Source organism: Lissotriton vulgaris, chromosome 7 (genome assembly GCF_964263255.1).
Source record: "Lissotriton vulgaris chromosome 7, aLisVul1.2, whole genome shotgun sequence".
Taxonomy (NCBI): Eukaryota; Metazoa; Chordata; class Amphibia; order Caudata; family Salamandridae; genus Lissotriton; species Lissotriton vulgaris.
This window is the reverse complement of record NC_141695.1, coordinates 1,205,860,877-1,206,149,234: the sequence shown is the minus strand read 5'-3', so window position 1 is coordinate 1,206,149,234 and position 288,358 is coordinate 1,205,860,877. Positions and strand designations below refer to the sequence as shown.

Genomic DNA, 288,358 nt, shown 5'->3' with positions numbered 1-288,358 from the left:
AAAGAACGAATTAAACAGACGCGTCAACAGTGGTGCGAGGTCCTGGCAAAAGGTCTTGTAAAAGAGAGGGATATAACCGTCGGGCCCCGGGGCTTTCCCGTTTTTTAGTCGGGAGATAGCCGTGACAACCTCTTCAATCCGAATCTCCCGCTCAAGATATTGGGCCTGGTCTAGCGTTAGGGACGGGAGCGACACCGACTCCAGATAGTCTGCCTCCGCTCGCGCTGAGGGGGGAACGCCGGCGTATAGGTCAGCATAGTAACCACGGAAAACGTCCACGATCTGGCCATCCTCCGAGACTGTCCCTCCAGTGGGGTCCGTTAGCTCCTTCACCCGGTGCTGCTGGTGTTGCACACGGAGTTTATGCGCCAGAAGCCGGCCACACCTGTCGCCGCCGGTGTAGTACTTATGTTTCAGGCGAAGTACAGCGTACTCCGCTCTGTCCATATCAAGCGCAGACAGGAGTTTCCTGGCAGCCTTAAGTTGCCTCCAGACACGTGGGGCTCCCGTCCGTTGATGCACCTGTTCTAGCTCCCTCACCTGGCGTGTAAGTTCGTCCTTTTTAAGCTGGCGGTCTTTATTCTCCGCCGAGGAGATGGCAATAAACTTGCCGCGGAGCACAGCCTTCAAGGCGGCCCATTGCGTCGCGCGGGTGGTGTCGTCGTTGTCATTAGTACGCTTATATTCCTCTATGGACTCCCGGATCTGTTTCACCACAGACTGCTTGTGCAGCAAAGTGTCCCTGAGGCACCAGACCCCTCGCAAGGGAGACACCGGAGGCATTCGGAAAGTGCCCTCCACCGGGGCATGATCTGAGAGAGACAGGACCCCTATGTCGGCGTCCGAGGCCAGTTCGTACATCGGGCCCGTCACCAAGAGATGGTCCAACCTTGCATAGGATTTGTGGGCGTGGGAATAATAGGAATATGCGCGGGTCGCGGGGTGGAGGCGGCGCCACATGTCGTGCATATCAAGCTCCTCCAAACGGGTACGAACCGAGCCCGAGAGCTCTCCCGATTGTAGGCGCCTCTGCACCGACCTGTCCAGGGACGCATCAAGGACCATATTCAAGTCCCCCCCAATCACGATGTGTCTGTCAGGAGTGGATGTCACGTCTTCCAGTGCCCTGTGTAGAAACTGATCCTGATGATCAATGGGGCTATATATGGAGCCTATAGTGATCATCAGACCCCCACCTTTACTCTATACGCCAAGAGCCTCCCCTTCTGTTCCGCTACCTTTTGCATGACCTCCCCTTTGAACCTCCTAGATATCATGAGCGCCACCCCTGCCGTCTTGGAAGCGCAGGAAGAGAAAAGCTGCGTGGGGAACTTTGGGGTTCGTAGCCTGTGACAGTCTTTAGCTAGCAAATGGGTTTCCTGTAGAAGACAGATGTCTGCCTGTGAGTCCTCCAGGAGGGACAGTACAGCCCTCCGTTTAACCGGGTTATTCAGCCCCTTCACATTCAAGGTAACAGTCTTAAGGGCCATCAGTGAGGGGAACACCAGAAAACGCTCATCAAGGCGGGCAAGGCCCACCGGACTAAACTCAAAAGCAGCAGCGAGCGGCCCCAGCACACAGTGAAAGCAAACCTCCCCGTAGCACAGTACAGTCCCCGAACCCCGAAACCCCAACTGAGTAAACCCCCCCTCCCTGGAACCCCACATTCCCCCCTCCGCCCCCGCTTCCCAGTGAACCCCTGAACTCCAAACTCGCTCGTTCAACTCCCTTTCCCACCCCCCTCACCCCAAACCAGTCAGAATACTTCATTGTCCCAGTCTGGTCCTCAGCGGACAAGGCCGTGGAAAGTTGTTCAAGTGGACATCCAGCCACCACCTCCATCACCCTCGCCACCCCCCACCCCCGGAACCCCCGCACCTGCGATGGAGATAGGCTACTGCAGACTCCCCCCGGAGCAAGTTCAGGCTGTCAAGGCCACATCGCCATTCGCCGTAGTCCTGGAGGCCTCCTGTATGGCGCTGGACATTTCTGCCCGGATGGTAGGCGAGTCAGGTCTCGCGGGCGGCGGGGATCGCCGTTCCCCGACCAATTGCCAGCCATCTCGTGTGCTCCGCCTGCGACGAGGCATGTCCATGCTGTGATTCCCAGCACTCCACATACATCCTGAAGGGACCGGAGTTGGTGCAAAGTTCCATTCCAGCGAAAGATGAGGCGGAAGGGGTGCCCCCACGAGTACTGTGTGCCATGTTCCCTCAAGAAGTCCGTAGCAATTTTAAAGGCCTTCCGCTTCTGCAGTGTTATTGCGGACAGGTCCTGGTAGAGAGCCACCGGGTGATCTCTGAAGCGGAAAGGCTGTTGCCACCGTGCCTCACGAAGAATCCGCTCCTTCAAAGGGAAGTCTGGCAGGAAGGCTAAAATGTCCGGAGGAGGCGCTGAGGCCCTGCGAGGCCATCCAACTCTGTGCGCTCTGTCGATCCGAATTGGGAAGCCTTCGGACTCTCCCAGAATTTCACGGAACAGGGCTCCTAAGTAGGCGGCCGCGTCTTCACCCTCCTCGTTGGATGGAACTTCTCGGACTCTAATGTTGTTCCGTCTGGACCTGTTTTCAAGGTCTTCAGCATGGGCTTGTAGATCGATTTACTGGTCCCTCAGCCTCAGGACCTCCTGTTGCAAGTGGGTGATTTCCTCGTCCCTGGAGTGGCCAGCCGCCTCCACCGTGTTCACTCGCTCTCCCAGGGAGTCCACTTCTCTCTGGACCTCCCGGACCTCCCCGGCCACTTCTTGCTTCAAGGCCTGAAAGTCCTCCCTCAAGGAGCCGAACAGGGACTCCAGGAATGATCTAGTCACCGGGGGCTCCCCGCCCTCTGCGCCCCGAGAACTAGTCGGGGGGCTTGGAGCAGGGTGGTTCCTATCTTGCCTTGGGGCGCCTCTCCCCAGCATGTCCGGCAAAGTCCGTTCGCCCTTCTTCTGTCCCCTGGCGTTCGACATCGCGGAGGGGTGGGCATCACAAAAGCCCTCGTGCCGAGGCGAGGAGGCGATACAGGCTGGGGCAGCAATACAGCAGTGGGTGGCAATCCACACCGCTCGTGCCAACGTGGGTCCACTCCCAGTAAGGTGCCCCCGCACGCTGCGAGGAAGGGCAGCTCCAAGAGGTCGATGCAACCGCTCCGCTCCCGTCCAAAATGGTCGTTCGCTCCGGCCCTGGGAATCGGCGCCGGTGTGGCGTAGTCTCGTCTCCCGGGCTATGGTTCGCACCGCACAAAGCTGAAGTCGGGGACTACCGGTACACAGAGGGCCCTACTGGACAGTCCTTCCAGTGATCGCCCCAGAGCCCACATCCGGTGATTCCGGCCAGGTTCGTTCTCGGGGATCGCAGCAGTCCTTCCCCACTGGTCCACTCGTTTATCACAGCTGGGGGGCAGTCTTGCGAGTTGTGCAGCAGTTGGAGCCGGAGAGGGGTTAGGTCTCGTGGGCTGCGAAGGCGACCGTGGGCGCCGGAGGGCTTGGTAGCGACAAGCAGCGGTTAAAGGCAGTGCTCAGGGCCGGGCCACGTGGTGCGGGCTCCGCGGCCTACCTGATCCCCGGGCTTGCGTAGCTACTTCCTGTCGGCTCCGCCTCCGTTCCCACCGCTAATGCAGCTCCGCTCCGCCGAGGAGCGCCGTCCCAGATCACAATGGGGACGGTCGCAGTGTCGAGTCGCCCGCACTCTGTTGGTCCTTTCCGTGCTACTGGCTCCCTTCGTTGGGATACCGAGGCCTCGCGATCGAGGGGTCCTCGGGTCTTCCGGCAAGTCCTCCGGCGGCCCCCGCCGCGGCTGGTTCTCAAGCGGCTCCGCCGCCGCAGCAAGGAAACTGAGGGCTGCGGACTGCTCCACACCACCACAGGGAGTACTGGGTGTGTTTTTCGCTCGATCCGGGGGAGATCAGCGGTGTAGAAAGGTGCAGGTTTTCCAGGGGCTCGGGAGCTCACGGCAAGAGCGTCCTCTCAGCCCGCCATCTTGGCCATGCCCCTGGTGGTCTTTTTGAAGACAAGCAGACCCCCGGGGAGTCATGCTTCCTACTGTCCGATTTCGCTGCTTAATACAGAAGCCAAGGTTCTGGCCAAGGCTCTGGCCAATAGGCTTAAGCCTCACATTGCGGATCTGGTCCACACAGATCAGCAGACTTTATGCCTCAGAGGGCTACTCGCCATAATATTCGGCGCGCCCATGTCGCGATCTCTGCTTGGAGGAGCCGGGGGGGGCAGGCGGCGCTATTTCTGGCAGACATGGATCGAATCTTTGACTCCTTGAGCTGGATATATTTGTTTGCCCTATTGCGACCCCTCAACTTGGGCCCGCGCTTTCTGGCGTATATGCAGCTGCTATACACTGATCTTACGGCCTCCGTGCACGTTGGGGGCGCGGTCTCTTGATCCTTTTCGGTTCGGCGGGGGACGCGTCAGGGCTGGCCCCTATCCCCTTACCTATTCGTGCTAGCCATGGAGCCCCATGCGCATTGCGCATTGATGCCCAACTTAAAGGTTTCTGGTGGTCTGCATGCCTGGCTGATAAAATAGCGTTATATGCTGATGATGTTTTGTTCTTCCTTATGGATCTGGATCGGTCGTAGGCCACGGCTGCTACGCATTCTGCAGATCTTTGGTGAAACCTCCGACCTTTATATGAATCCAGATAAGTCAACGCTGTGGATACTGGGTGAGCAGGGGCAGGTGGGAACGTGGGCGTCGGGCCTTCAAATAGCGTCGGCGGGGTGAAATATTTGGGGGTATACCTGTCAGAGGAGGCTACTGTCTACCGAGAGCGCAACCTCACCCCTGTGTGGGACCCGGCCTACGCGGTTGAGCGATTCCTCATGGGCTCGGGGTCTGTCCATACGCTGCTATACTCGGCGGCGCTTAGGCGGTGCCTTCCCTCTGCCTCACAGGTGGTATTCTACGTCTGGAGGCAAGCGCTGCGCAGAATAGGATGGTGGAACGTGCTCACTCAAGAAACCCCTCTCTGGCATAATGGTCGCCTGCCCCACATGGCCGCGCTACTGGGCTTCCGGGGATGGGATGCAATAGATATCTCCTCGCTGGGTGAGGTGATGTCAGGCTGCTCCCTGAAGTCCTTTTAGAACTTACAGGACGAATTTGGGATGCGCCGATCCCAGTTTTTTAAATATCTTCAATTTCGGTATGCTCCGGCGCCCTACTTGACTGATCTGGAGCAGCTCCTTGAACTTAGTCCGCTAGAGGCCTAACTGTTCATGGGGGAATTGCCAGATAAGAAAATCTCACGCCTTTATCAGACATTAGTTCACCATTGCTCCTCCGACCTACATAAACTCAAGGCTGCGTGGGAGGAGGATGTGGGGGATTTGGAGGAAGAGGACTGGAACGAAGCCCTGACAAGCCCGCGGGCAGCAGCAATCTCCACTCGCCTGAGATTGATCCAATTTAAATATCTGCATCGCACATATTTCACACGGCAGCGCTTGTGGAGGGCGGGCATGGTGGGTTCCCCGGACTGTCTTCGGTGCAGCTCGGAGGTGGGTAAACTCCTGCACACTACATGGGGTTGTTCAGCATTACAGAGATTCTGGGATGGGGTCTTTCGATGCTTATCTGAGGTGTTGACCTGGGTGCTTCCTCGGGATCCCAAATTAGCATTGCTGCACGTTATGGAGGGTATTGGGGGCAACAGGTACAAGCGTCATTTGTTGCTCCTGGGCCTTACATTAGCCAAACGAGACATTGCCAGGGCCTGGAAGGCGCCCTAAGCCCCGCCTCTGGCTGCCTGGAGGAATGGTATGGACTTCTGCATGGGGCTAGCGCAACCTATATTTCTGGCCAGGGGGTGCCCTGGCAAACACTTTAAAATTTGGAAGAGGTGGGCCGACTACCGTGGGCTGGACATGGACCCTCCACCTGAAAGTGCCGCCCTCCCGTCGCCTTGACAGATGGACTTTTGGCAATACCGTGAAGTGTCTAGATGGACTTGGCATGTCTTTTGTACAGATGTTTTTCTCCATTTTTAGCAGCAGCACAACAGGGGGGAGGGATGGGGGGGTGTTAGCGTTCCTTGTAAAAGTCTGCATATGATATTCTTGCTTCGCTAATGTTTGCAGTAGTCTCTGGTGTTCGGAGCTATGCATTATATGTGAGTTCAGACAAATAAAATCTGTTTAATAAAAAAAATACACACCAACTGCAACACTACTGACGTCATCTATGCCATTACCTGCCCGTGCAACCAGATGTACGTAGGACAGACAAGCCAAAAAGTGAAGGCACACATCCTACAACATTGAAGCAGGGTTAGGTGTGGGGCAGTTGGGGCTCCACTTGTGGAACATTTTCAGTCACTACGCCATTTTTCAGAAAGCATCAAGTGGGGGATTCTTGAGAAAGTTACACTTGGGGTTAGAGGCGGTGACATTAACTCTATCCTCAACATCCGGGAATGCAAATTGATGCATTCTATGGACACTGTTTGTGATGGCTTAAATGAATTGGATGCCACAAACGCTCAATTATTGCCGCTAATCCCTGTTTCATGCATTAAATGACGTCATCTTATTATGGTCACAATTATCGGTTTCTAAAGTGATCCCATTCTCCTCCTGTAAGGCACGCTCACTGTCAAGGTTTCCTCTCCGCTAAGGATTATGCGTGTCAATAACTCATAACAAACATCAGAGGCCGACCCAGCAGGTTTCGGTCTTTTATTTATCACATTTTCCCATAATCAATTCCATGCAACCATGCGCCGCATTATTACACTTGGCATTCACTCCAAATAGTCTTTCATCGCTACAGATGACATGTGTCGGTGCCAAATGGCGCAGCATGCATTCCGCGACTGTCTGGTTAACGTGCCATGCGTGCACGCTTCCAGACCGTATTTATTCAGCAGCATGTCCGGGCTCTGCTTGTCTTTTTACTGATTCACTCAGAGCCGGATGTACAGGTAAGGCACAGCGCCTAGCCTCAATGTCTGCTTAATGTAAAATCCCACTATGACCACTATTTTTGTATTATCTCCATAGGTAGCCGTTTCTGTTATGGAAACCATAGGTAGATGGTATTGAATTAACCAGGGGCCTAGTTTTTTAATTTTTTTATTTTTATTTATGGCATTTATACATATACATACAGTGAACAGGGTTTACTTCGTTTGGAAAAACCATCCTGTAAGGTTACAAGGGAGCATTCCATGGTAATCGCTCAGTTAGGAAGTCTTGAGGGTTTTGGTAGTTTGCTCTATGGACAATTCCCATGCCTTTAAAACTGACTCTGCTTTTGATTGGCAGCCACTGTATGTTTTTCAGTACAGGTAAAATAAGTGAATACTTTGGCATAGTGGAAATGAGATAGACAGCAGCATTTTGCACCAGTTGAAGGTGGTGCAGAAGAACTTCAGGATCAGCTAATTTACAGTCATCCTGGCTCTGTTGAATTGAGATGTTGATGACTGGTACATAGGGATGGTTGTCAATGAACAGCCTTAGGGGCAGATTTATGTTAACTGGCGCATCCCCAGGGATGCGCCAGTTAACATGTGCCACAGTGCGCCACAGCTCCGCCAGCCATGGTGCGCTGCATTTATAATGCGGCGCACCATGGTGCAAAAACGGCACAGATGCGTGACGCATCTGTGCCGGAAATGTGGCGCATTGCTGGAGTTGCGTCGCAAGCGCGACGCAGCTCCAGCAAGGCTCGGGGGTGCCCCATTTTAACAATGCTGCGTCAAGACCTACGCCTGCTTCAAGCAGACGCAGGCTTTTGACGCAGCATTGGCTTAAAAGTGACTGAGTGAAATCTCATAGATTTCACTCAGCCACTTTTGCGAGGTGCACCTGCCCCGGAACGCCCACCCTGCGCCGGAACGCCCACAAGCGGCGCAGGGCTTTACAACGTGACGCATCTGCCTAGATGCGTCACGTTGTAAATCGTTCGTAGGGATGCGCCACGTTTACGCCGCCTTGCGTCACGCAACAGCGGCGTAAACGTGGCGCAAGGGCCTCATAAATCTGCCCCTTAGTGTTTGCAAATTATTTACTTGCCAGAAACAGGTTTTAGATATTTGGTCAGTCTTTGTCTTCGGAGATATATTGGCGTTAATGTAAGTGCACAAGTTTCGTGCTTATGTTAATGGGGTGAGTATCAAGCTTATGGCTGGCGACGGTGTAAGGAATCTATAATTAAACATCAGTAGAGATGAGAAGAGGTTCAGCTTTGCATGGATTTAGTTTCATGAAGTTGGTTCCAATCCACCAACAGGTAATCAGTGGTGGCCAAAACTAACAAAGGGTGGGGGGTGGGAGGGGGAGCCCGGGGAAGGGGTGGGGGACAGTGCGGGGGGATGCGGGTTAATAATAATAATGAAAAAAACGTACCTGCTGCTGCCGGTCGCCTCCCACGCCACATCTCTCCTTCTGTCCTCTTCTGGGTCCCAGCAGCACCTGGGACAGACTACTGGCCTATCCCTATGCTGAAGAACAGCACAGGAATTGGAGCGGACATGAAAGATGCTCCACTCAGGTCTGGTTGTCTCTGAGGTTTCTCCAGCCCGGATGCTCAATGCAGCGGGCTGGAGAAAACCGAAGTACGCACGTGTGTTTTGGTCGGCCTGAGACGGCCGGCCAAACACACATGAGCACTTAGGGAGTGCGCACGCACTCCTCCCCCCCATCCCATGACCCGCCCTTCCATGCTCAAGCTGGCTAGGAGCCAGAAAACAAAAAATAAAACAATGGTTTTTATTTGTCATTTGCTGGCTCTGCGCCAGACAGTGTGGTGAAGCTCCTCCGCCATTGTGGAGGAGCTGCCACTGCAGGTAATTGACTGTAAGTTCGCCAAACACGCCTTGACAGCACTTTGAAGGTTGGAAGGATTGCCAAGGCCAAAAAATCAGTTGAGTGTCATCTGCATACTTAAAAAGTTGGCCCCACTCAATGAAGCAGTTCAGCCAGAGGAAGTATGTAGATGTTAAACAGGTTTTAGATATTCTCCAAAGATAACATCCTCTGATTGATCTTCTTGACATAACCATCCATCCAATGTAGACTACCCATCCCTCTTGATTAGACTGACTATATCCTCACCACCCTGCATAGTGTTCGACCAACACTCTGAGGTCAACCCAAAAGAGAACAAAAGACCTTCAGATCCTTCAAAGACTTTTCCACTGACACATTAAAGCACAAAAACATTTCTCAACCTGCCACCCCCATCCCAGCATCCAAAGTCCACTCCCTCAAAACGACTTAAAACTCAGTTCAGTAGAACCTCGTGAATTCCCACACTCCAACTAAACCATTAAAGTGCAGCCTGGAAAATTCCATGCAAGATATTCCAAAGACAGCTTTATAACAAACTTTTCGTCTGCAGACAGGAAAGAAAGTTGGAGAAAAGTAAAACCCCTGATGAACTTGCACAACCAAAGCCCATGTAACCCACACACAGATGACATATCAAGTCAACCAAAGCCAAGTACCTTGCAAACTCCATCATTTAAACCACCAAAAGAAGTATAATGCTGTTTGAGACAATTGAGACTATGAAGCATTGCTTCTACCCTCCATGTCTTCAGTGTAAAAATAGAGAGAAACCTGAAGCATATTGACAGCATCAATGCCACTTCTTCTACTACACCCACCCCATTTCTCTGCATCCCACAATGACCATCCTTCAAGCCCCTGTCTGTCGCAGCCTTTACCAACACCCTTAACTTCACCTCCTATGATGATGAATTACTCTCATACTTCAAAGTCTTCTCATAATAAAACCTCTCACTCCAGATCACCATTGTCACCACCTTCCTCATTCAGGTCATTTCCCCAGATGCTGGCAAGACAGGCTGTGACCTCCCTCTTGTAAAGAAACTTGACCCTGACACCCTTGTCAACTACTGGCCCTTCACTCTTCTCAGTCAATGCACAACTCAAAGATCCCATCATTGCCAAAAGTCCCCTCGATAACTACCGACCTGACATCCAATCAAGCAACAGCTTGGAAATAGTTACATGACAAATGATGGACCATGCCATACTGACCACAAATAAAGATTACCCTGTCTCCTATTACTGCCAGACTTGTCAGCTGCCTTTAACATTGTTGGCCATCCAATCCACATTGACAACCATAAGTTTTGAATGGGATGAACTACTGACGTTCTCCACTGGTTCTCGTTGTGCCTAACAAACTGATACCAGTTTATCACATGGGCATCTCCAGATACCAGAAAATCTCTATAACTAGCAAAAGGACCCGCCTTGTCCATTGTCCTCTTCAATCTCTACAGGGAACTATTTGGAAATCTACTGACCGATAACCACATCAAAATATGCCAACAACACATAAATCTGTATGTAAATCACCTTCTCTTCAGACATTTAACATCTCAAGCACTATCTGCCCCTTATCCAGAAATATATGTCCAGTACCTACCTGAAATTTATAACGACCAAAATCAAAATCCTCCTGTTTGCCAACTACAGCAAGCAATTAATCCAAACCTGGCTCAATGACATGAATCTGGAGCAATTCAAAGCCCAAATTTGAATCAATGCCAGGTTACCCAGATTTTCGACCTCACCTTCAAGAAACACTTCACAAAACAAACAAAAAACCTTAGTATAAGCTCTACTAAAGAAAATGCAACCATTCTGTCAGGGCCCTTTCTCCAAGGACCCCGACCCTACCTGTTTACCTGATGCCGCCACCAGGGTCGGATTGGGATCACAATTCGGCCCGGGCACTGACGAAAAAAGTGGCCCACATTCAAGAGGCGTGGCCCATATTTAGGGGCGTGGCCCACATTCAAGGGGCATGCCCTTTTATGAAACACCATTTGCACAGACAAGGAATGAAAGTGGGAGGATACTGTTCTTGCACACGACACAGGGCCAAGGTGACAATGGCCTACATGCTGAGCAACTAAAAAAAATAGCAAGGCCCCTTTTTGTCACAAAATTATTCCAGCTCTCCAGCACAGGAGCACCTGAAAAGCAGCGAAGCCCCTGCTATTACTAACCTACTCAGCCCTCCCCAGACCTTCAGCTCAGGAGCACATGAACAGAGGTAAAGCCCCTGCAATTAGTAAATTACTCAACCCTCCAGGCCTTGGGAAAATGTCCTGGCAGGGGAGCACAAAACACAGCTTTCTGGGTCATCCATGGTAGTCAGGTAGCCAGGGGGGATGCTGAGGTGAAGCTGGTGCATGGGAAGTGCCTTCCCAGTGTATTCTGGCAGTTTGAGTATTTACCATTTACTGTAGTATTATCCTTGTACCTGTGTATGGTACCCTTTTGTAACTTGCACACGTCACTTTTCTCTTGTAACACACTGTTTACTACCTCTCACTTTGGTTTGCTTTAGATACTTGCACAAGTGCCACCATTGCCTACATAACGTTTGTTCTTGTGCTGGAGTGTCTGCCATTAATTGCAGTATTATACCTCTACTTGTATTTTGTATGCTTTTGTAACCTGCACACATATCACTTTTTCCTCCTGTAATGTATCGTTTGCTCCTCTTGTATTTTGGTTGCTCACTATTGTCACTTTTGGTTCATGTAACTTAACGTTTGCTTTTGTAATTTGTCCACTTATAATTTTCTCCTCATGTAGTATTGCTGTTCCTAGTGTGAAGCGCTCTGACACCTTCGGGTAAAGTCCGCGCTATATAAAATCGCATAAATAAATAAATAAAACAAAAAAATTCCAAACATCACCAGGCCCCCACAGCAAGACCCATTCTTCCTCGCCCACTATGCACTGAATGTGAAGGGCTGTGGGCAAAGTGTTAAGACTAACACCGTTTCTGGGCTGCATGGGTGCCAGGGGGCCGAGGTGCAAATGGCTCAAAGGCCTGAGAAACAACTGGCCCCCAGGGAGGCCGATTATTGCAAACAATCACCCCTCCCCAGCCCAGCCTCAGCTTGATTGCTTGGCAGGGTAGGGGTGAAGGAGAGCCCACAGCTGACAATCGCTGTCTGGCCGCACAGCAAGGCTGCTTTCATTTTCTCAGTCTCTGTCTCCGTGCACTCTGTGGGCCGGTTTTTTTTCTCCCCTTTCCTAGTCCACTCTCTGTGGACTGGGACAGGGGAGAAAAAAAACGGCCCACAGAGGGCACTGAGGCACCGGCCCTTCGGCCCATTCCCGAATGCCCGCCTTGCCAATCCGCCCCTGGCTGCCACCCCTTTCTCTTCCATTCGGATGCTTGACGCGGATGTGTGACTGCCAGGGACAGAGGCATCCGGGGACTCGCAAGGCTGGCCCTTTAACAATGCCACCAGGGAGGATGCCGGCCACGCCCCTTGGAGGTGGACCCACAGAGCGCCAGAGGATGATAAGGATCCGGGCTCCCAGGATAATTGGATGACATTCAGGAAGGAGGACGAATGCCTGGAGACCGAGAAGAACGCAAACAGATTGGCGGAAGGACACCGCCATCGGGAGACCTGCGGAAGACAAAGAAGTAGAGCCTGGAGGCCAACTGTCCCACGCAGCACCCAGCCTTGTCCCTGGGGGAACGTGGCTAGAACAAGTGCGTGCCCGTTTTAGGGGACCAGGGCGGTGGAATACTTCAGCATCTGGAGGCGGGAGTGAAGGGTAGTAGGGAAAGTATTTAAGGCACGGCACGTAAGCTCCTACCTCTCTGGTGACGGCCCCTCCTCCCACACCTCTTTATAACCTGCCGGTGTTGCCTCCCTTCACACCCCATCCCCTCACAAACCACTAAAGTGAACCGAGCACTAATCCAAGTGCATTCTTTCATTTTGTTCCCCTCAACCATCAGAGTATTCACCTGGCCAACCCCAGAGAGGGCGTCAAGGAGGAGAAGATCAACCACCTGGAGAAGACGCCCTGGGATATCCTTCTGTTTACAGTTACTTTGTAACTTTCTGAATAAACAAACTGTGACTTAGCATCCCTGGTGTCACTTCCTTACCTGCCTTTTGTGACACATTGCTCCCAGAAAGCGACTTCAGAATTGCAATTTAAGCCCTTACACTCGCACATCTGGATGGTAGCAACACCATCATTATCAGCCAAACACCTACGATGACTACAACACATCCAAAACGCCTCAGTCCGACTGATCGTCAACGTCCCCCGCCGCAGCCACATCACCCCCCACCTGAGAGACCTACACTGGCTCACCATCGACAAGAGGATCACCTTTAAGCTCCTCACCCATGCACACAAAACACTCCACAACGCCGGACCAGCCTACCTGAACAGCAGACTCAGCTTCAACACCCCCACCGGCCAGCTCCGCTCCACCAGCCTCACCCTCTCCGCTGTTCCCCGCATCCAACGAACAACCTCCGGCAGCAGATCCTTTTCGTACCTCACCGCCAAGACCTGGAACACCCTCCCTACCCACCTATAGCAGACCCAAGACCTACTCGCCTTCAGAAGACTCCTCAAGACCTGGCTCTTTGAGCAGTAGCGGCACCCCCTCCCCTCAGCGCCTTGAGACCCTCACGGGTAAGTAGCGCGCTTTACAAGTACTATTATTGATTGATTGATTGATTGATTGATTGATTGATGAGATGCCTCCCAAAATCCATTCTAGCTGCATTAAGTCATCCTCCATGCCTCATCAAGGGCCTGACCAAGTTTGACCACATCACATTTAACCTGATGGAGCTCCACTGATTCCCCTTGCCAGCTGCACCATCTTCAAAACTAGCTGCATCTCCTACAAACCCATCAAGTCCAGCTCTCCCTAGTTAGTTCCCAAGCGCACCTTCTCCAGTGGCTAGCTGAACATCACAGGCAGGATGCCATCAAACTGGAAATGGAGGACAAGAAAGGAAACAAGCATTTGCAATGCAATAGGTCTCGCATTAGGAAAGTGTGAGCTATTGGTATTGTAAATGACAACTTTTTTAAAATATGTGTTAGCTTTGAAAATATATAAATTAATAGCATTGTTATTCACAAAGCCAATAGCTTACACTTTCCTAATGCGAGTCCTATTGGCTATGGCAATGCTTGTTGGTAGCAAGCAAGGACACTGCTGTTGTGGTGCTGAGTTATGCTGTTGTGGTGCTGAGTGATGATGTGGTTGGGCTGAGTGATGTATTAGAGTGATGTGGTGGTGTCCCTGAGTGATGATGTGGTTGGGCTGAGTGATGTGGTAGTGTACTAGAGTGATGTGATGGTTATTAGAGTGATGTAGTGGTGTCCCAGAGTGATGTGGTGGCGTCCAAGAGTGATGTGGTGGTGTCCCAGAGTGATGTGGTGGTGTCCCAGAGTGATGTGGTGGTGTCCCAGAGTGATGTGGTGATTTCCCAAAGTGATGTGGTGGTGCCCCAGAGTGATATGGGTGTCCCAGAGTGATGTGGTGATATCCCTGAGTAATGTGGTGGTGTCCCTGAGTGATGTGGTGGTGTCCCCGAGTGATGTGGTGGTGTCCCGGAGTGATGTGGTGGTGTCCCCGAGTGATGTGGTGGTGTCCCTGAGTGATGTGGTGGTGATGTGGTGGTGCCCCTGAGTGATGTGGTGGTGTCCCTGAGTGATGTGGTGGTGTCCCTGAGTGATGTGGTGGTGCCCCTGAGTGGTGCCCCTGAGTGATGTGGTGGTGCCCCCGAGTGAAGTGGTGGTGCTGTTGGTGCCCCTGAGTGATGTGGTGATGCCCCCGAGAGAATGGGAGAGAAGAGAGCGAGAGAGAAAGCTGGAGAGACGGAGGGAGAGAGAAAGCTTGGGAGAATGAGATGGAGAACATGAGAGAGAAAGAGAGAGATAGGAGAGAGAGAGAGATAGAGAGAGAGAGAGAGAGAGAGAGAGAGAGAGAGAGAGAGAGAGAGAGAGAGAGAGAGAGAGAGAGAGAGAGAGAGATGGAGAGAGAAGAGGAAATGAGAGAAAGAAAGAAAATGTGAGAGGGAGACAGGGTAAAAGTGAAAACGATGGAATGAGTGAAGAAGTGACAGAAAAGGGGGGCAGTGGGAGAGGAGAAAAGGGGGGCAGTGAGAGAGGAGAGATAAAGTGAGAGTGGGCTGCGAGAGCAAGAAGGAAAGTGGTGAATAATTCAGAGGCTGTGGAATGGAGGCAGAGAGAGACAGAGGCGCACAAATTTATAAATATGTGTTTGTGCCTGAAAGGTGGTAAGAAATCTGCAGTGGCCTCAGTGCCCAATGGGCTCTTTTCTCGTTTACCAGCAGTGGTGCCTAAACTCATTCACCTTTCTTGAAGTAGGGCCTATGTACTATCACACACCACTGCATGCATCACTAACAAAATGCACTACCAGTTCGAAATCCTACAGCTTAGCAAACCTGTGAGCCGCGTCTTGAATTAAGAGGAACTTTGAAACTGCAGTGAAATCCAGAGTTTGCTCGTCAATGCCGCCCAGCTCCAGACATTTCCTTTAAGTCCCTGTCGTTTCACACCCTGACAGCCCCAGGAAAGACCAGACAAAAGCCCAGAGATAGGCAGCGCCATTAGGATGTGTGTGCTAATTATGTGCCAAGTGCTTCTCTGCAGGGGCGTGGCTGGCACGGAGCCGCCGCGGGGGGGGAGAGCTGCATGGGTGCAGGGCTGGGAAAGGTGCTTTGGTGTCAGGGCGGCTGCTCGCAGGCCCAGGGCCCTGAGGACAAGAGGGGTTGGCCAGGTCATTTTGCTGGAGATCTATCTAATCCCGAAAACTGTTTTTTAGCTCTAGAGTTAAGTGAATCAACATATGAAAGGCAACTATTTCTTCAGTTTGAATAAATCAGAAATATTGTAAGCGATCCCACAGCCATGCGAGTCAGAGCTTGCTTAGCCTTGCAGATGTCTAGTGAGGCTCACGAGCTTCGTGGATTGCTTGAGTTTCCAGGTGCAGAGTAGATCTGCATTGCATCCCAGAGTGTACGCGGCCATTCGACAAGTGTCACATGATGTACCGTTAGTGTTTGAGAAACACGGTTGCTACAAACGTTTCGCTATCCAGGTGACATCTACAGTATTCCATTTGCTTTCCATCCCACATGTTTTGCTATAACCTCTCAATTATGTATTCGTTCAAATACCCAAGACATTCCGTTCCTTTTGGAACGAGTATTCTAACTTTGCCAACATTTTAATATCTTCCTTGTGAATTTTGGTGAATGTGGCACTTATCACCACTAAGGCAAGTGATCCTGAACAGTTCAAGACATAGGCTGACCAAAGCGCCACAGTTTTCCTACGCCAAAGTAAGAAATATTCACTACAGTATGCATCTAATTGCAACGCTCTCGTGAGAGCCCAGTACAAGGATTTCTTTTAAAAATGTGATTTAATTCAAATATTGGAAGAAGAAGCCTTGCCCTGGGAAGACCAAGTTTAGCGCAGAGTGCATAATAGACGCATTGCGCGATTACTGACCACACGCTGGTTAAAAGCACTAGAATGCTACCTTCCCTTACACAGTGCCCTGGCAGGCATCATGCCACAAAAAATAAACTCTTATATGCGGTAAAACATACACGTCCGTCCACTGTTTCTCAGAGACTTTGTAGCTGCAGAGGGTGCCAAGTTAAAGCTTGCACTGCGAGTGAGAGGACAGGCAATCGTTACACAACACCATATTAAACAAGCAATGTCCTGAGCAAATGGTGGGGGCCTGAAGCAGTGGAGTGGGAGAGGTGAGGGGGGAGTCACGGGGAGATTAAGGGACAGAAGGCAAGCGCCCGTTAAGTGCAGGCGGGGGGGCGGGGAGCAGAGCCTTTGAAGAGCCAGAGTGAGTGAAGTGAATAATTAGGGGAGGAGAACTGGCAGGCTGATATGCAGAAGGCTCAGGCAAGCTCATGCACGAGACGTGCACTTCCCAAAATCCGCTGGAGAGCCCTTGGCTTTAAGTATGGTTTGGCTGCATTAGGGCTCTTTTCCTATTCCTGTGGAATAGGAAAGGGGCGAGCCCTAAAAATTAGACATTAGGCCATCTCTATCTATAAACCCAGCATGAAATGACATACCCCAGCAGAAGTGCCTTACATTGTTCATTTTGGGAAAGAGTTGTAGACACATCTCTTTGAAGACCACTAGATAATGACGCAGTAAAAAGTCCACCTTCCCTTAAACCCAGCACCTCGCCTTGCTGCTTTCTCTGATTGTTTATCTGATTTCAGCCCTGTACGGTCTTCCTCTGCCATTCGGCTAGGTTTGTACTACACATATACTACAAACATTAGTACATATGTGTCCATTGTGAGCAGACATCATCTCCTAATGCCCCTTTTTTGCACCGGAGAGTACCCATTTTCAAGCCGGTGAACCCTAGCCGAGGAGTGCCTTATTCCCCAATATTACTGCTATTCATACAGCATGTACCAAAGTGACATTAGACATAGCATAGTGGTAGTCCCTTCTCTTGGCAAACAAGGCTGTCTGGCCTGCCTCCAGCCACCCTGCACCACCCTCTCCTTTGTTCGGTATCCATTCTGGGATCAGAATGTCGAAAACATTTCGATCCCAGAAAAGATCCTTGCTTCTTCTGTAAACAGGGAGGGCCGCCACTCCTCCTTCACTTCCTCACAGACATTTCCAGATTCAGACTTGGCAGAGAATGAGATTTCCAAAACATGAAAACGTCGGGGGATTATTAGTGGACAAACAATAGACGGCAGATTGTCGGTCACAGGGCACATGTTCCCTGCAAAGTCAGCTGTGAGCCTTGCGTCTTTCTGTTATATGTTTACTAATGTTAGGCTTTTAGTAGTAAACTTTCAGCATCCTTTCCTGAGCACATTCCGACACACCAGGTGTGGAAGAGACAAATGCCACCGTCCCAGGTGGCATGTCCCTTCGAGTGAAACATCTCCGATTGAGTTCCCCTATGCCATCATGTTCTATGTACCTATATATGTATGTATGCATCTATGTATGCATGAAGAGGTGCTTGTCCAGCTACATACTGCTAGATTGATGATCCATTGCCTCAAAGACAGCCGCGGCCCGTGCAGGTAAGAGCGGTGAGGCTGGGGGGATTTGACATACGATGACGAGGGAAAAATAAACAAGTCATTCATTTTCCCTCGTCTGTCGAAATCCCCCCCCCCCCCCCCCATAAACTCCCCCCAACCCCGCTCCCCCGCTCTTACCTGCATGGGCCGCGGCTGCTCACAGAGAATCAAAGTAAGTGCATGAAGAGAATCTGCTCATAGATAGAACAAAAAGAGCAGGGACTCGAAGTTATTCATAGAAGGCAGCAGTGCTGCTGAATGCCCAGGATGCTGGATATCAATGCTGGCTAGTCTTGATTTCACCCCATGCCTCTTTCTTTCACCACCCTACACTTCCTGTCTCTCTAGCTCACTCATTCAGGTTCTTTTTCATCTGTTCTTTCCCCCTATGTCCCTGCTCTCTTCTCTTTCCCTTCCTCCCTTGTCTGTCCTCCTCTCTTGCTCTGGGTCAAAGTCTGATGAGGAAATATAAGTCCTCTTCCACTAAAATGGGTGTAGGGGCCACCGGCACAAATTAAGGACTGCATTAAGCATGCATCTATAACTACAAAATCGTACCATAAAATTGGTGAATCAGTTGGCAACTGGTGCACAAGTTTGACGGCAGGCTCCTAGCTAGCCTTTCTGATGATTAAGAGCAATTGAGAAAAAAAATCTTATATATACAGGCTAGAATTTGAGAAAAAAACAGGCCATAATTTGTTAACTTTTGATATGACCAGTTGCATTTTTTACCTAAATGCTGGGGAAAAAATGCTCAACTTCTGGACTATGGCATTGTTCCACTGTCGCAGAGGAGCCATTAATATACATACACTTCTCTTCAACCAGTCCTGCAAGGATTGCAGGAAACAAGTGGCCCCAGTCTTTGTGTCAGCAAGTATAAATACATATAAAGCAGCACATTTTTGCATATCTACATCTACTGCGAGTTTCATTTTTTGCGGTATCCAATCTCTAGGGATTTAGGGCCCGATGTAGGTAATTTTATTTTACCACTTCTTAAATACCGAATGATACCGATTCGGTATTTAAGAAGTGGTAAAATAGAGGGGGGGGAGGGGGGGGAGGTAATACAGAATCGGTAAATACCCAATCGTTATGATTCGGTATTTACCGATTCTATAAATACCGATTCGGTAATGCCCATTGATTCCAATGGGCATTGAAGCCCATAGGAATCAATGGGCATTACCGAATCGGTATTTACCGATTCGGTAAATACCGATTACTCTGTGCCTGGAGTTTAGTTAAAACCAAATCACAAAAATACAGAATAAAAGGACGACAAGGTGTCAGATAGCACCTTGTTATAGGGGCATTACTAAGCGCACAAACTACGGCCAGTTTTAGCATCACACATTTAAACATTAGGCATCTTTAATGTTTGAGTCACAGGGAGCTACATTGACTTGCCCACAATCACACAAAGTGAGGAAAACAAAAACCGGGAGCTGAGGTCCACGTTCAAAATGGGTGGATTTGCAAATGGGAATAATGCATTTAGAATTACAGTTCTTTGCTCCACTTTCCAGGAATAGAAAAATTTGAGTATCTGTGTCAGCACAAACGATTTTTATGAACACAGATCTGAAATAGATGCACGTTTGCCAAACATGGCTGGATTGACTTGCTGCGAAGAGACAGCTAAAAAGAATGAGTAAAAGCATAGAGGGTTCGAGGATGTTCATTTATTTCCACTTTAAAACAGAGAAAAATAGATGGAAGAAAGAGGTATACTTTTGTCTTGACTTTGCAACTGACGAACAGGGAACCACGGTTTTTACATTGTTCTTCCATTCGGTGATAGAAAATACATTTAGGTTTAGAATGTTTACAGACAACTGAGAGCCAATCAGCTTTCTGCGCGCAAGTCGCGTGTCGCGCCTGGAGCGCTCACTGGTGCGCGTACCGGAGCGCGGCTACAGATATATATATTTTTTGGGACGTTAATTTCTCAAAATCCACTGAAGCACATATCTTGAGACATAGCAAAGGCACATCGGGCTACCAGTCCCTACAATTTTGCCAAGTTTGGTGGAAATCCATTCAGCCGTTCGGGCTAAAAGTGAAATCGACCGCCCTATGGAAATTAACATGGGGAAAACGCGTTTTGGGACCCCCCTTTTATCTCGGCCCCCGCTTAACGTATCCCCCCCAAACTTTCAGGGAAGGACCGGAACCCCGCGAGGCCATTTTCAGGAAATTTTCGTGCCTGGATACCGAGGAGAGGGGCTGGTTCACTCCACAGAGGGAAGGGAGGAAAGTCAACTGCAAGGGTTTGTAAAGAGTGCAAGACTGGAAAGTTGGCATTCTAAGCATTTCACGTGAAGAATCACCATTACTGTAGTGACGTGTGAAACATGTTGGAGTAGGTGACCAAAAAATGTGGGTTTTATCAACTACATTAGCAGTCAAGTGCTGAGCAAGTCTCCAAAACCTAGACATCCCAACTGGAGCCAGAAGAAGACATCTACAGTAGGTCAGGTGCAATTCGAAGCAGAAGAGATCATCCACTGCAATTTATCGACATAGGAAACGGCAAAACCAGAAGGAAAGCAATGGCCAGGAAAAAAGAACTTTAAAGACAAAACAAAGGGTGGTTACTAGCCCTGTTAAAAAAAGGGATTCAGATAATTGACAGAAAGAAGGCCTGAAGTCGAAGATTTAAACCACAAGCATCAAGCTTAGACTAAAAAAGCTGAATTCTTTCAAATGGATTGTTGTTGCAAGTCAAGATATATCTACAAACACATTTTTCAGTTGTGTCCAATACAATAAAAAAAAACGTAACCTTCTAAAAAAAAAAAAAAAAAATACATTTAGGTTGTGTCACTGTGAGCTTTTAAGTAGCCAATGACATCTTATTTAAGTAACAGTTTGATATAGTACGGCACTCCGACTGAAAAAGTATACTTGTGCTTTTTAAAGAACATTAACCACGACACCGGGCCTTAGAATGAATGAAAGAAACACATAAGAGGAAATAAGAAAAAATAGTGAGCGCAATGCAAAACACGTTAGTACTGCCACAAGGCAGTCTCATCTCTAATAGTATAAGACCACTATTTCATGTAAAAAATATAAAAGTTACTGCGACAAACAATATAAATATTACTGAAACAGCAAGAATTCCAAGTGCAATTCAGTCATTTAAACCCACCTTGCTGCTGTTTGACCATGGGAATATTCCTGATTCTGGGCTATCTGTGTGACCTCCTTCACAACAGAGCTTGGCAGCATTAATCGCCCTGGATCCTCCATGGATGTTCTTCTCTGCATGGCAGCCCTGGACGCGGTGTTAAATCGCCGAGCATCTGAATCACGTGAGGAGCTGTACTGTCCGAGGTTCGAGTTGTAAGGCATACTCGACATTTGAAATCGGCTCGCCCCAGGAGCCCATCCGTAACTTTGTGGATGCTCATGCTCGGGCATATACAACCGCTTCTTAATCAAAGAGCGGCTCTGAGGATCATTGGAGAGGCAGGTTCCTTTGATTTGAAGTACTTTGTGAAACGAGAGGTGCGTGTAGTACAGAATTATGGTCAAACCTCAGACGATTAGAGTCTCTGTTTATGGTAAATGTTTCTACTCTGACTAGCGCGTGGCTCTTCAGATTAAAGTCATTTTGTGTTGCTTCTGATTCCAGGCAGGATGTTACTTCATGGTCATTGATAAATTCAGGAGGAGGTGGTATCAAGTCTACATTATAGACTTGTTCATTGTTATCAATGGCAACTGAACATGGAGTGGGAGAAGCAAAGGAGGAGACTTGCAAGTCTGCGGCCTCTTTTTCATGTAGCCCACTAGAAGACTGTGGGGGAGTGATGGTTGAAGGAAGGCGATAAAGTGAATATAGTGTCAAGAATGGAAAAAGAACAAGGGTCAATAAAGGGAAAAGTGCGACTAGCCAATGAAAACAGGAAAGGGTGACAAACAGTAAAGAATGACAAGAGGACGAAAAGGTGGGGCGAAGAGAAAGAGAAACTAGAGGGACGCGGGGAGGTACGGCAGAGAAGGAGGGAAAAGAGTGGATGAATCAGCAATACAGGTAAAAGCGTGTGACGTTGCATGATGCTGGTGACGTAAGTTGTGTGTGCACACGCGACGGGAAAAAGTGCTGTGCATGCCGCGCGTGCTTGTGCGCATTCTAGCAAGCTGGTGGCCGGCAAGGTAGCGCTTTTTGAAGCAGTTACTAAATGTCTCACAAGACCTAAAAAATATATATATGATCAATGAGACTGAATACTATTTTATGTTTGTAATGCAATCAGTTTTTAATGTGACGGTTGTATTGATCAAATATCAACGGATAAAAATTAATAATTAATTAATGGTTTCTTTTTAAGTCTGGCCTATAGTAAGCTTTAGCTGTGTTGCTAGCATTGTGTGTTCCATAAAAAGTCATAGTAAAAAAAAAATACATTTATATACACACACACTTTAGGGCAGTTCTCTTCAACCCATTGGCCAGTTCATGTGTCATTCACATTTTGCTTCCACCATCCATTGCAAACGCATGGGGCAGTAGGTCAGCCCACTTCATCCATTTGCTGTCTTTCACTGAGTAACATTATTTTTCACACTTGCCAAAGCCAGACCTATTGGCCTTGTCAATGCTCGCATTTGTTGCTTGTAGTAGACATTCTTTGTGCATTTATCTTTAGTTTTAAATGTTAAAATTCTCAGTGCTTTCATTTTCTGTGATGACTTTAAGGGATCATCAGGAATATAGTACTGGCGTTAATGAATGTATGTTGGCATGAAACACTGTGATTCACTGGTGAAATATGCTACTATTTGATTTTGGCTTTGCATATTTAAAGAGAACACTACAGGCTTGATTGCCACTTGAATGGCAAGTAAATTTTATTGTATTTATATAGTGCTTACTAACCCTGTCTATGAAGCACTACGTGAGTAGCGCGGTGCTCCGGAATCGAATGTTGGAGGTAAATAGGTAGTAGGTTAATAATATGTGCCCCAATTTCCTTTTAGTATTAGTTGCATTAGGTTTGTGCTCGCAAGATCTCATGCATTTACTCTAGTGTTTGAAATAGGTATAGATTAATTGGCATGGATCCGTAAAGGAAAGAAGTGAAATGTTATTGGGAGTGGTGAACGTGTTTTCCTGTTAGTTGGATGAAAAGTTTCTGATGAGGCAGAGTGTGGAGGAAAAGGGAGATGTGGAAGGTATACATTATGCAAACATATCTCTAAACAAAGCATATATATACATATATACTAATATAATAAAGAGAGAACCCAAACCTTTGAGGCGGGTAATCTCAGGAACCACAGCACCAATCACAACACCCAATACAGCGTTGGAAAGGGCAGTTGCAGCAGAAGGACATAGGCTATGCAGACACCCTCCATATACATTTAAAAAGTAAAAGAACCATGCCAGCAAAGTAGTCCCTTGTGGGTGTGTCTGCGTTGTGCTGTGGGAGTGTGCTGGGGGGCGTGACAAACGCTGGGGGCGTGTGGTACGTTCCGCCCTTCATGCCACGTCTCATATCGTGTGCTGTGGGCATGTGCTGGGGGCGTGGGCGTGTGCGGGGCATGGAATTACGGAAAAAAAGCGAGCATTGTGCCCAATATTTCATTGTTTTTTCTTCCCAGGTTCTGTACATTTCAGCTCCGGGTGTCCACCCTGCTCCCTTTAAATACCCCTGCACCCCATAATCATAACCCAACCTTACTCCTTAAAATACCCCAACGCCCTTAAACACTAACCCATCTTAACCCTATAAATATACCCTGTACCCCAAAACCCAAACCTATCCTTAAACCCTAAAAATACCCCTGTACCCCAAAACCCAAACCTAGCCCTGAACCCTATAAATACCCCTGTACCTCAGAATCCAACCCTACCCCTGAACCCTAAAAATACCCCTGTACCCCAAAACCCAAACCTACCCTGAACCCTAAAATACCCCTGTACCCCAAAACCCAAACCTACCCCTGAACTCTAAAAATACCACTGTACCCCAAAACCCAAACCTAGCCATGAACCCTTAAAATACCCCTATACCCCAAAACCCAAACCTAGCCCTGACCCCTTAAAATACCCAAACACCCCAAAACATATACCTCAGTACCCCAAAACATATACCCTATACCCATACTTACCTTATCCAAACATTTAAAAAAAACATGCTTTTACCATTCATGCATTTACAACGATTTTCGTTGTAAATGTATGCGTGGTAAAAGCATATAAAATGTAATGCCATACGTTATAATGGCATTGCGGAGTCATGGTACTTTCGTAATGAAAGTATGCGGAGTGATGGTATGCGGAAAGAAAGTTGCGGAATAATGGGTGTTTACCCTCCCCCGGTAAGTACATTGGTGGCACGGTGGCCCATCTCTCCAGCAACATACTCATATTTTTTCACCACCTATTTGAAAATTGTAAAGGTCTCTCTCATTGATGGCCAGCACCGACATACACTTTTAGACACACCTCCCTCCACAAGTTCTAGAATTGCGAACTTTAGAGCTGGGGAGCTACGTTCGAATATCTGCATCAGCTCAATATCCTGTGATTCCAGGCAAATCGCTTTGTCTTCCCGTGCCTACCACAAATGAATGTGTTCTTCTGTAAATGGTGCTCATGCCATGTTGTCGAGTTCGTGCTATATAATATTGCAAGGAAAAATAAAGTAGGAAAACTCGAGTTCACACACTTCTGAATGCGCACTCTTAAGTGCATCAGCAGTGCACTGTGAATCGGAGCGTTTCACAGGCCTGTCACAGATAAGAAATGCTATCAAAACGAAATCCTACAAAACAATATACTACTCAAGTCAAGTCAAGTCAAGTCAATAGTGCTTTATTCGAGTATTTACTCATAAAAGCAAAAATACACACAAAATATTAAAATTCAATTAAATTTACAGTCAATCATAATGACACAGCACTATTGAATCTCTAAAATACATTAACAATTTACTTTACAATACTTGATCAATGGTTAAAAAAGATTAATACATTTATAAAAATTATTTAAAGATATAGAACGTTGGTGATCTAAAAAACAATGGTAGAAAAAATTCGAGGAATCACATTTTACAGACAGAGAATAGTTATCTAACTAGCAGTCTGACTGGATACAAAATCATTCACTTTAAAGGTTAAAAAGCAGTAATATCAAATTCATGGGGACAGATTTTTCAGACAGAGAATAGTTAGTTAACTAGCAGTCTCTGTCTGATCGCCCACGCCCAACCAACATATTTTGCTGTGGCTATCGTAATCCAAGTGAGGGAACTCGTACATATGACGAGCAGGGCTACAGAACTACAAGTGGTCCCAAGGTTCCTGCACATAGGTGCCAACCAGACACGCCTTGGTGCACAATAGACTTTACAGGAAAACAAGAAGTGACCCAGTGTTTCCTTCCCCGTTCCACAAGCTGGGCAAATGTCACTTCCCCCTGCACCCCATCTGACAGTCAGTGCTCTTATAGGGAGTGCTCCAGCTCTTAATTGAAATAGCAGCTTCCTGTCACCCGGCTTTGAGATAATATCCCAATATGATTCCAAAGCAGGATACAGTTTGGCCTCGAGGAAGGACATGGACATAGACCCGATGCTAGAGCTGCTTAGGCTCTTATTAGCAACATTTTCCCAGAAAATATTTTTTAGGACAGTCTTTGTGGGGAATAATGCACCAGCAGGATCCAGCCACAAAGAACTCAACCCAAGCTCAAACAATATAGCTTTCAGTGAGTCAAGCCAGCTAATTTTATGGAAGCCGTCAGCCTTGATGACATCCATAAAACCTTCGGCATAATGTGAGAGCTCGGGAGTGGTCCAGAGTCTTCGCCAGTACAAAATCGGGCGTAAACTGGCCAGATCCTTAATTTGTTTCCTGCCGAGGTCATATCGAAGAGGCAACAGCGGAGTGCTTTTAGGTGTACCCGTAAGTAACCGCAGAAATTTATTTTCTGAGGCTTGCAAGGAATTCAGATTTTCAAAGCCCCACATCTCTGCACCGTAAAGTGCAGACCCAATTGCCTTAGCTTTGTAAACTAACAAAGCTGGTTTAACTGGTTTAGTCAGGGACTTCCTATGTTCTGAGTTGATGGCGCCCGCTAATTGCTTATGTCGCAGTATAGCAATGTTTAAGTGCTGAGTCCACTTGTTGTTGTCAGCAATTTGGATACCCAAGTATGTAAATGAGTTAACTAACTCTAATGGCCGACCACTCATCATAATTTTGGACTTGAAACTGCGATGCGGTTTGAAGACCATGAGTTTAGTTTTAGTAGCGTTTACCTCAAGTCCATGTTCCCCACAAAAGTTCTCAAAGATCGACAGAGCACGCTGAAAACCACTAGGGGTTTTAGATAGAATTAGCGTGTCATCCGCGAACATTAATATAGGGATTTTTAGACCAGAAAGAGAAGGAGCGTCAACTGGCGCAGGTACCAAACGGGGGACGACACCGTTTATGAACAAAGTGAACAAGGTTGGAGCCATTGAACACCCTTGTCTAACTCCTCGCTCAACGGGAAAGTCATCTGTGACCATCCCGTGGCCACCCCACTGGATTTTAGCAAAATTAAGCTCATGCAGGAGTATTATCAGGGTTAGTAATTCCTTCGGGACCCCCAAACTCTGTAGAACTTGCCACAGTTTTGCCCGCGGAACCAGGTCGAAGGCAGCCCGCAAATCAACAGAAGCCGCATACAGGCTGCCTCCCCCCTGGACCACGGTCTTCCACTGCAGCAATTGGAAGCGAAACACTTGGTCCACCGTACTTGTTGCCCTTTGAAAACCTGCTTGGAAAGGTGATAGGATGTTGTTATATTCTGCCCATTCGAGGAGCCTATTTACGACCACACGACCGGCTATTTTTTGCACAGTATCAATGAGGCTGATAGGCCTGTAATTACATGGCTGAGCACGGTCTCCCTTTTTGAACACAGGGATGATCACTGCACCTCTCGATGAAGCAGGGACCACAGCTCCCTTAGCAATAAAATTAATAAGCAAATAGATATATTTGCACCAACGATCTTTATCATTTAAAAAAATATCAGCCGGTACACCATTTAAGCCAGGAGCACGCCCTCTTTTTACTGCAGTGATAGCAGACATAATCTCTTTATAAGTAAAGAGGTTACCTTGAGGAAAGGTCATAATAAAACTATCCTCAACTGTAGCCTGGGTATTAAGAGTATATTGTGAACTAAAAAATTCTACCCAGGCCTCTTGCGGTACATTGTTATTTGGAGATGCTTCGACTCTCTCGCTGCCCCATTTGACTATATTCCAGAACACTCGGGAGTCCCTCCTATCGCTAGCCTTTTTCAATTTGCACCAATGTTGCTCGTCCCATTCTCTCTTGGCTTTTACTATGCATGCTTTGTAAGCCTTTCTGGCAAGGCAGATAGACACGGGCTCCCTCCTCTTAATGGCAAGGCCAAGGGCAAGTCGTGCCTCCCTACAATCTGTGTTATACCATCTTGCAATTTTACGGACCATTGCCCCATTTCGCTTAACAGGTTTTAAGAAATGCCCCTTGATCTTGGCAAAGAGGGTGTCATGAATATTGACCACGTCCCCCAAGCCAGAAGAAGAGTTGCTAATCGTTTCCAAAGCTGAAATAGCTTGGTCAGTTTCGTAATTAATAGTATCAATGGCCTGATGATTGTTGACTACAGTATCCCATCTGAGCCTACGCATGTTGTTCTCTGGGACAATCAGTGGTGGAACAAGAGTATTCGTACAATTAGAATTTGTCTCAGCAGGCCACCATTTATGTGTCACGCATAGGGGGTTGTGGTCACTCTCTGGTCTCGCGACAACCTCCATATCACAGAAAGTTGACCAAAACGACGAACTACAGATTACATAGTCAATTCTACTTTTGTGTCTCCCGTTATCAAAAGTCATAGAGCCATTTTTATCCCGCAATGTTCTTCCATTCATAGCTCCCAGACCTTTTTCGAGACACATTACATTGAGGGCTATTATGTCCTCAGTCCAGCGAGTAACTGGCTTCAGTTGTAACTCAGGAATACCCCAGAGAGAGTCCTCTTCAGCTCCGGTGGAGGCCTCTCCCGAAACCAAAGGCTCAAACATCCGATTAAGATCACCTGCTATAACAATGTTGTTCTCGTGGAAATGTACATCCAGAAAGTTATCCAAGGCTGTTAATACATCGGATCGGCCACCCTTAGCACTCCTAGCATATATGTTATAGATATCAAGTGACCCAAGAGTGTCAGTAGTTATCCTGATCAACTGAATGTCATTATGACTAGTATCTATGCTTTTGGTTGAAAATTTTAGGGACTGTCGAATCCAAATGGTGAGCCCCCCCATTGGTCTACCTTTCGGGCCCTTTACAGCTGGCACAGAGAAGTTCAGGTATCCTAACACAAAGACAGGTTCACAAGCCCAGGTCTCCTGGAAAATGCACACGTCGAATTGGGAAACAAAACCAAGCCACTCCCCACAGTCTAGTTTAGAGGACAGCCCAGCCAAATTCCAGGAGATTAGGTTAGCTACCACAGACATGCAACCAACTGGCTCTTCAGGTGTAAGGTTCTGCATACTAGATTCGCCTGCTACTATCGCTAATGGGTTACCCATCATCCCATTACTATGGCAGTTGGCATTCTGGGCAGGCAAGCTAAATAAGCTCTGATCAACAATAGCTGAAGGTGCAACACTTTTGCCTTCGAGAAGTCAATCACAATCGTTTAGGTTAGAGAGAGCTGAGAACCTATTTTCCAAATTTAGTCCCCAATCTGTGGACTGCGCTACCCTCTTCCCTTTCGTTGAAACAACATTCCACTTCGTCCTCAACATGCTCTTATTAGAAAACCTCCCACTACGATGGTAAAAGAAATCTAAGGTGAGTGGGACGATCTCAGTGGATCTTCGCTGTGGGGGTAGGAGATTGGGCAGTATGTTGGATAATACCTCTGGTTCTGAGAAATGTAAAACAACACAATCACCCCGGAATCTTTTTACACTATTTCCTATCCACTCGACCCTCCTGGCCTTGACTAGTTCTTCTGCTAACTGTTGCTTACCCCAGGGAGTTATTACCATATTGTTTGTCAGCCAATGTAGGGCTTTAGACAACAAAGATGAAGTAGTTTCATCCTGGCCTGGGGCCAATTTGGGGACGTTAGCTAGTACCAAGACTAAAGGAGAGGCCTCGACTATCAGCTCAACCGAGCCGTTCACAGGTTCTGGAGCAGAAGCTACAACTGGAGGGACAGCTTTCTCTTGCACACCATCCAATGTGGATACCAAGGGAGCCACCGGGTGATCAAATATAGGGAAGACCCCACCACCAACCGGTATAGAGGGGCCCTTCTTTTGCTCGACCCTGTTTGCAACTTCATCGGGCAGTTTACCTACTTCAGCTAAGGTGTTATTCAGTAAAACCCCTAAACGATTGACCTCTTTAGTGAGCTTCTCTATTTTACCTACCAGCGGCTTTACAATTCCCTGTATCTTGGTCTCTATCATGTCTAACAGATTTTTAAATTGATCATTAGTTATAGACATACAAACATCGCCATCAATTGATCCATCATCCTCCACCAAGGACTTACTGGGAGGGGAAGCAGGCTTTTTCCGGCTTGATCTTAACCCTCCACGCTTGGGCTGTCCCTTTCTGCCACCTCTAGTGGTACGTGGCGCAGGCACTGGAGTGGGAGCTTTTTCCTCAGATAAATGCTGTTCAACCTCCTCATCGTTATCACTGTCTAATGCTACACAGTCTAACTGGATTGTTGCGACGTTATCAGCCTGGTCAGGTATAACAGCTGCATTACTACTAGTGTTGACTAGCTCAGGAAATTGGGCCAGGTCTGGTAACAACACAATTGGTGTAGTTGATGTAGGTGATACACCCAGCCCAAGTGAGGATCTCCTTTCACTGTTGATTTTAGCAACTACCTGGACTAAGTAGTTGTCCATAGTGTTTTTAACAGGAGATATCTTTTTACAAGACATAACACACGTTAAACCAGTGAACAGTGCCTACCCAGAAAAGCCTTCTATAGGTGCGTCGGGAGGAAAAGTTACAAGCCCTCAGTACAACTCGTCCACAATTGGACAGGAACAGTAATGATGTTGACCAGAATAACCCACGACAATGTCAAAGTCTCACCTCAAAGGTTTTTAGGCAGCGTAACAGGCCCAGCCCAGTCTCTGCCTGTCTCGGACTGTCTTAGACTGTCTGCCCTTAGTCCGGGCTTTGTCCGGCACGTCCCGCGCGCGTCCTCGCGGGACGAAGGACCTGCGGGTGCTTTATGCGCCTCCTGGCGCGCTGTTTACAGGCATCGTCGCTGGCCCCAAAGAATGCTGGGGGATGTGGTCCGGCCGGCGGACCCAAGCCCGGCCGGTCGGTAACTGCAGTGGAATGGCGGAGCCAAGCCCGGCTGCTGTGCAGGAAGAACAGGAAACAGCAAGCGTGAGTAGAAGAAAGACAATATACTACTGTCCGGCTGCAATTCATACCCGGAAAACGTCGGGACAGGCTGCTAGTATATATATATATGCAAAAAAAGAAGCACAGTACTCTGGGTAGTTATCAAGTTTAGGTGGAAAGCAGCTCCTGTAAAGCGCACTCTCAACACCAGCGACACTCTAGATCTGCTTTCTATCAAAGTCTTTAAGAATAGGATTTGCAGAGATGAGATAAAAAGGGACCAGGGGCCCGATGTAGGTAGCCCTTTACCGATCGGAATCGGCCGAAAATACCGATTTTTGGCCGTTTCCGATCGGTAAAGGGCTATCGAGATGTAGGGGCACATTTCCGGTAATTTTACCGAATCGTTATCATTACCGAATCGGTAAATTTACCGAATCGGTAATATTTACCGATTCGGTAATGATAACGATTCGGTAAAATTACCGAAAATGCAATGTAGGTAGCCAATGTTCCATCAGCACATGGCTTACAGAATCGGTATTTTACCATGGAATACAAATCCATGGTAAAATACCGATTTCTGTGTATATGCACATCTGTGCATGTACACATGTGCCATGTGACAGACAGACGTGCCCTTAGGGCATGTCTGTGTGCCACATTACACACATGCCCGTTTTGGGGGTGCTAGAGGGTGTCAAAGTGACACCCCCTGCACCCTTGTCAAATTCGGTATTTACCGATTCGGTAAATACCGATTCGGTATTTGACTTTAATCCTATGGGCTTCAAAGGCCCATAGGATTCAATAGCAAATACCGATTCGGTATTTACCGAATCGGTAAATACCGAATTTGTAAGGAATCGGTAACGATACCAGATGTTGGGACCTACATCCCATTTACCGATTTTGAAATACCGAATCGGTAAAATTCGGTATTTTAAATTCGGTAAATGGGATTTACCTACATCGGGCCCCAAGTCTTTTGCCAACTGTAAAATGACAAACTTCATTTACCACTCCAGGCACAGTATTACAAGGGGTTGTTTTACTCATTTTGGGTTGGTTTTTTACCAATTCAAAGCTTTAATACTGTGCCTGGAGTGGTAAATGGCGTTTTTCATTTTACAACGCCCAGGGACAGCACTTTGCTAGTCCTGTGCTGAAAGACTTTGCTGTAGAAATAGCAAAAGACTTTGAGGCATATTACCAAGCAATAGCGATAATTATCGCTATTGCTTGGTTAGAGACAAAAATTTACAGCAGAGCTGCGGCGATTTTTATCGCAGATAAACCTTGGTATTACCAAGGTTTATTGCAAATGCAATAAAAATCTGCCGCAATGCATGAATATCGCTGAAAAGTCAGCGATATTCATGCATTACCGAGCTAATGCTCTTAGCCATGTTATCCACCTCCCATTGGATAACACGGCTAAGAACTGCTCAGGGTAGGTGTTAGCTTTTTGAGATATTCGTGCTTAGCGCAAATATCTCCAAAAGTTGGTAATAGGAGATAGCGATGTTAGAGACTGTTTCCAGTCGCTAACATCTTGGCACGCCCACTTTGCATGTCATTAGTGATAAATATCACTGACATGCAAAGTGGGGCCCAAGATGGTCGCTATCTCCTACTAGCTGTCGCTAACTGGTGTTAGGGACAGCTAGGTAATAGGGAGATAATTTTATCTCCGCTTTCTTGGCTTTTAAAGCCAAAAAAGCGGAGATAAACCCCCTTGATAATATGCCCCTCTGTCCCTTTCTATCTCGGCATGGACGGCACTGTGCTAATCCTATGCTTAAAGTCTCTGATAGAAAACCAGACATTTGAGGTGAGCAGATCTAGAGTGTCGCTGGTGTTGAGAGTGCTCTATACAGGAGCTGCCTTCCACCTAAACTTGGGAAATACCCAGAGTTCTCTCCTTCTTTTGTTGCATAATGTATGCATCACTGTATGCCTGAAATGATATTGTTTGATATATATATATATATATATATATATATATATATATATACTGGCGGTCGCCAGTAGGTATATATAGTTAGGATTTTTTCCCTATGGCATTTTTGAAAATTCTATGTCTAATAACTTTGGCGTTTGTGGACGGAATCGGCTGAAATTTTCAGGAAAATGGCACATTTTGTTTCTGAGCAGCTCCTGGAAATTTGGGGGGGTCGTCAAGGGGGGGCCGAGAAAAAAGGGGGGTCCCAAAACACGTTTTTCCCATGTTAATTTCCTTGGGGCGGTTGGACTCACTTTTAGCCCGAACGGCTGAATGGATTTTCACGAAACTTGGCAAAATTGTAGGGACTGTTAGCCCGATGTGCCTTTGCTAGGTCTCAATATATGTGCTCCAGTAGTTTTTGAGAAATTAACGTTCAAAACAAGATATATATCTGTAACAGCGCTCCGGGCAGCGATCCGGTCCGCTTACTTTTCGCGAAACGGAACTTTGCGCGCAGAAAGCTGATTGGCTCTCCGGTGTCTGTCAACATTCTAAACAGTCTGGAGCGGCCGCCATCTTATCTCTCGGTAGGATCGAGAGAGAAGAAGAGGTGAAAAACGAAGGGGGAATTTATTGAAAGGGGGCAAGGTATACCCCTCTTGACCCCCTAGGAATGTTGTTGGGGTTATTAAAGGGTCCCGTGGGGAAAATAAAAAAAAATGATTTTTCACGGTAGAAGCGCTTCACGGGCCGCGAACTGGGCCGCAAACTGGTAGCGAAACGGGAATTCGCCATTTTGTGCTTCGTTTTAATTGTTTAGAGACAAAAATTATCGCCGCACATTGGCCACAATGCATGAATATCGCTGAAAAGTCAGCGATATTCATGCATTATCCAGCAAATGCTCTTAGCCATGTTATCCACCTTCCATTGGATAACAGAAAGCTGATTGGCTCTCCGGTGTCTGTCAACATTCTAAACAGTCCGGAGCGGCCGCCATCTTATCTCTCGGTAGGATCGAGAGAGAAGAAGAGGTGAAAAACGAAGGGGGAATTTATTGAAAGGGGGCAAGGTATACCCCTCTTGACCCCCTAGGAATGTTGTTGGGGTTATTAAAGGGTCCCGTGGGGAAAATAAAAAAAAATGATTTTTCACGGTAGAAGCGCTTCACGGGCCGCGAACTGGGCCGCAAACTGGTGGCGAAACGGGAATTCGCCATTTTGTGCTTCGTTTTAATTGTTTAGAGACAAAAATTATCGCCGCACATCGGCCACAATGCATGAATATCGCTGAAAAGTCAGCGATATTCATGCATTATCCAGCAAATGCTCTTAGCCATGTTATCCACCTTCCATTGGATAACATGGCTAAAAACTGCTCTGTGCGTGAGCTTTTTTTTTTTTTTTTTGCTGCGTCACGTTTGTTAACGTTCGATTCGATGGAAATCAGGAAGTGTTGACCACCATTTTGTCACTGCGAGTAAATATTTTGTTATAAATGAATCCTTATTGATAAACATTGTCTGCGCCATCTTGCGTTTTTGTCCAATGCCACAATTTTGTCGTGCACGGCAGCCATTTTAGATGCCTTGACCAGGGCCACTCTCTGCATGCCGCCGATCCTCAGCATGGCTCCCCACCCTCGCAAGCATCTCCCCCACGCACTGGTCACCCCCGCTCTTTCTCTCATGCATGGGCCATATACTTCCCCCCATCTGCGCTGCTCTTCTCTGAGAATCACACCCTGTGCCCGCCCGACACCTCCCTTTCACCCTATTCACTACCGCACCCTCTGACACTCCTCTTCCTCTGTGTCCGATTGTCCAGGCCGGACCTAGGCTATCACCTAGCCCTGCGGATGTAGTTTATGGCCCCAGCTGTAGAGTATCCAGACATGCCAACCTTCCCGATTCAGGCGTGAGACTACTGATTTCAGTGCTAGTCTCCCGCCTCCCGATTCCTGCAAGCAAAAACCCGGGGGCATATTACCAACAACTAGCGATAATTTTTGTCTCTAACTTGTTTAGAGACAAAAATTATCGCCGCACATCGGCGAATTTTATCGCACATAAACCTCGCTATTAGCAAGGTTTATCGCAAATGCGATAAAAAACGGCCGCAATGCATGAATATCGTTGAAAAGTCAGCGATATTCATGCATTATCCAGCAAATGCTCTTAGCCATGTTATCCACTTCCCATTGGATAACATGGCTAAAACTGCTCAGGGCAGGTGTTAGGTTTTGGAGATATTCGCGCTTAGCGCGAATATCTCCAAAAGTTGGTAATAGGAGATAGCGATGGTTAGGGACTGTTTCCAGTCGCTAAAATCTTGGCACGCCCACTTTGCATGTCATTAGTGATAAATATCACTGATATGCAAAGCGGGGCCCAAGATGGTCGCTATCTCCTTTTAGCTGTCACTAACTGGTGTTAGCGACAGCTTGGTAATAGGGAGATAATTTTATCTCTTTTTTTTTTGGCTTTTAAAGCCAAAAAAGCGGAAATAACCCCCCTTGATAATATGCCCCATGATTTCTCGGGGGTTTCAGCTGACAGGGTTTGGTATTGTGTTACGTGCTAATTCTTCCAGGAAACGTCAGAGGGTCGATGCGGGGGTTCTAGAAGGGGTGATAAACCATTTAAGCCTCATGAACAAGCGCATGGTCTTTTAAAGATTTATGAAGTACTCGGGGCGGCGGTGTGTGTGTGCCCTCTTTCAGGAGCGGGCGGGGGGGGGCACTGCCAGCAACTTGCCAGGCCAGGCAGTGTTCAACACGTGCATCACCCTTTCTCTGCCTGCTATTGCGCTCCATGCTTCGGAAAGGTAAGAAAAAGAACGTGCATTTGAGTTTGAAATGTCCGATCTTGTAGCAGTACACTTGCAAAGCCCACACATGACAATAATCCGATTCAAGGCCCCATTCACCCGATTTTTTAAACATATATAGCACTCCAACAAAGTTAGATTTTAAAACTTTATTAACATTTAACTATAATGAACGGAACAAAAACTGTAAAAACATTTAAACATTTTTCACCCAAAAAAGCAACAATGGTCAGAAGCTGTCTTTTGTGCGAATAGTCCCAAGGCAGCACAACGTGCAGAGTTCTGGACGGCACCCAGGTGATGTCGCCTGGGTGCCGCACTGGTTTTGGTATCCTACAATGCTGCTCCGAAAATTGGCGTGGGGCGTCCCGGGTGGTGCGGGGGGAGGCCTCGTCAGTAGCGGTCTGTTGTGCGAATAGTCCCAAGGCAGCAGAACGCGCTGAGATGTTGATGGCACCCAGGTGATGTCCAGTAAACTGCCGCACTGGTTTTGGTATCCTACAATGCTGCTCCGAAAATTTGCGTGCGGCGGCCCGGGGGGGGAGGGGGGGGGGGCGCGTGGGGGAGGCGGCGTGAACGGGCCTCCCCAGGTGGCGGCCATCCAGCTGAGTTGCGCCCGCTCTTGCGGCTACAGCGTCTCGCTCACCATGTTGTTGAGTTGCTCCCACTCTTGCAGTGCAGCGATAGGCGCCTGCCACATGACTCTTAAAATGGCGGACGGCTCTTCGGTTTTGGGCCTGGTCCACTGAAATGGCCCTGGGACACCTTGGAACTCGGACGTTTGCCTGATAGGGCTTGGGCTCCATTCTCGAAAAGCGTCCCCTCAGCCGTGAAGATTCTACAAAAGTCTTGGGGGCCCCCGACTCCCGCAGGCTTCCGGTGGGGAGCGGCTGCCATGATTGCTCGCGGAATGACCACGACGGAGCCACGAGATGGTGGTGCTCTCATGCTGACGTCAGCTTCAGTCTGAATGATCCAGAAACAAGGTGGGGCTTTCATCGTTTGGGGAAAAAAAATGTTCTAAACCAATGAAAAGTGTTATTTTTAGGTCATATGACCAAGCCTTCCATCTTTAGGAAACCAAAAGTAAAATGATCCAATGAAAAGTTTTATAAACAAGTCACATGACCTGTTATGCGGCATAGGGCTACAAAAAGCGTAGAAAATCCGTTGGCACGTGAGGCGGCGTCAGTAGCGGACCGATGTGCGAATAGGCCGAAGGCAGCACAACGCGCTGAGATCCGGATGGCACCGAGGTGGTGTCAAGCAAATTGCCGCACTGGTGTGGCCATCCTACAATGCTGCGCCGAAAGACGGCGTGTCCAGCTGAGTTCCGGTCACTCTTGCGGTACAGTGAGTCGAACGTGCCGAGATCCGGATGGCACCGAGGTTGTGTCCAGCAAATTGCCGCACTGGTGTGGCCATCCTACAATGCTGTGCGAAAGTCGGCGTGGGGTGCCCCGTTGGCTTATGAGGTGATGTCAGTAGTGGACCGATGTGTGAATAGGTCGGAACCAGCACAAGGCGCCAAGATCCGAATGGCAAGTTCTGGATATTGAGTGCCATAGTTGAGAGTTCTGAGCAGTGCTTGTAAGACTATCTGAAGCTTATTTGCACCTGCTGCAGCTTCACTGTTGCCCAAGGTGGTGTCCAGCAAATTGCTGCAGTGGTGTGGCCATCCTACAATGCTGCGCCGAAAGACGGCGTGTCCAGCTGAGTTCCGGTCACTCTTGCGGTACAGTGAGTCGAACGCGCCGAGATCCGGATGGCACCGAGGTTGTGTCCAGCAAGTTGCCGCACTGGTGTGGCCATCCTACAATGCTGCGCCGAAAGACGGCGTGACCAGCTGAGTTCCGGTCACTCTTGCGGTACAGTGACTCGAACGCTCCGAGATCCGGATGGCACCGAGGTGGTGTCCAGCAAGTTGCCGCACTGGTGTGGCCATCCTACAATGCTGCGTCGAAAGTCAGTGTGGGGTGCCCCGTTGGCTTATGAGGTGATGTCAGTAGTGGACCGATGTGTGAATAGGTCGGAAGCAGCACAAGGCGCCCTGCACTGTTGAGCTTTTTTCAATGCCTGTTTTTTGTTGTTTCCCCTCCATCAAAAACAAAAACAAAAAATATAAAACTGTGCAAAAATACAAAAAAATGTTTAGAAAAGCAGTGCTTGTAAGACTGTCTGAAGCTCTTTTGCACCTGCTGCAGCTTCACTATTGCCCTGGTGTGGACAAAGATCGCCCATGACTTCGGCTGATTGAGAGTTTGTAGAAAAATGGCTTCAGATTTTCCACATATTACTCTTCAACATTCTTCCTAAATGTAACAATGTGAGACTCACTAGGAGAACGGCTGTTTATCTTTCCTTTCAAAATGCTGCCAACAATATTTTCTGAATGGAAGACACCATCTTGTAGCATAAAGGGCCGAAAGGGGTTCTGGTCTGGCCGATTGTTGGTGGAGACATTTTGACTATATCTTGGACCTGCCCGGCCTCGCCCAAAATGGCGCCGGTATAAATGGGACTCGTAACTCCTTGCCCGCAAATGTATATCTAGAAAATTTTATTGTAAGTGGCCCTGTCTTATTTTAATTACAAAATGTACGTCCACCGATTCCGCAACTGTTAGACACCTTAGTTCTTGCAACCTAATGGCCCGCTCGTTACGTTCCTCTACAGTGTAAATGTCTCCTCATCATATACGATTTCAGTTTGCTCCGTGGCCGGCCCAGGTGGTTATAGGCCCGTATTTGTATACTGACATTTTCACAATAAAGGTTTTTAAATCAAACACGGTAGTAGTATTTACATTGGTAAAGTTTTTACTTTTAGTCACTGTTTTCGAATCAGTAAAAGGCAAGTGAAATAAAGCAGTCCAATTACATGACGGATAAAAGGTATAATATGTAGGAACGTAGTAAAGATAAATGGTCAAGGGCAGTTGTGTTTTCCACTCCTGCAACATAAAGTGATCGATAAGAATCTGATAATCAGGCGTATCGGCGACTAAGACAGCAGGCCCAGTCTCTTTTACTCAACGGCTCCGTCATGGAATGAAGAAACGCCCTTTTTCTCGAAAAAGGAATATATTTTACTTGCAGGACAGTTGTAAATTTTCCGGGAAAGTACATTAGCCTGGAATATTATAACATATATGTTTTAAAAAAAATAATGTTCGAAAAAAATAAAAAGCGTAATTTTTAGGTCATATGACCAAGCTTTTCATCATTAAAATAACAAAAGTAAAATGAACCAATGAAAAGTTTTATTAACAAGTCACATGACCTGTTATGCTTACGTTACGCGCTGCGCGCCGCGCCCCGGATCACTTCCGGGTGCGCTAACGCGGCGTGTCATATAACGCATTACGCGACAACGTAGGTCAAGAATATAGTCAAAATGTCTCCACCAACCAGCGTTCGGAACACAACCCCTTTCAGCAGTCCAAAAAGTTCTGTTAAATGACAACAGAGGGGACAGGCAACAAGAACCATCAGTCAAAGAGGGGAGGGCAAGTTCTTCTCTTCCGGGTCATGTTGGGGCGCTACCGGAACTGATCGAATTGGTAGTCTACAGTGTTTCTGGATGTTTCAGACTAAAGCTGGCGTCAGCATGAGAGCACTACCATCTCGTAGCTCCGTCGTGGCCATTCCACGAGCAATCATGGCAGCCGCTCCCCACCAGAAGCCTGCGGGAGTCGGGGGCCCCCAAGACTTTTGTAGAATCTTCACGGCTGAGGGGACGCTTTCGAGAATGGGACCCAAGCCCTATCAGGGAAGCGTCCGAGTTCCAAGGTGTCCCAGGGCCATTTTAGTGGACCAGGCCCAAAACCGAAGAGCCGGCCGCCATTTTGAGAGTCCTGTGGCAGCCGCCTATCGCTGCACCGCAAGAGCGGGAGCAACTTAACTACATGGTGAGCGAGACGCTGTAGTCGCAAGAGCGGGCGGTAAACAGCTGAATGGCGGAAGAGGCACAGTGTAGCAAAAGCGGGCAGAATGGCAACTAAAACGGTAAAGGGGCGCCCCACTACAGCGTGTCTTCAGGTCAAACGGATTGTGGGACAAAGTCCAGAATAGAAGAGTCATCAAAAGGCAAAAAGTTCCGCCGGACCCCGGGAGCCGGCCGCCTATGTCGGGGGCGATCTCAGGCTACACCAGTGCTATAAGACTTGGGGAGGGGGTCGGAGCCAAGCGTCTTCTCCGAGTCCGTGTCATCACACCGCCCCTCGGGGGCCTCCGTCAAGCGGTTTAGGGAGGTACCATATAACATTGTTTTCAAATGCAGTCAGGTCCACAAACGACCCTCACTTACTTTGAGAATAGTGAAGCTGCAGTAGGTGGAAATAAGCTTCAGACAGTCTTACAAGCACTGCTTTTGTAAACATTTTTTGTTTTTTTTGTATTTTTGCGCAGTTTTATATTTTTTTTTTGTTTTTGATGGAGGGGAAACAACAAAGCACAGGCATTGAAAAAGGCTCAAACTTAGAACTCTGAACTATGGCACCCAATATCCAGGACTTTCCATCCGGATCTTGGCGCCTTGTGCTGCTTCCGACCTATTCACACATCGGTCCACTACTGACATCATCTTATAAACCAACGTTATGTAAATAGTTATTTAATAAAATGTTTTACCCTGTTTCTTTGCTGGTGTGTTGTCTATATTTTTAATATTTGCATAGGGTTTGTCGTTATTTTGGGCGGGATGGATGACGGAGCCGAGCTGTCTTGCAGCCCTCATGAAATCAATCAAATGGAGAGACAAGCAGGCAGGACGGATTACAACGGGGGTAAAGGCCTGCGTTAACTACCGTTCACTATCTGCAAAGAGAGAGTACTACTAAGAGAAAAGAGGGGAGGGGGGCAGCGTTCAAAGCACATCAGCGTGCATAAATACGAAAATGTTTTTATCTATCACGTACTTGACATTTTAAAGCTTTTCATATTTGCTATTAAAAAACCATTGAAATTCACTGAAAAAACCATAGGTTATAGACCATATATAGTTAGGAATTTGCATTTACAAAACCTTGAAAATTCAATGAAAAAACCATTGGTTTTAGGCCATATATAGTTAGGGATTTGCATTTACAAAACCTTTTTTTACTCGCATAAAACCATTGAAATTCCATATATAGTTATAAGCGCTAACTATATATCGCGCACCCGCAATCCACTGCTGATGATGTCACATATTACATCATTCATGACATGGTTAGTGACATCACTGATGACATCACTGATGACATCTCAAATGACATCACTGATGACATCACTGAAAACATCTCATTTGACATGACTGATAACATCACTGATGATATCATTCATGTGATAATACCATGAACCTCTTCAGACTCTAATATAACCTTAGATACAATCAGTGTAAACAGACAGTCACAGACTGTCACTCATCCATGGAGTTACTCACACACCTAGTCAGTTATGCCAAAAATCAATCACACCTCCATTTTCTCAACTATACAGTTATACACACCTTACTTATTCAAACATATACTAACACATATTTACTTTACTCTCTTATACAATCTCTGATACATGTTCACAATGATCCATACAGCCACTCACACATTCACTGGCTCTTATGCACAGTTATTTATAGATGTCAACTCTCACATGTACTGTGTTTTACATATGTACTTAATTTGACATGTAGCACTGAGATATCCATTCACTCACTAATACACTCATGCGCAGTCAACCGCCCATACAGCTGTTTGCACATGCACTTTTGAATCTATACATATAGGGCCAGATGTAGGTGGGAGATTTTGGCCATTTACCGGTCGGTAACGGCCGAATTCGGCCGTTACCGACCGGTAAATGGCCATGGAGATGTAGGGGGTAAAAAACATGCATTTTCGGTAATTTTACCGAATCGGTAATTTTACCGATTCGGTAAAATTACAGAATCGTTAAAATTACCGATTCTGTATATTTTACCGAATCGGTAAATATACCGGTCGGTAAAATTACCGAAAATGCATGTTTGGTATGTAGGTGCCAATTTTAACATTGACACAGGGCTTTGAAAATCGGTATTTTACCATGCAATACAATTGCATGGTAAAATACCGATTCAGGTGTACATGCACATCTGTGCATGTACACCTGTGGGTACAGGTACATGCTACAGCCCTTAGGGCATGTATGTGTGCCACATGGCACACAAGCCTAAAACAGGGGTGCCAGAGGGTGTCAAAGTGACACCCCCTGCATCCTTGCAAAATTCGGTATTTACCGATTCGGTAAATACCGAATCGGTATTTGATATTGAATCCTATGGGCTTCAAGGCCCATAGGATTCGATAGCAAATACCGATTCGGTATTTACCGAATCGGTAAATACCGAATTTTAAGGATTCGGTAAAGAATCCAGATGTTGGGACCTACATCCCATTTACCGATTTTGAAATACCGAATCGGTAAGATTCGGTATTTCAAAATCGGTAAATGGGATTTACCTACATCGGGCCCATAGTGAATCAACTACTCACACATCTATGTACAGAGTCATACACCTCCCAGCCACACACACTCAGTCTCCCATACAAATACTTGGGCAACCAATAAATAACCCATATAGTTACTCATATCGCTACTGATCAACATATGCAGCAGTTTGTAGAACAACAGATATAATGATGCACAAATTTAAACAGTTTAGTCACTAACCCATGCACTCAGTGAGACACATTTAATCACTCAGTCAGTCAGTCATGCACCTAGTAAATCCTTCATCCAGACACTTATACATCCACTCATTCTTCAATATGTAAGACATATTTTAACTTTACAGAAACATACAGTCACTGGATGTTGTAATCAGTGATGTCATCAGTGATGTCATTTGAGATGTCATCAGTGATGTCATCAGTGATGTCACTAACCATGTCATGAATGATGTAATATGTGACATCATCAGCAGTGGATTGCGGGTGCGCGATATATAGTTAGCGCTTATAACTATATATGGAATTTCAATGGTTTTATGCGAGTAAAAAAAGGTTTTGTAAATGCAAATCCCTAACTATATATGGCCTAAAACCAATGGTTTTTTCATTGAATATATATATATATATATATATATATATATATATATATATATATATATATATATATATATATATATATATATATATATATATATATATATATATATATATATATATATATATATGAAGAAAACGGTCCAGGTTCCAGAACAGTAAAGGAACCTGCGGTCGGGACCTCACAACTCCTCGTAGCCAGCAAATGAATGAAGCCTCAAAAAAGTAGATCCACAATGGAAAGGAGGGAAGACGTATTTTATTAAGGATGCATATATACATATATATACACACACAGCCAGACATGCACATACACACACACACACACACACACACACATATGTGCACACTCTGTTGCATATATTATTGTTGTTTTCAGCTTATGTTCGTTTTAGAATAGTTATATACATGTTTCCTTATACAAGGAAGCATAAAGAATTACACATACACACATATATATACGCTACAAGTGCTGCTATGTCCCAAATACCAGCCATTAAACCCGCGACAGCAGGTGTCTCGCTCTTTTTCTCTGCTCTCCTTCTCACAACAACACACCTTGTGGGTATATCGTCCCAGTGCTCTTTATCTCATAGCTCTCAGCGCTTGTAAACTGCTATTGCTCGAGGAAGCGAGTGGATTTCCCGCTTTGAAGTCATAACGTCATAACAGAGGTGTTTGTTTCGCTCCAAAAGAAAGGGGATTGCCGAAGGTCACGCCACGCAGTGAAAGGAACGCCTGATTCCTTTCTTGATTTGGCTTCTGCTCCGGGCTGTATTCCACAGGAGTGGTTTCATCCCACTTGGCCTACTACCAGGAGGCAATGCAGATAGGCAGGTGTGGGCGGCGGGAATCTCCCGGGCAGCGGGAAGAAAGCCTGAAGCAGGCCTCCGCTGCTGAAACCCGTGCCCTTGTAAAGGGTGCGTCAGGTGCCCGCCCAAGGCAAACCAGGAGCGGCAGGAGGGCTAATATTGATCGAGGGACGAGGGCGCAGCGGCGGGGGTGGGAGAGCTGCGTGGGAGTGGGGTTGGAGCAGGTGGTTATCTACCTTCCCTCACTTACTCTCTGGCCTCGACTGTACGCACCCAGGGGGCGTGGTTTCCATTGGTGCAACAGGTGCAGTGGCACCGGGGTCCGAAGGCCGAAAGGGGTTCGCTCAACCCTTAATTTTTCTCCATTTTACAATTCAACCATCAGCCTGGTGACATGTCCTTCCTTCCACTGGGGCCTGGGACGCACTGGCTACGCCGCCGACTGTGCCGCCGTCACTGTGCCCACATTCCTGTGTCTTTAAACCCGACTTTGTCACTGACTTTGTATGTAACTTGAGTCTCTTCCCTAGCCTGCCGTTGCCACTTTACAAAGAGGACGTAAAGGGACAGGAACTGCCGACACTTCTGTAGGATTCACAGACTAACGAAAAAGTAATACAAGTTGCCCTGCTAGGCCTTGTGTGAAATACTAGCCCTTAATGACGACAATGAGGAAATACAGTCTTAGCTCCATACAAATGGACAATCTTTTTGCGAAAAATGCACATACCCGTGCTTAATTTGTACCGGTGCCCAAAGCTCTGCTCGGCTTTGCCATTGAAAATCGGCCGTGGAGTACCCAGCATAAGTAGCGGTGAATTCACCTCAGGCCTCTGTAGTCCATTACCAGACACTGCTGCCCAGTGGCGCCGGAACTATTCTCGGGGTAAGGGTGCTGCAATCAATGTTACATGCACCGCTGTAATCTTAGGGATTGTGAAAAATCCAAGCATCACACAAACATAAGTTTAGCAAATGCGTTTATAATTTGTGCATCACCAAGTAAAGAATCTGTTTTTTATCCCATTAAAATCTTTCTTTCCATCACACTTCAGAATTACAAAGGAAAGTGTTTCATTTGTGCTTTCTTAACTGCTGATCATATAAAATATTTTTAAAGTTCATATACTGGAATTTAAGTTTTATTGTGTTTCTAGAAACACAATTGACATCCTACAGTGTTTCTTTAAACACACCCTGTACATAGGGGCATCATCAACCCCCCCCCCCCCCCACCCCCCAGCTTTCGCAGCTACAGCGGGGGTGGTGGGGTTCTTCATGGGCCTCCTCTTTCTGCAACTCGGCGGACAAAGGCCCCCAATTAACGTTAACAAATGGGAGTGTAAGTGGGCGGATGGATTGGATGGATGGGTGATTGAAAGGGTGGATCATAGATGTTTGGATGAATGAGTGAAAAGATGGCTGTAAGTTGGATGTAAGGATGATGAGTGAAAGGGAGGAAGGATGGATGGATGAGTGAGTGAAAGGGTGAATGGACGGATGAGTGAAAGGGTGAATGAATGGATGATGACACCGAAAGGATGGATAGATGAGCGAGTGAAAGCATGGATGATGAGTGAAATGTTAATGGACAGATGAAGGAGTGGAAGGATGGATGGAGTGAAAGACTGAATGGATGGAGGGAGGTAAAGACTGAAAGGATGGACAGAGCAAATGGGTGGATGGACGGAGAGAAAGGGTGGATGGATGAGTGAAAGAATGGATGGATGAGTGAGAGGGAGGGTAGATGGATGGATGGCTGAAAGGGTGGAAAGATGGATCAGTGAAAGGATAGACAGATGAATCAGTGAAAGGGTGAATGGATGGATGAGTGAGTGAGAGTGGGTGGATGGATGGAGTAAAAGGCTGGCTGGATAGATGGACAGAGTGAAAGGGTGGATGTATGGATGGGTGAGTGAAAAGATGAATGTAAGGATAGATAAGTGAAAGAATGGATGGATAAGTGAAAGGGAGGGCAGATGAGTGGCTGAATGACAGGGTGGACTGTTGTATGAGTGAAAGGGTGAATGAATGGACATATGAGTGAAAGGGTGGATGAATGGGTGAGTGAAAGGATGGATGGATGAGTTTAAGGGTAAATTAATGGATGGATATTTATTGCGCTTTCATCTTCTTGAACTTCAGCATGGTTATTTTGGAGTGGTTGTAGCACTCCCCGCGCCCCTACTTCCAGTGCCTACGCTACTGCTCTTTTCTCTCACTCTTGCCGGTCGTTGCTTTCTCCCGTCCGTTTTTCCATCCTCCTGTCCCGTATGCGTGTGCTTCTCTCCCTTTCTTGAGATCAATATCTGAGGAAGAAAATTAACTCCTGGTCCCCAAGAATGAGTTCTGGTGGTCCCTGCCGGCAACCACCGTCTAATATTAAGCACTCCACATAGAATCGGAATGGCTCTTAGGATATGAAGAAATTTGAACTGAAATGTGTACCTCGAGTACAAATTTCACGCAAGACATCGCTTACTAACCTTAGCGCCGTGGCACACCCTAATTCCTCTTCAGTGTCACACAAACATGTCATTATTAGTGTTTGAGTAATCAATGACGCCATCAGCACCAAACACGATGTAAAAATAATTCTACAATTATTTTTTTCTGTTTGCTTTTCACTGCAGATTTTCTTCAACCATTCGTTGTGCGATGCTTGGTAAATGTGCCCAGTAATCTAACTCCAACTCCAACACTGACCCACAGTTTGAAGTCAAGCAAACTCCTTAAGTCTCCTCTTGCTCCAGCTTACATTTTCTGCCAACGACTCGCTGCATGAGCCCTGCCCACTGTCATCACACATCCCTGGGCAAAGCGGTGGGCAACTCAGCCAATCCACGTGACATGCCGAGCCAGAGCCAATAGGATCTCGGGACAAAGTTCCAAAGCACTAGTGGAGTCTCTTAAAGGAGGTGCCTCTGCTCCATTTACCCTGGCACCCATTGTGCCCAACCACCACAGCTGCTTAATTTGCCAGGAGGGGACACAGAAAAGAAACAAACAAGTACTGCACTTAATTGGACACATTAATGTGTCGATGTACATTTCATTGCCATACAGTGTTGCTTGTTTAAAATGTTTAAATCCAACTTTGTATGTATATGTGCATATATCTAAATATATGTATATTCATTGAAAAAACACAAAGGTTAGAGGGACATTATTGTTAGGTGCCAATGTCAGTTTAAACGTACCATTTTTAAATGTTAAAAAACCCAGTGAACTTCACCAGTTATAGTAGTGAAGATTTTGTAAAACAGCGCCAAAGTTATTACCAAACAAACAAAAACCACATTTCCTATGGTAACTAGGTCCTAACTAGTTCGCCTGGACTATACATTGGACTTGCTAGCTCTTATCTGTTGCCTAATGTGTGCAACTTCGCTTCCCCTCCAAATAGTAAATTCTAGAGATGCCACTGCAAAGCACCTGCAAAGTCCTTAAAATAAAAAAATGCAATAGAAATTAAATAGCTGTCATGTAAAATTCAATTAGAGATGCACTTGGTGTTAAGAGTGTTCACAGTGCTGCTATAGTGACCTCCTGCCTCCAAGTCCTCACAGAGTCTGCCTCCAGTCCTGAGCTTTTCACCTACAAATCATTGTTCTGAGGTGTCCTAGTTTAGTTAGTTCAGTGGAAGCAAGAATATAACAACAAGCATTTACAATGCAATAGGTCTTGCAGTGTGTAAGAACTGGGGTCACCAGTTCCCCGGGGGTAGCCTGGCACGAGCAGGTAGGCACCCAAAAGCTCAGGTGTAAAGCAACTATACAACACACGCATCAACTGAGACAATAAGTGGACACAAGGACTTAGACCACACCAGTTACGTTTGATTCAAATTACTAAGCTTTTATATACGATTAGAACCAAGGTATTCAAAGATTCACAGTAGCAATAAATTATTAGTTTCTCTTAAAAATACACGTATCTCATCACTTGGCAATAAATACTTGAATGAATAAATATAAAATATTAAATATTAGATCACCGTGGACTTTCAGGTCAGCATTTCATGTTGGGAATAAGCATTTCTTCACTCAGTGATAACCAGTGCATTATGTAACGGTAAGCATTCAGGAAATGTGGCACTAAGTGGAAGTAAACACTTTATTGAGAATAAACATCCCCTTATGCATGTATAATTACCTCATTAAGCCCGGCAAACATTTGATCAGAAATAACCCCCTCCTTAATCAGGAGTGACCCTTGCATTAATCAGGGATAACCAAGCCACTAGCAATCCCGCAGAGTTAGGCAGCTCTTCACGATGCAGTACCAGACCCCTAGCCAGGGGTTATCTTTCATGAGCTGAGGACCCACGGTGGCTTTTGAGGCCCTAGCCCAGTTCCAGTGCCTTAAATGGGGGCCAACTAGGCCCAACTACAATTTTCCACCCGAGGAGGGGTGAGCCCGGGGCCTACTCCGGCCTACCGCCCTCCTCCTCGAGATTTACCTCACTCTTGGCAGTTAGTTAGGGGCCTACGGGGCCCAGCAGCAGTCTCCCTCGGGGAGGGGTGATCTCGGGGCCTCCCTCCGGTTCTCCAGAGGTCCCGCTCTCTCTCAGCAGCCCGCCCTACTTTCCGGAGGGATTACCTTTCTTCTTCGGCCCTTCCCGGGCCCTTGCGTTGGTTGTCGGCTGGTGGGAGGTCTATCCCACCAGTAGGAGACCTCTGGTGTGTTTCCTGCTGCGGGGGGGTGGACACGGTGCAGCAAGTCAGAGGGGGCTCCTTCGCCTCCAGGCCCCCTCCGGGACGTTTCTCTGGTGGGGCCGGGGCTTCTCCCGGCAACCTAATCGCGGCACAGCGAGGGCGGGGGCGTGCCCCCGTCACGCTGTGTGAGTGAAGCGGCTTCGGCCTACCTTTGGACTGCAGCGGCGGTGACGGGGGTGGAGCTAGACACGCCCCCGTCAAGTGAGGGAAATTCAGGTCCCAGGGCCTAACTATTGTTGCCAGCGGCCCTCTTCTGACACTCGGGGCCGCCATGGGGAATGGAGCAGTAGCTGAGCCCCCTTTGATGGAAGCGTCACGGTCGCGACGCGTGACGGCAAGGCCTGAACACCTCGGAGACCCCGGGTGATGACAGCACCACACTTTCCACACGGCGCAGGGCCACAACTGTGAGTTCCGGACAGGAGGGGCTTGGGGACAGCTGAGCTTCAATTTGAGCGCTTCGGGGGTCTAGCGCTTCAGGGCCATTATAGTCCCCAGGGTCACAGCGCGCTCTGCAGCACGAGGGGAGCTACCACCTCAGCGCTTCTCCAGGACACAGTTCAGTTCAATTAGGCAGTTCAGTGGGGACTAGCGCAGAGAGGGGAGAGTGCTTGGTAGGCAGGCGGTTTAGTCAGGTGGGGTGCAGGGAAGTAGTCTTCTCGGCGCTTGTTTGGTCTGGCGCCCTTCCAGGGAAGCTGTTCCTTGGTTTCTGGAGGAGGGAGGGGGAGTTTGAGTTGAAGGCTGGTCAGTAGATCACTTCAGGTGGTCCCTGGGTTCCCCTCCCGCCGTGCTAGATCAGTGGGCTAGATCTGGGTACCTCACCGTTCTTGGAAGGCAGCACCTAAGCCCTGTCACTCCCAGTGGCATAAGTCCCTGACTAGGCCCTACCGCCTAAATCTCCTGCGTAGGTTCCCCCAAGGTCAGTGATGCCTCAACTTCTCTACTCTGCTCTGACAGGAAAGTTTCCCTCCCTTTTCCTTATATAGCGACAGTTGGCAGTGGCAGTGGCAGTTGGTGTCACCTCCCCTATTCTAGAAGGTTCCAGGAGCTTCCCTCATTCTAGCTATGGGTAGGCTGGCAGGCTGGCATTGCTACATTGTTTAAGGGTTCCAGCCAGCTCCTGGCTACTAGAGTGCACCTAAAAAGACCACGCTGCAGTAGCAGGGGTCAGTGGCGGCCATCTTAGGGGAAGAGAGCACCTGCACCTTAACATTGGGAACAATGGGAAGGTGCCCAGAGACCTAAGGCCAACAAAAAGTAGGTGGGAAAAATGAGGCCAAGGCGGAAAAAAAATAGGGAAAGACCACCCTAGACCTGACATGTCTAACATGCGTCCCCCCAGCTGAAAGTGGGGAGAGCTACCCAACCTCTAGGGAGTTCTCGTCACTAAGGCGGAAGAACCGGGAGAGACCGTCAGCATTGGCGTGGTCAACTCCGGGCCGATGTTCCACCCGAAAGTCCATCCCCTGTAGGGAAATGGACCACCTTAGTAACTTGGGGTTTTCGCCTCTCATTTGCATGAGCCAGCGAAGGGGTCGGTGGTCGGTTTGAATCAGGAAGTGAGAGCCAAAGAGGTATGGCCTCAACTTCTTCAAGGCCCAGACCACAGCGAAGGCTTCTCGCTCGATGGTACTCCATCGCTGTTCCCGAGGGAGGAGTCTTCTGGGGATAAAGGCCACAGGTTGGACTTGGCCGTCGTTGTTGAGTTGCGAAAGCACAGCGCCTACGCCGTGCTCTGAGGCATCCGTCTGCACGATGAATTCTTTCTGGAAGTCAGGAGTGGCCAGCACCGGAGCAGTGCACATCGCGTGCTTCAGTGTTTCAAATGCCTCTTGGAAAGCAGCCGTCCAGATCACCTTGCGTGGCTGCTTTTTGGACGTCAACTCGGTCAAGGGGGCTACGATGGTGCCATATCCCTTGACAAACCTGCAGTAGTATCCAGTGAGGCCGAGGAAGGCTCGGACCTCAGTTTGGGTCTTGGGGGGCTCCCAGGCCAGGATGGTCTCAATTTTGGCCAGGAGGGCTTGCACCTTACCCCCGCCCACCAGGTGTCCCAGGTAGACGGCAGATCCCTGTCCAATCTGGCACTTGCTAGCCTTGATGGTCAGGCCAGCACGTTGCAAAGCCTGCAGCACCTCCTGGAGATGCTGCAGATGGTCCTCCCAGGTGCTACTGAAGACAGCTATGTCATCCAGGTACGCAGCTGAGAAGGACTCCAGGCCAGATAGCACCTGGTTCACCAACCGCTGGAAGGTGGCCGGAGCATTCTTGAGCCCGAAGGGCATCACTCCGAATTGGAAGTGGCCCTCGGGAGTGGAGAACGCTGTCTTCTCCTTCGCTCCATCGGCCATGGCAATCTGCCAGTACCCTGATGTCAAGTCGATGGTGCTGAGGTACTTGGCTGCTCTCAGTCGGTCAATCAGCTCATCCGCCCATGGGATCAGGTAGGCGTCTGTCTTGGTGACAGAGTTCAATCCCCGATAGTCCACACAGAACCAAAGTTCTGGTGTGGTGCCCGGTGGAGCCGCTTTTGGTACCAACACAACCGGACTAGCCCACGGGCTGCTGGAAGGTTCGATCACCCCCAGCTCCAGCATTTTGGCCGCCCCACCCTGGATGCTGTTCTTCACTTTTTCTGACAGCCGGTAAGACTTGGTTTTTACAGGCGGACTGTCCCCTGTGTCCACATCATGGGTGCACAGATGTGTAATTCCAGGCGTGAGGGAGAACAACGAGGCGTGCTGCGCCAATACCTGGCGGCAGTCCCTCAGTTGCTCTGGGGTCATGGATGGGGCCAGGCCTGTCCACTCCCCTGCCCTATCTAGTGGCAGCTCCAACCCAAGCGCTACACTAGCCACCCCGGGACTTTTGCCACCAGTGGGGGCTGGGGGTCGTTTGCGACACGGGGCATCTCCCTTGTAGTGTCCAACCTCCTCGCATTCATAGCACTGGACCACTTTTGGCTGCTGACTCTTGTCAGGGTAAGTGGGTTTTGTGGAACTGGACTTAGGTGAGGTACCTACTCCTTTCCCAAACTGTCTAGTTTGTGGGCCTCGTGAGAACTCCTTTTTTTTAATCTCCCCCCTCTTTCTTCTGGGGGACGCCTTGTCCGCCTTTCGGGCCATCTCCCCCGGGGCCCTTGTGTGACACCCGGGTGCTAACCCAGGTATCCGCCTCCTACGCTAGCTCACGGGGATCAGTCAGCTTTGGGTCCACCAGATGTTGGCGCAGCTCCAGAAAACACTTATCCAAGAGGTGCTCTCTCACAAAAAGATTGTATAGGCTCTCATGCACCTCGCTGCCACGCACCCAACCATCCAGAGTCTTACGGGCATAGTCAAAAAAATCCACCCAATTCTTCGTGGACAGCTTATGGCTGCCATAGAACGTCTGGCGATACCTTTCAGGGTTGAGGACAAACTTTTTAATGAGCGCCTCCTTCATGGGGGAATACCTGAACTGGTCTGCCTTATCCAAGTACAGGAGAGTGTCCCTGACGTTGGGAGGTATATAACGGTACAGGCCACCTCCCCAATGTTTCTCGGGCACCCCATGGGAGGTCAAGGCCACTTCATACGCCTCCAACAACCTAGCAATGTCACCCCCCTGGGTGTAGATCGCTATCACCTCCTTGGGTAACCAGAATCTGGGCTCCTGCTGAGCCCCTGGTACGCTGCCATCATTAGGACTTCCTGGCGCACCCAACTCCATTTCTTTAAGCTGGAGCTCGTGCGCCAATTTCCTTTCCTCCATAGCTAATCTTTCTCTCTCCAAAGCAAGCTTCTTATCTTCCCTTTCTCTCTCCCTCTCGTGCTCTAGCTTGGCAAGCTCCCACTTCAATCGCCTCTCCTCCCTCCTGTCCTCATACTCCTGCGACGACGCACTCCCCCTGGATACACTACTCCCTGCCCCGGAACGTCTTCCTGGCAACACATTGTCGGTCATATCAATGTTGAGCAGGCCTGGGTCTTCCGAAGTGCCCGCCTCCCCTTGTGTGACCTGTCCCTCCTGTTCCCCATCCCTTCTTTCCTCTGGGTGGGCCCTTACCCATGCCCTCAAGGTGGTGTGGAGTTCTTCTGTAGGAAGGTGGCTACCTGACTATGGTTACCTCAGATTTTTTTGCCTTGTGTTTAGCTGGTTTTCGACTTAGTTGGCCTGGTTCCCTGCTAATCAGGGCCCCAGGCTATCTGCTCTCTCTGTAAAATGGATTCCATGTACCCTAGGTGCATAACTAGATTGGCTTGGGTCACCTTATCAGCCCCTGTACAGAGCACTATAGGTGCCCAGGGCATAGGTGCATCCAAGGCCTACCAGGGGCTGCAGCATATCTTTTGCCACCCCTGGCTGGCTATCTAAAATTGACACAACTGGCTGATCACTCAGCTGGGGCAAGGTGGTATAATCACCCCTTGCTTAGATATAGTATGCCTATATCTAAACCTATATCTGGACACATATAAACCTGTGAGCCACTCCTATGGAAGGCCTTATCAATCCTGGAGGCAGAGTGCGTGGTGTAATGTGAGATGGAGCTCTGGCATGAGCTGAGCCTGTCTGCAGCTGTCGGGAACAACTCCCTAAGCTGATCCGGGTTAATGCCAAACCATATACTATTAAGTGCCTTATAATCCTCGCGGTTATATAGCAACTTTGGTTTGGCTTTATCAAAACATGTCGTGTAAGGTGTCATACGAATTAGAATACTACCCCCTCGCCAGTTCTGGTGACGGGGGTAGCATTCCACCCCTCTAGAGGGAGAAGACATGTTACTTTACTTAAACGCGGTTGATTTTAAAAGAGCCTCAGATCCACAAAATGGATGCCTCTGCCACAGACACGGTCTGGCCTCCTGCTGCTGACCGAAACTCAACAGATGGTGGCCTGGACAAAGGGTTTCCTGTCGCAGGGCGGTGTCACACCACCCCAGACAGGAGATAGTGGATTGTAGCAGGGAGGTTTCAAAGAAACCAGACACTGCCTGGGGAGCACAAGGCTGCCCCTTGCATAATCCGGCCAAACCGGTTCTGGGGCACACCAGCCCCCGACCCAGCACGGCCAGGATCAAAGGAAAGGGGTGTATCCACCCCCTTCTTGGGTCCCACCCATAGGAGGGGACCTAGCGGGTAATCCAGCCCACCAGATTCGAATAAGAGTGGGAGCAGTGCCAATGCAACTCAGATTATCCTGAAGAAACATAAGAAACAAAACTCTGGACCCTTCGCCATCCTACTCAATGTAGAAGACTGAAGAATCTCCCTTGTGGTCAAGGAGTGACCACCCTGTGCAAACAGGCACCATCCAGCACCTCGACCCTTGCTTTGTTGCAGTTCTCGCCGGAACTCGAGCAACAGAGATTGACGAGATCAAGCTTGCCTGCCTTCCTCCAGCCTGATCCACAGTCCCTGCAGAGCTGAGACCCGTGAAGGCGACCGGAAGCGTGGGGCACGCCATCTTGAAAAGGCCATGAGACGCTGACTGTGCAGCCCACGAGTGACCCTCGAAGCTGTATACCGGGGGTTGAGAAGCCCCAACCCTGAGCTACTCTTGCACTGAAGCTCACCCCTCCACACTCGACGAGTGCTGCGTGGGGCCCTTCTGCTTGTGTTGGCTTGACGCGTTGGCCCGGTCACTTGCCAGCTGGCTTGTGGCCCCTGTGCTGACGAAAACCTTAAACCAACTTGTTTTTCTGGTTGCTCCAGATTTGCACCAGCTCCTGTGAAAAGGAATACCCGCTCTGACCCTCCTGGTCTGAGTGAGAAGCAATCTCCCGGTTCTGCATGGATTGCTTTTGCCAAGTGTTGTTTGCTCCAATCTTGAAGCCGACGCCGCTGACGGCGAGAGCCTGCGTGGGACGGATCGTGACCTGCTCCTGGATGTCGCAGATGCCCCAGAGCCCACGTGACAGTGGAGAGAACCTCCTCAACAACCATCTGATTGCGCCCGACATTGCCTGGTTCCGTCCTGGTTCCACCCTGGTCACTGCTGAGTGACCCAGACTCTGTCCCCTCTGCTTTCAGATACTTTTCGACTTCGATCCACCCTTGGATCACACCGGACACTTCTGCTTCCCATCGCCTGCAGCATCTTCAGCTCCAAGCACCAAGAGCCTGCGTGTCAAAACCCGACTCCACTTCGACCCTGTGCACCCGCTTCCTGTGGGTGAGGTAACATTGCAACGCTGGTGTTCCTACACTGGTACACACCTCTAGGGTCTGTGTCATAAGTTTTGTTCCTCTAGGTTCAGCGGAAGTATCCTTAAACTAACTTTGTGTAACTTTTATGCACCATTGACTTTGCATTGGTGCAAGCCGCACTTTACGTGCTGCACCCGAATCCCGCAGGCTTTTCCCGACTTCAGCATTGCTAGTCCAGACTGCTCCCAGCGATTCCCTAGGCCCTAGGCCTAACCACTGTTCGATTGGTATCTCTTATACTACTTTTTTAGTATATGGTCTGAGTGGCCACCCGCCCTCATCCATAATTGTGCAACTTTGTATGTTATACTGTGCTTTTGATTTAACGCTTGTGCCCCTTTGCTCATAAAGAGTACTGGGGATTATTTTAGAAATAAACACATATATTTTTATAATATATACTTGTGTGGTGTCCTTTCATTTGATTAAAGGATTGTATGTGGTAAAACAGCTCACTTAACACAACCTCTTAAGTTAAGCCTTTAAGGCTGCTTAGTCCATGCTACCCCTAGGATAGCTTGTCTAACAAGGTTGACTTACAACAAGACACCATAAGGGATTGTTTGGACTGATACAAGGTGGTTTCAGAATTGGAAACATCATATATCAGGCCAAATTCCCACATTGGTGCGCAGCGGTGCGGATTTGAGCTTGCTGTTGTTTTGCCATTGCAATCTTTTATCAAATTGAAAGATCACATCAAGTACCTTAGGTACATATAAATCAAAAGCTTAGCATATTAAGTTCTACTGAACTTAGTAGTTGTAGATTAAAGGGATTAGCACACCCTGACTACAACTCACTAGCAAGGTACAGTAGGAAAACACTTAGTGTAGGTAAGTGCACCACTTACACCTCACTAGCAGTCATGTCTGATGCAGGTGGAGCCTTAGGCTCTCTCCCTGTAACAGTTGACCCTACCAAGGCAACTTCCAGATATGACAACCTTAGCCACAAACACTTGGGTGCCTTGTGCACTGCAAGGGGGCTAAAAAAGGGCAGAGGCCCTACCATTCCTTCCCTGATAGCCATCCTGGAAAAGGATGACTTAGATAAGGTGAGTCAGGCTCCCTTAGAATCAGGAGAGGGGGTGAACTCCCCTGAGAATGAGATTTCTCCAGAAGATGAAGAAGAGGAGGAGGAAGAGGAGGAAGAAGGCTCAGAGATAGAGGAGCCTGAGAATCAGGATCAGAGGGTAAACCAGGTTATAGTTGCCAGGCTTAACCAGGCCAACTTAGACCTACTGGGGAATGGAGAGGGCCAGCACCTCCCCAGGACCCAACACCTAATCCTCCCAGGCAACAGAAGGGTGAGATCTCCATCAGGGGACTCTCATGTTTCTAGTGTCTCAAGAGGATCTCAAAGGGGAATGACTTCCCCCCAGAGGAAAGAGCATAGGGCCAGGATGAGGGCTGTCCAACTCCAGATAGAGAGGGAAGAGATAGCCTTGGCTCAAGCTAAACTTGCTTTAGCAAGAGAACAAAAGTTGTGTGTCTTAGATGCCACTGGTGGCAGCAAAATTCCTAAAGAGAAAGACAGGGCCTATGAAACCTGACAAAGATTGTGCCCCCCCTACAAGGAAGGAGATGACATCCACAAGTGGATAACTGCTCTTGAGAGAGCCGGCATGGTACAGCAGGTTCCTGAAGAACAGTGGGCAGCAATCTTATGGTACTCCTTTTCTGAGAAAGGGAGGGACAAGCTCCTCACTGTCAGACATGAGGATGCTAAAAACTACAAAGTCCTGAAGAGTGCTCTAATAGATGGGTTTGGCTTAACCACTGAACAGTACAGGTTGAAGTTCAGAGACACCCAGAAGACAGACACAGACTCAGGACTGGACTGATTTTGTTGATTGTGCAACTAAGGCTCCGGAGGGTTGGCTACATGGCAGCAAAGTACATGACTTCACAGGATTGTATAATTTGATTATGAGGGAGCAGATCCTAAGTAATTGTCAGAACCAGCTCTTACACCAGCACATGGTGGACTCAGATTTGACCTCTCCCCAAGAATTGGGAAAGAGGGCAGATAAATGGGTCAGAACCAGGATTAGGCCTAAGAATCAGGACAATAACCAGAAGAAGGAGTCTACCAAGCCTCAAGATAAGGGTGGGGATAAAAGTAAAGAAAAGACTTCCCCAGGGCCCCAAAATTCCAAGGAAAAGGGTGGGCCCCACAACACTTCTTCAACAGAGAAAAAGCCTTATTGTCATGCCTGTAAACAGGTTGGGCATTACAAAACAGACAGCTGTTGTCCCAAGAATGGCAATAAAGAGAATATACCTTCCAAGCCAGCTCCAACACCTCCTGTTACTGTCAGCAGTAATCCCCCAGGAAGTGGGAGCACACCCAGGAATCTGGGTGGGTTTACTTTTGGAGCCCAGGTGGACCCTGGCCTATCCAGGTCCCCATCCCCAAATGATTTTGTTTATGAGACTGGCATGGGGCTTGCCAACTTCTCTGATTGCCCAAATACCTTGAGCAAATATAGACAAGAACCCATCATCAATGATTTGAAAGTTGAAGCATTTAGAGACACAGGGGCTAGCATCACCATGGTGGCTGACTGTATAGTCCCCTCTAAGCAACTTTTACCTGGTGCCACATACCAGGTAACAAACATTGATGGCATCCAAACAAATCATCCCATGGCAGTAGTAAGTCTCAGCTGGGGAGGTGTCACTGGCCCAAAGAGAGTGGCAGTGTCACCAAACTTGCCTCTAGACTGTCTACTGGGTAATGATTTGGAAATCTCAGCCTGGGCTGAGGTTGAACAGGAAATCCATTCTAGAATGGTAAACTCCAATGGAAAGGTTAGTGGGGCTGTAATAGCTACAGCCCCAACCCAAGATGTCCTTCCTGAAAAGGTTGGTAGGGCTGAGCAACTCTCTGCCCCATCTTTATTAGAAGCTCTTCCAAAACAGAATAGCAAAGCTGTTATGATAACAGCAGAAACCCAAACTGAGTCTCCTCCTGAAAAGGTTGTTGGGGCTGTGATGGCCACAGCCCAAACTCAAACAGATATGTGTGTTGTGAAGCCTGAAATGATGGATCACTCCACCCAAACTGAGAGCATGGAGGAGGAAGAGAAATCTTCCCCTCACCAGACATTAGGACAGGATCAGCCTCCTCAGGGAACTGATCTTACCCCTGATGAAGGAACTGCCCCAGAGGTTGTTAGGCCTGGCCTGACAGAGCCTCTGATGGCAGTGGACCCTTCTCAGGTGGGATCCAGTCTGGAGCAGGTAACCTGCCCCTCTCTACCTTGCCTTAGCCAGCCCAGGGCTGCAGAGGACAAGAAGGACAGAGAGACCCCCCAGGGCCCCTGTCAAATAAAGCACACCCATCAACAGATTAGGGGCACCAAAACTTGTAGCCCTAGTGAGGTGAAAACTTTAAAAACTCCTGAGGGAGCCCCCTTAAAAGTAGTTAGGGAACCCCCATAGATGGATTCTGTGGGGCACAGCCAAACCTGGGACCCCAAGGGCCCAAACCTGAACTGTCCCTCCAGCAAGCCAAACAGAGGGACCCAGCCTCCAGCTTTAGGTAGCCAGAGGTTGACCCTGAGAGCACAGTGCAACTCAGTTGAAGAGAGAAAGGCACACATGGTGGAAGATAATTGGAGGAAGCTGAGCCCTAAATTAGTGGAGCCTCACTTCAATACTCCATATCCAAACCAGCCTTTAACTTTGCATAAACACACCCAAGGTAGTGATTCCCTATGGTGGAGACCCTCTAATACCCCTAGGGTGAGGGACTGCTTAGTGGACCATGAGACAGGGGGTACCCATGCTAGTGCAGGTACTTCCTTATATGGCCACTCAGGCAATAAAGGCTTACCTGGACAAGGATAGCCTTATCTCCTTTCGTTTGGGGGGGGGGGGGTTGTGTAGGAAGGTGCCTACCTGACTATGGTTACCCCAGATTTTTTTGCCTTGTGTTTAGCTGGTTTTCGACTTAGTTGGCCTGGTTCCCTGCTAATCAGGGCCCCAGGCTATCTGCTCTCTCTGTAAAATGGATTCCATGTACCCTAGGTGCATAACTAGATTGGCTTGGGTCACCTTATCAGCCCCTGTACAGAGCACTATAGGTGCCCAGGGCATAGGTGCATCCAAGGCCTACCAGGGGCTGCAGCATATCTTTTGGCACCCCTGGCTGGCTATCTAAAATTGACACAACTGGCTGATCACTCAGCTGGGACAAGGTGGTGTAATCACCCCTTGCTTAGATATAGTATGCCTATATCTAAACCTATATCTGGACACATATAAACCTGTGAGCCACTCCTATAGAAGGCCTTATCAATCCTGGAGGCAGAGTGCGTGGTTTAATGTGAGATGGAGCTCTGGCATGAGCTGAGCCTGTCTGCAGCTGTCGGGAACAACTCCCTAAGCTGATCCGGGATAATGCCAAACCATATACTATTAAGTGCCTTATAATCCTCGCGGTTATATAGCAACTTTGGTTTGGCTTTATCAAAACATGTCGTGTAAGGTGTCATACGAATTGGAATACTACCCTCTCGCCAGTTCTGGTGACGGGGGTAGCATTCCACCCCTCTAGAGGGAGAAGACATGTTACTTTACTTAAACGCGGTTGATTTTAAAAGAGCCTCAGATCCACAAAATGGATGCCTCTGCCACAGACCGGTTCTGGGGCACACCAGCCCCCGACCCAGCGCGGCCAGGATCAAAGGAAAGGGGTGTATCCACCCCCTTCCTGGGTCCCACCCATAGGAGGGGACCTAGCAGGTAATCCAGCCCACCAGATTCGAATAAGTCTGGGAGCAGTGCCAATGCAACTCAGATTATCCTGAAGAAACATAAGAAACAAAACTCTGGACCCTTCGACATCCTACTCAACGTAGAAGACTGAAGAATCTCCCTTGTGGTCAAGGAGTGACCACCCTGTGCAAACAGGCACCATCCAGCACCTCGACCCTTGCTTTGTTGCAGTTCCTGCCGGAACTCGAGCAACAGAGATTGACGAGATCAAGCTTGCCTGCCTTCGTCTAGCCCGATCCACAGTCCCTGCAGAGCTGAGACCCGTGGAGGCGACCGGAAGCGTGGGGCACGCCATCTTGAAAAGGCCACGAGACGCCCACGAGTGACCCTCGAAGCTGTACACCGGGGTTTAAAAAGCCCCAACCCTGAGCTATCCTTGCACCGAAGCTCACCCCTCCACACTCGACGAGTGCTGCGTGGGGCCCTTCTGCTTGTGTTGGCTTGATGCGTTGGCCCGGTCACTTGCCAGCTGGCTTGTGGCCCCTGTGCCGACGAAAACCTTAAACCAACTTGCTTTTCTGGTTGCTCCAGATTTGCACCAGCTCCTATGAAAAGGAGCACCCGCTCTGACCCTCCTGGTTTGAGTGAGAAGCAATCTCCCGGTTCCGCGTGGATTGCTTCTGCCAAGTGTTGTTTGCTCCAATCTTGAAGCCGACGGCACTGACGGCGAGAGCCTGCGTTGGACAGATCATGACCTGCTCCTGGACGTCGCAGATGCCCCAGAGCCCACGTGACAGCGGAGAGAAGCTCCTCGACAACCATCTGATTGCGCCCGACATTGCCTGGTTCCGTCCTGGTTCCACCCTGGTCACTGCTGAGTGACCCAGACTCTGTACCCTCTGCTTTCAGATACTTTTCGACTTCGATCCACCCTTGGATCACACCGGACACTTCTGCTTCCCATCGCCTGCAGCATCTTGAGCTCCAAGCACCAAGAGCCTGCGTGTCAAAACCTGACGCCACTTCGACCCTGTGCACCCGCTTCCTGTGGGTGAGGTAACATTGCAATGCCGGTGTTCCTACACTGGTACACACCTCTAGGGTCTGTGTCTTAAGTTTTGTTCCTCTAGGTTCAGCGGAAGTATCCTTAAACTAACTTTGTGCAACTTTTACACACCATTGACTTTGCATTGGTGCAAGCCGCACTATACGTGCTGCACCCGAATCCCGCGGGCTTTTCCCGACTTCAGCATTGCTAGTCCAGACTGCTCCCAGCGATTCCCTAGGCCCTAGGCCTAACCACTGTTCGATTGGTATCTCTTATACTACTTTTTTAGTATATGGTCTGAGTGGCCACCCGCCCTCATCCATAATTGTGCAACTTTGTATGTTATACTGTGCTTTTGATTTAACGCTTGTGCCCCTTTGCTCATAAAGAGTACTGGGGATTATTTTAGAAATAAACACATATATTTTTATAATATATACTTGTGTGGTGTCCTTTCATTTGATTACAGGATTGTATGTGGTAAAACAGCTCGCTTAACACGACCTCTTAAGTTAAGCCTTTAAGGCTGCTTAGTCCATGCTACCCCTAGGATAGCTTGTCTAACAAGGTTGACTTACAACCAGACACCATAAGGGATTGTTTGGACTGATACAAGGTGGTTCCAGAATTGGAAACATCATATATCAGGCCAACTTCTCACATCTTCCTTTGCGGCTCTCTGCCCAACCGGCACCCCCATCCCCGACAAAATTCCCTAAGCTGCACCACTGTGTACTCCTACAGATTGGGTAGCTGGAACTCCATTTGGGGGGGGGGCGTCAAATGAGCAGCTTGTAGGCACGATAGGTGTCCAGTCCAATTGCAGCACACTCTGTCCCACTGGAGGGTGCTGTATAGTCACAGGTCCTGGATCCCACCGCTCGCCACCAAATGTAAGAACTGGTGTCACCAGTTCCCCGGGGGTAGCCTGGCACGAGCAGGTAGGCACCCGAAAGCTCAGGTGTAAAGCGACTATACAACACACGCATCCACTGAGACAATAAGTGGACGCAAGGACTCAGACCACACAAGTTATGTTTGATTCAAATTACTAAGCTTTTATATACGACTAGAACTAAGGCATTCAAAGATTCACAGTAGCAATAAATTATCAGTTTCTCTTAAAAACACATGTATCTAATCGCTTGTCAATAAATACTTGAATGAATTAATATAAAATATTAAATATTATATCACTGTGGGCTTTCAGGTCAGCATTTCATGTTGGGAATAAGCATTTCTTCACTCAGTGATAACCAGTGCATTATGTAACGGTAAGCATTCAGGAAATGTGGCACTAAGTGGAAGTAAACACTTCATTGAGAATAAACATCCCCTTATGCATGTATAACCACCTCATTAAGCCCGGCAAACATTTGATCGGAAATAACCACCTCCTTAATCAGGAGTGACCCTTGCATTAATCAGGGATACCCAAGCCACTAGCAATCCTGCAGAGTTAGGCAGCTCTTCACGATGCAGTCCCAGACCCCTAGCCAGGGGTTATCTTTCATGAGCTGAGGACCCACGGTGGCTTTTGGGGCCCTAGCCCAGTTCCAGTGCCTTAAAGGGGGGCCAACTAGGCCCTACTACAACTTTCCACCGGGGAGGGGCGAGCCCGGGGCCTACTACGGCCTACCGCCCTCCTCCCCGGGATTTACCTCACTCTTGGCAGTTAGTTAAGGGCCTACGGGGCCCAGCAGCAGTAGGGGCCTCCCTCCGGTTCTCCAGAGGCCCCGCGCTCTCTCAGTGGCCCGCCCTCCTTCCCCGAGGGATTACCTTTCTTCTTCGGCCCTTCCCGGGCCCTTGCGTTTGTTGTCGGCTGGTGGGAGGTCTCTCCTACAGGTAGGAGACCTCTGGTGTGTTTCCTGCTGCGGGGGGGGGGGGTTACAGTGCAGCAAGTTGGAGGGGGCTCCTTCGCCTCCAGGCCCCCTCTGGGACGTTTCTCTGGTGGGGCCGGGGCTTCTCCCGGCAAACTAATCGCGGCACAGAGAGGGCGGGGGCGCGGCCTGTGACGCTGCCGGGCGCCCCGGTCACGCGGTGTGAGTGAAACGGCTTCGGCCTACCTTTGGACTGCAGCGCCGGTGACGGGGGTGGAGCTAGATGTGCCCCCCGTCACGTGAGGGAAATTCAGGTCCCAGGGCCTAACTATTGTTGCCGGCGGCCCTCTTCTGACACCGGGGGCCACCGCGGGGAATGGAGCAGTAGCTGAGCCCCCTTTGATGGAAGCGTCACGGTCGCCACGCGTGACGGCAAGGTCTGAAAACCTCGGAGACCCCGGGTGACGACAGCGCCACACTTTCCACACGGCGCAGGGCCACAACGGTGAGTTCCGGACAGGAGGGGCTCGGGGACAGCTGAGCTTCAATTTGAGTGCTTTGGGGGTCTAGTGCTTCAGGGCCATTATAGCCCCCAGGGTCACAGCGCGCTCCGCAGCACGAGGGGCGCTTCCACCTCAGCGCTTCTCCAGGACACAGTTCAGTTCAATTAGGCAGTTCAGTGGGGACTAGCGCAGAGAGGGGAGAGTGCTTGGTAGGCAGGCGGTTTAGTCAGGTGGGGTGCAGGGAAGTAGTCTTCTCGGCGCTTGTTGGGTCTGGCGCCCTTCCAGGGAAGCTGTTCCTTGGTTTCTGGAGGAGGGAGGGGGAGTTTGAGTTGAAGGCTGGTCAGTAGATCACTTCAGGTGGTCCCTGGGTTCCCCTCCCGCCGGGCCAGATCAGTGGGCTAGATCAGGGTACCTCACCGTTCTTGGAAGGCAGCACCTAAGCCCTGTCACTCCCAGTGGCATAAGTCCCTGACTAGGCCCTACCGCCTAAATCTCCTGCGTAGGTTCCCCCAGGTCAGTGATGCCTCAACGTCTCTGCTCTGCTCTGACAGGAAAGTTTCCCTCCCTTTTCCTTATATAGAGACAGTTGGCAGTGGCAGTGGCAGTTGGTGTCACCTCCCCTAATCTAGAAGGTTCCAGGAGCTTCCCTCATTCTAGCTTTGGGCAGGCTGGCATTGCTACATTGTTTAAGGGTTCCAGCCAGCTCCTGGCTACTAGAGTGCGCCTAAAAAGACCACGCTGCAGTAGCATGGGTCAGTGGCGGCCATCTTAGGGGAAGAGAGCACCTGCACCTTAACATTGGGAACAATGGGAAGGTGCCCAGAGACCTAAGGCCAACAAAAAGTCGGTGGGAAAAATGAGGCCAAGGCGAAAAAAAAATAGGGAAAGACCACCCTAGGGCTGACAGGTCTAACACAGTGACAATGTTTTGAGTAAATGGCCTTGTAAATGACATTGTTTTTTATATTGTTTATGTTTTGTAAAAATGTATTGAAATGATTGTAATGTAAAATGCAAATAGTGGTAAAATGTGTAAATGGAAAAGTTAATAATTGCATTCATATGAGTGCGCGCTATTGGCTTTCTAAATGTTAATGGCTTGTGTCAATGTGAGTTTTGTTAAGCAAAATAAATATAATGTATTTGTAATGCTAATAGGATAAAGTTACTGCCAGTGCTCAGCACCGGTGAGACCCGGCCCACTTAACCCCTTCGCTGCAGCGGGAATTCTGCCGCAGCGCTAAGGGGGCGGGTGGGGCCGAGCGGCGCTCGCATGCTCGTGACGGAGCCGCTCCGTCACGAGCCGTGGTTGAGCTGTGCTCATGACGGAACGGTTCCGTCATGACCCCGCCCGCTCAATGGAACGTCCAGCGCAGGCGCGAAATTCGCGCCGCGCAGGCGCGCTGAGCGGGCCATGACGGAACCGCTCCGTTATGAGCACAGCTTAACCGAGGCTCATGACGGAGCGGCTCCGTCATGAGCATAGAACGTGTTAAAGCCCTGCCCCTACGCATACAATGCCCTCACTGCATTGTCGTTTCCTATGCTGCTCCCAGATTTTGACAGCTGTGTACCTCCGTCACACAATTAACACTAGCACATATACGAGCATTGCTCTGCAGAGAGGCCAAGGATTGAATGTGCATGGAGTCATCACACCTTATGGCCCACTGTGAGAAACCATGCTGCTTTGGGCCTCAGCTTCAGATATTTCAATTGTGCCCGGTTGTGAATACTTGCCCACAGACTGAATTTGTCAAGACACCTGGAGGCGAACCCTTACCATCACACTTTAACATGACTAGGTTACAAGCCCAGCTTACGCAGAGAACTGCGAGATCAATCAGGAAAGGTGCAGATAGAGACAGGGACACACACAGACTTCCACTTCACATAGAGACAGGGAGACAGGCAGACCTCGGGTTCAAATAGAGAGAGGGGCACAAGCAGACCGTGACTTCACATAGAGACAGGAACACAGGCACACCTTGACATCACAAAGACGGAGGCACACGCAGACCTTGACTTCAGACAGATGTGTACTCATAGAGGCGCGAACACACTGCTAATTCCCGGGCACACCGAGACTCCAGTACATACATTCACTTGGGACCCAGGTGACCCACAGCCTGCACTAAGCACTTTACCCGACTGCTAGAAGAATACACTATATGATGTGTGGCATATGCGTACAGGTCATCTAGTGAGATTCATTGGTCATCCCTACACACCATTTTAGAACAAGATGGCTGAAACACAAATAGTGTTAGTTCTTCTCAGCCAATCAATGGCCAGGATGTCGTAATTTGACAATGACTGGGTTAGCGTTAAGCTTTGCTACACATTATTCCCTTATCTTGACCATAGTTGCTAAACGCCATTTTGTATGTTACGGCGGCCATTTTAGAGAATGCGTCGCCTCGTGGTCAGCATGCCCTTTGGTCCTTTCTCTGTACCACTGACCACTTGAGTTTGCCCAGCAACAGGCTATTTTTAGTAACGGTCAAGCCCGCACATGCGCAGTTTCGACTGACCAGTCATCGTTTAGGAATGTTCCGCCAAACTGACCAGTGGTGTTGTAACTCCTCCCATGAGTTGGCAGTGTTCCAAAAATGACCATATATGTACCTAAAACTCTGTAACCATGTACCGCCCATCTTTTAATGTCTGTAAAACTGTATAAAAGAAGGACTTACACCGATGTTCGGTGTGATACTTCTTGCATTACCGAAGGGTGCTGTAGGAATGTACCACCACCCCATGGGGTCTTAATAAACTTGTTTCTTGCATTTTCTAGTTTCCGTGCCAACAGTTCTTATGGTGTAGAGGGTATTCTGCGGAGTATGTAGGCCTGGAGAACCCAATACCACAAATTGGCGACCACGAAGGGACTCATCGGTGACTCGGATGCCCGAAGGAGAGGTCGTGACGAAGGATTGGAAACTCGCCATGGACGCGTACGCTGCCACCGAGTGACCCGAGTCTTGGCACCCACGGTGTTTTCTTCCCTTCCTTCTGATCTGACCTTCCAGGTGGCGCCGGTTCCCGACTGAGATCCTGCTCGTCTGCGTTGCCGTACAAGTGCCGGTTTGGCTGATTTGATCAAAGACCTTGGCAGTTGGAACCTGGATATTTGAGATTTGGGTAAGAATTGTGATTGGTAAGGTAGTCTGCGGACGCTTACTGTGGTTCTATGAATATGAATATGTTTTGAGTTAGCTAACATTTGAGTCTATGAATTTGAACCTATATGTGTAGTGCACTTCACATAGGCAGGCATGTAGAGATGTTTCTCTAATTTTGTTTGTACTTTGAGCGGCACATTTGTGTGAAGTATAGTAAGTGCCATTTTTACGGTATCACGTTTCCGTGGTACTTTTTGAACATGCCTGTTTTAAGCACACTCCGAGGGATGTGCTGTCTTGGGAATGGTACCATGTACAGATTAAACGAATCTCAGCCGGCTCCCCCAGAGGGGACTCCTAACCGTGAAATGTATATCAAATTTGGCCTTCCCCCTATATTGTACAGTAAATTATGGAATAAATATACCAAGTCTGATCCCGAGTTGCAATGGCCACTACATGGGTCGTTTGATTTACGAAAGGTTCAGTTTGTGGTGCAATGTTTGTTTCAAAGCAGGTCTAGACAGGATATGTTTGATTGTGTGCGAATGTGGGAGAAAGCAGTGCGTGAACGAATGAAGCGTGAGATTGCCTTGGCGGAAAAAGAGCAGCGCAAGGCTGCTCGAGATAAAGCTTTACAGCTGGAGGAGAAGGAGTTGCAGGAGAAGAAAGAGAGGGAGGCACGGGAACGTAATTTGCAAACGAGCGGTCAATTTCCTATTCGGCGTCCGCTTTATCCTGTCCTTACTAATGAAGTTGATGATTTTTCACTATTAGATCGGTCTCCGCCTCCGTATGTTCAGCCTACGGCCCCGGACGAGGACTTCGGTGATGAAGAACGAGATAGCGCGAGTACAAGGTTAACTGTTGATAGAGCAGCGGAATTGCGAGGTTTCGCTAGGAAACTAAATTTAAATAGGATAACTCTGTCAGAGATTAATGCTGAAAGGAGTAAATGGTCAGAACGAGAACAGTTGTGTGACGAAGTCATTGAACGATTTCGTAAGAATTCGGAGGATTTAGAACCTAAGGATATGTCAGTCCATCATGAGAATATGCGTAAAGGTTTATTTGTTCTTTCAGATGCGGATGCCTTTTTCTCATGATTGGTCCAGCTACGGGATGAGGCGTCCAGATTGCGGGAAGCACGAAAAGCGTCAGAGAAGTCCTTGCCGGAGTCGAAGGAGCTCACAAAAGAGTGTTCTATCTTTGGAGCAGATAAGAGTTCTAAAGTGCATGTTATGCCTATGCGTGAAGCTGCACCTTTGTATGTTCCTCCTAAAGGGCAAGGTACCAGTGATGATAAAACGTCCGGGGATGCAAAAGGGTATTTTATATATAATTGGGTGTATACGCCTTGGAATAGAGCGGATGTTATGGCTTTGAAAAACGCCTTACCCGATCCCCGTAAAAATCCGGCAGCTTTCTATGAAGGAGTGGAGGGGGCTATTTCTTCCTGTGTTATGACACTTGTTGATATAGATCTTTTCTTTGGATTAATACTTCCCCCTGATATGTGGAGAGCGATTCGTAAGTTTGATGATCAAACGATGTTTGGTGCAAATTGGAAAGATATAAGCCAGGCTGATTTAGATAGGGAGCCTGCATGTAAACCCTGTCAGCTGATTTTAGATCTCCCAACAGCTATTTTGAATAAATTGAAAACGCTTGTTCCCCCTAAAAAGATTGATTGGACTATGCTAGCCTCGTGCAAACAGAAACAGGACGAGTCGGTATCTGACTTCTTCACGCGTTTTGAAGAAGCGTTTCATGATTACAGTGGGCAATTGTTAACAGATGATACGCGTAGACATCTGTTTGTCGACAAGTATGTGGCTAATCTCCTACCGGAGATTGCAAAACGGTTGAAAACTAGTGAAAGTTCTTGGACCATGGCAACCCCTGCGTCTTTGTTAACTATGGCTCAGTATTATGAGCGGCAGGAATTAGAGGCTAAAGAAAGTGTTGATAAAAAAGCGAAGGAGTTGAAGACGAAGGTGATGTTGGCACAGGTTCGTGGTGCGCAATCTAGAGGGAATGACAGAGGCAGGCGAGGAGGGGGTAATGCGTCGTATGGTCGTACCGATATTGCTGAGGACCAGTGTGCATATTGTAAAGAGTTTGGGCATTGGGCTGAAGATTGTCCGGTGCTTCGTGAGCAACGTAGCCAGCGTGGTCGAGGTGGTGGAAGGTCACGGAATAGTTATTCGGGAGCGAGAGGTGGCGGAGGTGATCGTGGTAGGTTTGAGGCGAGGGGTCGCGGTCAGGATGAACGAAATACTTTTGATAGACGAAATCAGTATCAGATATCGGAGGGTGAGAACGTGGAGAGTCAGGATTATGTGCATGCATAGGATTGCGTAGGATGGGGTGTGGAATCGGTTGAAGTGCCAGTAGATCAAAGAGGTCCATATGTATCAGCGGGTGTTTTGGGTTCTACTGATCAGTTTTTAGTTGACACAGGAGCTACTCGTAGTGCTCTGTCTAAAAACTTGGTTCCAAGGGCTCCCCTGTCTGGCGAAACGATTACGCGTATAGGGTTCGATGGCACACCCTCTCCAAGCCCATTATCACAACCTCTTGCATTTTGTATTGACAAATTTTTTGGTTTTTGTCCATTTTTGTTGTCACCCCATACTCCAGACAATATTATGGGCATAGATTTGCTCAAATATTTTCGAGCAACGATACGCTGCGCTCCTGAAGGAGTGCGGGTTATTTTGAATGACAATTATCCAGATACAGACAGACTATGTACCATGCAAGAAATTGAAGCGTTAGCCTCTCTCCCACACACGTTATGGGCAACATCAGATACGGATGTGGGACAGATGCTTATTCCGCCTATTCGAATTACTGTCAAGGAGGGAGTATCTTTGCCACGTGTACCCCAGTATAAGATATCTAGAGAAGGTGAAATTGCCCTGACGCACATCGTTCAGGATTTGATTATTGCAGGAGTAGTGGAGGAAGTTCCCTACAATGTCTGTAACAGTCCTATTCTTCCGATCCTTAAGAAAGATACTGACGACAAAGTCTATCGATTTATTATTGATTTGAGAGAAATAAACAAAATTGTGATTCCCCAGTACCCGGTGGTGTCTGATATCACCACCTTACTTACTTTGGTCCCCCCCACTGCCACGACTTTCTCTGTTATTGATCTTAAAAATGCGTTCTTTTCTATTCCCATCCATCCTGACAGCAGATATCTATTTGGCGTCACGTTAAATAATAAATCGTATAGATTTTGTCGTGTTCCTCAAGGTTACACAGAGAGTCCTAGCATTTGTAGCCAGGCTTTAAAAAGACAGCTCGATTCATTTGAATTGCGATCTGGTGTAGCTCTTATTCAATACGTTGATGACCTCCTATTGGCTGCAGACACCTATGCACAATGTGAGGAGAGTACGCTTGCATTGCTTTCCTTTTTGGCTCAGAATAATCACAAAGTTTCTAGGAAAAAGTTACAATATTGTAGACCAAAGGTGACCTATCTCGGTCATCTTTTGTCTAAGGAGGGACGTGCATTAACATCTGATAGGATTCAAGCAATTTTAGATACACCAGTCCCCCGCACTCAGAGAGATGTATGTGCCTTCATAGGATTAACGTCCTTTTGTAGACAGTGGATAATGGGGTTTTCGCACATTATAAAACCTTTGTTAGCGTTACTGTCCAAAACTACACCAATGCCCCTTGAATGGACAGATGAATGTCAAAATTCTTTTGAACAATTGAGACAGGCTCTTTGCTCTGCACCCGTGTTAGGTACACCAGATTACACAAAGATTTCCACGTTGTATGTGCACGAGAAAGATGGGTGCGCATTATCAGTGTTAGTGCAGACACACGGGGATAAGCAGAGACCATGTGCGTACTTTTCAGCCATTCTTGATCCTGTAGCACGAGGGTTACCTGGGTGCTTCCGAGCAGTTGCAGCAACAGCAGTAGCTATACGGCAGAGTGAGGGAATAGTTTTGTCACACAAACTGTTGGTGTTAGTTCCCCATGCAGTGGACGCTCTGCTAAATCAAACAATAACCCAGTATCTTACGAGCGCACGTTTAACAGGATATGAGCTTACACTTTTGGCACCACACATCACACTAAAGAGATGTGCTACCCTGAACCCTGCCACTTTATTGCCCTATCCTGTTGCTGAGGGCCAGGAGGAAGAACACCATGATTGTGTTTTCCTGACCGAAGAACAAACAAAGGGTCGTGTCGACTTACAGGATACGCCACTTCCAGATGTGGATGGGGAACTGTGGGTTGATGGATCGTGTTTGAGGCTGCCAGATGGCACAACTTCTGCAGCATATGCGATCACGACACTTAAGACAGTGGTAGAAACAGCACGAATACCACAGAAATCGGCCCAAGCAGCGGAGCTGATAGCTTTGACAAGAGCCTGCGAATTGAGTGCTGGCTTATGTGTGAATATCTACACAGACAGCCGGTACGCCTTCGGAGTAGCGCATGACTTTGGCCTACTCTGGAGAGAGCGTGGGTTTTTGACTTTGCATGGAGTACATATCATGCACGAAGAGCTAGTGCGTGATCTCCTAAATGCGTTACTTTGTCCAAAGAAAGTGGCGATAATCAAATGCAGTGCACATAAAAAGGTCACTGGCAAAGTGGGACAAGGTAATGCTTTTGCAGACAGTATAGCAAGACAAACGGCTATGTCACGAAATGACTCCCCAATGTATGTAGTGAAGTCGCAGGCCGAGCGATGGCACGATGCTAGAGCGGAGATATTAGACATTCAGAAATCAGCGACTGAAGCAGAACTTGCAACTTGGGCAGCAGAGGGAGTACTGGATGATGAGGGTTGTTGGAGGAGCAAGGATATGGAACGATGGAAATTGCCTGCAGCTTACTTGCAAGCGATGGTCCAGATGACACATGGGTTGGCACATGTTGGAGCTCTTGCAATTACTCGATTGCTAACGCGAGTTTGGGAGCATCTTGAGATTGCCAACACGGCCAAGAGAGTAGTGCAGACCTGTTTGATATGTTTACAGCACAATCCTGCAAAAGGGACGCATACTCCGAAAGGAGGGTTCGTTCCACCTACTGCGCCGTTTGAAGTACTGCAAATGGATTACATCCAGCTTGAGCGTTGCAATAACCTTAAGTATGTCTTAGTGGTGGTGTGTGCTTTTAGCAAATGGGTTGAAGCCTTCCCCACGAAGGATAATACAGCGTTGACAACGGCTAAGGTTTTGCTCAAAGAGTACTTCCCTCGATATGGCGTTTGCAAATTTTTGTGGAGCGACAATGGTCCCCATTTTGTTGGGAAAATTGTGGAGTACGTGTTGAAGGGATTGGGAATCCAGCAGAAGTTTCATGCTGTGTTCCATCCTCAGTCAGCATGTCTTGTTGAACGGTACAATGCTACTTTGAAACTAAAGTTGGCAAAGATTGTGGCATCCACGTCCTTGAAGTGGCCGGATGCCTTGCCTCTAGCATTACTCTCTATTAGATCAGTGCCCCATTCTCGAACTGGCCTCACACCTTATGAAGTGGTGTTTGGAAGGCCGATCAACATATGGGGAGTTCCTAAGCCTCGATTGTTGCATGATGTGCCTTGTATAATGATGAACGATTATTTGGCACGATTAACAAATGATTTACTTTCTATTCATCAACAGGTTCGAGAAGCGCTCCCTGACAACTCCATTGGAGAGGCTCACAATCTTCGCCCTGGGGATCATGTTATGATCCGCTCGTTTTAAAGGATGAACAGCTTGGAACCAAGGTGGCGTGGCCCCGAGCAGGTATTGCTCGCAACTCGAACAGCTGTGCGAGTTACCAACAGGAAGCGGTGGGTGCACTCTACTCAGCGTTGTCTGACTACCAAAACATCTTGGACGAAGAGAAGAGCCCAGCTGTAACATCTGCTGAATCGGAGGGAGCCTTCCCGGACCACACTGTTTCTGGACGACAAAGATACAATCTGTGACCACGATAAGAAGAATTTTTTTTTTTTGGTGCGAGACTGGTTGAGTTACCGCTCCAGGTTTGTGAAATGGAAGCCGGGAATCTCAAGGGGGGGGGATCAGTTCTGCCAAGTGTAGCGACACCCGTCTTGACCCCGGAGAAGAAAACAACGGCTACCTCGGAGCTCAGCACTCACATTTTTATTTTTTTAGTTGTACATTTGAGACATTGTGAACTTTTTGAACTATGGCGTCTTCTGCAGCACGAGACAAAAGAATTCTTGGTGCTGTATTATTTGTATTGACAATTGTGGTAATAGCTGTGATAGCCTGGGTAGTAGAACTTGTGGTACCTGTGCGAGAACATTTGCTGCCGACTACCCCGGCTCCATCTGAACATTTTCATTTTACCCTACCATACCATGAAGAACGGCACCGACAGACTTACTTGAACAATAGTTTCATTCAAATTTTGCATCATACTCACAATATGACGAACACTTCTAACTGCTGGGTATGTGGGATGTTGCCTGGGCATCAAAAGAAAGGAGGCACACCGCTTATCCCACTTCCGTTTTCTCATAATGGATCTTGCAATGCCTGGTACACTCTCCTGTTCACTTTGCGCTGGCCAACAAAAGGGGGGCTGCTTTTTCGTTTAAATAAGATTTGTTTTAATGATCGAGATGGTCATCCACAAGCTGAAGGTACTAAGTTCGAATGGGAAGAGTACCGCCCAGACAACGTGTCTGCACCACGAGTTTACAGCAATCATCGAAATGTTAACATGTCCAATTCTCATGTTATTAATGTCATTGATACTAAGGCCGATCTTTGTGTACGTAATAAAGGTACAATCCCAGTTGGCAGAAGTGAATGTAACACCACTCTCACCTTTGATACTCCAAATGGCATTTCATTTGTGGCTTCCCGAAATACGTACTTCATATGTGGTAATAAAGGTTATTATCGTCTCCCTTTAGGATGGTTAGGAACATGCTACATCTCTTTTGTATTGCCCCCTGTATTTATTGCCCCGCCCATGTATCATAATGACTATGTATTGTATAACGACTTTGTATTGAACAGAGTCAAGAGAGCAGTAGTTCTTGATGATATTGATCAGACCGATACCGCACTGCAGCAATATGTTGACTTTAATTTGGGTGTGTTTTCTTTTGTGGGAGCTGCTCTGAATAGTCGGAAAATACGACGATTAACTTGTGTTGTTGAAGCTGTTGCCAAGGATACTGCTTTTGCATTAGGGAATTTAACTGAGGAGCTTCAGATATCAAGAATTGTAACGCTCCAGAACCGGATGGTTCTAGATGTAGTTCTGGCTGATCGAGGGGGGGCATGCCGCATCATCGGAAGTAGTTGTTGTGTTTACGTGCCAGATAATTCACCATCTGTGTATGATGCCATATCCAAATTACATAAAATTGCTGCTGAGATACATCCTGACAATGGTACATGGACCTTTTCGGGGTGGTTCTGGTCAATGCTTAGTACATGGGATTGGAAGTTACTGACGATTCTATGTATAATAATTGGGATATTATTCTTCTTATGCTTATGTATTCAATGTGGCCCTGCATTATGTTCTATGTGTCTATCAGCCTGTATTCCATCCAGACGAGCTTTTGCCCAAAATGAACAAATACTTCGTAACGAAGTGGCCCAAATCATGTCTATTGATATAGAAGATGAGTATCCTGATTATGTCCATTATGAGGTAGCTTCAGCTAAACGCTAAAAGGGTCGTCTGTCGTAATTTGACAATGACTGGGTTAGCGTTAAGCTTTGCTACACATTATTCCCTTATCTTGACCATAGTTGCTAAACGCCATTTTGTATGTTACGGCGGCCATTTTAGAGAATGCGTCGCCTCGTGGTCAGCATGCCCTTTGGTCCTTTCTCTGTACCACTGACCACTTGAGTTTGCCCAGCAACAGGCTATTTTTAGTAACGGTCAAGCCCGCACATGCGCAGTTTCGACTGACCAGTCATTGTTTAGGAATGTTCCGCCAAACTGACCGGTGGTGTTGTAACTCCACCCATGAGTTGGCAGTGTTCCAAAAATGACCATATATGTACCTAAAACTCTGTAACCATGTACCGCCCATCTTTTAATGTCTGTAAAACTGTATAAAAGAAGGACTTACACCGATGTTCGGTGTGATACTTCTTGCATTACCGAAGGGGGCTGTAGGAATGTACCACCACCCCATGGGGTCTTAATAAACTTGTTTCTTGCATTTTCTAGTTTCCGTGCCAACAGTTCTTATGGTGTAGAGGGTATTCTGCGGAGTATGTAGGCCTGGAGAACCCAATACCACAAATAAATAAAGAAACAGTCTATACTCCAGGTGGGCTCAGCTATGCATTTTTTCAGAATGAATGTTATAGAACTTGGATTCTCGAAGTATGGCCCGGGGATCACTTTTAGCCCTACTGACGTCAATATGCGGCCCCACTTTGAACAGCAGCGCCAGGCTGCTGTTTACTTGACAGAGCGCTAAAATTAACTAGCTATCTGATAAAGAAAAGTATTAATGTAGACCACAAAAGAAGGAATTGAACTGAAGTGACCCAACTCACAGTCCTCAATTGCCCCTTTTAGTGTCCAGCGCCCCGAAAGTGTCAGCATTTCTCCTGAGAGCCACGTCTCTTAGTCTGGGCTTTTTTAGGTTTAAATCTTTTTATTATTGGAAGACAGTGCAATGTAGTACAATAAGCAGTGTGGTTACACCAGGTACGAGTAGTAATGCTCAGCGGAGGCATGATGTGCAAGGCAATACTGATAATAACAGCAATGTCCAACCTGTCGGGGACGGAAATGCACTGAACCAAGAAAATTTTAGATCTAGAAAAAGCCAAGAAAAACTTCCTCCCGCCCTTATCCCAACCCCCCCTTCCAAACCCCCCCTTCCTCCCTCCCCCCACCCAGTCCAGAGCTCTCAACAGTCTCTCTACGGCTCATTCGTTCAACTTCTGAGCGTCTCATGCCTCGAATACCTAAGGGTCTGTAGCTATAGGTGCTGTCAGGTGCAACAATCTGAGATACCTAGGACAAGTTAACTCCGTGAATTCAGTCAGCAGTAGGGCCCTAAAAGGTTGCCAGAGTTCCTCAAATTGGTCCCCCTTTCCTGCTGCGGTGAGAGACAGCTTCTCCATACCCAACACATGCCACATCCGGTGGAGCCAGCCTGTGGTGGTAGGGAAATTGGTGGTACGTCAGTGCGTAAGGATGTTCTGCAGAGCAGACCCGAGGGCTATGGCCCTTTGACAGCCCCTGCGAGAGCGCAGTGGGTAAGTTAGTGCATTGGGAAGGCCCAGCAGAATATAAGCAGGAAAGCAGGGTATTTCTGACTGGAAGTGTGGATCTACTTCATCTAAGATGTATGTCCAGTATGATTGGATGAGCGGGCATTCCCTTAAAATGTGTACCAAAGTTCCGGTGTGCCCACAACCTCTCCAGCAGAGCTTATCTTTTGAAGGATCCATTTCGGATAGCCTCTCAGGGGTGTAGTACCAGTAAAGAGATATTTTAGTGAGTGTCTCGGTGAGTCCCATGTGGTACGCTGAGTGCCTAGCCCTATATGCAATGTTCCCCCATTCCTTATGACTCAGGGATCTACCCAGTTCTTTTTCCCATCGTACCTTGCCCGGATTGTAGATGTGTGTGGTTGGCGTCTGAATCAGTTTATAAAGGTCTGAGATGAGCTTGGAATTGGAGGTGCGTGAGAGAAGCCAGCGTTCATATGGGGTGAATTTCCTGTCAGCTGATTCTCGGACTTGCGCTGCAACACCCCGTGACGCACCTGCAAATATCTCATACGCTCTGTTTCGGGGAAGTTATATTCCTGCTTAAAGAGCTGGAAAGGAAGTACCCCCTCCGAGCTGTATATATGATACAGGAAACGGCAACCTGCCGGCCTCCAGTGTGCAAAGACCCCTTTAGCCATTTCGGGGGTGAAGTCGGGGTTGTCCACCAGGGGCATGAGTGGAGAGGGGAATGCAGTCAAGCCATGAAGTATGTTAGTCGCATCCCAGACTTCTAGGGGAACCCGGGTTATCGTGGACGCATAGAGGTTGGCCGGCCTATAAGCTCGTGGCAGAAACGGTATCTCCTGCAACGGGCGCCCCGCCACTGCCTGATCCTGAAAGAGCCAGCGTTTGTTGGACTCCCACTTGCTCCATTCCACCAAGTAACGCAATTGTGCTGCCTGGTAGTATTTATACAGGGCAGGAACGCCCAAACCTCCCTTCTCCGGAGCCAAAGTGGCGAGTGTTCTCTTCAACCAGGGCTTCCGACCTTGCCAAATAAATTGGGCTAGGTCCGATTGGGTTTGTCGTATCCAGCCTGCTGGAGGCCTAAGTGGTAGGGCACGAAAGAGATACAAGATTTGCGGCAGGATGGTCATCTTAAATGCTGCAATGCGACCCAGCCAGGATAGGGGAAGATGTCTCCACCGATCTACCTCTCCTCGGATGCGAGTGCGCAGAGTAGCGTAGTTGGCCGTGACCATTCTGGTCACGGCCAACTACGCTACTCTGCGCACTCGCATCCGAGGAGGAGAAGAGGAAGAGCCGAGACGGGACGGACGTGGACCGTCTCGGCTCCCGGCCCGCGCGCTGCTCCGGCCTGGAGCCCAGCGTCCTTAGGAGGCCCCCCGCGACGCACACGCTTCCTAATTGTAGCGGAAGGTGTGGGGCATCTGCAGGGCTACCCCGATCGCTGCTGGTGCCTGTGGAGCGGCGATTGCTGAATGCTCCCGATCCCCGCCGAGGACCCAACATGGCGGCCGCCCGTTACCAGCTCGGGCTATAGAACAACAAGGAAGAGGAGCGGAGACCGGGGGCGAGTCGGACAGGCAGGCGCTATTCACCCGAGCCGATGTATAGCTCCTACCGCGTCCCCCGCTGCCACCTCGTTGCTGGTGTCTGTGGAGCGGCGCTGGCTAACTGCTATCGATCCCTGCCGGGGACCCAACATGGCGGACGCCCGCTACCAGCCCGGGCTAAAGAACAACAAGGAAGAGGAGCGGAGACCGGGGGCGAGTCGGACAGGCGCTGATCACCTGAGCGGTATGTAGGGCTCCCACTGCCTCCCCCGCTGCCACCCGCTGTCACCCGCCGAGACTCTGAGGGCACTCCAGGGGCACACCAGTAAAGGGCCGGTGATTGACGGCGGCGCCCCTGCTGATGACGGCGCCGCCTTGAAACCTTCCCACCGACCTGATCCGGGGGCCATACACCCCTCTCTCCGCCACAGACGGGCCTGGGCCCGAGGGCAGAGATGTGCCCCCCCCTTCCCCCTTGCTGACCACGCTGTTTAGCGCCAACGGTGCCTGACTTCAAGATGGCGCCCTTGGGGACACGCTTTCTATGACCGGCAGACGCAGGCTACGGGAACACGAACGCAGAGGATAGTGCCCTGGTGGACTCTGGAGGACTTTTTCGTTGGACTAGTCCCTCCCTCCATACCCTGCATCCTACCCACCCTTCCTCTATACTGTGAATGCTGCTGTTTTTTCGTGGACAGTTTTCGCTGGACTCTAGCCCTTCCCTCCAGACCTTTGCATCCCACCCACCCCTCCTCTATGCTGGTACTCGTGTAGTGTTTGCAGCGGTCCTTTGTACTCTCTACCACCCCTATATTACCCTTAGAGTGTTTCCAGTCACATCCCTCATGTCAAGATAGAAGATAACTCTAACGACTAGTATCCTATTTGATTTTTAGATTGTATCCATGTGTATCCCCTCCCTGTGTTTGGAATTATAGCTTTAACGACTAATCGCCTGTGGAACTGTTGGAATATAGCCAGGTGTATCCCTTCCCCCGTGTGAAGAGATAACCCTATCCACTAGAGCAAAAAGAAATGTGTTCCTGAAATGTATAACGTAACTGATTCTATGTAAAGTGCCTTGTAAAGGGGCAGCTGAAATTCCAGGAGCCTAGTCCCGACAGCTCGACGACTTCGGAGGGCTGGAAGAGGTCCCCCGCTACACGGCGGAGGAGGGCACTGGACATCGAATGCTGTCTTATGTAAAGCGCTCTGATAACCTAATCGGTTCAAGATCCTGAAATGTGCAACGTAACTGATTCTATGTAAACTGCTGTGATAACATGTAACGGAACTGGTGCTATGTAAAGCGCTCTGATAACCTAATCGGTTCAAGTTCGCGCTATAGAAAACTCTAAAAATAAATAAATAAATAAATAAGGGTCGGGGCGAGCTGAATTCCCAAGTATGGAACTGTATCTGTAGCCCATTGAACGGGTAGGAGGGTTTGCAGGTAAGCTCGGGTCGAGGCTGTAAGGGACAGGTCTAACGCTATAGATTTGTCCGTGTTCATCTTAAATCCAGACACCGTAGCAAACGCCTCAAGCTCAGCAATGCACGCCGGCAGCGCCATCGGCGGATGATCCAAGGTAAGTAGGACATCATCCGCATAGAGGCTGATTGTGTGAAGATCGCCGCCGAATTTGATGCCAAGAGCATCCTGCCGTTGCCGAATCCGATAAGCGAGGGGTTCCATGTAAAGGGCGAAGAGGAGTGGTGACAGTGGGCACCCTTGTCTCGTCCCTCTCTCGATGGGGAATGCGGTTGATGTGTAGCCATTGACTCTCACTACTGCGGAGGGCGCGCTGTAGCAGTTGAAGATTAGGGTTCGAAATTTCTCCCCTACCCCGAACTTGCTAGTACCATTTCCAGGTAGGGCCAGTGGACACAGTCGAACGCCTTCTCAGCATCGACCGCCAATATCATGTGTTCCCCAGGTATTCGGGAAGCTTTTTCAATCAGGTGGGTGACTCTCTTTGTATTGTCAACAGTCTGCCGATCAGGGACAAAGCCCGCTTGGTCGGGGTCTACTAAACCTGGCAGGTGGGCAGCCAGATGCGTGGCGAGGATGCTAGTGTATAATTTGAGGTCAACATTAAGGAGGGAGATTGGTCGATATGCCCCGCATTTGGTTCTGTCCTTCTCTGGCTTCGGGATGACCGAGATAGAGGCACGCAGGAGATCTGGTGGGATGGCTCCTGGGCCCGGGAAAGAATTAAACAGGTGAGTGAGCAACGGCGCTAGGGTGGTGCAGAAGGTCTTGTAAAAGGAGGAAGAATAGCCGTCTGACCCAGGTGCCTTCCCCACCTTGAGACGTGCGATCGGTGCGACCACTTCCTCGATGCGGATGTCTCTCTCTAGCCATTCCGACTGTTCCGGTGCCAGGGATGGGAGTGTGACCGAGTCCAGGTACCTAGTTGCGGCAGCGACATTCGGAGGCATGCCCTTGTAAAGTTTAGCATAAAAGTCTCTGAACGTCTCTGCTATTTGCACATCCTCTCATACAATAGACCCGTCAGTGCGCGCGATTTCCTTCACTTTCTGATGTTGTCGGGCTATTCTGAGCCGATTGGCCAGTAACCGCCCACCTCGGTCCCCACCGGTGTAGTAGGCGTGTTTTAACCTCAGTGCCGCATATTCTGCCCGGTCAGTATCAAGAGCCGCAAGGTGACCCCGCGCCACCTTGAGCTGTAGCCAGAATCTCGGGGCCCCTGTCCGCTGGTGCATGCGTTCGAGTTCCTGCACTTTTAGAGTGAGTTCCTCCCTTTTTTCTTGTTGCATTCGGTTATCGGCTGAGGAAATTGCAATAAACACCCCCCGAAGGACAGCCTTCAATGCGGCCCACTGGGTTGCTAGCGTGGTGTCTGAGTTCGCCTTGTGCCGTAGGAAGTCTTTTATGGATTCCTTAATCTGTTTTACTACATAATGTCTATGCAAGAGCATGTCTCGGAGTCGACACACTCTAGGAGACAGTGGAGATGGCGGGGTGGTAACAGTCATGGAGACCGGGGCATGATCCGACAAGGATATGACTCCCATATCAACCGACGAGGTGAGAGAACTCACCGGACTCGTCACTAGAAAGTGATCTATGCGTGCGTACCATTTGTGTGCCGCAGAGTAGTGGGAGTATTCTCTTTCCCCGGGATGCCGTTGTCGCCACAGATCGTGTAAATCAAGGTCCCGTAGCCTGTCAGTGCTAGCGGCCGAGAGGCTTCTCGCGTGGAAGGTGCGTGGGGAAGACCGGTCTAAGGTTGCGTCAAACACGACATTCATGTCCCCGCCTATTATAATGTGTCTATCCGAAGTCGCCGCTATTTCTGTGAGGGCAGTGTGTAGAAATTTCTCTTGACCTTCATTGGGACTGTACAAAGAGCCTATTGTAAAAGTCACCCCTCCCAGGGCCACGCGGTACACCAGGAGTCTGCCCCTTAGCTCTGCTATTTTATGGAGGACTTCCCCCTTGAAATGCCTCGCTACTAGAAGTGCTACCCCGGCAGTTTAAGTGGTCCCGCAGGAGAAGTATTGTCCCGGGAACGCCCGTGAGCGAAGCCTGTGACAGTCCCGGGCCAGCAGGTGCGTCTCCTGGAGGAGGCAGATATCCGCATGTGTACTTCCCAAAGAGGAGAGGATCGCTCGTCTTTTAACTGGGTTGTTGAGTCCCCGCACATTGACTGTCAATACTTTAAAGGTGTTAGGCACCGTGGTGTGTGAGGTGGTGGGATGAGGCTATGGCATCAGGCAAGCGACCCATAGCAATGAGTGAAAAGGAGTCTCTCCAAATGGCAAGTTCCGAGCAGTGTGGAGGTGTAACCAATGTGCTTGTACGAGAATTGAGCTCTGGACTCCCCCCCAGCCTGCCCCTGTAGCAACAGGGTAATTTTAGTCTATTTTTAGACTGGTGGTGACTATAATTTACTACCATTTCAGTCCTAATTGCATTTGCGTTCATTTGTAGGGCTTAACTATGTGCTTTGACAGGGTTTAGTGTCTTTTTCTGTTTTCTCTGGCCTACAGGCCCGAAAGCTAGAGAGAAGCCATTTTATATCCCTACCTCGGACAGCCGAGGCGCTTTCAGGGTAGAGGTAATATTTAGAGTTCATCCTGTTGTTCGCTAGAGAGGAACCGGTCAAGACTGGCCCTTATCGAAGGAATGTGTTGGTCTTCCCAGCTCTGGACGCAATACTCAGGTGGCCACTGCGGAAGGCGGAGGGAGCCGTGGACTGGTACAGGAATTCTGTGGGAGTCGGCCTAATGCCGGAATTTTCCATAGAGAAAGTGAGCTCTATATTATCAAGGAGCGAGTAGAGCAGAGAGAGAGAGCAACGTGTGGAGAAGACCGAAGAAGTTGGTCTGAAGGCTGGTGCATAGAGATTGATACCATCAGCTAATCGAAATCCTGACGTGAAGAAGGAGAGTGATTGAAAGTCCTGTAGTGACATCATACAGGAGTGGCAGAGACCAAGACCAGAAGAGGGTTCGAGTGTTCTGGAACCATGGCAGCGTAGACGAGGCATAGCGGTGCAGACGTGTAATCGTGAGCCATAGAGGGAGAGCAGAGTCCCAAGCGCATAGAAGAGAACGAGAGAGAGAGGGATCAGCTCCGCTGCTGAGATGGAAAGACACACGTCTAAGGTGAGGCGTTCTGAGTTTAGTGTAAAATGCATTTAACTATTCATCTTTATTCCCCTTTTTAGGTCATAGGTAGCGACTAACTTAATTCATGTGCCCTTTGCTCATTCTGTCATGTTTGATTATAGAATAAAGATTTAATGATCAATATCTTTGAATGTTGTCTTCATGAATGAGATTGACCTTTCCTTTTAACCAGGTGCTGACATACAGAAGGATGGGATATGCCCTTCTGCAAAGGTAACTGTTGATTGGGGGAGAGTGTGAACTTCATTTGGGAAATAACTCTCGAAGGTGTATCCATATTAGTTATCCCTATTAGTGTAGATCGTCGGGTGACGTGAGAGAAACAGTCTTACGGGACTATAAAAATAGAAACAGTCTTACGGGACTATAAAGATAGAAACAGTCTTACTGGACTATAAAGATAGAAACAGTCTTACTGGACTATAAGGATAGAAACAGTCTTATGGGACTATAAAGATAGAAACAGTCTTACGGGACTATAAATATAGAAAATACGTTATGGAATCCATTACGTGTTAGTGGTATGTTCGATTATACAGGCATGTAAATAGCTTCTTTTAACTTTCTCAGGTGAGTATCATAGATGTCTTGTAAATAGTGGCCTGAGAGGAGTGCCGTTACGTGACGATTGGGTTAGCCACGGATGTGAGCTGCCTGTTCTGAGAATTCGGTCGTTACACTTGGCGTCACGAACCGTTTTCGATTGATGGGTGCGGGTATTCCTTCGTGATTCTGTCTGTGGGTCGGTTGGTCCTCGCCGTGAATGGTTTTTGAATATCTGTTTTGTTGATTGTATATTTCTTGTTTTTTGTTGTGTGATTCTTGGGATTACACAATGTTTTTGAAAAGAACGAAATCGACCTTTCATTTGCCTTTGAAAATTCCAGGTTGGGGGTCGACTGCTTATGAAGCGCTTGCTCATGAATGGGCTAATTCTACTGGTTTGAGTGAGAACTGGAATTCATGTTTGGAGGATGCTGAGCCGGCTAAAGTGGTCGCGTGCTTGCAGAAAGTTCCGGTGGCGAAAGGCGAAGAGCTTCCCATATTGGGACGTAGAGGTTGGATTTTATTGAATGCGTACAGGATTGTACATGAGCGATGTTCTCGATTACAGCGTGAGAATACATCCTTTGAAGAACAAGTTATTCAGATTCAAAATGATGTTACTCTTTTACGATGTCAGAATAAATTGCTTGCTGACAAGTTAGAGACGTATCAGGCTGTGGCCGAAAGGGCTGCTGTGCGCATTGCTAAATACAAGTATCGTCATAGACGTGGTAGAGTTAACACCAGGAAAGTGCGTATGGTTGTTGCCAAGGCAGGGCTCGATTGGAACCCTGACGAATGGGACGGTGATATTTGGAATTCTTCTGATTAATTTTCTTCGGCTGAAGAGAATGCTGCGCGTGTGCTGTCTCGCACTAGACGTCATTGTACTTCTGAAGACCATACTGAGATTTCTGCTCAACCGATTTATTGACGTAAATTACAGGGCAATCCTAATGCTCCCCAGGGCATTCCTCTTGACAGTTTGGAGGATTATACTCAACAGGAATTAAATGACATTTTAGACCGTTTCCGGCAGAAGTCGGGTGAGTCTTTACTTACTTGGATGGTTCGCCTATTTGATTTAGGTGCTTCTGGTATCTCGTTGGATAAAGGCGATGTGTGAAATTTTGTACTTTGAGTTCTGATCCTACGTTCAGGAATCTTTTCGTAATTACAATAGTGATGATCAGACTAATTTGTGGCAGTTAGCTGTGCAAGGTTGTAATCACAAATACCCTACTGAATCTGATGACCTATTAATGAGAAGCCGTGGTATACTTTGAGGGATGCTTCTCAGCGATTAAAGGAGGAGGTTATGAAAACTGCAATCTTTTTAGGTACTGCGAACAGGTTAATGGATGGTTTGCTCAATACGTCTGTTAGAAACAGAATAATTTGTACTTCTCCTCCTGCGTACAAACAAGTGATGATGACTTTGTTGATTAATCAGACTGGTAATACTTTGGCTGAAGTGATTGAGGCTGTGCGTGAACTTGGTGAGTTGGGTGAGTGGATTAAACCTGAACGGCAGTCTCGACCGGAGGGTCGCACTAATGATTTCAAATTTTCTAGACGTGATATGTTTCAAGCTCTTTTGAAGGATGGTGTGAAAGCTGATGACATTCATGATTTACCGAATAATGTTCTGTGGGCTATGTTTCGCAAGCGTGGCCTGGACAGGAAGGAAGGGGCTAGAAGAGTCCGTAAACAAGACTTTGACGTTAGCCGTTCTGATGGTAGTGGTGATGATGCTATGCTGCGTCAAGAGAGAGGCAGAGAGAGAGGGAGTGGAGCAGGACACGAGATGACTCGTCCCATTCTAGAAGGGAGAGGGATGAGAGAGATAGAAACGAGAGAAGAGATCAGTCTTCACGCAGAGATGGGAGAGAGAGAGATCGATCCCCAGAAGTGAGGTTGAGAGACAAAAGATCACGATCTCTTGAACGGAGATCACAATCTTTTTCAAATGACAAAAACCCTTTTCTTGAAGAGAAAGGGTATGAACGAGAGGTGACATTACCCAAACGATATGAGAGTCTTTACCCTGATTTGTCTTGGGCGACAGAACACAGTAAACGAGACTAGGAAGTAGGTCAAGCTCCAGTTCAAAATTGGGCTCATAGAGACTACAGGCCTTATGTAAACATTGAGATTTATTGGAGACATCGAAATATGCAGAGGGCCCGAGCATTGGTGGATACTGGAGCGGAGGCCACTCTAATTTCCGGAAATCCTAAAAAATTTAAAGGACAGGGTAACACAATTACTGGCTTAGGTGGTAAAGAAACCCCTGCAGTACAAACTAAACTTGAAATGAGAATAGGTAGGAATCCCCAAAAAGAGTATCATGTATTGGTGGTACCCCTTGATAAATATATAATTGGAATTGATATTTTGAAAGGCATGACATTGCATTTAGATGACGGATGTTATAAATTTGGACATAAGCATTATATATCAACAAAACCTGTGAGAGTTGGACGCTTAAAAATGCCTCCGATTAAAATTCCACAAGCCACGAAGGTGGTTTCAATGAAACAATATCGTATTCCCGGTGGGCACGATGAAATCAGTGCTACCATTCAAGATCTGATGGACGCAGGAGTGGTAATTCCTATTACTTCGGCCTGGAACAATCTCGTTTGGCCGGTGCCCAAAAGTGATAATTATTGGCGCATGACTGTTGATTATCGAGAATTGAACAAACATACCCCTTCTTTGACTGTTGCAGTCCCTGATTTTATTACCTTAATTGAAAGAATTCAGGAACATTCAGGCACCTGGTATGCATCCATTGACATTGCTAATGCTTTCTTTTCCATTCCAATTGCTCCCGAATGTCAAGAACAATTCAGTTTTACATGGAACAATTCAGTTTTACATGGAATGGCCGTCAAATGACGTTTAGAAGTCTTCCCCAGGGCTATGTACACAGCCCGACAATTTGTCACAGAATAGTAGCAGAACATTTAGATGAGGTGACAGTAGATCCGAAAATTCAGGTGTGTCATTACATTGATGATATACGAATCCAAGGCGAGACACAAGATCAGGTGCGAATACAGTTAGAACGAATTGTTGCACATTTACAAAGCAAAGGCTGGGAAATCATGTTGTGTTCTATCTAGGACCCCGATCAATATTGTGACCTTATGCCCCTATACGGCTATAATCAATACATATCCCTATAATGGCATAAACGATCAGAGCCATATTTCAGTAACTCGTCTCTGCAGCTCATTACAGTACATGACACAGCAGAAGCCACTTCCTTAGATTCCTAGATAACACACCGAGTTCTTTCGACAGCTCAAACCCCCCAGTAACCTGGGAAAGCCCCGCTTGCTTTGTTTTGATTACTAATAGAACTCCTGCGAGCACTGTGAGAACGACCAGTTCTTAGTGACATCTTTATTGACGTCTTATGTCCAAAAACTGACGTCAAACTCTGCACCTTTCAGGTATAAATAATACCGACGTTGCCTTAAGCAAACACGACGGTGGTGGTGAATACTGGAGCAGAACAGCTGTCCCTTGCAGAGAGCCCAGCAGATGCGAGAAGCCCACGGACGCTGCCCCTCCTCCTTGACGCACTGAGAAAGAAGCTGTCTTTTCTCCTGCCGAGAAAATCCAGCTCCGGCGTTTCCAGCCTACCCTTGCGGGTGACTGGAATATCGAGTCCTGAGAGGAGATACCAGACCTCCAACATTCTAATCCAGAGGTACGGTGCTGACTAAACCCTTAGAGAGAATTCTTGAAGCAAACCCTTGGCAAAACCAACTTAACTTAAACTGCTACTTACTTACTCCCTCCCACGTATTAGGCTTAGGTCAGGTACATTGGGGTGGGCATAGTTAGAAGCACCAGTTGAGGACGTTAGCCAAATGTATATACGAATGTATATATTTTATTCATTTTAACTATCGTATGGCTAAGAAACCATATCAATGCTTTTACAGTATTATTTCGTAATACTACTTTTACTGTACGCACTTTTTATAATAACAAGTCTTGCAATAGTGGCAATTCATTTCTCTTGCATGAGAAGGAAGACTGTTCAATAAATAATACCTTTTATTGAAAACGCCCGTCTCTCTATTCTCTGCATACTGGTGAAAGTAATTCTGCACAACTGACTGAGTGAAATAGCTGTCTATTGTTTCACACGACTCTAGAGATTGACTCTTATTCTGAGGAGCAAAGTTGTCATGTTAATGCGGTTGTTCGAAAACTGAAACCCTTCTTGTCTGAGCTAAGGAAGCTGATCACTTCCTATTCAGTCAAGAAAGTTTACAGTGGCCTCTGAGCTAGCTGGTACAAACCCAATTAAGTCTAACATAGTCAGTAGAGACCTAGAAGACCGCAGTCCTACGTCTACACTGCTGTTTATGTTATTCCAATGTGCAGGGCCTATAGGGAAAATAGGAACTACACTACATTGCGCCCAACGTTTGGTAAGGCGATAAAACTAACGCAAGACGTTAGAGTAACTCAGTCGTGCTTTTTCACACAGACCCTTTCTCCCGTAAATACTCCAATAGACGTCTGGAGTGGGTGAAAGGTTAAAAACCGCCTGAACTTAGTAGGAAGAGATTCCTATGTAGCGTTTCTGGTTTATTCAACGTTGAAGGATACAGTGTTCCAAATTGTTGTGCACCTAATCTTTGTTTCCTTGGAAACCTGCTCTGCAAACCTTCATTAATACAATGTCAGAAAATGGCAATAACAACGGAACCAATGAAGTCGCAGTAGATGCGAATCAACAGGGTCCCGATGTTACAGGGATTAAAGAACCGGGTGCGATTATCATCCCGGCAAACATAAGAAAATCTATGACTTCAAAACTTATAGAAAACGGACTGACATCACGAGGTGGTACAGTCATTTTCGTGATAGAGGCACACGAATATCGGCAGACAGAGGTATTCTATTCTTGGATAAACTTTCCAGCGGCAAACGCTACAACACACGAATTCCACTATTACAAAATAGAGGAACCACCGGAAGAGTACGCTCCTTTCGAGGAGATTGAAATACCATTTAAATACCAAGAGCACCTGCTCTGGTTTAAAGGCGCCCTAAAACATAATGATCACATCACCAGGCTCGGTCCACTAGGTAGACCAGGAGCAACGTGGCCGGTTCTAGCCAGCAACACACCACATCCAGACATTGAAAAAATGTCTCGCGAAGAGCTGTTAGCACAGCTAAAAACATTAATTAAAATACATAGACAGTTAGTCCAATATGTAATGCGGACTGCAACAGTCCAAACAGCTGTTAATATTCCACAGCTAACTCCCCACCAGGGGAACACAAATAAAATTACACCACAAAACATACAATCATGTCTTGGTAAAACACCCATAAAACGGGAACAAATCCCTTTCTGGTTAGCACAGAAAATTACTCAAATAGAGGCAGTATTCCCGAATACTACCCCTATTGAGAAACACAGAATTCTGACTATCTGCCTTCCAATGGGGGTCGCACCACATGTGGAGGACTGTGACACTTGGGGTACAGTCTTTGCTTCCATTTACACAAAAACACATGGTGTTCCGTCCATGGTGGTAATACCAGATGTGCTGAAACAAATTCAGAATGAATACGGTCCAGAACCTGCTTTAACTCTTGGTATGAAATTACTGAAAGACTTCAAGCAGGTCTCGGCTATATTACTAGCCAACATAAAAGGAGAAGCAGCATCTGTGGCGATCGGCCAGAAGTTGAAACAAACAGATATAACAGATCAACCAATTGAGCTCGCCAGAATTATAGAAAAATGCTATGAAGAATTAGGTAGAGATAGTTTGGGTGGGAAACTTGTAAAACCCAAACTACTCGAAAATCCTGAAAAATTATTTATTAAAAATAGTCTAAACACTCCTAAAAAGAGCTGGGATGGAAATAAACAATCCACTCCCAAAGAAAAAGTTTTCCAGTCCAGAGGAAGGTCTCCTCGGCGGAGGGAAAGAACTCTGACTTGAGAACACCAGTCTCCCCAGAGGGAGCACTCTGAGAAAAGATATAACCTTAGAAATAGGGATAAATTGAAAAAGCCTGATAGATATCAAAGTATTGATACACGTCCCTCTCGATCTTTTTCGCAGAAATCGGAAAGAAGAGGACGGTCAGACCCAGGAGAGCACACCAAGTCCAAAGACAGGGAACCTGCTCAAAGTAAAAAAATTACAATTTCCAAGAAAGAAGGTAGCCAGTATTAGAGTAATCGAACATGCCGAGAATACTGAGGACACAGCTGAAAAACGGAGAGTGGGCACAGACAATGCTAGACAGTGCCCTCATGGCAAAGAAATGATTATGCCTGCCTTCTCAAATCACATTCCAATTCACACTAAATATATATATGCAAGGAAATGGGCAGTAGCCCAGGCACCAGCATTATATAAAAATCATGTAGGATGGGATGAGGACTCTCCTCCTCACAAAATCCAGTTAAAAAATCAACCGACTGCACAAAGGCAGTACCCAATTAAGCAACAAGCTAAAAAACAGGTCAGGGAGATTTTAGATCAACTTGAATACCAAGGGGTAATTGAAACATGCACCTCTCAAATGAACAATCCTTTGTTTCCTGTCTCCAAACCGGACGATTCATATCGTCTAGTCTTGGACTACAGACACCTTAACTCATGTTGCAAAACATTTGCAGTACAAAATTCGCACAGTGCGGCACTAATGAATAACATAGTTCGCAAAAAATATAAAAGAACATTAGACATATCTAATGGGTTCTTTTGTCAAAACATTGCACCAGAAAGCAGGTACTTGACCGCTTTCTCAATAATGGGGTCACAGAAAAATTTCTGTAGGCTCCCACAGGGGTTCAAGAATAGCCCGGGATTATTTTCAGCCAGAGTAACAGAGTTACTACAAATATATGATGATGAGGCATTATCTTATGTCGATGACATCTATCTCACAGACGACGACTTGGATACTCACTTGAAAAGGGTGAACACCATAATACTTGGGTTCGCAGCAGAGGGTTACAAATTCAACTTTAAAAAGTCAAGAATTGCCCATCTGACAGTCTTATTTTTAGGATACGAATTATCAAGTGAAGGAAAAAGCCTAGCGGACAACTTCTTAGAGAAGTGCGCTGTACTCCAAGCACCGAAAATGCTGAAGAACTTACAATCGATTCTAGGCTTCCTGAATTTCGGAAGAACTTACATTCTAAACTACGCAGAGAGGATTAAACCTCTCTACGAATTAATAAAACCTGATTTTAAACCAATCAACTGGACTCAAAAACACACAGAAATTTTGAGATCACTGCAAACAGACATGTTAGCAAAAACAAAATTAGAAACACGTGACAACACACGAAACCTTGTAATCCGAGTCATCCCAGGAAGATGCGGATTCACGTACCTGACCTCTAATGAGGGAGAAACGGTACCAATAGCTTACAAATCTCATTTGTACACACAAGCAGAAAAAACATTCAGTCTCACAGAAAATACTGTGAAAGCAGTGCAAACTGCTATAGCGAAAGAACGAGAACTAGCACAAGGCAAAAGGATCACTGTTCTCACAGCAGAATCCGCCTTCGAGGCACTATTCAGCCCAGTAAACCTGCCTACAGTGTCACTGGATCCGAAATGGATACAGTGGGAAAATTCTCTTGCTGCAGAAGACGTGAAATACTATTTCGCCCCGCACATGAAAAAAAACGGAATGATTTAAATTATGAAAAAGAATATCCTCTGCCAATCGAAATTCTCCCTCTAGAACAGTACTCCTGTATAACCTATAGAGACAGATTTGTACAGCCTTTCAATGTAGAAGATAAATCCTACGACGCAGCCTGCGCGATTGTTAAAGGTCGCTGGCTCTGCGGTAATTTCAGACCGAAAATAACAAAAACTGAATCACTGAGAAAATGTTCGGCTCAGCGAGCTGAAATCAGATCTTTAAAGATGGCGCTTGAAAATGCCGAACGTGAATTCCCGACACTAATCGTGTGCGATTCGCATTTTTGCGTCAACTCTTACAATAATGAGTTGCAGAACTGGGTTCAAAATGATTACAAAGATGACACAGGTGCCACAATCAAGCATAAAATGCTTTGGAAGCAAGTAGTTCTTTTACAGAAAGAACTACAAAAGACTCACGTGATACACACTCTGAGTCATCAACGTGATGGCGTTCACGTTGCAGGGAATTCATTGGCTAATACAGCCATAGCGGAAGCAACTAAACCGGCTTCCGTAGCCACAAAAAAGCATTAAAAAAAAATACAAAGATGGGGAAACCATGCTGGCAGTTAAAACGTCTTCAAAAGGCAACTGTGTAGCACTACCCGTGAACTATCCACTCAATTATACATACGTAATTGATGCAAACTCCGTTCCTTTTGCTTGAATCCCTGGAGTGGGGGATAGGGTAATTCCAAACACGAATCGGAGAATCTTTTTAATAGCAGACGTACACATGGGATTGGGTCCGAGGCACAAAAAGATCAAAGAATCTCTGACTGAATTACAATCAGAGTACTGTTGGCCGGGGATGAGCGTGCAACATCAAATATTTGCAAAAAACTGCCAAGACTGCAGCAGAGATCGCAGTTGTGAACCGGTCCAGCCTGTAGCCCAGATACCCTTTATGGACAGGGTAATGCTGTCTATACGCAAGAATGCGTCCCATAATGCTTAAGACTAAAACTCACTTTAAAAATGTGGCACCAGCGCTCGGCTGACGCCAAAACTGTTATAGTCAAGTCAAGTCAAGTCATGAAATTTGTATAGCGCACTACATACCCAGAGGGTTTCAAGGCGCTTAGGAGAGGGGGGAGGATTATTTGTCAAATATCCACGTTTTAAGCTGCTTTCTGAACGCTAGGTGATTCTGGGTGAGGCGAAGGTAAGCGGGGAGTGAGTTCCATGTTTTGGCAGCCAGGTATGAAAAGGATCTGCCTCCCATGGTGGTCTTGTTGATGCGAGGTACAGTGGCGAAGGCTTGGCTGGAAGAGCGAAGTTGGCGGGCGGGGGTGTAGAAGGACAGTCGAGAGTTGAGGCAATCTGGTCCGATGTCGTAGAGTGATTTGTGTGCGTGGGTAAGCAGTCGGAAAGTGATCCTCTTATTGACGGGTAGCCAGTGGAGGTCTCTCAGGTGACCAGAGATGTGTTCGTTGCGTGGGATGTCTAATATGAGCCTGGCTGATGCGTTTTGGATTCGTTGGAGTTTCTTCTGGAGTTTAGCGGTGGTGCCTGCGTAGAGGGTGTTTCCGTAATCCAGTCGGCTCGTGACCAGAGCATGGGTGACTGTTTTCCTTGTTTCGGATGGGATCCAGCGAAATGTTTTTCTGAGCATGCGAAGAATGTTAAAGCAGGAGGAGGATACGGCGCTGACTTGTTTGTTCATTGAAAGTGAGGAATCTAGGATGACGCCTAGGTTCCGTGCGTGGTCTGTCGGGATGGGTGCTTTTCCGAGGGCTTCCGGCCACCAGGAGTCATCCCAAGCCGAGGGGGATGTGCCTAAGATGAGGACTTCTGTTTTGTCTGAGTTCAGTTTCAGGCGGCTTTGTTTCATCCATTCTGCGACTTCTTTCATTCCTTCGTGTAGGTTAGTTTTGGCGGTGCTGGGGTCCCTGGTGAGAGAGAGGATAAGTTGAGTGTCATCCACGTAGGAGATGATGTTGAGATTGTGTCGGCGAGCGATGGCCGCAAGGGGGCTCATGTAAACGTTGAAGAGGGTAGGGCTGAGTGAGGATCCTTGTGGTACGCCGCAGATGATTTCAGAGGCCTCGGACTTGAATGGTGGGAGGCGGACTCTCTGGGTTCTTCCATTGAGGAACGAGGTGATCCAGTCAAGTGCTTTTTCTTGGATTCCGATGTTGTTGAGGCGTTGTAAAAGGGTGCTGTGGCAGACTGTGTCGAATGCTGCAGAAAGGTCAAGGAGGATGAGGGCGACTGTGTCTCCATTGTCCAGTAGAGTTCGAATGTCGTCTGTTGCTGCGATGAGGGCGGTCTCAGTGCTGTGTTTTACTCGGAAGCCAGATTGTGAGGGGTCGAGGGATTTGTTGGCTTCGAGGAAGGCGGCGAGCTGGTTGTTGACTGCTTTCTCGATGACTTTGGCCGGGAATGGAAGAAGCGAGATGGGGCGGTAGTTTTTGAGTTCGGTGGGGTCTGCTGTTGGTTTTTTCAGAAGGGCGGTGAGTTCAGCGTGTTTCCAGTCATCCGGGAAGGTGGCGGTGTTGAAGGAGCAGTTGATGACGTCTCGGAGGTGCGGAGCTATGACGGAGTCTGCTTTGTTGAAGATGTGGTGAGGGCATGGGTCTGTGGGGGATCCAGAGTGGATGGAGTTCATCAGGCGGATGGTGTCCTCGGTGGAGATTGGGTTCCAGGCGTTAAGGGTGTTAGCGGGGGGAAGATGGTCTGCAGATGGTAGGGTGGGTTGGCTTCCGGGTTGGTTGTCGAAGCTGTTGTGGATGTCGACAATCTTGTTGTGGAAGAAAGAGGCTAGGGAGTCGCAGAGGGTTTGAGAGGGGGTGATGTCGTTGGAGTTGGCCGAGGGGTTGGAAAATTCCTTGACGATGTTGAATAGTTCCTTGCTGTTGTGGGCGTTGTTGTCAAGTCGATCCTTGAATGATGTTTTCTTGGCTTTTCGGATCAGTTGGTGGTGAGTACGAATGGCGCTTTTGAAGGCATCCTTGTTGCTGGTGGATGGGTCTTTCTTCCAGGTCTTTTCAAGGGAGCGGCACAGTTTCTTGGATTTCTTGAGGTCATCGTTGAACCATGAGGCCTTCTTGTTTCCAAGTTTGTGAAGACGTTTTTTCAGTGGTGCTAAGGTGTCGGCGGTGTTGGATAGCCAAAGGGTGAGGTTGGAGGCGGCTTCGTTGGCATTAGAAGAGAGGGCTGGGGGGTTAAGAAGGAGCGATGAGGAGATCTGGTCGATGGTGATTTTATTCCAGTTTCTTTGTAGAGTTGGTTGGTGGTGGTTGATGGGTTTTGGTTTGTTGTAGGCGAAGTGAACGCAGCTGTGGTCAGTCCAGAGGAGCTCCGTAGTGTGGCTGATGGAGACATGATTGCTGGAGGTGAAGATTGGGTCGAGTGTGTGACCTGCGATGTGGGTGGGGGAAGTGACCAGTTGTTTAAGTCCGAGGTTGGCGAGGTTGTCTAAGAGGGTGGCGGTGTTGCGGTCGTTGAGCTTTTCGAGGTGGAAGTTGAGGTCTCCTAGGAGGATGTAGTCTTTGGAGGGGAGCGCGTGTGGGGTGATGAAGTCTGTGATGTCTTCACTGAATTTTGCGCGGGGTCCTGGTGGTCTGTAGAGGAGGGTGCCTCTGAGAGTTGTCTTGGGGTCGATGTGGATCTGGAAGTGAAGGTGTTCGGAGTTAGCGAGGTTGGCGTCGGAGTTGGTGGAAATGCGAATGGATTTCTTATGGACGATAGCGATTCCTCCTCCTGTATGGTCGGTGCGGTCCTTGCGTGTGATCTTATAGTCATCAGGGATAGCGATGGCGATGTCAGGGGCGGAGGAGGCGTTCATCCATGTTTCCGTTAGGAAGGCGACGTCAGGAGAGATGGTGTCTAGTAGGTTCCAAAGGTCAATGGCGTGCCTGTGGACCGAGCGGGTGTTGAGAAGGATGCATTCTAGGTGGTTGGGGTCGGGGATCTGTGGTGTGGTCGTAGCGGAGATGTTGTCGGTGCCGCTGAATCTGCAGGAGTAGCAAGAGAAAGGTCCATGGGTGTGTCCAGGAGCGGCTTGGACGCAGTTGGGGGCGCGGCCGGGGTTGAGGGCTAGGAGGGTGGAGGCATCGTAGGTAATGCGGGGGGGGTGGGCATGACAGGGGCCAGGGGGAATGGCGCTGGGCGCGGTCCAGGCGCGGACGGGCGTAGACGGGCTTACCTTTGGCGCACCTTCGGCGAGGACGTAGCGCGTGGACGCTGCGCGTGGTACCATGTGGCTTAAATGGATGGTGGAGGGGGCGGAGCGTGGGAGGGTCAGCTGGGAGGCGGGATCAGAGAGGCGGGTCAGGGGAGAGGAAAACAAAATGGAGGGCAAAAATGAAAGTAAAAGCAGGGCACCGCACAATGCTCGTCAACAGGCAGCCCAATGCTATCAAATCCTGCAGAATACCTCTATCAAGGCGCCACTAACAAAGGTACTACAACTAATAAATACACAGAGCGCTAAAGATCTGCGAGTCTTTATCGGCACATACACAATTGCCATGCTTCATTCTGACCAGGGTCCTGCTTTTAGCTCTCGAGCTTATAAGGAGGCCATGACCAGTATGGGCATTGGGTTGCGATTCTCTTGTCCATTTCATCCTGAGGGAAACAGTGTAGTGGAAAGAAAAAACTGAGACATAAAGCAATCTATAACAGCGAAGGTATTAGGTTCGGGTGATGGGTGGGTCAAACATTTAACAAGTGTCAAACGTAGTCTTAATAACATGCCAAGAAATTCTCTAAAAGGTTTCAGCCCGTACGAACTATTGTTCGGAACTAGAATGTATGTTCAGGACCTTGATAGTTAGGCTTCAGTGGTAAAAGATAAAAAATAAAGACTTTGACATCAAAGATCGTTTGGCGGTTTTACAGGACTTGAATGAAACAAGAAAATCCTTAAGCAGCATAAAGTTAAACAGCCATCTACCACTGAAGACACACCACCTGTCCCAGCAAGACCTGTCTGGATTCCAAAAATTGGGGATCTGGTCAGAGAGAAAATAGCAGTGAAGAAGGAATTTGGGCCTTCTTACAGAAAAGCAGTACCTGTCTTAGCAATCAACGGAACAAGATCAGTAGTACTACCGCCCCTTGCTGGTAAAAAGAAGAACCGAGTTGTATCCATCGACCTGGTGAAACCACAAGTATGTGGCATATAATCAACAGTAGGCCAAGTGGACTCCCAAGAAATAACAGAATACCCAAATTTGCAACACTCCAAGAGGTTCAAACTGAAAGACTAATCACATTTGATAAACCTGCAGTGCACAGAGAAGGACTATGCAGAAATGCCATGGAACTTGTGCCTCTTGGAACTCAAATTGAAACAGTTCGTCATGAAACTCCAGTCTACAATGATGTGGCATCAGAATGTGCTAATGAAAGGCAAATTGAGAAAACAATTCCAACAATCGACAGAACTGCCTCTGGCTACTTCATCAATTTCGATAACTTTTCTGAAGATCAAAGCGACCCTGAAGTGACGCCAGAAACAAAGACTTTTAAAGAAAAGGCAACAGAACTCTTTCATCAACTCAAGGAAACTTATCTTATTTCTCCATGGTTAGAGTTTTGGTTTGGGCTAGGTGTATTTTTCCTCCTGCTTTGGCTCATCATGGTACTTTGTTTGGGAAAATTCATTGAGGGAAAATACAGTTCAATGGACACAGCAAGTCAGAACATCAACTTAGTTCTGAAACCTCACAAATCATCTCACGTCAAGAAAAGAGAACTATCATCAGTAAATGTCACAGCCATTTCAATACCCGGCGGGGTAGTGTGGGACAAGACTGACTATGAAATATATGGCCCGGTCGAGATCTTGAAATATCCTCACCAGTTCAAGGTTTCATTAAGTGACTTTGTAAAACCAAGTACATTCTCTGATAATTGGGATTTTGAAAGTATAAATAATATGATGTCGGATTTAGTGTTGTCAGCAAAATTTACAGAACATGATTATTTACAAGGTTCATCTAACTATGAACAGATGTACTGTTTTTCACATTACGCAGACCACTATTTACATAAATCTGCTCAACCTAGAAATGTTTTTAAATATAACCAATGGGAACATTGTGCTACTCCACCTAAAAGCAGTTCAAAAACATTCTATGAGAAATTCCAATACTTTTCAGGGTTTAACACAAGTAATGCAAAAACATTTTATTATAAACTGTTGGGTAAAACAGGGACGAAAACCATGCTGACAAATACTAAATTTATATATTCAGAAGCATTTTATGAAAAAATGATTACATTTGGTTTTGATTTCTGGAAAAACAACATTGAAACAAAAACAATCTGGGGTACAAAAGATTGGCAGGTACAGGGCCTAGAAGCATTATTTCGAGCCTGCATGATCCCAGAACAAATATTGTTCTTAAATGACACAATTCAACAAACAACCTGTCTTGGCCTAGCTAAGATTAAAGACCTTAACAAACTGTCTATTCCAAAGCCAATACCTGATAATGCTACCACAGATATTGAAATAGACGTATACCAAATTTTACATCAAAACAGAACACATCCTGATTGGAAAAAGTGGTTAATCTGGCAAGAAGACACTAATAACTGTCAAGATAGATTCCTGAACAAAACACAGGGGTTAAAAATGACCAGACCAGACCCTAGATACTCCCAGAGACAACATCCAGGGATAGTAACAACATACAGTGTAGGGAAACTGTGCCTTGAATGGCTAGAAACATCCACACTGGCAGAAATTAAGCAACACTTATCTTTACTTAAAGATGGTGCTGATTTGCGCGATTTCATAATGGGACCACGCAAACAGCGTCAAAAACGTTTCATAGCGGCAAGTGTATATGCGGCATACAACGAGGGATGGAAAGTAATGCAAATTGAAACAGCAGAAAAAATACGAGAAATTGATCGTATTAATTTGGAAAAATCACTTTCTGTTGTGGACAATGGGTTAATGACTCTGTCCTCCAGAATATATTCACTGGACAGTATTGTATCATCTGACATCGATATAATAGATAGATAAAGACTTGCTAATGTTACAACATGGCCAGTCCCAATTACGTTCAATTGTACAGCTAGGCTGGACGTTTCAAAATCTTCGTTCAGGCTATGTGCCATGGCATCTAATCAACACAACGTCATTGTTTTCTATCTTTAACCTCACTGATAAACAAATCAGTTTGGCACAGCAAGGAGCAGACTATACAATCCTGAGCATCGAAAAACTTGTTACCATTGACAATGTCAGAAAGACCTGTCATTGAATGGATAATACACGGGATTATCACAATTCCGATAACAACTTTACGATTTAAAAATTGCCTTTGAGTATATACCGACAGGCCAGTATGAAAAGTTGGGTAAAGGGTACATTAAGTCATCATGGAAATTACCATATACACACACATGCTACAGTGACAACGACAAAAATGTATTTCTTAGTGGTGAAAATTGCAAACATTCACTAAGCGGTATACTTTTGTGCCAGGGTATTAATTTACATGGGGCCTGTGAAGGAACTTCAAACAACCTTTCATGCCACCAGCACGTCACACATGCAATGCAGATAGAGCCTTTCTTTAGGCAACTTTCTAACGGGAGTTACATTCTAATAACGGACCACAGCTGTTGTGGCTTGGTGCCAGGGAAAGCATATCTCGTGAGCGTGACTTCCATGGTCAATTGCTGTATGCAAACATTGTTTCCAAACGGCCCTGGAGATTCTGAGACTCCGATTTAGCCTCCTTTGAATATCTCTTCTATACGAATTGATACTTTAAGCAGAATGAAGTCTGTGCTTTTGCAGACAACAGTGCCCATCACGTCATCAAAAGAGACGTATGATCTCCAAGTTGCAAGGACAACATCGGAGATACATGAACTTTTATCAACAAATTGCCCCGTGCATTTCACAGAAATGCTAAGCCAAATCCTAAATATGTCGGATGCCATTGGTATCTCAAACGTATTTATGACAATTTTTTCGGGACTCTTAAAACCATTCAAAGCAGTTCTGGGCATTAGTCCCAATTTTGTCCATTTAGTCTTTGTCGGCCTACCACTACTTTTGGGACTCGTAGCAGGCATTTTATTTTTGACCCTTCTGCTCCGATATGGCAAGCCAAAACACAGACATGACTCCGGCAAGGATGGAAGAAACGATCCTAGCAATGCGCTACCGAGACCGCATAACTAAGGTCCTTGGATTGGCCCGGCTGAGAGATCTGAACATGACCTGGTTTCTTTCATTCAGACCGATATGGCAGACCTGCATCTTACCTGTGCTTCGATGTATGCTATGCGGAGAAGAATGCGTGTTAGACACCTGTCTTGCACTACCATCAGCAGTACCAATGGATATCGATACTTTGCTAAGTCCTGTAATGGCTCAGGCATCGTGTTGTCCCCAGCGGCTACCAATCCTGATGACGGCATTCGTTGAGACTCCTGCGCTACGACTAGGTGGCGGCAGTGAAGCAAAAAGTAACCCAGGTACGACCTTCTGTGAGCATTGCTGATCCAGACATCGATGATAGCAATCATTCTCACAACTGCCAGGTTACTGCACTATCGAACCTGGTCGAACTGTCACCTGAATATTTAGACCTATTCTTTGAGAGCCTGTCTGAAATAATGTTCTCCTCTGAACAGAAACAATATCTTTTTGGAAAACAATTCAGCGCACAACGTTCCCATGAACTCTGAATTCGGCCTTCAGCTTTGATAAACAAAAGCTACTGAAAAGCGTTTGGAAATTTATTTTTCCGCTCCCCATGAAATATTTTTTTGAATCAGACATTTTTCAAAATATTTACCTTTTTTCTGGCAGAAATACTTTTGCTTAAAGTAGAACTATTCATAAAGAACAGAGCTTCTATTTTTAGTAGATCTAGAGACAAAAACTTTACCTCGGCCTCTAGCACATTTTACAGCAATTGTATTTATATGTGATGAAATAGTCTCGCCCTTCTTTTCTGTATTAAGAGACATTTCATGTGTAATTTTTCGCAAAATAGTTCAACTGATTACATATGCAATAATTTTTGAATGATTACTATGCTTAAAAACGTACAGTACCTATATTCTCATGTATTTCATATACGCCATTTCAAATGCAATATGTATTTTGGGGTGGGTAGGAATACACTCGCATCTTATTGCTTTAGTTTTTAGTAATTTGATGGACATAAATTCGTGGAGTGGGTGTTGTGTTCTATCTAGGACCCCGATCAATATTGTGACCTTATGCCCCTATACGGCTATAATCAATACATATCCCTATAATGGCATAAACGATCAGAGCCATATTTCAGTAACTCGTCTCTGCAGCTCATTACAGTACATGACACAGCAGAAGCCACTTCCTTAGATTCCTAGATAACACACCGAGTTCTTTCGACAGCTCAAACCTCCCAGCAACCTGGGAAAGCCCCGCTTGCTTTGTTTTGATTACTAATAGAACTCCTGCGAGCACTGTAAGAACGACCAGTTCTTAGTGACATCTTTATTGACGTTGTATGTCCAAAAACTTACGTCAAACTCGGCACCTTTCAGGTATAAATAATACCGACGTTGCCTTAAGCAAACACGACGGTGGTGGTGAATACTGGAGCAGAACAGCTGTCCCTTGCAGAGAGCCCAGCAGATGCGAGAAGCCCACGGACGCTGCCCCTCCTCCTTGACGCACTGAGAAAGAAGCTGTCTTTTCTCCTGCCGAGAAAATCCAGCTCCGGCGTTTCCAGCCTACCCTTGCGGGTGACTGGAATATCGAGTCCTGAGAGGAGATACCAGACCTCCAACATTCTAATCCAGAGGTACGGTGCTGACTAAACCCTTAGAGAGAATTCTTGAAGCAAACCCTAGGCAAAACCAACTTAACTTAAACTGCTACTTACTTACTCCCTCTCACGTATTAGGCTTAGGTCAGGTACATTGGGGTAGGCATAGTTAGAAGCACCAGTTGAGGATGTTAGCCAAATGTATATATGAATGTATATATTTTATTCATTTTAACTATCGTATGGCTAAGAAACCATATCAATGCTTTTACAGTATTATTTCGTAATACTACTTTTACTGTATGCACTTATTATAGTAACAAGTCTTGCAATTGTGGCAATTCATTTCTCTTGCATGAGAAGGAAGACTGTTCAATAAATAATACCTTTTGTTGAAAACGCCCGTCTCTCTATTCTCTGCATACTGTTGAAAGTAATTCTGCACAACTGACTGAGTGAAATAGCTGTCTATTGTTTCACACGACTCTAGAGATTGACCCTTATTCTAAGGAGCAAAGTTGTCATGTTAATGCGGTTGTTGGAAAACTGAATCCCTTCTTGTTTGAGCTAGGGAAGCTGATCACTTCCTATTCAGTCAAGAAAGTTTCCAGTGACCTCTGAGCTAGCTGGTACAAACCCAATTAAGTCTAACATAGTCAGTAGAGACCTAGAAGACCGCAGTCCTACATCTACACTGCTGTTTATGTTATTCCAATGTGCAGGGCCTATAGGGAAAATAGGAACTACACTACAATCAATCCTGATAAATTGCAGGGTCCAGCACAACATGTAAAATTTTTAGGTATTCATTGGCATGAAGGGAATCGTGAAGTGATTCCACAAGTAAAACAGAAAATTGCAGAATTTGCTGTTCCTAGAAACAGAAAAGAAGCCCAAAGATGCATTGGCTTGTTTGGCTTTTGGCGCCAACATATTCCACATTTGAGTCAGATTCTGGCCCCTTTGTACAAAGTCACACGTAAAAAGAATGCGTTTGAATGGAACAGAGCACAACAAGATGCGTTGGATTTGGCGAAAGAAGCGATTCAGCATGCTTTGGATTTGTGGCCAGTGCGTGATGGTGATGTGGATCTGAATGTATCTGTACAAGATATGTATGCAAATTGGAGTCTATGGCAAAAGCAAGGTAAGACTAGAGTGCCTCTGGTTTTTGGACTAAAAAGTTACCTGACGCTGGCGAGCGTTATACACCTTTTGAGAAACAGTTGCTTGCATGCTATTGGGCTCTGGTGGATACCGAGCAGTTAACATTAGGGCATGACGTGATTTTGAGACCAGAAATTCCAATAATGCAGTGGGTTTTGAGTTCGCCGAAAACTCATAGAATTGGTCATGCTCAGGAGGTGAGCATCATAAAATGGAAGTGGTATATACAAGACCGGGCTCGTGTGGGCCCAAAAGGAGTCGCAATGTCGCATGAGAAAGTGGCACAGGTGCCGATGGAAGGGAGAGAGAAAGAGTTCTCCGTACCTATAGTACAGGAATCTCCTGTTAAGTGGGGTATGCTGTTCGATGCTCTGTCCGTGGAGGATAGAAAACACGTATGGTTTACGGATGGTTCAGCCAGATACATTGGAGAGAAGAGACATTGGAAAGCAGTCTCGTATAATCCCACGACTCAGAAATTATTGAGTACTTCTGGTGAAGGGCAAAGTAGCCAATTTGCAGAATTATATGCTGTGTACCAAGTTTTAAAACAAGAATTGCCAGGAACATGTCATATTTTTACTGATTCATGGTCAACTGCAAACGGGTTAGTAGTCTGGTTACCTACATGGCAGTCCCACAATTGGATGGTTCACAACAAAACTATTTGGGGTAAGGAACTGTGGCAAGAGATTTGTGAGTTACTTCCTCAGAGTAATGCAACTGTGTTTCATGTTGATGCTCATATGCCTATTGATTTACTTGACAAGTTATTTAATAACATTGCAGATGAGAAATCTAAAATTTCTGAGGCAGTGGTGGACCGACAAAATTCTGATTTGGCGGGATTGGCGAAATGGGCCCACCAAAAAGCAGGACATTTTGGAGATAAAATTACTAGCAGGTGGGCTACTGATAGAGGCATCCATATTCCTCTTGATTTGATTAAAACAGCAATACTTCAATGTCCTATATGCCAACATTCCCGACGAAGAGAAGTCCCTAGAATAGTGAAAGGCCAGCTACATCGAGGTAAATCCCCCGCACAAATTTGGCAGATCGATTATATCGGTCCTTTACCCATGAGCAAAAATTGCCAATATGTCTGTACTGTTGTTGATACTTATAGTGGTTTTTTAATCCCTTTTCCATGCAAGAGAGCAACCCAAATAAATACAATGAAAACATTGGATTTGATTACATTATATTATGGTACTCCACTTCAGGTGCAGTCTGACAATACCTCCCATTTCAAAGAACGCCTAGTACAGGATTATTGTGCAGAAAACAATATTGATTGGGTATTTCACATTCCTTATTACCCACAGGCCGCGGGTCTGATTGAGAGAATGAATGGGCTGTTAAAAGATCAGCTATGCAAACTGTCAGACGTTACCTTAAAGAACTGGAGAGATCATTTATCAGATGCTTTAATGATTTTGAATAACAGACCGTATTTGTATGCAAATTCTCCTTTAATGCGTTTATTTCCTCCTTACATTGATGTTCAACCGAATACAGTTAAAAGCACAGTTTCTTATTGGGAGATCACTCCCGGAGCTTTGGCTCCACATAGAGCTACCCCTGGATCTGCAGGCTTAGACCCGCATTCTTTGAAAATGACCGTTCTGAAAATTAACAATATTGTGATAATTGAAACAGGAATTGGTGTTCAAATACCAGCAGAACATTTTGGGTTGATTGCCCCGAGATCTGGTTTAGCTTTAAAAGGCATCCAGGTGCTTGGTGGAATAATTGACAGTGATTATCAAGGAGAGATAAAAGTCATCCTGTTGAACAGTGGCGATTCGGAGATCACACTTCAGAAAAATGATCGAATCGCTCAATTGGTCATTATGCCTGTTTTCAGTGGTGCGATTCAAAAGGGCACTACTCCAACTCTATTAACAATTTGTGGAACTGGTGGATTTGGTTCAACTGACAATCCTGGAGCTAGAGTGTGGGTGCAGTCACCAAATAATCCCCCTGAACAGGCCGAAATTATAGCAACAGGATCTGATAATACAATCTTAGTGATGAGGCCAGGGCAGGAAAGCTGGGATGTAGTCCCGGTTGATAAATGTTATCTGCGAGAATGAGTAATGCCTATCCTTTTGTTGTAGATCATTGCCTGGATTGCTGCTGCCGGATGTGTCGTCGTTGGACTCCCTTTGGTCTGCTGTGACGAGAGTCAAGAGAACGCGCAGGACCGGATCAATGACAGACCACATCGTTCTATTGCTTCGTGGGATATCACTACTAACTTTTGGACGCATTTATCAAGAGCCATGACCAACTCTTCACATTTTTGTTTAGCATCTATGAGATCGGTTAATGATCTCCTCACAATGTGTCTTGTAGCTGTACCGATTTCAACAGCCTCCCTATTACATTTCTTCAATGTATCTGAAGTCTATCCCACATTTATCCATTCTGATTTTTCTGCATGTGACTATTGCATTTCCTGCACTGTTCTAAGTGAACCGGAACCCCCATTGACTTTTCAAGTTGCGACATATAATATCACTGAAAGTGATATTTGCTATACAATGACCTGTGATCCTAAATACATAGGCAAATGTGTCCAATTATGTTTAGAACATTCTAGCCCATCTTCCTCTCATGAAAGAATTCTATGTATCACCAGGACTCCTACTGCGTGCATTTCAATCCACAATTCTATGAGCTGCAAACGTCTTATAGTGACTGCTAGTCATTATTATCATGTATTATTGCCGTCTGGATGGCTCTTTTCCTGTGGTAATGTGTCCTGGTCCTATATTCCTGCAAACATTTCTGGAGGTCCATGCGCTTTAACGCGCTTAAGTCTTTTAATGTTTTCTTCTGATGAAGCTGCGTCATCCCGCACAGTGCGTGATGCACCTCCACTTTCAAGGGACTGTGATTCTTCTTTACATTTGTTTTCTAAAACTGAATATCTCAGTTTAGCTGCTTCTATTATTGGTGTTCCTGCACTGTCTGTTTACAATGCTAAAACTATAGGCAAACTTGCTTGCTGGATGGTGAAATCCCTAAATAATACTTCTGCTATTTTATCTGACTTATTATCAGATTCTCAAGGCGAGCGTCGTGCTATTTTACAAAATAGGGTCGCGTTAGATTACCTGCTACTAAAACATGACCATGGCTGTTCAGATTTTGAGAGCCTATGTTGTTTCAATCTATCAGATCATTCTAAATCCATTAGATCTCATCTTAACAAGTTACATGAGCTGACACAAGAGGTTAGGGAACATTGAGATGTAGGATGGTTCGATTGGCTTTTTAGTTGGCTGCCAGATTTTCATTCTTTACGCCAGATATTGGGTGGCATTTTTCTAGTACTTAGTTTTCTGATTATTATTTGTTGTTGTATTCAATGCATCCCATCCTTTTTCCGACTGTTCCGCCCCCGAGTTATGGCTAGGTCTTTTAGTATTGTTTCCTATTATTCCTCAACTGATATGCGTCCTGTTTGAGTTTTATTTATTTTGTCTTTGACTTTCAATGCTAGTACATTTAGTCAGGAGTGGAGTGTAGCAACAGGGTAATTTTAGTCTATTTTTAGACTGGTGGTGACTATAATTTACTACAATTTCAGTCCTAATTGCATTTGCGTTCATTTGTAGGGCTTAACTATGTGCTTTGACAAGGTTTAGTGTCTTTTTCTGATTTCTCGGGCCTACAGGCCCGAAAGCTAGAGAGAAGCCATTTTTTACCTCTGCCTCGGACAGCCGAGGCGCTTTCAGGGTAAAGGTAATGTTTAGAATTCATCCTGTTGTTCGCTAGAGAGGAACCGGTCAATACTGGCCCTTATCGAAGGAATGTGTTGATCTTCCCAGCTCTGGACGCAATGCGCAGGTGGCCACTGTGGAAGGCGGAGGGAGCCGGGGACTGGTACAGGAATTCGGGGGGAGTCGGCCTAATGCCGGAATTTTCCATAGAGAAAGTGAGCTCTATATTATCAAGGAGCGAGTAGAGCAGAGAGAGAGAGCAACGTGTGGAGAAGACCGAAGAAGTTGGTCTGAAGGCTGGTGCATAGAGATTGATACCATCAGCTAATCGAAATCCTGAAGTGAAGAAGGAGAGTGATTGAAAGTCCTGTAGTGACATCATACAGGAGTGGCAGAGACCAAGACCAGAAGAGGGTTCGAGTGTTCTGGAACCATGGCAGCGTAGACGAGGCATAGCGGTGCAGATGTGTAATCGTGAGCCATAGAGGGAGAGCAGAGTCCCAAGCGCATAGAAGAGAACGAGAGAGAGAGAGATCAGCTCCGCTGCTTAGATGGAAAGACACACGTCTAAGGTGAGGCGTTCTGAGCTTAGTGTAGAACGTATTTAACTATTCATCTTTATTCCCCTTTTTAGGTCATAGGTAGCGACTAACTTAATTCATGTGCCTTTTGCTCATTCTGTCATGTTTGATTATAGAATAAAGATTTAATGATCAATATCTTTGAATGTTGTCTTCATGAATAAGATTGACCTTTCCTTTTAACCAGGTGCTGACATACAGAAGGATGGGATATGCCCTTCTGCAAAGGTAACTGTTGATTGGGGGAGAGTGTGAACTTCATTTGGGAAATAACTCTCGAAGGTGTATCCCTATTAGTTATCCCTATTAGTGTAGATCGTCGGGTGACGTGATAGAAACAGTCTTACAGGAGTATAAAGATAGAAACAGTCTTACAGGACTATAAAGATAGAAACAGGCTTACGGGACTATAAAGATAGAAACAGTCTTACGGGACTATAAAGATAGAATCAGTCTTACGGGACTATAAAGATAGAAACAGTCTTACGGGACTATAAATATAGAAAATACGTTATGGAATCCATTAGGTGTTAGTGGTATGTTCGATTATACAGGCATGTAAATAGCTTCTTTTCACTTTCTCAGGTGAGTATCCTAGATGTTTTGTAAATAGTGGCCTGAGAGGAGTGTCGTTACGTGACGATTGGGTTAGCCACGGATGGTGATCTGCCTGTTCTGAGAATCCGGTCGTTACAGCCCCCCAACTCCCATCTGGCTCCCTCCCTAACCCCAACTGGCAGGTCCCCAAAGAGCAAAATTGTCCTCTTACTCCAACCTCAACCAATTCCCCCCCAACCCCCTCGCCCTCCCACCCATCCCCCCCACAACAACCCTACAAAACACTACTCATAGTCTCAGGCCTATCGGAACAAAGTTCAGGTCTGTAGAGTGTCAATGTGGAGGGTAACGTGGCAGCGGCTGACTCAGCGGCCCCCCTGCCCTCCCCCCCGACAGAGCTATAACATGAAGGCATACCCCTTGATGATAACACCTTACAGTTTGGTTGCTGTGTTGTCGACCACCTCCTCTACCGCCGCTTCTCGCTCCTGGGCGGCTGTGATGGGATCAGGCTTCGGAAGAGATCTGCGGGACCGCCGCCTCCGCACAGTCTGTCATCCGTCACCGGAGCGTCGTGGGGGCTCGTCCCGTGATCCATGCGGGGAGGCCTCTCTAGATCCCGCTTCCTCCGGTAAATCAATGTCCAGCAACGCACATGTGTCTCGGAGTGATCTGAGTTGGTGTAGCGACCCTTTCCACTTGAAAATGAGGCGAAACGGGTGACACCATGAGTATGGCACTCCATTGTCCCTTAGGAAGTTCTTGGCAACCCTGAAGGCCTTCCGTTTTTTCCGGGTAATGGTTGAGATATCTTGGAAGAGGGCCACAGGGTCTCCCCGGAAATTGATAGGCTGTTTCGATCAGGCCTCCCTCAAAATGCGTTCCTTCAGTGAAAAATCGGGGAGGAAAGCCAGAATGTCCGGAGGGGGGGCCGGCGAGCGCCGCGCCAATCCGACTCTATGTGCGCGGTCGATACGAATGTCAAACTCACTAGATTCCCCGAGGATCTCCCAGAGCAGCTCCTGCAAGTAGTTGACAACGCTGTTTCCCTCTGACTTCAACGGCACACCCCGGACCCTTATGTTGTTTCTCCGAGAGCGGTTCTCGAGATCCTCCGAGTGAGCTTGAAGGTCCACCTGTTGTTCATGAAGACGGAGGATCTCCTGTTGCAGCCGTTCTACCTCCATGCTGCGGGTCTGGTCCGCTTCCTCCACCGCTGCCACGTGCTCCCCTAGGCCATCCACATCGCGGTGGAGCTCTCGCTGCTCCCCCGCTAGTTCCTGCTTCAGGGCTTGAAAGTCGTCCCTCAGGGTATTGAAGAGGGAGGCCAGGATAGCTTTCGTGATGGGAGCAGTCTCGTCATCGTGGCCTGAGAGGCTGACAGGCGCCTTAGGGGATGATGACACCTAGGCCTTCTCTCCTTTTGGAGCGTTTTTGTGGAGTATATCGGCGATGTTGCGGGACCCCTTGCGCCCCGCGTTAGCCATGACGCTGGTGGTCCGCAATCACCTAGTGTCCAGGGAGGGCTCTTCGGGAGACTGCGGGTGGCACCACGGCGATGTCAGGGGCAGGACTCGCTAGGCCCGTGAGTTTGTGTCGGTATCTGGTAACGCGCTATGTCTGCTCCACTGGGGGACCTCGGGTATTTCTGTGAGCCGGTCAGCGCAGATCCAGGTCTGTTATACTCCCACGATGGCAAAGAGCAGATGCCCCGGTGTCCGTGTCGAGGTCCAAGTCTCAGAGTTGTGGGGCCTCCCCACTCGGGTCAGCCGTGTTCCCCCTGTGTATTTCAGCCACTCCTGGGGCCGACAAGCTGGGGCAGGTGCCGGGTCCGAAGGACAGCTGCCGTTATGTTGCGTCCTCAGGGGTGCTCCGGTCTCCCCCGGGGGCCCCCGGCGTGAGGGCGGACCACCGAGAGGCCAGCCCCAGCAAAAAGGGTCGGATGAGGCTCAGGAGCGGGCTCCAGTGCAAGCCGCAGCTGCTAGATGTCCCTCGGGGCGAGCGCCAGGCATGCAGGCAGTGATCCCTCCAGAGCGGATATGGGTCCGCGCAAGTGACCGCCGGTGCTTCCTCGCAGTAGGCCCGAAGCCTGGGTCTCGATGTTCAGGGCCTCACCTGGACGGTCGAGCAAGTCGGGGCGCGAGCTTCTCTCTTGTCGATCTCGAGGTTAGTCGCCAGGAGCTCAGTGCATAGGGCCGTTCAGGCACCGGTGCACAGCAACCCCGTCTCTCCTGGGCCCCCGGCTGGCAGCCGGGGTCTCCACTGGGCCGAGGCCCGTGTCTCCGCCTCCGCTGCCGCTTAATCTCATCCGCCTCAGCACAGGCCAATCTCCAGGCGACGGAACCAGCCGCTGCACTCCAGACCAGAGAGCCGGATGTCCCTCAGAAGGGCTCGCACCCACGTCGGGCGCCGAGGCTGTAGCTTTGCGTCGTTCTCCTCGGGCGCTAGGTCCTAAGCCGGGGGCTCGAGTGAGTCAGTAGCCCGCCCTGCCGCCACCGGGCGCCATCGCGGTCGGCCTCAGCCGTGCACCGGCCACGGGTAGCCCGGGCCGTCCGTCTGCTGTTCCGAGAGTGGCGGCAGCTGCCTGCGACCTTCCGCTCGTGCCGTACCGGACCACAGGGTGCAGAAGTCACTCCAGGCGCCAAGCACATTCGGCCACCATTTCGCTGTCTCACCCCGGCAGGAGCTCCTGTTGTACGCCCCACAGCTCCGGCGGGGGGCACAGCTCAGATCATCGAATGGAAAGTACCGGAGCAAGGTACCGTGCTTTGGGGCCGTGAAATATGTGATTTAAGGGGAAAATCACGCTATTAGAAGGGCGATATGGGGTTCAGGGCCGGGGAGCCTCGTAGGACACGTCTGGTCAGGCCGCCATCTTAGCCACGCCCCCGCCTGGGCTTTTTTGGTGCTATTGACAATCTGGATGAGTGTCAGAATCAGGAAGATTGCAGAAATTCAGGACTGAGTGAGAGCAATAAAGAGCTTGCAGTAGTGTTCCATCACTGGGTGTCCACCAGTGTACTTGCGGACTGTTGATTTGTAGCGTTTTTAACCCTCACTACCACAAGATGGTGCCCTGTAAAGGGCAGAAACCATAGTAAGATGATAACTCCACAAAGCACATCAACGGTACAACAACATTGCTAGCAGAGATTCAAAAATGGCCAGCCTAGAGTTGCCGTTTATCAAGAGAGAGAGAGAGGACTAGATAGCTAGTCCGTATCCCCAGGGATTATATGTATTATCAGCAAGGACTAGCCAATTAGTGAAAGGACTCAGAGTTTGTATGTTTAGGGGGTAAACCATTGGGTTTGATCATGAAGCCCTCACCCACCAACCTAGTTGGTGGCATGAGCCTAGAGTTGCACCTCTTGTTTTTGAGATGAGGTGCGTTTGCAACTGTGTGTGTGAGCAGGCCCAAGCCTACTGGGCATAGGTGTTGCACTAGTCTGGCGTTGTGTCAGCAGCACACTTTAGTAAAACTGCATTGCTCCTGCATTTTGGGGCAAGCTAGCGTGATGGTACTGTACTACGTGTTTGTAAGGTGTGTCAAGATTATGGTGCATATATTACTTATGGTAGTGTTGGATATAATGTTTATGGTGAATCCGTTAGAGCTCTGTATGTGTGTCTCTCCTTTTGTTAGTAAAGCGTGCTCCAATCCATATATGTGTTGCTCCAAAATTACTTTATTATGTTTGTCCTTTTTTCATGTGACAGTACGTTATACAGTATATTTGACGGACAGCCAACACGTGTTTCACATCCTAGGGCTGATAGGACGGGGGCTTTCTCAAGGCTATATCAAAAAGATATGAAGAGAGTAGGGTCTGTGTTTGACAAGGGGCCATCTCTATTATCATTAAAATGCAATGTAAGATCTGTTTACGTTTATGTTCTGATTCCATTGCTATGAAGCTGATGAACAGTCTTTCTTCAATAACCCTCTTATGGGAGTAGGAATATGTAATAATGGAGCAACAAATATATGGATTGGAGGCAGCTTTACCAACAAAAGGGGAGACACTCTTACGCTTCTTTGAACTAGACACTATGGGGGAACCAAGGGTCTATACCCCGTTGGAGTGAACGCCTGTCAATAAGGAGGGATTTCTAAACGGCAGGCAGAGGGTTCAGGACCCTTATTGGTTGGTTTGTTAGTGCTCCGTACATGTTCTTGTTACAGTAACCTTGGGCCCAGCGTCAGATTGGTAACGCGGGCATTCGGGCAATGCCCGAGGGGCCGGTGTCCGAGTTCTGCTGTGGGCTGCTTTTTTGAGCAGTCTGGGGGGCTATTTGGGCGCTGTTTCTGTTCTTCTGATACAGTCAGCGGCCCAGTGGGTGTCTGAGTGGCTTTTCTAGAGGCGGATGGGCGCTCTTTACCTCTGTTTAGCAGAGGTATCACTCCCTTTGTATCTCGGGCCGGCCCATTAATGTCTGCACATACTGAGCGTGGGCAGGGGGCCTGAGTAGAAGTGGCCTCACTTGTTTCACCTGTGTAAACTAACGCATGCATTTTTTTTACCCCCCCTAAAGTTTTTTTTATAAGATTACACCAAAGCAGTGTTATGAGGAGTGTTTATGCAAATGTGGGCCATTTTTTTTTTGCGTGCCCGGGCTGATTTTCATTCCCAATCCAACCCTGCTTGGGCCAGTAGTGCAGAGCTTCCTGCGAAGTCAGTTCTCACTCACATTTCAGCTTTATCAGTCCATGCTTCAGGAACCCACTTTTTTGCAACATGGTCACTTACGTACACAGTTGTTTTAGTCTCAGAACACCAACCCGGACAAGAGCAGGATGGAGCTTGGTCTAAACAGAAACAGCTTAGATATTTCTCAGTACATCAGCAGTGCAGAGTGTCAGTGGCCCCTCAACATGCTCTCAAAAAGCTTCCGTAGGCCTTAAATTGAGCTCCTCCAAGCACCTTGCTGAAATTCCCTAAGGCTCTACTGAGCATGCAGAATTCTCTACAAAATATGTATAACAGTAGTACAATCAGTTGTAATATGATATATATTTTGCAGAAAATGTTGTGCTGCTAATACTGTATATGTTGTTGATACACATTTAATAGATGTAACTGTTGGCATTTTTTTGTATTCTCCTACTTGGGTTATTGTTTGCATTATTATCATTCCATTCCATGAAAAGGAGAAATGTGGCACCTTTACTTTGTCTCTCTTGCTCTGACCTGATGAAGCGTGTTCACATCCTCAGTTCATCGGGTGCTGTAATATTCTGTATTGCGGTGTATGATGTTTAACATTTAAAGGGGCTTACAGTGAAGACCAGCTTCTGGGGCCTTCGTACCCTATATTGTGAGCTCGCCATGTATCATTAAACTGAAGCACAGATCCACATGATTGTTTGACTTTTTGGCCACTACACACAGAAGTAAAATTGTGATGGAGCAGATAAACTGTATGATAAAAATGACAAAGTTGATTCTGCTGTGGGAGACTGGGGCGCTATGAAGAGCAATTAAAAGAATAACATTCACCTGAATGTTATCAAAGCTGTACTGTTGGAATGTTTCCAAAGTGGCTCTTCTACACTCTTCTGAAGTGCTCTAAACAGGGCGAAGTATCGTGTAGGAGTTGCATTGTAGCAACATTTGAGGTCATGTATTACTGCACCAAAAACAGAATAACCCTACTATATTAGGATTTCTGAATGTGGTATGAAGGCAAAACGTGGACGCAAATTTGAGATATAATACTGCATGCAAAATAAATAACTACAGTTCCTGAAACACGGCTGGAGCCATGCGAGAGTGGAAAGGAGATTACAATCTAGAAGTGCATTTTACAGTTATTAAGGCTGTTCTGATAGAGAACACACACTATGTGTACGAAATAGTAAAAAGCACACTTGTACACTAAAAAGAAATTTGATTGAAGAAAATGGTTGTAGAAGTTAGCAGATAACTCTTTCTTCGGTAAAATGAATGTAGTGGAGTGCGGCCTTCTTTAGTTCCTGCTCACTTCGACCTTTGGTGTTTAAAAACGAGGTCACATGTCTTTGGCCTGCTTCTGGAGCCTCCCTCGGGGATGTTTACTCGTGTGAACTCATGACGAGGCTGTTTCGAGCAGACACGCTGACGCCTATTTTAGAACTGGAAGCAACCAAGATAAGCGTCTGGCACAGTGTCGTTAAAACAGGATGGAATGATAGTTGCCTTATTCAGTCTGTTTTTTTTTCTTTTTCTTAATCCTCCTCCATGTAAAACTAGCAGCATGGAGATACGCTTCTGATCAACGAGAGACGTGTTCTAAAAACCTAAAACCATCAGTCCCTAGGACAAGGCTCAACACCAACAATAACAACTGAGGCCAAGAAGCCTGGAAGTGATCATGGAGTCCACCCTTTCCCAGACACCCTGAATAAACCAAGTCAAAAGACGCCTTTTCTACACGATGCAAACTCTTCAACCCATTTTCTCTCACCTTGGTTTCCTACAAATGTTCCAGGCCACTATCGCCTGTGACTTCAAGACAAACCGTACACCTTCACCCCCAGGACCACTTCTGAGTAGTCCATTGGCTACCCTTGGCCACCTTCATAATACTCTTCGCTGCTCACAAAGACATCCAAAGCAGGGGCCCGTTCTTCATCCACGTACATCTATAAAGGCTCGGAACCAAATCCTCCACACTAGACTGGCACCTGAGTTGGTCATTCTCTCTTACAAGATATCTTGAACTCGGATATATCCCATGTTATTGTATACATTTTGCTCCTTTGTGGTTACGTGTGAGGTTATGCTGTGGTATGGCATATGTTTTATATATGCTGTCACACAGCGTGCCCTTGTATATTGGGCGGTATAATGTGGTATGTTGTAATAATATGACGATACAAAAGGGGATGAAGGATGGAGCGTTTGAGCAAATCAAACACTCACCCCCAGTCAAATGATCTGGGTTTAATCCATCACCATTCTTTAGCTCACTCCGCCACCCCAGTTCAGACATGGCCATATGTAAATTAGTCTGACCCTGTGCCTCATGGGAACAGTCCAGCCCGAACTGCCAAAGTCATGTCTTCCCTGGACCAGAAACAAGCATCCTGGGACCAGTTTCTGGCATTTCAGCCATCATCAGCCAGGCTAGCTTGAATCCAGTGGCAAAGTGAGCAAGGGACTCACATCTGAGCATACCCTGCCAACTTAGGGCGAACAACGCGATACAAAAGGGGATGATGGACGGAGCGTTTGAGCAAATCAAACACTCACCCCCAGTCAACTGATCCGGGTTTAATCCATCACCATTCTTTAGCTCACTCCACCACCCCAGTTCAGACATGGCCATATGCAAATCAGTCTGACCTTATGCCTTATGGGAACAGTCCAGCCCGAACTGCCAAAGCCATGTCTTCCCTGGACCGGAAACAAGCATCCTGGGACCAGTTTCTGGCATTTCAGCCGTCATCAGCCAGGCTAGCTTGAATCCAGTGGCAAAGTGAGCAAGGGACTCACGTCTAAGCATACCCTGCCAACTTAGGGCGAACAAAGCGATACAAAAGGGGATGATGGGCGGAGCCTTTGAGCAAATCAAACACTCACCCCCAGTCAACTGATCTGGGTTTAATCCATCACCATTCTTTAGCTCACTACGCCACCCCAGTTCAGACATGGCCATATGCAAATCAGTCTGACCCTGTGCCTCATGGGAACAGTCCAGCCCGAACTTCCAAAACCTTGTCTTCCCTGGACCGGAAACAAGCATCCTGGGACCGGTTTCTGGCATTTCAGCCGTCATCAGCCAGGCTAGCTTGAATCCAGTGGCAAAGTTAGCAAGGGACTCACGCCTGAGCATACCCTGCCAACTTAGGGCGAACAAAGCAATACAAAAGGGCATGATGGACGGAGGGTTTGAGCAAATCAAACACTCACCCCAGTCAACTGATCTGGGTTTAATCCATCACCATTCTTTAGCTCACTCCACCACCCCAGTTCAGACATGGCCATATGCAAATCAGTCTGACCCTGTGCCTCATGGGAACAGTCCAGCACAAACTGCCAAAGCCATGTCTTCCCTGGACCGGAAACAAGCATTCTGGGACCGGTTTCTGGCATTACAGCCATCATCAATATGAGAGACAGTGTTAAGTGTGGCAAGTTACTGAATGCTGGATTACCCAGTATTTTTGTATCTTCATGTGCTACCTGGTGCCACATGAACTTCTCTTCAGGTGGCAGCCTTCTTTCGGACATCGTTATCATAGTACTACTTATTGTAAATTTCAGAAACAAAATTCCAAACAGAGAAGCCTCGTGCATCTTTTTCCAGTGCTCGCACTCACCTAGGGCCAGAGCGAGAATGACCGTGGCGCTCCTCCAGTGCCCCATGTCGAGGCTGCCACTGCCTGGTCGTCTTTTGTCCTGCAGCGTCAGTCCGCTCCTGGCTCACCCCCTGCAGGAACCCGGCTGCCCTGCCTTCCGCCTTGTGAGCTGCGCGCTCTGAGAGCGCGCGCTCTGCGCTGCCGCTGGCTAGGGGCTCTGCACGTCTTGGCCAGGTGCGATGCGGGGCGGGCCCAGCTGTTTCACATCCAGCTGTGTGTCCTGGAGACCCCGCCCAGCCCATGGCTGAGGAACACATCAGCAGGACTGGCTGAGGTGTATCGAAATCCCGGGCAGCCACGGGGACCTGAGCTTCAAAGATACCGTTGCAACCAGGCTGCTCATTTACCAATAGTGCAAGCACACGCCGTACTCTGCATAACATGCACCCCTTCCACAAAACTCATTTTATTTTTACATAGGAGCTATCACTTCACATTCTGAAGAGTGTATAACGATACCCGAGGACGAGAAGATTGTAACTGACAGGGCCGTCTGTCTCTGAGAGCTGTCGCCTTTTCTTAACCACACACCGAATGTGCAGCACTGATAGCGATCGCTTTCGGGTTCGCTATTGGAAAAAAATAATGCCCGCGAGTGGTGCGCGCGGGCACCACTGCGAGGCATATGTTTCCAATTATGCCTGTGTCTGGGCACGATAATTCAAAATATATGGGCTTTGGTGCGCGTAACAGACACCAATAGGCCATGGGCGGAGCAACGCGACCGCCTATGGCCTATTGCAAGTTCTGTTACAAAATAACACGCACTCCAAGCCCAATATGAAAGGACCATAGGAAAAAGACACGCACTAGCGTGTTCATTTCCAGGGTCCATTTCTGAAACCCGGACAAAAGGACTCTTGATGCGCGAATACTGCTGCGCAGTATAACACTAGGCGCAAGACCTAAAAAAAAGGCTGGGATCTGAGTCCAAATTTCCTTGTCAAACAAGTTATTTTATTTCCTCCTGTCTCCAGTCTCATACTGAAGAGTAAAGCCTGCCTGTAAACAGCTCTCTTTAAAAACAACATACATAAGCATGCATGTTCAGTGATGTGGACTTGCAAAGTAGAGAAATTTGTTTAACGCTGCTACGAAATGTGTGGTCTCATAGTGCTACCCATGAGCAGTTTACCCCCTGCATGCATGTTTAGAATATGGGCCTGGTCCTATGAAGGGAGGTCACCACACTTTAAAATCAAGGGTACTCCAATAAATTCTGTTGAAATACTACACGCCCCATTACGAGGTGGATTGAGGGGTCTCTCCAGGGAGTACTGCCTCACTTGATTACAAGTTTTACCAGGTGCAAGCAAAGGACCCAAACCCAAATGTTTCCACACACATTCCTTTCCTGCTCTAAGTCAAAGGAATATCCCCCGAACTGGCAAACACATATGGAATTGGAACTGGTAATTTCAGAGCCATTTTAAGGATTTTGGGGGCAAACATAATTTGGGGCTCCATGCTCTCAACAAGATTTTCAGCTAAATCATGACCTTGTCAACTATGGTGGGATCATTGAAAACCCTCTTCCTTGGCGAGCATATCTCGCACAAGACTGCAAAAAACCGTGTGCAACAAACAATTTACCTCTGACTGGCTAGCACCATTGAAGCAGAAAAACTATTGGAATGAACAAACCCGCTGCATATGGTGCAGTGGGCTGGTGTGTCATCTTTTGGGCCTGTACATATGGAGCGAGCGTTTTTGTTTAATGTACTCCTGTCCCTGCGGTACGAGGAACAGGGATTCAGAGTCAGAGCTATGCTGTGATTGCAATGGCCCAGCAGCGACTCCACATGGATGTGCAGTCAAGAAGGGAGCATATGAAGCTATTACAGACTGAAGTCCCAGCTGATCAACTTATAGCACAGAAGCAGGTAAGAGGACAATGGCACTGAGCGAGACAGTGGCTCAGCACACAGCAAACACATGCCATTGATTTGCTGGATGAGGCTAGACTCTACTGGCTCGCTACCTGAGGGGGGATAAGTGTAGCGTCTTACTCCATCGCTTGTGTCAGCAGACACTACCCCCTCAGACCTTCCCAGGTATACATGGCCCAGACGGGACAGTACTCACAGACCCATCGCAAATCAAAACTAGCTTTGCCAATTACTTAACAGATTTATATATCCCCCGGGAGACCTTGCCTGCGAATACCATTCACAAGTTAATTGTGGTCCTTCCCCCGCGGACTCTCTCCGACACTGTACGCAAGGCCTTCGATGCTCTATTGTCGGTTGAAGAGTGGCAAAAAGCATAAAAGGATATGTGCTAGGGCAAGGCGCCCGGCCCAAATGGCTTTCCTTCTGAATTCCTCAAACAATATTAATCTCAATTGATGGAGCCATATCTTGTGGCCCTCGACACCACGATGGATGATGGCTGCCTTTCACCAGACTGGAGACACGGGAAGATAGTCATTTTCTAAAAGCCGAGCCGGCCACTGGAACTCTACTCTTCATACCGCCCGAACTCTCTTCTTAACGTCGAAGCCAAACTCCTGGCTAAGGCAATTGCTAATCGCTTAGTCCCACATATTACAGACCTGATCCACCCCTATCAGGCCGGCTTTATGCCCAGTCGTGCCACATGGCATAATATTTGCTGTGCACACAATGCCTTTGCTGCGTTGGACCAGCTTGAGGGACCGTCTGCACTCCTCCTCGCCGATATCGATAAGGCTTTCGATTTGCTCAGTTGGACCTACCTCTCCGCTTTGCCCAGTCACCTGAATATTGGCCCAGGCCTTTTAACCTAAATACACTTTTTGTATACCGACATCACAGCACCAAAAGTGAAGCTTCCTGAGGTGTAGTCTGCCACACGGCATCAGTCCGTGTGGCAGACTGCACATCAGGAAGCTTCTCTACTCGGCGGGGAACTCGTCAGGGATGTCCCCTTTCCCCATATCTATTCGCGCCGGCAACATGGGTGAGAATAGATGCTCAGATGTATGGCTTTGAGAGGTTGCGGGAGGTCTCGGACAGCATAGCGCTTTACGCGGATGACATACTGTTTTTTCTTGCACAGCCCTATAGAACTGGCCCACGCCTGCTCAGAATTATGTACATTTTTGGCGAAAACTCCGGCTTCTACGTGAATCTGGGGAAATCCTATCTGTGGTCCCTGCGTGGAGGGGAACGGCTGAGTGGATGTTCGCGGGAGGTGACGCTTGCCCCCAACGGCTTCAAATATTTGGGGGTGTCCCTCTTGGCTTCTCAGTCTATCTCATGGAACAGGAATCTGGCCCCATTGTGGACACAGACAGGGAACCAGGCCCACTTGTGGTCGCATTGACCACTATGCCTGTTCAGCCTTATTTTAAATGGTCTTATTGCCCAGTCTTCTATATCAGCTTCAGAATCACCCATACCCGATACAGCCCTCATGGTTTCTGCAACTAAATGCAAACCTTGCTCGGTTCCTTTGAAGGGGGGTGGGGGGGGGGGGGGCACAGCGCAAGTGGCCTTGAGGACCTGCTTCAAGTCCACATATTGTGGTGGCATGGTCACTCCGGATATCCAGGCCTATCAAGTGGCTTCACACCTTCTCATCCTCAATGACTGGTGGTACGAAGACAGAAGAGACCCAGCATATGCAGTTGAGCGCTCGCTAATGGGAGCCATGCCGCTGAATATGGTCCTCTAAACCAGCTTAGGGAGCTGCTGCCTGTGACCAAGACGGTTTTTATGACCTGGAAAGGAACACTTCGCACAATGGGTTGGTGGGGTAAATTGACAAAGGAAACCTCTCTGTGGCATAACGGCCTGCTGCCACAGCTGGCGCAGCTGTCTGGGTTTCAGGGTTGGGAAGCAATCGGGATTGACACAGTGGGAGCGGTTATGCATGGTAAGAAACTCCAGACAGAATATGCCATACCCTTTTCGCAATTCTACAGATACCTTCAATTCCGACATGCCTTCTCCCCGTACTTAGCACAACAAGCAGATATACTGGACTTTAATCCAGTAGAAGCTAAAGTCTTTAACCCCTTCGCTGCGGGGCCGATTCCCCCGCTGTGCTGGGGGGGGGGGGGGGTAGGCAGGCACGCATAGTGCCCCCATGCTCATGATGTGCTGAGCTCGTCATGACCATGCCCGTTCCTTAGAACGCCCAGCACAGCAGGGGAATTAGCCCCGCGTGTGAGCGTTCTAATGGTCATGACGAGCTGAGCTCATCATGAGCTCACGAGAACCGGGGCTCATGACGAGCTGAGCTCGTCATGAGCGTGGGAGGGGTTATGGGGGATCTGAGTGACCATAAAATAACAAAAAATGTATTACACACTTCTGATAAATAGCCCTACTACACTTAAAACTCGGGGCGCATGGCAGTTGGATCTGGGTCCCCTGGACGAGGATGATTGGGTGGAGGCGGTGGAGTCCCCGCGTAGCACAGTGATTGAGGCCCGTTTGAGACTTATTCAATTCAAATATCTCCATCGGGTTCACTTCACTAGAAAAAAGTTTGGATTGCTGGGCTCGTCGCCTCCCCTCACTGCCTGCGTTGTGGGGCCGCTGAGGGTATCTTCATACATACGGTAGGCAGTATATGACTTTATTTTTTTTTGATAATCAATTTTATTGGTAATTTGAACAAAAGGTGAACATTGCACCACTGTGACATATAAGACATTACAGTACGTTGTAATGACTTGGTTTTCTACAATGTATTGGTGCTTCTGTCAGTTACCAGGCCATTACTTACCACAGCCCCTCTCAGGACTCAGGAAAACACCACACTTTAGAATACCTACCTGAGAAAGGAATAACATTGAAAGCTAGAAATACTGAGCCATAGTTGGGAGGATATGTAAAGCAACTCAACGCACCTCAGTGCGAACAACACCTTCCGGTGAACAAAGTGCCACTGCACGAACAACGCACCACTGTGCGAACAACGCCTCCCGGCGACCAACGTGCCACTGCACGAACAACGCACCACTGTGCGAACAACACCTTCCGGTGAACAACGTGCCACTGCACGAACAACACACCACTGTGCGAACAACGCCTCCCAGCGACCAACGTGCCACTGCACGAACAACGCACCTCAGAACGAACAACGCCTCCCGGCGAATGGACACATACCTCCACTATGCTGGGGTGAAATACTTAGAATTTAGACCTACCTACTGGGAGCCGATTTCTCTCCCGTATCGACAACTACCCGTTGAAGGGGAATTTACCCATCCCTCCGTGAGCACTTGGTAAAAAAGGGGCCGACCTTCCCTCACAAGTAATACAAACAAATTATACGCTCTGGGGTTTCTTTATTACACAATGATAGAATGATCAAAGAAAGAAGTAACTAAACATCACAATAAACATTCTTCACAATAACAATTACTGACGTATACATATATATGTATATATAGAACCTGAAAATGGAAGAAATAGTTAGACATAAACAATCATACAACAAGCGTCATTGGAACACCTCACCATGATCTTAGTCATCTTGCGTTCGGAGAAAGGCCCGTCTCTCTTCCTCTGGCTCAGTCAGGACTCTGTTCCACAGTCACGACTGCCCGTCTGCACCGTGATGTATCACCAGACAGCCAAAACCATCAGACCAGAATCTCACACTCTCGTGGGCCTCTGTCTATAATATAGAATGCAACCCTCCATCGAAGCTTCTAGAAAACTCTGCCTACCTTTCCCATCAGATTCCTGTACCACCTTGTACCGAGAGAACAACAACAGCTGGCCAGGCGTTTGCTATGACTCCGGCGCAAAGTGAGCACATTCCTCCGATAAGAACCGGTCCTCTCTAGTTTAGGAAGAGCGCATAACAAGTAGGAATTAAAACATAACCTCTCACCCAAAGAGGCTCGGTGAATCGCAGCAGCTTAGAACATGGAGTCACTCGAGCATCGGCCTCTATGCCCGAAAAAGAGCAAAAGCAGTATGCAGGAAGGCATAAGATCATGCCAAAGCAAGTAGGCAAGCCCTGCCATTAGGTGAGATAAATTTGGAAACAGAAAGAACATTGACAAGCCCTGCTTTATAATCACATATGCCTAAATAGCAGAAAAATATACTGAGACGGTGGTGGGCAACGGTCATAATTAGTTCAATCGTTGAAAATACCTCGGTCACTACATACATTTATAGGTGTTCCCCCCATTTCGTGGTTTAGAAGACAAGCCCCCCAGCATTGCGGGTAGTCAACTCAGCGGTCCCATCCACTTGCCCCATATACATTCATGTTTAGCTGGGTCCCCTCTTGCTTCATATACAGCTTTTTCTTGGATGGCGCACCAATCCACAACCTTACACCATTTTGCAATAGAGGGAGGTACTAAGTCCTTCCATGGCGCTGCAATGACATTTTTGGCTATCAGAATAGTTGTTCCTAGAAACAATTTGTCAGCATGGGAGCCATCCATCCCCTCCATCATCCCCAAGAGAAGGGCAAGAGGATTAAGATGGACTTCCCACTCCAGTATGCCACTCAGTTCAGATACAATTGATCCCCAGTATTTAGAAAGGATGATGCAGGACCAGACCATATGATTAAAATCGGCTGGTTCCACCCTACAGCGTGGACATTATGAGGTTGGAAGGAATCCCGCTTTGTGGAGCCACACCCGTGTAAGATATATGCAATGAAGGTGGTAGATTTGGATGAGGCAGAGCCTGGTTGATATAGTGAGTGTCCTGGGGGACATCAGAGCATTCCTCCAGTCTTCCTCCTCCAGAGGCCCGCTGGGACCGATGGATTGGCCATCCATCGGTCCCAGCAGGCTCTGAAAGGTTATAACGTGGATGGAGTATTGTTTATCAGGGATCGATACATTTGGGATATCCCCCCTTCCCCAAGTTCCCCATGAGAAGCTTGGCCTCCGGTGGACTAAACTCAGGAATAGCCGTGTGGTTAGGAATGTGGAGGGTTAGGGCGTGGTGAAGCTGGAGGTACCACAAAATCAAGAACAACAAAAAGAGGGCTCCCTCTTGACCTATAATTACTTATACCATAGGGGTTACTTCTCAAACATAGGGCATACACCAACAATATCTACACAAAATGTAAATTTCTTCTCATTTTATTTCATTTTCACAGTTAAAAAGTCTTTTTTTCTTTTTTTCCTTTTTTTTATATCATATTTTTCAGATTCATCAATTATAAAAATATATACATTCTGCACAAAGGCTACAAGGAAAACATTTTGCAACACAATAGAGTTGTGAATATATGTCCTTAATTCTTCAAATTCATGTAGAACATAAAATCAATTAAATGTGCACAACCAGGTAAAGAGCCACACATACACCACATACATACTCCTAAACATCCATCCCATCACAAAAATAACAAAAGAAAGGGGTTTCCTATAGCGTTGAAACTGTAGTCCAATCATTGACCAAAGTCAAAGGAAGAAGAAGGGAAGGGAAGCTGGAGGTACCGAAAGAATTGTGTGGAGTGTAAGGCGTATGTCTGTTGCAGGTCCCTAAAGGAGGTGCTCTACCTTCCATAAGTCTCCCAGGGAAGTTATGTCTATCAGATCCCATTTCTGGGTGCATGTTAGTGTTCTGACCTCCCGCAACCAAGTGCTGTGACACAGTGGTGTTTATAATATGAGTTTAGTGTCTCAGTGAATGTGTCGCAGCACGGAGCGCCATGCCAGGAGAATTGTACGGGTAACTATTGGTAGAGCGTGAGGAATCGGAGCCCCATAAAGCATGGCCTGGGCCTTAGAGAATCCGCGCCCCAGTTCCAGCCTATAAGCTGGGTCCGATCAACCGCTGTTAAACCAGTCATGGATCACCAGAAGGCAGGTGACCAACTAGTACAAGAAGGGGTTTGTCATCCCCATACCCCCTTCTTATGTGGCTCCTTGCCCGGCTGTGAGAGCCAGGCACGATCTCGATCCCCCCAAAGGAAAATTGTGATCACTCCATCTAAATCGCGGAACCAGCTGCGAGGGAGGTGGAGTGGGAGATTTTGAATGTCATATAAGGGACGGGAATTAAAATCATTTTGGAGAGCGACCCTACCAAGGGGGTTAAGTGAAAGTGTTTGCCATCAGCAAAGGTCATCTTTGTACGTTTGAGGAGTGGGCCGACATTGAAGGACCAGGTCAGCTCGGGGAGAAGCGCCACCCAAATGCTGAGGTACTTGAATGAGAGCCTTCGCAAGGGGATGGTTGTTTGCCAGTCCACGCATTCTCTAGAGGTATGGAGAGGCACCACATTGAATTTGGCCGGGTTGAGGCGTAGGCCCGAAGCCCTCTCGAAAGAATGAAGGATCTGAAGGCATCTCAGTCCAGATCGGCCGGGTCAGCCAGATAGAGGAGGACATTGTCTGCAAATAAGACAATCCGGTTCTCATTGGAGTCTTGCCAAAGCCACCCCTGTATATGGTCATCTGACCGGCTGAGGCAACCAGAAGCTCGATCGTGAGGGCAAAGAGGAGTGTGGACATCCCTTGTCGGGTTCCACTTGCGACTGGGAAGGCCTCCGGCACTGCTCCATTGATAAGGACCCTAGCTGCTGGGATAGAATAAATGACTCCCACCATCTTCCAGTAGTGGGGGCCAAAGCATTAACTTTTCAATACACTTCCCATGTAGTGCCAGTCAACCATGCCAAAGGCCTTATCAAAGTCGAGGAGCACTAAGGCCAGGTATGGCAAAAGTAAGGCTACGGTGGGCGAGGGCTACATGCAGGCGTCTAAGGCAGAGGTGTGTGCTGCGGTGTGGCATGAAGCCACATGGGTCAGGGTTTATGTGGATGTGGAGCACTCATTTCATACAGGTGGCAAGAATCATTGCGTATATTTTAATCTCGGTGTTGATGAGTAAAATTGAGCGGTATTGAGCACATGAGGGCAGGGAGGGTCTACTTTGGATAGGACCACAATGGTGGCTGTGTCCGTGACAGAGGAGAAGGTGCCATTCTCTATAGCTTCATCGAATAGGGTAAGGAGTTGTGAGATCAGGATTTTTCAGAATGCTGTATAATACTCTGTGGGAAAACCATCGGGCCTGGGGTGTTGTGGGTAGTGAGTGAGGAAATTGCCTCACCAATTTCCTCAGTTGTGATAGGTTTGTCCATGGTTTTAAGTTCTATCTCTGAGAGCTACGGAAGGGGGATATTCTGCAAGAAGGAGGAGCTATCTTGTGGCGTATGTGAGTGGTCTGCTGAGTAAAGAGCCTTGTAGTAGTTCGCAAAGATCTGTGCCATCGCTGCTGGAGTTTGAGAAATGTGTCTCTTTGTATGGCAGACCTCAGGGACTATTCAGTTTGCCATGGGGTGAGTAGCGAGCCAATGAAGCAACTTGCTGTTATCATCTCCCCAGCCATAGACCCTGGCCACAGAGGACCTCCAAATCAATTTGGCAGATTTGAGGGAGATAGGTTTGATCTCTTTGCGCAGTAGTTGTAACTGTCGGCGTGCAGCCTCTCCTTCCGCCGTGGCCGCCGCCTGTTCCAGACGAGGGCCTTGGCTTCGAGCTGAGAGAGTTGGTGGTCTTGGACCTGCCGCCTGTGTTTGAGGAACCCTTTGGGGTATCCCTGGATCGTGGCTTTTCCCGCCTCCCAGAGTGTGCCCTGATGTTTCATTTTGCCCTATTTGGTGCAAAAGTAGTTGTTTAGTTCTTCCCCAATTCCCTTTTTGTAATCTTTGTCCTGAAGAAACCAAGCTTTTAGTCGCCATAGGGGTCGTAGAGCTCCTGTGGGGTCCCCCACTTGTAAAAAAAGCGGGGAGTGGTCTGACACTCCAAGCGCCAGGATCTGGATTTCACAAACGCTCCGACAAACTGGACGGGCATAAAAAGAGGTCAATGTGAGAATGATTGTGGTGCTCAGCAGAGGTGTGTGTGTGTATTGTAGAATCTTAGAGTGCATGGTGCAACAGAAGTCGCAATGGCCCTTCTAAAGGCCCAATCCCCAAGACATTTGGCCCCTAGTTTCCTGTGGGAAGATAGGGCACCCATGGAATCTTTGGTGGGTTCAGGGACAGCATTAAAATCACCCCCAATTACAGTCAGGCCTTGAGGGAGGGTGGATAATGTCTCCAACGCGGCTCGAAGGGCAGGTTCATCGATTATCTGGGTTGGTGTGAAGGGAAAGGAGTGCCGCAAGAGGATTGCCATTCCCCGAGCACCCCAGGAAAACCCGGAGTGAAACACCATGTCGAATCCCTGCCGCGCCAGAAAGGAACATCAATTACCCATCAGATGAATCTCCTGTAGTAGTAGGACATCTGGGTTAACCCTTCGGGCGTACTTTAAAATCTCTATCCGTTTGATTTTATCTAAAATGCCATTAACTTCCAATGAGAGGACTATCAGGGGAACCAAGCTTTTAGTCGCCATAGGGGTCGTAGAGCTTCCGTGGGGTCCCCCACTTGTAAAAGAAGCGGGGAGTGGTCTGAAACTCCAAGCGCCAGGATCTGGATTTCACAAACGCTCCGACAATCTGGACGGGCATACAAAGAGGTCAATGTGAGAATGATTGTGGTGCTCAGCAGAGGTGTGTGTGTGTTGTAGAATCTTAGAGTGCATGGTGCACCAGAAGTCGCAATGGCCCATGTAGAGGCCCAATCCCCAAGACATTTGGCCCCTAGTTTCCTGTGGGAAGATAGGGCACCCATGGAATCTTTGGTGGGTTCAGGGACAGCATTAAAATCACCCCCAATTACAGTCAGACCTTGAGGGAGGGTGGATAATGTCTCCAACGCGGCTCGAAGGGCAGGTTCTAAACTTGCCGGAGGGGCGTATAGTGACATTAGATTGACAGTAGAGTCCTCAAGAGTACCTATAAGGGCAACAAAGTGGCTCTAAGGGTCATCGTTTATCTGGGTTGGTGTGAAGGAAAAGAAGCTCCGATAAGAGGATTGCCATTCCCCGAGCACACCAGGAAAACCCGGAGTGAAACACCATGTCAAATCCCTGCCGCGCCAGAAAGGAACATCACTTACCCATCAGGTGTATCTCCTGTAATAGTAGGACGTCTGGGTTAACCCTTCGGGCGTACTTTAAAATCTCTGTCTGTTTGATTTTATCTAAAAGGCCATTAACATTCCATAAGAGGACTATCAGGGGTTCACCCCCATTGCAGGGACCTGGCATTGTAACAAAGTGGTGGAATATGGGCCCAGCAATCTGGAGAGCTACGGTGGACCGAGAGGTTGGGTCCTGAGGGAGGCTGGGTGCATTCAGGGTCGTTACTTGGGCCGCTCGGGGGAGGATCTTGGATGTGGTGCACAGTATTGCCGTAAAACTAGAAAACACAATTGAGGGCTGGGAGAACAATCCCAGTCAAATACCCCAACTAACCCCCCACCCCATACTTCCCCAAATGAAGCATCTGTTGCCCGGTAAACAAAGGCTTAAGTTGTGAACAAGTTAGTTATGGGACGAAGTATCGGGTTACATGTTGAGCCCCTCAGTGTTCAAGGATTAGCTTTCCTCCAGGTCGAATTATTTGCAGTGGCAGTACTTGGGTTCAATTGTGGGGGTTGCATGACAGATTGGTGTCATCAGAGCTGGGTCTTGGAGATTTATTGGGGTCTGGTTTGGTCAGCAAGTCTAAGCCCTTTGAGTTCTCTTGGAGTCCAGGTGATCTACCTCTCTCTTGGGGGAGCCAGCAGGTGAGGCGGATGCCACTCCACGGGCATTTCGCCTATTACAGGACCCAGCGCATCGCCCACAGGAGTCTGTAATGGCACTTCCCCCTGGTCCCTTTTGGGGGTCCGCCATGGGAGCACCCTCCATTGGGCGGATTGGGCATTCCTCGGTTGGTAGGTCCACGCCGCCTCTGGCATATCAAAGAAGTAGGATTTGCTTTGGAAAATCACTTTGAGGTGGGCTTGGAAGAGGAGTCTATCGGGCAGATTGAGGGACTGCAACTTCTGTTTAACATGGGTGTATGATCTTCTATGTTCCTGCACTTCCTTAGTATAGTCAGGAAAGATCATGATACTGGCCCCTTTGTAGAGTAGTTCTGTTTGAGAGTGGGCCTCTTGCATGGTGGCATTGAGCTCCCTGAAGTTGAGGATCCTCACAATGATTGGCTGGTGTGCTGGTGGAGGTCGAAGGGCGAGAGAGCGGTGGGCCTGCTTGACAACAAACCAGGGAGACAGGGCATCCGTGGACATCCCAGATCTGATCCAGTCTTCAATGAAGGTATTGACTTGGGAGGGTTCTGTACCCTCGGGAGGCCAACCAGGCGAAGATTGTTTCGGTGGGAGCGATTTTCTGCATTTTCTGCCCACCTATGGAGATCTGATGAGTGGAAGAGAAGTTGCTTCCCTTGCGTTTTTAGTGTTGAGACGTCATCTTCCACTTCTGACAGGCAGGATTCCGCTGCCGTTACGCGGGCAGTTGCATTGCAGAGATCTTGGCGGACAAGGGCCAAATCCACACAGACTTCTCCTATCTTGGTCTCCGTAGACTCTTGACAAGACTTGTAGTATAGTAACCAGGTCTCCTTCAGTGCGGTCAGTCATGGAGGGCGCAGTCCCATTCTGGGAGGGACCATTAACTGTGTACTGTTCCATTCGGGTATGGGTCAGGCAGGCCTTCACTCCTTTGTCTTTCACCATGATGAACGGACACCCTAGAGGGGATCATTCCAATCCCGTAGCACACGCCCCCACCTGGGTCAATGGAGCACCAGTTTTCCCACTCCCAGCCCAGACAAGATGGGCCCGCTGCCCTCGGACAAGTTCAGGTGAGGGACGGATTATCAGAGGCGGCACAATCACAAAAGTCGGGCTCAACTGTTTGTGTAGGTGGTCCAGCGTTCAGAACCTGGAAGGAGTGCAGAGCAGGGGGGAGTGGTCCGGGCTAATTTTTAGGAGTATGCAGACATTTGTGCATGGGTTGCAATGTCACATTGCCCTCCTCCACTGCATGCGGGCTGAGCAGTGGGGCCCACACCACCGCCAGGCCTAAGGTCCCAGCCGGCCCCCGCTCCAGGCAGAGCGGACCCCACACTTCATGTCGCAGACCAATGTAGCACCCCTCTCCTTCTATTCTGTTTGCACCTTATGATAAGTGGCCCGCCAGGCACACACGATGATAATCAGCTCACTTCCCGAAACACAGATGTAAGCTCGCGTGGCTGATTGAGCTCAGAGAGAGGAGGGAGGCCTCCTTCGTGGAAGCGTGCGCAAGTACTCTTACCACAGATCGTTCAGTGTCCGCCCTTGATTGTTTTTTTGTTTTTGTTTTTTTTGTTCCTCATCTCAACCATGGCTGGCCCATCAATACAGTGGACTGGGAAAAATGTGATATGAAAAATAGACATGCTGTCTCAGTGCAAGACTGGTAGGGGTCGATCGTAATAAGGAACCACCAAGACCCTACAGCCATGTCAGTTTCCAGTTAATCACAGACCCGTGTGTACGATCTGGACGGTAATTGCCATTAGCCAGTTTCCACCATTGCTGTTACCACGAATTCACCTTAAAGAAAGGGCGAGAGTGAAAGAGCGAAGAGAGTGCGTCATGGCTTCATAATCATTGGAACTGGGGAAAAAAAAACCCCAGCTCTAGTTATTGAGACCAATCAAGTTTCAACCAAAAAGCTCTTTTGTCAGGTTTTCCAGTCCAGGAAAGATCCATTTTAGATATATGAAGCATGGAAGAGCTCCAGTCATGCAACGTCGGAGGAGAGGCCTCTTTCCACCGCCTGCAGATCTCACGTCGAGCTACCAGCATTGAGTAGAACAAAAGGTTGTTATTAGCACTTCGCTTTTTGTCCACTTCTCCAAAAATTACTAGGCGGAGATCTATACTCACAGTAGAGCCTATTGAAGATGTTAATTTATTGCCTATTGATTGCCAGTAAGATGTTAAATGTGGGCAATCATAAAACATATGCGCATCTGAGGCTGCCACTTGACCACAACGGGGACAAGTCACTGGTACACCTGTTGAAAATTTGGACAACCTCTGGGGAGAAAAGTAAGCCCTATGAAGGGTAAAGAGATGGTTTCTGCGAAGCCAGGCAGGTTTGACAATATCCCAGAGAACGTTGCAGGATGTTAACCAAAGTTCATTCACATTTATTGCAGGCAGTAAGGAGCCCCACAGCTGGTCTGGAAGATGGAATTCTCCGTCAATCTCCTCTAAGATTAGATTATAAAAGTGGGAGACCTCCTTAGACGTTGGTGCGTTGTCAAGTAAGCATGATTCCAGTTGACTACTTCCTCCTAAAGGTCGTTGTTGAAGACGTGAGGGGCCTGTTCTTTGTGCTTGTGCCCAGCTTGAGATTTGTAAGAATTTTAATCTAGAGAGATTGGGGCCTACCTTACTTACTAGATGTTCCCAAGAAAGCATTTCCCCTTCAAAGAACAGGTCTCCCCATGTTAAAATTCTAGCATCTTTTAGTGGGCTTGTCAATGCATCTTTAGTCCAGCATGGAGGAGCAGGAAGATCCCATATAGGAGATCCGTTAGAATGGTAGCCTATTTTGGTAGTGGTTCTAAGGTTATACCAAGTTCTTGCAATACCTTCAGCTTGATTTTCGTAAACAATATGGGGTCTCCAAACTTAAATAGAAAACCCAGCTGACTTAGACCTTCACACTGTAGTAGTGTTGAAAACATTAAACCGAGGCCCTGATCTAGTGGAGTTTTGAGTAGCATTCGGGCGTGTGTCAACAGAAAGGCCCAAGCATAAATCTGAAGGTCCGGACCAGCCAAACCACCCTTCTCCCTACGACGCCTTAATTTGCTCCAAGAAATTCTTGCAGTCTTATTCACCCAAACAAATGAGGTAATGTCACTCTGAATCTTTGCTATCAGTATTTTATCAAAATAAAGTGGTAAGCTGTTGAAAATAAAGGTCAGCCTAGGTAAGATAGACATCTTGACTAAGTTTGATCGAACTAGGAGCGTTAATGGAAGATGTCTCCAAGAACTCATTAGTTTCCTACATTCTTTAGCCACCAGAGTGAAATTTGTAGGTGCGATCAGATTAATATCCTTTACAATTTTTATGCCTAGATATCTCATGCTGTCACAGGGTTGTACAGGAAGTCCCGCTGTTGTGCTGTTCCACGCCATAACCTCGGTCTTTATGGGATTAACTTCATAGCCAGAGATGTTACCAAATTGTTGTGCTAGATTTATCACTGTTGGAAACGCTGTGCTGATTTCTGAAGTTATGATCATAAGATCATCAGCATACAAGGATATTTTTTTTCCCAATCTCTGTATCTGAACGGCATGATGTTAATATCTTCGTGAATTATTTGAGCAAATAGCTTGATATAGAGATCGAAGAGCAGGGGCGAAAGCGGGCAACCCTGCCGAGTGCCCCTTGTGATGGTAAATGGTTCCGACAGTCCGCCATTAACCAAGACCGAGGCCGAAGGGTTATGGTACAGTAATTCCACCGCTCTGCGAAAGGCCCGACCCACGCTGAATTTTTCCAAGGCCCCCGACAAGTATACCCAATTGACCCTGTCGAAGGCCTTGGCTGCGTCCAACGTGAGAATAGCCAGGGGTAGCGATGAGCTAGTTGCCATGTCAATCGCTCCTATTAGGTCGTATATCAGCTCATAAAGCTGGCGACCTTTAACAAAGCCCTTCTGGTTGGAGTGAAGGACTGAGGGGGCGACCTGCCGCCCTTGATTGTTGCTTCTGCTGAGGTTGGTTAGCCTTTGTGGGGCACTGGTTCATCCGGAGCGCCCCGCCAGTCGCAGGTTGGTGGCCTCCACAGATTCGGGGCTCCGGGATGGCGCAGAAGCCCCGCTTGGTCCTTTCACTGCACTTCAATGGCTCACCGGGCCTCTCACTCTAGGGGGGGAAGGCACAGTGAGTTGCCCAGTCTCCTCAGCCGCCATCAGTCCCAGCAGGTGGGTGGTAGGTCCCGCCGATCAAGGGCTGGAAAATGGTTGTAGATTCGGCCCAGGGCCCGAGAGGACGGAGTCCGCCTGCAGGCAGGTCATGCGCAGATTGACGGAGGATGCGCACTCCAGGCCGCGGCCAAGCCCGGACTGGCCATAGTGGGCTCTGGGCAATCCCCCGGTGCGCCGCAAGGGTGGGGGCCGGTTTTGAGCCCCTGGGGGCAGATTTTGTTACAGAGCCGTATTTGCAGCATAGCTGCAAAATCGGCCCTGCAACAAAATCGGACGAAAACCGGCCCTAACAAAGCGCTCGGTGGCACCTCCAACACCCCCGAGTGGGGAGGGGGGGGCCGGCCGAGCACTTTGCCAGGGCCGGTTTTGGTTCCCAGTCCGGCGCTTCACTAGGCCCTTGCGAGGCATCCTGCCGGTTACAGGTCGAGCCCTCCGCAAGCAGCCAACGGCCGGCCACAGTCTAACCGTGGGGTGTCGCTGCCGCCACAGGAAACGGCACGGCGGTTCTGCTGCTGAGTGTGATGCCCCTTCCTCACCTTAGGCGCCTCACATGTCCTTCGTAGGTCCTAGGATGGGACATCCCAACTTTCACCACGATTGGCTATACTTCACATCACTGAGGGACTAGGTGGCAACAGATACAAGTCCCACTTATTATTTCTTTGCCTCACTTTAGCTAAACATGATATTGCAAGAGCATGGAAGGATGTGTCTCTGCCATCTGTTGCAATATGGAAGAAAGGCCTAGATTTTTCTATGGGTCTGGAAATACCCGTTTTCAAGGTGAGGGGGTGCTCCCAGAAACATCCTAAAATATGGAAGAGGTGGGCGGAGTATCGAGGGCTTTATTTGAAACCTATTCCTTCCATTTCTGCTATTGAGGAACTGCCGGGATGATTGTATTGTGTTATGACCTAGATGTTACTTATATTTCCTTTACAACTGGATCGCTGGGACCTCTGAATCCCAGACCTATTCATTTTCTCTGCAAGTTTAATATGGCACTTTTGTTTGTTTTAAAAAGTTATATTCGAACATTTTTATCTCACAAACGGCGCTACAGCAATATTGAAAATGTTGATATCAGTACTACTGTCAATTACTGCATATTACTGGTGTTCCTGGTTGTACCAGGTCTGTATTGGCTGTCAACAATAAAATTACGTTATGAAAAGAAAATGAAGAGAGCTATTAATTCTACTCTGTTCTGCTCTGTACTGCACATTGACATGTGGCTTACATTTGTGGCTTACCCTGGGGCCCTACCTCGGCAAAAGCAGGCTTCATCTGGACTGCACCAGAAAAGCAGAAAGACTAGTGGTCTTTCCAAGGCTTCTACCCACAATGAGTGGTGTAATTTCTCTGACAAGCACCCTTCAGGTGTACGGTGCGGGTGCGGATGGGTGGTTTTGTATAATGTACTGCCTCTGCTGCATGTGATTGGTGCTCAGAGTCCAGTGCTACTAGGCTGTGATCGCACTTGTCTGGCGGTAGCTCTAAAAAGAACGATGCGTTTGGGCGTGGCCAAGATGGCGGCAGAGTAGTGTCTTTGGGTCCCTCCGGCGCCACGAGTTCTATAGCTTTGTTTAGCACCTTCTTAGGACTCACCCCCGGCCGGGATTATTGGCCTCCGGTCACCCCGTTGCAACGGCAGAGCTAGAAGTCCGATTTCGCCCATCGGAGCACCATTGCGCCGCAGCGGGAGGAGCGGCCTAACGCTCGCCAGAATCCGGCCGCTGGAGTGTGGAGTGTGCCCCAGCAGCGGGAGTGCCCGAGACAGAGGAGGCGGAGCAGCGGAAGAGCCGTCGGGCGGTTGTTGGTGGGATAGGAGACTTGGCATACCCTGCGCGGCCGGAGAAGGTGCCGGGTCGGGAAATTGCGGTGACCCCTGGCGCCCGCCGACGTGAGGCACTGTGAGCGGGAACCAGATGCAGAGAGCGGCGATCCGGCTGAGCGGCCCACTTGAGGACGGGGCTCTGGGGCCTAGGTGGGCCTAGTCTCACGGCAACGAGGGAGGAGCTCCTGCAGCGCAGTCCCTGCTGGCAGCAACTGTGGGCCCTGGTGAGGCAAAGGAGGGCCAGGGGCCCGTGATTTCTGCACCGCGAGAGTGGCGGTAGGAACGGGATAGCGGAGAGGGAGTCCCGACCTACCTGGCGTAGTACCTGGAGTAGGCCGAGAGCCCCATCGGTCGTGGAGCAGCAGCAGGGCCCCGCTGGAGTGAATAACGTCCTGGTGCGGCGCTGCCTCAGTGGCAAGTGATCCAGCCCGTCCTGCACAGCGTGACCACGTGGAGGTGAGCGATGACGAGGGAGGCGCACCTGGCAGCCGGCAGTTGGCAGGGCATTCAGTGGCGCTAGATGGATATTAGTGGGAGGAGACGGTCTGTGATGCTACTAATTCGAGCATCCCGGTGGGTCCAGTGCATGGGATAGCCGTAGTACTGCCTCCCTTGGGCCCTCGCTGCTTGGGGTGTTGCACCTGAAGGACGAGGTGAGAGGAGCTGTGGAGTAGCGGCCCGGTGGCCTGCGGAGTTTAGCGCGGAACCTAGCGTGAGAGCCCAGGAAAGGTCGGCACTGGGACCCCCCACAGACGAGCGGTGGGCGAAGCCACATAAGCGGCCGTGGTGACTCCCCCTAGTCCCTTGAGAGCCTTGGAGGTGCCGGTTGAAGGAGGGCTAACAAAGGGTGTCCCAGTAAAAAGACCCTCATGCACGTGATGGGTATGGTGGTTTCGAAGCGGTATATCTTGATTCTCCGCTTATAGATCACGTGTGTGCATAATCATTAGGTCTATTTGGTTATGCAGCCTCCACCAAGAGGTTCTTACCCAAGGTTGGTGCAGTAGTGAGCCAGAGATAAAAAATTGTTAAAAAACCCAAACGTCAGAAATTCGAAGTTTTATTCTGTCTGGTTTTGGGTCTGGTAAACTCTATTGTAGTGCATCTTGAAAACTGGATAATGAGTAATAGTTGCACTTAGAGTAACAGATTTGAAAAAAGGGGGGGGTAGTTAAAAGTTGGTCGACATGTTTCTGCCTCTGTTGCCTGGATTCTAGGGCTTACGGGCATTCATCAGGACCGTTAGTGAAATAACGTGAAGGAGTCTATAAATAAAGTGCTCAAAAAAGTGAAAGAAAAAGGTTATTCACCTGTTCCTATGTTTTGGAGGTCTTATGGTACCTGTAACAAGTAAACACAAGTTTGCAACACACATACAGGGAGGGAAATGTGGGGGGTCACACGCTAAGCAGAATCTGCTTCTCATTTCTATCAATTGATAGACATTAAACAACTAGAAAATGGCAATACTTTACATGACCGGTTTACATTCATGGCAATGTCAACTCTCTCTTACGCTTTCCTTACTCATGCAATTGACTACAGCATGCTTCTGGGTGAAATAACATGTATGTGTCGGCAAGCAGTCGTGGGTCTATGTTTGGTTTGTATAGCAAATCATATGGGATTCCAACGTTGCTAACGGCAGTGATTGTGCCTATTAATTAATGGGTCACTCGTCGTGTTGTGAAGTTCATTCAAGTGACACAGTGATGACTTATCAGTGCGTATTCATCCTTGGTAAGGCACTCGACATTACGTGCGGTTCATATCGTGACTGGAACAGACTCAACATGTCTGTTCGTGTACTACGGGTGAGATTAATGGCAGCACAAATAAAACCTCCGCTTTCTGGGTGATTTCATAGCGTTTTTACCTCGCGCATTTGTTATGCACACTTCCTTCGGTTGATAGAGCTCTTGGAATGGGCTGAAGAGGGGGTAAGCAATAAAAATACAGAGTAGTTAGGAGGGGCGTTCCTGAATACTTGCGGTTTTGTCAAGGGCGCTTTTGCGATATGTAGTCACGCTACCTGTTGCGCCCGTTCCCCAGCTTCCCTGTGTGTGCGCTGCTCTGCTCTTACCGAACCGGAAGCAGTTGGTGTTGCTTCTGGGTCGTTTTAATGGGCGGTGACTGCATTGCTGGTGATCTCCTATTGGTCTAGTCATGTTGTATACAGAGCCATGGTGATCGAGCATTATCCACAGTTACGAGGATTCTTGTAGTAAGATGATGACTGTGAAATTAGTATTACCCTTTGGTGGCTCTATGGTTTAACCAAAATTATATAATAGAGCGACAGCATTTAGGTTACTTCAAAAATAGTCTCCAAGTTGTGTATAGTTGGTAGAACTTGGTTCAATGGGTGGCAAATTAATTCGTTGGTGGCATTCTGTGAGTTGTTCAACCTACAGTAGTGTCGTCAAGGTTGTTGGTCTCATCTTTAGAAAGTACCCAGGTGGTGGGTACTTTTCTATGGGAAACATTGAGCTGTTATAGGTATCATGGTGGTTGTGTGACCTCTATGGCAGTGCATTTTGTTCATAAGGAATATAATGATATCGGACCTGAAATGACCCACTGGGTACGTGGGTACAGACTGAATTAGTGCTTTTGTTTAGAAGATAAGGTATAATCCAAAGGATTGTCAGGTCATAGGGTGACATAGGAAGGGTTTACATAGGAAGGGTTTAGCTGGAGACTCTCTGCAGGATGATTATTTCCTTGCCAAAGACAGCCAGGGTATATTGTCATTCAGTCCTTCGCTGTCAGTCCTAAGTCTATGAACCCATCTTTGCTCCTTTTCAAAGAGGATTTTTTCAGCATTGTGGTCTTTTTTCGGTAAGGTTTCAAGAATCACCCATTGTAGATCAAGTACAGTGTGGCCTTTTTCTAGATAGTGTTTCCAGGGGGGGGGGGGCAAACATTTAACTTCAGTGTTTGAGGATCTAATTTCCGTTTGCTTTTTTAACTGTTTAAGCTCGTATTTATTTTGTTACTAAAATATTAATCATTACTTCTGAACTGAGTTTCCCAGCTTCATGCAGTTTTGCACAATTAGACTACTGCAATGCAATATGTGAGAACATGATGCTGGGAAACTCGGTTCAGAAGTAATGATTAATATTTACAAATAAAAAATAAACACGAGCTAAACAGTTTAGGCAAAAAAAAAAAAGCTAACGGATCTAATAGTAGATTTTTTTTTGCTCTGATGTGGCTGGTATAATCTACTGCCTCCAAGCACTGGCCTTCAAGGCCTGTAAAAGGCAGACGGCCCATTGTCATTCTTTATGCGATGATCAGCAGCAGATAGAATGACAATGGGACTGGAGTTCAGAGAGAAGTGCGAGAGGTCCCAAGTGAGAGAACGTTTAAACTCCTGGGGCTTCTCGCAGGGGAACAGCACAGCCTGCTGTAGTTGTGAAAATTAGGGATAAAAGGAATGTTGATGGCCTACCTGCTCGAAACACATGGGGTCTGCTACAGCAATGTGCGCTGCCTAAGTGATAATATCACATTGTCATTGGGCCAGCACCGGATAGACCGGCGATCCAGGGGGGGGCAAGCGCACCCCCTTGCCTCCCCTGCAGACGCCCATGACAATCACACAAACTGTAATACTACTCATGTTGTATACATGATCACATGTCCTAGCCCGTTTCTTACAGTTGGCAATGATTTTTTTCGGGTAGTCTCTGGCTTCTAGTTTTTTACAGAGGTCATTGGCTTGTGATTTGTATTCTGAAGTGCTGCTACAGTTCCGCCGTAACCTGAGAAACTGGCTGTATGGTAGGTTTTCTCGTAGGGGTCTTGGGTGGAAACTGTTAAAAGACAGAAGGCTGTTTTTTGCAGTTGTCTTGAAAAAAGTCTGTGTCTGGAGAGTGTTAGCTTCAGCATAGACAGTTACGTCTAGGAAGTCAATACTCCTTTTGTCTGCACAGTATGTGAACTTGAGACAGTCGTCCCTTTGGTTAAGCCACGTGTGAAATTCTGATACGTTTTTTTGGTCCCCTTTCCAGATGACAAAAATATCACAAATGTATCGTTTTCAAAACAGTATACATTGATGATAAGGGTTGTTGGTTTGGTTCAGGATGTAGGTAGAAAGAAACGGGCTAGGAATCAGAATAGAGATGCACTACTGGAGAGCACTCAAAAGATACCGCAAGAGGAAACCGTAACATGTGTCACCACGTACAGTTCGATGACGAACAACATAAAAAAGATTGTCAATAAGAATTGGTGTATACTGACATCAGGCAACCTTACTTGGCCCAAACCGAGGTTTGCAAACAAGAGGAGCAGAAATCTGAAAGATATTCTAGTCCATACGAGACCAGCCCCAAAAACACCCAGAGAACATGTGACTCTGTGGGGTAACCCAAAAGTGACAGGGCATTACCCGTGCGGTTCCTGTTCTGTTTGTAGTCTCACAAGACCAACGAAAGAAATACAACTTTTACCTAACTTCAAATGGACTTTGAACAATCACACAAACTGTAATACTACTCATGTTGTATACATGATCACATGTCCGTGCAAAATGAACTACATTGGTATGACATGTAGGAGAGCAAAGCAGCGAATATGTGAGCATAGGAGCAACGTAAAATGCAAAAAGAGCACCACCAAAATGCCACTCACTATCTAGAAAAAGGCCACACTATACTTGATCTACAATGGGTGATTCTTGAAACCTTACCGAGCAAAGACCACAATGCTGAAAAAATCCTCTTTGAAAAGGAGCAAAGATGGGTTCATAGACTTAGGACTGACAGCGAAGGACTGAATGACAATATACCCTGGCTGTCTTTGGCAAGGAAATAATCATCCTGCAGAGAGTCTCTAGCTAAACCCTTCCTATGTAAACCCTTCCTATGTCACCCTATGACCTGACAATCCTTTGGATTATACCTTATCTTCTAAACAAAAGCACTAATTCAGTCTGTACCCACGTACCCAGTGGGTCATTTCAGGTCCGATATCATTATATTCCTTATGAACAAAATGCACTGCCATAGAGGTCACACAACCACCATGATACCTACAACAGCTCAATGTTTCCCATAGAAAAGTACCCACCACCTGGGTACTTTCTAAAGATGAGACCAACAACCTTGACGACACTACTGTAGGTTGAACAACTCACAGAATGCCACCAACGAATTAATTTGCCACCCATTGAACCAAGTTCTACCAACTATACACAACTTGGCGACTATTTTTGAAGTAACCTAAATGCTGTCGCTCTATTATATAATTTTGGTTAAATCATAGAGCCCCCAAAGGGTAATACTAATTTCACAGTCATCATCTTACTACAAGAATCCTCGTAACTGTGGATAATGCTCGATCACCATGGCTCTGTATACAACATAACTAGACCAATAGGAGATCACCAGCAATGCAGTCACCGCCCATTAAAAACGACCCGGAAGCGACACCAACTGCTTCCGGTTCGGTAAGAGCAGAGCAGCGCACACACAGGGAAGCTGGGGAACGGGCGGAACAGGTAGCGTGACTACATATCGCAAAAGCGCCCTCGACAAAACCGCAAGTATTCAGGAACGGCCCTCCTAACTACTCTGTAGTTTTATCACTTACCCCCTCTTCAGCCCATTCCAAGAGCTCTATCAACCGAAGGGAGTGTGCATAACAAATGCACGAGGTAAAAACGCTATGAAATCACCCAGAAAGCGGAGGTTTTATTTGTGCTGCCATTAATCTCACCCGTAGTACACGAACAGACACGTTGAGTCTGTTCCAGTCACGATATGAACCCCACGTAATGTCGAGGGCCTCACCAAGGATGAATACGCACTGATAAGTCATCACTGTGTCACTTGAATGAACTTCACAACACGACGAGTGACCCATTAATTAATAGGCACAATCACTGCCGTTAGTAACGTTGGAATCCCATATGATTTCCTATACAAACCAAACATAGACCCACGACTGCTTGCCAACACATGCATGTGATTTCACCCAGAAGCATGCTGTAGTCAATTGCATGAGTAAGGAAAGCATAAGAGAGAGTTGACATTGCCATGAATGTAAACCGGTCATGTAAAGCATTTTTTAGTTGTTTAATGTCTATCAATTGATAGAAATGAGAAGGAGATTCTGCTTAGCGTGTGTGTCCCCACATTTCCCTCCCTGTATGTGTGTTGCAAACTTGTGTTTATTCGTTACAGGTACCATAAGACCTCCAAAACATAGGAACAGGTTAATAACTTTTTTCTTTCACTTTTTTGAGCACTTTATTTATAGACTCCTTCACGTTATTTCACTAACGGTCCTGATGAATGCCCGTAAGCCCTAGAATCCAGGCAACAGAGGCAAAAACATGTCGATCAACTTTTAACCCCCCCCCTTTTTTCAATTCTGTTACTCTAAGTGCAACTATTACTCATTATCCAGTTTTCAAGATGCACTACAATAGAGTTTACCAAACCCAAAACCAGACAATAAAACTTTGAATTTCTGACTTTTGGGTTTTTTAACAATTTTTTATCTCTTGCTCACTACTGCACCAACCTTGGGTAAGAACCTCCTGGTGGAGGCTGCATAACCAAATAGACCTAATGATTATGCACACACGTGATCTATAAGCGGAGAATCAAGATATACCGCTTTGAAACCACCATACCCATCACGTGCATGAGGGTCTTTTTACTGGGACACCCTTTGTTAGTCCTGCATACCTAAGGTTGAGCAGGACAAGTGATCCTTTCTCCTTTGATTAGCATATATCTATTTGGAAAGTGAATGGATCAACATTCCACCTCCCCCACTTTTGAAGGTTGAAGGAGGGCGCCATGGCGACTGCCAGACTGAAGAAGGACAAGGCAGGGAAGGATGGCCTACCAAGAGGTGCAGCGCAGTCAGTGTCACCCACGGCTGATAAATCACTGCGTCAACGCGAGAATGAGGAACCCACAACCAAGGCCTTTATGACCGAACTCTTTGCCGCCATAAAGGAAGATATCGCGGAACTACGTTCCCAACTGGCATCGGACCGACGGGAAATGCGGAGAGATGTGGACGGGGTGGAGGAACGTGTTGCGACGCTGGAGGAGCACGATTTGGGGACAGCGGAGGACATACACCAACTTCAGCAGGATGTCATTCGACTGACGGAACAGAACCTAGATCTTCAAACCCATGCGGAGGACTTAAAGAATAGGTCCTGTCGCAATAATATAAGAATTTGTGCAGTTCCTTGGAAGGGAGAGGGGTCGGACTTACGAGAGTATGTGGAGGCCCTTTTTAAGCACGTCCTGAATGAGGAGGACCTACAAAAAATACGCATGGACTGAGTGCACCGTGTTGGGCTACCGCGGGGCCCGAAGGCCCCTCCCCCTGACATTCTGGTCTGCGTTCATGACTTTCAGCTGAAAGAGCGAATTCTTCGGAAGGCACGCGACTTTGACCCTCTACAGTTTCGGGACCACCGACCCTTGCTCTTCCAGGACTTGGCTGCATCTGCTCTACTGAAGAGGCGGGAATTCCGGCCCGTCACGGCCCACAATGTGGGGACACCCGTTCAGGCTCATCTTCAGGTGGCAGAATAAATTGGTCCAAGTGCGTTCCCTAGCAACAGCCATGGAAATACTAGGCTTGGACCGTCCTGACTCTGAGCCCGAGGCCAGCGGCACATCTACAGGGCGACAGCGACGCACCTCGGGGTGGCAGAGAGTAGGCAAGCCTGTGACGGCAGGACGCCCCGACCCATCGGCGAGCCTTCAGGAGAGAGGGGCTGCGGTGGCTTCCGTGGCCCTCGTGACAGAAGCTGCTGTGGAGGACGGTGCAAAGGTCCCGTGAGGTCCTGAAAGGGTGGATTGCGGGCGTCGGAGGGGGTCGCCCCATACAAGTACAACTGGAACTCTATGTCCTTAATCGTGAGGGAGTCCCGTATCGGGAACTGGAGGAAGGACGACTGGGGCCACATCCCCCTACCTTTGGGTCCTGCTTTACGAACTATCGTTGTTGCCTGCTCGTTGTTCTAGCTTGTTTTTTGCAGTTGGGGTTTGTTTTTTTGGGGGGTGGGGGCAACTGAAGGTGGGTAGTTCTTTTTGGGTGGAAGGGGGAGGGAGGGGGAGAGGAGGGTCGAGAGGGAGGGGTGGCTCCGCATCAGTCTCTAAGTGCCTCCAGGATGTGGTTGATTGATCTGCTGACAGTGTATAGTGTAAGGGGGGGACACACTGGGGGTTGAATGGAGCCTGGCCTGCGACACCGCTGAGGAGTGCGCATCTGAACATGCTGGGTCCCATGGAGGGGGGGGGGGGCGCACCGACTCTGTATGGCGAGTGGTGGGGTTACTGTGTGCGACGAGACCGATCCAGGCCCAGGTGGATAGGGCTGCTCAAAGCAAATTGAAGGCTGTTGATGTTGTGCCAAGGTGAATGGGAAAGAGTTGAAAATTGTTAGCTTGAAAGTGCGGCGCCTCAACAGCCCTGTTAAGCATGCTGCCATACTGTCGCTGTTGGAGGGTGCGGAGGGTGATGTATGTTTGCTGCAAGAAACACACCTCCTCTCCAAGGATACCAAAAGGATGAGGGATAGGCATTTTCCGACACAGGTGTGGTCCTCTTGCGCTGCGAAGAAGCAGAGAGTAGCTATACTAATCAGTGCCAAGGCTCACTGTAAGATACTGTCTCATGTAGTGGACATTAAGGGGCGCTTCTTAGCGGTCAGGATTCAATGGGGGGCCACTCGCCTAACAGTGGGCTCTATATATGCTCCAAATGTCCGGCAGGAACCCTTCTTGACATCAGCGCTTGCGGAAGCCTTGGCGTCTTTGGATCCCTGTTTGTTGGTGGGGGGAGATTTGAATTTGGTCATGGACCTGAAACTTGATAGGTCAGAAGCGCGCTCACATCAGACTGGGGCCATTTCCCAGGGAGGGCAGCTATGGCTACAAGAAGGGGGACTTCACGATGTATGGCGCACTCATCATCCACTAGAAAGCGACTATACATACTACTCCGCGGCTCACAAAACCTACGCACGCTTAGACCACTTTCTGGCCACCACCTCGCTCATGCCCCATCTCTCAGCTGCGGAGATTGCCCCGCGCTCCTTGTCCGATCATGCCCTCATTTCCGTGCGAGTTGCCAGTAGCGAACACAAGCGACCATCGGGGGGTTGGCGCCTGCGGGATTCCCTCCTCAATTCTGATTCGGTAGTTGACCGCATGCGGGACACGATTACTCAGTACTTCATGGCCAACGACATAGATGACATGCCGCTGAGCTCGGTGTGGGAAGTGCTTAAGCTGGTGGTAAGGGGGGACTTCATAGCGGTCGCAGCGTCGCTGGCCAAACTACTTAGGGAGAAGCGTGAAGAACTGGAGGGGGAAGTGCGAGGCTGGAGGCGATCCTTAAGCGGACGGGGGCTCCACGTGTGTGGAGTGAATTAGAAACTAAGAGGGCATGCTTAAACACCTGGATCTCGATTGTGCGGAGTACGCCCTCTTGCGTTTACGCCACAAGTTCTATCTCAGTGGCGATACGGGGGGCAGAAAGCTGACGCTCCGCTTGCAGCTGTCCAGGCCATCCGGGACGCGAACGCAGTGGAGCGGAAAGCGGACGACCATATCGCGGCGGCCTTCCAGCGATTCTACCACACATTGTATACCCAGGAGCCGCCCAACCCAGGTCGAGTGCAGGCATACCTGGCGACGTATGGAATCACGCCCCTCACCCCTGGATCGGCAGCAGCCCTTGATGCCGAAATACGCATTGAAGAAGTCATTTCCGCGATATCGCGGTTGAAGCTGGCCAAATCTCCGGGACCGGACGGCTTCTCGGCCATTTTTTATAAAAAATTCTGCCGAGAGTTAGCGCCCTTCCTGACTCGCCTTTTTAACTCCTATCGGGAGACGGGGGCAGTGACTCCCTCTATGTCAGAGGCGGTGATCACGGTCATCTCCAAGGCAGGTAAGGACACCATGGAGTGTAGTTCATATCGTCCCATCTCGCTCCTCAACATCGATATGAAGTTGTTCGCTGGCATTTTGGCCGCTCGTCTCAGTCCGCTTGTGGATGGCGTTATCGAGCCCGACCAGGTTGGGTTTATTCCCACGCGACAAGGGGGAGAAAACACAAAGAGGCTCCTACACCTCATGGACTCAGTGCACCGCTCCCGTAAGCAGGCCCTGTTCTTAACCATAGATGTAGAGAAGGCGTTCGACCGTGTCGACAGGTCGTACCTTTTTGCGGTCCTAAAGACGTTCGGGCTAGGAGACACCTTTGTAAACTGGGTGCGCTGCCTCTACGCCTCCCTGAGAGCGGCAGTGATGGTCAACGGCTGCAAGTCGGACCACTTCCCCATCACACGTGGGACGCGACAGGGATGACCCTGTCGCCGTTACTCTTTGCGCTCTATATGGAACCTTTTGCTCAACGTATCCGAGATAACACGGCCATTCATGGGATTCGTTTGGCGCGGAGGAACACAAGGTGAGCCTATACGCCGATGACGTGATCCTCTCGCTTACCCACCCCCACACCTCTTTGCGGCATCTGTCGCACGAAATACGTGACTTTGGAGCAGTTGCTGGTTCAATATTAACTTCCTCAAGTCCCAGGTTCTTAACTTCTCGGTCCCAGCCGCGGACGTGCACGACCTTCAGAGGGACTTTGATTTCCAATGGGTCCATTCAGACATCCCATACCTAGGAATCCGTTTAGCTTCCACGATTGCGCAGACTGTCTCCCTCAATCACAGGATCCTGATTGAGCAAACAACCAAGTCGCTCTTGGAATGGTCCCGGTTGCAACTCGCTTGGTTTGGCCGACTGGCAGCTGTGAAAATGACGGTCCTTCCGCGCATTCTCTACCTCTTTCAAATGTTGTAATTAAGTCCTCCGCCGGACACTCTAAAGAAATTGCAGGGACTGCTCACTACGTTTCTATGGAACCACAAGCGTCCGCGACTTGCGTCCTCCTGGATCACAACCCCGCAGGCCAGGGGTGATTTGGGCTTCCCCTCCATTGTGGCATACTATCAGGCGACATGCCTGCGCTTTATCCTCGAGTGGAATAGACAAGCACTGGCTATTCATGGACCAGGCAGTTGCGGGCTGCAATATTTGGAGGGAACTGTGGCTCCAGCGTAAACATAGAGCGTGGGGCCTGTACTCGTCGCCGGTTACTTCTCCGACGATAAACGCTTGGGACCAATTGGCGCGTCGACGAGGCTGGACCACTTTTCCGTCACCCATGACGCCCATTGTGGACAACCCGGATTTCCCCCCGTGTTGCGCGTCACGAGTATTCCAATGCTGGAGGGAGCAGGGCTGCAAGAGGGTGGGACATCTCTTTGACCTAAACGGGCAGATCTCGTTCTCCTCATTGCGTCCGGAGCACTTTGCCCTTCCGGAGTCTGACGCCTTCCCATACTCGCAGGTGGCACACTGGGTTACGCAACCTTCTAATGTGGCTGATATGTCCCGACCCATGACAGCGCTGGAGCGTTGGGTAATCTGTAAAAAGGACGACCGCAAACTCATTTCGGAACTCTATACGCTGATTGTCGTGTGGCCTAAGGCGCCGCGTACGAAAGCGCAGGTGAGATGGGAGACGGAGTTGGGTCATCCGCTGTCTAGCAAGGAGTGGGAAAAGGTGTTTTATCGTGCACACCACTCTGCGGCCAATGTCGCAGGGGCCGAGTTAGCCTACAAAATAGTGTCCTACTGTTACCATACCCCGGCGAGGATTCACGCATGGGATCCTCAGTGCTCAGGTCTTTGCTGGCGTGGCTGTGGTGCACCGGGCACCTTAACGCATCTGCTCTGGCACTGCCCGAAGCTAGAGCGGTATTGGAAAGCAGTCCTGGACGACGTAGACGAGGCCTTTCATGTCACGTTCCCCAGGGCCCCAGAACACGTGTTGCTAGGTCTTCCACACGCCAAAGCGTTCCCCTTGCGCTCCCTGCGGGGTAGGCTGAAAGCGCTTAGTTTGCTAGCGGCGCGCCTGGTTATACTTGCGCAGTGGCGATCCCCTGCTTCCCCTGACCCAAGAGATTGGATTCGACGGCTATGGCATTTGCTGGGCATGGAGAGACTGTCGCTCTGTGTGGATGGCAGGGGTGAGGAATATGCGGAGCTGTGGGAACCATTCATACACTTGCTTTCTCGCGATTTGCGCGAGGTCACATGCCCCAGGTATTTGCACATTTTACAACTCATTCCACTGGTTCCACAAAGTACAGGCACCTAGGGAGGGGTGGTCTGCTGGGTGCTGGCCGCAGGGAGGGAGTTCGCGTTCACGGAGGCGTCGGTAGGGCTGTTGCGGAGGAGGGAGGCGGGAGGGGGAGAGGCGGGAGGGGGAGGGGCGGGGGTGGGGTCGGGTAGGGGGGTGGGGGGGCTATGTTTCTGTTTCACTGTTTGGTTCCTTTCTATAAATTGCAGTACTATTGATACTCCGAGGTGTTCCTCTTGGCTTTCCAAATGTCCTCGACGGGTCGCCCCCAGGGGTTTAGACCCTAAGGCTGTGTACAAATATTGCTGGACTGTGCTCTGCCGGCCGATGGATGTAGGCAGCCAAGCTGTGTTTTGGGATAATATGCTGCTCAATAAAAACGATTGATTCTAAAAAGAATGATGCATTCACAAACCCAGCACACAATGCCAATCTGTACTGCACAGTATGTGTGGCACATACAGCATAAAGGCAAAGGGTGGTGCAATTGAGCTGGACCAATACACTTTGAAACGTTAAACGCTTGCTGAATCTAACCAGAATCTAATAGGTATTTTTGTTTAACTGTCATTATCCGTCAGGTAGGAGTCAGAATGGGTGGGCAGGCCGGACTGGCTAAAAAAAGAAAAGAAGTAAACAAGCTTCTTATATAAAACCTCTATACAGTCTAGGACTGTCACAAAAGCCTAACCAGAGGGCCCCTTGAAAGGTGGGGGCCCTGGGCCAGACCCCACTTTGCCCATGCTTTAATAGGTTTCTATGTAATTGATATTCCATCATATTTTCCTTGATTCTGGCGCAAAAAAAATCGATTTGCCAGAGGCATGAGCTAAAATCGTTAACTCCAGTCTCAGTATCTCCACCTCTAATTGCCAGGCATCTGTTTATGGAGCCCTTAGAGCCTGATTTAGAGGGGCAGAAATGGGGTAGAAGCAAAACATATGTGGCTATTCTGTTTTCAAACCCTTCACTAGGTTACCTATCCTGTTGGGAGGAGGAAGCTTCCCATCTCCTTCCTTTATTTAGTGCAGGTTTTCCCTGCTCTCCTCTCGCCCAACTTCCATGGCCACGGGCTGTCACTTAGAAGTGAAAGCCGTTTGAAGGGCTCTTTCTAAGTGAGATCTGAAGTACACCTGCCAAATCTCTCTGGGTTTCTGATGGTGTATCCTCCAATGGTTCTGCTATTGGAAACCTCTGACCTGTCAATATATTAATCAGAAGGCCACCACGTCTTAGTGAAGCTCGTCTATCCATACTAATGGCACTGCAGCCATCACTAGATTTCTCTGCCTGGGATCACCAGGCAAGACACGGGGGCCCCAGACTGGGAAATTGGCTAACAGCCCTCCCCTGTGCAAGGGCAAAACTCCTTGTGTGTCAGGGTCAAGGAAAGTCTTCCACTTTGGGAATTTATTATTGAAAAACCAACACTTTTGTGAGAGTGTGCATCAAACATGACACCAGGGGCCAGTATTATATAAGGTGCAATGGGCGCTTGCGCCCCTGGGCCACTTAGGTATTATAGAAGGGGGCGCAGACCCTTGTGCTTCCTGTTACCAATAGTGCTGGCACACCTAAATCGCCAGCGCTATCAACAGAGGCTGTTCCCTCATTTGCATAGGGGCGGTGCCCTATGCAAATGAGGGAATTCCTTTGACTCTGCGCCTGCGCCATATTACAGATGCGGGCGCAGAGTAGAAGAAGCCCTCAGGAGGCGCACCAACAGTGCGCCATTTAAAAGGTGGGGCACTGTCAGTGTGCCTCCTGACAGCAGCCCTCTGCAGGAGCTAAAGGGGGTCCTATGGACTCCCCAGGCATCCCCTTGCAGTCACTGACTGCCCCCGCCTGCAAGGGATTCTCTAATCCCCTTTGAAAGTGCAGGCAGCGCATTCACCATAATGGGGCTCACTGTCATTGTTTGCACCTGGCGCACATTTTCAAAGATGCTCTGGGCGCAAACAATGGCAATACGTAATAAGGCCCCAGGTAGGCAAAGCTTTACTGATGTTTATGGTGGCACAGCAGTGTCTCCATTAAAGGTATATGGATCCCTTACCAACGGGAATCTCTAAGAATGGCAAGGGACCTTTTGCCAAGAAGGCGGTGGTGATGACTTTTGCTAACCAACCAGCCTGGCAGACTGTTCACCATACTTTAAATAGCACCCCTATTCTTCTGAAAAACTCAGCTTCAAAGCGGAAAAAATACTGACCCCTTCAACCCCCATTTCGTATATTGTTTGAATCTTTAAAAAAAAATGTTGTGGAGTTTTATATAGTGCAAATTTGGCCCGAAGGTATTGGGTATCAGAGCACTTTACACTAGCACCAGTTGCGTTACATGAGAACACATTCATTTTTGTTAGGCATGGGGAGATTATATGATTTACCCAGAATCACAAGATGTTGCGTGTTGTTGCCGAGACTCAAACTCAGTTCCCCAGATTTGAGGTTGACCGTCCTAGCCGTTAAGCCAACTCCTCTCCCCATATATCTAAGGGATCTGCCCAGAGAATATGCATAACCAATAACTTAACTACTTCTGGGTTGCAGTTATCTGGGGATAAGCCAGGACTCTTCAAAGAAGCCTTCCTACCGTGACCAGTGGAGAAAAGAGAAATTGACTTGCCCCGAAGGGAAATAAGCTGTTTTAACCCAGTAAGAGCTATACAGGTCGCAGTGGACCACGACCACACAGGAGCACAAGTGCCCTGCAGTGCACCTGGCCCAGAGGATCAAAGGCAAACACCTCTTCAGGTAAAAAGCTGCAAAGATGCCTTTCATCCAAGGGAAGTCATGAGTCTGCACCATCTCCTCATTCTCCCTGTACCTTTAGAAGGTCCCATACTACTCTTGACCATTACCAGGCCCAGTAGGTCTTACTTCAGACGCATGGCATGTGGTCTGGTTCTGAAGTGTGGGAGAGGCCATTATGATTCATGAGTATTGAAAGATTTTAATCATCTCTTTAGCTTTTTTGGGTATTTAGATGTCATTTTTGTTACACTTGACACGTAATCCTATACTCCAGTTCTGAGTGGGAACTGGTAAAGCCCTGGCATCCTTGGGTGCCCCTGGTCCTTTGTTCACCTCCAACACTAAAAAATCTCGACCCTCATTGGCAGTCTTCAAGATATGGGATACTGTACCCCATGCCCATGGATTCCGGGCACAGGTCTTGATCTATGGCCAGATCCTGCACTCTGATGCCTCATGTTTAATGCAGCCACTGCCCGGCTCTGCATTTGACCCCATGGCTACAGGTTCAAACCCTGGCATCTCCTCTCATCCGTTCAGCCTCCTGAAGTTTATAACTTTTGTAGCAATGCATTGGGTAACAATAAACACCTGTTATTCAGCATCAAGATTCCAATGAGTGAATGTGCACCGTCCAAAAATACATGTTACGTCATATTATATCTATGTGACCAATGATGGTAATTTGTGATGCCATCTGTGATGTGAGAGGTTATGGGCAGTAATAGGTGGAGGTAAGACCAGGTGACATGGCTGACTTAACTGAAGAAGTTCATTGTTTTTTAATTGTGAGGCATAGATTGTACACCTCTGTACCTTTGTCTGCCAATAATTAATCCAGGCGGACTTGGATGGTCCTAGAAGAATGCAGAGCTGTATGAAATACTGACTTTGGAATGGTAAAATGTCTTTACCATTTCCAACTGGGCATGGGCAGCACCCTAGCTGATCCTACCTCTAAAGTATGAATTCAGCAGACTGATTACTTGGTCACACATGTGACGGATATCCCGCTCGCTGTATTACAAGTGGATTTTATCCAATGGCACTTGTAATACGCGGGGCGTCACATCTGTGACGGAGTAACCATCCATCGAACTCTAAATCAGGCACTTTGGCTGAAAATGGAACAAGCACTGGCGTTGCCAATAGGTCTCGCAGTAGGAAAGTTGGAGCTATTGGTTTTGTAAATGACATTTTATATTTATATATTGTTATTGACAATGCCAATAACGATATATAAATATAAAATGTGATTTACAAAACCAATAGCTCAAACTTTCCAAATGCGAAACCTATTGGTAACGCCAGTGCTTGTTTTAACCCTGATTAAAATGATGAACGAGCTCTGCTGAGCAGCGGTGTCTGCCCTGATCAGCTTGCCACTACATGTTACTCAGCCGCATCAGATTACACCAGCAGGCTGCAGCCGCCACGGAGCCACCACAAACACCAGCCGGACGCCCAAGTGATGCCGCTGCCCTGGTGCATCGAAAACCGGCGGCATTAGTATAGTCACCGCACTTGTGGAAAAAGTCATTGCGGAAAAGGGATTCACTTCCGGGAAATAAACTGTGCTGCGGCAAAGGAAGTAAAAAGCTGCACTTGGAGATAGTTTTGTAGCATGCCCTGCATGGTCAATTAGCTATCACAAATCGGGGAACTAAATTACTTATATAGTTTTGTTGATTCAATACTTTCTCACAACCCACATAAATCATCGTTGAAGAGCAGGCTGCGCTGACGCTCTGCCAAGCTTGTTGAAGCACACTGCGTAGAAGCAAATGACTACACCCAGAACAAGAGCAAGGCATCCCCGGGGAGGGGGGAGGGGGGAGGGCGGCGGAAGGAGGCTGGCGGGGGGGAGGGGGCGAGAGGCAAGAAGGATGGATGAAAGAAGGGAGTGGTTAAGGGAGAGTGATTAGAGAACAAAGAGAGAGAAGGCAAGGGGGAGGGGGAGCGGTGACAGAGGCCAGTCGGGTAATGGAATTAGAGGAGGGTGAGGTGGTTTGAAGGGGTGGGATGGGGGGATGGGGGGAGGGGGGCGGGTGGAGAGAGGAGGAGAGAAAGGAGTCGGTGAAAGAGGTGCATTTGGAGACAGAGGGGATGGTACGAAGCAGGGGAGTAACCGAAGCCCCTTCAAGTAAGGCTGTGTGCCAGGAGAGAGAGGGGAGGTGCTGGAGCTGGGGAACAGATGGCCGTGTGCGAAGCACTTGGAGAGTGTATGCTGGCAAATGGTGGGGGGGCGGGAATGCGAGCGAGCGGAGGCAGGCTGGTGTGGGAGGGGGGAGGTGCTGGTGTGGGAGGAGTGCTGCTAGGGGAGGGGAAGCCTGATGCCGGATGCGGGCGGGAGAGCCTGGGAATGCGAGAGGCTGGGCTGGGCTTGCATGCGATGCACGTGCATGTTCACGTGAACTTCATGAAAACCGCGGGGCTGAAAGCCCTTTGGTTTGAAGATGTTTTCGCCACATGAATTCTCGCTCCGCTCGATGCGCTTGCGCACATCGATAGGTCGCGAGACCTAAAAATGACCACATTTCTGTCTCAACACAAGTATCACAATGAAACTAATCCTCTGCTTTAAAATATTCCTAGAAAACATACCTATGATGTGCAGAGTTAAAGTGCAGAAGATGTGTTATGTGACCTCCGTGGAAAAGAAAAGCTTTCCACTTAAAGACAATGAACTGCCCAGAGTTCCCTCACCTGAACCGCAGAGTCACAGCCAATGTTTGTATGCTGTTTTCTTTTTGTGTGCACGTGATTTAATTTAAACCATGCCTTTTTGAAATTCTGGTAATTAGTATGAAAAGAGAATTACATCACAATGCAGTAACAATCCACTAACCAGCTACCTCTCCTGTCACTCGTTTAATGTATGCTTGCCTTTGACCTTGTACAGTGCTCTGCTGTGTTTTTCGCTCGGATCACGCTATACAAATACCACATACATACGACCTACTGTTTTTAAAGTGGTGAACCAATAATTAAACCCAGAAACACGCTTTTTAGGTCTTGCCTAGCAGCGCGCAGGCGCTGCATGGAAAAAGACCTTTAGCCATCGATGCAGCTTTTGCCCTAAAAACGTGCCCATGTTCCATTTCCTTCAATGGTAGCGCGTTGTCGTCTGGCGATTCCCTTGTTTAGATGTATTGTGGCTGTTTGTAGTAGACTCTAAATAGGGTTAATACCAGCAGAGGCTCCTTTATGGCAGAGGAGCGTCACTCCTGTGAGCAGATGCAAAACTTGCAAAATAAAATGATAATAACACAGGTTTATTAGCACTTTATTTTTCTCCGTAGGGCCGCATCTAGGGGGTGGGGCAATCATGATGACGGGTAGAGGAGGAATGGTGGGCGCTGCTGCTAAGTGCACAGGTGAGTTTGGCTGGCCGTCTTAGGGCAGCCAACCCGAAAAGCGTACTGAGATGTCTCCAATCTCTAACCTGAGCTGCGTTGGCGGGGTTGGAGACAGCAGGCACAGGCTCCCAGTCTCTCTGGGAGCGCAAATCCAGGGAGCTCAGGCAAATCCTGGCTAGTCACTCATGCTGCCTTCAGCATGAAAGCAACATCTGGATTGACTGTAGGTGTGTCTGGGAGCCTCAGCCTGTGCTGCAGTGGAGCTAGAACAGCAGTAGAGCGGCAATGCGACGAGCAACAAGTACTTTTTTTGTGTGTTGTTATTGTTGCCGTCCCTCCCCCCCCACACGCTGCCCGCTACTTTTCCCTGACACCAGCCACTCCTGGGTAATAGGGCATTTACCCTTTGTTGGCAGCAGCCCTTCATCCACAGAACTCTAATTAACCCCCTATGTTCACTTGTTGTTTTTGTTGGCTCGTGTGTGTTAAGCTCTGTTTGATCTGGCCATCTGAAGTGTCGTATGGGTACTGAGTGACTGGTGCTGGTCAAGCAAGATCTGGCAAGCATTGGTAGTTTAACAGAAAGTAAAAATGTAAAACTGCACGAGTAATCAATAATAAACAACGTAATAATACAAACACTCTCTTTAATATATCTTTATACTTTGGTACCCAAAATATGTATATATTAATAAAATATTATTGTATCTATATAAATTAAAGCCCAAACTTCTAAAAAATATATATTGCGGAGAGAATCCCTGCTAGTCTAAAAGAGTGTAATGCATATTACGTTGAGAACTGTAGTTTGTTTTAAACTGTTAGTGTTTTGTAACCAATTTAACATTTTGAAAATCAGCCGCTGCTTCAGCATGTCGCAGTCTCGACTTATCTTAAAGTGCCAGGAACAAAGAGAGCAGGCTGGTCTGATGAAGGTCGAAGCACCCAATCTAACACAGGTTCAATGCATGTCAGTGCGTCGGATATGGCAGACTGGTGTCCCAACTCTGGAAGGAAGACAGTCTTTTTAGAAACTAGACAGGTGACTGGTTCTACCACAGCAAGGCCTGCCTTTCAGAGAATCCTCCTACCTCCAGCTTAGTTTGGAAGACCATAGAGCAAGGCATTGCCACCATCCAGATGGTCAGTCAGTTTCTAGAAGGCACGGTTTCACTTTCTTTTAGCAGCGAGAGCTGGTACCAGGCAACTGGGGTCCTGACACCAGCTAAGGGCCCTCACCTGCATCTGTAGTCATAGCTTCCACTTCTCAGTTTGCTCAGCTTGGATCACTGCAAGCCGTGAAGCAGGCTTGATACCGCCCTGCGGGTACCCTCTGTGTGGGGGAATATAAGTACCATAAAGAGTCGGCATAGGAGTAACTGTTGCACTGGCATCTGTGCTCCTTCGAAGGCCTCAGCTGTTGCAGTATTGTCATTGGCCTCTGAGGGGCACAGCTGCACTTGTGCCTGTTCCCTGCTGGACCTTAGCTGGTGTCAAGTTGTGAGTGGTCACTGGGTACTACTGCTGCTCAGTTGTCTGTCTGATGCCTCAGTAGACTGAGACGATCCCTCTGTTAGCAAAGGCGCTCCCTCCAATTGGCTGGGGCGCACCTAACATTGGGTAAGATGCTCTTTCGAGTCACTGGGGCCCTCTGTTTTCTTTGCAATATCTCAGGAACCCGAGAACCCCTCTTCCAGTAGACTCCACTTGAGTCCTAGGCAACCCTTTGTGTTCAGCCACTGGCAGACAACTGTCCCATGGACGCCCATCCTGCTCCGGTCCACTTAAAGCGTGTGTGAAGAGCCCATGGCAGAGCACTGGAATGAGGCAGCAATGAGAGCTTTGGAGTCCATATTGAGAGCTAGCTCGAGTCAGGAATGAATTTCCACTGGATTCAGAAAATAACAAGTTTGAAAACAGGTTCAGTGCTAGGAGGAGCTGGAGTCAGGAATGGGGGATATGAAGTAACGAATGAATGACGAAGAGCTGGAGTCAGGACTCAGAGGAAGAGGGGGTAAAGAAGGGTTTGTCTAGAAATCAAAATCAGCCCTGTCAGAACTGTTTAAATTAGCTCCACAGCTCAGGAGACCAAGACTGAAATAGGGCAACGGGGGGATTCATGGTTTGGTCATGGCAGCCCATCCAGCTCTAAAGGCAGGCCAGAGTCTACAGCTCACCAGGAAAATGCAAGTGTGGCAGAGCGGACAGTCTGGCCTTGAAGGTTAGGTGTGAGGCTGTGTTACCCCCCACATCCCTTTCATCATTCATGACTCTATAGTTTAAGGGAGAGCAAAACAATGGTTATGTGCCTGTGGCGGATCTCGTGCAGCTTGGACACGGCCTCATAGACTGCTACGTTTGGTGGGAGTTAGGCTGATCTGCGTGCTGTTGACCCACGTCTGTAATGGCGGACACTAGATTCAACTCTGGTGGACAATGCTGCCCTGAGTTATTCCCACTGGATTAAAAGAGATAGTTCAATCATTTTCATCACATTGTATCTTTTCCCAACGCAATAAGGATCATAGACAATCTTTTGTGGCGGGTTTCCTGTGCTTCCTGTGTTGCCTCTTCCGCTGTGGCCTCCAGATGTCTCCTCTATCCACACTCACACCTCTATGTCTCTTTTGCCTCTACGGGCCAAGTGTGTCTTTTTTGCCACCTCAGCTGGACTCAGTTTTTCTTTAAAAAGGAGAAGAAGCCACTGGTTTCATTGGCACTGTCCGTTGCACCCTTCCGCCGGAAGGAGAAGCTGCGGCTGGCTGTCCGCTTCAGCTCTCCCCCCTGGACTGGTTCCTTGGGCTGGGTCTTCTCCTTCTGTCGTTGGCTCCGAAGCTGCTGGTCTATCACAATCTGCATGTCATCCTGGCCAGGAAGGAAAGAGAGAGAAGGTCAGAGGGGAGAGAACAGTGGGTGCCAGGAAGGAAAAAAACAGTGAGGGGAAGATGAAGCCCTTTTAGTTTTCAGACACGGACATCCTCATCAAACACTTTTTGAAGGTCAGACCAGGTGTGTTGCATGCTACAACTGTGGAACAGAACTCACTCCAAAGTCTTAGTGCATCCGATAGGTGGCCTGACTGAATTGTGAGTGTTGGCAGTTACACAACAATTGGTAGTACTCTCAAGAGCCTAATAAAACACACACATACTCACTCACGTCCGTCACGTCACGTCCGTTCCATCATTCCCTTTCTCTACTGGGATTTCGTCCCGTTCCCTCAAACCCCCCGCATGCGCTATACTGCTGGGATAGCTACATAGCTCACCCCTGCAATCTGTCAAATTTTGGTATGGAGTTTATTATCGATTGTTTCAACATTTGGATCAAATCAGCACTTGTCCTCAAAGCCTGCAGGCAACAAAAATGTTTCAGACTCATCCGTCTCACAACACTGGGTTACTCAGTTCAGTTCAAAGACAAGGTTTATTTGGATTATACAGTCCTTAAACGTATAAAAATCACTGGGTTAGTCATGAATAGTTGGTTTAAGAGAAAATTACTCAATATATGGAAACCGCATTAAGAGCGTACTACCGCCAAGAAACATAAAATTGTTACCAAGCACAATTGTGGATGCAGAAATAGCTAATCTTAAAGTTTCGAACATCTACAAAGTAATTTTCATATGTAATACCCCAGATTCTTGTAAATAATTGTTTGAGATCTATCAGGAACTGTCCTGTCCCTTTGAATCAACCACCAAAATGTTCCTTTCCCAGTTCCCCCACCTGGATTGCTCAGAATATCGGTAAATTTAGACAAGGGATTGAATGTGCCTGCGTCAATAGTGTTGTTCAAACCTGTCCTCTGTAATGCTTTCAGCAACCATCCCAGACAACTCAATCCTATTTGATTAAGCAAGACAATTACACCTAGATTCATCATCGGCATGTTTTGCGAGTCTGTAATAGGGATTAATAAGGAATCGCTATTACAGACTCGCAAAACGGGATTCATGTAGGAATCGCAAATAAGGAATAACTCCCCATTCATTCCTATGGGCCTAAAGGCCCATAGGAATGAATGGGAAGACATGTCAATGTGCGAATCGCTATTAGCGATTCGCATTTTGAGTTTGCGATTTTAAGGGTGCAGGGGTGTCCAAAGGACACCCTGTTGCACCCCTGATATGATATTGGATGCTGGTGTTACGCACACACATGTCCCAAGGACATGTGTGTGTGTAACATACAACTTAGAAAAATGCACTTAAGTGCATTTTTCTAAGTTTCCGCTATTTACCACGAGGTTTGACTTTGCGGTAAATAGGGGCCCAAAATTGCGAATTCGCAACTTTTAAATGTTTCATGAATTGCATTTAAGGAATCTCAAATAGAGATTCCTTAAATGCAATTCCTCGCAAATTTGCGAATTCTATAATAGCGATTTTTGCATTTGGGATGATGAATCCCAAATGCAAAAATTGCGCTCGCAAAGGGCCAGATTCTCAGAATCTGGCCCTTTGCGAGCCGATTTTCCGTTGATGAATCTGGCCGTTAGCCTCCACACACCAAGGCTCACCATTCTTTCCGTGTAGGAAAGTGTCTGGTGAGTAACCAAAAGTTAAGATCTGGGTACCATAAGGACCGCTGCTTGGGATGAATTGTGAAAGAAATCTTTCAGGTAAGAAGTACTGTTCTGTGATTAACAACTCGTTGCAGTGAGATATGGATTCTCTGTCTTTTTCAAAAAGCTATGGTAACACCACTCCACAAATGATGGTCTTGAGAGTCTGGTGGCCTGGCCAACTTTTACTCGATCTCTAACCTTCCTAAGCCATTCACCCTCCTTGGAACCAGTAGTCGCTTTTCAGCTTCAACCTTTTGTTGACTCTAATTCTGTTCTCAGCATGTCCATGTGGGCTTTGAGAATAGAGATGTACTGAGGCGGTCCTGGGGTCTTTGGTAATGAAATGCGCCATATCACAGCAATAAAGCTTCTTTGAACGTGGCAGCATTTGACACAAGTAATCACAATATCTTACTATCTACCCTGGTGCAAAGTGGTGCAGACCAGCATCCGACAGACAGTGGTTTGTTTTTCATCTTTTCTTTCTGACAGTTTCTATCAGATACCACGTCCTCCGCCATACGATGCCTGTCATGCAACGCCCTCTTCGATTTAACCCTATTGTCAGGGCCGGTCCTAGCCATGGGCGGTATGGGCAGCTGCCCAGGGCCTCGCGCTCAGGGGGGCCCCGCTGCCAACCCCGCAGTTGACAGCAGCGGGAATAAATAAATTATAATCATGGGAAAAGCGCTGCGCAGTGCGCACAGCACTCTCGTCGCGCTCGCGCAGGGGCCCGGGCCAGGCCGCAGGCAGTAAAAGTAAGGCAGGGAAGGTGGCCGGGAACTAAGCACTGTCTGTGCAAGCACCGCATGCACCATGACGCACGCACCCCACCACCTAGCTTGGTGGTGGTGGTGGTGCCTTAATGATGGTGACGTGACGCCAGTCTTGCTCATGATGCGGGTGACAGTGGGTCCCAGGGCCGTCAATCTGGTAGCGCGCGAAAGCGCTACCAATGACGGCCCTGGACATGATTTTATGGCCAGCCCCGCTCAGTGTGACGCACTTAGCATGTGCACATGCCATTCGTGAGCAGTCAGTCACTACTCGGATCGGGCCGCGTGGGCAGGGCTGCAGGCAGGAGTCGGTCGGGCCCCGGCCTCCCTGTTGAGTCGTCAATGAGCAGTTAAGGTAAGAGACCTGCTTCGTATTTATATTATAATACTTAGAATGTTTCAGACATATGATTCAAGATGCTTAGTCACCTTTGGCACAACATTAGCAGGTACCTGGAGACATTAAGTGCAAAAATGCATTTAGGTGCAAAAAACAGAGTTAGGAGACTAGTCACCTTTGGTACTTCATCAACTAGAATGTGGGGACACTTTAAGGAACAAAAACATATACAGGAGTAAAAAAATCAATACAGGTACACAGACACAAGTGCAGCAGGTCAACACAGCAAAGCACACAGCAAATTGGCAGTCCCTCCTGACAACAACACTGCTCTTCTTCCTGGCAGAATGTCCTCAATCCAGAAGTGATCAGAGTATCTGGTGTCGCAGGTCCAGTACTTCTAGTCATTTCAGCCTCTGAAGTAGGCAAACCTCAAATAAAAGCCTCTGTAGTGCACAAGACCCTGTCCTTCCTTGCACTGGCTCCCAACACACTACAGGGGGTGGAGACACCTTTGTGTGAGGACAGGCACAGCCCTATTCAGGTGTAAGCGTTAACTCATTCCACCACTCTAGCTAGGAAAGGCTCATCATCCTGGAGATGGGCTATCAGAATATGCGGGGCACACCTCAGCTCTCTTCTTTGGGTGTCTGTCTAGAGCAGACATCTTCAATCTGTGGGGCGCGGCCCCCAGAGGGGCCGTGGAGTCACAGGAAGGGGGGCGCGCATTCCCCAGCCCAGCGCTGTGCCAGAGAGACCCTCGCACTGGGAGCTGCTCTAAAGAGCAATCCTATGTGCACACTTCACACCAGCTGATGAAAGAAGATGGGTCTTGGCGACAATGACCATTAGGTGGCAGTCTGGCTCTGCAGGAGGCCAGTACTAGCTTAATTGACCTCGTGCTGGGCCTGTTCATGCACTGCGTCTACAAGGGAACGTGCGAGCTGGGCTTGGATGGGGGCTGGTGCAGGCTGTTCTCAGTGAGGGGGAAATGGGATGGAAATCAGAAGCCAGAACCACCCAACTTCTAACTTTCCTTACCTTCTGCTGCTTCGAAATTTGTCATTTTTCCTGTTTTTTTCACCTAGTCTACACAAATACTTTAGATTTTTTTTATTGTGTTGCATAAAAAACCTGTATTGGAAAGGCATTTGACGCCTGGTGCTAGAATATTTCTATTTCCTTTTAAATACATGTTTGCAGAATATTTGTAATATTGTAAGATTTATTTCTATTAACTTTTAATTCTTTATTCTTTGCTCTCATTGAGGCATAATTCTGCCAAATGTTATATTTATACAGTGCAATCGCGCAACCTTTTGTGTGATGAAGATGGTTTCTGCAGTGAAAGCACTCGCAAACATATTTAAATAGCTGTTCCCCCCCCTGGGAGGGTTAATTCTAATAGTTAATATGCTTTAGCTGAGTGTCATTCAAGGAGTGTCATGTGCTGCACAACGGAAGCCCGCGGACAGTTAACTCTCAGGGTGCAGCAGCTTGACTGAAAGAAATACAAACGTGTGCTAGGTGCAAATGTAAATAAAGGGTGCTTGAAAGCTGGTATTGGTTTTAATTGAATGAATCATTCAAAGCTTTGTGATGACACAGATGCATTCTTTTTGAGTGGTAGTGCAAAGAGAACAATTGAGATTTGAAGTGTGTGCTTTCAATTGTAATTGAATTTGTATAAAGCTTATTACCCCAGGAGGTGTTGAAGGGACAGTTTTGTAAAAAAAAACAAAGTACAATCTGGGTATTACTAAAATACAAGTTTTAAAAAATGACTTGTATATTCACAGTGCTTTCTGTAACAATCTGTAACCTTCTAACACAAAAAATGCACATGGCACTATTCTCCACTGCACCATCAAATAATTAATTCTGTGGGTCCCTGGTTACACATAGACTCTGAAGTGCATTAAACCAATAAATATGTCATAATGTACTATTGTACATTTCCCACTGAGTAACATCTTTTAAAATGTATTTTTCACTTAAACTACCAGTTATTTTATACGTAGCTACCTGGCAGTAAAAAACCTAAACATTTTTACAGAATACACTGTTTAATAATATTTCCCACCGTAAAAATGATTTGCCACAGGAATTAAGGGCGTTTATGGTTATTGATAGAGAGTAACAGGTTCTAGAATATTTTGTCAGGAGGGGGTCCTTACACCATTGAGAGCACGGGACCCATGTCTGGGCATACCCGTCTCACTTGGGGTGACAAATGCAAAAAGAACAATTGATGAACAGAATATTGAACAACGTTAAACATTCCCCCAAGTACAGAGATCTAGGACTAAATCCATTTTTTCTTTATTCCCGATGCCATTCCAGTTTGAACTCAGCCATATGCAAATCAGTCTTAACCATGATGATGGGTGTTACCCCGAAACCAGTCCCAGTATGCTTGTTTCTGGTCCAGGGAAGACCTGGCTTCCCTGGACCAGGGCCGGACTGATCCCATGAGGAACAGGGTCAAGACTGATCTGCATATGGCTAGGTTTGAACTGGGGTAGCGAAGTGAGCTAAAGAATGATGATGGATGCAACTCAGATCTAATAGTGACTTGGCGTGAGTGTCTGAAGTGTTTCAGCGCTCCGTCCATCATCTCCTTGTGTTTACGTTTGAAAAGAGACATTTTTGAACCTTCAATTTAAAAACCATCTTTACTAAATGAGGTATTTTTAAATTGTGAAACCAAAGACACCAAACTCCAATTTTCTATCAGCTTTCAATTGGAAGATACACTTGTAATATGTTACAAGGTCGCTCCAATGCTAACCTATAGGAGAGGTAGGCCTTGATGTAGTGAAAAACGAAATTAGCAGTATTTCACTACAAGGACATGTAAAACGCAACAATACATGCCATACCTTTTAAATACACTGCACCCTACCCATGGGGCTACCTTGGGCCTACCTTGGGGTTACCTGCCAAGCAATAAAAGGGAAGGTTTGGGCCTGGCAAGTGGGTGAAGTTGCCTAGTAAACATGGCAGTTTAAAACCAAACACAGGTTCTGCAGTGACAAGCCTGAGATGTTTGCAGGGGTACTCATGTGGGTGGCACAATCAGTGCTGCAGGCCCACTAGTAGCATTTGACTTGCAGGCCCTGGACACACCAGGTGCACTGTACTAGGGACTTACTAGTAAATTGAATAGGCCAATCATGGAGAAACCAAATACCATTGCATTTTAGACAGGGAGCATTTTCACTTTAGCACTGCTCATCAGTGGTTAAGTGCCCAGAGTCGGAAAAAACCGAAATGCAGCACACAGTCAAAAACAGGTCAGAGGCAAAAAGAGAGGGGACAGAGCATTTTCACTTTAGCACTGCTCATCAGTGGTTAAGTGCCCAGAGTCGGAAAAAAACGAAATGCAGCACACAGTCAAAAACAGGTCAGAGGCAAAAAGAGAGGGGACACACTCCAAAAGATGACAGATCTAACAATTAGCAGTGGGATTGTGGCAAACTATTAGCATGTGGCTTCCTTTTTATTGCACAATGCAATAAAGGTTAGAAATTGTGCACCAACCATTTCAAAATTAACCAGCTGCAACTGCCTTCATCATGACTTGGCAATCAATCATCAGGTCCACTCACTGCTGTGATAGCGTGTTTCATTCCCATAAATACCAGAGAAGGGGATCCTTTATGCAGACTCAGCAAAAGTGGCCAGGCTTCCATATTTCCTGGAATAGGGTGGGTGTGATAGTGATTTCACAAGAGTAAAACTCAACTTTCGTTTTTCACTCTTGTGACGTCATAGCAGTGAGTAACTGGATTTAGCATCTAGTATTCATATTATGGCTTCTATAACAACATAATTATGAAAGCGTGAATTTTGTTAATGCTGTACTAAGGGGCCGATTAGGATCGCGGACCCCGAGGTGGAGGGAACGTCCGCAGGGGCTGCGGCGTTCCCTCCAGTGCAATTAGGATGTGACCGCCACCCTGGTGGTCACATCCTCAATATTTAACATTGCGGCGGGTGCTGCTTGAAGCAGCACTCGCCGCAAGGTTAAATATGCATGTGTGGGACTTCGGACCGGGGTTGCGACAGTATTGCGGGGTTCTCAAAAAGATTCGCACACACTGGGGTACTGGGTAGTGCAGGTTTTATTGCTTTATACAGGCGTCGTTTACGAATAGGCACTCTGTAAAAGGGTAGGGGTGAGTCCGCCTCCTCCGTTCTGGCCCGACCTCCTATTCCTCGCCAGTCCCAAGGTCTTCTGGGCGTTGTAGGCCTTTTCCCTGCCGTCCTGCTGGCCTTTGGGCTCCGGTATCCCAGAAAGGAAAGAAAGAAAACAAAGTACGCTTCAGTACTAGTGCTGAGCCAAACGTTCCACGGGTAAGGGAGTGAGGGGAATCACACGTGCAAGACCCAAATCTGACTGTGGGACGTGAACCCTTGAGAAAACCCCAAGGGTGTGTAGGGGGGGGTTTTACTTTATGCGGGTTTCCCTCGGCTACCCGTTTCCCACGCTCTGGTGTCGGACCGTACCTGGGTGAGCCACACTTCCGTGTTAGTGTGGCTGGGCGATGCGCGTCCCGCAGAGCCCCCTGGCTTCTCGCGGTACTCCACCTCAGGTCTGTAGACTGGTCCCGCCGCCGGCTTCCTCCTTGGAATCGTCCCGTAACTCAGACTCGTCTCCGACTCCGTCCGGCTCCACCTTCCTGCTTTCTCTCCGCTCTCCTTGTCCTCCGACCTCTGATCTTGATCTTCCTCCGACCTCCGCTCTCGATCTTCCTCCTCCTCCGTCCACTCGACTCCGCTCTCTCTCCACTCGCTCCACCAACCTCCAACTCCGCCTCCGGGTGTCTCGCACACCTGGCTGGACTCCGGAATGGGTTTTACGTCGTCGGGACGGGCGTGGCGCCAATCCGTCTCCGCCCCCTTAAAGGTGTAGTCCTGTAGGCTCACGGCTGCAGGGTGTCTCCGGACGATGTCAGGTGTATTCCAGGCCTCGGTGTTCTGTGAAGAGAAAGTAGACACATTACTAGGCAGACCAGGGGGGCCCTCGTCGGGGTCCCCCGCGTCACACATCCCCCCCCTAGGATTCTCCCGATCGGGGAGAGGGTAACGAGACAGGAAGTCCGCATGGACGTTCTCGGCCCCCTTCTGGTGCCGGACCTGAAACCGAAAGGGCTGCAAGGCCAGGAACCAGCGCATGACGCGAGGGTTGTTCGAAACGTTCCGAGCCATCCATATGAGAGGGGCATGGTCCGTGTACAACAGGAAAGAGCGCCCTTCAAGGTAGTAGCGCAGCTTGTCCACCGCCCACCTGATGGCCAGGCACTCCTTTTCAATAGTCGGGTACCTAACCTCCCTCGGAAACAGCTTCCGACTGATGTAGAGAATGGGGCGGAGACCGCCCTCCCCAGAGTCCTGGGACAACACCGCCCCGATACCAAAGTCAGAGGCATCCGTATGCAATACAAAAGGCTTGTTAAAGTTGGGCGAAGTAAGAACCGGCCTGGTGGTGATGGCTTTTTTTAGGGTCTGGAAGGCAGTCCACATGGCCGGCGACGGGTTGTGGAAGTCCAGGCGGGCCTTGGTTTTCCTGAGGGTATTGGTCAGGGGCGCCGCGACCTCAGAAAAGGAGGGAATAAAACGCCGGTAATACCCAACCAAACCCAAAAAGGCACGCATGTCCTTAAGAGACTTCGGAAACGGGGTTTCCGCGATAGCCCGAACCTTTTCTACCTGAGGTTCAATGAGTCCGTGACCTAGAAGGTACCCCAAATATTTCACTTTATGGTACCCGATCCTGGACTTCCTGGAATTGACATGTAGACCTGCCGATTCGAGCAAACTGAACACGGTATCCAGATGTTGCAAGTGTGTCTCCCAAGAGGGACTGAAGATGATGATGTCATCAAGATAAGCGGAGCAATATTGATGATGCCCCCTTAGAACCGTGTTCATGAGTCTCTGGAACGTGGCGGGCGCCCCATGTAGACCGAAGGGCAAAACCGTAAACTCGAACAGCCCCTCCGAGGTGGAAAAGGCCGTCTTTTTCCTGTCCTCTTCGCGCAGGGGCACCTGCCAGTACCCCTTCGTCAGGTCCAGAGTACTGATATATTTTGCCTCCCCGAGTTTCTCGATGAGCTCATCGATCCGGGGTATGGGGTAGGAATCACAAGCCGACACTTCGTTTAATGCCCGGAAGTCCATGCAAAAACGGCTGCTGCCGTCTGGTTTGGGCACCATGACTATGGGCGACGACCACTCACTCCGGGAAGGCCGTATCACCCCTAACCTGAGCATTTCTGCCACCTCTTTTGCTATGGCCTCCCGCTTAGCCTCAGGGATTCTATACGGTCGTTGCTTGACCACGGTACCAGGCGGCGTCTCAATTCGGTGCTCAGCCAAAGAGGTTTTTCCCGGAAGGTCCGAGAAGATGGATGCGTGTTTCCTCAGTACCGGACGGAGGCCCTTCTGCTCAGCCTCAAACAATTCCTCGCTGACAACCAAGTCCTCCATCGTGGAGCTGAGGGGCTTGGCGGGATTCAGGACCAGATGGGCCGCCCTGGGTGGGGTTCCCAGCCATTTTTTTAGGAGATTTATGTGAAAAATCTGAGTCTTTCTGCTGGTGAGACGGAGACGATATGTCGTTTTACCGATCGTCTCAATGACCTCATAGGGGCCCTGCCACTCGTTACTAAACTTTTTGGACATTGATGGCAGCAACACCAGGGCCCAGTCACCTACTTTTAGCGACCTCCACTTTTTCCCCTTGTTATAATGGGTCTGTTGGTGCTTCTGACTGTCCTCCAAGTGTGTAAACGCGAGTTCCCTGATCTTTCCTAATTTGTTCCTCAGATTCGAGCTGTATTCGAGAAGACTTCTTATTTCACCGCCTTGTTCCTTTTCCCACATATCCTTTGTCATATCCAGCAGGCTCCGCGGCTGTCTCCCATACAGCATCTCGAAAGAGGAACACCCCAAGCTGCTTTGTCGCTGGCCCCTGATCACATATAGGGCTAAGGGCAACAGGGAGTCCCAGTCGGAGTGGTTTACCTCGACCATTTTCTTCAGGACCGTTTTCAAGGTCCTGTTGTAACGTTCAACCAGCCCATCCGTTTGTGGGTGGTACACGGACGTCTTGATCTGGTGTAAGCCCAACAATTGGCAAACCTCCTGCATAACCTTGGACATGAATGGGGTCCCCTGGTCCGTGAGGATTTCTTTAGGGAACCCAACTCGAGAAAACAACTCGAGGAATTTGTCGGCAATGTTCCTGGAGGTGGGGGACTTTAGAGGAAATGCCTCAGGAAATCTAGTGGCGTAGTCCACGATAACGAGTGCATATCTAAACCCTTTTTTTGTGGTTGTCAAAGGGCCTATTAGATCCATCCCCACTCTCTCGAATGGGGTCCCAATGACTGGCAGAGGTTGTAAGGGCACCGCCACCGGACGTTGGGCATTCTTCCGTTGACATAGGTCACAGGTTTGACAATGTTTTTTTATGTCGCTGTAGATACCCGGCCAGTAGAAGTTCCGGAGGACATTCTGGGTCGTTTTTTCACTCCCGATGTGTCCCGCCAGTAGGTGGGTATGGGCATAGTACATTATTTGGTCGCGGAAACAGACCGGTACCAGCAGTTGCATCGGGTCATCCTTAGAGGGTACTCTATACAAAAGTTCATCTTTTATCAGAAAGTGGGGGTAGGAGAGACTAGGATTAGTTAAGCTAGCATGGGCCTGTTCCCAAGCATTGATGAGGGTCTCGTCATTGGCCTGGGCAAACCGGAAAGATCTATCTCCTTCCCAGGGACCCGTGGACAGCAAGTTGGGTAGAGACTCTCCCTGTTCCTTGTCTCGGCCCAGCCGGCGTTTGAAGAGGTTCAGGAAGTTCGGGTTATCGGTGCCCAAGATCAACGGTTCGGGTAGGGCATCCATGACCCCCACTTTCACTACCATCTGTTCCATCCCCTCTAGACCTAGCGGAATGTTAGCCACTGGATACTCCTTTACGTCCCCATGTACGCATTTGATGTACACACTGTTCTCTGGTACTAACTGTTCTGGAGTCACATATATCCCTTGTATGACGGATTGCTTGCAGCCAGAATCAAGAAGGGCCCTAACCATCACCCCATTAACAGAAACACTCACATGAAAGGATCCTCCTAACTCAGCCGAGTACAACACTGACTTTGGCAGATAGTTAACGTCCATTGGTTCTTCATGCGCTCTTTTCAGGGGGCACAGACGGGCTATGTGGCCCCACTGGCCACAATCGAAACACTGTGGGCCCCGGAAAGGGGGATGATCGCCAGCCGGGGGTCGGGGTGGAGGAGGGAGGGGTCCCGACGATGCCCTTGGTCTTCGCTCGGGTCTTGTCGGTCCTTTGCTTGGCTTCTCTGGTTCCGCATTATGTAGACGGGGTTGGGCCCGGGCGTAGGTGGTGGCCATCTCCATGGCTTGAGCCGTGTTCAAATTAGAGTGCTGGCGTAGCCACCGCTGTGTCCCATATGGAAGGGCTTCTAAATACTGTTCAAGGTAGATTCTGTCCATGATTTGCTCCTTGGTGCTTGTGGATGGGGTGAGCCACTTGTCGGCCGCGGTTTTTAAACGAAAGAACAAGGTCTTGGGGTTGTCACCAGCTTGTCCCCTCTCCTTACGGAACCTGACCCTATAGGCTTCGGCATCTAAGCCTAGGTGATCCAAAATCACAGTTTTGATTTGGGCATACGGGGTAGTACCGTTGTTGTTCGCGACCTGATAGGCTGCTTGGGCCTCTCCACTCAACAACGGGGCCAGGAAAAACGGCCACTTGTCCACAGTCCATCCACAAGCAAGGGCCACCCTTTCAAAATTAGTCAGAAATGCGTCTGGGTCCTCCCCCGGGACATATTTTTGCAGGGATATGCCTGCGGGCGTGGTGTTAGCCCTGGTCTCACGTACGGTGACCGTGGCCGGGTCTCCCGTTACTCTCATTCCTTCCAATTGTTGTACTACTGAACTCCGGAACGTATCCCGGTCTAATTGGGCTGCCGCTAGCTGTTGCTCCACTGCCCATGCCAGCTGTTCTTGGCCCTTCACGAGGGCTTGCAGGATCGCATCCATCGTTGTGTCCTCGATGCTGCTCCCGGTTACAATGCCCGCATTCTCCACCACTTGTGGGACTTCGGACCGGGGTTGCGACAGTATTGCGGGGTTCTCAAAAAGATTCGCACACACTGGGGTACTGGGTAGTGCAGGTTTTATTGCTTTATACAGGCGTCGTTTACGAATAGGCACTCTGTAAAAGGGTAGGGGTGAGTCCGCCTCCTCCGTTCTGGCCCGACCTCCTATTCCTCGCCAGTCCCAAGGTCTTCTGGGCGTTGTAGGCCTTTTCCCTGCCGTCCTGCTGGCCTTTGGGCTCCGGTATCCCAGAAAGGAAAGAAAGAAAACAAAGTACGCTTCAGTACTAGTGCTGAGCCAAACGTTCCACGGGTAAGGGAGTGAGGGGAATCACACGTGCAAGACCCAAATCTGACTGTGGGACGTGAACCCTTGAGAAAACCCCAAGGGTGTGTAGGGGGGGGTTTTACTTTATGCGGGTTTCCCTCGGCTACCCGTTTCCCACGCTCTGGTGTCGGACCGTACCTGGGTGAGCCACACTTCCGTGTTAGTGTGGCTGGGCGATGCGCGTCCCGCAGAGCCCCCTGGCTTCTCGCGGTACTCCACCTCAGGTCTGTAGACTGGTCCCGCCGCCGGCTTCCTCCTTGGAATCGTCCCGTAACTCAGACTCGTCTCCGACTCCGTCCGGCTCCACCTTCCTGCTTTCTCTCCGCTCTCCTTGTCCTCCGACCTCTGATCTTGATCTTCCTCCGACCTCCGCTCTCGATCTTCCTCCTCCTCCGTCCACTCGACTCCGCTCTCTCTCCACTCGCTCCACCAACCTCCAACTCCGCCTCCGGGTGTCTCGCACACCTGGCTGGACTCCGGAATGGGTTTTACGTCGTCGGGACGGGCGTGGCGCCAATCCGTCTCCGCCCCCTTAAAGGTGTAGTCCTGTAGGCTCACGGCTGCAGGGTGTCTCCGGACGATGTCAGGTGTATTCCAGGCCTCGGTGTTCTGTGAAGAGAAAGTAGACACATTACTAGGCAGACCAGGGGGGCCCTCGTCGGGGTCCCCCGCGTCACAGCATGCTTCGCATTTGCATGCACAAAGCGGCAGGCACCGCGCGGTGCCTGCCGCTTTGTGCATGCCAATGCAGGGGGGTACCATAGGTACCCCCCATGTGCACCCCACACCCCCCGTCACCCTGGGGGCCCGCAACGGGCCCCCAAAGAAAGCACCGTATGCCTTTCCACGGCAGAGAAGCCGCCGCGGAAAGGCATTTGTTCTGCCCCATCCTAATATGGCTGGCGGTGTCTGTTAGACACCTCCTCCATATTAGAGCTTTTCCGCCGCGGTCGTAAGGCGACCACGGCCGAAAAGCGGCAGACGGTCTTCCTGATCCCCCAGCCATCCTAATCTGGCGGGGGTCTTTGAAGGCTCCGGAGCGGTTTTTCCGCATCCCCCGGGCCGGCGGACACTTCCGCCGGCCCGGAGGATGCGGAAAAACCGCAATCCTAATGACCCCCTAAGGTCTGTGGAAATGCTATTTAAAAGTGAAGTACACATAACAACATTATTAATAACTCCTTATTTATCTACATAACAATCTGCCTCTGAATGTCAGACAGCCACAGCAATAAGGTTGTGGAACAAGCCGATGATAATAAATGCATTGGGGGGGGCGGAGCTTGCCGGCCTGCAAAATGGCCCTGCGGTAATGGACCTCCTCTGATCCATTGAAACTATCCAGCATTATCCTGGCATTTTAGACTACTACGCCATCCCGATTTGTGAAACCTGTGTGGCTGAGGCGTCCCTGCATTAAGACATGTCAAGAACAGCATGCAGAGTGGTGTGGACACCTTGCAATATCCGCTGAGAAGCGGCGGGCTGCCCGAGCCGCCATTGGGGCTGACTGCATGATGGGGTAAGCTCCCTGTGGGCGCCTCTGCGGTGGGGTCGCCCCTGTTTTCTGTTCGACGCGACTGACCTGGTCAGAGACTCAGCCAGGGGGAGCGCACGCACTGCCTGGGGAGCCTGTGAACCGTGAGCGCTCCGTTCCTGTTTCCCAGCTGCCTGACCTGGGCCGTGGCTAAGCCTATCTGTAGCCGCGTGGAGAGACTGCCGGACGCTGCGGTGCGGCCTGCGGGTGGCCTAGCGTCTGCCCTCGCCGTGTGAGGCTCTGACGGATAGAGAGGGGAGCCGCGCTGCTTATGTGGCAGCCCACTGATGGTACAGACTGCTGCGAAGAGCGGAGAGGAGGTGCGGCCCGATGAGAAGGCGTGAGATGTCCGGCGCCAGCCTGTGAAAACAAGCCAACCGGAATTGAGGTGATGTACTTGATCTTGCGATGCTGCAGAAAGATTGGAGGCTTTAATATACCCTTGCAATTGTGTCATGCGGTCTGTCGCCTGTAAACATTGAAGGCCCTGGGATAGAGGTAGTGACTTAAGCAAGCCCTGGGGACAGGCTCCACCTTTTTCCATTCCTGCACGTGGTTCCCTTCCTGTACTGGGTGCACTGATTTGGAGGCGGCTTCTATTTGAGGAGTAGCTGGCAGTGTGGGGCAGGTCATGAAAATGTTCGCCTCTACCAAGCCATGACACTTGAGTTGCTGATTGAACTGGTGCTGAGAAAGGGGGCTATACTCCTGACTGTCTGACCCTGCCCTCGCCTTGCTTGAAGTAAGCCCTCCTTGCGTCAGCCCTTGGGGTTGGGTCACTTTGGGAGGCAGCAGCAAGCGAGATTTCCTCTGGAGATGGGGAAAGTGGATAAGGTCCAGTCTAAACTCACAGAATGCTCCTTGACACAGTGGTATTCTAAGCTCACATTTTCACAGCGCAAAACAAGAACCCATGAACCGGGTGAATCCCAACCCCCGCCCCCCGAACAGTGTGACTTGGCTGAAGAAACGCCTGCTGACCTTCGTCAAATCCTTGCTACGCCTGCTGACATTCGTCAAATCCTTGCTACGATGCAGGCAAGCCTCAGTTCCACAGACGGGAAAATAGACTCATTGGCCTACGGCATGGACCATATGTCCGAACACCTTGATAAACACTCTGAAAGGTTAGACGCGTGACGGAGGTGGAGGAAGTCCACATGGAGACCAATGTGGGTCAAAAACAGATGAACAAGGCCCTTACACAGCTGCAAGACAAAGCGACTTGGAGGCCAGGTCCAGGAGGAGCAATATAGGAATCACTGACCTTCCGAGTCCACGGCCACAGGCAACATGGAACTGTTCATCGAAACCCTGTTAGTGACCCTCCTGGGCCATGAGGTTTTCTCCTCCATGTACGTGACTGAGCGTGCACACCACTCTGTGGGTCATAGACCTCCGCCATGTGCACGACACGTCAGATTTTTTCCAAGCTTCTGAACTACAGGGACAGAGATGCGGCCCTGAAAAGAACCAGAGAACTAGGGGCCTTGCAGTAAGAGGGCTCCACCATCTTGTTATTCCCTGACTTTACTGCCAAGGTACAGGAAGCGCGAAGGCAGTTTGCTCCGCTGAAACTGGCATAGTTAACTCAGGACCTCAACTATGCTATGTCTATCCAGCATGTCTCAGAGTGATGAATGGTGTATCAAAGATTTTCCTGGATTCTAAATTTCTGCAGAAAGCATTGAAAGACTACTCTGCAAACCAACTCCGCAAGAATGATTCAGAACAGTTGCAGAGGGCTATGGGAGGCACTATGGACTAAAATGACTAGAATAGAACCTACCATTATACTCCTAATGGAACCTGTATGAAAGGGGAAGAGGAGGGTGGGGAGGGATATTGTACCGGGGTGGGGATTGTTGCTTCCTGAATGATACACTGAACGGACAGCCGCTACTTCCCTGTTTGCATTTTGTGGAGCGGATGCTCCTATCATGTTAGTATGTTGGACGCTCAGAGGTGTCGCGTGCCGTTATGTTGGCACCCCTCCTAGTAAACATAGAGAATTCATAGTCACGTTGATGTTTAGGACGCTATTCTGATGGTAATGCCTACTTGATAAACACTTCTGCACAATGGGATATTAAGATACTCTTACTTGTTAGCCCTGATGAGATATGTGGTTCGTTCTTTGATGTGCACCAGGGACGGAAATCAGGGTGTACCGTTTTCCTGAGGGAAACGGAAACTGTGGGTCACAGGAATATGCATGTTCAATGCCTAGGAGGTTAATAAGTAATGGTAGGTTGCATGGAGTGGTCTTCAGAAAACTGGTTTGCATATGTAAGTATGACTTTATGATGGGCAGGATAAAATGTCATATTTGCTTTTTGCGATGGCTGAAATTCTCACTCGACTAAAGCAGAGTGAGTATCGGTGGAGAGGCAACATCCGTCCCTGTGTGTGCTCTACTTGATGGCACTACGCTGTCCTTGTTTGGGTAAAGGGGAGGGGGGGAATCTCGTTCGCGTCCTGTTGGGGAAGATGCAACGTTGGAGGGGGAGGGAGTTTGATGTTGTTTGCTTTTTGACTCAGGGTGAGTGCATTGTTCATAAGGTACACTTCAGACAGGATAGTCAGCTGTCTTGGCTAGACGCCATGGAGAGAGTCGGGTACACTGTAGTCACGCTGATTTATCTAAGATGACCCAAGGTGACTGCAACATGATCAGATGCCTAACATAGAACATTAGGTGCCTTAACAATTACCATAAGGTGCGCAATGTTATTGCATATCTAAAGAGGCACAACATCGATATCGCTCTGCTGCAAGAAACTCATTTACCAATTGATAGTAAGATCCTCACGCAGAGAACTTTACAGGGCCCTTTCCATGCAGCAGGGTTCTCATCGCATGCCAGGGGGGTGCTCACGTGGGTCAACCCAAGGTCAGGTATTAAATTAGACCCGGTCGTAGCTAATGAGGAGGGGCAGTACACCATCGCTAGATGTAAGGGGAAAGATCTTGACTTGCTAGTGCAGAACTCCTAGCATGTGCGCTCAGGGAATATGTATTCCGTGGAATCTGATTTCCCAATTACAACTTAATAGTGTCATCGTATGCAGAGGACACCTTGCTTTATATTAGAAATCTGGAGGCCAATTTGTCTCCGGTTCTCAGAGAAGTTGTCCAATTCAGGAAGCTTTCTGATTTAAAAATAAACTGGAATAAGTCTATAATATTCCCGATGACCGAATGCACGGCTCCCTTTGATTTCCCAATGACTTCGTCTACGAACCCGGTGCAGTATTTAGGCATACAGATTCATACGGATCCGTAGGTTATTTAAAAAAAAAAGATAATAAATGCATTAGAGAACGTAATGTGCAAATGGATTAAAAGCTCATTGAACGGATTCAGAGAGTACTGAATAAAGGGACAGATCCTGAGTGGTGGGATAAAGCAAGCAGTTTCTTACAATATTCATATATATTAATTTCAGTGCCATGGTAAGTAAAATGGTAAAAAAAATATCTACCACAGCATGCTACCAAAAACAGACACAGCTACCCCATGAAAATCAAGACAAAGGCTGGAAATATGCCCACTTTCACATGAAATCATCCAGGATATTTTTTCACGATTTCAAGCAATTCTCAGAATAATAACCTGGAGCGTTTGTAATAACTTACAACATTCTTGGGCCCAATCCAGTCTGACATACAAGAGCTCCAAAATTAATATTTACGAGATAAATTTACAAGCAAAGGATCTGGCTGGAAAGTAATTTGCGTATGTAATAGTTATACTAAAGATCTGACATGGTGCTGCCTGCAGGAGTAGGAGCAAGTACCACAATCTCGAGGCAGCCCCACCTTTATGTAAACTGAGTGGAACACTTCAATTATTCTGTGCTATCTGCCCATTAAGCTGCCCTGCTCATGAGATATGTGGAGTGGACGTTTATGAGACCCTTTGGCTAGCATAGTCCCATCTTTCACATTAGTCTGCCCCAAAATGCAAAGCCAGCCTATGTGCATTTTGGGGCATTGGAGGGAGAGCTTGTTTTGTGCGTTGAGTTTCATGCTTTCTAGCAATTAGTGGGTTTATTTGTGGGCATGTTTATTTTTCTTGTGTGTACTCAACCGAGCGTAAGACCTGAACCCAAACTTCAGGGGCTGGTTTCTGGATACCAAGGTCGCTGTTAGAGGCTGTAGTGTAAGTTGTGATTTTCTTGCACGTAGGAGAGGATACGACAAGAGAGAAATGGGGTGTGTTCTTATGCAATCTAAAATGACATGGAGGGGAATGGATTCGAAGAAGCAAGAGACAGTTTGGCAAGACCGTTCTGTTATGGGATTTATTCCAAGAGTCACAGGTGAACCTCTCGGACAGGAATTGGTATACTAAGAAGTTATTGCGGTTACACCTGTTAGAATAAATATGCTTTGAATATTGTGAAGTAGGTTATGCAAAGCCTACTGGATGGGGTTTAACTCCAAAAAACTGAGCCAGAGCAAAACTAAGGAAGTTGGTGTGCCAGGTTTTTTTGGTTATCAATTATTGATATTAAAATAATGTTTTAGTTTGCCATTTCGACAAACAAAAAAAAAATCCTCCAATTTATACTGTGAATAGGAAGAACAGTTTTTCGTATGAAAACCATTAGTTAGTTGGATATTTGTCAAAATTACTAAAAAGGTGCCTTTCACGCCTAAGCACTGCTCTCGGACGAAGAATATGACTTGATAGGCAGAAGACAAAGGGCTAGGAAGCATTGAGTCCCCCTCAGAGCAGACACCTTGAAGCGTACAATACCACTGTGTCAAGGAGCATTCTGTTGCTGAAAAGGTTACTCTAAGGCGCAAATGATTTCTTCATCCATTTCTACTTTTGCACCTATTCCAAGCGCAGCGCTCTTTGCATTCACTCATGCCAGTAACTTCATAGCTACCCGGGATTCGTGGTGAGAAGCTAACACAAAATGTGCAAAAATAGTTTTCACTCTTTATTCTACATTTTTTGCACAAAACGCAACAGTACATGCAAAAATCAGAAACCAGACAGATGTAAACTAATTGTGCAGTAGGTTTTTAACACCAAATGAATAGAAAGTCATTGTTTCACACTGACTCCCTTAAGCCCCATGTTCACCATCTGACTCCTATACTGTTTGCTGTAATATCTTCAATGCTGTTCGTGCTTGAAATATCCTGTTATGACCTTTCTGTGCTCAAGTCATTGTAAGACCTTTATAAATGGTTAAGAGCTCTTTTTCAGGTTTGTATCTATGGTTGGGAAATGTTGGGCCCGATTCACAGAACTAACTTAAGACAAAATCCTAAACTTACTACTTTTGGTATTCACAGAAGTTAGGATTTTGTCTTAAGTTTGTCTTAAGACAGACTTAAGACAGACTTAAGACAAAATCCTAACTTAAGTCTGTCTTAAATCTGTCTTAAGACAAATTTAAGACAAAATCCTAACTTCTGTGAATACCAAAAGTAGTAAGTTTAGGATTTTGTCTTAAGTTAGTTCTGTGAATCGGGCCCGTAGTTTTGTTTGGTTTGGTTCTGTGTTATCTTATGCGGTATCTCTCTCTCTACACAGAGCCTGCTCTATCTTACTCCGGAGTCTTGGCCTGGTAGTTTGGCACCAACCTTGACAGATCACTGGCCCAGAAGAGAGTTTAGGTAGTCCCACCTTTGGATAGCCCAGCTCGGTTACTTCGCCAAAGACCAAGGACAGCCTGGCCCTGATAAATTGGCATGAAGATATAAACTGGGAATATTCACACAAGCCAGATACATACAGGCTTAAAGTGCTGCATAAATTTTTTAAAACACCAGTAGAGAACCCTGTTTAGTGTCCACCCTGTCGCTCTCCTTTACATGCAGCAGATCTACAACACCTCTGACACTTCGAAATGTCTGTTTTTCTAGCAGAAGCCATGTCTTCAAAACTTTGCTGAACAAACTTCAAACGTCTTTGTCACTTTTCTAGCTCAGCATGGGTGGTACTGTGCTAATCCAATGCTTAACAATTCTGCTACAAAATAAGTCATTTGAAAAGGGAAGATTCAGAGTGAGAGTGACGTTCTACCTGGGTTGATCGTCACAATTCCCCCTACCATGAGTTCGGGTGCCATTGTTTCAGTGTTTTAATTTCTAAGTACCATAATTTAGGGTTAATATGGTTATGTACTATAATTTGGGGTGCCGTTATTTTGTTTTGTTTTATTGTTCAAATAATTATTTTCGTTTTTTAAATTGAATATTTTTTAATAAAATGTTTAGGTGTAGATCCTAACCCCAATAAGCCCTTATCCCTAATACAAACCCACCCCTAAACTTTTAACCCAATATACAAAGATACTCTTACAAACTTATCGCACCTAGTCCCAACACACTCCCAAACCATAAAGCCTCTTCATCCAATATATATATATGTTAGAGATCTGCTATTTCTCTGGCAAAACAGCAAAAATAAACATGCACACAATCTAACACCAGACCAAAGGAAAGCCCTTGGCACACTCAATGCTGACCCCTGTTGTGTAATTAAGCCATCTGACAAAGGAGGAAACGTTGTCCTATGGGATGTGAACCTGTACAGACAGGAGGCTAAGAAACAACTCAAATTATCAGGCAACTACAGGAGATCTAACAGGGAGGAATATGGTTCTAGTACTACCATCTTCCATGACAAACTACAGATTTGGAGAGGAAAGAATCTGCTAGCAGAGTCAGAATTCAGATTTTTATGTGTTAAACAACCAGTCTCCCCCTGTTTCTACATGCTGCCAAAGGTGCACAAGGACGAAACCAACCCTCCCTGTAGACCCATTGTTTCTGCCAACGGTAGTCTTCTCGAGAATGCATCCATCTTTTTAGACACTTTTCTCTTTCCCTATGTCCTCAACCTCCCGTCCTATTGCAGGAACAGTACAGATTTCATTACGAAGAGAGATGGTATCAGGTGGGAGGACAGTTTCTGGCTTGTCACTGTAGACGTGGTATCACTGTATACATGTATCAGACACGCTGATGGCTTGAAGGCGTGTAAACCAGCCTATATAGGAAACCCACCTCAGGCAACAGCATTCTACATGCTAAAAGTCACCATCCCAATAGTCTTAAGGATAGCATCCCGTATGGGGAATTCCTGAGGGCAAAATGTAATTGAGGAAGAACAGACCGTTATGACACAAAGATTCAAGGCCAGGGGCAATTCCGACCAGGCACTGCTAGTGGCAAAAGAGAAAGCCAAAGCCAGGGATAGAGAGACACTCTTGGCCCAAAAGAAAGTGAGGACCACAGAGAACCAGAAATCAAACAATGTAAGGTTGATAACATCCTACAATGTAGAGGCAGGTAGAGTACGTGAGATTTTAAAGAGGCACTGGAACATTGTCAAAAATGATCCTATCATTGGCAAAACAATCAATAGACAACCCCAGATAACATACAGGAAGGCGCGTTCCTTGAAAGACATGCTAGTGAGGAGCTACTTTGAGGCACCGAAAAAGACAAAGACTTGGCTCAAGGAACAAAAAGGCTTTTTCAAATGTGTCAAGTGCAAAGTATGTGCCAATAGCAAGAATGACAAAACATATCCCCTCCCCACGGGCAAAAATGAACAAATTGGGAAGTTTATGAATTGCAATACTGACTTTTGTGTGTATGTGATTGTATGCCTGTGTGCCAAGTTCTATGTTGGGAGCACCATCTTCCCAATAAAGAAACGCATTTTGGAACACATGAGGGCAATTAAGAATGTTGACATGAATTATGCTACTGCACGCCACTGGCTACGCTTCCATGACAGTAATGTTAACCAATTGTCTTTCTTTGGCATTGACAGAATTCCTGCAAACCCGAGAGGGGGTAACAGACTAAAGCAGCTACGAGTGCTTGAATCCCAGTACATCATCCATCTGGATTCAAGGAACCCCTTTGGCATGAATGAGGATGAGGAATTACATGTGCACATTGGCTGAAGACCTTATGTTAGGCCCTAGAACTACCTCACCTTACCTCGGCACCTGTACCTCTTCTTGCTTCCATTTTCAGCTGTTGTGTTTGCTACGTCCAACGCACACTATTCCATTGGAGAGGGCCCTCTCTGATGATAGCTGTGGAGTTAGGAGCTTCACAGTATAGCTTAGACCATATGACTTCGTAGTAATCTACCTGGTCCTGCACGTGTGGCATTTTGCACTCTGCAAACAACCTATCACCATCTCACTCTTGGTTATATTTACCCTTTCCCCTTGTGCACACAACCTGTATCCCACCTTTTAACTACACTATCACACCCACAACTATACTTCTTGGCTCAGGTCTGAATAGGCTGTCCACAGATAGTATAGGGTTCACTTCTTGCACTAATCACAGTGCTAAAAGACCCATTTTAGCACTATTTATTTTATCAAAGCTGTATCTGAGGATTGGCTCCATTCCCCCTCGATCCCCTCACTCCCCTTGACTAAGCTCCACTTCCCTGTACATAGAAATCTCTGAATATATCTCTTGGTAAGACAAATTAACATTCACATAGAAAGCTTTCTGCAGCACTAGCGCCTTAGGTAGGGAGAATGCCCTACTTTTAGACCAATTGGCCACTGTCGTTCTTCCTCTTCATTTCAGAGGATTGTAAATTTATATACATGTTACGTTTCTGCCAAGAGGTGATATGAGGCCACTCGGCCAAAATGTATGCTGTTTTGACTCAAATTATGTGCAAATGTATGGATGAATACATCTAGTGCTTTTGATTTAATAACATTGGCCACTTGGCCGGACTGCTAAGTCAATTTATCTAATTTATTTAATTTAATTTTTGTATTCAATTAATTTAATCAATTTAATTAATTGAGTATCATACACAGACTTCCAATGTAATTTGAAAAATGAGATCTGACTTACTTATTCAATTTAAGCACAGAATCATGTTAATAATTGCACTATAGAGTCTTTCTTCTACTCATTTGTAGTTCCTACAGAATTTGTAGTTTACCTTTGGGATATGGTCCTATGTCTATTTTCACTACCCTTTTGGTGCACTTTAAAATGGTGATTGTTATGTTTGTTTGGTTGGCTAACGAAACACGTCGCCAATAAACGTATCTTACACGGACCCTGGAGTGCGAGTCTTTTGTGATTTCCCTGGAGTTATCAGTAGGGAAATCCTTTCGAACATATATATATATATATATACATATACACACACACATATATATATGCATACATATATATAGAGAGAGCCAGAGAGAGAGAGATAGAGATAGATAGATAGATAGATAGATAGATAGATAGATAGATAGATAGATAGATAGATAGATAGATAGATAGATAGATAGATAGATAGATAGATAGATAGATAGATAGATAGATAGGATAGATTTCCCATTATTAGACATCCGAAATTATGATGATCCAAATTTAGTGCAAATACAAAAAGTTTTTGATCCGAAGTAACAGTGGTGCAAAGTTACAGATCTGAAACTGTGGGTGTATACCTTGTAGATGTGCTCAGTGAAGGAGCACCCTCCATCTACAGGCTGGGATCTACCAGTGTTCTCTACTAGCCTTATGCAATATTCAAACAAGTCAGTACCTTGCTGAGCTGAGGCAAGTAGGACTGAGCCAGTCACATGTCGTGACTGAGAGCTCCAACAACACCAGCCTTACAACGTACAAGCTTCACACCCAGCTATACCTACCATACCGACTTGGCATCAGTCAGTCTTTTCCCCAGCCCAAAGGTCCTTTTAGCAGGAATGTTCCTGGTTCATTCATAGGGCATGACACCAGTTGAAAGCAGTGGCCCAGGGTTTACTTCAGAACACATTCCTTATGTCTGCTCTCACCTGCCAGGCCTCCAGCTCCTGAGACAGCGCCACCTTCTGGCGGATGGCACTCATCAGCTGCCTGCTCATGGAGTCCCGCTCCAGGGTGCACTGGGCCAGATCCAGCTTCATCTGATTCAGCCTGGAAGGAGAGAAAGAGCAGGAGGCATCAGGCGAGTGAAGCATGAGCACCAACAGGGAGAAGAGGACAGAGCCAGGAGAGAGAATAAAAGCAACAAAGGAGAAGAACAGAGCCAGGGAAAAGGCAGAAAACATCAGGGCGTATTATCAAGATGTGCGTTAAAAAACGTACATCGCATATTTCCCTATCGCCGGCTATCGTCGGATTTTATCGCTGTGATAGCGCATAATTATCAACGCGCAACATGTAGGCGATATTAAATCCGGCAATAGTCGGCAATAGTGAATATTAGCGCGTGAAAACAAGCATTGTTGTTGCGCGCTAATTTGTGCCTTGATAATATGGGGGGGGGTGGATTCAGCTTTATGATCCACACCCCCATGTTATCAATGCCTAACACCTGATCAAAGCAGGCGTTGGGAGACCTGCGATAAACGAGTTTATCGCAGGTCTCCTTCTCCCAACGCCTGCCTTGATAATAGGGTGTTACCACCTCCAACCACATTTTACATGTGGTTGGACGCAGTGGCGTCACTAGGGGGGTGCGGGGGGTGCGGACCGCACCAGGTGACACCATCATATGGGGTGACACCATGTCACCCTTGCCGTTTTCATCAGCCCACTGCTCACACTACACGTGCTTAAACCCCCACCGCTAAGTGCTTAAAATGTACTGCCACTGCTGTTTCTTCTTCATCATCACCAGCACCACCAGCAGGTTAGGAAGCGCCCGGGGGTGGGGCATGGCGGAGCGTGACTCCTCTGTGCCTGGAGCCGACGGCAGAGATGTGCAACTGTCAGAAAGCCGGCCCGGGCCCACTGCGCTTGGCGTATGATGAAAGCTGCAGCCTCTTGCCTCAGTTTGGTGCCCGCAGGGAGGCAAGCGCTGTAATCCGACTGGGCCCTGTGAGCTGAGTCAGGCGCAGCGCTTTCTAGTTTTACGGATGCGTGCCATCGGAGTTTGTATTGCTTTTGGAAATGCTGTATAAAATTGACTTGTGGTAGAGCATAGGCACATCGCACACTAAATCTGAAAAAAAAGTAAAAAAAGTGTAAAGTGTTCTAGTTCCGTGTAAAGCGATCTAATGCTCCCGGGCCAAACATGCGCTATATAAAACTGCAAGCAATTGTGTGTTGGCGCTTATTCTCTTAATTAAATGGCAACATTATTATCGATTTTCGCTGTACAGGAGTCATGTCTGCTTATTTCGTAAGGACGGAAGACTCAGCTGATTGTGGAACCTTGACCCCCAAGCTATTCTAAGACCTTTTTAGCAGGTCCTCAACTGCCTGATGATGATCTATCTGATTTTCGCTGTGTAAGAGTTGTTTCTCTTCCCATTGTGCCCCCTTGGCTACTGTCTTATGGACTGGTTAGCATATTAGATGGATTGCAAAACAGAATTGAAAACAAAACATTTTTTAGCTAAAGGGTCTCCGATTAAGAAATTCGCAGTGGAGTCCAGTTAAACAGAAAAGAGGCGCGTTGAACTCTTCGAAGCAAGGCTCGGAGGGGTGATAGGCTGTGTTTTTCATCATTCAGCTATGAAGCCCTAACACTACGTGGTACTGTATAACGGGTATTGTTTTCTAGATGAAGGTATTGTATGGGTTATAATCCAGAGTGATGCTCAGTGTAGAGCCACAGTTTGTCAGTTGCTGACCTTTAGACATGACTCAATTGCTTTGTCTACAAATTAGGCTGATCATTGTTTATAGGTCATTTAAAAAACATATAAGGCTCTTTCTTTTTTTGTTTTTTGTTTTATATAGAGCAAACTCGACACAAAGGTATTGGAGCGCTATACATGACCACCAGTTACAAAACACATGGTTCCATCAATGTTTTTTTTTAGGCACAAGGCGAATAATGGAAACACATTTCATTAAAGGAAGTGCAGAGATCAGAAAGCGAGCCATAGACGGGTCGGGGCGTTGCGACTTGTGAGGCTGTTTGTTTATCAGAGGAGGGAAGGGGGCTTATGCGCAGACTGCAGAGCATTTCTGTATTGAAGCTGTCAGGTCTCAGACCTGCAGGGAATAGGGGAAAATGAGAGGTGGGGACTGAGGGTGGCAAGGGATGGGGCAATGTGGGAGTTAGCACAGAAAGTATTCTGTATGATGCCGTTATTTGGCACTGGCGGACTCGGTGTAGGTCCATCATGGATTCATGGGGTAAGTCGTGAGGGGGTGACACCATGAGTTACCTGCACTGGGTGACACCAACCCTAGTGACGCCACTGGTTGGACGTGAGAACGCCCACTTTGTATGTCATTAGCGATGTTTCTCGCTGACATGCAAAGTGGGGCGGTATGAGGCTGAGGCAGACATTAGCATGCCCTTGTTGATAGGGCGCTAGAAGTATCGCCGCTTTCTCGGCACAATGCGCCGAAAAAACGGTGATACTTCACCTTGATATTATGGCCCATCGTTCTAAGCAGTGCAGAGGGAGGAAGCACGGGCAGTGTAAAATCAAAAGAGATAAGGACAGGGCCACTGGAGTTATGCAAGTCTACTGCCACAGTGTTTTCAGCATAGTTATGGATTTGCTGCATTTGCCACCTAATCTATCATCTGTTGCACAATCGACATAATTTAGCAAACAAAATGTTGTTTCTAGCTCAAACAGATAAAAAGTTACTAAAAACACAGAGATACAATTGCGCACAGTGAAAGGCCCTTGGCAACAATGGTCATCTTGTAGTTGCTTAATACCGTGGGTGTTAAACTGATGGTAATCAGATGACATATTTGCCCAAACAATGCTAAGGTTTAAAAATGCCAGAATAACGAAGTAATGCTACCACATAATTGGCCACATTACGTCGCATAACTAGCCTTTTCTTGCTACGTAATTTACTCAACCCTGTCACTTAATTTGGTCCTCCAATACCACATAATTCCAATGCCCTGCCTGGATAAGGGAGCAAAATAAAAGAGGTTAAGTCCACGTAAAATATGGAGGGGCCTAGGACAGCGAGTTAACACAGGCAGAACATGCGGGGGGAGTAGGGCAACCCTTTAAAGGCACCACACCCTTCATGGGTCTCCATTCAAACTAGTGCAAATGAATAGGTCTTCGAGGTATGCGAGATTCCGGGGCCCCAAATCACATTCTGCAGGAGGGCACCATCATCTACGTGGCTACGTCACTAAGTGAAAGACGAGCAAATCCGCTGAATACCAGAATACCCGCACTGGATTAAGGCGCCAACAACTAATGTTGAAATGAATGCAATGTGCACATGCGATCAAGAGATGGCAGCAGAGGACAACATTTTAAGACACGGAAATTAAGCACACTCTAAAGCACGTTACTGGTTTGCAGCTATTTCAACACCTGATTACCACCTCGTTTCACGCTCCTTTCTACCTCGGCTCACCTCTTTCACAACAGACAGACCCCTCTATCTCTGACAGCTACCTGCCTCCTATCTCCCGAGACTCATTACCTCTCTACATTTGAAAACAGCTTCTAACAACCGCTCCAGTGGGCACTGCACGAGACTGTCCCTGCCCTTACTCATAACCCGAACCTCCTAACCATGAAAGCACATCTGTCACTACAGGGCTCGAGTCGGGGTACCACGCGGGTGGACGGCGTCCCCCCACTTATTTTACCGGGTGGAGGCCGTTCCCCTGCCGAATAGCTGAACTTCACTCTTTGGCCTCTCTGGGACGAGGAGCACGGAGCTCACTGCACGCTGCTCACGCGCTGACTTCTCAGATGCAATCGCATCTAAGGGGTGAGCAAGGGGAGGCAATGAGCCCGATGGTGCAAGCCACCTTTCGTGACGTCTCTTCCTGTCGTGATGTCACTTCCAGTGACAGCGTCCCCCCACTTCTTTTTTTAGGGAGTCCACCCGGTAAAATAAGTAAGGGGACACCGTCCACCCGCGTGGTACCCCGACTCGAGCCCTGGGGAAAACCAACCGAAATAACGAACACAGCGGACCATAAAACAGGCCCACAAACAGTCATATTACAGGGCCACACACTGATTACGCAGACTAGCCTTTCTGACACTGCCTGATTGCCCTAAAGCCCAGTCTGACCCTGCACGATACCCCTTATAAGACACCTAGGACACCACTTCAACAGTCGCTTTGATTGCTTCTACCCAATCCTCTCGCCCTCTAGCACCTCCTCACATTTCACCCAGGGTGTGCTAACACCCTATGGAGCAACTGAACTACACTTAAATAATTGGTACTCCAAATGCTTCTTCAAGCACCTAATATGGCTTCAATGCCCCGTTAGCGCTTATGGTGTCCAAAACCCTTTCACTATCCTTAGCTCTACTTACCTTCAACTTGGGCTTGCACACTACTCCTTTCTACCCGTGGACACATTTCTTAACTTTGCTACTCAATACTGTTCATCTCAGATACCCCACCCCTCCTTATTCATACGAGGGGCCGCTTGGTTCAATCCTGGATGCTGTAAGTGCTGCACACAATGGTCTATTAATTCGGTGCTCATGACGAGCTCAGTTCGTCATGAGGCACAGTACTCGTGTGCTCATGACGAGCTGAGCTCGTCATGACCACACCCATTTCTATTAGGGCCCAGCACAGGAGAGGAATATCTCAAGCAGCCAAGGTGTTAATAATCCCATGAACCGTCCCCCTTTTCTCTGTAAACAGTTTCCTGTCCCTTGGGCTCTAACCTCCATCGAATCCCCAGAACCCCTTGCAAACTCCATATTAAGCCATTGGCCCTACTCGCACCTCTCCAGGCATTGGAGCGGTGTACAGGAAAGGCAATCGCAAGACATTAAAATTAGGGGAATTGCAAAAAGATTTGTGTACACAGGCGTCCATACGTATGTTAGAAGCAAAAGCAGTAATACATGATCAGGCCTGTGCTATATATACCACTTCACTCCAAACTATAACATTTCATATATTCACTGTTCAAATAGAAATACAAAGGCACTCCCATAACTTTCTAAAAACACATCTGTCACCTAAAACACACTCCCTACCTTCTAACAACACCCATTACCTTTTAACAGGCACACCCTCCACCTTTGAAAGGCGCGCCCACGCAGAAGGCTTTTTGAAGGTTTTGTCGGTTGTGCTACTCTAGAGACATCAGGGGCAGGTGCTGTGCTGCGGAAGGTCTGAGGGGGCCCACAGTACTGATTGTCAACGGCCTCCTTGCCCAAGTTTAGAGGCCAAAGCTGTTTATAGCAGTGCTTAATTTGTATTAAAAAAATGCTAGAGCTCTAGTCTGGAGGCCATTGCAGCTTCCACCACACATTGCCCCTGCTATGCTGCCAATGATAGTGTCACAGTTCGGACTATTTCCAGCCCCCAAAGCTATAAGAATGGCTTGGGCGGTGGGTAATAGTAAGTTGTAATTAATATATTATTAATAATTAACTGTTGCTGTGTTCAGCTCTAAATTAGCTAGACAGCGCCGCCTTGTGGCATGCGGTCTCAAGCGCTGGTCCAGACAATTAAGTGTCGGTGCTGATCATCGGAAACCACCGCCTCAAATTAGGCACTAGTTTATGGGCGCAATAATGTGGTTCCCACTACTGCGCCTGTGCATGAGAGGTTCAATGCCAGGAGTTAGACGAGCTGACATCCCAGCACTGCAGCAGGCACAATACCTAACCCATAAAACAACTCGAACCGAATACTTTGATAAGGCCAACAATGACAGCTGAAGTAGCTTACTGCAAGCTATCCATTTGTTACATACAAAGTCTTTGTTCTTGACCAGGATTCAGGTCTTTGGGCACAGTTCATGTCTTGGACTTGTAAGTCAGGGTTCTAAGGTAAGGGGAGGGGGTTTGATGGGATTGATCCCAGTTCTGAGGCTGGAGACCTTTTGTCAGACAGTGTCTCACCCCTTCCTGGCTTGGTTTTGCTGTTCTCTGGGGTTGGTTGACTTTTGGAAAGGGGTGTACATTTGGGCGCGTCAGTCATAAATTCAGATGTCTAGGAGCTTTGGGAAAAGGAATAATCCTAGGTATTCGGTCCAAGCAGCCAGGCTCTTGGGTGAGACATTTAAACAAAGATGGATTCCAGGTAACTTGATGACCCTATGTTGGCCCCCGTGCTATGGTGTCCTCAGCTACAACTTCCATTCAAGTTGAGATGGAGGTGAGGATCAACTTTCTGCATGGATTTCTGTTTACCACCAGCGCAATGTTGTCTAAGTGCTAAGTGGGTGACAACGCTCCCCCCATTTCACACATGTTATAGTTTTAGATTCTCCACAGGTTCTCATTTCACATCCAAAACATCCAACACGCGACCAGGATGACCTGGGATTGTGATCTAGACTAATACTGATTAGAGCCACTTCTAGCTTCACCCAATGAAGGTACGTGGTGTTGATCCCTAGCATTAAAAAAACGAAAATCTGCAGTATATAACTACTTGGATTGTTTGGCATTTGCCCGCTGTGAGCGTAGCTTCCACAGCTTCTTCGGGAGAGTGCAGAATCCAGGGAGAGGAAAGAGCGGTCGACTTCGAAGCTGGTGAACTGGGTTCAAGTCTCAGCAGGGGCACTCAACATCCTGTGATTCTGGGCAAATCACTTAATTTCCCCGTGCCTAACAAAAATGAATGTGTCCGTCTGTAATGCAACTGGTGCTCATGTAAAGCGCTCTGATACCTTCTGGTCTAGTTCGTGCTATATACAACCCCTCCCCCCAAAAAAACAAAAAAACATGCTTTTTGCCATGGCGCATTTATTTGTTCCCACAAACGAACCAGTCCTGGTTATTCGGGTTGCCCAGTGGCTTGACACATCAGTCAGTGGCTTACTCTGTGTCATCAACGCAACCTTCTATCTTCGTATATGGCTATCATTTTTCCCATCCCTTTCATGGCCTCTGTGGGATAGCCATACTGTTTGAAGTTCATCCACTACAAAATGCATAAACGTAATTGCTTTATGCTTCCTGTTTCTCATCAGTAGTGTTGGCCTGGCTGATGTCTGGACAAGGGGTCAGTTGGGTTGTACGGTCTAGATCTCATTGGTCACTGGCCCACAGGAAGGCTTCGGCCTCATGTTCCGTTGAAGCTAGGGCCCTGCTAGCATAGCCAACAGGAACTGAGCATCCATCTTGTAACAGGAAGGGCCCAGACCACCCAGGCTTGGATCTACAGCCAGCTCTGTCCATACACAATGCCACTGTCTGCAAAGCAGGCGTCTTCAACTGACAAAAATGTTTCACAGAAGACAAAAGATGATCCTCAAGGCACCAGGACCCTCATGCTGTACTACAAAGGTTTCTTGAGGGGAATAGGTTGAAGTAAACATTCCCCCAGTAATTAGTTCATCATAACCAGTAAACTTCTCTTTACAGAACATTTTTAAATATAGCTAAAGAATACCCCCGTAAATGGAACAAAGTGTTGTCCGCCTGGAATGTGTACAGAGGAGAGTTATGTGACCCCTTGCCGGAAGATGACAATGTGTGCTCAGATGAAGAAGAGGAGGGTGTCTAGAGGGTGTGGGTGGGTGGAATAGCTCAAAAGAGGGACTAAGTGTTGCACCAGACTTGTGACACAGCTCTTGGTTACATCACTATACGCGAATGGCATTAACCAATGGGAAGAAGTAGACATGGAAATAGCTAATGAGTGTGAATGTTCATCTTGACCACAGTTTCGAGTTATGGTTCATGGCACGGAAAAAATAAAATAATAGACCTAACAACTGTTAAACACGGATTGGAGTGTGATATATAGGATACGATTTTATGGTACGCTGCCGGACCCCAGGGTTGTCGGCCATAAGGCTGTGTACAAGCGAACAATTTTGATGGCGAGTATGTCTGAAGCGGCCGGCCCGGTGGGTTGTAGGCCCTGCACTGTAATTATCACCTCTGCAGCTACTCTCAATAAAGGTCTTATAAAAAAAAAAATATATATATATATATATATCGTTTTCAAAATAAGTTAGTAATAAAAATAAAAATAAAAAAATATATATATATAGCTAAAGAAACTGAGCAACATTTTCCTGCACGTGCACCTAGCTTTGTTGAGTATGAGAGTGTTTTTGGAGCCTCCTCAAACCCCACAGCTCTGATGCTCTCCTCTAGGTCCTCTTGCATTCCAAGCAGTCATCCGTGGCGTATGTTGTGGGCTATAAAAATAAAATCAACATCACCCTGAGCCTGGCATGATATTCCTCTTCACCCTTGTCATATATAAGGATGTTGCCAGCCATGGTGAACACAATCACAGTCCCATTAGCACCTCCCTCATTTTGCTCTTCTAGAGACACAATCACCATGAAATGCACACTCCTCACCGTCTAAAGACACAAGCCACCTTCAAAAAGGCACAATCTCAACGTCAAAAGGCACAATCTCACCTTCAAAAGGCACACTGTTCACCTTCCAAACAGATGTAATGTCCCTACTGAAGAGAGTGAAACCAATCCTCCCAGAAAGCGACTTTAGAACTGTTGTTCAAGCCCTCATACTCCTGCATCTGGATGGTGGCATCGCCCAGCTTCACGCCCTCTCGGCCTTCAAGCTGACATCCTCAAAAGAGCATCGGGCAAGCCACAGCACATCTCATCCAAGGTCTGGAGAAATATGATCACTTTGTCTCCATCCTGCTGGATTCCAACTGGCGCCCCTTACCATCCTGCACCCTTACGACCAGTCCTCCCATCTATCTGGCTGACCAGTCACCATTTATGGTGGCTGTCGACACACCCACAACCAGGATAGCATCATTCTGGAGCAAAGAAGCGGAAACAACTAAAACAAAGTAACTGGTCATTTCCATCTATGCATCCAACATATGGAACGACATTCACGTATCAATCAGGCCTCCTCCAAAGCTACTCCACTTTTGGAAGGAGCTGAAGACACAACTCTTTAAAGGACATTGCATCCTGATGCAGGAACAGCCCATACATCAGCTGTCTCTGAAATGACTTATTGGCTGTTCCTCGCCTTTGATCCTTTACAGCACTTGCTGCCTTGGGCTAGGTTCACACTATACAAATACCACATCAAAGTCACATTGCTCAGCATTTGTTACATCCTGCCCTTCGGTTCTGCCGTCTCACGCCTCTCCTCCCGCTTTAAGGCCCTCGCTAATATCTTGTTTATAAACCTCATCTGCATGGATCAAATACTGCCATGTCCACCACTCCACTTACTTTTCCACAGCCTCTTCTCGGTCCGCAATGGCCTGTTTGACAATATTATCCTGGTCTGAGTTCTGTGCCAGGACCCTCTGTCGCTCCAGCTCCTCACGCAACGTGGAGATCTCCAAGTGCTGCATTGTGATCTGTGAGAAAAGACAGATAATGTCTGAGTAGCAACAAGGCAGAGAGACATCCTCATTGTAGAGTTTCAATAATCGCAAGAGCTTCCTGCTCGTGGACAGAGAGTTAACAGCAACAAGATGGCCTCCAAGTCAGATGCACCCCATGTCAAAGAGGCATAAGGGCATCACAAACACCACACTGGGTGGCAGGTCTTGATCTGTTCTGCTGGATGAGGTCCATGTGTCCTATGTTTTACCACAGGTTAGTAAAGCCTCTGTTTCTGTGTCTGGATCTGTCCCTGGCTGGGGAGGTCCATATAACCCTGGATCTCTCCATGGCTGATGTTCCTGGTTCCGCCCAGGGTTGGTAATATTAATGCATGTTTGCTGTTGTGTCGGGTCTGGTCCCTCATTGGTGAGGTATTTGTGTCCCTAGGGGCTATTTTCAAACTCAGAGGCTGGAAAAGTAAGGGGATTGTACTGAAACCGTAGCAATTCTTTGGCACTATGAGTAAAGCGGCAAGGCAAGGGATGGGACGGTGCGTTGTCCATTCGTTTCTCTTTAGACCTCGCCCACATCCCTACGCGTACCTTTTTCCAAGGGCAGTGGGATCCCCTGATTTGTTACTTCAAATAAGTACTGTGTCCCTTCCCTCCTTGCTGAATCCAGCAACTTAAGACTAGATTTTGGCAAACAACAGGTTGATTTTGGAAATAGAAAGGGGTCCTTTTCAAAGGGCTTCAGTCTATCAAAGAAAGGCCCAAAAACCTATCCATTTGATTGCATATTGATACTATTTCATTTATTTCTTTTGGGGCATAGGACAAGGTGTTTCAAGTGCACCCATTGGCTGTAGCTGCAGGGAGGCAGTTCACAAGAGTGTCTAGCAGCATGGCAGTGGGTGGGAGTTGTAGAGTCACATCTTGCATGAAATGGGATACAAAGGCCCTAGGTACATTTTAGCGGATAGGCAGGATAGGACGGGCCATTCCGCCACTCTGGCATTTTCCTCATGGACTGTAACAATCTGCGAATATTTCACCACAGGACAAACACCAAAGTACCCTAGATGCTTGTGTTTGCCCCGCTGTGATATTGCCAACCCTTTCCCTCTCAACCCACACTTCCTTTTTATTTTTTTGTGGGTGTCCTACCGCATGTTCCCACATTTTGTTTTTTCTTTACTGGGTGTGCCACCATTCCTCCACTTCTCCTTGCCCCCTGCTGTGGCATTTCGCCACCGGCATCTGCCCTCTGTTTAATAGCGCTGTGCAGAGCAGACGCAAAATGTCTGTGGGTGCAAAGGACAGCACGAAGGCCGCATACTGGCTGTAAGCTATGGGGCAGTTTTCAGAGGATGGGCAGCCATGGTCCAACAATTATACCCACATGACCCCATTGTAGTTTCTGCTCCCTGCAGCGTGGTATTTTAAAAAAACAATTGCCAGGGCTGGTTTGGGTCTTGAGGCCAGCCCTGTACAAGGTTTGGACTGGAAGTCTTGAGGTCCTTCAAAGTAGAATAATGCAGGGCATGAGAAGATGTCTGCCCCATCCTTGTTGGAACCGGGTAGTGTGTATCTGTCGCAGAACTAGCCCAACGAGTTGCGGGGGCGGTCTCTCATGCTGCAAGGTTTTGGGTACGATTTTAGGTTTTAACAGAAGCTTTAAGGTCTGGGGAGCAAAATGTTGAAAGTCTGCAGTGAAAAAACAACACAAATGGAACAAGTGACATTTCCAGAGGGTTTGATTTCTAACCCGAGGCTTGTGTGAAACAGACAGGCCTTCGAGTGGGATCAGGTGATGGGTGCCACGAGCCGAGACCAATTGTGAGCTTGAGAGATCTCTGTATATTTCAATTCTGTTTGAATTCAGTCTAATTTTACCAGACTTGCCAAACGTTCTCATTTTAAATATCTTGGAAATGCGTTCATTGACTTGACGATGTGTTCAATTGTCATTTGGTCAATTGGTCGTTCCGGAGAATTCCAGAAGACCTGTTCTGATCTCCATCCAACAACAAAAGGGAACTCTGGGCTCATGGATCCAGTGTTTTGAGCAGGATTATTTTCAAATCCAATTGCATCACCAGATCTAAGAGGATTAGGGATGCTCTATAGCCATCGACTAGGGCCAAGTCTGATCAGATGTTTATTAAAATTGTTTCATGGGGTTTTACAATACAAATGTTGACTGGCAATCTCAGAGGCTCTTATGTAATTTCAATCGAGTTGATAACAGAAATTACTAACCCAATCGCAATTACGAGATTTGTGGAAGTCTGCGACTCTTGTACCGTAAGGTAGAGCCTCTGGATGAAATATCAGGAGGAAATAAGGAATACACAGGGGATCAGGAGTAGAATTACAGATCCTCCCAGTAATGCCTAATTTATCATGGAAACCACAGGATCTTACTCGTAATCCCCAATTACCCCTCCCGGAGACCCAGAAGCCGCTCAGCATCAGTAACTCTGGGGGCAGAGGTACCAGGGGTCAGTAGGTGAATCTCCTACTGAGGCCCTGAGAAGCAAGTTTCCTTTCTGGAGATCCTGCAGTCTCTTCACCACAATTCTAAGCAAAGTCTTGGCCAAAATTGTCAAGTGTGAGACTGGTCTCAAATTACTGTGGTCTTTCAGAGGGATTTTAAAGTTTTAAGGGGGGTTGTCACAATAAGACAGAAGGAGAAGCAGAAAATAATAAATACCAGCAAGAATATACCATGAGACAGCTGTTGGTGTGTGTCAAGGGATGGGAAAAGAGCCAACCAGAGAAAAGAGGAATGATGAAGAACGTAATGAAAATATAAGAGGGAGGCAAATGGAGCGAGAGCGTGAGACTACGAAAGAGAGGAAAGGAGAATGCAAAGAAGATGAGAAAGACAGAAGGAAAAAGACAACAGAAGGGAATGAAGTCTGTAAGGAATTAATCAAAAATAGAAAGAAGGAAAGAAAAATGGGAAGGAGAAAAAGGAAGAATGAAGGAAGAAAGTTTTCTTTGGGGAAACAATTCCTGGAAACCTATGGGTCGGCATTGCACGCTTCGCTCCCTCACTCAGTGGCAGCTGTATAGTTGAAAGTGGGTGGTATTTTATTTTTCAGGCTACTCCCTTTCTCTTCATTGTTGAGCCGAGCAAGGTATACTTTCCAGCTCATGTGCAGGACGAAAAGCTGGTAAAACTGGTACAGTAAACATAGTGATCACAGGCAGCAATGTATTTACTCAAAGACAGCTCAGTGACGCCTCTTTTTCTCAAAGCTTTGTAATTTTATGAAAGAAAAAGGCTAGTTTATGGCACTTGTCCACCAGATTTTCAAGTACATGTGTAAGAAGGCTAACATCCCTACTTCCCCACCAGATTTAGAAACCTCCTCAACCCAATACATTGATTCTTTGATCCTAAAATTAGAATACCTGCATTTTTGTCTTTGTAAAGCCCTTTCCACACCTTAACACCCTCTAATATCTCCTTGAAGTTCTTTATGGTCAGCTCGCAGCAGGGTCAGTTGTAACTTTTTTTCTACTTTCTCTTATCATGAACAAAGTGTCATGTGTCAACTGCTTGTTCGCATTTCAATCGTGTGATCTGGCCCTTAATGTTGCCTTGGTTTATTCTAATAATTGGGGAGATGCACGTAAGCTCAACGCCGTCCACTTTACTGTTTGGGATGGGTGTATATGTCTCAAGCCATTTGGGGGGCGGCTATAGTGTCTTGGCTCCAGTAGCTTTTTTTAGAATTTCACTGTTAAGCGATGTGTTCTATACAGAAACGGTGACCCGATGAAGATCCAGAATTGACTGTGCTAGTCGATATGCCACTGTTGTATGCAGCAGCGGCCCGTGCAGGTAAGAGCGGTGGGGCCGTCGGGGAGGGGGGATTTCGACAGACGATGAAGAGGGAAAAATATTATTTATTTAATTTTCCCTCGTGGTCGTCTGTTGAATCCCCCCATCCTGACCCCACCGCCACACCGGCATGGGCTGCTGCTGGTTGTATGTCAGACAAACATCTATCATTTGTACCTTCCTGTGTGTACGTTTCTTAATGTACTATGAAAATGTTCGGTCAGCAAGCTGCAATCATAGGGCTATGACTACATCGGCCCATGAGTAACATCTCCCAGTCAGTTTCCTTACTTTATAAGCCCATAATAGAGCTTAAAAGTCAACACCAAACTTTGGACAAGTAAGAGGGGGATATGGGCAGCAGAGCAATCTACAGTATATTTGGAATGCTAATTTAATGCCTATTCACCTCCCGGCACTCAACAGTATAATCATCTAAAACTTCTAGGTTGATAGCTTGAACCTCTATTTCAGCTGGCCCTAAAATACGAAAAAGTTCCTTTTTAATGGTTTAGTAAAGTTCATTCAAATGTTTCTCTGAAGATCTGACATTACACAGCACTTCTTTTGGGAGTCCTTCAATGTCTGTTATGTCCAACTAACATGTTTTGAGAGGATATTGCCTCAGGGGCAGTAAAGTGGTGACTCACAAGACTCACACTTCCCATCTTGCTGCCATATTTCACAGGACATGGTGTGCTCTTTCACATTGCATATACCTAGTTCTGTATTTGTCTGGTTAGATGCTCAGACCCTGGTTCTCGCTCTAATTCTGCCACTATTGGGTAAGATCACGACAATCCTCGTTTTCGTCTGTAGTACATTGAGCTTACCTGGTCCATCAGACGGTATATCTCCTCTTCTTTCTCCCTCAGGAAGTCCTGTTCTCGCTGGGTAAGGTAGAGCTGTCTTCTAGAGTGCTCAGTGAGTGAGCGGTCACTGCTCACATCTAATGTACCATTGCTAGAAGCCTAAGGAAGAACAAAGAAGGTGAGACACATCTGAGGAAGCGGCTATGGTGCACGAAAGACTGACCATGCATCTGCTGCCTGAGCACCTCTGGGGATCGAAGTGCCATCGCCTACCAAGATATTTACATAAAATCCTTCCAGCAGGGTGCACTATCCAAGACTATGGAGCTGAGCCTCATAACTCAACACACCCCTTGGCTCCAAATGGGTTTGCTGCACTGTAGATTTTTCCAGATTGTTGCCGTTAATGTGTCAAAACAAGCACCCATGGAGAGACGCACCAACAGTTTCATTGGGGCACGGGAATATTTAAATGGTCAGCAAGTCACTTACAATTGGAGTTCTGTTTCACTCGTGTTTCAGAGTCAGTGGGTCGCCTAGACATGAGCGGAGCCTGGGATTAGGCCACAAAATGGAGACAGGGCCTCGGTGCCCCAAACCAGATGCCAACCAATGAGTCCGGAAGGTCACTGGCTCTGCAACTCTGTACTCCTTGACTGAGACCGTTCCACTTAGTGGGAACAGGTTTCATAGTACACCCAAATTGCCCTGGGGCGGGTGAAAGGCCCGGTTTCCCTGTGCTAGTATCCCTAGTTCATCCCATAGGTGAGGGTACTTAGATCCCTACTGTGAGCTCTCTACCAAACTCACTGTGGTCTGTGGCTCTTGCTGTCTGCTTTTCTCTTTGGGATCTTCTTTATTATGGGGAGTGGCTGCCTCTGATTCAGGTTCCTCCGTGACCGCCATTGCCGCGTCTTCCTCGCTTCCATTCATCTGAAACACACAAAGACAGATAGTTAGAGTGTACTAAACCTGAAGATGCCAGGATCAACTCTACAAAACAACTGGCGATGGACAGGAAACAAGACTCTGTCTTACCCACCCTTGATGCCACCAGTGCTGCCTGGCACAGCCGGCTGCCCCCGCCTCACCTTTGGTACCTCCTGTGGCTCCACCGCAAGATCCACGCTCTGCTCGATTTCCGACTGGATGGAGGTGACAGACGAGTTGATGTCATGAAGGTGCAACTCCTCGCTCAAGTCCTTCAGCCTCAGCTGGAGCCTGCGATTGGCTGCCCGGGCCTCCTCCAGCTCCCGCTGCGTCTCCTGGAGCTGCAGGGAGGGCGAGAGACCAGGGGGAGGCGATATCAGCATCAACTCACCACAGGGCTGAATAACTGGTCAACACACAGAGATGAAACACCAGCTCACTATGAATTACGCACAGGATAGAAGGGCGTGGAGGCGGGGACCTTAAACCACAAAACTGACTGCTAAATATGTTTTAAAGGTCACCAAACAGTGATGGGGCCGAGTAAGAAGATATTTAACCATTTTCTCAGTTTCAAACAGAATTTGAGTGCACCCCCACTCACCAGTAATCAACATTTGCAGTTTAGAACTGCACTGGCTGCCCATGCTATTGACTGGTCTAATACCCCTCAGGCTATGATGATGGAGTCCAGAGTGCCTCAGGACGCCCTAATAAGGAGGGCATACTCAGTGGGGTACAGAAGTCTAGTTAACAACACACCGGAATCCCAGTGTGAGCTTGGGGGTAGGTGGGGGAGGCCACACTGGATCCGTGGAGGATATACATTGGCAAGCTGCACTAAGATACCCAAGAGAGAGGGCACCCAAGTAGATCTGAGGCTAATTCATAGAATCATTTTCCATTGACATGCCATAATAGAAGCGGGCTGCTCAAGATGGACCAGGGCGCAAGCGCGACATATCCGAAGTATGGGGTTGGAAGGTGATACGTTCTTCCTCACAGTATTTGGGCTTCAGCTGAAATTCGTTCTTGAAAGAAGTGGGGAGAAGTTTTGGGCAGCACGGTCGCACTAATGACACAATTTGTAATTCTAGGTGTACTAGGTGTGGACAACCTGTTCAGGCTAAAATTGATGCTTTGCTCCAATGGCCTAATGGCAGCAAACAGGGATATCAAGGGAGTGGGGAAGACCATCCCGACCGACCACATATAGATGGTGCAGTGGTGAGGATCGCAGCACACAGCCTGAGAAGATCCCTTAGCAACTTTCAAGAGAAATACGAAGCTTGATTAGAACATGGGCTAGATGATTTGCGAGAGGTCTCACGGAAATGCACAAGAACACTTAAATTAACTAATTTGCTTAAAATTAATGTGGTATAGGTGTGGGTGAATTAACTCTGGCGACCAGGCTCGTGAACTTATAGGGCGATATACTTTCCTCCCAAACAGAAGGGGCTGAAATGTTCTCTCTTTAAAGCTATTGGAATGTGTGGTCGAGCTTATTCCCAGATTGATGAAAAATCAAGAAAATGTTATTTACATAAAATATACTGGCAATGGCATATGATCCTGAGACTAAAAATGCAAATGTCTGAAGAGCAATTTTATTTTAAAGCAGTTAAGAAGAAATAAGCTGGAAATGAGCAAATGGAAAAAAAACGTGAAACCCAAAATTGTTTATTCAACATCATTAGGGGCAAATCTACATTGTTTGTAGTCAGTTGTACAAGTCATAGAAAATATTGTTCTTTTATGTCAGTCCTATTTGATAGGCGGTGCTTTTGTTTAAGTGGTTAAGAATTTCCGTTTTAAATTTACTTTATGGAAAGCTAGAGCGATTGACCTCGACGCTGGGGAACCAAGTTCGAGTCTTGGCAACGACTCACTCAACGTCCTGTGATTCTGGGCAAATCTCTCCCCGTGCCTACAAAAAAGAATGTGTCCATCTGTAACGAAACGGGTGCTCATGTAAAGCGCTCTGTCTGATACCTGATATCTTCAGGTAATGTTCGCGCCCTATAAAACTCTACATAACAAGCAGGTCTCGCTGGAAGCAGAGACGTTTTGTGTGAATGGAATGCAGAGCTAACAAAGAGAAGGTATTGAAAGGAATGTCTCAGTGTTTTGTTTGTACTTCTAGGAAGAGGAATTGCGCTCTAACAAAGAAAGATGCTCGAATGAGGCGTCTGTGTCTTGTTTACACCTCAGAAGGAATGCAATGGGGGGGGGGGGGGTGTAAATGTCAGCTGAAAATGGATGAAGTTGTGAATGGTCAACAGTTACAATAAGGCTTTAACTGCGTCACCTGCAAATTATGGAGACCTTAGGGGTGTGATGTACAAAGAGATAGGTCACAAATAGTGGTTGCAAATTGAACACCAGGTTTTTGCCATCCGCCTTTTATTTTGCAAAGCGACCCATCGCAGGCGGATCGCAGGTGGTTGCGGAAAGACCTGCCTAATGAATATTAATTAGGCTGGCTGCTATGATTGGCTACTGACACAGGAATGGTGGCCTGCAAGGAACAGCAGATCTCCATCCCTGTGTTTACATTCCCAAACGGGTTTTTTTTTTTTAGAGTAGCCCATGGTCCTCACACGGAAACACTTCAGGTTTTTGACCCTCCCCCCGCTCCCCGATGTCACCTGACACCATTCACAAAGGGACACCTTCCCCTTTGGAAATCAGCTGGTGTCTCCGTTGAGATGTCATTGCACTGCAATTATGCAAATAGGAGGAGGATCCCACCCCTTTCATGACCATTCCCAATTGGGATTCTGCATCGGTTGCTAAACCCATTTTGCAAGTCTGGAAGATCTTTACAACTCGCAACATAGGTTTAATACAACCTAAAAGCTATTTTGCAGTGGCAAACCCCTGTTATTTTCTCAATTTCAAAATGATATTATGCATCTGACCCTTAGACACTGTTGTTTCCTACGAAAAAGCCCTCAACCTACTGATATAGGCTCATATATCAAGACACTGCCTCTCTGCTTATCAAAAGCAGGACATTTGACCAAAATGTCATAATCCTTATCACTATAGGAACCTAGAAACATTGTCTTACTCCATAAGCACACTCTGAGCACAGATGCAACAACGATAGGCCGCCCCCCCCCCCACACATAAAACCTGCATAACCTTGAGGATAACATGTGGCTTTTCATCTGTCCTGAAACTACAGTGGCCTAGAAGCAACCGAGTGGGCAAGTCTTTTACGGAGCTTCGGTTGTGTCAAGAAGGCCTTCCTCAAAAAGGAAGTTCCCTCTCTCCTCTCTGACGCTTATATAGATTTCTGTCGTGACCACCAGCCTCTTCAGCAAAGGTTGTTCTTCTCGGAGTCTTTGTCCCTCGATTTTCTTTTTCGTTTCTACCCCTGCATGTCAATTACCTGCAGGTGTAGGTTTTTGTTAGCTACTGTGCCTCCTGGTGAGTGTCACTCAATCCTCTTGAACGTCTCTCCTTCTTCGCCCCCCCAGCCTGTCTCTTACTCACAGGTCTAGGTCTTTCTCTAGGTGCTGTATCCTCTGGAAGGTGTCACTCCCTACCCTCGACGGTCTTCTTCTCCTCCCCAGCCTTTCCCTCACCTGTAGGTCTTGCAGCTTGTCCTTCCGCCTCCTCAGCAGGGGGTCTCTTCTGGAATCTGTCCCTGGCCCCCCTGGAAAACTTCAATTTCCTCCCAAGTGTGTTCTAAGTAGTACTATTACTTTTCCTTTATCTTTACTGTTCAACATTGTGTTTAGCTTCACTTTTACTTATTTATTTATTTGGGAGATTTATTAAGCGCTCAAATACCCATGGGTGTCTCTGCGCTAAGAACGACTCACAACCCAAAAATGTAATCGCCCTGATAAAGCCAGATCTTCATCACAAAACACATGCCGGAATTCTGGTTCTTATTTCACATATGAACTACTCAATTACACGATGTCGCACCTTTCAACTCTAAATATAACTTTGTGGAGGAACACATCTGAATTATTCAATAAAATTTGAAGCAACTTTTTTTATATTTAATGGTATTACTGATCATCATTACTCTACCTTGGAGAACTCCTGTAAATTGAATCTATGGTCTTTGAAAGCCTGGTGTGGTGGGCCCATTGACTAATGCATCCTCTGTAGGGATGTGTGTTTAACTGCATGGTCACAGGTTCAAATCCAGATGAATCCACTCAGCCCTTCATCGATAAAATAAGTACCGTTGAGTAGCATGATAATGGACATCCACCATCTCCACCTGTGCAGCGAACATGTGTTCTACAAATGCCTGTTATGCTATGCAGTTCCTTCCTGCGGTACTGCCTCTTCATAGGTCTGTTCTTTTAGAAGGTGTTCTAGGCCCCTGGTCTACTTTCCCCACTTCCATTCCGCAACAGCCTCTTACCTGCAGGTCCTTCTCGTCTCGCTGCCTCCTCAGGTGGAGGCTGTTCTCTTGGAAGGAGTTCGCCATGCCGTGGCTGCTCTCGCTCTCTTCCCGCAGTACTCGGATCTGGTACTCCAGGTCTTGTCGCCGTTCCTGCAGCATGGTGTTCTGTCGGACACAATGATTGAGAACCTCAGTGGGGGCAACAAGGCAATGGAGCAATCACTTTGCAAGATCCCCCCCGTAACATTACAAGAAGACTGTCTTCTCGTTGCCTCTATGCGCGAGACAGCCGACTCGCTCCAAGCATTGCCAAATGGGAATCCTTTGGGACAGTGCGGCTCGAAGGACAAGCAGTCTAGACACTCCCTGGGGGACAAATGGCTTGAGGCCTTATTTAGAGATTGGAAAATGGGACACTCCATCACCAACTTGACGGCTATACTGTCCACTGTATTACTAGTGCAACAGGTCATTACACTCTTGTAATATGATTGACAGGATATAGACTATGTCTGCCACAGAATATCCCATCCACCAAACATTAAATATGGCCCCTAGAATTTTCATAAATGTGAGAGATTAAAGACTAAGAGACTTAGTGACAGTGAATGCATTAATGGGTTTGTGCACAGAGGAGGCCACCCATGATCCACCCTCCCTGATACTCAAGCAGGAAGAGATCTCCTCTAAAGTTACCACTGAACTTCATTTCATCAGGAATACAACTTTCCACCTGGACTTCCATTTAATAGCATATTGCATTCTGGGAGTTTTATTGCTGGTTCACGTCAAAAAGACGGTCCTGAAATGAAAACAATCATCTGAAAACCTATAAATAATAATCCACATTTGTAAAGCGCGAACAATCACCCGGAAGGGACTCTAGGCGCTGGGGGCCGTTGAGAAGATTAAGCAAGTTATTACCCAGAGTCACATGGTGCTGGGCCTATCTGCCGCCGGTGGAACCGTGATCCCCACATTCCGGAGTCAGTCGCCCTAGCAGCGGCGCCACACCTCTTCCTCTATGGAGGGTGAATGCAAAAGTGGGGGGGGCGGAAGAGTCATGAATGGCAAATTCATGAGTGACAGAGTAAACAACAGTCGGCCTATGCAATATTATTTACAAACTCTGCCCCCCTCCCCAAATAATGGCAATTACGAAAACATGATGGTAAAGTGTTTCTAGCTTACTTAACTGGTCGCAGACTACTTTTTAAGTTAATTTCTGAGGTTATGGCACTTGCGGTACATATCTATGTCAAATAGCATGTATCAGGACACAAGGCTGGTAAAATATCTTGCGGATGACGGGATTGCTGGAGAAATTTATGTTAATAGTCTGAAAATAAGAATTAATCATCATAAAATAGCTCAGCAGGTTAATGCACCTGCAGCAGAGCATACGGTGTAAGTGTATGTCACAGATTTTTATTTTATACAGGATTCCTTTTGTTGCAGATATCCTTGTGTTATCTGTCGTTTGCAAGTTACAATCTCGGTAAAATAGCTCCATTAGTTATACACAGTCCCGAGACACCTTATTGAATCTAAGGCTGGAATATTGCTTTATGCCTGTCCGAACATGACATTTCGTGCATCGAGGGTCAGATTTGTTCAACCCCACTGCCCATTGAGCAATACTGTCCCGAGCCTACTAGAGACGGAGGCACAGGGGAAAAACCCTTGTTGTTCTGGGAGCCCCAAGAAGAAGAAGGGACTAGATTATAAACTTGTGTCCAATGAGGTAGTTCCGTGACTCAGTGCATCTGCTGCAGCGATCCATAGAAGTTGCAAGTGGAAATCTTCAAGTACTTGAAACAATAACCCCGTGACTCTAAGGACCCAATCTTCCCTGCCCCTTCAATCCTTTGTCGCCCTCTACCTGGAAGAAATGCTCTTCTTTTAGGTCAAGCCTGGGCAGCGCATGCGCTGCTCTGCTCCATGCTGAACTGGAGTATGGAATAGAAGCCCCACCTATTCTCCGCCCATATTTGTAATTGGCTTGTGTCATTGTCCTTCGTAAATGCTGCCTTCTGATTCTTTATTAGGCTTGTTAGTCCCTCCTTTGTACCACCTTATCTTCATTTGTAACCTCCCATGAGGACTGGCCCTTTTACTTCGGTTGTTACACAGTATGTCTTTTTTCATCTGTAAGCACTATTTTCTTTAATGAGTTTCTCCTACTGCAGGCACGACATGCTTTCCCCCAACATGCAGCACCCCATGCGTGCTTTCACTTTCCGAGCAGTCGGGACAATGGCGGCCCCTTCTTTGAATAGGTCTCCCATTTACAAGAGTTTGAGCTATTGCCATTGTAAATGACAATGCCTGTCATTTATGTGTTAATTAGCAAAAGAGAAAAATAAAAGGCATTGTCATTTACAATGCCAATAGCTTAAACTCTTGCAAATGCGAGACCTATTACATTGCAAATGCCATGTATATATGTCTTTATTTTCAATAAAAATTACTGAAATAAAAAATATATGCACACATGATTACGCTGCTGTAGAGAGAGCGTGCATTAAGTCGAAGCCCCTCTTTCTCCGGGTAGGAATCTCCACTAGGGGGCGAAAGACGTCTCTGAGGAGAACACGTTTTCATTCCTCCTCAGCGAGAAACGGCGGGTCCTTGAACTTGCCGGGCCTGTTTTCTTTGGGTGTCGCTGCCTGTAATTAAGAAGGCGACGCCAATAACAATGTCACCTCACCTTCCCTCTCGACTTCTATGACTATCCCCCCGGCAACGCGTCACAGGCTGCTGATTGCGACAGGGCAAAGGGGCGTGGGGGGTTATTAAGATTCCTCTTTCGATACAGTTGCTTCCGTAGCTGGTGATATTAAATATTATTATTCTTTATATCTATGCAGCATGCGATAGTCTGCTTCTAAGAAATGCGGTGTGTGCATGCATACGCGTGCATGCATGTATGTATGCACATAGCACAAGGCGGTAGGCCTCTGCTACAGAGCCCTGCTTGTATAATCGACTGTGACCTATTTCAGTTCTGTCAAGCTTGCTAGTTACTTTTCTGCTGCAATATGTATATCTACATTCTAAACTTTTCATTAGGAAGCATTTATGAGTATATTATGTGTTCTAGACTAGGCGTGGCCTATGAACTTTATACATTAAATATAACTCAAAACTGTGTCTAAATTACTTTTTAATGTTTAATATTTTCAAATATTCTGCATTTTCTCACCCCTGCGAGTAGGAAAATGTTTTGGACTCTGACTCTGGAAACTTGTGTTCAGGAAATGACAACCTTTTGTTTTGGAGAAATAAGGCCAGTTTATTTATCACAAATGAGCTGTCCATATTTGAATGGAACAAGATTGTTCTTTCAAAAATGACAAGCTAATCCTTTAGGGGGAAATGAATGCACTTTCAACATGTATTACAAGCAGATTTGTTGGTCTAATCCAATATCTCTGGATATTTAAGAGGTTAAGACAGAACATCTCCCCTTACGGTAGGATCCAATTTATTTCTTAATCCTACTCATTGACTATGCCAGTTGCTATTGTATGTAACTATTAAAGCTAAGAGAGTGCAACTGGTGTCACTGTCTCTCGCTCTCTACATTGTGATAAAATTGTTAGTGATCAGACTAAGCTGAGTATATGATATTGATGATGCTATTGGGACCACGGCGTAACGTAGCCCCTGCCACATAGGGAGGGTACCTAGCCTTTTAAGGACCCTTCAGGTGGAACATTCTGTCCAAGGCCAATTAATTTCTGTGAGATATGGGAGATTCAGGGGCCCCTCTTCACATACTGCGGTGAGGTCATCACTGTACATTATGCCACAGGGTGTAAAATAGCCCCTGCAGCGCTGAAGGGGGCTCAGAGGCTAAAGTGAAGAAAGGATGCAGTATATCTTGAAATCCTTTATTTGAGATAAATTCCCAATAATACAGTGAAACAGGTAAGCGCCAGGAACACAGCTCACAGCCCAAGGCTCAGCTACCAACTGACCCCAAGGACTAGAATCCTAATGACCTAACATACATTCTAAAGCTCGCTCAGTCACGAGTCTTAAAGGTGCAAATGTAAACATATAACTCTATGTGAACGGAGGTAAATTACGATATAACAGAGGCCCCACTTTCTGATAAAAGCCAGCCAAAATCTGTGAGATATGGAAGACTCAAGGGCCCCACCTCATTTTCCGAGGGGGGTCATTTTGCATTACGTCACTGTTTTAGGGATCATTTCCCTTGGGCCAGAGGCTCGAATCGCTGCAACTTCATTACTGTCAGGAAAGTTTCTTCTGGAGTTTTTTTGCTACGCTAGGTCGGAAAAATGCGGCCGACTGATTAAGGCCCATCACTTTCAAAGTTCACCAGCCGCCAGTGTGCCCATGGCTGCAGAAACTACTCACTTCAGAGGTATGTGGTTGTTGGTGTTTGGAGCATGTGCTATTGTTTAATTTTCCGATATGCTGTCATCTGTCTGCATGAGTAGCAGGCCTTTCTTGTGGGTCAGGTTTGGTCAACTGCCCATATTGATGATTATGTATTTGGTGGGGGATTCCCCAAACATTTAACTTGTAAGCACTATAGTAGAATCCTGATGTATAACTGAAAGGGAGTGCACATTATCATTTGTAATAGCTGTAAAGTCATTATTGTTTATTTATGCAAAACTGCTGATACACTCAGATAGATTCATCAAAGATTTGCGTCGCCCTTACGCCACACAAGATAACGTGAAGCTGATGCAAAACCTAGATGAGATTTACCAAGTTACGCAAGGCCAACTTGCGTGACCCTGCGGTGCTTGGAAATCTGGTGTAACGCAAGGCGACGGAAGTCGCTCCCTTGCGTTACTCTGCCCCGCGGAGGAGTTACATGGGTGGAGCATAGATGTTGCCACGCATCCACCCATGGATTTTGGCACATTGCCAGATTTACCATGAGTGATAGACCTGGTCACTATTCAACGCCTTATTAGCGGGGGCGTAACAAGGAAAAATATTTTTAGTTCCAATCGTTTTTGATGCTTTCTGAATTCTGCAGCACACATACAAAGAGGAAAAAGCCTCAGAGGATTGTTTTTTGTGTGTAGGAAGGTGTCCCTTCCTACACAAAACAATCCCTAGATGGCACTAGGCAGCCAAAAGTGTGCTAGCACAAGCAGAGGGCAGGAATCCGAAAATATATGGTGCATTCCTGCCCTCTCCCTTAGCCGCACAGCAGCGATGCAAGGTGTCTTACAGCATTCCTTTGCATGAAAAAATCATAAATATGGCCCATAGTGGCTACTTTGACAGGCCAAATTTTCAAATTCAGCTGGTGAATAGTTGAAATCTTCGAAGACAGTTCATTAGGCTAACTGCTACAGAGACCCGGGCAGTAACATGAGTGTGTGGGCTAGCGCAGATCATTTTGTGAGCCTGAATCTATGTGACAACGCTTCCAGGAGCGAATACATCTAAGGCCACATGTATGACCATTTTTAGCAGTCCCAAACGGAAATTCGGGCTAAAAACAGTTGTAGCATGTATCAACCCTATTTTGTGAGTCGGTAACCTGTTACCGACTCACAAAATAGGGTTTGCAAGTTACTATTAGAAAGGTGCGTGCGAAGGACGCCCCTTCTTAATAGTGAGTCGCAGGGGGATGTACGATTCTTTTGCGAACAGAATGCTGTCGCAAAACAATTGTAGTTTACCACCTACTTCAAGTAGGTGGTAAACCACTCACAAACATGAAGGGGTCACTAGGGGACCCCTTCCCCTTTGTGACTGGCAGCAAAAACGTATTTTAAGAACAGGTAGTGGTCCCACAGACCACTGCCTACTCTTAAAAAGTATATGCAATGCAATAGGTCTCGCATTTATCGGAGTTCGAGCTATTGGCATTGTAAATGACAATGGCTTTTATATGTTTTGGTTTTTAAAACATAAATAAAAGGCATTGGGATTTACAATGCTAATAGCATAAACTCTCGCAGATGCAAGACCCATTGCATTCCAAATGCTTGAAGGCATCGCTGAGTTGCCCCACCTCCAATGGCCCTTGAAGAGCTCCCCGTTTCCTACGAGTTAAATAAATAAGCCGATGGTCATAACTGCACACAAGAGACACTCCTGCCCTCCTGCAATAAGAGAGTAACTCATAAAAAAAATAGTGCTTACAGACTAAAGAAGATGTACTGTGTAACAACCGAAGTAAAAGGGGTGGTCTTCATGGAAGGTTACAAATGAAGGCAAGGCGGTACCAAAGAGGGACTATCAAGCCAGTTAACGTAGCAGAAACCAACATTTACGAAGGACAATGACACAAGCCAATGACAAATATGGGCGGAGAGTGAGCGGGGCTTAAAATACATACTCCAATACTCCAATACAGCATGGCGCGCAGAGCAGCGCATGCGCTGCCCTGGCTCGACCTTAAATAAATGAAACAAAAAAGTTTCATATTTGTTTTTGAAACGCATCCCGTTTTCCTTTATAGAAAAAAGTTGCTTTATTTAAAAAGTGAACACAGACATGAGGGTCTGCTGTCCCCAGCAGGCCACCACCCCTGTGTTATTGACCATTCCCAATGGGGCGCAAATTGCGACCTGCCTCATGAATCTTGATGAGGGAGGTCATTTGCTACCCTTTGAAAATCGCTAAATGTGTCTGATCCACATTAGTACATTTCCTTTTGCTAGAATTCACAAATTGCGAGACGCAAAAGGTAACGGTTGCACATGCGGCTCTTAACTCAGAATTTCTCAGATTTAGTGCAAGACCTGCATGCCGCACTGTTTTAGAACAAGGAGCAGTGGTTGCATCTGACTGTTTCTGAGCGGTGCTTCCTGCAGCTGCACTAAATCAGAAGAATTTAGTGTATAATGTATGTGCTCTTGAGTGTAGTTGCACAAAACAGGCCCACGGCAGTGCCCTGCGCAAGCGCACACGTTCCAGATAACGGCCTTTTGAGGTCAACTGAGAGTCGCTGGTTGTAATCGAGGTGATATGGCTATAGGCTAATGCACCTGTTTCAAAGATCTGTCTATAAGGTATTGCAGGGTCTTTTGCTATTTCCCAGGTGGGGAAGCAACACTATTGACACAGTAGTCATAGCACCCAGCTAATGCTAATGGCTGCACCCACCTCAGCCTGAAGGCTCTGCAGGCGCGACGCGAACTCCGAGCCACTGAGGGTCTTCATCCTGTTCTCCTCTCGGAGGGCGTGGAGGTCCGCCAGCAGCTTCTGCTCCGCCTGGGCCGCCTGTGGAGGGACGGCAAGGGGAGGGGTGAGCAGGTGCAGTATGGAAGGGTTGTGTGGGTTAGATGTTCGGCAGGAAAGATAGGGAAGGGTGTGGTAACATGGGTAAGGAAGGAGTGTGGGAAGAGGGTGGACGGAGGAGCGGGAAGGTGTGAAGAGAGTGCGGTAACAAGTAGTAGGAAGGGCCGTAGATTAAGGGTGGGCGGTAGAGAAGGAGTAAATGGGCGAAAGGGGAATGGGGAGACAGATAAGAGCAGAGAAAGTGAGAGAGGTAATAAACACATACAATATGCATAGTTATCATGCATTGTAAAGATCCCTTTACATTCCTGTAAAATGTTATTGAACTTTTAGGGATTTCAACTTTTCATTTTGGTATAGAAGTATAGGCCTGTGCCACATCAACAAAATTTAGCACTGGTGCAAAAAACACATGACAAAGCTGTTAGCCGCACTTATGCTGCACGTGCAATACGCAGTGGAAGAAATAGAGTTGCCCCAGTTTTTAGCTTAGGCCCCAGGGCACGAGTCAGGGATACACGCGGTTGGACGGCGTCCACCCACTTTTTTCACAGGGTGAACGCCGTACACCCTGCCAAGAATTTTGGCCCCACTGAATAATATGCTGAACTCGTCCCTATGTAATTTCCAAACACCGGGACACTTTCAGCAGAGCCTGCTTTCCATCTGCAAAAAGCAACAACGTGCAGGCGAGGAGGGCTTTCTTATTTTAGACTCCTTTTGGGACCATACCAAATGCCGAATTTGAGGGGTCATCAGGCCTCCTTTTGTTCGAGTATCCTTGCCGGGAGCAGTCAGGAGCCTCACACCTGATGCAAATGAAATGAAGCGGAGGGGAGGGGAAACAAAGGCTCCCACTGTGAGAAGTTGGCCCGATATGCAGTGTTCACTATTCTAGCGACCACTATGCATCGGTCCAAACGACCCTTATGGTGATTGGTTGTAAGTCAACCTTAGACCAGCTATCCTAGTAGTGTGGATACGAGCAGTCTTCGGGCTAAACTCTAGAGGGCGTGTTAAGCCAGCTGTTATACCATCACATACCCCTTGAACACCAAGTGAGAGGACACTACACAAGTGTTATGAAAATGAACAGTGTATTTATTAGAATCACAACAGCCCTGTACTCTTTATGAGGACAGGGTACTAAGCACAGAAAAAAACTCTTAGGAAAATACTTCAAGTGCACAATTAATACAAGTGCCCGAGGGCACGGAAAGTTTAGTGGTCTCGGGCGGACCCGATAAGGCAAGTCGGAAGCGAGGGACTCGGGACCCTTAAGTAAGGAGGCTATGCGGGCACCGAAATGCCGAGGTTACCTAGCCACAAGGGGCTGCGGCTGCACAAGTCTTACAGGCGTCGGGGGTCTTCGCTGACGAGCCAGGAGCCGGAAGGAAGGAGTTGCTGGCCGGCGACCAGTGTAGAATAGTTCGTAGAGATCCAAGCCTGGATCAGAGATAGATGACACCTGAAAGCAGAGGGGACCAAGTTCGTACTACTAGCCAGTAGTCAGAGGGTACCAGGAAGGCACCGGATGATCGTCGCCTCGACCAGGTGAGTGGGCGACGCTAGGCTCTGCAGTCTCACGGACCAGGAGGCGTTGTCGGCGACCAGGATGGAGGTGCGAGCTGTCCCACGAAGGTTGATGCTGTCGGCGTCGCTGGGCCCAGGATTGGGGCAACAAGCCTTGGCAGATTTCAGGGCCACGTGGTGGGCCTAAAATGGCGTCTTGAGTGGACCAGGAGGGTCCGGGGTGCTCCTCTCGTAAAAAGGAGCAAAGGCTAGTCTGGAGCAACCAGACCAGCAACGTTGGTTGTCGTTCGTCGTCAAAGAGTCACAAGCCAGCAGCTAGTGATCGGACAACGTGCTGAACAGCAAAGCAGAAGGGCCCCACGCAGATCGTGGAGATGCTGGGAGGCTGCACTTCGGAGCTGGAGCTGCGCAGGGTCGGGGCTTCTCGGACCCCAGAGCACTCACCAGAGGATTCCTTCGGTGGTTGTGCTGGTTAAGAAAGCGTGCAGGTTTTGATGATGGCCGGTCCCTCGAGGTCTCGTCGCACCCACAGATCTCAGCTGAGCTGACGATGTGGGTAGAGGTCAGAGGTGCCAGGGAAGCCGGTTCTCGTCGAGCTGGGTCGTCGGATTCCTGAGGAAGGACTTGCAGCAAACCGCAGAGTTCTTAGATGGTGCCTGCGGATGCAGGGTGACTACTCCTTAGCCACAAGGGAGAAATCTTGAGAAGAGTCTCGAAGTCCTTTCGTAGAAAGTATTCTTGATTCAAAGATGATCTAATTTGGAAGGGTCCCCGCTCCGGTCTTTATCCTAAAGAAAGGGGTGGGTACATGACTAGGTCCTGCCCTAGGGGTGGGACCAGGAAGGGGGGTAGTTACACCCCTCTCCTCCTGCTGGACTTTCCCCAGGTCAGGGGCTGCGCGCCCCTGGAACTGGTTCTAGCCGGCAGATGCGTAGTGAGCACCGGGGTGCCACTCCGCAGTCACCTTCCTGTAAAGCCCTGCCTACCCAGGATACACAAAACCCTGTCTGGGATGGTGCGAACACCGCCCCGGACAGGAAACCCTTTGTCCAAGCTCTCCTCGCTGGAAGGACTCCCAGCAGCAGGAGGTCAGACTCGTGTCTGTGGTGGCAGCGTCCATTTTGTGGAGCTGAGGCTTCAGTTAACTTTAACCGGGGTTCACAGTTACGTCCATGTCGTGTCCCTCTAGAAGGGCGGAATGCTAACCTCGTCGCCAGCATTGGTGAGGGGGCAGCATCCCGATTCGTATGACACCTTACTCGACATGTCTTGATAACGCGATACCGAAGTTACCGATATGGTACGCGTTATCATGGAACAGCCATTGGGTCTTGGTTCCGCAAGCTGCAACCGGGCTCGGCTCGTGCCAGAGCCCAATTCACACGGTTCCACGCACTCTGCCTTGAGGATTGTCAAGGCCTGCCATAGGAGTGACTGATAGGAAATCGGGTGTCCATTTTAAGGTTAGATATAGGGATACTATACCTACAGCAACGGGCGAGTACGCCACGTTGCCCCAGCTGTCGTGCAGCCAGTTGTGTCAGATTTAGATGGCCATCCAGGGGTGGCATAATACATGCTTCAGCCCCTGGTAGGCCCTGGGTACACCGATGCCCTGAGTTACAGAGTCTGACAGGGTGGCCCAGTTCCAATTGGGTAATGCACCTAAGGTACACACATCAATTTAGCGAGAGAACAGCTAGGCTGTGGGTCTGATTGGCAGGCCCACAGCCCGAGAAAGTCTCAAACCAGTGAAACAAAAGCAAAAAGTCTGGGTGATCATAGGATTGCAGACCCTACTCTCCTACACCCACCTTGTTAGCACTTCACACAAACTTAAGAGAGGCAGCTTTTCACTTTGTTCGGTCTCTGTTTAGGAGATATGCATGCACTGTAAGAATGTCAGATGCGTTGGTCTTTCCTAGTATTCACACAAAGCAAATTGCATTTATATAGTGCTTACTACACCTGAGGAGGCGTTGAAATAATTTAAGTACCACTATTTTTTCTTGTATAACCCTACTCATCCCAATGCAGGGTGTCACAGTGCTTTACATCAACACGTGCATATTACATGTACAATAAATTATATAAGTTTGTAAATTAATTTACAGGATGTGTTACATAAAACTGGAGGATTGCAAGGTGTAGATGTCACATATCATCTTCCATCTGTGCTATTATCCTCGCTATGCGCTCACACGTACACATGGTGGACCTGCTAAACATAAATGTGAGGGCTTTAGATCTGATGTCACGTCTTGGGATGCCACTTCCTGTAAAGTCATGGCTTGTGATGCCTCTTTCTATGATGTCAATTCCTGTGTCATGCACCGTGATGTTGCGCACCATGGTGTCACTTGCAAGCTGCCCAACTAGGTTAGTCCCCCCCACTTCTAGGATCAAAATGTGGAACCACATGCAAGAGATATATAACTCATAAATCATATTAAGTGTCATAAAGGGTACACAAAAAGAATGCCTGATCCTCGGATAATTCTTTTTAGCATGCTGATTTGCACAATGTTTGCAATTTAATGTAACTTATGTGAAACAAGTCAATTGGAGATGAATTATTTTATCACTGCATACTGTGTAAATTTAACAGATAGACTTCTGTATACTTTTCCTAAATTTTCTGATGTGGTTCAAATGCCATGTCACACCAGTATTAATATTAGGGAAAATGGATTTGTCTTTTCATTTGGACTACCAGTGCAACATTTTGGAGATAAATCCCTTACGTTGTTTTTGTTTCCTGGTTATATACAAGAGCACTGCACATTTAATTGGTCCACATACACAAGAAAAGGTGTGTTAAATCAGCCTGGTCGCAAATGGACAGCAGATGTGCCTGAACAGTGACGCCACTGGGTCTGAGGGAACCAGCATTCCTCTTTGTGCAAAAATCTCAACCAGATTGTATTATTAGATGGATGCCGCGGTTTCACCTTAATTCATCCCTGAAGCTAAATGCGGTCCCCAAACAAGCCTGAGTCTTCTAAACACTTCCAGCACTGATAGGATAGCGTCCTATGAAATGCACACTCTCATTGGCCAACTTAAGCCATGTGGCCCGCCATCCGCCAGATTTGTCGACACGTGCGCAAAGTTAGTCTATATTATGAATGAAGGGTGTAACCTGCTGAGAGGACAGACTGGTTCTCCCAGCTATTCAATCAGCCTTGCACAAGAGGGCGTCACTCTTGTGATGTCACAGGGAGATAACTTACAAAAGGCAAAAATGTACTCTGACAAGGGGATGATATTTATTGGACCAATAATGATAATAAACATATATTTCAAAAAATGCCCTCTTTAAAATATCAGATAAGTCCATACAAAGGAGAGTAATTTAATTTATCTATTTATCTATTTATCTTCACTAAGACGGTTTGTAAAGTGCTACTCATCACCTAGGTCACACATTACATTTAGCGCTCTAGAGTTAAAATGAAGACACACTTTATAAATAGATCAAAAATCTTACTTTCATGCAAAAAAAAAAGTTTGATCTGCTAAGTGAAACCTACACTTTTAGCAGCAGCAGGCTTCTACTGTGGCCTCCCAGAGTGGTCTAATGAACAACTACAAGGCTAACATTCTGTATTCATGACAAAAGAGAGGCACTCATGAACGCCAGGTTACTGGAGTAGTATTGTTGAATTTTAAAATAAATTACTCTCTGGTAGATATAGAAGGTTTTAAATATTCCAAAGTTATGGACGTAGAATTTTTTTTAGTAAGGGCATAACGTGATTTGCAGACAGAGCTTATATTTAAAATGGATAGATTTTGATAGTGAGATCCTCTAAATTAGATGTTGTTTGGAAATGTAATTGTTCTTTTTAATTTCCCCACTTTCTTTCATTAGCAGTTGAATCTCCCTGCATGTGCACTGGTTTAAAAATATTTTTTATCACTAATTAATTATACAGAATTGATAAAACATGTTTAAAAATATATATTGATTGTCTATAAAATTTCTCTATCCATACTTTGTAAAGATCTACATTTAATGGTAATTAAGTAAAGCATATTCAGCAAGTTACACGGTATTCAACAGAACACAAAAAGGAAACTATGTTAAACCACTGTGAAAAATCAATCACAGATGATATTTTCTAACACTATCAAAGATTAGATAAGTATATACAGATACCATTACAAAATTCCACGCTTGCAGCACTGTGGTATAATCCCAAAACTAAGATAGATACACCAAACTTTTCTCCGGAAACTATGGCATCCAAGGGCATTTTACAATTCAAAGATCTTTTGGATGATAATAATTCTCCTTTACCTTTCTCTAGTTTAGCTCATACTTACAATCTTCCAGCACTAGACTTCTACAGGTTTTTTTTTAAGTTAATAGTCAAACTATCAACACTTAGCAAACCAAACCTTCCTTCTTTACCTGGTCGCCAATTAAGTTGGCTTAGATCTGGTAACATCTCTTTTAAAATATATAGGATACTCTCTAGTCCTCCCCCCATCCCAACAGTCTTTCCTTGCCATTAAATGGGCTAATCATTTTGACAAAGAAACAATTGGACACATCTCAGTCGAAGGATGGCAGAACATTAACAAAATGGCCTTGAGGGACAAAATTGCACCATCTATTTTTCAGACGAAATTCTTTGCTATGCACCTTCTACACTAGACACCTGCTACGCTTCATAAACTCAAGCTTTGTGAGGATGGAAATTGTTGGAACTGTGGAGACGAGACTGTTCCCACCAACATATGTTTTATGAATGCCGACTTCTAAAATCCTACTGGGACAAATCCAGTCCCAAATGTTGACAATTTTCCAATTCTCAATAGTTTTAGATTGCCCTACAGTAATATTAGGACCAAGAGCATCCACATCTTGGATTACCTTAAGCTGTAATGATATGGCTCTTCTAGACCTACTCCTCTCAGTAGCTGTGATGGTTATTTTATCGGAATGGAAATCTTTCATACACATTTCATTTCATACTTTGTGGGCGTGGGACTCATTTTTAAGAAATGCCCATAATTCACACTCAAAAAGAAGGTCCTTTCCTCAGATATCCTCTACTATCTGGCAATCCTTAGACAAATTTGCTTAATTACATGCATAATGTAAACATTATAGTCTATACACTTGCCTTTATTTTTACTCTACTTATGGCACTTAGCTGTGCACCCCCCATCCCCTTCCTCTTTTGCCCTTTCATTACATCTATTGTTTGAGCGACAAGGTCAGGTGCTACACCATTCTACATTCCTTGCTATCTTTAGACATGTTCCTAGATTTTCTCTTGTCTTACTTCAATTCGCTCTATTATAAGGAATTATTAGAGGCACACAACCCTATACCTTATTGTTTTATGGGGGTTCTTTATTTATTTTTCTGTGCAACTTATGTATGTCTTCCATGTTTTCCTCATTATGTTGTTCCTTGGTAAGATGATGTATTATTACACATATTTTATTCTATGCACTGTAATACCATGAATTATTTTGTACTATGACTACATCTTGTTTGATGCATCTTTGTACTGTACTTTGGTTATGTAAATACCAATAAACTTATTGAACACTAAAACACTGTGAAAAATGTATGAAATGCACAAATTTCAAAGACTGGGAACATTTTAAATATATAATACAAACACATGGAAAATAATATTTTGAGGATTCGTTTATTTCAGGAACTTGTAGAAGTAGAGATGATAACTATTTTCATATACATATTCAGTCTTCTGCACATTTTAAAGCTGTCTTCCCCAGCAGCATGTCTATCAAATTGGACACATTCTGTAAGCAAGGTGAACACTATAGCTCTTTAATAGAACTTTGTGATCTTCACAGAGTAGTGATATGTAGGTTGGTTTTCTAACAAGGTTTCTCTCTGGTACTAGTGAGGAATCTTAGGGTAGATATCACTCAGCTACGAAACATTCAAAATACAGCATTTTGGGAGTGTTCAGCTGTCTGGTTTACATATGGCCTTGAGCACTGTGGTAGCAGTGTCGGCTAGCATCTACGGGGGGCACACGCAAATATTAATAATAACCCCTTCGCAGCGGGGGTAACTCCCCCGCTGTGCTGGGGGGCAGGGGGCGCGCACAGCGCTCGTGTGCTCATGACCAGCTGAGCTCGTCATGACCACACCCGTTCCCGTGGAACGCTCAGCACAGCAGGGGAATTATGCCTGCGTGTGAGCGTTCCATGGCTCATGACGAGCTCAGCTCGTCATGAGCACTGGAGCACCGTGCCTCATGATGAGCTCAGCTCGTCATGAGCACGGAAAGGGTTAAAAAACTTACCTGAACCGACGTCCTCTGTCCCCTGCTCCAGACATCTTCCCAGGAACTGGATGCAGTGCAGGCACCAATCCTGGCGCTGCTCTCATGCTGGGAGAGCAGCGGCCCGATTGGAGGAAGCAGCCTCACTTGGCACTCCCCAGCGCCCCGGAGGCCTGCACCTACTCTAACCTAGCAGTTTAAAGGCAGCCGGGATAGAGTTTTCAAATTTTGTATGTCTGGCTGGCCGTTGCAAGACGGATGGCCAAAGGGACATTGTCACTTTGAAAAGTGCACAAACAGCCCACTGATATTCAGCAGCCGCCCGCCCTGACGCTCGGTTCAGGACAGAAGGATGATAAATAAAATGGTAATAAATTACCATTTTTTTCATCTCTGGGGAAATTTAAGTGGGGCGACTCTCCTCCGCTCCAAAAGAGGAGCCGCCCCTGCATAGTAGCCATATTTCCCCATTGTATGGCTATCCAGGAGACAGAACCATCCCAATGAGAAAACCGCTTCATCCACCTTTGCTGGACGCCGTCGGCCACCCCTCCCCAGGGTGCCAACTCAAGTCCTGTGAGTAGTTCCAGTTTACCTTGCGTGGCCTTACTTTAGGATTCTCCCAAATTTTACCTAACAATTGTTTTTTCTGAGTACATTAATTAAGAGTGAGATAGATAGTTTCAGGTCCCGTTTGAGGTTTTCTTCACTGTTTAAAACTTGAATTTGACTTTGTTCGATCCAGATGATGAAAATGTATGTTCATCATAACTTTTGTAGGCCAATAATTATGCCAGGTTCGTCTATGTTCACTTTTGGGGTGCATTAAGCATTATTCTATTCTTGATTTGGGAAGTGTTAACTTTTCTTTATTGTTCCTTAACTGTGTTGATTTGTCTTTCTTGTGTTAGTACCCACGGCTGTCCCGAGAAGGTGTACTTTGCTCTCGAACTGATACCCAGAGAACAGCAAGGGTTCATTTGGAGCAGGATCACCTCTGTTAGAATTGGTCACAGACCGGATCTAGAGACCACCAAGCCTGGCTCAACCTTATTATCTGCAGAAGGCTGATTTTAAACCTCAAATAATACGTCATAGGCCACAATGTCTTCTTTGAGAAATGTACATTAATTGGCCATCTCCCTCCTTGGGCAAATAATCCACCCCACAAGGGCGCTGTGTCAAATGGCGAGGCTGAGAAAGAGAATATGCAACCAGATCCCCAGAAAGAATCTACTGTGGAAGCAAAGCAGAACCATCCATAAATACACACTATAGAGCACGTCTTCAACAATCTGCAACTCATTCTGACACAGCACAAGAAACGGAAGCAAATCTTCCCACTTCCTCATGCCACCTCCTGCAAGTCTCATTAAAGATTCTAACCCCATGAATGGTAATATCAGCAGCTGCATTGCTTACAACAGAGGAGGGCACCCAATGTTTGAGCAGAAATCATCAGACAATACTTAGCCACATGTCCAGGGTAAATGGTCATTCATTTGCAAGGAAGTGTGCAAAGTTTCTAATAAATGAATGAAGTCTTTCATAGATCCCAGTTATTGGTTACCCATATGTTGTGGGGATTCCCCCCTTTCCTACTTCTGCACACAGGCCTAGTTTTCCCACAAAAAATGAACATATTTCCTCGCAAGGGCTAGTTGCTGCTAAAAACGGATGGGTTCCTATCTTGCAAGTTAACCTTAAAACTCTTGTGAGATGGATGTTGGCGATGTTTTTCTCCAAACAACTTAAAAGGTGCAAGAAACTTCAGATTTTAATGTGAAAACTCACACGCAGTAAACACAAATTAAGAAAAGTTTACAAAATAAAATCTTTGAAACTGCACACATCTATCAATAAACCCGAAAATGGTGCTTATTTCATACAGTGTAAGAAATGGCACATATATTTAACCTTGAACGAATCATGAATGTGTTACTAAAAAAGAAAGAAACATGATGACTGCTGCAGGACGCCACTTCTACGATGAAGGACCACTATAGATTGCGCCTATCGGTTTTCGACATTCAAATCGATTTTAGAAGCATACTAGAAGAAGGCACCTGTGTATTAAAGATGATTGAATCTTTTAATTTTAGAAAACTGGACTCCACCTGAATGGTGGTACCATGATACACTATGACAACACATGATCATCACACATCAAAATTATATAGTGCTCCAATCCCAGAAAGAGCATCCAAGGGCTTGAGCAAGTTGTGCCAAAGGTAAGCCCATCTTCGCCAGCCCATGCCTGGAACGTGTCCAGAAGCAGGACCACTAGCTCAAACACCTCCCGACGATACACCACTGCCGAGCTCAAGGGCCTCAGCTCAGGGCTCCTCCAAAACTGCTGCCGCACCGACCCCCAGTGCACGGCTGGATCTTTCACCTGCCAACACTGCCGCTTCTCCTGCAACACCAAATCCCCAACACGCACAAGGACCACACCATGCCAGTCTCGACCTCCCCAGGCCAGCTCCACTGCCACCTGCTCAAAGTATGATCGCTATGTAAACATGCCACCAAAATCTGGGAAACCATCACCTCCCACATCCCCCAAAGTAATTTTCCTCTTGAGACCTGGCTCAACCAAGCTTCTGCACTCAGCATAGCAGCCGCCACGCCTGACGGCTACAAGATTGCTTATTGAGACTGCATCAACAAGCATTGAGGTAGAATCACCATCATTCACAAGGAGAAGATCCACTGCACCACCACTGCAGAAGACACCATCCAGATCATGGAACACCTTGATGGAGCGAGATATTGAATGAGATTTCGTTCAAACTCGCAAAGTTAAACTTCCATAATAAGAATAACAGTACTAATGGCATGGGTTGAAATAAATAATCAACTTAGTTTTAAAATTGCACACCCTACACGCGGGACTAATGTGCTTTTATGTTGCATTTGCAAGTTCGTGGAAAAATAATAAACTAACCTTTTCTATCGACTTTGTCAGTATTAAATGCGGCTGTTTAATTAATGGCATGTGCTATATTATTTATGTGCAATATGTTTTGTCGTGTCTTTTCTGTGGCAAAAGCTCCTGCAGAATCCTTATGGCCTGAAAGAAGAAGGTTTTTATGAAGTTGCTTTTTGTGCTTTGGCTAGGTAACATAATTAACCCAGTTAATAATTAGAAGAGGCGGTGGGTAACAGAATGGGTCTCAATTCTCTAATCAATTATTGTCGTGTTTGTTTAAATATTAGTTTTCGAGTGGGCCTAAGAAGTGGCTGGCAGTGCTGAAAATGCGAAACTTGACCAGAGTGAAGTCATCACTCATGTGCAGAAAAAAGAGCTTTTTGCTGAACAATTGAATATTAATTCAAAAGCAGTTTTGGTCGAGTTGTACGTGTTCTTGGAGAAGAGTCCAAGGACAGGAAGCCTGTAATGCCTGCCAAGATTAGGAAGTAAAGTTTTGTGCTCGGTCAAATCTTTCATTTGCAAGGAAGCTAAAAGGATGGAAAATCTAAGAACAATAAGGGCTTATGATGTGCCCCGGACTTGGTCAGGAATGAATGACATAAGGATGGTCTGACACAGCTCAGCCAATGATGTGTTCGGATTTATGGAGAAGTATGCGGTATTTAGTTACTTTAGCTAGTTAGAAAGGTATAAAGCTTGGACCATGGGAGGAGGGTGCTGCTCTTGCTTCTCGATTCCTGAATGACGCGCTGATGGACTTCTGGTGCACGTAAGGACAGCAGTCTTTATTAATTATTCTTTAGGTGAAGAGAGTTTTAGACAGGGAAATAGGGAATGGAAACTTTTATTTTGCTTTAATTCATGCTGATTGATTTACCTTTTAAAATGTCAGACTAACGTGCCTTTCCTTGAATGATGCTTTCAAATTGCTAATAAAATAATGATTTCTGAATAAAAATGATCTTTCCTTGAATAAAATAAAGTTAATAAAAATAGATTTTGAAATGACAAGCTGGTCTTGTTTATTCATGGTCTAGTTATCATTATTAGATCCATTCGCCTTAGTGACTTAATTAAATGTTGTATGATCAAAAACATGGTAAGAAACGATAAACTGCAGTTGTATATATCTTTGTAAATAGTTTATGAATGGAATTTTTAATTAGGTCACATGATTCAGTCGCTCACAATTGTCTCTTCAGTTTATGGGCCTTAGTAGAGATTCATGATTAATGGTGAGTATTGGGAAGATGAGTAGTGTTATTGAGACAGTTTTTCATTAGGAGCGCTGGATCAACCTCAACTTCCAACTCCGAACAGACAACAAGACCACCATCAGAGGCACCCTTGCCGATACACCTCCAGGACCTTACCCCAGTTATTGCGACACTATCCCCAACTTCCTCACCCATCTTGCCTTAGAGTCCGAAAACTACATTGTCCTTTGAGACCTCAAATTTCACCTCAACGTCCCTAAAGATACCAACTCCGATAACCTCCTTGAAAGCATGAACATTATCGGCCTCCCCAAACTGGTCACCGACCCCACCCACATCACAGGACACACACTCAACCTGATCTCCTCGGCCAGCAACACAATTAGTTACAGCCATGTCACCAAGCTCACCTGGACTGAGCATGCCATTGTCCCTTTCACCATTGCAGGATTCCCTGGCACCACACCTCAAACTTCCCTGCACGTCACACGGCAGCTGGAACAAGATCTCAAACAGCCAATGGACTGATGCCCTCAACACCTCCAGCCCACGTACCACAAACAACCCCTGAGCATGCAGTCAGGAACTTTACCGCCTGGATCACAGACTGAGCCAACATAGTCACCCCCTACAAACCCACCAAGAACAAAAGAGCTTCCAAGCAGGCCATTTGGTACAGGACTGAGCTAAGAACCTCAAAGTGCATCAGCAAACAACTTGAAAGGAGATGACGCACCAGAAGAGAACCCGCAGAGCAAACCACTCAACCACAGCAAGGAACTCTTCAACATCATCTGATTTCTCCAACACATCACCCACCGAAAAAGACATCACCCCTTCACAAGAACTCTGCAACTCCCTGGCAGACTTCGTCCACAACAAGATTTCCCCCATCTACAGGAACTTCGAGCCCCAACCCACCGACTTCCCCAGCCAGTTCGACCTCCACAAACAAAGAACAAGACCACCTGCTCACCACCTGGCACCAGCTCACCGCACAAGACACCACTGCCATCATGAGCTCCATCCACTCAGGAGCACCCATGGACCCATGCCCCACCACATCTTCAACTTTGGGATCAAGATGATCAGCAGCAATCTCACTACTATCCTCAATACATCCATTGCCACAGCCACTTGTTCCGATGAATAGAAGCATGTAGAAGTAAGCCCTTCCTCAATAAACCGTTCACTGACCCCAACGGACTCAAGACCTACTACCCCATTTCTCTGCTCCCCTTTCCCCACAAGGTCCTCAAGAAGGCCATCAACCACCAACTCATGGGACACCTCGAGAACCACAATCTTCTGGACACCTCCCAATCAGGATTCTACCCCAATCTCAGCACTGAACCAGCCTTGCTGTCTGCCACAGACGACATCAGATCACTCCTAGACCAGGGAAAAATGGTGGCACTGATCCTACTCAACATTCAGCAGCAATTGGCACAGTATTACACAACATACTGATCAAAAGTCTACACAAAATCGGAATCAGAGGAAACGCTCTCAAGTGGATCACCTCCTTCCTCACTGGGAGAACCCAGAGGATACACCTCCAGCCCTTCACCTTGGAACCCAAGAACAACATCTGCAGCATCACTCAATGTTCATCCCTCAGCCCCACTTTGTTCAACACCTTCTTGACTTCCTTAGCCAATGTAGTAAGATCACAAAGACTAATTATCATTTTCTACGCTGATGACACACAACTCATCCTCTCACTATCTGAAGACCCCGACACCACGTTAAGAAACTTCCGCAATTGCATAACAAAAATCGCTGACTGGATGAGAACCAACTGCCTCCAACTCAACACAGATAAGGCAGAAGTACTAATCTTCAGAAACACCTCCCTGTAGAGTGACACATGGTAGGTCCCTGAACTAGGACCCCAACCAACCAGCCACGCCCACAACCTTGGCATCATCCTGGATGATAGGCTAGCCATTAGAAAACAGATCAGCACAGTATCTTCCTCTTGCTTCCTCATGCTCCACCTGCTCCTCAAGATTAAACGTCTCCTCATCAACACTAGACTCTGTCACTCATGCCCTGATCACCTGCCGACTAGACTACGGGATTGCACTCTATGCAGGTATCACTTGGCAGCTCCTCAAGAGACTACAGACAATACAGAGGCTGCAGCCAGACTCATCTTTGACCCAAGTGCTCCCACATCACCCCCCCACCTCAAGAAGCTCCACTGTCTCCCCATTCAGAAGAGATGGCAGTTCAAGATGTTGATCCCCGCTTTTAAAGTCCTTCACAACCTAGGACCTGAATGCATCAACCACAGACTAAATTTCCATCTTCTGTCCAGACACCTGCACTCTGCTTCCTTCTTCCTCGCCCACACACCCGGCATACATTGCAGCAACAGTGGAGGACACTCCTTTACCCACCTCGCTGCAAAATCTTGGAACAAACACCCACTTCACCTACTGACCTCATCCTCCCTGAAGGAATTCAGAAGAGGACTCATGACCTGGTTATTCGGTTGAACCGCTGAAGCAGCAGCTATCAGCACCTAGATACCCTCACGGGTAATTAGCCACACTAAACAAATCCACCAGGATTGGACGGAAAAAGATGGATTTGATTCCATGTTTTAAGCATCAGCATGAAGGACAAAGTTCTTTCTGGCAGTTAGTTGCAGACATGAGCCTTCGGACTTGGAAAGGCCTGGTCTCCCTCTCTAACCTGGGATCAGAGCCTTACTAGGCCCCCAAGGGAACATTCTAGGCAGCTGATAAGGGATAATCTCTGTATGAAGGTAGTGAGGAGTGTTTTATGCAGTGCCTTGTATGTGTGATAGTGACCAACTTGAATCTAACTCTGGCACTGACTGGAAGGTACTCCTCTCTTCTGAGCACTGGGGTTGGTGAACACGTTTTGGACTCAGGCTTCTGTGATCTGCAGAATCTGCATATACCTGAGCTGTTTCTCAGTAGTTCTAACCTGCAACCAAGAGCAATCTTGTCTTAGAGGAAGGGCTATTCCACCGCAAACATTTGGTATGGTAATTAGGTGCTGAAATAACCACATTGACTATTGGATGCATAGCAGTTTAAACAACGCTTTTGGTTGCCGGAAGCCATTATCAGAGCCACGAGGGGCAGGTGATAGAATTCTGCCTCTTGGAAGCTGTTTCCTACCAGGGTTCTTATTATTATTATTATTGCATTTATTGAGCGCACAGCTACCCGGAGGTTTCCCGGCGCTTGCCTTGGGAACCCGTCCTGGCTTTTCCCTGTGAGATAGCCCCTACAGGGCATCCCCAAGGTGAAAGCCAGGCATCCCGCCGCAGGGGGGCCGTTGTGGAGATTAAGCAAGCTTAATGCCCAGAGTTGCAGAGTGAGAACCCATGATTAGAGCAGGCACCGAAGCGAGAATTATCGAGTCCGTGGACATTTGAGCTCAAGACCCTGCCGCGTCGGGAATTGAACCCTGGTCCCGGGTCTGACCTCAGCTTCCGGGTCTGCCTGCTCTACACCGTGAGCCACACTTCTCCACAAAGTGCCCCGGGGGGCCAAGGTGCAACGGGCATGTGCGCCTGCTTTGTGCGCTCCCAAAAGACTTGGGTATTACAGAAGGGCCTGCAGACACTTGTTCGGCCCCTTATGTAATACAGATAGAGTTGGTGCACATGTAGCGCCAGTGCTATCTCAACAGGGCGTTCCCTCATTTTGCAGGGCGCCATGAGGGAATCTCTTTGCCTCTGCACCATATTATGGACACAAGCACAAAGGCAACAAAGTTATCAGGAGGCCTACTGAAAGTGTGGCACAAAAAGATGGCGTATTGTCAGTGCGGCCCCTGAGGAAAGCCCTCTCTAGGGATGGACGGGGTCCCATGGACTCCCCAGACAGTCTCTTGCAGGCGGGTGCAGTCACTCTCTGCATCGACCAGTAGGGAGATCTCTAATCCCTCTTGAAAGTGTAGGTGGGTTGCCACTCGCACAGTAAAACAAGGAGCGGTTTTGAAGAAGCTGCTCCGTATTTCACTTGAATGCGCTTCCCCCTGGGCAGCACGAGTTCATGGCTGCCCTAAGAGCACTACATTTAACATAATAGGGTGCACTTTTCCTGTTTGCACATGGCACACCTGTATGAAAGTGTGACATGGCGCAAACACAAAAAGTGCACCTTTATCATAATACAGTCTCAGATCTCCCACCTGTGCCTCTCATACCATCTACTGCAATATCCCCCCCCCGCCTCCCTTCCCACTAAGTTCCCCTTGAGGCCCAAACCCTACTCATGCACGGTCACGGAGGTCCCATCTCAACCCTTGGCACATCCTTGCCACATTGCCCCCCTCCCCACCTAGAGCCAGCTGATGCTCCAAGAAATGCCAGGCTAAATGCCAGCCTGCTCCCTATCCTCCACCATGTCTGTGGGCCCTCTGCTCTTTTCCAGGCCTAGGATTCATGCACAGGTAATCTTGCTGCTGGTGAACTGACTAGCAGGGAAACCTGCTGGTTGGACATGTTTGGATTGGTGAAGTTGGGTAAAGTCATAAAACTTCCCAGTTGCGGGTTTTCACATTGTCCACAAGTAGCACCCACATGCATGAACATACTGTGCCACAGTGAACTTAAACACATATAAAGAAATGTGCAGATTGGTACAGGGCCATGACTGCTCTTTGCAGTTACAATGTAGAGGCTTGCGACTGTCAACTTCTCACCCATCCTTCCAAGCCAACAAGCTTCTCATCCTATGTGTGAGCATCACACGCTGTACCAATACCATGATAAGTATATTAAGTGGTATTGTTGGGCTGGTGGGCATAGTGGCTTGTGAAAAGTTTGGTGTAACAGAAATCAAAGCCACTGTCTTCATGTTGGTGCAGCCGAGGGTGAAACCATGGTTCTGTCCCGATCCAAGGCAGATAAACCTAACATTAAAACTTTTTCTGAAGAGAGATACAGGGCTATAGGGTGAGATCTTTAGAAATCAGAATGGCAAAGGAGATATTTAAACATCTTGTACTCTGTCTTTCTGGGCACGGAGAGACATGTTGACTTATGCTGAGAAGTGTGGCTGGCTGAACTAATGCATCCCCTCCAGGAATGCGGGTTAACCTCATGGTCACAGGTTCGAATCCCAGGGATCAACTCAGCCTTTCATAATTATGAAATCTATAAAAAAACAAGTCCTATTGAATTTAGTAACAATAGACAGCGCCAAGAAGCCCCCAGTGTTTAAAGAGCGCTTTACAAATGCCCATCATTTGCCTGCAATAGAAACATTACCTCTGCACTATTTTAAAGCCCTGCATTATTAGCTTTTCACTTCACGTGCTGAGGCCTCTGAGGATTTACAAGAATTCTACCCACCCCCTCTACCCACACCCACCCCCCGAGCATCTGGGAGGCAGAAATCCTGAGACCACTGATCAGCTTAAGGGATTTCTTCACAATAGGATTAGCGTGACAGAGAGCACCGGTGCCGTTAGCAACTAAAAGTCTTACCACATAAACAATGCAGCCTGGCCGAAATCCCTGAACCATTATATCACTTCTCTCTCTTTTCACTGCCCACCAGCTCCTGAGGTAGGACTTTGCTAGACTTCTACAGGTTCATCAGATCCCCCTCAGTCGCAGCTGCTCTGAAAAGATGGCCCTTGGTGGCAAGTATACAGAGGAAGCAGGCCTCAATTTATGGTAAAAAAAAATCTTACCTACTTGACACCCTGCAACCCGTACTTCAGTTGCAAAAATAGATATGCACGAGGTCCAAGTTTTTCCTTTGGAGCCACCACTGGCACAGCGGAATGCAGGAGTTACTGAATACCAAGGTTGCATGGTTTTGATTCCACTTCCTGAGTCTTTCTTCCAACACTCTACACTTCTTCTCTCTTTATCTCATATTTTCAGGTTCTTCTTTAATCTCGTCTTTCTCCTTCTGACAATATTTCCTGTCTTTCTCTTCCTCATTCTTTCTCCCTTTTCTATCTTTCATTCTCTTGCTCTGCATCAAAGTCTAATCATGAAAAATAAGCCCCAGTTTTCACATAGATGAGCACCACTGCCCACCACCAGCACAATGAAACACGGCTTGCAAACCCTAGAAGCCCACCATGCTCACCTGGCTGAGCTGCTCCACTAGGCGCTGGTTCTGCTCGGACAGCTCCTGGACAGCGTGCGTCTTCTCGCGACTTGTGTCACGCTGCTCGGAGCGCTGGTGCTTGATTTGCTCACGGAGGCTGGACAGGTCATTCTCTAGCTCAGTAACGTGTAGCTCCCACTCGCTCTCGCGGGCTTCTAGTCTCAGGCGCAGATCATGCTTCTCCTGCTCTAGTTTCTGAAAAAGAACCATCAACATGGTCAATTAGGAGTCTGGTAAGTTTGATTAGTGGTGTATAGAGATGAGCTTATCAAAGTTATGTATGGTTCAATGAGCGAATAGCATGCAACTTTAAGGTAATAACCAAATTCATTATGACAATTTCTAGGGTTTGTAGAGGTTTCCAAAAATCAGTGCTGCTATGGACAAACAACAACATAAACCAATTGCAATGGTCAATTGGTACACCGCAATCCAACCTAGTGACTAAGAGAACAGAATGCGTTGTAAAAATATTTGGCTGGCGGGGCTCATGGTTTCCTACATCATACACCTTCTCCTCCAGGTCCTTACAGTGGTTCTCTCATGCACTGGTAATTGGACATCTGGACATCTATGCGGCCAACAATATTCTGGCGTTCCAAGATGCCTGTAACAAGGCTGCCCATATCATACCGGGAATACAGAGGGTAGGCAACACCAGGCCTTGAAGTCAGTATATTGACTCCCGCTCAGAAATATGGTGTCCAAAAAACCCACTGCCTTGTGCATAAAGCCCAGCATGGTTAGGCTCGTGGTTAACTCACCAAACGGTTGCTGGCCTGTCAATTATTCATCAGTAGGCCCCCAAACAGCCTTCCTGTATCCAGACAGGCATACACATCTTGGGGGAAGGGCTATCACTCACAAGGCTCAACCCTGTGGAACATCCTCGTCGGGCCCATCTGAAGAAGCTGAGAAGAGACTTAGTTCTACAGGAATGCAGTGTACACTGCAAATAACTGATCCCCGTCTGCTGGGTTTTTCTCTGCCCTATGGCTGACCTTTGCTTCCTGCCTTCCCCCCTCCTGCCTTGAGAAGTGTTCTGAAGCAGCCCTCAGGTGGTATGAGCACCCTACAAAAAACAACAAATAAAGATCAGGCTAGGTTTCACACGGATTTAGGGGTGGATGTCCACTGGTAACTCCGTAAAAGGCCATTTTATACCTTTTTGATTAGTACAAGCACATGGCCAAGAATTCCAAGAATCGAGGTAACAGGCTGCAGGCAAGCTGACATCAATGCACAAAGTGCATGCGAAACAATGACAAATTGTTACAGGTTTTCTAGAAAGGGAATGCTTTTTCAGGCTTCACTAGCACACACAGAAGAGGCACAGCATGGGCAGTAGCAGTGCAAACCCTCCCCACACACAGAATAAGCATGTCATATTGTATGTAGTAGTATGTGATGTGTGGTATGTGTAGGTGCATGTGTATGTTGAGTATACGTAGGACCCTATAGATAGGATGTGCGTGTATGTTTAGGTGATGGTGTGGGGATAGTGCAAGTTGTGTAGGGTGTGGGGTGTAATTGGTGCAGGTTATAGGCGTTGCAGGGCTTCTGATGTCCAGGGTGTATATAGTGTAGGTGGTGTATGGTGTTGGTGATGTCAGTGGTGCCGGATGTGGTTGTATGAAAGAACATCAAGAACAAAAACATTGTGGGGCTAAATTATTGAGGCCTAAATATAGAGGACTAAATATCAAAAAGGTAAGTGAACACAGGTAAGTATAGATTTACTAATCTTAACTCCATATGTACATATCTTACTCCAGATCCACATACCTTGACAAGATGTATATGCTTACCTAAATAAAGTTACCTTCACAATATTTTGGATATTTTTGGTATATTGCGGCCCCACAATATTATGTAGTTGATATTGTAGTGGTATATGGCAGAGGGTAGGTGGCCAAGGTTGTATGTAGAGTAGATATGTAGGTGGTGCTTTGGATACATAGCATAAATAGTGCAGAGTGTAAGTAGCGCTGTGTATGTAGTGTACCTATGTGGAGTGTAGGTTATGCAAGGTAGGACAGGGGCTATGTAGTGACCATCTCACGCCAGGTCAATGCAATCACTTTCTCCAGGGCTGAACATTTCACCTACAAATCATTGATTTCAGGTGTGTTATTTTAATTAGTTCCATGGAAGCAAAAGAAAGACTACAACACCCAGAATGCATTAGGCTATCATGCAATAGAACAGGACCAGAAACAGCGTTGTTTATGACCCTAAGGTGTGGAAGTCTCCCTAGTGCTATGTAACGCAGATGTAGTTTAAGTGGTATAGGGGGTCCAGGGTGTCAGTGGTGGAGAGAGATGATGGTGTGTGTGTGTGTTCTGTAGGAGTTACACAGTGTAAGCAGTAGAGTAACAGCCCTTTCTCCTCAGCTCTAGCCTTCCATACGTGTGGATGTTAACCTCCAGCTCTCCACTATACTTGCCACTACTTTTCCCACAGCACTCAATATTTGTATTGGCTTCCAGCCCCACCTTCCCACCAGGTGCATCTATCACCTCAGATTTTGCTCCATCCAGTTCTTGTGAGCCTTTACACTCTTTATGTACCCTCTTTTCCATACCTCTTCTACTCTCTTGTTCCTTTCTACTTTCCTTCTTTTTCTCTTTTAAATAAATGTACTTCAAATGGGGAGGGGTGATTCCTTCTATGTCCTGGGCGTGTTTTGCTTCACCTTGCATGCAAATACTTATTACAACAAATGCACAGTTCTCAAAGCTGTCATAATTAGGCGGTTTAGTGTGTTACTGACAAAAAACAACCTGAAGAAATTGCTTCTGACGCACGTGTCATGACGTGAAAGCTGACAAAGCAAACCTGGTGGATGCTCTTCTTGGAGACATATGCTCACTTTCAAGTTGGTTTTCATTTTATAATATTTTAAAATGTGTCCTGCCTAAATCTACCCTTTTTCCCCATTTGTTCATTCCCCCCTCTGTTGAAGGGGATTCCCTCATCTTCATCCTCACCTACTTCGCTTTTTCTATTTGTTTTTTTGTGAACATTTTCCAAAATGTCCCATTTAATCACTCTGTATTTCTAGATCCCCTTCTCTTCACCCCTCTGCTCTAAAGTTCCTGCAATTATGCATTCTTGGTTTCCTCTAAGCTCCTAACCCCCATTTCCCTACTTCCCATTGGTTATCTTATTCATAAACATAATTTAAGGGTTACCAGGTGGTGCAGCTGCTACCCCTGGCTTGCCTCTCGCGTCCCTTAGCACTGCTTTTGAGACCCGTGTCCGCAAAGGCGGCAAAAGCAGTACCAAGCACAGAAGCTATGGAGTGTTCTGACGAACGCTGTTTACTTTCTGCAGATCGCAGTGGGAGATTACACTTTAAGTGTAATGCACACTTTTTATAATTTAAAAAACAATTAGAAAAATTAAAAAATGCTATTTTTATTAATAACTGCCACCGTCCATTATTGTGAATATATTAGGCCTGGGCGTAGTTCGCGTAGTTCCACGTATCCAAAAATTCTGCCGCGAGTTCTGTAAGCCGCTGAGAGCGATAGGTTGCGCCGTTCACATTGATTTTTAGCGTTTGGTGTTTGTCCCGAGCTGCAAAATCAGTGCAGACGGCACTATGTGCAACGCAAGAGGGTGCTGCTTATTTCTGCTGCTCGAATATATGTTCGACTCGAGCAGCAGCTTCCTCAATGCGAATGGAAGGTTTCTCTAAGCAAGCAGTAGCAGCCATCTGCGACCGCCCACATTGAAAAATCTCGCCAGGAGGTGGTCTGGAGTAAGATTTTCCTCGCTCTCGCTTGCCAACTTAATGTTGGTAAACACGAGGGAGGAAAAAACTGCGCTGCGCAGAGTGGGAAAAACTCTGCAAACTCCGCAAGCAGGTGGAATTTCACGCCCAGGTCTAGAATATATGGAAAAATATGTTCTTGACCAGAACTGTCACTTCTGTGCTCCGCAAGTGTGACAGTTCGTCACAAGCAATGATGTAAAAACTTAGTAAAAATAAAAAGGAGTAATTCAACCCAACAACATCGTTCACAGGCAATTTTTAGTCCCTATGGTTTAGTATTAGTGAGCCTGCCCACTACTGTTTTTAAATCTCTTTTTTGTGCATCTATCCTTGATTTAGATATACTTTTTTCTCTTTGAGGTATACACTAGGCTTCAGGGATCTCAATTGTTATAATTTCATCCGGATAAACGTCTTTTGCGAATGTTTGACATTTTTCCGCTTTCTTTCTCCCCTCAGGTAATCACAACGTCGTCATTACAACGACCGCGTTGTGATTCCGCTTACCATTACTCCGCAAGTCCGAACAACGACTTGCGGAGGGGGCGCTGGATGTTGGAATAGTATAATTTACTATTCCAACTCCAGTCTGTGCGGACAATAGGGAAAGTGTTGGATTTTAAACCCAACACCTTCCCCCCCCTCAGCAATCGTTGTTCCGACTTGCGGAGTAATGGTATGTGGAATCACAACGCGGTCGTTGTAACGACCACGTTGTGATTACCTGCTGGGAGAAAGATTTGTGGTAAACGTTGTTTACCATCTTGTTCATCTTTTCTTGGGATTCAGGGTCAAATGTCACATGATGTCAAAAAGAGTGCGTGAGGTCACTTCTGCTATCCCTGGCATTTTGGTGCAGCACCATTCATGTCCAGACCTTTTCTTTCTTCTGATCTGTTTTAGTTACTGACCCCGACACCTCCCCCACCTCCTACTTTGTTTTATTGTACCTATTTGTACTTCATTCACCGCACCCACCCCTGCATCTTTGTTCCCTATGAACATAACACCCTGTCCCCTCCTTCTTTACTTCTACCCTTAATTTGTCATGAGTTTTCAATTTCATCCCCTCCCACAAAACAATTGAGGCCCTTACTCCCTTTATCCTCAAAGCCCTACCACCTTTTATATCCACTTTATTTTTTTTACTTACCTTGCCTTCTTTTTCCTCCTCATATTTTAAATATGTGTTCTTGTTTCTCCCCTTCTTGTTCTCCTTTTTGATTTTCTACTGGGTCGCAAAAGATGCCCCAAAAAAAAAGACTACTGCTATCTGTTTCTCCTTTTTCCTTTCCCCCACATTTCCCCCCTTTTAAATGCATTATTTTTTCCTGCAATTCCTATTATTTGAAAAATTGTAATATGTTTTTATCTTTTTTGTAGATCCCGGACGCAGTTTTCAGAACCCTAGTCTGTATATATGTATATATTTTTCATGGAAAACATGATTTTTGTTGAAATCAGTGTTTAACATTCCTGAAAATGGAAATTCGTCAGCCTGGTTTCATCAGGATAAAGTTATCCATTTTGGAAATTCATCAAAATGTTGTAATACCAGTAAGAGACACATTCAATAAATATGTAATGTACAAAACTGCCATGCAGAGCTATTTCTTAATAGAATAGTTGCTTTCAGAGGCTTTTCAACGTGAGCATGAATTTAACCATAACCTGAAGAAAAGTTTTAAAACATGACTGGTACACAAAATAAAAGAGGTGCTCCTTTGTATGCATTTGTGTATAAGATGCGAATAAATATAGTTGTACATTCTGGAGAATACAACATTGTGAATGCTTTACATAAACTCGTTTATTCTGGGACAGAGAAAGGACAGTGCTAACAAAAGACATCCCTGCACATCACATGCTAGGCCAAATTATCCACCTCTGAAGGTGAATACCGTTTCGAACATGGTCTGATGAAGAGGTATAGTTTTATTCTTACTCAACCATGTATTTTCTTTAAAGTAGGGATCCATTTTTTAGTTTTTGTGTGTTAAAATATTCAGATAATGTCAAAGAGCGTACCACACTAATTGGCTTTAATTCCATATTATACAGCATCAGTTCAATTTCTTACCCACATAACAGGCCTTTCTTTTGCCAAAAATGTAGTTGAACATGCAGCATAAGCTGGTTCTCCGTTGCCACATAATTCCAGTGGCCTTCACGTGTTCGTGTTAATTACACACGGACAAAGATCACACGCACTGACAGAGAAACACACCTACCTACCTTCATCCATGCACGCTGGCCTTCAGCTCTACAGGAATCCACGCACAGAGGCCAACAGAACTAGAGGTACCTAAACCTATTCACACACACAAACATGATTCTATGCACACCGTCCAACGAATATCCAGGCACACAAACCAACAAATGTACAGGCAGCCATGCACAGAGGCCAACAGAAGTAGAGGCACGTATGCACACACACACACACACACACATACACAATCCTATGCACACAGTCCAACGAATATTCAGGCACACAAACTAACAAATGTACAGGAAGCCATGCAGAGAGCCCAACAGAATTACATGTACATGTGCAAACACACACACAAGGGATCCTATACACATAGGCCAACAAATGTCCAGGCTGACAAGCCAAAGACCAAAGGACACCATGCACATAACCCAGTAGGAGCACAGGCATATTACTCCTTTAAGGCAGTGCTACATTGCCATGCTGGCTGGTATTGTACTGGCACATACTCTGCGGTGCCATGATATTACTCCAACACAGGGAAAGCCAGGAAAAAAAAACAAATATTAAGGAAATGCCTTGGAAGAATGTCAACCATTGCCATTCTCTGGCTTCGATCTAGTTGTAGTTGCGGCAGAGGCCTATGTGCTCACCCCTGCATACCACAATTAGACCGCCCCCCCCCCCCCCCCCAAGAGCCCCAGCCATTGCTATATTCTGGGCCTCACTGCTCTCTCTGCTTGCGTTTACCTCCTTCCATATTGTGGCACGTCACTGGTCCTCCCTGATAACACAGTGACCGCGTGTAACACCTCTATGTCTCCCTCTTCTCTCCGGCTTAACGCTCTCATTAATTGTCCGTTGTCTTTCTCTTATCACACTGCCCTCTCCTTTCTCCTGACTCTTTTTCTCCATCTCTCTCAAGTTTTCTTCTCTCTGGTGAATTACTATTTGTATTCCTCATTTTAAAATTTTTAGCCACCTTCACCTTGTTTCTTCAGTGTACCCCATGGTTAGACTTTGTGTCATTTACCTCTAGTGTTCTTCTCCCCCCCCCCCCCCCCCCCCCCACTTATCTTCACCCTCTCTGTCACTCACCCCATTCATCTTCACTACAGTAATTTAATAAAACAAAGTCACTGTATAAAGAGTCATCCGGATAAAGTGCCTGGCTTCTAGCAACTTTTGATCCCGTCTGTCTAAAATCTGAGCCCCACTTTTCTTGACCCTGTAACCTTTAATTGACCCCACATTTCTCTTCTCGATTATCTCTTGCATCCTCTCTTCCCCACAGTTTAGTTTTTTCTCTCTTTTTGTCCAGGCTCTTTTCTTCCTCTTCTTTACAGTGCGCCTCGTTCTTCATGGTCTTCGACCCAGCATCTTCTACCCCTCCCCTCTTTCCCACAGGGTGTCCTGCTCCAGCCCCCCTGTGCCCTCCCCTCCTCTCCTTCCCTCAGGGTGTCCTGCTCCAGCCCCCTGTGCCCTCTCCTCCCTATCCACTCTTCGTGTTTGTGTGGGAGTCACAGGCGTTCCGTCTGGCTGTGCAGCTTTAAGAATGCATCCCCTGTACTGTCACTTTAAAGGAGGGGCCTGGGCTGCGCTATCCTGATGAGCAGAGCAGAGAAGTCGGTGCTTTACCTATGAAAAGCCGAAAACTCCTCAGCAAGGGGCTGACAATGCAGACAACCTTTACAGGTACATGTCTTAGAGCATGGGCAATATCTGTCTTAAAGTTATTCATTGCTCAAGATTCAAACATGTCAAATATGTGACAGGGTGCTCTGCTCGCCGGGACGTAGTAAAGTGCACTAAAATGCGTTAGAGTCACGGGTGAAGCGTGACACTTGGCAGGGCTGCCCATTTGACTACTATTCGCCATCTATTTATCTTTCGACATTTGCCCAGGGCTTTAAGTGGACCGGGTCTGAGCACGGGCAATTTTTAAAAGAAGGCCTCAAAACGGCCCTTTGAGAACCCCCTCCCCCCCCCGTGTTTTCATCCCACTTAAAGCCCTGCAATTACCCTCGCAGTATTAGCGCAAGGGAGGATTGACGTGAACTGATGACGATTTGCGTGGGCGCTAGGAGTGTAACCGCAGTGAATGCTGAAAACAAAAAAATGAGAGAGATTGGCATAGCAATGCCGGTACTCCGTGCTTAAATAGCAAGAGCGACAGACATCTCTGAAAGATACTCAGGTGTAGATATTATATTAAGGGACAATGGAATTATGCGGCATGAGGGGGTCAAATTATGCAGCAGGGTTGAGTAAATTGTGCGGCAAAAAGCCCGATGATGTGACATTACAGAGCACATTTTGTGATAATATTACTACATTATTTTGACATTTTTAAGCTTGTTAACAGTGCTTGGGCATTAGTTGTACCTCAACAGTACCAGTTTATCACCCACACGTAGCAATAAGCTACAGAAAGGTGTTCAGTCAACCTTTTCCACTTTGTGGCAACATGTGTCGCTGCATGTTTACTATGTTTTAGACCGCTTAAGGTGCAAATTTTGTTGTTGTTAAACTTTGCAGATTATGCGGCAGAAGATGGAACATGCATCTACAATCATGAGAAAATTACCACGGGCGCACAATTGCATAATTCTAGTGTCCCTGGCTATAGGCTGTGAGAAGCTGGTGTCTCTGTCTCCTGCGTCTGTGGACACTTTTAAATAGGTTTATATATGTTTGGCAGACTGGGACATTGGGAGACTGCGCTGACAGACCAGTGCCCATCCCAACAGCCACTAAGGCTGGCACCGGAACAGTCACAAGTGACCTAGAGCTGCCTTGCGATTGACTTTAACCTCACTCCACTGACTTGTATGGAGCAACCTGATAATAACATTTTCCCTATTGCCTTACACAGGCAGGCTCTCTGGAATTATGCAGCAGGGTAGAACCAAATTTTGCGGCAGGGTTGACTAAATTATGTGGCAAGAAAAGGCAAATTATGCGGCATAATGCAGAGTGTTTTGCCATAGCAGTACTTCATTATTTTGCAATTTTTACACTTCTGTCTGGGCACAGGTTTTACCTCTTTCGTCCCAGTTTAACATCAAAATATAGAAATAAGCATCAGAAAGGTGAGCAGTCCATCTTTGCGAAGGGCCTTCAAACTTGGTGGCAGCAAGACACGGCTCGTATTTAGAAATGTTTTCATCCGTGTGAGCTAGCAACACAGTTTTTATTTAAATCTGCAGATTTAAAATCCATGATTATGAGAAAATCCTCACGAAAGCCTAATCACACAATTCCAGTGGCCCTGTTTGCTCAGCTCAACATCCTCTGAGCATGTGCAAATAATCACTTTATCCCCGTGTGACTAAAAAATGTAAAGTGCCTGGTTCTCTAGTCAAGTATTCTTACGCCCTCAGACCAAGTTTGCGCTACATAAAAATTCAAAAATAGCATTAGCATTGGATTAACGAGTGTCTTCGTATATATCATTTTATAGCGCCTCGTAGCTCTTACGAGATCACTAAACGCTCGACTTGCATCTATAAATTCAAATGCGATCAACGCTGTTCGAAGTAGGCACTTCCCCGTGGGAACTTACAAGGAGAACCTCACGCTGTCCATCGGTTCCAGGTGAAATCCCTCTATCACCAGCTGCAGGTAGGGGGCGCTGTTTCCGCTGCGATTTACCACAGGCCCATGTCCCATGCCCCTCTAGTGAACTCATGTAATGTTGTTTGTTGTCGACCACCGCTTCAGCTTCATTCTTTCAAGGCACTGTGGGAAGCAAACAGGTCCACTGCTTTTCTGATTGTCCAACAACACTGAAGCCCTCATTACTAGTGATCTCTTAATTGCGATGGGGCCGTAAACGCAGTAACGGCCCTATCGGAATTATATATATACCTTTGTAACTTTCATACGGAGTTTTCAGTTGATAAACACAGCTGGAATAGGAGTGAAAGTCCAGGGGGAAAAAAGGAATTAACATTTTAATAGGACCCCTAATTACCAATACAACAGTAATTCCTCATTTCTTAGTGGACGTTCAGAAGTTAGCTCATTAAATACGTACTCTCCTCACCACAGAGCCACAGTACTCCTGTCATCGTTATCTCCATGGATGAAGTATTGAGGGCGTAAGTGGTGTTTTTCCACCGGTGGGATTGATTTTGGCAGGAGGACCAACTGGCCCTCTCCTTTTAGATGGGTAGATAATATTTCGCAACATCAGCGATTTTATAGTGCTTAGAAGCAGCATGAATGGGATCTTGGGCTATGTAAATACCGTTATTGGTATGGTGTAAATTATCTATCAGAGCTCTTTATTTAAGGTGGGATAACTCCGCCATCAGGAAGGGCTGGATGAATCCGATAAGGGCGAAAAATGCATCTTCCGGCAGAAAATGGTGTCAATTTGGCCCCAGGGCTTGCACCTAGGCCTTAAAGCCCTTATGCCCATTTTTTTTATCCTGGCATACTTAGGGCAGGTGAGGACATTTTCCTATATTTCCCACAAGACACCTGGCTCCTCCTTGCTCGCCCTCACACACACACCCATCGCAGCCGCTGCTGGGGCCGCTCCTTCTCCTACATCACCGCCAAGACCTGGAACAGCCTGTCCCTCCACCTCCGGACAGTACCCTCCCTGGCGGACTTCAGAAAGAACCTCAAGACCTGGCATTTCGATGGAGACATGGCACCCTCAGCACCCAGATACCCCTAGGGGTGACAGCGCTGCGCTATACAAATGCTGATTGGTTGACTGATTGAGGCCCCATCTTTGGGACGCACCATGAAAAAGGCAGCAGCTACACCTTCATCCTCCATTTCCAGGCCTAGATTTCCCAAAAAACGCTTAGGTAAATAAAGACCTTCCAGAACACAGGCTAGTCTATAACTAACTACCATCCCACAACAGGTGTAGATCACCTTTCTTTGATGCCGGATCCCCCCTCTGCAGTGGACTGTGCCAGAAACGTGACAATTTAATCAGACGGTATGGGCCATTCCATCGCTTGGAGGTGGCCTGTGAGTCGAGGTGCATTCTCCACCCTCACATACACATCATTCCCAGGTAACTTGAGAAGTATCGTTGCTTGAATGTTCGACTCCAAAAACGATTGTGTTAATCTCTCCTAGGTCACATGAACGCCTTTACAATCACTGAAGTCGGCTTGGAAAATGGTAAAACGCGGGCGCTTGCTATCCGGAAAGGGAAACAGCCAATACAACGAAGCCGTTTTCACGAATGCACTAACCACGCATGCTTTACAACGCATGCGTGGTTACCACTATAACCTTTACCACGCATTCCTTAACTACGAAAAACGTAGTAAAGGAATGTGAGTTAAAGGTCGAAAAAAAAGGGGGGGCTTGGGGGGGTCTCCCCCCCCAAAAAAAACGAGAGGGTTTAATAAAAGGGGGGGCTTGGGGGGGTCTCCCCCCCCCCAAAAAACGAGAGGGTTTAATAAAAAAAAAAAAGAAAATTTACCTTAAACACGCTCTTCTGTGCCTCTGTCCTCCATGGAAAGAGCCTCCCTAACAGACGTGATTACGTACGTGCGTCTATGTACTCCATCAAAAATAGAGAAAGGACCACGTAAAGAGTTAGAAGAAGGAGAATACAGTCGAAAGAAAATGTAAGTACATTTTTTAATTATAATAATTTATTAGGTTAGGCAAAATTAAAAAAACATGTTTAGATTTCAACTACATAATCAATCATGCAGTCGGTTTAACATGATAATGCCAATATCATGCATAGTTAAACAACGAAAAACGTTGGTAAACTATGCGTGGTAAAGGCATTTTCGTGGTAAACCATATGCGTGGTAATGGCATTCCGTTGTAACGCATGCGTGGAAAAGGCATGCGTTGCAACGGAATGCGTTGTAACATCATATAACCATCCGGAAATACGTTACCCAGTTTCCGACTTAGAGGCTGAAGGGACGCCCAGCTGATGTGACGCAAGGGTTTGTTTGTGGGCTACAGTCCACTGACATGGCAGCGGGAACAGTATTAGAGAGCCCTTCCGCCGTGTAATGCTGACCAGCTCTGGGATCTTTAACCAACCAAAATAAGGAAGTTGAAGACAACAAACGTTATTTTTGGCCATAGACGGGTGACGCAGCACATACTATCTCAGGGGGACACAACCTCTACTGTCCGTGCGTTCTTCGTTTTGGGATATGACCAACCTAGTGTTTGGTTGAACCTGTGCCCTATCCCCCTGCAACAGCCGCCTAGGTAGTGTAATTTGAGATGACGTAGGGGCATATTATCAACAACTAGCGATATTTATCGCTAAATAGGCTTAGCAACATTTTTTTATCGCCGAGCATCGCCGGATTTTATCGCAGAGATAACGTGCTATTAGCAACGTTTATCTCTGAAGCGATAACATTTCCGGCGATAGCAGCGAAATGTGTGAATATCGCTGTAAATCCAGCGATATTCATGCATTATCGCTAACAGGGACTTAGCCTGAATATCCACCTCCCATTGGATATACAGGCTAAGAACTGGTCTGAGCAGGCACTTAGCGAGAATATTTCCATCACTACGCCTGTTTTGATAATAGGCAATAGCGATGTTAGCGACTGCTTTCAGTCGCTAACAGGTTGGGTACGCCCACTTTGCATGTCATTAGCGATAAATATCGCTGACACGCAAAGCGGGCCCCAAACCGCTCGCTATCGCCTACAAGCTGTCGCTAACTGCTGTTAACGACAGCTTACTAATAGGGCGATAGAATTATCGCCGCTTAGCTGCGATAATCTCTTATCCCCCTCCTTGATAATATGCCCCGTAGTTCTTCATCTGGATTCGGAGTACAGCACCCCATCGAGAGTTCATTCTACTTATTAATCCAGCAGTGGTGTCAGCTCCAGGAGCTAAGTGCGCGTTAGCAGTGGGCCCGAAGCATGGAGCAACCTGTCTGCAACCATGACTAGTACTTTATAAGTTACTTATGCCTGCACATCGCCAGATCAAAGGTCATAATAAATAACACTGTAAAGGATTATGGCAGAGCTGAGGGGTGGAAGATAGGAGCTGAGAAGTACTGTGACAGAGACAGAACGCGACAGAAAGAGGCAAACAGAAAGAGTGTACAGGAGAGGGAAAGGGAAGAAAGAAAAGTAAAGAGTGAAAAAGAAAACAAGCATTTGCAATTCAATAGGTCTCGCATTAGGAAAATTTGAGTTATTGGTATTGTAAATGACATTTTTTATTCATGTGTTGGTTTTGAAAATAGCAAAATTAATAGCTTTGTCATTTACAATGCCAATAGTTTTAACTTTCGCAAATGTGACACCTATAGCATCTTTAATGCAATATGTGTTGTATTTACGTGACTTAGATGTATTGATATTACAAATAACATTGGCTTTTATTTATTTTTAATAATTAATACTTAAATAAAAGCTATTGTAATTTATAATGGAAATAGCTTAAACTTTTGTAAATAACTTTTGTGAAGATTATGTTCAGTGTATTTTATTGTGCTGAAAATACAAGAACCGAAGTGAAATATTAACATATTTTTGTGACATTTGTAATAAAGCTTGAAGCATTGAGAGAACTTATTTGAAACAGTTGTTGTTGAGTGGTTGCACAGATTGATGCTGTGGTGGCGCTGAATGATGTTGTGGTGGCGACGAGTGATTCTGTGGCGTTCAGTGAAGCTGTGGTAGTGCACAGTGATGTTGTGGTGCCCCTGAGTGTTGCTGTTGTGGAGCTGAGTGATGCTGTGGTGATGAGATAGATAGATAGAGTGAGTGCGATAGATAGATAGAATGAGGGCGATAGATCGATAGAGTGAGGGCGATAGATATATAGAGTGAGGGCGATATATAGATAGACAGCTAGAGTGAGGGCGATCGATAGATAGATAGAGTGATGGCGATAGAGTGAGGGCGATAGATAGACAGATAGTTAGAGTGAGGGCGATACATAGACAGATAGATAGAATGAGGGCGATAGATAGACAGATAGATAGAGTGAGGGCGATAGATAGATAGATAGATAGATAGATAGATAGATAGATAGATAGATAGATAGATAGATAGATAGATAGATAGATAGATAGGAGTGAGGGGCGATAGATAGAGTGAGGGCGATAGATAGAGTGAGGGCAATAGATACAGTGAGGGCAACAGATAGATAGAATGAGGGCGATAGATAAAGTGAGGGCGATAGATAAAGTGAGGGCGATAGATAGAGTGAGGGCGATAGATAGATAGATAGATAGATAGATAGATAGATAGGAGTGAGGGGCGATAGATAGAGTGAGGGCGATAGATAGAGTGAGGGCAATAGATACAGTGAGGGCAACAGACAGATAGAGTGAGGGCGATAGATAGATAGAGGGCAATAGATAGAGTGAGGGCGATAGATAGATAGATAGATAGAGTGAGGTGTCCTCCTGGTGGACGTGGTGGTGGACATGGTGGTGGTGGATGTGGTGGTGGTGAACGTGGTGGTGGTGGTGAACGTGGTGGTGGTGGACGTGGTGGTGGTGAACGTGGTGGTGGTGGACGTGGAGGTGGGTGTGGTGGTGGTGGTGGTGGTGGTGGACGTAGTGGGGGTGGATGTGGTGGTGGTGGACATGGTGGTGGAGGTGGTGGTTGTGGAGGTGGTGGTGGTCCTGGTGGTGGACATGGTGGTGGTGGACGTGGTGGTGGTGGACGTGGTGGTGGTGGATGTGGTGGATGTTGTGGTGGTGGAAGTGGTGGTGGTGGTGAACTTGGTGTTGGACGTGGTGGTGGACTTGGTGGTGGACATGGTGGTGGACGTGGTGGTAGTACTGGATGTGGTGGTGGTGGAGGTAGACATGGTGGTGGACGTGGTAGTGGCCTCTTGGTGGATGTGGTGGTGGCTGTGGTGGTGGACATGGTGGTGGGGGTGGTGGACATGGTGGTGGTGGATGTGGTGGACATGGTGGTGGTGGTGGACGTGGTGGTGGTGAATTTGGTGGTGGTGGACGTGGTGGTGTTGGTGGTGGACATGGTGGTGGTGGATGTGGTGGTGGTTGATGTGGTGTTGGTGGATGTGGTGGTGGTGGTGGATGTGGTGGTGGTGGTGGGCATGGTAGTGGTGGACATGGTGGTGGTGGACGTGGTGGTGGTGGACGTGGTGGTGGTGGACGGGAAGGTGGACCTGGTGGTGGTGGAAGTGGTGGTGGTGGACGTGGTGGTGATGGCGTGGTGGTGGTGGACGTGGTGGTGGAGGTGGATGTGGTGCTGGAAATGGACGTGGTGGATGTGTAGGACGTGGTGGTGGTGATGTATGTGGTGGTGGTGGACATTGGTGTTGGTGGACGTGAAGGTGGACTTGGTAATGGTGGACATGGTGGTGGTGGACATGGTGGTGGCGGATGTGGTGGTGGTGAATGTAGTGGTGGACTTGGTGGTGGACTTGGTGGTGGACGTGGTGGTGGAAGTGGTGGTGGTGGAGGTAGACGTGGTGGTGATGGACATGGTAGTGGCCTCGCGGTGGATGTGGTGGTGGTGGTGGTGGGCATGGTGTTGGTGGTGGACATGGTGGTGATGGACGAGGTGATGGATATGGTGGACATAGTGGTGGTGGACGTGGTGGTGGTGGAGGTGGGTGTGGTGGTGGACGTGGTGGTGGTGGACATGGTGTTGGTGGACGTAGTAGTGGTGGACGTAGTGGTGGTGGACGTGGTGGATGTGTTGGTGGTGGTGGACGTGGTGGTGGTGGACTTGGTGGTGGTGGACGTGGTGGTGGTGGTGAACGTGGTGGTGGAGGTGGACGTGGTGGTGGTGGATGTGGTGGTGGTGGATGTGGTGGTGGTGGATGTGGTGGTGGTTGACCTGGTGGTGGTGGACATGGTGGAGGTGGACATGGTGGAGGTGGACATGGTGGTCGTGGACATGGTGGTGGTAGTAGATGTGGTGGTGGTGGATATGGTGGTGGTGGATATGTTGGTGGACTTGGTGGTGGATGTGGTGGTGGTAGTGAATGTGGTGATGGTGGAAGTAGACGTGGTGGTGGTGGACGTGGCAGTGGCCTCGTGGTGGACGTGGTAGTGGTCATGGTGGTTATGGTGGACATGGTGGTGGTGGATGTGGTGGACATGGTGGTGGAGTTGGTGGATGTGGTGGAGGTGGGTGTGGTGGTGGTGGTGGACGTGGTGGTGGTGGACATGGTGTTGGTGGATGTGGTGGTGGTGGACGTGGTTGTGGATGTGGTGGCAGTTGACGTGGTGGTGGTGGTGGTGAATGTGGTAGTGGTGGTGGACATGGTAGTGGTGGACGTGGTGGTGGTGGACGTGGTGATGGTGGACATGGTGGTGGTGGACGTGAAGGTGGACCTGTGGTGGTGGGCGTGGTGGTGGTGGTGGTGGAAGTGGTGGTGGTGGACGTGGTGGTGGTGGTGGAAGTGGACGTGGTGGATGTGGTGGACATGGTGGTGGTGATGGATGTGGTGGTGGTGGACATGGTGGTGGTGGATGTAGTGGTGGTGGACGTGAAGGTGGACTTGGTAGTGGTGGACATGGTGGTGGTGGACGTGGTGGTGGTGGACTTGGTGGTGGACGTGGTAGTGGACGTGGTGGTGGTGGAGGTAGACGTGGTGGTGGTGGACATGGTAGTGGCCTCGTGGTGGCCGTGGTGGTGGCCGTGGACATGGTGGTGGTGGTGGCCGTGGTGGTGGTGGACATGGTGATGGATATGGTGGACATGGTGGTGGTGGACATGGTGGTGGTGGATGTGGTGGTGGTGGAGGTGGGTGTGGTGGTGGTGGACATGGTGTTGGTGGACATAGCAGTGGTGCACGTAGTGGTGGTGGACGTGGTGGTGGTGGACATGGTGGTGGTGGTGGTGGACGTGGTGGTGGACGTGGTGGTGGTGGACGTGGTGGTGCATTTGTTGGTGGTGGATGTGGTGGTGGTTGACCTGGTGGTGGTGGACATGGTGGTGGTGGTGGAAGTGGTGGTGGTGGATGTGGTGGTGGTGGTGGATATGGTGGTGGTGGATATGGTGGTGGACTTGGTGGTGGTAGTGGATGTGGTGATGGTGGAAGTAGACGTGGTGGTGGTGGACGTGGTAGTAGCCTCATGGTGGACGTGGTGGTGGTCATGGTGGTTGTAGTGGACATGGTGGTGGTGGACGTGGTGGTGGACGTGGTGGTGGACGTGGTGGGCATGGTGGTGGACGTGGTGGGCATGGTGGTGGTGGATGTGGTGGTGGTGGAGGTGGGTGTGGTGGTGGTGGTGGTGGACGTGGTGGTGGTGGACATGATTTTGGTGGATGTGGTGGTGGTGGATATGGTGGTGGTGGTGGACATGGTGTTGGTGGACATAGTAGTGGTGGACGTAGTGGTGGTGGACGTGGTGGTGGGGGTGGACGTGGTGGTGGTGGACGTGGTAGTGGTGGACGTGGTAGTGGACGTGGTGGTGGTGGATGTGGTGGTGGTGGACGTGGTGGTGGATGTGGTGGTGGTGGATGTGGTGGTGGTTGACCTGGTGGTGGTGGACATGGTGGTGGTGGACATGGTGGTGGTGGTGGACGTGGTGGTGGTGGATGTGGTGGTGGTGGATATGGTGGTGGTGGATGTAGTGGTGGTGGACGTGAAGGTGGACTTGGTAGTGGTGGACATGGTGGTGGTGGACGTGGTGGTGGTGGACTTGGTGGTGGACGTGGTAGTGGACGTGGTGGTGGAAGTGGTGGTGGTGGAGGTAGACGTGGTGGTGGTGGACATGGTAGTGGCCTCGTGGTGGCCGTGGTGGTGGCCGTGGACATGGTGGTGGTGGTGGCCGTGGTGGTGGTGGACATGGTGATGGATATGGTGGACATGGTGGTGGTGGATGTGGTGGTGGTGGAGGTGGGTGTGGTGGTGGTGGACATGGTGTTGGTGGACATAGCAGTGGTGCACGTAGTGGTGGTGGACGTGGTGGTGGTGGACGTGGTGGTGGTGGTGGTGGACGTGGTGGTGGACGTGGTGGTGGTGGATGTGGTGGTGCATGTGGTGGTGGTGGATGTGGTGGTGGTTGACCTGGTGGTGGTGGACATGGTGGTGGACGTGGTGGTGGTGGATGTGGTGGTGGTGGTGGATATGGTGGTGGTGGATATGGTGGTGGGCTTGGTGGTGGTAGTGGATGTGGTGATGGTGGAAGTAGACGTGGTGGTGGTGGACGTGGTAGTAGCCTCGTGGTGGACGTGGTGGTGGTCATGGTGGTTGTAGTGGACATGGTGGTGGTGGACGTGGTGGTGGACGTAGTGGTGGACGTGGTGGGCATGGTGGTGGACGTGGTGGGCATGGTGGTGGTGGATGTGGTGGTGGTGGAGGTGGGTGTGGTGGTGGTGGTGGTGGACGTGGTGGTGGTGGACATGATTTTGGTGGATGTGGTGGTGGTGGATATGGTGGTGGTGGTGGACATGGTGTTGGTGGACATAGTAGTGGTGGACGTAGTGGTGGTGGACGTGGTGGTGGGGGTGGACGTGGTGGTGGTGGACGTGGTAGTGGTGGACGTGGTAGTGGACGTGGTGGTGGTGGTGGACGTGGTGGTGGATGTGGTGGTGGTGGATGTGGTGGTGGTTGACCTGGTGGTGGTGGACATGGTGGTGGTGGACATGGTGGTGGTGGTGGACGTGGTGGTGGTGGATGTGGTGTTGGTGGATATGGTGGTGGTGGATATGGTGGTGGACTTGGTGGTGGTAGTGGATGTGGTGATGGTGGAAGTAGACGTGGTGGTGGTGGACATGGTAGTAGCCTCATGGTGGACGTGGTGGTGGTCATGGTGGTTGTGGTGGGCATGGTGGTGGTGGACGTGGTGGTGGACGTGGTGGACATGGTGGTGGTGGATGTGGTGGTGGTGGAGGTGGGTGTGGTGGTGGTGGTGGTGGACGTGGTGGTGGTGGACATTATTTTGGTGGATGTGGTGGTGGTGGATATGGTGGTGGTGGTGGTGGACATGGTGGTGGCGGACGTGGTGGTAGTGGTGGTGGACGTGGTGGTGGTGGAGGTGGGTGTGGTGGTGGATGTGGGTGTGGTGGTGGACGTGGTGGTGAGGAACATGGTGGTGGTGGACGTAGTGGTGGTGGACGTAGTGGTGGTGGATGTGGTGGTGGTGGATGTGGTGGTGGTGGACGTAAGTTAGTTAGTGAGAGAGTGAGTTAGTGAGAGAGTGAGAGAGCAAATAATCAGGCAGAAGGAGAGGAGGGAGCAGAGCATCAGTGGAGAAGGATAGGGGGGGAGAACAGGGGAGCAAGTCAGGAGAAGAGGGATCTGAGGACATAGCAACATCGGGGCAGATGGGGAGGGATCTCTCATGGCCGCGAGCTCCACAGATAATAAGCATTTAAATGTGCCTGCGCGGGGAGGGGCGCGAATTCCAAGCAGGGGGCTGGTGCGATGAATTACTCAGGCGTTTTTCGTTGGCCAGGGGGGTCAGATTTGTATGTGTAAAGGGTAATTAACAGAAATGCCAGTTGGACTAGAGGGCAGGGGTTAAGACAAGCGCGGCCGGAAGTCCATGGACAGCGGCAGGCGCGATACTTACATTAGATCTCCAGTGGGGGAGGAAAGGAGCTGCAGTCTGAAGAGGACTGGCAGGCTGGTAAGACGATCTAGGACTGGACCGCAGCATCGTGCTCACAAGCTTGGATTTCTGTACTGTAGCAAGTTACTGTGCTGCAGCCTTTGTGGCACTGAGCACCAGAGGCTCATAGTACTGGTGCTGCATACATGGGTTACAACAGTGAAATGTGCTGCGAAATACACAGTTAAACATGGTCACTCTGCGAGAACCCCAGCAGTCTTTCTGTGGTTGTAACAGCAACACAGTGTGCGTTCATAGAGCCCCTGCTGCCGCATAACTTGCCATTGTTGCAGTCCTGCTAACAAAGGTTTTTTTCTATTGTAAAATCTAACGACTCTTATATCATCAACTTCCACAGGATGAAAGTCTAAGTTGGCCCTGTCTATATTCGAATCTTAGCCCTGCAGGTTACTCAGATCTCTGTGGCAGGCACTCGACCCACTGAGTTGTCCGACTTCTATTGTAGCATTGTGGTACCCTTTCCCGGCCTCCTGATAAACTCACAAAGCTCTACCTTGAGGGAAGATTTAAATTGTGGGAGTATGAAATGTATTTGTAAGAGCACTGTATGCAAATAGGAATGCAAAGACAGGGCCATCCCCAGGCACGTATTTACACGTGTTATATGAGAGCAGGGGGGGGGGGGAGTGGGTGGCACTGTGGCAGCGCACATCCTTCCCTGCCCTGAGACGTCGGCTACGTGATCCTGGGTCCCTACGGAGTGAACTCACAGGCAGAGACATGTAAAGTAGCCAATACTGGGCGCAGGAGACTTACATCTGGGGCGCTGTGGGGGTGTTGGAGGGGGGCGCTAACCGCAGCTGCCAATGTAACAGCCCAGTTCCATATATGCAGCTTAACACAGGTATACGGCGTGCTTCTAAGCGCTCCCACCTTTGCCAGAGAACAGGAACAAAGGAGGGGTGGGGGATGTGTCCAGGATCACACAGTTTGAACCTGTGATGATCAATACAAGCGTTTTGGGGCACAAGGCTATGGCGAGGTGTGAAGTGAGCACTGATCGGGCTGCCAATTGAGGGGGGAGGGAGAGGTAAAAACAAAAAATAGCGATTTTCCATGCATCTGATACACATGATTGGCACCAAAGATAAAAACAAAACCGGTAAAGATGAAAGAAGGAATGGAGAGGAAATTAGAGCTAAAGGAGAATGGGAAACAAATAAAAGGGAAATGCAAAGGGACGAGAGGAAAATAAGGTAGGGGAAAGATCAAAGAAGGTGCACACAATAAAAACAGACAAGCGATGTGCGCTCTGTGCTGGACGAGGGAGAGGGCCATTAGCCTGAGAGAACTCACGTAGAACACTGTATTCATCCTAGTCACCCTAGAGCCTAGACAGATCACAGATTACAGAAACGCTGCATAAGAAAGGCAGCGTGCGTCTCCGCAGTCTGCAGGCTAACGAGTATCGCCGCCCCGTCACCTGACTCTCACCCCGCCCCGTCAGTGATTTCTCTTCGTTGGCGGTTTCTTGTTTTGTCAGTAAAGGTCCCTATTGAACCTCCTGATGGACCGAGAGAGGAGTGATTTGACTCCAGATCAAAAATACATGGCTCTTTTAACTATATTTAGTACAGGGTGGAAATAGTCATTGATTATTTCAAATACAGTGGGCGTGCTTCAAACATGCAGGAGAGGTTAAAACTGATATAAAAAAAGTACGAGGAACAACCATGAATGGGTTACTTTATATAGTGCACTGGTCGGTATAAGCAAAAAAAAAGTTTGCTCACTTTTGCATTTTTAATAAATGGAAACGTACGTATGTGATATTCCCACATGATAAATATGTAACTGACTGTTCTGAAAGTCTGAAAGTGGACCTCGCTGCAGCCTTGTACGTTGAACACAGATTAAGCCAACAATTACTGTCGAGGGGGAGGCCACTTCAAGTGAGACAGAGTAAAAGGAGTGCACCTTTAATTGCAAGAAGCCTGTGCGTGTGGGTTTAAAATCAGCTTATTGGAACAACGTATTTGTTTTACGAGCTGGAAAAAAAAAGATCAGGGAAGAAAATAAAACAAGCCAGTATTTAAAGGAGCAGGCACTTATCAGAAGTGCTCAATGTCAATAATATTTCAAAGAACATAGGGCCAGATGTAGGTGAAATAGATTTACCGATTTTTAATTACCGAATTTTACCGATTCGGTAATTAAAAATCTGTAAATCTATGGGGTGGACATGTAGCTATTCCAGATGTGCTGGAATACCGAATCGGATGATTTCGGTATTTACCGATTCGGTAGATACCGAATCGGTAATGCCCATTCATTCCTATGGGCTTTGAAGCCCATAGGAATGAATGGGCATTACCGATTCGGTAGTTACCGAATCGGTAAATACCGATTTTCACAAGGGTGCAGGGGGTGTCACTTTGACACCCTCTGGCACCCCCAAAATAGGCTCGGGTGCCATGTGGCAGGCATACATGCCCTAAGGGCAGGTCTGCCTGTCACATGACATAGGTGTGCATGCACACATGTGCATGCACACCGGAATCGGTATTTTACCATCAAATTGGATTTGATGGTAAAATACCGATTCGGTAAGGCCTCTGGGACTCTGAAGAGTCCCACCTACATCTGGGTGGCGCACATTCGATAAATTTACCGATTTTTTTATTTTACCGAATCGGTAAAATTACCGAATCGGTAATTTTACTGATTCGGTAAAATAATGCCCCCTACAGACCTATCACCTATTTACCGATCGGTAACGGCCGAAAATACCAATTTTCGGCCGTTACCGACCGACCTACATCTGGCCCATTGTGTGTGCCACAACAGTCTAGCATTCACTCCAACTGAATAATGATTTGCCAGACTGTGAGGAAGGGAAATCACAGCAGAAGAGAGGCCAGGGAGGGGTCGGTATAAACAGAGCAGGCGTGAAAGCACGGCGGTAGAGAAGCCAGGGAGGGGGGGAACAAACTGAGTGGGAGGTGTATGGGCGAGCGCAGGCAGTGCAACACAGATTCCTTTGAAGTCTGACGGGGGCGGCAAGGGAGCGGATTTCTTTGAAGTCTGATGCAGTGACTGGCTGGCGATGTGCACGCGCCCAGCTCACATGAAATGTACCGAATCCACAGTTTGGGGAGACTTTTCGAAAGCCTTACTATAATCTCGCCCACCATCCCTACGGGATGGATTAGACGAGACCTAAAAACGGGGAAAGGAAGAGGGGAAAAGGTAAGGAACGAAGTGTGAAAGGAGGAAATGGGGATGCGCAGAGTGAAGTAAAAAAGGAAATGTGAAAGGAAGAAAAGGCTAAGAGAAGGGTGTAAGGACAGGTACTGAGGGGGAAGGTCAAATAGTGAAAGGAAGGAATGTGGGAGGAAGGAAGGGTAAAAGGAAATAAGGGAGAGTCAAATTTAGATTTATAGATGAGCGAAAGGATGGACATATGGACAGAGGAAAGGATGGACAGGTGAACAAATTGATTGATGGATGGAAAGGTGAACAAATGGATGATACAATGCAAATATGAACAGGTGAAAAGATGATGGAAAGAAGTAAGAATGGACTGTTGGGATAAATAAAAGGGTGAAACCATTGGTGGGGGAAGGGTTGCATGGATGAAAGGATGAAACTGTAGGAGGGTGAAAAGATGGCAGTGCCAATGATGGCCAGAAGAATTTACGGATAGATGGATGGGTTAAAAGATGTAAGCTTGGATGGGTGTATGATGGATGAATGGAGGGATGGTAGATGGATGGAATGCAATTTGGAAGGAAAGATTGAAGGTAGGATTTAACGATGGCTGTGTGAACACATGGGTGTGTGGATGAAAGAGTGAGGAGATGAATGAATGGATGGACGGAAGCAACTACTCTATGGAGTGTTGGATTTACTTGTGTATTGGAATTAGCGGTATGGCTCAAAATCCAAAGTGTTTCTAACTACTACCGTTGCTTCCACACAGTTAAATCGTTCTTATAATATCCAAACCTCTCGATTCGTGAAAAACATACTAGTGAGCACAACCGTCCTTTGAGTGCCTAATGCAGTATGTATCCTATTATCAGCTGATTTTACTAATTGAGGGGCATACCAGGAAAGTTAATACAAGTCAAGGAGGCCACCATAAGCTATCTACTATGATCTAAGTCACAAAGTACCCAGAAACTGCTCATCCTTCCCAGCAGCACCACTAGGAGAAGGGACACAAGCAGCTAGGTTTGTGCAGTACCGCTCTGGCTTTATGGCACATTACTTCCATATCGACCTTAGCTTGACCATGGGCAAGTCAAACTTTAGTCCAAGGCATTTATGCACAAATTTAAATTACTGCAGAAGCAGCAAAGTGAGGGAAGGAATGCTTGAATTAATCTTGGCCACTGGTGATCGGTCTGAGCCACATTCTAGATCACCTTTTTATGTCCACAGTGCTGTTCTAGACAGTAGACCACCATATGCAAATCAGCCTCTGTCCTACTCCAATAGGTAATAGTCCAGCCGGATCTGCCAGGCCAAGTCCTCTCCCGATGGGAACACAAGTAACCCCCAGATTGTTTTTGACCTACTTAGGTCTCCTCAGTGAATTACAGCTTCAGTCTTTTGGCACAGTGAGCAGGAGACCCACCTCTGGACAGATCTGCGGCACTTAGAGCGTCTACTGGAAAAGGAACACGGTGATAGATGGAATGCTTGGATTAATCTTGGCCACTGGCAATCGCTCTATCCCTTCATTTCAGACCATCATTTGAACTGGGGAGTACCAGTTATTCCAGTGGGGTGAGGGGAGGGGGTGCGAGTACGGAGTTACCCTGGGAATACAAGTGGATCCCGGTAAAAACCCTCAGAATTGGGTATTTGGCGGTGTAGTCATGAATTAATTCTGAATCCATTCATTCGGTACATCCTGATTTTGCCCCAGTGGTTCACTCTGAGATTTAGGGAGCTTGCACACAGCAGCCGAAATCCAGGTGAAGCAAATCAGCAGTGTGCCAGTGGATCTCATGATCTGGATGGGGACATTAAATGCCGCTACTGGGGCCATCGGAATTAAAAGGAACCTGATAGTGAGGCCAGTAACTAACAGATCATGTGGAGACCTCTGTATAAGTGAAATGCACACCCAAGGCCAGCATCTCGTGGCTTAATTCAAATGGAGGACAGCCTCGGTACTCAAAGATGGAAAGGAGAGTAGAACCTTGCGAGAGATATCATGTGATGCTATGAGAGAGAAATCCATTGACAGGAGGGCAAACCACAACAGAATATTCAAACCCACAGGAGGGCAAACCACAACAGAATACTCAAACTCACAGGGGGGCAAACCAACACAGAATACTCAAACTCACAGGAGGGCAAACCAAAACAGAATGCTCAAACTCACAGGAGGGCAAACCAACACAGAATACTCAAACTCACAGGAGGGCAAACCAAAACAGAATGCTCAAACTCACAGGAGGGCAAACCAACACAGAATACTCAAAATCATAGGAGGGCAAACCAACACAGAATACTCAAAATCACAGGAGGGCAAATTAACACGGAATACTCAAAATCACAGCAGGGCAAACCAAAACAGATTACTCAAACTCACAGGAGGGCAAACCAACACAGAATACTCAAACTCACAGGAGGGCAAACCAAAACACAATACTCAAACTCACAGGAAGGTCAAATCAAAACAGAATACTCAAACTCACAGGAGGACAAATCAACACAGAATACTCAAACTCACAGGAGGGCAAACCAACACAGAATACTCAAACTTACAGAAGGGCAAACCAAAACACAATACTCAAACTCACAGGAAGGTCAAATCAAAACAGAATACTCAAACTCACAGGAGGGCAAATCAACACAGAATACTCAAACTCACAGGAGGGAAAACCACAACAGAATACTCAAACTCACAGGAGGACAAATCAAAACAGAATACTCAGATTCACAGGAAGGAAAACCACAACAGAATACTCAAACTCACAGGTTCTCAAACTCACAATAGAATACTTAAACTCACAGGAGGGCAAACAACAATAAAATACTCAAACTCACAGGATGGCAAACCACAACAGAATACTCAAACTCAAAGGAGGGCAAGCCAAAACAGAATGCTCAAAATCACAGAAGGGCAAACCAAAACAGAATACTCAAACACTGAAGCCAGGCCTCCAACGCTGAATGATGACGCATTATAACACCAGTTCGGTGTTAAAAGGAACCTGGTAGTGAGGCCAGTAACTAACATATCATGTGGAGACCTCTGTATAAGTGAAATGCACACCCAAGGCCAGCATCTCGTGGCTTAATTCAAATGGTGGACAGCCTCTGTCCTCAAAGATGGAAAGGAGAGTGGAGCCTTGCAAGAGATATCATGTGATGCTATGAGAGAGAAATACATTGACAGGAGGGCAAACCACAACAGAATATTCAAACCCACAGGGGGACAAACCAACACAGAATACTAAAACTCACAGGGGGGCAAACCAACACAGAATACTCAAACTCACAGGAGGGCAAACCAAAACAGAATGCTCAAACTCACAGGAGGGCAAACGAACATAGAATACTCAAAATCACAGGAGGGCAAACCAACACAGAATACTCAAACTCACAGGGGGGCAAACCAACACAGAATACTCAAACTCACAGGAGGGCAAACCAAAACAGAATACTCAAACTCACAGGAGGGCAAATCAAAACAGAATGTTCAAACTCACAGGAGGGAAAACCAAAACAGAATACTCAAACTCACAGGAGGGCAAATCAAAACAGAATGTTCAAACTCACAGGAGGGCAAACCAACACAGAATACTCAAAATCACAGTAGGGAAACCAACAGAGAATACTCAAACTCACAGGAGGGCAAACCAAAACAGAATATTCAAACTCACAGGAGGGCAAACCAAAACAGAATACTCAAACTCACAGGAGGGCAAACCAAACCAGAATACTCAAACTCACAGGAGGGCAAACCAACACAAAATACTAAAACGCTGAAGCCAGGCCTCCAACGTTGAATGATGACGCATTATAACACCAGTTCGGTATTATAAGCTCTAAAGCTGAAGGGAATGTCACCTCTCACTTGGCTGAAAGAAGTACCTGCCTTCTTAAGATTAAGGGGTGGCCCCACGGGGTGTGAAAAAAAACACTTTAATGTGGAGATGAGGTCCTTCACTTCAAAAGAACTGCAATTATCCAATTTTGAGATGAGAATTTAGTCTTGCTTTCTTGAGGGCAGAATGAGTCAGACGAATGACGCCTTCTACACCCTGGTGACCCCCAGGCCAGAAACGGATCAAGATATTATACTAATACATATCTTGTTATTAACGTTTAGCCTCCCCTGCTCGAGGAAATGGGATGGCACTTCTGATTGCTCACATTAGTGGTTCGAATGTTCTACTAAGCACTGAGAGTTTGCTGTAATACATTTCCTGGTGGGCCATGAACCACAAACGTTTTGTACCATAAGGTGTGTTTGTAATGTGCATGCTCACCCCTTGGGGCATCCTGGAATTTGAATTTAAAGTATTTATATAGCGCGGCGTACACCATGCGGTTTCTTGGCGCTTATAAGTACAGGCATAGATGGAACATATAAAAAGGACCGCTAAGCTGAAATGGGAGAGGAGTTACAAATGAAAGGCTTGAGAAAAAAGGAAGGTTTTAAGTAGCTTACGAAAAGGAAGATACTGGGTGGAGGATCTAAGGGGAATGGGAAGGGAGTTCCAAAACACCGGGGCCAAGGAAGAGAATTTAGCTCCACCCCATTTCTTGCGCTTGAAACGTGGTACAGTGAGTAAGCAAAGGGAAGATGAGCGCAATTCTCTGCAGGGCACATATGGCTGTACCGCCGAGGAGATGAAGGCGGCAGCGAGACCCAAACGGGCCATGAAAGTCATGCATCCCAGTTTGATTAATGCTCGCTCACGAACCGGGAGCCAATGGAGTTCCTTTAGCAGAGGAGTGACACGGTGAAATCTAGGGAGAGAGTAGACTAGACGGGCCGCCTGGTTTTGTACCAATTGCAATCTCCGTAGACTATAGGCCGGGATGCCGTTATAGAGGGCATTCCCGTAGTCTAAACGGGAGATGACCAGAGCGGACAAGATAAGTTTACGTGCAGAAAAGGAAAAGAAACGGGAAACAGTGCGGATAGTGCGAAGAGTTAGGAAACAAGCGGAAACAACAGACCCGATCTGAGAATGGAGAGTGAGATGGTCATTGAGTTTAATGCCCAGAGTTTTAACGGCGCTGGCGCTGAATAACAGGTGTATATTGATACCCAACTCACTGGTACTAATTGTATTGGTTTCGGAGGAGTGTGGATGGATGGGACAGTGGAAATGGTGACCTTCTTTCTATTCCATCAGGAGGGCAAAACTCACAAAAGCTGGGAGGGGAGTGGACAGTTAGGAAGTCCCCAGACCTTACTCTAATTTTAAGAGTAGGAATGAGATTCACTTATATCTTGCCTATCGCGCACTTTTGTTTTGACCTCCCCTGTCACCTTCCTATGCTGCACTTCTTGCCTCCTGTTCACCTGAAGTTTCAGTTATGATGAGCTACTGGAGACCATAACCTACAGTATCCGTCTCCGGCCTGGTCTTCTCATGGGCGTGAATATGAGGTCCCTTTAAATTTGGTGGAGCCAACAACAGCAGCTAAAGGCCACGTTCTGGGCAACACTGCAGATCTATTTTAGTCCACCAGATGAATCAGCTGCTCAAAACAGATCAAATCTCCAGGTGAATCCCCATGGGATGTGAGGAATTACCAGGAGAATCAGGAACTGAATAACTGATTCAGGTCGATATTGAAGGCGTGGGCCCTCCAGGCACTCCCCTTCATCATCAGGTGAGATCTGCATGCGAGGACAGCCACAGGGATCGAGGGGGACCCTGCCCTGCATGAGGAGTTTTTCCTCCACTCATTCAGTAGTGTGGGACACCACCCATCTCCTAAACCTCCATCATGAGATTGCTGTATGAACAAGCCTTAGGACACTGCCATTTTGTGAGGAGGAAAGAATTGACACTTCCCCACCTCCTGTGGCATGCCAATCAGCCCGCACAAGACCATAATGACTCCTTCTCAATTCTTTTCTCTCTCCAAAGCCCTCACAAGAGAATAAGGCAGGTTCTCCTCTCCTGAGGGTCCCTTTCCAGTTTCTCTTCATCGCCAATTAAAAGCACGTGGCCAAAAGACCCCACTGACATAATCAATGGAAAAGGACAGTCTTCTCCTGGCTGGTGTCATACATGGGCCAATCTCAGTTCTTGCTCTTCCTCCTACTCCAGAAAGAAGTTTTCCTCTGCTGTGACACCACGCTGGTGGAGTATGACATCTTTATTATTATTATTAATAATAATAATAATAATAATAATCCATACTTGTAAAGCACAAACATATCACCCCTTAAGGTTTCAAGGCGCTGGGGACCGTCGGGGAGATTAAGTGAGCTATTGCCCAGAGTCACATCATGAGGAGATGAGCAGCCGCCGATGCCTGGGATCAAACCGTGCCCCCTATCTCCGGAGTCAGCCGCTTTGGCCGCTACGCCACACCTCTCTGCTGTGGGCAAAGCTGTGTAAATCAAAGTGACCTTGTTTGCCATAGCGGATATATCTACTCCTCTTCCCACTTCCTTTTGCTTGTTTATGTAAATATCATTGAACCCGCTGTTACGGTGGCTCCATACATTCAGCTAAAGGACACACTCAAGTTGCCAAGAACAACATAGACTGTAACCTTTTCCGCCTGCCTAGGGAGCACCTGGGGTGAAAGTCCCTTTGCCTCAGCCTATGTGAGCTCGGGCTCAGTGCCACAGCACAGATAAGTCCTCTCTTTCTGAAGTGTGCAGACGTACGAGACACTGGTATCTTCTGCCACACACTTGAGAATCAGAAATGTTTACCTTGAGTACAGAATCAGGTTCACAACCAGCTGTACAGCGAGTGACTGAAAGTCTTTGCACACACTGATTTCCCTATTGAGTCAATACACATGGTCCATCTGAACGAAAGACAGGGTAATGAGTTGACTTTTCCAAGATCATATAATTTTTGGTCAATATGATATACAGGGATAGGGTGTATTGTTCCGCACCCAACATGTAATTCTCAAAGCCACATCTCACCCTAACCAATAGGAGAAATGTCACTTGACAATATCTTGAATTGACTGCTGCACCACTTCATAAGTTACACTTAACCACTAGCCCACCGCCACAATGTGACTGGGGTGTCCAGGTATAAAGTGACTAACTTTCTTCAGCAGATGAAAGAATATGCTTTTGGTAATTTGAGTAGCTAGCAATGCCATCAGAAGTGTTCCCCTACATCTCACCTGCCGCTGTCCAAAGACTCCTGGCAGAAGACCCACAAATATCTTCCAAACTATACCAACCTCATCTTGGCTCCATGCTACTGGATCCAATTTCCATTAATTTGGTTTTTCGATACTTTAATGTATTCCATTAAGCGATCATCTTCGGAGCTACATCCATTGACTTCCAGCAACATTTGGGTATTGTCTGCGTGGGACTGGATTCAGTTTACTTCACCTTTAAGTAGTGGACTTACATGAACGTTAAAAAAACACAGGTAGAGCAGGGATCGCTTAAGGCTCTCCAAAATCCACCCTCGTGTCCTCAGAATATTGACACCCAAACCGCACCCTAGAGAAGCAGTACTGTAAAAAAGATGCTAACCACCAAGATTTGGTCCCCGTAGCTGTTGCGTTGTGGTTCATTCCACTGAGGAGGGTAGGATGGTCACTATATAGAATGTGACAAAACAGTCTGGTAATACTAAATGGGTTTGGTGGCCACAATATGTAGTTGAGCCGATGGTGTCCACCACATTTAGCTCTACTGATTCTGTCCCATTTTCTCAAGGAAAGCCTGATTATTCAGAATCAATGATGTTGTGGTTGTAAGTCAGAATATCAGGTCTGCCACATAAACCTGCAAACAAATATGAAATACAGAATATTGACCTAGAGGTTAGATATTATTCCCGAATATCGCTGGCAAAACATGGATTTATGAAAATATTGTGGGCTAAATATTGACCACAAAAAATATGTTCAAGGCAAGAACATGTAGCTTAGTATAGATTTTCTACACGGATCTCCACCTCTGTGTACCTTGACGATATACGTATCGTCAAGGTACACATTATACAGAGGTGAAGTTAGGAATAGTAAATCTATACTTAGCTGTGTATACTTGCTTTCAATATATTTTGGTACTCGATTTTTGGGCCACAACAGTTTTGCATATCAATATTTTTGCCCTCAGTATCCTGACATACAGCTTTCTACATACTACTGCATAACGGTATGGGTCTCATTTTTGAAAACACTAACACAAACATTGATTAAAAAATAAAAGAAAATGCAGCCAGCTTACCTCCATCTTGTCAGTGAATTCCACCAGGAGGCTTTCATTGCGGCGGCCAAGCTCCTCATTACGTTCCAGAAGAGCCTTTCCGAGCTCGGCAGCGAGCAGTAGATCTTTCTCCTTCCTCTGAAGCAGCAGAACAGGGTCCTCCTCCTCTTCCTCCATGACAGTTCCCACCAGATCCCCTCCAGTGTAGGAGTCCTGCCGCTCAAGAATGAATGGATAGAAGTGCTCCTCCATACTCGGAGAAATCATCCCAGTCCTACGGAATTTGTCCCTTCGACTTCTTGCAAAGAGATTCAGATCTCGGGATGTTGGGAAGTCAGTCTTCATGGAAGTCATGGTCCCTCGTCACAAGTCAACCATGATAATCCACCAGGGTGCAGAGCTGTTACTCTAGTGCTCTAATCCAGTATTCTTAGCCAATGGTCTTGTGCAATGCTCTACTACAATGTTCTCATTCAACGTTCTACTCCAACCCAAAATTGTAATCCAATGTTCTACTTCAGTGTTCAATTCCAACTTCCCTGGACCCCCGTACCACCCAAATTACTGATTCAATGTTCAGAACCAACTGAAGTCAGCATCCAATGTTCTACACCAATGTTTTCGGTCACTGTTGTTCTCGAGCACTCTCATCAATCGATTTCACCCAAGGCTGCCATGTAATGCTAAAATGCAGGATTTAAATTCAACAGTGGATTCTAAAGCTATTGTTTACTCCAGTGGTTTAGTCCAGCAGTCTACTGTAACTTCCTATTCCAAAACTCAGATCCTGTGTTGTAAGCCAATATTCTGTCCAACAAGTTCCTCCAGTGCGTCTTGTGTTTTGGATGACTGCGGGTCCTCTTCTCGACTGTTAATGGCGGGCTTCATTCCATCCACATATCCATTCTGCCTTCATCTGGTCTGCAAAGACATAAGAAATAATCAGTGGGGCCTGTTTCTTAGCTCCTGAATGTGATCCGTGCCTAGGGTATGGACTAGAATAGATGCCCACCTAATACAGGCCTCTAGCCTATTCTCCCACCCACCATGGATTGTAATGGATTCTACAGTATGGTTAACTGCAACAATGCCCCCTGGTGAGGACACTATGAATGAAGAAACAGACACTTTAATTAAAAAATAATTTTGAACGATTAATACAATTTCTGCCCATTCTACCTCAGCATATATAACAAATAACTTGACGTCTTCAAAGCAAATCCTCCAAGAATGAGACAAGGATAATTGTACCGCCCTGCACACATGGCATGAATTACAACCCCGTCTATTAGTCAGCATGGCACGGATGCTGGGTGTGCTACAGCACCCCAGGGAGTCTCAAGGTAGTAACACCCATGCAGTCCTGAGGTGCCTCCCTGTCTAAATCACCGTACCAATCATTATAAAATCACATGCCGTATCTATTGTGCGTGTGAAGCTTGTAGTACTGCATTGCATGCTACACCTAATCTGTGTGTGGGAGAAGCCTGCACTTCTGCAACATGTGCTGTATCTGTTCTGTGTGCAAGGTAGGCTTACACTGTTGCTCCACATGCTGCAGATGTTCAATGTGTGAGGGAAACCAACGGAGCTGCACTACTACTTTGTGTGGTATTAGTGCCATCTGATGGACGCTTGCACTACTATTAGATTAAGGGCCCGATTCTGATGCGGGTTGGAAAGCTTTCCGACTGAATCGGTTTGGAAATGATTTCCGACCCACTCGGATCGGGAAAGTCAAACCGACGGAGTACAATGCATCCGAATGCTTCCCGATACGATTTGGTTGGACTCCCATTGACTTCAACGGGAGCATATGTTCCTAACCTCATCATAATTGGGCCCTCGGTTGGGAAGACACATTACTGATCCGATTTAGAAGGAGCAAATGCTGTTAGGAAGCCTTCCAAGCCGCATCAGAATCAGGCCCTAGGTGGGAATGCTTTCCTAACTGCATCAGAATCAGGCCCTAACTGTTCTGTGTGTGAGGAAAGCTTGCACATATGTTGCTCGTGGTGTACCAGTTCTGCATGAGTGAAGCTGGCACTTTTTATGCCTAACTGCAGTTGGTCTGTGTGGATTATGGAAGCTTGAACTGCTGCTGGTTGCTTTGGGTAGGTAGTGTATGCAAGAGAAGCTTGAAGATCCAAACGATTGCGCGCAATTCATTTGCTATTTGTAGCGGAAACTCAAAACCTACATTGCTCTCCATCCACGAATACGCCTTGACTGCTCCTCCTCATTATCATGTGAGAGTCAAGGAGGTTCTTGGCATTGCAGTGAGTTGAAAAAGTATCTGGTTCCTGAGTTTCCACTGACAACAAACAATACTTGTAACAAAGGATTACCCTGTTGCCCTAGTTCCCAGGCGAAGTGGCCTGACAAATGCAGGGCTTGGATTTGCTGATGTCAAAGAAAGGTGTATTGGAATGTGTTTTAAAAAGCGAGAACGTGTGTGAATCGCACCTTCATGCACAGCTTTGCAAGTTCTTTGAGGTCAAATGTTTGGACTGAGGGCCAAGAATTCAGTGCAGGGGAATAGCAGAAGTCGGAAGGACCGAGACAGCTCAAATCAAAGGTTTCCTGTTGAGAAGTGACTTTGTGGGGGTTCTTAGGACAGCAGAGCCATGAGCAGGTCAACAGATCTCCCACTATGTTCAACCAAGGTGGCAATGTGGGGCAGCAGTGAGAGCATTTGGGGCAAACTCAGATGCCAAATCTCTAGTCAAAGCGATCTAAATGAGGAAATGAGATCCGCGGCAGAGGTGCTGAAACAATTTTCTGACTAGGATGCTGCAATCAATGTTGCATCACTGAACTCATTTAGCCAGCTAATTTTCAATTGAAATGACCACTAAATTTGCACAGACAAAGAGGTTTATTGACAAAACCATGTGGTGTACAAATGATAATGTGTGGAAATTGGGTTTCAGCAAATATTTATTCTTTGTGCATCATCAAGTACAGTGTCTTGATTTGTTTTGATCCTATTTAGGTCTTTGTTTCCATCACACTTCACCATCAGAAAAAAGGGCTTCATTTGTGCTTTCCATACTGGTTATTTATTTTGAAACCTTTATACAGATCATTTATAGGTATTCAAATGTTGTTGTGTATTAGAAGAAAACAACATCCTACACCCTTTCCTTTCACACCATCAAGATCATCACATAGTTCACTTTACAAAATCGTCAAATTTTTCAGATAGAGAAAGAAAAGCGACAACACCCATCTCCATGTTAAAAGACTAAGCAGCAATTTGTTAGAAGACTAGACTCTCATTTGACCCCTCTCTTTGAACAGCACAGCAAATGTAACAAGATAAAAACAAAATGTAAAGTCGTCTTTAATGCTTGCTCATCTTTGGAACTCCTGAATGTTTTTTTTGGGGTTGCGACCGCTCCCGCACCCACACCCCTATTTACAGTACCCATAGTATAGCTCCACCCTGAGTCAGGCTGGCTATTTTTCCCTCTCACCTGGCTGACTATCGGTGGTAACAACAATTCTCGTTCATGGACAGGTCTTTTTATCCACATTCTTGTGCAGAGACTGCCTACAGGCTCTCCTCAGTAATGGTCCGCCATGTGCCCATAACTGGGGTCCCTTGTGGATGCCCATGCCCGGGTAGGTGTGTGAGTGATTTACTGCATGGAAGGAAAGAGGCCTTTGCTTCTAGTTCCTGCCCCTAGAGTCGTGTTCCTTTGGCTGAAGTTACATCCCTGGTTCTGCAAATACTCCTTATAGTTCCTGAGAAACTGCTGATTAAAGTCACAGTGGGTAGATCACCAGAAACCGGGATCTGGTGAAGCCTTGGGGTCCAGTGAGCCCCCGTGTTGTGTGGGTGCTGCTGCAGTGACCCCCTTTCCTGTGGCGACACTCTTATGACCACTGGCAGTGGAGGGTCCAGTTCCTCTAGCTCTAATCCCTCCATCACAATTTGGTAGACATTAAGGAGAGACTTGGCACTATGACCTCAACGACACAAGGCGCGCACTGCTAAAACCCTAACAGGCCACCAAGAGCAGAGATTTACCCTCAAACGAGACCTTCCTTCGCACCAAGCTCTGAAAAAGATGTAGTGAGGGATTCACACCCTCTTCACCTCGGTTAGTAGGGAGTCCCTGAATTATTTTTTCATGGGAGTAAATGATTCATTTAACAGCAGAGGTTTACACACACCTATTGGCTAAAATGCCTCAGACTGTACAAACAGTTCAAAATAAGTGTGACGTTTTCCAAAGCTTTGGCACAGTACTTAAAAAATATTACTTCTTCGTAACATAGCATGTGCATTTCAGATACTTTTGTTACCCAATTCAATGGTATTCATTTCATCAACCTCTGAATGATGAAAAGCTGAGAAGGCCCACCTGCGTTGGAATCTGTGACCAAGAGGTCAAATAAAAAGTCTTAGAGTGGGTCTATTCGTCCACTGACCTGTGAGCTGCCTTTCTTTTTCTTTTTTTTTTTTTAAACATATTTTTATTAAACCAATCGTTTCTTCGACAGATATGACAGTATTTCAGACATTGAGTACATAGTTATACAATTTTACACCTTTGGATACACAATTTTAACTTTTACATTAGTACTTCGTTTTCCTATAGCAGTTTTATCGTGTTTCGCTTCATTTCTCTAATAATTCCCCCTCCATCTCGTCGTCTGAGCTTTCCATATAGGATTCCGGTAACAGGTCACACAGATCCCCTCGAAAGCTATTCCAGGCCGCCCAGGTTTTATTCCATTTACGCGGGCTGTGAGCTGCCTTTCTTGCATGCGTCACTAAGAAAATAAATTGTGCGCAGTTCCTTCAGGTCTGCTACTAAAGGATTCGATGAGCCAAGAATGTCTCAGGTTATTCCCTTAGGAAGGCAACCCCGGCTCCTCGGTTTTCCCCGTGGCCCCACCTCTCACCTCAGGGAGCAGTGCCCTGGTTTCCAAGGCCCTGCCCTGGTTTCTCTCTCGGTTTCCACGCGCGGCCTGGAGTTGTTCAGCCAGAAAAGCCAGTCTGTGTGTATTGAGTAACGACACGTCCATCCGTACCTCTGCTCGCTCTGCAGCATGCAGGCACTAGAGTCAACCCTCTAGGTCACGTGATCTCTGTACATGACTCTCCCAAGGAGCAGCCTGGCAAATGACAGACTCTGACCCAACCCTGCTGGCTTTTCCAAGAAGTGTCTGGCGTGCTCCACTTTGTCCAGACTTTCAAAGACACCAGCTGACGCGGCTCATGTTGCCTCAGACATGAAGCTGCCTCTGCCCCTGCCCTATAGGCCTTTATGAGGCAGAAACTGGACTTATGAGTGTCTCTGCCCCACCCCAATAAATATAATTCCTATGTCATAACCCAGCTGGCCTTTCAACGCCACCAGTGCCCCAGAGACGTTTTAAGGCATAGGCAAAGCAGGCAATTGCCCAGGACCCCCACCTTCAAATGGGCCCCCAGGAAAGTACATTTTCTATCTAATTCACCTCCATTTGTATGTCTCAGCCTCCCCTCAGATCCCGGCACTCTACGTCTGAACCTGTCTCTCTTTGCCCAGTGGCACCTTAAAGATTTTGGAGTGCCCTGGAAAGACACATTTCAACTGTTTTTGTGTGAACCCCTTTTCTGAAAGTTTGTTTGGCATCATGTTGCTTCAATTAACAGAAAAAGTGAAATTAAATAAAAAATGTATCCGAACAGGGGGCTTCCAAGTATGTCTTGCCCAAGGCCCTAAAGATCCTTAAGACTACTGAGTTTCCCATTGGCTTGTGTCCAAATGCCATTGTCTGCTTCCACGCATACATTGTTTTTTTTATACAAAAAACAGTATCAGCTTCATTTTGAAGTTGTGATGTAACATATTATATAGGTTGTGCCAACAAACAGTCATAGAAAGCTGTCATGCTACAAAAATATCACAGGCACAGTTTCGGAAGTAACAAGGTAGGAGGTCACAACAGCCATACCGTCTGCAATAATATCAGAAGGTAAGTATTAAAGATAGTTAGGGTTTAGTTTTAGGTGTACTGTTAAAGGTTTCTTATGAGATATTTACTTCACCTTTACATTGTTTACATTTATGTTGTATGTATATACCAGAAAGGGTATTGTGTCCTCCTACACAAATGCAGACAATATTATGGTAGTGTACCCTGAACCGATTTAAAACCTGCATTTTTGTTTTCGATGTTTTGCCAGGATATTTTGGTAGAACGATATGTTGGTGTTTAAAATTGTGGTAGAGAAGCCATTTAAACACTCACAGTGTAAGAACAAAATATTCAGGAATTTCCAGGAAAGGGAAATCTCAAACATATGGGTAAGCATTAATGGGCTTAGGAGGTGAGCAAAGGCCATGCTGGGTAAAATCGTGCATTACTCCTGCACGGCACCTGCCTTGCACTTGGGGTTGATGCGCTATTCAACAGACGGCATGAACAAGCTAGACTTGAAAACCTGTGCCCAGAAAAGCAACTCCAAAATATGAACGTGGTGGCTGCGCAAAACCTGGCCGGTAATCAACTGGAATATTCTGGAAGAGGCTCGTGGCACATCCAGTTATCTTCGGAGTAAACGGTGTTTGGGGTTCTTATTTACACGAATTAAAGAGTCGAATTAAGATTGGCGAACCCAAGATGGCGGTCTTTGACAGCTAATCCTGTGGTTCGGGTTCCCAATGAAGAGGTTCAGATATTTCTATCTCCCACGTGCCCAGTACCAATGTCTTGAATGGGAAGACTCTGTGAAACTCAGAAACAAGACGTTAACATTCCCAAAAGACCAGACCACTCACAGGAGGCTAGGCCAGCATGCCACAAGTGCTAAAGATTGTCCAGTGTCTCTTTGACTTATGTACTTCCAACTGAGTCCTAAGAAGCGTGGAGGGAAACACGTTTTTGTGGCTCCACTTACACCTTTTCTTTTTGTAAACAAATGGTATTTACATTTTCAGTACAACAACCAGTTGGCGCACTTACATTGGCTCCACTTGCATCTTTACACAACAAATTGAGCAAAATAATTTGGAGCAGCCCAAAAACAATTGTTAGAATAACTGGTGCAGGTCAATGGGCCATGCTGACAATCAAAATCAGCTTGGAGAGGAAATCTTTGATGTGACCAGAGCGCTGTTGTACTGTGTAAAACCACGCGTACACAGTGTCCTTATTATGTAACGTAAAGTACAGCTGTGTAGCAGATGTTACCATTTGTATGGTTCTAAAGCACTTTCTGAACCAAGGCGGCATTTACGATTCTGTGATTTTCATTGACCAGAATTCAAAACGGTCTTTTGAAATAGACATTTGGCTGTGTATAGTAAAGAAACATGAATGTAAATAATTAAACAAGGGAAATAAACAATCTGTCTCTGGCTCCATCCACGACATAAAAAAGAATAAATGTTAATATGGTGCGATTGGAAAAATAACTGCATCACTCACAGGCATCTGATCACTCAGTGTCAGATGTTCCTTTTAAAGTATGAATGACCGGCCAATCAAACCCTCCCTACATTCTAGGCCCTGAACCAATTAAGCGTCAACTTACTTCATAGAGTTGGAAAGTGTAACGATTACAACACTACAGATGAAGTCAAAAGCAGCAGGCGGGGCTGTAAGTAGACGTAGGTGATATGGGCCACTTACAGTATTGGCGGACACTGGACAAGCCTGTGCTACAGCTGCAAATCATCTGCAAGTCTAGACTAAGAGTGAAAAGTTGGGGTTCTTGTGACATCAAAAACAGGGAATCACACCAGAAACATGTAAACTCGAAGAGGTGGCAAAGGAGTGGTCGGAGGAAGGCACTGAAAAACCACAGAACACACCCACAAATGAGTAAATCAGCCAGAACAGATACTGCTTAAAAATACGGAGACAGACACACACTCAACCCCCAGCCAATCACAGCAAAGAGCTATAAACCCAAGATCTAGGTCTTAGAGACACCATGATTCAGGCGGGAGGAAACGGCTAGGGAGGGAGAAGCACAACCACAAATCCATCCCGAAACTGTCTGCAGGGGTGGGAATGGCACACGGCAGAAAATACACTGCAACACCCTAGCGACGTTTAAGGAACACAAATTTCATGCACAAATGCACTGTAGCCATTAAAGTGGAATTGGATGTAAATACAGAACACTTGAGTCAGCTGACGCCTACAGTGCCACACTACCAATCCGACACGGGTGAGTGGCATCAAAGATAAATGAAGCACTGTGGGAGTTTAGTAACAATATATTCACCAAGAGGGATTAAACACATCATGCATGTGTGTGCCAATGTCCCTAGTGCAAGACATGTCACTTCCTTCTTCTGGCAGTCTCTGATTGCTCCACACATGCCAGCTAGGGCCTACGGTGACGTGTTGTCTCGTGAGTGCCAGTACACATGCACACGCGTTCACAATATCCATGACGGCATTGACAGCACACACCTCGCCACGTCACATGAACACTGGATTATGGTTGAATAGACTGGAAGTTATGTAAATTAGACTTCCAGGTGCATATTTGCATAGCAATGTCATGCATTTATGCATACCTTTCACAGGGCTTTGAGTGGGATGAAAAAACTGGGGGTCTCTCATAGGGGCGTGGCCGCTGTAATTAAGGGCGTGGCTTAAAACACTGCAGCTAAAAATCTGTGCTTAGCATAGTGTGCCACCCGACTGTTATTTTGCTGCTTCTGTCCATTCATCCAGATATATCACACAACAAGTAACATTACACCTACAACAAGACAGGACTATTGACATTGTCAATTGGTTGTAACTTTCAGTTATGCAGGCTATGAGTCTTATTTTTAGCTTGCAACATGTCCAGGTCTGTTTTTTAACCTCCACGTTTTTAATTCAATCTGTAAAAGCTAGGAAAAGTATGTGTTTTTAAACTATTGTGTCTGTTATATTCCGGTAGCTTTCTTTTTTTTGTAAATAACTGAAATTATTATGCAATGTATGTGCTTTGTGCTTTTATGGTAATTTTTTATGCACCGAATAAAGCTTCATGACTTGACTTGGTTGTAACTTTCATACGATACGTGAGCAACAGCTCTCACTTTGTTGTATATAATATTGAAAATGCTTCTGTTCCTGTGGGCGAGGTTGTGGCATAAGGCTAGAGCAGCCGACCTTCGAGCTGAAACAACAGGTTCGAGCCTGACGTCCTGGGATTTAAAAAAATTAATATTTATTTTATTGATTTTTATTTTAGTAGTTTTGTATAGCACTAGCTGGACCAAAGGGTATCAGAGTGCTTCACAACATATACAGCAAATAACATATTGAGCATACTGAAACTCAAACATACAGAATCTGTTGATCGAATGTTTATATCCGGAAGATATTTTGGTCTGCGACCTTGTTGTCGAACTTGGAATTTTGGTAAAGCTGGAGTGACAGAATAGGGGGCAGTCTAGGGTCTCTCAGATCCCTCAAGTTACATCAAAGGCAGTGACGGGTTGTACTATTGCAGAGTTCAGATTTTTGATTCCACCCCAAGGGAAAAAATGGAGAGCCCGATAGGGACCGTCTCAGCACCTGCTTTTAAAAACTGCCGGTGTTGAGCACTGGCAGGACCCAGCCCACTTAAAGCCCTGCCGTTTCCTCACAGTTACCTCCTGATATCCCCTGGACAGCAGGCTGCACGTGCTCGGAGGTACGACAGGGCCTAGGTGCACACCTGTGGCATTGCGCAGCAGACATCGGACTCTGACTTTATGTGCCTGGATCACCCTCGTGCGGTGCTCCTGACCTGAAGAGACGAGGTTGGCGTCACCGGCTCTGCTTCCAACCAGACCGCACTATGTCAGGCCTTATGCAGTGACCTCAAGCGTGGACTTCATCCACACCAGGAGTCTGCAGCAGCGGCGGGGCAGAGGGGCCACAGGGGGACCTGAGGATCCATTTGGTGTCACCCTTTTTCCCTAGATTGCCCAGCTGGATGCTGTGGTCTGCAAATGAGATTTAGCAGTTGGCACAGAGAGGGCCGGCTTTAGGGCGGTGCGACCAGCGCTGCCGCACCTAGGGCTGGCCTCGGCGAGGAAGAAGGCGTCGCCCTGTTTAAAAATAATTTTTAAAGTTTGTGCTGCAGAGTTAAGTGTGTCTGTCAGTTTTCAGGCAACAATAAAACCGTCGAGATAAGGCTGGTGACTAATGTTCCCGCTGGAGAGGGATCAGAGTTTTGTCTAGTGGCAGTTTTGACTCACCATAAAGTAGCGCAGAGGGTTAATGTGCCTGCTGTAAAGAACGTGCACCATGCTGAGCACATAACTGAATGTGAGTGAACTATGAGTAACGCCATACGAAAACTGAAATGCATGTCAGAGAGAGGCTATGGAGAGATGGAGGGCACTTTGGAGGGTGGTAGTGAGGGAACTCATTGAAAAGTAGATCATGGGATTGGGGGGGGGGAGAACAAAAAATAATGTGGCTCCGGGAGCCACCTGGGCTAAAGCCAGCCCTGGTCACAGATAAATAAAGGCTTTTTTGTCAGTTGCCAGCTATTATATTCTAAGATGCCTCCAGTATCACATCACTGCACCCCTACAGTACAGCCACATGCCACCAGCAGCTCGCTCCATGCACTGCGTGTGGCTGGATAATTATGGGCTGCAACACCCAACACACACCACATAACAGTCACAAGACAACAGCCTCCCTGACACCCACCCTCACATCATTTATCCTCAAAGACACTCGTGCCAAAGGTGTCTAGCAAATTGTGGTCTGTGGGGGATACAACATTGTATTGTAATTGTATTGAGCTTACTACCCCATATGAGGCGTTGAAGCGCTCTTTGGCAAATAGCAGGCTACGCCGGAGCACAAAGAGGTTTAGTGGTGGATTAGTATAGGGAAATAGTAGTACATTTTGAGCGGTGGTCATGAGAGTCTGTTAGTTGGATTGAATAGGATTAAAAAACTGCGACACGTATGCCAATAATAGTCAATTATATCATAAAAAAGGCTCCTACAGTTCCGTTTTTACTGACTTTAATACATACATCTAGACAGAAAACAATCTGCTTTCCCTATCTGTACTTCTTTTTATATGCAGACAAATAGAAAAATGTGTAAACCTCCCTAGTTCCTACACTCGAAACCCTGTAAGATCCGAAGGTCAGGAAGTGGGCGTGTGATCTGCAATATTGTACATAAGAGAAACCACAAAAACGGGTAAAAACTTGTGGAAAGTAGACAAAACACTCTAAAAGCATGCAGAACTTCCACTTACATGGCTGATACTTCTGTTTGAATTGCTTCACAGAATTGCCACCCTGTAGAAGATTCGGCTCACACCTAAAGATCCATCCTGTCGCAATCTTCTGCCGTCCCGCCGTTGGGCACCCACCTAGTTCATCAACACAGTTAAGGTGGGGAGGAGGCCATTTCTAAATCAGAAGAGATGACCATTTTGTGGGAGGGGGTCTTTGAAGAACTCCCCGCACCCCAGCTCTCTAGTCCCTTCCTCTCGCTCCAATGAGATGGCAGTGGCACAAGGCTCAACTGCACACACCACTTTTCCAACCATAGACTTCAAAAGGGCACCAAGGACCTGATCCACTGCAGAGCTCTTTGTGGCCTTGTTGGGGGTATAAAGCACTATATAAATGCTGCAATACGATACAATTCAATACCCCTTAGTGATCAGGAGGCATGTCTAGGCACAAAATGATTTATTATGAAAGTGACTAAGCGGAGCAGAGGTGAATGGCAGTGTGACGCGAATGGACCTGGAGTGAAGTTGAACATGCGTGCAGTGTGGGTGTGTATGCAGGCCTTAGAAGTGGTTAATGGGTGTGATCAGTGTGGCAGAACCAGTTGTGGACTGGTTGTCTACCATTGTCCTTCAATCAACCAATCAATCAGGGGTTTGTAAAGCGTGACTACTCAACTGTGAGGGTCTCAAGGCGCTGTGAGGCCAAGTCGCTATATGGCCATGAGATGCACCGCTGGAGCTTAGCAAGGAACATTATTATAGCTAGCTACCTCCTTAGGAGGCGGCACTGATGGAAATGCTCTTTAGGGCACTGTCTCTGCTGTGGTGGCAGTGTTTAATTTCAGACGGTGCGGCCCACCAAAACTCATATTTGGGGACCAGCTCTTATTTTTCCTCAACAGGCCTTGAGCCAAAGCAAGAGAGAGAAAAATACGCAAAGGTCAAAAGAAGTAAGGAAGAGAAAGGCGGAAAAACAGTGACGAGCGGGGAGACGAGAGATGAACAAGAGCCTGCAAGAGTGAGGTAACAAGGCAGGGAGTGACTGGGGGTGGAAAATAGAGGCATGAGGTGGAATCAGGACTACACAGCCTTGGTATTCAGTCATCTGACCTTGGATGAAGCTTGCTGCAGGGTTCTGATAACAAACTTTGGGCCTCGGTACTAACTCTTTCACAAATTAAGCACCATATGGTGGGCCCAGTGGAAGAGGTGGTGTGGCCTTCTGCTATGACTTGCTGCATTGCTTCAGCCAGCGTGCCATACATTTCAACAGGGCAGCAGTGTTACTGCATCAGTATAAAATACAAGCAACCCATTAGGGAACCTGGATAAACAAAAACATGTATAGGATATTGGTTCACAAAGGCTCACTTGAAAAAAATATTATGTAATCACAGATTAGGTGACAATTTACCTTATTGAAAAATAAATCAGGCAACCTTGGTTAATCGTGTTTTTAGAAATGACAGTGACAGCTGATTGGTAAAAAAAAATGCTAGCACTAATCTAATTCATAATTAGTTGAAAACGACGCAACATCACAAAAAAGACGAACTATACAAATATGTTGTTTAATTCATTATAATCATGTAAAATGTATCTTAATGGCACTCAGTGCTCTACTATGGTCCCAGAGAAGTGATGCATGCATGCCTCATGTAAAACATAGTGTTATTAAGCAAGCAAAGATGTGTGTCACGTGGCAAAATTAGGACAGCAGCTAAAATAGCACTGAAATTAAAATGAAGCCTTTCAAGTATTTGAAACACACATATTCGGAATAAATCAAAATAAATATGTCCTTGCTTCACCTCTTAAAAATCTTTCTTGGTGAAATAAATAAATACAATAATGCCAAAACAATCAAATTACCAATATTCAGAAATAGAATTTGTATAAGAGAGATCACCACACTCCAGGTCATTACAGGCACTCCAGTCTTGAAATTTCCACCTGCAAATCCCTGCTACCAGTGTGCTGGGCTAAATAGTCCAATGTAAATGGGAAACTATTTCCGGCCACCACCACAACTTAGAAGTCTGAGGGCACAAACGGGCAGTGTATAGAAGGAAAACAAAGTAGTGACTTAGCCTGGATCGCCGGGATGATGAAATGCCACAGCGTGAGACATGCAACTATTTAGGTCATGGAATTTTAAACTATATTTAACCGGCTGGAGTTGTGAAATTAGGTGTTTTCTGAACATTTTTTAGAATCGACATATGCATCATCCGCATGTGTAAATTTCCACAATGTGAACTACTCCTCTGAGCCTACGTAATTGCATGCGCAGTGACAACTTAAGGAACAAGCATTTGCAATGCAATAGCTCTCCCAGTAATTAAGTTTGAGCTTTTGGCATTGCTAAATATTGCAACACTAATTGCAACAAAAGTCAATAAACTGTAGGCCAAAAAAAAGTGTATTTATTTTTGTAGCAATGGTGGCATGCTGCGCTTTAGATGAATATGTTTAAAAGTAAAGTGTGCCATACTGCGATTACTGCAATAGTTAATTGAGGATGCGTTAACAATTGATGTGTGCAGTGATGGCTAGTGGTGTGTGTGCCTGTAGAAATTGTGCACTGGTGGCTGGTGGTGTGTGCACTGCTGGCTGGTGGTGTGTGTGCCTGGTGCAAGCGTGCACTGACAGCTGGTGGTGTGCGTGACTGGTGAAAGTGTGCACTGACGGCTGGTGGTGTATGTGTGCTTGGTGAAAGCATGCACTGACGGCTGGTGGTGTGTGGATGACTGGTGAAAGTGTGCACCGACGTCTGGTGGTGTGTGCCTGGTGGAAGCATGCACTGGTGGTGTTTGTGCCCGGTGAAAGCGCATACTGATGACTGATGGTGTTTGTGTCTGGTGAAAGTGTGCACTGATGGTGTGGTGGTGTGTGGTTGTGTGTGTGTGTGGTTGTGTGTGTTGTTGTGTGTGTTGTTGTGTGTGTTGTTGTGTGTGTGGTTGTGTGTGTGTGGTTGTGGGTGTGGTTGTGTGTCTGTGGTTGTATTTATGGTTGTGTGTGTGGTTGTGTTTGTTGTGGTGTGGTTGTGTGTGGGTGGTTGTGTATGTGGTTGTGTGTTGTGCGTGTAGTGTGTGTGTGTGTAGTGTGTTACTCCATTGAACCTAAGCATTTCTACACAGAAACAATGATGCATAAAACTACAAATATGTATAAGATGACAGTTGGCAAAAAATATACAACTCTTAAAAAGGGTCTAACAAGGATTATCACAGTGAAAATCTAGCTGGGAGGGGTTTTTTTTGGGTGGGCTACACAATATTGCAGTAATGTCCAAGATTACTGGTGACAAAATACATGTTTACTGGTTTTAATATGCAACATCGATCAATCCTTTAAGCTCTGTAATCTTTAAAACGTGCTAAAAATAAATAAATGGTTTGGCCTACTGCCTTTGTTCAAATTAGATCAGACCTATGGCAACAGTCATGTTCGATATGGTGGTGCCAATAATTATTTTCAGAAAGGACAGACGACACAACATATCCTTTTTAAGCTTGATCATACTCTAAACATCGTTTAAAATGGGGTCCTAAGGAGTCCAGAACTTCAGCCAACTCTCTGATAAGGTATTTCCAACTTTCAAGGCTAAAAATAAATAATGAACGTTTTTGTCTGAAGTAACCAAGGCAAACAATGTTACTAACTGGTAAACATCTTTTTATTGTCGGACTAAATATGCTTGGTTGGCATTGTAAATTATTGGTAATTTTTTTTCCAAATCTTAAAACAGCCCAGTGGGAAAAGTTACGTTGGTGTCCTCTGAGTGCTGTGCCAGCAGGTGTGACTAAAACGGGAAAAAAGTGCCACCTGCCAATTTCAGAATAAAATGAATCACCAGCTGCAGTAAACGGCATAGATGCACTAAAAGAAACGCCTGAATAAGTGGGTACAACACAGTAAACAGGCCCGATATATCTGTAAAACAAGTTAAAGATGAAACGCGGTTTGGGCAGTGTTTATAGATATCCATACTAATATAATAAATAGAGAGCCCAAACCTTTGAGGCGGGTAATCTCAGGAACCACAAAACCAATCACAACACCCAATACAGCGTTGGAAAGGGCAGTTGCAGCAGAAGGACATAGGCTATGAAGATGCCCACCATATACATTTAAAAGGTAAAAGAACCGTGCCAGCAAAGTAGTCCCTTGTGGGTGTGTCTGCGTTGTGCTGTGGGCGTATGCTGAGGGCGTGACAAACGTTGGGCGCGTGTGGTACATTCTGCCCTTCATACCATGTCTCATATTGTGTGCTAATCCCACCATGCTTCCTTTAAATACCCCTGCACCCCATAATCATAACCCACCCTTACTCCTTAAAATACCCCAACACCCTTAAACACTAACCCATCTTAACCCTATAATATACCCTGTACCCCAAAACCCAAACCTATCCCTAAACCCTAAAAATACCACTGTACCTCAAAACCCAAACCTAGCCCTGAACCCTATAAATACCCCTATACTCCAAAACCCAAACCTAGCCCTGAACCCTAAAAATACCCCTGTACCCCAAAACCCATACCGACCTCTAAACCCTAAAACTACCCCTGTACCCCATAACCCAAAACTATATCTGAACCCTTAAAATACCCAAACACCCCAAAACATATACCTCAGTACCCCAAAACATATACCCCTATACCCATACTTACCTTATCTAAACATTAAACAATAACATGCTTTTACCATTCATGCATTTACAACGAATTTCGTTGTAAATGTATGCGTGGTAAAAGCATATAAAATGTAATGCCATGCGTTATAATGGCATTGCGGAGTCATGGTGCTTTCGTAATGAAAGTATGCGGAGTGATGTTATGCGGAAAGAAAGTTGCGGAATAATGGGTGTTTACCCTCCCCCAGTAAGTACATTGGTGGCACGGCGGCCCACATCTCCAGCAACATACTCATATTTTTTCACCACCCATTTGAAAAATGCACAGGTCTCTCTCATTGATGGCCAGCACCGACATACACTTTTAGACACACCTCCCGCCACAAATTCTAGAATTGCAAACTTTACAGCTGGGGAGCTAAGTTTGAATCTCGGCATCAGCTCAACATCCTGTGATTCCAGGCAAATCGCTTTGTCTCCCTGTGCCTACCACAAATGAATGTGTTCTTCTGTAATGTAAGTTGTGCTCATGCCATGTTGTTGAGTTCGCGCTATATAATATTGCAAGGAAAAATAGAGTAGGGAAACTCGAGTTCACACACTACTGAACGCGCACTCTTAAGTGCATCAGCAGTGCACTGTGATTCGGAGCGTTTCAAAGGCCTGTCGCAGATAAGAAATGCTATCAAAACGAAATCCTAAAAAACAATATGCTACTGGCCGGCAGCAATTTATACCCGGACAATGTCGGGACGGGCTACTAGTCCTAGAATAAATCCCCCAACCGACATCCGTGTCTCTACCTTCTCTTAACAAAGATTGACATTAGTTTTCGTTCTGAAAATGGCTTCCAAATTATCACATATAGCAACTTGGAATTTAGTTTTTAATATTGTACTCCATTGATTTAACAGGGCACAAGGCTTCATAACTAACATTCAGAGCGACTCTGTTGGACCTGCCAAAATGGAGCAGCATCTAGCAAGCCAAGTCTTCAACTGTGCACCGACCCAGATCAATTTAAATTAAAAACATATAAGTAACAAGCATTGGCTGCGCGTCCGCTAAAGCGACGATAACGAGACATGCTCTGTGGTGGTGGGGGTGGGGGGTGGGGGGAGGAGCGTTGAAGCGCCGCGAACGATGCGCAGCCTCACCGGAAGTCAGGCAAGGTCGCCTGTGACGGGGGCGGGGCCGCGTCCGCACCGGAAGAGGAGGCAGGCGGAGTGAAAGCGTCTCGCGGCTCGGGGCTCCTGTGAGCGGTGGAGAGCCCCGGGGCCGCAAGAAGGAGGTTGCGCAAGTGTTGCACATGCCCGGGGCCTGCCGCCTGCGGAGAGCGGAGTCCCCCGAGATTGGCCCGGTAAGTTGAAAAAGGCTGGGGGGGGGTCTAGGTGCACTCGTGTGTGTGTGCGACGGGGGGGGGGGGTCGGTGTACTTGTGTGCGTGTGCCGCGTGTGTGTATGCGCGGGGGGTGTGTGTGTCTCTGTATGTATGTGCGTGCGTGGGCGCTCGTGTGTGTGTCTCTGTGTGTGCGCATGCGTGGGTCTTGGAGCTTTCCAGGAGAGGAGACAGGAGCTGGCCACAGCGAGCGCGTTCGCGTGCGCGTGGCCCGCTCAATTCCCTGCGCGTGGCCAGCTCCTGTCCCCTCTCCTGGGAAGCAGAGTCGGTCACAATAGGTCTCTGGCGAGACCCCGCTTTCGCGCTGTTCACCGCCAGGAGACCTAAAAAACAGTGACAAAGGTATTAAAAGAGGAAATGTGCACAAAAGGCAAACTATGCAACAGAAATTCAACACTTAGATGCTGAAGTCGCATATCCTAAGTGCCCACGACAGTCAGTCATCTATAGGGTGTCATTGGCGGACCGCCAACATTACATCAAAATCAGTCAATATATCAAAATGGTGGACATCAGTGTGCAGGCTGCTGGTAAATTAAATCTAAAAGTGCTGCCAGTGGATGACATGAGAGTGGTCCTTGTTTGGAGTGGCACATTGAGCAAACAAGCAATGGCCTGGAATGCTGCCTCACTTTGATCAGTGACTGGGTTTAATTCAAGCATTCCATCCATTATTTTTCTTTCCCCCCTCAGTAGACGACATTCACCAGTAGGTGACTGACAGTCAATTAAATAAAATAAAAGTGCTTTCAGAAGAGTGCATCCTCAGGTTGCCAATAACAGTCAATTATTTTATAAAAATGGCTCCTACTGTTCCATTTTTACTTGCTTTTACACATGCATCTAGAGAGGAAACAGTCTGGTTTTCTATCTGTCCTCCTTTTTAAATCCAGAAAAATTGAGAAATGTGATGGTCGGTCTCTCCATGCTGTTACTCATGACTGCCGCGTGTGCTAATCCTGCAATGCTAATGTGTTTTGTTGAATTAATTGTTTTAACCTACCCTCCTTCCAACAGTTCCAAAATCCTACAAACAGAGACGTATGAGTGAGAATTTATCAGCCTAATAAATGAGGAAATATGCTAGTTGAAACATAATCTTTGCACCAACGAAGACATAAATATGGATGATAAGTGGAGAAGTGGAGAAGTGTGGCTCAAGTGGTTGGAGCGGCAGACCCTGATGCAGAGGTCTGGCCCGGACCAGGGTTCAATTCCCTGCCTCGGCGGGTCTTGGGCTCAAATTTCCCCGGACCTGACAATTCTCGCCTCGGTGCCTATTCCAATCATGGAGTCCCACTCTGTAACTCTGGGCAATAGCTTGCTTAATCTCCACAACGGCCCCTCGCAGCGGGATGCCTGGCTTTCACCTTGGGGATGCCCAGTAATGGGTTATCTCGCAAGGGAATACCAGGACGGGTTCCCTAAGCAAGCGCTGGGACGCTTTCGGGCAGCCATGCGCTCTACAAATCAAATTTCATAACCGTTGAGAAAAAAACTAACTATGGATGAATAGAAGCAGAAATCTACAAAGAATGAATACCATAAAAGCAGGAGCACTACCTATAAACTGTCATGAGTGGGAAAATCCACCAGGACGACAACATTAATCGATTATAGGTCAGCGTGTAGTCCATGGAAGACATCCGGGAGACCACCAGCAGCAGCTGTTTAAGTCTTTCATTGCTGTCAATGGAGTGACTCTACCAATACCCAACAACAGTTAATTATATCTTGTAGTGGCCTCCATGGAGGGTTTCCAGGGGTATGTAGACAACAGTCAATCAAACCTGTAAGTGTCATCAGTAGAGGACATGGAGCAGCACATCATCGACAGTAAATTATATCTAAAAGTGGTGCACGTTGAGGACATCGACCAGTACGCTGATGATCTTCAATGACATTTAAAGGGTTTTTTGTGGATGGTATCAAGCAGAGGACAGTCTGCTAAACCCACCAGTCACAGACATCCACCAGTGCATCAGTGACACAGTAAGTCTCATCTAAAAGCATTGCCAGTGGTGGATGGCCCCTAGTACGCAGACGACCAACTATATTTTGAAGTGTCATCCCTGGACGACAATCGGCAAGCAGCATGTCTACGAGGGTCAACTAAGTCTAAAGTGTTGTCAATCTAAGGCATCTACAACCTCCCTGAAAACAATCAATTACATCTACATGTGCTCTTCGTGAACGACATCCACAGGTACATCATTATCAGTCAATTACATCCTTAGGTCTAATCAGTCTAAGACATCTGCCAGTATGCCAACAACGGTTAATTATATCTTGACGCGTCATCTGCGGAGACACTCCAGTAGTATGTCAACAACACTGAATGAAATCTAAAAATTGTCACCAGTCATGGTCATCCACCGGCACATCAGCGACAGTCAATTATATCTGAAAGTGTTGTCAGTCGCGGTCATCCACCAGTATGCTGATGATAGTCAATTACATCTAACTGTGCTCTCAGTGGAGGCCAGCCATAGGTATACCACGGTCAGTCAATGACATCCCAAAGCGTCATCCGTCTAAGACATGCCAACAACTGTCAATTATAGCTTGAGCGTCATCTGTGGAGGGATTCCAGCAGCATGCCAACGACATTGAACGAAATCTAAAAATTGTTATCGGTCGAAGTCAGCTGCACGTCATTAACAGTCAATTAACTCTAAAAATGATGATGTCCATCCTCGTGGTCACCACCATTATGCCGATGATTGTTGATTATATCTAAATGGGCTCTCAGTGGAGGACAAAGGCAACTACACCAATGCCAAGCAATTTCCTTCCAAAGTGTCACCTCAGACATCCATGAGTACGCCAACGACAGTCAACTATATTCCAAAGTGTCATCAATGGTGGCCATCCAGCAGTGCAAAAGCCACAGTCGGCTTACATCTAACAGTGTTGTCTACTGAGGTCACCCACCAATGTACTGATGATAGTCAATTACACCTAAATGTGCCCCTAATAGAGGACTCCGATCAGTACATCAATGTCAAGCACTTGACTTACCTTCCAAAGCGCCATGCGTCTAAGACGTCCATCAGCACGCCAACGAGTCACCTGCAACCCAAAATATGGTCAACAGTGGACATCCAGCAGTGCCCAAATCATAGTCCATCATGTCTAATAGTGTTGTCTATGGGGGGCCTCTAGTGTCAGTTGCACTTCAAAGAGGTGTCAACGGAGGACAGACACCAGCACATCCACGCCAGCCAATTATATGCAAACGAGTAAACCAATCAACAAATTAGGCACCTGCTGCTTGCAAATAGTCTGATTAAAAGGTCACATGTTTGAAAACAGGCAGTGTGACGTCAGCCTTTCATCTTAACAAGGCGGATACATTGAACAGCATTACACTAGAAAGCAATAAGATGTTTTAAACAGCGCTTAGAAGCTGCATAACTAGGGTCTTAAGACCTATGCAATAAACACGTTATCAGCGATAGCCCATACTGTCCTCAGTGAAGGGCATTGAAGTACACGGAATGGTTAATTATTCCTAAATATTGTCATTGGCGGAAGATATTCACCACCACATCATGACAGTCATGTTTATTTAAATGCACTAAGCGCAGGGTCAAAGACATACTTTCCGTAAATTGTTGACTCCGAAAGCACACGTCTTTGTGCACAAACAGCCAAAGGTGTAATTTATATAGATTACCATTTCACCAAAAAGACCATAACACACAGCTACCATTTGTGAATCGGCTCTCTCCCTCTAATTACATTTCTTACCCTTTTGTGACGACGTCACACGGTGTTATCTCAATGTTTCCATGAATAGACGGATTATTTGTCATATATTTAAATAGCAAAGAAATGGTGACTGCTCCTTTAAAAAAAATGTTGTTTAGCGCCTGAGTGTGAGGACACCCTCTGTCCCATCCCGGGGTGTTTCCAGGCAACTCGCAACAGGCGTGCACGAGGTCTGGGCCCTGTCTGAGGCACTTCACTCACATTTACTGACACTTCAATATTGTATGTAACGTACAATTGGAGTTTGTGGTAAACTGGCCCGGTGGGCACAGAGTCTGTTGATAAGTAACGTCATGCTGTCGACAACATTGCATTTTATAGTTTCGACAACACTATACGTTACGTCTCCACGGCCCTCAACCGATGTAGTTTACAGTGACTGAACGAATGAAGGAATCAGGTCACTCGTACAGCGCAGCTCAAAATATTTAGAACCTGTATTATTATATTGTGCAGCTACAAACCGAATTGTTCTAATGTTCTGTAAAGAACAGGGTTATTATTCAATAACACGACAGAGTTGTTATCGAGATGTGGCAGAATTAAAGTCAGAGACAGTGCTGTGGAGGTTGGAACAATCTACGTGCAAGTAACACACAGTCTGTGCTGCAGGTGCAGTCACCCACTGAACTTTCCTACTGGAAGTTGAGGCGATGACTGCAGGTTCCACTCACAGGTTTTAGGAGCAGGGGCATTAACCCAACGAGCTGCCTTATACTGTGGGTTATACTAAGGTCCCTGGAGTCAATAGTTGCTGGCGGATTCCTACTTATGAAGCGACCCTCTTCTTGGTGCTGAAGAAAGGTTACCTGCGACAGACGGACTTCCGCGGTGACAGGTGCACTGGTCCCCCGGGGGCTCCGCAGCTATGGGTTCCACTCCGCGCCTTGTGGCCTCCGCCTCGTCCTGCGCCTGTTTATCTCACCCACAGCTGCTTGTTCACCTCCTTCCCGGTGCTTTTCTCGGTTTCGGAATCCTTCGCCTTGTTCTCCTTCCTGGACTGCCCTCCCCGAGGGCGGATACCGAGAAACCAGAGCTCTCAGGTGCATCTTCCGCTGGCGTCACGGGCCTGGAGCCTCCCTGCTTGCCTTGTCCCATCACAAAGTTGAGGGCTTGGTTTGAGGGAGTGCTGCCGCCACCTAGTGGAAAGTGCGCGTATGACATACAACCCACAGTGTGAGGCAATCTGGCAGAGTGCAGTCAAATAAATGTCTCAGGTAACATAGGCTCCTCCCCCACCAGCTCCTCATTCTGACGAAAACATCTTGAAGTGGGACGTTATCTCCGAAAAGTCAAGGAGAACCCAGTACTCTTTCATTTACAGCTCATAAGAACGGTATTGTGTGAGCCCCCTGAGAGATAGCAGAGATTACGGAAAGTACAGGGGGGCAACATAGGCATCTGTGCTTTCTAGGCATTTTGGGCTCTGACTCAAACTACTACTTTAAGATTTATAACGGTTTTTGTAAACCAAATGGAAAGTATTGAAATGCGGGTTTGGAGGCAGCAATTGTTTCTGCAAGACATTCTTAATAGAAAAAAAAATATTATATGAAGTGATTTTACTTTTGCACCTCTCTGATCCTGATACAGTAAAAGCATGATAAACTTCCGCAAAAATTATTCGCACAGTGATCTCAGGATTTTCATAAACATGTATATGTATTCCCACCTGAAGGTAACCATGGCCTGGTGGATATTTGGATTGGCCGCAGATAGTGAGTGCAAATTGTGCACCAACTTTATCCAACCTGTCTAAGGTGACCAGCTGGCATGGATGCAAATTCAGGACGGTAAGTTTAAAAATTCAGGACAGAGGGTCGAAATTCAGGACAAAAATTCAGGACAGAAGGTAAAAATTCAGGACAAAACTTTGCGAAAAAAGGTATGTTTTACAGACACATATGGGTAAGTTGTGCGATAGTATAAAATTAAGTAAATAGACCACCACATAAGTACAAGTCAAAATAAGTTTATGTTAGGTTGAGACAATCATGCACTTCACATTTATTTGGTATGCGTGCAGCTTTGAACAACTGTGCAGGTCTTTTTGTGGTATTTCATATGATCAATCACATCCATCATTCAGTCTTTCACCATTCGTGCTGTCCTTCCACCTGTGTGCCCATCCATATCCAAACCTTTTCAATCAATTGCAAACCTATCCATCATCTAACCTTCCATCCATCATTTCACTCATCCATCCCTTCATCCACCCTTTCACCCAATCCATCCTTTCACTCATCCATCCACGCTTCCATCCATCCATTCACTCATCCATCCAACCATTTACCCATTCACCCAAGCCATCCTTTCCCTCATCCATCCACTCATCCACCCATCCATCCATTCACTCATCCATCCAACCATTCACCCTTTCACCCATCTAGCCATCCTTTCACTTACTCATCCATCCACCCAGTCACTCATCCGTCCACCCTTTCACTCATCCATCCATCCTTTCTTCCAGCTCTACACCCTCCTTTTCACTCATTATGCATTCCTTCACTCATCCATCTTTACATTCTTCTTTTCACTCATCCATGCACCCATTCGCCCATCTATTCTGCCAATCATTCATCCATTCTTTCGCTCATCCATCCATGCTCCCTTTCTCTCTCCATTCCCCTTTCACTTAGCCACCCATCCTTCCAGCCACACTTTACCCAAACACCCACCCTCCCACCCATCCAGTTGCAGACAGAAGAGGCCCATCAACAACTTCACCCTTGCTGTAGTTCCTAAAGCAAGGGGCGGGTGGGGGAGGGTTCACTATGCCCCTGTTCATAGGCAATCTGAAAACTTGGAAGTCATGAGTCATGCATGATGCACAGTGCCAGGACGTGAGATGATTGTGACATGGTGTTGTTTCCAGGGCTTTACGTAGGATGAAAAAACTGGGAGTCTCTCCAAGGGGGGTGTCTGATGTAATTAAGGGCGTGGTGTAAAACACCTAAGCTAAAAATATGTGCTGAGCACAGTGTGCTGCCCAACTGGTATTTTGCTGTTTCTATCATTGCATCCAGTAACATTAGACCTACAATTAGCCATGACTATTGGCTTTGTCAATGGATGTTAGCTGCATAAAAGAAATAAAAAAGCAGCAACTATGGCTTCGTTGTATGTAATATTAATAATGCTTCAGCTCTGAAATGATGAAACTGTGAAAGAACTATAAGATCTTCTTTTTAACTTTGTGCACTGTAATCATGGTACTTCTCTTCTACATATTCTTTTTGTTTGCCTGCCTGGTGTATCTTTTCCTTCTGTTGCAATAGTGTTTTGGAAGAATGACTAGTTAAAAAAGGGTCTGGGCTACGGTAAGTAATGGGAATCCCACAGTTTAGTTGCTGTGGTCCCCTTAAGTGAACCAGGGACCCATTTGAAACAAGAGCTAATCCCTATTCGTCCGCCAACTCCCACCTGCAGCAGATTTGGGAATTTGAGTGAGGCATTGATTGTGCAACCCACAGGTATTTATTTGCCTGCATGATTTTCGCCAGGCAAATCCTGGCTCAAATCATACAGAGAAATGTGAGAAATCTAAGTTTGGGCACCTTGGAATCTGAAAAACACATGCACAGGTAAATAGTTATTCCTCATTCTGGGGGTCAAAACGTGAACTCTGACGGAAGCGCAATATGTCACCTGAAAAATGCTGTACCCCGTGTCACTGGTGTTTACTAAATGCTCAGCTCACCTAGATTTGTGCAAGAATCAAAATGGGGTTCCAAGTTATGAAATTTCAAGTAAGCTCTGTACTGCTGTAGGCTAGCTATACTCGTGTTCAGTGTCACGCTCCATACCACTGCCTAAGAAGAGTCTTTAGTTTAAATGTCGTCCATCTAACGCTGAGAATGCCCTGCCCTAGACCGAGGCAGGAGGAGGCCCACCACATGCTTTCACAGTCCAGACTGGCCCATTGTCATTCTGTATGTGACAATCGGCGGGGTGGCGCTGCTCTTGTGATCAGAAAAATGCAAGGCGAAGAGGCCTCTCGCAGGGAACAGCTCTGTTCCTGCAAGGCCTAAAGTTACGGACAAAAGGCGTCCGTAAAAGGGATCCTCACGGACAACAGACGTGAGGTCCAATTTACGGACGGTCCGTGAAATTTACGGACGGTTGGTCACCCTAAACCTGTCCAATATTAAGCAATGCCACTGTTGTACTGCCAGTCGCACCACAAAATTAATATTTGCAAGACGTCTCAAAACTTCCTGCCTCATTGATATTAATGAGGTAGGACACAAAAGACCCCTAAGAACGGCTGCAAATTAAGGTACAGCGGCCTGCACAGGACAGAAGACTAAAAATCCTGTGTTCAAATTCCTGATGGAAAAACTTTTTTTAAAGTAAGACTTGTCTCTTAATGGGACAGGCGCAGCTTTCAAAACAATAGCAAAACTAATAGCTCTTGTCTTTCGGACCTATTGGTTTTGTCAATGCTTTGCAGCATCATCCAAATGGAAAAAAAAGAAAAAAAGGTGCAATGACAGCCATGTTATTTTGTAGGCACAAAGCGCATCCATCATTACACATGCGCGTCCCCATTAAATGATGGGCCCAGAATTTTTTTAATTTACTGATCCAAGATGTTGGCTATCACTTGAATCAGTAAAAAAAAAATTGTAAGATGGAGCAGCTTGGTACCCATCAGACCCTCCCAAAAAATTTTAAATAAATAAACAAAATACTGTTAGTGTTGATGGAGCAATGGAGGTGATTGAGGTGATTGAGACTTGCACTGTGCACTTTGATCTAACGGCAATTGATTGTAAATATTCAATATTGTAAATATTCACACTGATAACAAAATAACTATAATCGTTTTTAAATCACCAGTTTCCTTGAACTACTAACTTTTTATTGCTTGTTCAATGCTTTATATTGTTAAGGTTTTAATTAATCAAGCACACTTATTACTATTGCTTGGGACTGGGCCCAGATTAAGCATGGGCGAATTTTGCGAATCTCGCGTTCGCGAATTTGCGGATTTGCGAACTCGCAATCCGCAAAATCCGCGAATTCTTGCGAATTTGCGGATTTTTTTTTTTTTTGTGTTCGCAAGGATTTCTGCCAGTTCGCGAGGGTTTCGTACCAGTTCGCAATTGCGAACTTACATTTCGTCGCGCAACGGTCGCGAATTATGTTGTTTCTACGTCTGGTTCATCCTCACAGGTTCCCAGCACCCTCTGTTTCACCACTGCAACCCTCTGTTACATCAATGCCACCCTCTGGTTCATCATTACTGTAGATTATGGGGGGGAAAAGCAAGCACACCAGCCCTGCTTCAACTGAGATGAATTAATTTGGGGTTAGTTTATTAATGTGTCACTGTCTGGCACCTGCTTCCTTATCTGTAATTTTGCTTTCTGTTGCAGTGCATTTTTTTTCCCCAGGACCTTCTTTGTGGCCTACTTGTAGCTATTGTATGAGCCTGCTGTGAGGGTCAGAGCAGGGTCATACAATTGTTGCAACTAGCAACTGAATTCTGGAGGGGCCCCAGTCAGGAAGCACTACCGGGAATTGTTACTAATGATGAGTTTGAACTCTTGCCCCTGCCGAGTGCTTTCACTTTTGAAAAACTCGTTTTTCTGCAATTTCGCGGGGTTCGCGGGGTGCGAACACTCGCAAGATCGGATTCGGAAGCCGCAAATTCGTGCGAATATGCTATTTGTTTTTTTTGCGGCGTGTTAGTTGGCAAGGTTTTGTGCGTTTTTGCGAGCCGCTCGTAGCGCAAGACGCGAAGTTACCCTCGCGGTCGTTCAAGGGCGCAGCCATCTTGTTTGCCTGACGTATTTCCGTTTCCGGGCGCGAAGTGTAATCTCGCAAAGTTTGCGGCTTGCCAGTACAGTCTCGCGCGTGTTCGCAAGGAAAATCTCGCGCGAACTTACCCGCGCGGTCGTGAACGGGCGCGGCCATCTTGTTTCTCATTCATTGCTATGGTTCTGGGCATGGTCTTTGTATCCTCTGTCAATCTCTGCCATCCTTTGCTTGTTTGAAGTTTTTTTTAATCTATTTTACTTATTATCTATCCCTCTATTTTTCTAGCCCTATATTTTTGTGTTTACTGCTACTTTTGGTTAATTTTAAACTACTTTTGTAAACTCTTTTCTTTTCTTCTCTTCCCTATTCTATTTTCTTTATTCCTTTCCGCCCAGACCATGGTGAAGGGAGCCGGGAAGCATCCCGAGAAGGGGAAGGGTCCCGCACCCCGTGTCCGGCTCCCGTGCGGGCGTTTGAGGGGGGAGCTAGTGATGCCACGGGAGATCTTTACCCCGGAGGAGGTGGCCCAACTCATTTTTTATGTTCAGCGCCGCCTCCCCAGGACCATCATGGGAGGCGGCAAGATCAGTGCCGGGTACGGGGCCCGGGAGCGCCGGAAGCGGTGGGAGAAGGTGTGCCAGGCCATTTACCACCACTCTCGGGTCTGGCGCACCTACAACCAGGCCACCCACCGCTGGACGGATGTCATGACCCGTGAGCGAGATCTGCTCGACCTCCTTGGCCTTGAGATCCCCGGGCTTGGTGAGTAGTAGTAGCTATGTCTTTACTACTATGTTTTCTCCTGCTGTGTTATTATATTGCAAATTTTTGTTTTTTACCAAGAGCAATAATGCTGCTCATTACATTGTAGGTACATTTTATTTCAAAATCTTCTGTGCATTTCAGGTACACTGCTCTCCTTCTCAGTAGTGTTGCTACTATGCTTATTTGTTTTAGATTTTGTGTTCATTTCATTGGCCTGTGAAATTATGTATGAGTGTAGTTGAAAGAACTGCGCAATGCTACACACTAAGGTTCAGATTTTTAATTACCGGCGCATCCCTGCAAAGTTGCAGGGATGCGCCAGTAATTGTGCGTCACGCCACCATCACCCATGGTGCGCCGTATTTACAATGCGGCGCGCCATGGGCCCAAAACGTCACCAAAGCGTTACGCATCTGTGCCGTAAAGGTGGCGCATTGCTGGAGTTGCGTCGCAACGATGGTGCAGCTCCATCAATTCTCTGGGGTGCCCTATCTCCCCAATGCTGCGTCAAGCCGTACGTCTGCTTCAAGCAGGCGCAGGGTTTGAGTCACGCATCATTGTCCTCAAAGTGACTGATTGAAATCTTGTAGATTTCCCTCAGCCACTTTTAGGATGCGTTCCTGCGCAGGAACGCCCTCCCTTGCGCCGGAACACCCCTATTGGCGCAGGGCTTTACAACGTGATGCATCTCCCAGATGCGTCACGTTGTTAATATACGCCGCACCATTGCGCCTCTTTTGTGCTGTCGCTGCGTCACAAAAGTCACGCAACAATGGAGCAAAAGAGCCGCAAGGGCCTTATAAATCAGCCCCTACAGACTCAAGTCCAGTCCTTCCTTTGTACACATGGCGATAAGAAGAAATAGTGGTGGTGGATTAATAGTTTGAGTATTTTAATGACTGGTGAATGTAGTAGGAAACTTTAGTGTTGTCGCTGATCTTCAATCACGATGGACTTTGGCTGTCACTTTGCGTGCTGCGGACTGCTGCCTGCCAATCCTAGGCAAACCTTTTTAGTACTTTGTTTAGTGAGTTACATAGGGTAGTTTCCAATTCGACGGTCCGCAAATCAAGCAATACTAAAGTAATGACGTAGTCGACCACATGAGATTGGTCAATAATATATCCCGTGGAGTCGTTCCCTATTTGCTATTTCGCAAAAATATTTTGTTACTTTGTTAGTTCTTTTTTAAATGTTTGATTTGGTTGAGAAATATCATCCATGTTTTCTGTTTTTCTTTCTTTCATGTTGTACATCAGCTTCCCCCAGGGGCAAGAGGAGGACACAGGAGGAGGAGGAGGAGGGTGCTGTTGTCGATGCAGGCCAGGACCGGGCAGTCGAGGGCTCCTTTGCTGGCCCCAGTAAGTTTTAATTTTAATATAGAGTACTTATTTTTTCCTAGCGTTCCTCATTCGATTTTTTCTAAATCGTCTTTGATCTTCTTGTAGACAGGATCTAAATTCTTATCCTGCCTCGACTATGACTCCGTGTGGTATTACTAGATTATTCTTATTAGTCTGTCTGTGTAGCTAACTAAGATTGCACATTTGGCATTTCCATTGGACTCCCATTCTAGTCAGCAATAGCTCTATGCACTGAGTGTAGTCCTCTGGGATTGTCCATAATGTCTTTTCAAGTATTCTAAATGTTTATGCTTTGACCATTGCCAACAATAAAAAGGTGAATGACCACCACCAAGAAATAATAAGATACTACTTTACTTTTGGTTTGGATAGGAGGACAATCCATTCGACTACTGTTGCAGGGACAAATCTGCACAAACAGAACTATGGACACTAAATAATGCATCGCTTAGCTTATCAATTATAATAGGTGCTGTAACTGTTAGACTTTCCACATACCTCAGTGATAACAGACTTTGTAGTTGAACCCCCAATCTCCTTACTGACTAGATAGTGTGGCAGAGTCATTTAGCTCCCAAAGTCACCGATGGCAGAGGCACGGACTCATGCTTGCAAAAATTCGAAAACCTTTAGCTCATCCACTCTAGTCTGGAGGACCAAAAACCACAGAGTCTATTTAAGTTTAAAAGCTTTATTAAAAGTAAACACATTTATTAAATTCAAGTTTGTCATAAAAGTGAACGTGTAACTGAAAATGGAAAAGTGCTTAGTGCTGACGATTAATTGGACACATTTCTTGTGGTCGAGCCGAGCTCTCACCTGGTTTGAACTTGATCCTGCTCGTGTTCTTAGAAGTCAAGGTTCTGTCTGTTAGGAGAAAAAGTGGTGCGTGTTAAAAAGTAAAAAGCAAACATTCATCAGTTGTGCCAAAAAGTGCAGCAAGACAACAGCCTTCCCTGGAAAAAGGGACATTTTTACTCTAGAGTACACAGTCAAAAATTATTAAATTGTACACTTTTTTTCACATTTCTTTCTTCCTCCTAGACCAAATATTATATAGTAGTGAGTGGTGTATTCTAACATTATTAAATGTACTTTGTAGGTGGAACATCTGGAGACGGGGCCAGCGCGGAGGTGGTGGCATTGGACGAGGAGGACAACTCTGGGGAGGAGGCGGTGCAAGTGCCGGAAAAGGACATGCCTGTGAGGGTTCAAACGGTGGTGGCGGGCAGAGGTAAGCTATACATTCCTTAGTCATTGAGATTGAAGACTGCAGAGTGTGCTTTCTGCACGGGTGTATTATAAAAAAAGCAGGTAGTAGCCTCCTCTAAATGTACTTCGACTTAGCTGTGAAGTTTTTGGCGAGAAGAATCCCAATCAGATCTGAGGTGAACTTGATGGATGGGATGAACGAAAAGCGAAAGAAGGGTGTAAGTAAGTGTGGAAGCACGAGAAATGTAATGATGACTGGCAAAGAAGAATGATATGTGTTTGCTTGGTCCCCGAGGTGGCTGGGAAGGTAAGAAAATGGTATGGTGCATGGCTGGGTGAATGATAAAGCAAGGATGGGTGGAAGGAGAACAGCCTGGGTGGGTGAGACAGAAACTGTATGTGTGCAATATACTTTGAATGGATGGATGCCTGGATCATTCATGGTACTATCTGACTCTTAGATAGCATATGTGAATCTAGAGAGAGTAGACGGTCACTGGATGAACTAAGTGTTACTTTGAAGAGCATGTAACACCGCACCCGCACGTCCGTTCCAGTGTAGGAAAGGCAAGGAAAAGAAGTTGTAACGTTGTCCAAAGACTACCATGAATAGTAGCAGTAGTTTGTATTGCAACTGCAAGCACAGCATATATCCAGTTATTACGGTGGACACTCCCTACCTCCCTTAATAACTTTAGTTTAGTAGTAGTACGTCATTCATGTGTGGGGGTATCACTGTTCACTCAATAATAAGCAAAGCACCTAAAGTCATCCCATATGTCATCAAATACATCCCATGTGAAGTGATAGATAATCAGATAATTTAGCTTCTTCATTTTCCTTTTCTAATACTCATTTGCACTGTAGGGTGAAAGCTAAATTAATTAAGCAGTAGCCCTTTTAACAGAGTATTCTCAGTGCCACCCGTAATAGAAAAGTAAGAGCTTCACCACCTGCATGTACTGGACCGGTACAGTAACGCAAGTCTGTCTCACTCACCATGGTGTGCGTCTGTTTTTCTCGGGTGCAAGTTCACTGCGCTGGCATTATGCCGGCTTGCATAAGATAACGTACCAATTTTCCTAAACAAGAGAGAAGAAGAAGAATAAGAGTGGTGTACTGTCATAGTCGACTGTAATAGAAGTCCATAGTGCTCGTAGAATTTGTTCCTTAAACTCCCACTAATGTTAGAGCAAGGATGAAGAAGTCGGAGGTTACATAGATACTGTCCTCAATAGTTATGCACTGTGCTTTCAATTTGCTACTTGTACTGTGACAACTTTCTGCTCAATCATTTTGTGTTAATCTTAAGGAGCATTGGTTACAGACTATGTCTTTCTTTTTTCATGTAGTTGCTCCTTCCAAATCCAAGACACCATCAAGGAGGAAGGAGCTGGCTCGAATGGCCCGGCAACGGAGGCTGGATGCCACTGTTGCTGAATATCGGCGGCTGGTGGCCCTGGAGGAGGAGGAGACACAGTCTGGAACAACAACAACGTCCACTGGGACAGCTGCATCCTCCTCCGTGCGGGCTGCCAGCCAGCGCAGTGCTCCAGCGGTACGGAGCCGGGCTACCAAAGCCAAACACCACCGCCCAGCAGCAAAGAAAGCAGCTGCCCCTCACAGGATTTGCAAGGCACACCGGCGCCGCTTATCCCTCAGACTGTCCTACCTGGAGCAGGAGGTCCATAATTATAAGAACGTGGTGGAGGGCCTCCGCTTCGAACTTGCCACCCTCCGCAAGGAGCATGATGCCCTGGCTGCTAATTCCAACAGCACCCTGCCATAGTGTCCCTTGCCCCTTTTTTAGAGACTTTTGGGGGGTGGGAATTGGGAGTTGTGATTTTTGGGGACTTTTGAAGGACAATCGTTGGGGTTAGGGAGGGTCTTGCGGGAGATTCTTTTGTTAGGGCTATAAAGATATACTTTTTGAAACTTTATCTGACCATACCTGTTTTTTACTGCTTTTGAGTCTGGTGGGTGGGGGTTTAACATAACAGTAAGTTTGTTTTCCTGAATAGTCCTAGGACTTTAGTAGTACTACCGTCAATCAAATCTCTCGTCTCTCCTAATACTCCATTATACTACCTCCAACCAAACGCCTATCTTACCTGTAATTTCTGTTTGCAAGTAGGGCTAGGCCCAGGGCTGGCTCCACGGGAAACAGCAAATAAGGTTGGCAATCCTGGGCGGATAAAATTTCCTCATAGCGGTGGTACTAGTGGTGTGACACAGTGGCAGTTGCTTGCCTATGAAAAAAAAGAAAATGAAATCTGGTTTGTCCTCCTGAGCAATACAAAGGTACAATACAGAATATAGCAGGTGACAGAAGTACACTAGAACAGTGCCACGTTGTAGCCTAACAAATGTTAAAGTATAACTAATTCGGTTGAAGTTCTTTGACATTAGCCATGGGTCTTTGTCAAGCAGAGTAAGAATATATCCTCGGATTTCTTCACCAGCCTGTTGCTATCACCTTATCCTCCCCAGCAAGTGTGTGGATTTATTGCTGTAATTTAGTCACACATCAATCAAAACCACACAGCCCGGGGGAAGAGGGTTAGGGTTTGAAAAATGGATGGGTACGGGGGTTTTTGGGAAAGGTTTTGGGAGACAAGAAAAAGTAGCACAGCATGGACGAACAATTGTGAACATAAACAAATCTTTGGGTACAAACCTATCCATCAATCTTTGAAAGTGCATACACTACTGCATGCATGTCAGTTAAAAGTAAGTAGTACTTTCGACAACTGTGGAAGAAAGAATGCGACAGTACAGGGCGTGGGTGGAAATATTGATAACTATATTCAACATAAGGTCTCTGTAGCCAGATACCCGAGAGCCTTGCTGGTCACTATAAATCCATTCACAACAACACTCAATGGGGTTGGTCTGGAAGGTGTCAGGTTTACTCCCCGTGATCCAGTCGATGCAAATATGGTTCCACCTCCAAATGTCACCAACACCCAGAAGTGTAAACACAGGGTGTTCGAGGCATTAGGCGGGGGAGAAAAATAACAAACTAAAATAAAAAATGTGGGATGGGTAAAGGTAGGGTCAGCAGGAAAAGGATACCTGTAACAGAAGACAAGACAGGCATCAGTGAAGTGCTGTCCTAACATACAAGGGTACTCTCATATAGTCTCACTAAATAGTCTGCAAGTCTCCCGCCTACTCATGGGAAATGTAGTTTCATAGTACGGTAGGCGCTTAGGGGCTGCGTAACCTGACAGAAGGTATAGTAGATAGAAAAGGAGAAATTGCTTTTTTTCTAGGTGTCCCCTCACTCACCAGGGTTGCCCCTTGGTGACATGCTTCATCATTGGGGCCATCCCAGTCCTCTACGGGCTGGGGCGTGCTGCGACTTGCGAATTACGTAGGAGCACTTACAAATGACTATGTGTGGTGCAGATGTGATAGTGGAGTGGACTAAGTGATGTGTTAAGGGATCAATGTAGAAGCCGAGAGAGAGGCAAGAAATGCAGTCACAGTCAGAGAAAAAGGCAAGGGATACTGTATCTATGTGGTTGTAGTGGTCCTGTTGGAAGTGGTAAGTAAGTTGCCCGCAGAAAAAAAATCCTCCTATTAGCGGCACTCCTCCATTGCAGCCGACGCTTCGTCCATCGATGTTGGTCACCAGAAGACACCCTGTCCACTGCCTGCCTGATGCTGAATTGTGGCTCGCTACTGTGAAGCCTGACTCCATCCTTTTTTCCCCATTGCAGAGACTGAAACCCGGCCTGTAATTATTCAACGAAAAACAGGAAGTGATATAATATTACAACACCACTGATAAATAAATATAAGGTATGTAGGCTGTGGAGTGCAAAAAGTCACAATTTGTTTTTCCTAGTAGACAGTACAATGTTTTTGAAAGTGCGTACTCTGAGTCACCTTTTGAAGGATAAATAAGTATGGGCAAATTAATGTAGCGGATCTTGCCCCTCAAGCTAGGTGTACTGTAAACTGTGTTTTAGAACAAAATTAGATCTTCCTAGCAGTGCTCCCACCCAGACCCTTACTAAAGCCAGTCGCAAAAATGTAGAAGACCCCCAATCAAATCTCAAAAAACGAGGCCTAGCAGAAAACTGGTGACAAAACTTACTTTGAAAGTAAAAGTAGGCCGAAGTACCCTAATTACCCATTACCCACCGTGGATTGCATTCAAACCACTTGCAAGCAACCAAGCAAAAGTAGCCATAGCCAGCATCGCTCCAAGACTCGAAATCCCCCCCACTCAAACACATGCAATAGAAATACTGCTAACCCTAACGAACCCTAAGTTAAGAATAGTGGCAAAGGCTTTCTTTAACTATGCCAAATCCCCCCTTTCCCACCATGGATTTTCTTCAAATGACTTGCAACCAAAATTACACATTCTCACGAGTGCTCTAAGACCCCAGAACTCAGTTTGAAAAATCTAGAACACCCCGAAACACATGCAATCCTGCTGCTAGGGCTAACCCTAACGAACCCTAAGTTACAAAAAGTGCCAAAACGAAAGGCTTTTCCGCGCGGATTTTGTCCCAACCACTTCTACCCGGTATTAGACCTTCCCAGGAATGCCCCAAGACCCGGCAACCCGCCCGCCAAGAAGCGTAACACCCCCAAACAGGCCAAAAGCAAAATCTCATACTTGCAATATTTCTGGGCCTTCGGTCCAAACGCGCTGCGTAGCTAGGCCATAAGTCGGGGTTGGCACGACGGATTTCCTGAAAAGCAAATGCAATCATGATTAGAGTGTCCCAGCAGTGCTCCCAGACCACGAAACTCACCCGCAAACACCAGGAAGCCCCCCAAACAGGCCCCCGAAAACGCTACATAGAGCAAAATGTCAGAAATAGCCAAAAAAAAAATCGGCCTGGATTTTGTCCCAACCACTTCTACCCGGTATTAGACCTTCCCAGGAATGCCCCAAGACCCGTCAACCCACCCGCCAAGAAGCATAACACCCCCAAACAGGCCAAAAGCAAAATCTCATACTTGCAATATTTCTGGGCCTTCGGTCCAAACGCGCTGCGTAGCTAGGCCATAAGTCGGGGTTGGCACGACGGATTTCCTGAAAAGCAAATGCAATCAAGATTAGAGTGTCCCAGCAGTGCTCCCAGACCACGAAACTCACCCGCAAACACCAGGAAGCCCCCCTAAGAGCACCTCAAAGGCAAGCAAGTCATCAAAAACACAAAAAAAATTCCGCCTGGGATTTGGTCCAAAACACTTTTATCCGGTATTAGAGCTTCCCAGCAATGGCCCCAGAGCCGTCAACCCAGGAGAAGACGAGTAGAAGACCCCCAAACAGCCAAAGAGCAAAAGTACAAAAATGGGGACTTAGTCAATTTTTCACAAATTTCCCAAATCACTCCGCGCGCGCTCTGCAGCTAGGCCCTAAGTCCCCTCTGCCACCATGGATTTGCTTCAAACCTCTTGCAAAGTAAAGTATATATAGCCAGCAGTGCTCCCAGACCACGAAACTCACCCACAAACACCAGGAAGCCCCCCAAACAGGCCCCCGAAAACGCTACATAGAGCAAAATGTCAGAAATAGCCAAAAAAAAAATCGGCCTGGATTTTGTCCCAACCACTTCTACCCGGTATTAGACCTTCCCAGGAATGCCCCAAGACCCGTCAACCCACCCGCCAAGAAGCATAACACCCCCAAACAGGCCAAAAGCAAAATCTCATACTTGCAACATTTCTGGGCCTTCGGTCCAAACGCGCTGCGTAGCTAGGCCATAAGTCGGGGTTGGCACGACGGATTTCCTGAAAAGCAAATGCAATCAAGATTAGAGTGTCCCAGCAATGCTCTCAGACCACAAAACGCACCCACAAACAGACGGAACCCCCCCTAAGAGCACCTCAAAGGCAAGCAAGTCATCAAAAACACAAAAAATTTTCCGCCTCGGATTTGGCACAAACCACTTTTAGTGCTTCCCAGCAATGGCCCCAGACCCGTCAACTCACCTGCAAAGAGGTAGAACAACACCCCCACAAGTGCTGAGTCTTTCTTCATTGGGCGTAAACCAGCCCTCTGCTTTGATGGAAATAGGAGTCTGGAGGAGGAGGATAGAGGAGCATGTTCTTCTGAACTTGTGAACCTGAGGAATGCAGACTGCGGCACCTTCAAATAAATTAGCAAACAAGTGAAGACAGTTCTGCTGATGGGCTTGTTTTTGTGATTATCTGATTAAAGTTTGAATTATATTAACTGTGCACAACAAAGAAAGACAGACACACAGGAATAAAAGTGAATAAGGATGAAAAAGAAAGTTATTGATTCGTTGTCTCATTTTCAGGGCTCGAAGTCGGTATCACGGTCCAGGAATAAGAATAAGGCTTCGTCATCATACTCTGCGAATTCAGCCAGGGTGAGGTCAGTGCCACCTGAAAGAGTAGAAATTCCCTCATCTATGGTGCTGGCCACCTCCTCTTCATCCGGCACGCTCTCTCGTACTCTTATATCTGGTGGTATGAGGTGCTGATTCATCTTGATCATTGTTAACCTCTCCACATTTTTGGGCGAGAGGCGGCTCCGTTTGGGAGTTACAATCCCACCAGCCGCACTGAAAACCCGTTCAGAAGACACACTTGCGAGTGGGCAAGACAAGTAGTTTAAAGCCAGGTTGGTGAGCTGTGGCCACAATTCTTTTTTCCCATGCCAATACGCCAATGGGTCAGAATTAACATAGACCTCTGTGGAGTCATTCAGATAGTCCTTCACCATCGACTCAAGGTCCTCCTCCAAGGTTCCTCCACTTTGCGTAGCTCTTGCTGTGCCTCTGACCTTTTGAGAACCAAACCCACGCAGAGCTAGCCAATCCTCTTCAGCCTCCAATGTTTCTGTTGTCTTTCGTGCAGATGATCCGGTTGCCGGTGTCTTTAACGGCTGAGAGGTCACTTGTGCCACAGCCACAGGTGCAGAAGTGGATTGTTTTGACTGGGGATGGCCTGCTGATGTACTGCCATTTCCTTCAATTTCCAGCCGTTCTGTTTCAAACTTCTTGGCTGACAAGGCTAGCCAACGTTTGTACTTTGTAACATCTTCATCACCAAAAGGAAAGAATGCTCTGCCTGCCAGCGCCTTTTTGTAGCGTGGATCCAGAATAGTAGCACAAATGTAATGCTGTTCTGAGTGGATCTTTTTAAGACGTTCATCACCTTGTAGGAGCTCTAATAATTGCTCAGCCAGAAGCAAAGAGTCTTTCTTTTTGTCATCTTTTCCA

At 47.0% G+C, this 288,358-nt stretch overlaps 2 protein-coding genes across 5 annotated transcripts; one reads left to right on the top strand and one right to left on the bottom strand.

Moving 5' to 3' along the window:
* Positions 1–149,563: 149,563 nt before the first annotated feature.
* Positions 149,564–273,151, bottom strand: BICDL2 (BICD family like cargo adaptor 2). Of its 4 annotated transcripts, XM_086931723.1 has the most exons (12): positions 272,841–273,037; positions 251,673–251,929; positions 251,030–251,615; positions 220,093–220,308; positions 201,900–202,016; positions 194,805–194,951; positions 190,570–190,749; positions 190,289–190,411; positions 189,500–189,637; positions 184,713–184,843; positions 175,444–175,564; positions 149,564–151,798 (listed from the first exon to the last, which is right to left on the bottom strand). In XM_086931723.1, exons 3-12 carry the CDS (start codon positions 251,360–251,362, stop codon positions 151,607–151,609), a joined length of 1,698 nt encoding a protein of 565 aa, XP_086787849.1. In that variant the 5' UTR covers positions 251,363–251,615; positions 251,673–251,929; positions 272,841–273,037; the 3' UTR covers positions 149,564–151,606. The 4 variants fall into 4 exon arrangements, with proteins under 4 accessions (XP_086787849.1, XP_086787848.1, XP_086787851.1 ...); XM_086931722.1 differs by having other exon boundaries at positions 251,030–251,929; positions 272,841–273,151; XM_086931725.1 differs by lacking the exon at positions 201,900–202,016 and having other exon boundaries at positions 272,841–272,992.
* Positions 273,152–276,744: 3,593 nt separating this feature from the next.
* Positions 276,745–282,927, top strand: LOC147703189 (uncharacterized). Its single transcript, XM_086929480.1, has 4 exons — positions 276,745–276,805; positions 279,822–279,923; positions 281,029–281,160; positions 282,491–282,927. The coding sequence occupies exons 1-4, from the start codon at positions 276,745–276,747 to the stop codon at positions 282,925–282,927; spliced, it is 732 nt and encodes a 243-aa protein (XP_086785606.1).
* The last annotated feature ends 5,431 nt before the right edge of the window (positions 282,928–288,358 follow it).

What these genes read in the sequence shown, in the direction of transcription:
- BICDL2 (XM_086931722.1), bottom strand. Translation starts at nt 251,362, where the DNA reads ATGACTTCCATGAAGACTGACTTCCCAACATCCCGAGATCTGAATCTC. An exon ending in TGCAGAGCCTTCAGGCTGAG is followed by an intron (nt 194,952 to 201,899) that starts GTGGGTGCAGCC and finishes TGTGTCCGACAG; the next exon opens with AACACCATGCTGCAGGAACG. An exon ending in CGAGAAGAGGCTGTGGAAAA is followed by an intron (nt 175,565 to 184,712) that starts GTAAGTGGAGTG and finishes CTCTCCTTCCAG; the next exon opens with GCTGAATCAGATGAAGCTGG.
- LOC147703189 (XM_086929480.1), top strand. Translation starts at nt 276,745, where the DNA reads ATGGAGGTGATTGAGGTGATTGAGACTTGCACTGTGCACTTTGATCTA. An exon ending in TGATCTAACGGCAATTGATT is followed by an intron (nt 276,806 to 279,821) that starts GTAAATATTCAA and finishes GTTGTACATCAG; the next exon opens with CTTCCCCCAGGGGCAAGAGG. An exon ending in GGGCTCCTTTGCTGGCCCCA is followed by an intron (nt 279,924 to 281,028) that starts GTAAGTTTTAAT and finishes TGTACTTTGTAG; the next exon opens with GTGGAACATCTGGAGACGGG.